Raw genomic sequence first — 288,358 nt, 5'->3', positions numbered from 1 at the left:
GCCAATAAAGATACGAAAAAGTGCTCACCTAATTAGCAAAAACACAAATTCAAAATGAAACACCACATAACCACTGAATTCACTAAAATGGAAAAGCCAACATTGCTAAAATACTGGCAAGGATATGGTACAATGAATTTTGTTAGCTTATTGGTAAGCACAAAAATTGGAAAAGCTTTGGAAAATGTTTGGTAGCTACCAAGGCTTTGGTAGCTAAACATATATACTCTATGACCCTGCAGTGTCACTCCCAGATGGGCACTCAACAGAAATGAGTGCTGTAGCCAAACACTGGGATAAGAATGTTGATAGAATGACCCACAATGTCCATCCACAGTACAATGAGTAGATAAACTGAGGTATGGTCATACAATGAAATACTATACAGCAAAGAAAAAGAACAAGCTGATACATATAACCATATGAATTAATCTCACAGATAAGATGGTAAATGGAACAAGTCAGATACTAAAGATTAAGGTTTTATAGTTCTATTTGACATTTTAAAAAAGGCATAAACCTATCATAAACCTTTCCTATAATAGGAAGCCAGAATAGTGGTTGGCCTTAGTGGAAGGAAAACCACCCATAAAGAGGCAAAATTGATCCTTCAAGCACCCTTCACATGCTCTGTGCCTTGATCTGGATGGTAATTACAGGGGTTTATGCACATGAAAAAGCTGTACAGTTCATTTTTATATATATACCTCAGTTATAGCTCAAGAAAAAATAAAAATATAAAGACCAAAAATTAAAATATCAAAGTAATTAAAGAAGTGTAGGTCTGGCAAAAATAGGGTAAATTAATTTCTCACGAATTTCCCCAAAATTTTATGGTCATAAGATTAAGAGATTTTTTAAAAGAAATATCACATTCTTCTCTACTTATAACCCAACCCTAAAACACGAGCTATTTTCATGTATCCATATTCAGTTATATATTCTTTTTCATAGCTTTGTATACACTGTTACCCAGAGAGTCATTCTGGACACAAATCCCATATAGAGAAAAGTCAGAATTCAGAATCAGAGAACTTAATCAGTGATGGGCTATTTATTAACGGTGTGACTTTCACCAAATTAATCTAAATCTTTGGTCACTTAAAAAAGGGAACAAAAATGTTATCTACCTCATAGAGCTGAGAATGAATTAGGTAATGTGCATGTACAAGCACTACTCAAAAGTTTGGTAGTTTACATTAACATAGGTGACCATAGTGTGGCTATAATTCTTCTTTCTGCTATTCTCATTTCCTCTATAATTAGCATTTCTACAATGACAAGCAATCTTCATAGTGATCTGCCTAATTTCCACTCCCCCTTCATTTCACGAACACAAACTCAATTTTATTTGAGGTTGGCAATATGCCCAGCCCAGTGATCAATCAGGATTGATCTAAACCAGTCAAAACAAAGCTGTTCCCAACTTCCCAGCCTTCCAACAAACCAGGGTGATGGGTTTCTGTGACAAAGTTCTGGCAATGAAACCAAAGGAGAAAAATCCAGTGGGGAACTAAGGAGTGCTACTGGGAAGGCATTCACTTAACTGGAAAAAAAAAAAAATAGACTCTTCTGGCCCTTCTCCTTCCTGCCTTGACCTAGACATACTACTTAGAGCTTTAAAAGCCTTTCTGTGTAAATGAGAGAAAGGATTAAGAATTTTTCAGAGACCTCAGCCATGGAAACACCAATGCCCTGCAACAGCCCATGCAATCACCTACCTCTGGGCTTCTTGCCTTATGAGAAAAATAAGTTCAAGTTTCTAGAAACCAGTTAAAGTTTCTGTTATTGCATTTGAGACCATTCCAAACTAATATAGTTTTAATGCCTTTGGAAAAGTTCATCAAATTGATATCATCAAATTAGTTATTTTCCTTTTGCCAGAAATTTAGAATTAGATCAACAAACATTTACAGATGGTCTCCTATGCATTAGTTCTGTGTTATTGAATAAACTACATTCCTTCCCATGAAGGAACTGACAGTGTTTCCAATACTGCACTATTGAAAAAAAATCCAAGCTGAAAACCACTGTGCATGTATTTTTCTTTGGAGTTCTTGCCAAAAGAAATAACTCTCTCTTGTTTATTGTGCTCTCACTGACCTTTGGTTCCAGGAACATCCCAAGCTCATTCCAAATTAGTAAATCTTCACAAGTAGTTTTTTTTTTTCCCCAGAATGTTCTTCCCTCACACATCAGTGTCTAGCTAAGTCTTTGTCAATGAGACCTCAACTTAAGTGCCACTTCCTCAGAATGGTCTTTCACCCCAATCACACTAAAGCAGTCACCCATCACAGCATCCTGTTTTAATTATCTGTAGAATACTTGACCCAATGTCCTATTTTTCTTGCCTATTGATTTATCTTTATTGTCTGCTCCCCTACCTATCAGAAGTAAATTCCATATAAAAATCTCATTTGTTTGGATCACCTCTATAACTCCACTATATAGAACAGGGTTTGGCCAGCTACAGCCTGCAGCCAAATCCTGCCAGCTTCCTGTCTTACAAAGTTATTAGAACACAACCACTCACATTTGTTTTTATATTATCTATGGCTGCTTTTGTGCTACAAGGACAGAGTAGAATAGTTGCCACAGAGACCAGATGGCCCACAAAACTGAAAATATTTGCTATGTGCACTTCATAGAAAAAAGTTTGCCAATTCCCTATCTGGAAGAAGTATGCTTAGCACAAATTAGGCACTTCATAAATCCAAAAAATGTTAAATTTTATATTAAAGACTACTGAGAAACTTTATTGGTTTTTTTTTTTTCAGTCTATAGATACATTTGTTCTTAATGAATTATCAGTCCTGTTTTGGCAGAGTTGGTCTTTCCTGGAAACACTTCCTAGAGGGTAATTCCACACCAAACTTCCAAAAGAACAACTCATCACATTGAAACAGATTATTAAAGTTTAGCTCAGCATACTTCAAAATCATGGGGACATCTCAAAGGCGGAATCTAACTTTTTTTTTCCCCAAGTTAACAAGTTAAATCAGGTTCCACCCGCACTTCTTCATAGAGGCAGTCTAGATCTGCTTTTGCCAACCCAAATTACACTGCCTTTTCAATCTTAGCCAATTAAAGTTATGTTTTATATGTTATGCTAACATCAAGGTTCTCCAAAAATTAGAGCACTTTTTAATTCAAACCTTTTTACTGTTTTTAATTACCAAAATAAAACAAAACTGCTTTGAGCCAAAGCTAGGGTATCATGTCCATTAAGAGTCACTCGTTTTTGTTTCTTAGGAATAGAACGTTCAACAAGATCTGACATAAACAATGGAAGTTTAACACCCAGACGATTTTAGGAATCTACCTACCATGTTTTTACTTGCTGAGACCTTAGGGTCTTCTACTAGGTATATCCAGGGCAGCTCCAGCCAAGTTTTGTCTTCATCAGGACATAGGGGTAAGACAGGAGTCAAAATGCAAAGAAGTTGTAGAGGTCTCTAATTGCACCTATTCGACCACCACAAGACCTCTAAAAAGAATCCTTATATCTCAGGGTCCCCTCCCTTTGAGATCTAGCAGTTCTATCATAAGCTCTGCATATCTTTTTTAGAATCTGCCTGGTTGACATCCACCTGATTTATGCCTCCATGGAGTCCTTCCAGGTTGAGGTTCTATTTGGTCTTTGTTTGGTCTAGCCCTCAAGCTAGACTCACTCCATCCCTATATTCAAGAGGTCCTCAGGTTCCCAGTATGTGGGATTTGCTAAGGGAATTATAATAGGCAAATAAATGTAAATATGTGGAAGGCTGATCTACACTCAATTACTTCAGTTCCCATTTTGTATACAGAGAGCCAGAGAAACTGCAAATCACCAGTGGGGGGGAGGGGGGGCGGGGGGGGGGGCAGAATGGCAGATCTACCTTTGACTAAGAAAAAGTTACTCAATTCCTGTGGACTTCAGACATGTCATGTGTAATAATTTTCCTTCTGAATCTAATGTAAAGTTCCTCTAGCATTTAGCCACCATTTTACTTTCTTTGGCCTCTATTTTCAAGGCTCCCATAGAAATACTTGAATTGTTACCAACTGAGACATTGTAGGAATAAACTTTTAAAATTCTCTAACTGATACACAAGATAACTTGGATGAATCTCAGGGACATTATGCTGAGTGGAGGGGGAAAAGGCCAAATTCAAAAGGTTACATAATGCATGTTTCAATGTCTATAACACTCTCAAAATTGCAAAATTATAGAAATGGAAACTAGATTAGAGTTTTCCAGGGAGAGGGGTGAGAAGTGGTGAGAAGACAGGGTAGCAATGGATGGGATTTTAAAGGGGTAGCATGAGGATAAGTGAAACAAGTCAGAGAAAAATACCATAGGATTTCACTCATATGTGGGATTTAAGAAGCAAAACAAACCAAAAAATAGACTCTTAAATATAGAGAACTAGTGGTTGCCAGTACGCTTATTGTGAAGAACACAGAGTACTGTATAGAATTGTTGAAGCATTATGCTATATACTCAAAATTAAAACAACACTGTTAATTATACTTGAATTAAAATAAATTTTTAAGGGGGGATAGAAGGAATTTTTCAGGTGATAAAGGAGTTTTCTATCTTGGTTGTGGTAATGGTAACAGAGTCTACATGTCATAAAACTACACCAAACTAGACACAAAAAGGAGTGCATGTGACTGGCCAACTCTGAATAATCTTTGGATTGTGACCAATGCCAGTTTCCTGGGTTTGATATTATACTACATAGTTTGTAAAGTGTTACTATCACAGGAAATTGGGTTAAGGGTACAGAGAGCCTCTTTATATTTTTAGTTTCCTATGAATCTATGATTTTAAAATTTAAAAACTATTTTAAATCTCCTAATCTTAGTAAAGGACATTGTTGGGTTACCAGTGAGTGTGGCTCTCCCCAGCCACACCTTGGGCAAATCCACCCCACCAGCCCCAAAAGTCTCCTATCCCCAGGAAAAGTGTCAAGGGTTATCAGGGCTGCTGTCAAACATATCCCAAATCTAACCAGGTTGCTTCTCTTTTTAAAACACATCTATACAATTAAATTCAAACTCTGTAGTACGACATGCAGGCTCATTGTAAACTGTATCTGGCTTACTTTTCCAACCTCGTTATATGCCCTGCGCCTCTCCTGCCAAAAAAAATATTTTCATGCTTGTGGTTCTGATTATACTCTTCTTTCTGGAATGCCTTTCTTCATGGTTGTTCCAGAAGGACTCAGCTGTCAGTCCTCTGCAGCCTTGCAGTATTCCCAGCAGCCAGAGATAGGAGTATCTCAGGAGATATCTGGCCCCCCTCTACAAATTCAGTGTTTTTGAGGCAGCCCAGCTCTGCTCTTAACAGACCTTGCAACTAAACAGCAGCATAGGACAAGTTAAAAGCTCAATTCACCAAACAACCCATCGGAGATTGCTCACATCCTCTCACCCCAGCCAGGATTCCTAAGAGTTTGTCTTGGCCAAGTCCTAAATCCACTCACCAATGTTTTAGTTATCCCTCTAGGAGTCCTGAAGCAAAGCCTAACCTAAATTATCCCCAGAAGGGAAGCATGCTGGTTTTTCTCTCCAATTTCAGGTGTTTACTACACACGAAGATTTCAGAATCACCACAAGAGTAGTGATGACAAAGGTAGCACAAAGACATGGACATTGAAATAATAAATCAGCTAGACTTTCCCCACACAGGTTACCCCCAAGAGGTTGAGAACAGATTAATTTGCATCACACAACCCCAAGGTTTCACTGGCATACATTTGAGTGGAGAAAATACAGTTCAGCTGCAACTTAACTCAACTGGGGAGAAGAGGGGAAGATAAGCCAAGAAAACCAAGTGGCATTATCAGAGCCCAGAACTACAAAGCTGGTCCAGTCCTGGTTTGTTTATCCTGAGGATTTCTGACCTTTCTTGGTTCTTCTTTCCATTCCGATCTTATCACTCTGATGACTAATGCCACTGACAAGTAATAGCACTCCTGAAGGAGGTGCAGTCAAAACAAAATCATTTTTAAAGATTAGGGAACAGATGCATCTGCATAAAGAGATGGAAATATATTTGTGAGATCGATTCTTGACCAACGGAGTACACATTTTTATCTAGCCCTGAGCGGATTTTTACCTAAGAGGGACAGTCTGATTAACCCTATCTCCAAAATCTCATCATAACTGCACCATTTAGTTCAGTCACCAAGCAAAGCATATGGAAAAAAATAAAGAACTGCTGATCCTTTTAAATAACTCGGCAGCATATTATCCTTGGTGAACTCCTGGGGGCTGTGTTAAGGTCAGCTTCGTGTTGGTTCTCTGGGACCATGGGCGTGTTCTGGACACATTTCTCACCTTGGGCACAGAACTACAGAGGTTCCAGTTCACAGTGACGATGTAGCAAAATCCTGAACATACCTCCTCCCTCAGACATGTGGAATCTACAGCTACATATGGAACAACTTTCTTGGGGGGGTAGGGAGGAGAACTAGCTGAGGGACTCCTACACATGCAGGAAAGGAGAAGGGATCCCACAACCAAGAGGGTAGGAGTGGCTCCACCTGGGCAAGGTCACTTGCAAGCAGGAGGGAACTCAGAACTGGGAGCTTTTCCCCAGATCAAAGGGTTTGAACCCAATGGGGGCTCACATTTTAAGACCCATCCCTCAGGGATAAACCCCCACACATCTTTAACAGGAAGACAGTGGTGCTGGCATCCAGGAGACCTACCAGACCACAGCGCAGAGTGAGAAAGGGCTCCGCCCTTAGGCCACCGGCCCCATGGCCCTGCACAGAGGGAGGCAGTCCCCTGGACTTTCCTGTTCTTGTCTTGAAGTGGTGGTGGCCTGCGGGGCAGTCACCTGAACCTAACACCCACCTAGAGGCCCGCTGAAGTAGCCAGGACAGCCCGGACCATCTGCCTGCGCTCCCTCTGCCTCACACCAGCCTCAAGCAAGCTGGTAAAGAGCTTATATATAGGCTTGTGGCTCCCAGGCTTCTGCAGCTGCGCCCAGGGGCACTTCTAGCTCATCCTGCACAGGTGACCAGCAGGGCTTCCACCTGTGGGCTTTGCACAATTGGAACCAATGGAGAAAGATTTCTTAACCAGGGCACAGCAGGAGGAGCCCAGTCTTTCTATGAAAGAACTACAGCTGTGCACACTCCGAAACGTTTAAGTCTGGAAATTAAGATGGAACACAAAGAACCTGAAGCCTTTGGAACTGGCCACACATGAGCGTTCTTAGGAAAAAGGCCCTGTTCTGAAGAACAGGATTCTGATTCTTCATTTCTTCTTAACCACTTCTCCCACCAGGTAAGTAATAACCCCAGAACTTTGTCGATCATACTCAAAAGAAGCTATGGTTGTTGAAGCAGAGGGTTCAACCCAAGAGATTGAATGGTTCCTTCCTTCCAGCTACCCAGAGCTAATTCAGCCAGTGTCAGAAAGTGAAAGATACCCAAAGAGCAATCAAATCGACGTAGATGCCAAGAAGTTAACTGGCCAATTTGAGGACATAAGAAATGTGCATTAATATAGTCTATCTACACATATCTAAATACCAGTCACTGCAAAATCTGTTTAGAAACATAAAAGCATATGGGTGCCTGAGTGATTCAGTCAGTTAAGCCCTGGACTACTTGGTTTCAGCTCAAGTCATGATCTCATGAGTGGTGAGATTGAGCCCCACATCAGACTCTGCACTCAGCAAGGAGTTGGCTTGAACAGTGTTTGCTTTCTCCTCCCACTTGCACTGTGTTTGCTTTCTCTCTCTCAGATAAATAAACAAATCTTTAAAAATAAAACACAAAAGCATAGAACTCTTAGTTATTTTTTTTAATTCAGTGAAGATATACTTTGAGTTCTAAATGCTTTAATTTTATCATCCATTGACCTTTACCACATGTACATAGAATTCGGCCTCCACCTAATTGTGAAATATTAAATCCACCTGTCACTGTGTATCTGCTTAACCACTTTGAAGAATATTCCTAAAGAAAGTATTTTCAAATCTTTCCAAAACAATTTCATCTAATTAATGGCTTAGGCATATGTCCTTGGGAATGGGTTCAACATACAAGGAACGATGCTTTTACAAAAGCAGCCCTCTACTCACTGTCTTCACAAAGAATTGGCAGGTTATATAAGTACAGCTGGCACACCATTGGAGATTTGTGCCCTCAAACTTACCTGATGGAAAGCATTAATAAGAATTAAAGTCTTTTTAAAAATAATTTAATCTATCTTCAGCTCTGTTTAAACACCTTCCTTAAAGAGGTAGGGCTGAAAAAAAAAAAAAAAAAACAGGTAGGGCTGGTCCAGTTGATAAGCAAAGACTCAGTGCTAGAGGTTTCCAAAAACTTTAAACTAGAGGGTGGCAACCTATCTAAGGCAGTGTGAAAAGAAGCAGAAACATGTACATAAGCCAAAATCTATTGCAATAGCTGAAAAGCGAGATGCCAAAAAGCAATTTAAAAAGAAAAGAAAAATCTACAGTGCCAGAAATGAGAGATCTGACAGAAAGAGTCAAAAGTTTGAGGTTACAAGGGGCCTACATCAGACAAAAATTACGTCAAAAACAAGCAAGGAAGATCCAAAGTGCTAACTGAAAACACCATTCAAACGCCTGTGGTGTGCTTTCACAGTTGGACAGATAGGAAGGACATAACCAGCTGGCTTAACATATCAGAAGTAGGCTGCAGAAGCCTTTGATCACACCAATGGAAGCAGTGTATGGGTCAATCATCCCAAAATAGGTCATGGATGCTAAATGATTCCTCAAAGCCCTTGTCAAATCACCTCTGTGAAAAACAGATCACACAAGAATGGGCTCTCTTGGCACTCTCAGTTCAGAACGTAATCAATGATTTAAAATTTTTTAAAGGTAGTGTTCTAAACTTTCTACTTAAAATTTGTACTTAGGGTAAAAATGCAAGTCAGATTCCTTAATTTTCCTATAAAAATGTTAATAAGTCTTCCACTTTTGCATCTCTATCTAAAGTACATGGAGCTCCTTCAATGAACAGCACAGAATATTGGTACTTAAGAGACACTGATCTTCAACTTCATATTATATTCTATCCATCTAATGTCCAAACTCTGAGACTACTGATATTCCAGAAATATAGGCTAAGAAACTTGCTAAATATTCATTCCCCTCAATTCTCTAAGCTCTATCCCTGAATCAAATCAAATAGCCAGAAAAGCTATGTGTAAGGATTAGTTCCTTGTAGAAATGCCTTTAGAAACCAGTTTAACATTATGTCTTCCTCTTATTGAGAGGACCAAAAAATTTTTCATCTCTTGCAAAATTACTTTTGGAAAAAAAAATACACAAGTCTAGTATACTGTGTAATGCTTACTATATAAAACATAGCAAAAACAAAATCAGTGTAATTACATCCTTTGATAAACAGAACTTGCCTATTATACTTTATTAGAAAATGACAGCATTGAGATTTTCCACCATGACATCCAGCAAGCTCAAAACTAACATTTTTGCACCTTCTTTTTATTTTGTATTTTTTTACTCTTGTTTTATTTGAGGCCCTCTCAAGTCATTTTTGGAAAGAAGAAATATATAGATTAATCAATATTATAATTAAACACCAGAGTGATAAAAATGGAATGATAATTATAGCTTCATTGTTGATTAAATTTTTTATTAGTGTTCAACTCATGGTTAGATCCATCTATTAATTTCTGATATTTAGAAAAATTCTATGGTATGTATCTACCATTTCATTTTCATCTTCCTGGACATCCAGGAAGAAGACACTTCTTGCCCAAACTGCTAAATTTGCACTGTATCCATGGATTCTGGCCTGTGAAATTTAGGTGGAATGGTGGATGTCACTTTAGGCATGGCACTTAGAACATTCTATATGCACTCTCTTCCCTTGCTTCTAGAAGCCACAATGAGAAAGCAACATTATAAAAAGGTGTAGCCTTCATCTGCCTGGGTCTCCAAGTGACTATGTAGAGTAGAGGGATTATTATTAAATTCACTGGTAAATTCATTAATTGGTACCTATTGATGATTAATGGGTACAAATTGGTAACTGTTAATTGGTAAATTCATTAGTAAATTAATGAATTAAATACATTAATTCATAATTTTTTTCTTGGAATAAGCCATTGAGAGTACAGCATTAACTCTGTTATCACATAGCCTCTTCTCTCCTAACTAGTCACTGTGAAAAATATCATTCATAGAACCCTTCATAAAAATCCCCACCTTTTACTCTTGACTTGGATTACAGACTCAAATACCTTTCTGCTCTATTATCCCAACAAGCTAGACTAGAAAATATACAAAATTATATGGCTTCCTCTTTACATGGTTTGTTTTTTAATTGTGGTAAGATACACATAACATAAAATTTATCATCTTCACCATTTTGAAGTATACAGTTCATTAGTGTTAAGTATATTCACATTGCTGTGTAACCATCACCACCATCCATCTCTAGAGCTATTTTCCCCTTGCCTCTGTGCTTACTAAATAATGATTCTCCAATCCCCCCTACCTCTAGCCCCTGACAACCACCATTCTGCATTCTTCATCTATGAATCTGACTACTCTGGGTATTTCATATAAGTGGAGTCATTAGTGTTTGTCCTTTTGTGATTGACTTATTTCACTTAGCATAATGTCTGTCCTCAAAGATTGTGTTGTACCATGTGTGAGAATTTCCTTCCCATTAAGAGTGAATAATATTCATTGTATGTATATACTATATCTTATTTGTCCATTCATTCATCAATGGACACTTGGGTTTCTTCTACCTTTGGTTATTATGGACAAAATGCTGCTATGAATATAAGTGTACAAATATCTCTTTAAGATTCTACTTCCATTTCTCTTGGGTAAACACCCAGAAGTAGAGTTGCTATACCATATAATAATTCCATAGGTTTTTGAGGAACTGCCATACTGTTTTTCACAGTGGCCACACCACTTTACATATGTACCAATTGTATACAAAGATTCCAATTTCTTCACATCTTCACCAACATTTGTTCTTTTCTTTTGATAGTAGCTATCCTAATGGGTTTGAAATGGGATGTCATTGCATCCCATTTTATTTATATTTCCCCAGTGATAAGAGGTGTTGAACATCTTTCATCTGCTTATTAACCACTCATATATTTTCTTTGGAGAAATGTCTATGCAAGTCCTTTGCTCATTTTTTAATTAAGTTCTTGGTGGGTTTCTTTTTTTATTTTGTTGTTGTTGTTGAGTTACCTAGATGGTCTTTTAAAGCCCGAACCTAAGCGACTAGCACTTTCTTCATCTTTTTCTTTTGGATCCCATTCAGAACTTCTCCCCAGAAATGAATGCTTATTTTTTTCTTCTTAAAATAAGCTTTCTACTCATATGCAGCAAAACTGGGGTATTTTAATCAAATGTAGAGACTAAAGTAAATTTTATCTGAGAAAAAGAGGTGAAACTTTTGAAAAGTTAGAGCTTGGTGTGTGTATATATATATATATATATACATATATATATATATATATATATATATATATATATATATATCATAATATATTAATTCACACAAAAAAGCCAGCAAAGATTAGGTCAACAGTGAAGGACAAGCGAGGCAAAATCAACCAAAGACCTGATATTTATGGCCCTAAGGAAAGAAGCTTAGTTCAGACAAAAATAGCTGAAGGGTCCACAGCATGTTTTCCACAGGTTGGAGTTATCTGAGGTACATTTACAGCAAGGAATTGAATCCTTATTTGTCCAACTCAGAGAATTAAACCTGTCAATCTGGGTCAGGGTGGGTATTGCTAGTTTACCACTGTCCTGCTCCAAAGAGAATTTCTATCTGTTTCCACTGTACTCCATGCAAGTACAGGTATGGAAGCATACCTTTACTTACCATTACTATCATGACAGGTACCAGGGCTCCACCCTTTTCCTCTGAGACCCCACCCTGCCTTTCTCTATGGCTTCCAATTGTCTTGGAATCTTACAAGGTGGGAGAAAGTGATAGATTGTTCACATAGGATAAGTTGGCCAGGGACAGAGCAGCTTCCAAGCACAAAAGTGTCTTCCTGCTGGGTCAGTAAGCCATGTTCCAATGACTAGTGAAGAGAAGTCCTCCCTAGGCAAGAAGGAAATCTAGCATAGCCTTGGGCATATGTGATGCAGCATAGTCAATAGCAGGGATGTTGGATGATCACCCACACCTCTGATGGAATCTGGTCACCGCGGGTAAACACTCATTGCTTGGGTGGAATCTGTGAAGTATGAGGAACTGACTCACTAGCATAGCATCCCTTTATGTAGGCTCCCCTGACTTCAACCCCACAAACTTTCTCTGTCATCATTTACTGTCTCCTTTTGTCCCTTCCCCCAGACCTGGAGAATCCTTTCCATACCAGTGAAGAGGAGAAGCCTTGATACTCATCACACCTTCTTCCTAATAGTCTGAATATGAAAACCACCCTTTCCATGATTCTTAGAACCTAAATATAAGAAACTCAAAAACCATGAAGAGGCACATTTTTTCTATGCTTTGCTAGTATATCCTTGCCCTGATAAAAAAAAAAAAAATTTGTAAAAGCAAGTAAACACCTGTGTATCTGAATGAGGGTGGTCAGTTGGTATTATATCAGAAAAGCCACAGTCCCCAGGCAATTACCTCAAGCAGTTCTTTTTTTTTTTTTAAGATTTATTTATTCAGAGAGAGAGAGAGAGGCAGAGACACAGGCAGAGGGAGAAGCAGGCTCCATGCAGGAAGCCTGACGTGGGACTCGATCCCGGGACTCCAGGATCACACCCCGGGCTTCAGGCGGTGCTAAACCGCTGCGCCACCGGGGCTGCCCAAGCAGTTCTATTTATATCTCAACACTTGAAGTTTGGCTAATCAGCACAGGAAGTAGCAGAAATAGGTTTTTATTGCTTAAATGTGTAGCATATAAAATAGCATGATGAATGGTAGATATGGAACTCTTTGGGAAAATCAAAAACATTTAAGATGTGCATTGGCTAAACATTTTAGAGATATACTCCACTCTTACAAGAACAGGGTATAAGAATCTGGAACAGACTTCTGGCTTTTTCCCTGAGGGATGTCCTCTATGGCTTGATCCCTATCACCTGATCTTCTATGAAGCCTCATTACAGAGACTTCTAGTTAACTGATAATGACTATGAGATGAACTGAATTCTGCCTCTGAGAAAATGTCATGCCTGGATCCTACAAGTGATGGACAGAACACCCAAAAAGACAGTGAGTAGAGATTTTTGGCACTTGCTAACAGAGTAGATTGTAAAACTGTTTTGTGCCTCCTCCATAAATCGATTTTCCAATAAAGGTCTGTGTGCATAGTAGGATTTGATGTAAGATGTGAGATTGTAGGAAGTAACTGATCCTCACTTATTTTAAATTCCTTTGGAGGCTACCTTCAGGATTTAAGTGTTGACCATGACTACATCAGCTAAGAGGGATAACAAAATAACAGAAAAAAATTTAATATTATAAATGTATTTTTTCCACTATAGGAAGTTTCCAGATTGTAGGGTAAGCATCAAGGCTGTAACATACTTCTATAGTCAACTGTGATGGGGAGTGGAGGGTGTGTAACTAGGAAGGAAAATTTCTAGAAAGTATATAGAGCAATTCAAAGGCTGTATAGACATAAAAGTATTCTATATGTGGTTAACCATTTCAGGTATGGAGATGACTGAGCATCCTAATTAATTTCAGGATTGGCTCTGATAAGGTTTACAGGAACTGTGGAAGGCCTGAATCTTCAGGGAAATTTCAGTATATGTATTCATCGGAAACCCAAGGAGACAAAGGCAGAGAATAAAGCAGAAGCTGAGAGTATGGCAGTCTCCTTTTCTGAATAGACAGATAAATTTTGCAAACAAATCAATCTACAAATGAATATGTAGAAATCTCTGGCCAAAACTTAAGTGTGCAGAAGTATATCACCTTTCTTATCTTTCTGTAACTGAAATAAAATTATATTTTTGCTAATCATTCAGCCAGGTGATGAAAACTTAATCTCAGTTAGAGTTGCTGCTTCTTTAGTCAAGTTGTGCCAAATGCCAGGGAAATTATATGGTGTCAGTGCTTGGTTGGGTGGGGGTGTGGTGGGGTATACACATGTTGAATCTATTTGCCTATTTTGTACTCCTCTGGAAACAGATCCTGAGACAAAGATTCACGTGAACAAAATTTGTTCAGAGCTGATCCCAGGAAACAATGGTAGGGGAGTGAGAAGTGAGCTGGGATAAGGAAGCCATGACAGTCTGTAAGATCGAGCTGCTTTTTGCTGGGAAATTCTGAGACTCAGTGTAGAACATATTCCTTTTGACCATCTAAGCTCAAGAGACCTTGGGTATTTTTATACCAGATCCCGTTAATCTACTGGTTGAGGTGAGGTGTAGTTGCTGGAGGTGGAGGTGACACTGATTCTCCAGCACTGCTGGGCTGCCTGGCAGAGAAGCAGAACAGGCTCGAGAATCAGGAAAAGTCCTGTAGCAGTTGAAAGTCAGGCTGTTGTCATGGCCTGCACCACAGTGGTAGGTAGAGCCAGAGGTGACATATTATAAGGAACCAACATCCTCTGCTACATTGAGTCCCAGTGTCATTATCTGTTCCTCTAAGAGTGCCTCACTCCCTTCTGGGTTTGTTTGTTTTAAGAATTTATTTTTTATTTATTTATTTATTTATTTATTTATTTATTTATTTATTTATTATTTTTTATTTTTTATTTTTATTTGAGACACAGAGAGAGAGGCAGAGACATAGGCGGAGGGAGAAGCAGTCTCCCTGTAGGGAGCCTGATGCAGGACTCCATCCCAGGAACCCAGGATCACGACCTGAGCCAAAGGCAGACACTCCACCACTGAGCAACCCAGGTGCCCCTCCTTTCTGGTTTTGATCATTAATCCACTGGGTAACCGAGTGGCTTCTCATTCTTGATAAGCCTCCTGAAGTTTAATTTTCTTTCTCCTACTTCAATATTTTTCTCTATGCAAGGGAGTAATTCAACGAACCCCAACCCATGCAGAGTTGCAAGAGATTCATAAGACTATCTGATCCTCAACTACCTCCGTGCTCACAGACACATGACATAACTTTGCTGCTCCAGTGACAAGTTAGGTAATAAAAACTCTGAGCTTTCTAAGGTCCCATCTTCCCAGCTCATAACCATTTCCTCTCTAGGGTCTTGCAACCTCCCTGAGATTCTATTCTGGAAGCAGCATACAGAGTCTTCAGAAATACCTGTCATTTTTTTATTGCCTTTCTCCCTCCCAGTTAGCCCAAGGAGGTAGGTCAAGATGGGGATACCCCTACTTTTTCAGGGACCTGCAGCATCTAAGCTTATACTACATTGCTTCTCTTCAGTCTGTTTCTACCTTCCAACCTGTGGAATCCCTGTCTGGTCTCCTGGCCTGATTCCTGGCTCTGACTGACATCTTGTATTCTTCCAATTCTATTGTTCTTTTGCAAAAAGCCACATTTTTCTTGGCTTCTTTTTTTATGGAAATGGGTTTTTATTGCTTACATGTGTAGCATATGCATGAATGCCTCAGAGCTAGCAGTCCAAATGAGGAACAGAAAATACAAAAAACAAAAGTACAACAAAAAATTTTTGGTAACTATTTCAAAAATATCATGAAGACATGACTGTCAACCATGCTGATTGCTCTTTTGCTTGATAAGAATTGTATTCATTCATTAAGGAGTGGTTTTCTGCAGACACCCTCAATTTGGAAACAGTCCATTTCTTTATCTGACTGTGTTATTTCAGGGGGTGTAGCAGTGTTTACTGGAGCAGATATCCCTATAATTTCACAGCTCCTTCTTTTCTATCCAGGAGGTGACCAGCACATCATTTCTGTCTCTAAATGAGAAGAGTTAACCTTGCTGCACTTTCTGGATTTACTGTTGGAGGCTTCAGTGTCTGTCCCTTATGTTTCCAGATTTGCAAATGAGACAGAGCCTAGTGTTATCTCACAACTCATGCAAATTAGATGCCAGGAAGGCTATTGAAAAGGGAAGATGGTATCATCTGTCTTGCAAGGGCATTGCTCAGATTGACAGCCCTACAGTTAACCTCCTCTTTTCCTTCCCATGAATTAATAGCCCAGTTCACCCTCCCCAAGAAGTCATCTGCTTTATTGAAATTAAATTCCAGCTACCCTGGGGAGAGCCGCTAGACAGAATCTGTCACTTGTTGCCTTTGTTCTCTCGGACTAGAAAAGTCCGTATACTGAAAGATAGATGGTGCTGAAGAATTTTTAAGGAAGATTTTTGATGTGGCTGATGAAAGGGGGAGCGGGAGGAAGTAAGGACATGGCCCTCATTTTCAGATGCCTACATATATATTGGCTTTAGTCAGTAGCATCTATGCTGGGTCCTACCATAATTCTGGCATTTCCCATGATGTCCAAGAGATGATACTGCCAGACTTATTCACTAATATACAGCCTGACACATGATAGCAGCCCAGGCTTAAGATTAACTCAAGCCACCCCATGAAAATATGAGCTGCTGAGGAATAGCAGGCAACATTTTTTTCAATATGTTCAGATGAACCTATAATTAGGGTGCAACTCTCCAGTCAAGAGTTTCACAAGAGACACACAAGTGTTTATGACAGGACTATAATTAGAAACATCCCTAGGTAACTAATTATTCATTCAACAATTATTTATTGAACAACTACTATGTTCCAGGGACTATTCTATGCTCAGGATACAGTGGCAAGCCAGGCAAACATGATCACTGCCCTCAAAAATTATAGTCTTTCTGGGAAACCCGAAAGAATAAACCATAAAATGAAATAAATAAACTAGCTGATTTCAGACTGAGATAAATGTCATGGTGGACACAAAACAAGGTAAGTGATAGCAGTTAGCACTAGGATGGACACACTTTGGGTAGATAGTTGGGGAAGGCCCCTCTGAAGAGGCCACGTATAAAATAAGACATGAATGGTAAGACATGAATAGAAAAACAGACTAGGTTTCAAAATCCTAAGGTACAAATGAGTTTGGGATAGTCCAAGAAGCAGGAGGCCAGTGTGGCTGAAATCTAGTGACTCAGGGGAATGGAAGTGGCCAAAACCCATTGGAATTGGTGGGAAGACTTTGGAGAATTTTCAGCAGGAGATGGCATCATGTATGTCTTTAAAATATCACTTGGACATTTATATATCAAAGTGGGTGAAAATTGGGTAATTAATCAAGAGGGAGGCAGAAACACTGGTTGGGTGGCAATAGTGTAATCCAGATGAGGAATGGAGGACATATAGATTCAGGGGTTTGGGAAAAATAAAGCACGTTGGTTTTAAATCAGAAATATCATAATCAGGGATGCCTAGGTGGCTCAGCGATTGAGTATCTATCTGCCTTTGGCTCAGGGCATGATCCCAGACTCCCGGGATCCAGTCTCATATCGGGCTTCCTGCATGAACCCTGTTTCTCCCTTTGCCTATGTCTCTACCTCTGTGTGTGTGTGTCTCTCATGAATAAATAAATAAAATCTTTTTTAAAAAAAAGATTAAAAAGAGAGATCAAGGGGGATCCCTGGGTGGCGCAGCGGTTTAGCGCCTGCCTTTGGCCCAGGGCGCGATCCTGGAGACCCGGGATCGAATCCCACATCGGGCTCCCGGTGCATGGAGCCTGCTTCTCCCTCTGCCTGTGTCTCTGCCTCTCTCTCTCTCTCTCTCTCTCTCTCTCTCTGTGACTATCATAAATAAATAAAAATTAAAAAAAAATTAAAAAAAAAAAAAGAGAGATCAAGATTGATAGTGCAAGTGTTTAAAGGTAAACTCAGATAAAAAGAATTTGACAATAAAACATGTCTTTTTAGGAGATGAAAGGACATCTCAAAACAGGAAGTCTACCACTTGAGACAGGAAGAAAAACAAAGTTAAATTTTGTTTTCTTGGAATTCACCTTCAGCTTGATTAATTGGAGAATCAAAGCTTTTGTTTAATTTGAGTTTATCAAACACAAAAGCTTTTTATGAATAGCACCTCATTTATATAAACAAAATTTCCACAGCATCTTCTCTCAATCTAGGATTCTTTGTTTCAGGTGTTCCCTTTTCAATCAAGCTGGGCAGAAGGAAGCATATAATTTTTAATTGAGGCCTGAATTCTACAGGTGTTAGTGGTGGTGGTGATTCAAAGAAGGAGAAAAGTTCAGAATATATATACAAGAGAAGAGATTAATGATATTTTGCTAGTGGATATGAGATAGGGTAAAGAAAAGTGAGGAACTAAGGTAAATTCCTCAACTTTGGGCTTGAGCAATAATGTAGTTTTTTTCTTGAGGATGAACAGTTTTTCAATTTTTTATTTTTAACTTTTTTTCATCATAAGCGTACTCTTTAATCACCATTTCCCCAGCCACCTCACCTCTGGTAACCTTCAGTTTGTTCTCTAGAGTTAAGAACCTATTTTACGGTTCATCTCTCTCTTTTCTATTTTTCCTTTGCTCATTATTTTGTTTCTTAAATTTCACATATGAGTGAAATCACATGGCATTTCTCTTTCTCTAACTGACTTAGTTCACTTTAGCAATATATTCTCTAGCTCTATCCATGTCATTGCAAATGGCAAAATTTCATTCTTTATCATGGCTGAATGATATTGCTATATATAGCTATATATAACTATATAACTATATATATAGTTATATATATATATATTTATATATAACTTCTTTATCCATTCATCTGTTGATGGACACTTGGGCTATTTCCATAGTTTGGCTATTGTTAATAATGCTACAATAAACGTAAGAGGACAGGTATCCTTTTGAATTCATGATTTTATATTTTTTAGGTAAATACCCAGTAGTGTGATTCCTGGATCATAGGTAGTTCTATTTTAAATTTTTTTGAGGAAACTTCATAATGTTTTCCAGAGTGGCTGCACCAGTTTTTGTATTCCCACCAGTAATGCACAAGAGTTCTTTTTTCTCCACATCCTCACCAGCACTTATTGTTTCTTGTGTTTTTGACTTTAGCCATTCTGACAGGTGTCAAGTGACATCTCATTGTGGTTTTGATGGTGATAATGAGCATCTCTTCTTGAGTCTTTTGGCTATATGTAAGTCTTCGGAGAAGTGTCTGTTCATATCTTCTCACTATTTCTTAAAAGGATTATTTGGTTTTGGGTGTTGAGTTATTTAAGTTCTTTATATATTTTGGATACTAACCCTTTATTGGACATGTCATTTGCAAATGACTTCTCCCCTTTAATAGGTTGCCTTTTAGTTTTGATTCTTTCCTTCACCATACAGAAGACTCTTAATGGAGGCATAATAGTTTATTTTTGCTTTTATTTCCCTCACCTAAGCAGACATAGCTAGAAAAACATTGCTATTACTGATGTCAGAGACATTACTACTTGTGCTCTCTTCCAGGATTTCTCTTGCATGTTGCTGTCCAGTTTTGCCAACACCATTTGTTGAAGAGACTTTTTCCCCACTGTGGAATCTTTCCTGTATTGTCAAAAATTAATTGACCATATAATTTTGGGTTTCTTTTTGGGTTTTCTGTTCTGTTCCATTGATCTCTGTGCTTGTTTTTATGCCAATACCATGCTCTTTTAATTATTATCACTTTGTAGTATATAACTTGAAGTCTGGAATAGTCATGCCTCTAGTTTTGTTTCTATTTTTTCAAGATTGCTTTAACTATTTGAGGTGTTTGGTGGTTCCATACAAATTATAGGGTTGTTCTAGTTCTGTGAAAAACACTAGTGGTATTTTTATAAGGATTGCATTAAATTTGTAGATTGTTTTGGGTAATATAGACATTTTAATAATATTTCTTCTTCTAGTTCATAAGCATGGAATATCTTTCCATTTCTTTGCCTTGACTTGAATTTCTTTCATCAATGTTTTATACTTCTCACAGAACAGGGCTTCTACCTACTTGGTTAAGTTTATTCTTAGGTATTTTATTGTTTTGGTGCAATTGCAAATGGGATTGTTTTCATAATTTCACTTTCTGTTGCTTCATTATTAGTGTATAGAAATGCAACAGATTTCTGTACATTGATTTTGTATCTTACAACCTTACTAGATTTATTTATCAGTTTTACTAGCTTTTTGGTGAAGTCTTTCAGGCTTCTATATTGAATATCATGTCATCTACAAATAGAGTTTTACTTCCTCCTTACCAATTTGGATGCCTTTTATTTCTTTATGTTGTCTGATTGCTGTGGCTGGGACTTCCAGCACTATATTGAATAAAAGTGGTGAGAGTGGGCATCCTTGTCTTGTTGCTGATCTTAGGAGGAAAGCTCTCAGTTTTTCTCCACTGAGTATGATGTTGACTGTGGGTTTTTCATCTATGGCCTTTATTATGTTGAGGTATATTCCCTCTACACTTACTTTGCAGAGGATTTTTATCATGAATGATGTTGTTCTTTGTCAAATGCTTTTTCTGCATCTATTGAAATGATCATATGGTTTTTATGCTTTCTCTCATTTTTTTTATTTATTCACTTGAGAGAGACAGAGACAGAGACAGAGAGACAGAGAGAGCACAAGCAGAGGGAGAGGCAATGGGAGCTGGGAGCTCCACTGAGCTGGGAGCCTGATGTGGGGCTCAAACCTAGAACCTGGAGATCATGACCTGAGCTGAAGGCAGATGCTTAACCGCCGGAGCCAACCTGGCACCCCTATGCTTTCTCTTATTGATGTGATGTATCACTTTGATTGTTTTGCAAATATTAAACTACCCTTGCAACCCAGGAAAAGCATTCTACTTGATCATGGTATGTAATTTTTTAAAATATATTGTTGGATTCAGTTTGCTAATATTTTGTTGTGGATTTTTGCATCTATATTCATGAGAGATATTGGCCTATAGTTCTCTCTTTTAGTAATGTCTTTTTCTCGGTTTGATATCAGGGTAATGCTGGCTTCAACAAACAAATTTGGAAGCTTTCATTCTTCTTCTATTTTTTGGAATAGTTTGAGAATAATAGGTATTAATTATTCTTTAAATGTTTGGTAGAAGGGCACCATGGTTCAGGTCATGATCTCCAGGTCCTGGGATCAAGCCTCATGTCAGGCTTCCTGCTCAGCAGGGAGTCTGTCTCTCTCTCTCTCTTTCTCTCTCTCTCATCTTTCTCTCTGAAATAAATAAATAAAATCTTTTTAAAAATTTTTTAAAAATTAAAAAAAATAAATTTTTGGTAGAATTCACCTGTGAAGCTATCTAATCCTGGACTTTAATTTGTTGGGAGTTTTTTGATTAGTGATTCAATTTCATTGCTGGCAACAGTCTGTTCAAATTTTCTATTTCTTCCTGTTTCAGTGTTGGTAGGTTATATATTTCTAGGAATTTATCCATTTCTTTTAAGTTATCCAATTTGTTGGCATATAGATTTTCATAATATTCTGTTACAATTGTTTGTATTTCTATGGTATGGTTTCTATTTCTTCTCTTTCATTTGTGATTTTGTTTATTTGAGTTCCTTTGTGTGTGTTTGTATATGTGTGTGTGTGTGTGTGTGTGTATGCTTTGATGAGTATGGCTAGAGATTTATTAATTTTGTTGACCTTCTCAAAGAACCAGCTCCTGATGTCATTGATCTTTCTATTGGGTTTTTTATAGTTTCTATATCATTTATTTCTGCTCTAATCCTTATTATTTCCTTCCTTCTGCTGGTTTGGGGTTTTATTTGTTCTTTTTCTAGCTCCTTTAGGTGTAAAGTTAAGTTGTTTATTTGAGATTTTCCTTGCCTCTTGAGGTAGGCCTTGTAATTTTTTATTTCTTTGATTTTGTGCTTGACCCATTCATTGTTTAGTAATCTGCTATTTAACCTCCATGTATTTGTCCTCTTTCCAGATTTTTTCTTGTGGTTGACTTCTAGTTTTATAGTCTTGCGGTTGGAAAAGATGTATAGCATAACCAGTTTTTTGAATTTGTTGAGACTTATTTTATGGCCTAATATGTGATCTATCCTGGAGAATGTTCCATGTGCACTTGAAAAGAATGTGTATTCTGCTGTTTGAGGATAGAATGTTCTGAATATATCTGTTAACTCCATCTAGTCCAGTGTGTCATTCAAAGTCACTATGTCCTTGTCAATTTTCTGTTTTCATGATCTGTCCATTGATGTAAGTAGGTTATTAAAGGTCTCTACTATTATTGTATTACTATTGATTAACTCCTTTATGTTTATTATTAAATGTCTTATGTATTTGGATGCTCCCATGGTGGGTGCATAAATATTATAATTGTTATAACCTCTTGATGGGTTGTCCCTTTATTATTACATAGTATCCTTTTTGTCTCTTGAATAACATAGATCTTTTTGAAAGTAGGAAGCCTTGAGAGCTTCTGAAACTAAGAATTAAACTTTTTAGAAACTAAGGAGTCTGAGGAGTTTTTCTTACCATATGAATAGATTCAAGCCTCTTGAGGGTAGGGATCATATTATCTATCCATTTATCCAGCAACTAAAATACTGAATGTAGTTAAAGATGTGTAGATTGCTGTAGAGTCAACTCCAAATAGAAAATTGTGTTAATGCGGGTATAGGGTCAGTAAATCTAAGAGCTTTAAACAGGCTGCCTAGCATAGCTAGAAAACCAATTGTGGATAAGATATAATTATCATTACAATCACCAGCATTTGAGAGAGTAGCTTGTGTCATTTTGTGTCATGTATGTTTATGTCAAACATACATATATTGTTTCAGTTAATCTTCACAGAACCCTATGGGATAGATCTTTTTATTATCTTCACTTTACAGATGAGGAAACTAAGACAATTGGTGACCAAACTTGCCAGAGTCACATTGGTAGAATTGGCAGAACCAAAATTAGAACCCACACTGACCATGAAACCTTGGCTCAGGACCACTAGTTTACTATGTATAAATGGTGAATATATTCCTGACATTTTTGACATTCACCAAAAGTGAATCAAGAAATTATATGGAAATACCTCTTTCATAAAAGAAACTGGAATATCAAGGAAGGTAGATGAGTCCATCTGAAGTTGAAGAGAGAGAGCTACTTTCTGACTGCTGTGGTCACCGAATGGCCCAATGCATAGGATGGTAAACCATGACCTCTGGAGCTACATTTGCTGCAGACCTATCCACTTAAAGAAACAGCGCCTACTCTCTCCTTTAGGCTAGCTTCTCCAAGTCTGGGACCTGTAACCCTAGAAGGTATTTATATGGTTTTCCTTTCCTCAATATATTAGTGTTCTCCAAAGAAACAGACCCAATAGGCAATTACGGAAGTGGGAAAATCCAAAATCTGCAGGGTGGACAAGCTGGACACCCAGGAAAAGCCAATATTGCAGTTCAAGTCCATCTGCTGGCAGAATTTCTCATTGCTCGTGGGAGGTCAGCCTTTTGTTCTGCTGTGGACTTCAACTAACTGAGTGAGACCCAACCATTTTATAGAGGGTAATCTAGTTTCCTCAAAGTTCACCAACTTAAATGTAAATCTCATCTAAAAAAAAACATCACAGGAGCACCTGTGTGGCTTAATGGTTAAGAGTCTGCCTTTGGCTCAGGTCATGGTCTCAAGGTCCTGGGATGGAGCCCCACATCAGGCTTCCTGGTCAGCAGGGAGTCTGCTTCTTGTTCTCTTTCTGCCTCCTCCTCCCTACTCATTTCTCTCTCTCTCTCTCTCTCAGGTAAATAAATAAAATATTAAAAAAATAAAAAGAACATCACAGAAACATGACCAAATATCTAGGCACCATGGCCCAGCCAAGTTGGCACATAAAATTAACCATCAAACTCAATTAGGTAAAACGAGAAAACACCAGTGGGCTCTAGACTTTTTCATGGGAATATGAATATTCTTCTTCCCTGGGAATATCCCAATCTTCTGGAGAATGCAGCATAATACATAGACTAATGGTTAAATGCCCAAGTGTTGGTATCAGGTCTGATCTTGAGTCCTGGTTCTGACGCAAACTTTGTAATTACGGGAAAGTCACATTTACCTTCTACCCAAAGGTTTCTTATCTGTGAAAAAGAATTCATAGTGTCTCCATCTCCTAGAGTTACAATGAAATAATGGAAATAGAGCACATGGCATGCCTGTTTGGTACCTAATGGGTCTCCACTGCTGCCAGCAGAAGTCATCTAACCTTGTCCAGGAAACGGTGAGGACAACTATTTTCATTATTTGGAATAGAAAAATAAAAGCAACATGAAGAATCCAGATCAAAAAATATTCCTAATTCCCCAAAGCTAGACTCATACTATTTTCCTACCTACTCAAAAGCACAATGAGGTCTCTTTCTTTGCACTATTTGGCACATAATTGTATTTATGAGGTTTAGCACTTATTTCTATTCTCTAAGTCTATGTGTTTCTCAGATCCACAAGATGTTAATAGGTGCTACACACACACACACACACACACACACACACACACACACACAAGTTCCTGGCCATCTGAGATTTGGAATCTATACAGGCTTCTTCATCACAAGCTTTCTTGGAGCTGTTGGTATGTATAAGGACACTGAAATCTCTGAAGGAGGATATAATATGCAACATTTCAAATTTAATTGACCACAGAATCCTTTCTGAGGGCTGCTCTCCCACAATTAGTGTGCTGCAGCACACTCTTTGGGAAACAATGCCTAATTGTTTCAAGGGTGTCAGCCTTGTCTTTCAAGTTAAACCATAAAGTCCCCAAGAGGAGAGAAATAATTGCTTCTTTTGTATTCCCCATAGCACCAGCACAGAGCAGGAAATAGAGCATTTCAGTAAATATATGTCATTTGATAAAATTATTTTAATTGCTCAATCAGCATATATTCTCCATTTTCAGAGTGCCTCCTCTATGCTGGATATTATCCTAGGCACTAAGAAAATTAAATACAGCCCCTACCCTCAAGAAACACACAGTGCAGTAATAAAGAAAGGCAAATATATAAATACATTACTGCTCATTCACTACTATAATGTCGTGTTTACACGATTGTGTAGTGACACAAACAAGGCAACAATAGTTTCATGGCAGGAGGCAGAGAATGGGAAGGTAGGACAGGGGTGAGCAAAGGCTTTCACTGCAAAGTTGACCACTGAATGAACTAAAGCTTGAGCATGGGGAAGGAATTCTCCAGACAAGCAAGGAGTTAAAGGGAATTCCAGGAAAAAGCATAATGCTTGTCCAAAATCACAGATGTAAAAATAGCACAGCTTGTTTACTGCATCATGAGAGTTCTCTATAGCTTCTGAATAAAACACAAGTGAAGCTGCAGTGGGGGCTGGAGTAGGGGACATGGAGGAGACAGATCATAGAATACCTGGTATCTTGCATGCCATGTTAGAAAGTTTTCATCGTTCTTGAGGTAATGGGTAGCCAGTGACAGATTGGGAGTCCTTGAAAATGTCACGGAAGTTTTTGACAGGAAGGGAAAAATAGGACCTAGGAACCACATCCTCCCTGCAGAACTCTCAACTTGAGAACACTGTTGACAATGACAGGGCATGATATCTGTGTTTCTTCCTAATTGAAACAAATCCCTATCATTTTCATTTAATGATACCATAATATCATTGTCACTTCCCCATCCCCTATTCATAGCCCTTTTAGGAATAATACTGTCCCTCCAGTATAATGAATTACTAATTAATATTTGACTATTTTTAAAAAGATGAAAGCTTTTGGAAACTGTAAATGATAATATTATCATAAACTGATCTCGTTTAGAAACCCCATGATATCTGAAGAAGAGAATTATGTCAACAGCATCCTTGGAGATATTTAAGTTTAATGTTTTAAAAAATTACTCCTAGGGATCCCTGGGTGGCGCAGCGGTTTGGCGCCTGCCTTTGGCCCAGGGCACGATCCTGGAGACCCAGGATCGAATCCCACGTTGGGCTCCGGGTGCATGGAGCCTGCTTCTCCCTCTGCCTATGTCTCTGCCTCTCTCTCTCTGTGTGTGTGACTATCATAAATAATAAATAAAAGAAAAAAATTTTTAAAAAAAAATAAAAAATAAAAAATTACTCCTTAATATGAGGGTATATAAAGAAGATACTTTGGTTGAAGCATGCCATGTAATATCAGAGAATGATTAGGATTCTAGTTTGTAGGACACCAGCAATTAATGGAATTGTTCTTGGGGGAGAACTCAACATATACTTTTAAATGTGTTAAAAATTTTACATGATCTACTGTATAATGTAATATACATTAGAGCATTTGGAGTTTCTGGGATTACAAGTCATGAATGGTATTTTTTTCTGCATTTTCAAACATTTCAAAGACCATATATTTATCACATTTCTTATTATTGAGATATTACTGTGGACTCAACACTTTACAAGGTTTTTTTTCTTTTTTTTAAGATTTTATTTATTTATTCATGAGAGACAGAGGCAGAGAGAGAGAGACAGAGACACAGGCAGAGGGAGAAGCAGGCTCCACATAGGAAGCCTGACACGGGACTCGATCCTGGGTCTCCAAGATCACACCCTGGGCTGAAGGTGGTGCTAAACCACTGAGCCACCCGGGCTGCCTAGGTTTTTTTTTTTCTTAAGGAAAAAAAAATTTTTTTTACAGGATTCTTTAAAGATTCTTCTAGAATAAATCTCCAAGTGAAGCCACTCACTTGATCATAACTTGAGATACGACCCTGGGCCTTGAGATAATGGCATTATCCTCTTCCCTTTCTCCCTCAAACCCCACTGATGATTAGTCCTTCCTGCTTTGCACAACTTCATTACCACATGCGCCGTGAGTGACTGAAATCCACTGAATGTGTTTTCAGAGTAACATGATTTCACAGAGAATCTTCAATTCCCTGCATGATGGACTAAAATTCCCTGGAAATAAAGAAAGTCATCGTCTGCCAGATTCAAAGAGGCTATAAACTATTCACCGTATTTGGTGATGCTGTGACAGCAGCAGTCTTCCATGGGTGTAGTGCAGGGAGAAGGGGCACTTGCTCCCAAGAATGACAGGAGATTAGAGATGTATTAACTGCAGGAAATCCCCCTAAATTAAATAAGCAAGCCAAACCAGAAAATAGAAAAGCTCAAAATGACCTGGTAGTCCCCAGAGAAGGCAACCAAATAAAGGACAAATTCCCCAGCTAATCCTGAGGGCTCTGGCTTGAGAACATAATCAGGGACAATCTCACAGGCAAGTAGAGGAGGCTGCTTCTCGCCTGGAAGAATCCAAGGGGGTGCTGGTGTTCAAAGTGAGCTCTTCACTCTGATCCTCAGGGGCAGGGAGTGGGCCACAGGGATCTAGAGTCCCCCTCTCAGCTCTGCCAGTGAAAGCACTCATATTTATCAACCCAAAGTAATCAGATTCAGAGGTTCTAGCACTCTCTAACCATTTTAAGGGGTAGATTAATAAATCAATATGTCATTTAATTAATACACCAGCTGCTGCTGGCAGGGGGTGGGGGTGTCTCATAGGGGTGCCCAAGCAGCTTCACTCATACCCCAAGGCCCAAAACTCTAGTTTTATAACACCAGCAAAACCTGCCCTATGCACAGTACAGGCATTACTGTAATACAACATATACATTCCTGAACAACATTAAGTTTTACAAAATTAGGTTTAAAAATCACAAGGTTTATGCAGAATATGGGGTTAGGGCAAACCACTCAAGACATATGTAACTGTACCCTGAGCACTTTTGGTCTCAATGATTGGAAACTCAAGAGATAAGTTAGAGAACCCAAATAGACCACTCAGCAGGTCTAAGAAAATGCACATCGAAGAGTAGATTACAGATGTGCACACAGAAGGAAGTGCAATCTGCCCAAGGCTGGAAGAGCCCCACTCTGGAGAGGGACATCTCAGTAGAGATGCTGTTGTTTCATTTGTTTCATAGAGAACTAAAAAGGCTTCTGTGCCTCAAACAACAGATGTCTTTTTCTTTCCTACTGAAGATTATATATAACTCCACTCTTCGGCTCACTTTGCTAAGGAAAAGTCACATGTGAATCAACACCACATCCACATTATGTGAGGTCATACCTTCACTTACCAATCACATGTTGGCTAATTCAACACCATAGAGAATTGTGTTGTAGTAGGACAACTTAACTGACTTTCTGTTCTGTATCTCTCCTTCAGACCAGGTAGCCCAGAGTGGAACAGGGAACAGAGATCTGGGTGTCATCATCAAATCACAGGCTACAATGATCCTAAAATGTGCCACAATTTTCTTTTTTTGAATAGCTAATAGTGAGAGGTTGCCAGAGCTTGTGGGAAACAAGCCTGAGGTGCACATGGGCAGATGTAGACATAGCTCCCTAAGAGGATTTATAACATTAGAATGTCTCACAGGAGACAAGTACAGGCTATATTAGTACGGCAGACTTTTCTAGACCTTCAGCTGCACTGAGAATAGGGTAGGGGGACAGAAGGCGGGAGTGGCACTGTGTGCAGTAAAATAAGAAGAAATGAGAATGTGGGGACGCCTGGGTGGCTCAGTGGTTGAGCGTCTACCTTCGGCTCAGGGCGTGATCCCAGGGTCCTGGGATTGAGTCACACATCGGGCTCCCTGAGGGGAGCCTGCTTCTCCCTCTGCCTATATCTCTGCCTCTCTCTCTGTATCTCTCATGAATAAATAAATAAAATCTTAAAAAAAAAAAAAAAAAGAAATGAGAATGTGACATCGTGTAAACCAGAAGGAGAAAGTGTTCTAAGAAGAGAGTTGCCAACTGTGTGTAGGGCTGTTGAAAGATCAAGTAACAGGAAATCCTTGGATCTGGCAACATGAAGATTATTGTTTTGCTTGACAAGAGCAGTCACAGAAGAATGATGGAAACAAAGCCTGCTGAGAGTGAACAAGGAGAATGTGTTACAAAGAAGTAAAGAGACTTTAGACTAGGGGCTTGTAAAGGCCAAATAGTAAATATTTTAGACTTGCAGACCTTATAGTCTGTCACAACTACTTAATTTTGCCATTATAGGTTGAAAGCAGCCACAGATAATATATAAGGAGATGGGCAAGGCTGTGTTCCAGTAAAACTTTATGGGGTGAAATTTGTATTTCATATAATTTCCCATGTCACAAAACATATTCTTTTGATTCTTTCCCATTTATAATTGCAAAATCCACTCTTCATTCTTAAACTGCACAAAAATGATTGTCAGGCCAGATTTGGACTGCAGGCCATGGTGTCCCAACTCCTGTGACAAACCTCTCTTAGGTTTTCTGTGAATGGAGTTAAGATGATGCAATCTGTAGATCAAAAGGGAATGCAAATTCCATGCAGAAGAGACATTTCCTCTACTGTTGTCTAGTCTGCCCTCAACTTCTAACCCAGGGCTTAGCACATAATAAATGCTTAATAAATATGTGCTAGACAAATGAATTAATTTAACCTAGATCTATTAAATTTGTTTACTTTCTTCTCTAGCCCACTGCCACACAGGCACATAGCTTAAATTAGAGCCTACAGTAGTTCTCACCAGATAACATAATAATAACCTGTGTGTTGTATGCTGTGATTTCTTCATTCCTTCTGGGACAGGAGTCATACCTGTCCACCAAACTGACTGCCTGATTACTTAGCCTTGCTTGGAAACTCTTGATGTAGACATCTGTCTGTCTGTTCAAACTTTCACCCTGCAAATACATTTGAGACTGCTATCCTATCCTCTGAAAACATCCTGGTTGAGTGAGGAAATTTCCCACCTGAATCTTGATGTCAATTTCATTAGACTCCCTTTCCTTAATAGAGATACCAAACTAAATGATAAGGCTCAGCCAAGAGGAGTATGAATATGTATCTATCTACATATACATATGCATACATACTATAAACGCATGACATATATGTACATGTACACAAATATATACATATAGACACTTATGTACATATACTCTGCCTTTCCTAATTTCCCTCTTTGTCTTTAGAGAGGCCTACTCTCTTGTCTTTTTCATAGCCTCTGAGCTACTTTGCCTTATAAGCGCATAAACAGGTAAGCCCTTTCAGACCCCTCCAGACCCTCTGGTAGCTATGCTGGCTGGAGAAACAGGTAACCCTGGGTTTGAAGAATGACAAAATTTTTCTTGATCTACTAGCTACTTGCTAAGAACTCTGCTGCACACAGATCCAGGATCTGTGTTTGCAAAGATCACTTGAGAAGACAGAACCAGAGAGAGGTGCTGTCAGCATAGAATTTCCACTATAAAATGACTCAAGGAGCAAATGCTCACATTGCTTTTTCCCTCCTCTGAACTCACATCACTTAGAGTGTAAGCCACTTGGAATTTAATCACACACTGCACTGGCATATTAAAGCCCTCCACCCACCTTTTTAGCCTTATCATTCATTGCATACTCTTTTTGATCCCCCACAGGCTATATTTGAGTCACACTAAATTTTCTGCCATTTCCGAACAACCCATTTATCTCTACCTCATTTATTCGCTCATTTTGCAGCCTGCAACCTACCCCTCTCTCACTTCTCTCCAGCCCTCATCTCATTCTCTCAAAGTCCTACCCATCTTTCAAGGCTTCACTATAATTCTCTTTCTCCCAGGAAATTTTCCCAGATGCCTACATTGACATTCACATCTCCAGGCCCTGCCTTCCACTTCATTTTGTTTCTTCCTCTGTTGCTACGTCTGCCACCTTTAATGTGTTTGCATAAATAAAGCTTTGCTCTAGAGTTGTACTAGTGGTTCAAGTCTTACCTCTATCAATTACTCACAAAGGGATCTTAATGAAGTGAGTTGACTTCTCTGAGCTGTTTCTCATTGATAAAATGCCTAAATGTTTTCAAGTGTACTTGAGCACCAAATGAGATAATAAATGGAAATCACCTGACATAGGTGATCAACAAAAGACCAGTTTGCTCCTTCATGTACCCCAATCTGTAAAGAATGACTTTATCTATACAACTTCCATATTTGCTCCTACCCAAGTATTTTCCATTGGGATCTGGCCTATTTTCTCAAGAGGAAAGTAATTAAACCCAAACACCTATACCCAACCTCTCAAGTTAAACAAAAGTAGAATCAAGGAGTTATAAAGTAGAAGAAAAAAATTTTTTAAAGATGTATTTATTCATGAGAGACACACAGAGAGAGGCAAAGATATAGAGGGAGAAACAGGCTTCTCACAGGGAGCCCAATGTGAGACTCCATCTCTGGACCCAGGATCATGCCCTGAGCCAAAAGGCAGACGTTCAACCGCTGAGCCACCCAGACATCCCTAGAGTTGAAGAAATTCTAAGAAAGCGTCTGGTACCATTACCTATCTTCAAACCAGTCTGTCACCTGATAGCCACAAGGTCTGCACATGGACCCAACCTAATGGAATCACTGGCCATTATCTAGTGCCAAAAATCCAAGCCTACAAAACTGCTTGAGCAAAAGATTTTCCTCTCTACTTTATATCCTTCCAAATGTGCTAACCGTGCACTATGCCCATGGCAATACTGCCTTAGTTTATAAATAAGAAATTCTTGAGAGAAACTACTAAGAAAGCATTCACCTTCTATGACTGTAATTACATGTTTACATTACCAAATCTTTTATATTTCTGAATGTTAATTCTTTCTCCCTTTACACATTTCATTTCAAAGTAATGATGGCATTAGAACAAATCCAGCTTATCCCATTCTACAAAATGAAAAATTTGGAATTGTAATGGTAAGGACAATATGGTGATGTTGTCATTGATCTCTCTACCATGACCAATAAAATCTAGAAGCCTGTTCCATGATATCCCTAGACAAAGTGTGGGCTCAAACTCAGTGGATGGACATCATCCTTCTAGGGGCAAGTCTGGCCTCTACCAGATTGAGCAGGAATGACCCTATATGTGAAATGCTTAGAGTAGGATATTTTCAATTTGCAATGAAAGAAAAACAAGGGCAAGAAAAACAAGGCAGGAGTTGACAGCCCCACAAGTAAAAAAGTGTTTTTGAAAAGGAAATTTACCCAAGAAGATGATCACATTGAAAAATCAAATCTCCTCAGGCAAAGCAGACCGTATGCTAGTAAAGGTCAGTTATTTCTTCTAAATCAGAGTTGTAGCAACCAGCTATTTATTTTAAAGTGAGTCCCTTGGTGTTTGTTCTACAGATCCTGGTCTCTTATATAGTGACTACTATATAAGAGGGGGGGGAAGGCAGAAATATTATTTCCTATGATACACACCTGGGAATATTAAACAGTGCTTGTTTATTTAAACATGTTGTTTATACTAAATTCAAAGTGCATTATCCTACATCTCAGTTGATATTGAGATACTTAGCCAAATGCTTAATGCCCAGAACAATTATTTTAGACTTACCAGGTATGGTTTAAAAATAAGTAATGTCAGAATTTTTGCAGTAGCTCTTGAGTTAACTCTTAGTCATCCAGCATGATGTGAATAATGCCTAAAATAATCCCTGAATTGTAAAGAAATGATTGAATAGTGCAGAAGAAATACTAGGAATTTGTTTAGGTGGTTCTGAAGAGAGCTGAGAACTTTTAATCAGATTAACAAAAAAACTAAGGTATTAAGAGTTCTGCAACAAGTTCCACTGTGGAAACAGAAGGGTTGCCCACATTGACAAGCAGTGCTCTAACACCAACTGGGTATTCTGCAATTCAACTCAATTCTAATACTCTAAGTGGAGACAATATCAGCTCCCACAGGTTAAAGGCTCAGTCCCACAAGGCTACCCACCATCCCCTCCACTTCAGGTGCCAAATTACAAGTCTAGGTTGTCACCTGTGCTTCTGACCTACTGGCTATGAATCAGTTGTTCCCAAAGACCCCCTCCTTGGGTTCAATCATTTTGCGAGAACAGCTCACAAAACTCAGGGAATTCTAGTGATTTTATTAGATCACTGGTTAACTATAAAAGGATATAACGCAGCAACAGCCAGCTGAAAGGGATGCATAGGACAAAATATGGGGTAAGGCACAAAGCTTCCATGCTCTCTCCAAGCACACTACTCTCTCCAAATCTACACATGTTCACCAGCCCAAAATCTTTCTAAACCCAGTCCTTTGGAGTTTTTATGGAGGCTTCATCACAAGGTCTGATTGATTAAATTATTGGCCATTGGTGATTGATTCAACCTTCCACCCCTCTCCAGTGGTGGAGGGAACTGAAAATCCAACACCAAACGGATCTTTGGCTGTCCTGGCAACAAGTCACATTCTTAAGTGGGGTCTAAAATCACCTTATTCACATAACAAAAGACACCTTTATGGCTCTCAGCACTTAGGAAATTTCAAGGATTTTTGAGGATCTGTGCCAGAAACAGGGTGAAGACCAAATATATATTTCTTATTATAAATCACAATATCACAGGAACAAACCAAAAGTTGGGGTGACTAAGATAACTAAAGGCGCTCCATGCTGGAACTCCTGACAGGGCCAATAACTCTCAGATTGGAGAGGGCCAAAATGCTGGTATAGGAACATCCAGGGAACTGGTACCTACCAGGGATGACTCTTCCTAAGGAGCAGTCAACAATTTAATAGGCTTCCACAGGAACACAGACCTAGGGTTGTCTGACTCTCAGTAAGAAACCAGGTGAATAGCATCATATATTCACCAAGTCAGATCCTATAATAGGGGCTTTACCTACCTCATACCAGTTCATCCTCATAATACTTCTGCAAAGTAGGACTTATTTTTTCCACTTTACAGAGAAAGGAGTTGAGGTCCCAAAGGGTGAATGAATTTGTCTGAGGTGACACAGCTTGAGTAGCAGAGGTAGGGCTCGAACTTCATTTGTATAGTATATAAGTCTGAATACTTAACCACCATACATCCCAGACCCCCAGGAGGTGAGAGAGAAGGGAACCAAAGACTCAAGAGGGGTCATAGGCCAAAGCCAAAAGTAGAAGGAATGTACCTGCTAGGTGACCTTTAAATATTTCAAGTTAAGGGTCAGGCTCAAATGATTTCTTCTGGATGGCCAATGCATTTGTTTTTTCATGCTTCTTAAGGATCCTTTTAGCTAGATTCACATTCCCTGGTTTTCAGTATATGGTTCTGTCTCCCTTAGTGGGTCCAGGGATGGGACCTTTCTAAATTTCCTTGTTAATTCCTTAATGTCTCCATCCTGTAAGGTCTCTTGATAACTGGCAGTTACTTTAAGATATACCCACTCCACCAACCCCAGTTGGAAAGTTTAGCACATAGATGGGCCCCTGACTTCTCTGACTTCCTTTTCCCAGAGGCCCCTTAACTCCATCCCTCCCACCCCACCTCTGGGGAGGGCTTAAGACCCAAACAGGAGGCTACGATATCCTGTAACAGCAGTAATGCTGTGGCTGAGCAAAAACTCCAATTCTAAGGAGACATTCTAATGATGGTAAATTCAAAACCCTCATCCCTCATTCCAAAAGAGGCCACAAATCAACCTCGTCAAACGCCCATATAGATTCTATCTGTTAAGTGGCAGATAAAAGAGCAAAGATGCTTTTCAGATATTCAGACTTCAGTGGAAATTTACACTGCCAACCTCCAGGCCATTACTGAGAAAACATTTTTCTCTACCAGAAAATTCTAGCAGCCTCTCCTCAGGTTTGGTTCATTGATTCAATGGGTGCGCCATACCTTTCTTCTCAGGTGCAACCTGTCAGCTACCTAGCTCCTTCTGGTTTCCAAAAATGCCATATTTTGCTCAGTGAGTGCTTAATTGGTGCTTTAATACCAGCTTAGTTCTCCCTCCATTATTCCTGAACCCTGACAGCCCCATCACTTTTCTCCCCTTTAATGTTTAATGCAAGATGACTGTTGCTGATTAGGACTAAATTTTACCCCAGGATGTCCAGAGAATAAATGTTTTTATTAAGAGTACAAGAGAAGGAGAGCCATTCTGAAAAATAGAAAAGATTCCTGTGATTTCCCTCTTGAGACTCATTGAGCAGAGAGCAGAGCTAGCTTGTGGTTATTATTTGATCAGCTAGAGCTAATCTGTGTTGATGCCTCCTGCCAAGTCCTGCCATTTGTGTGTGAATTTTCATCTACTAATACATAATATATAGATCTGGATATAGGCAAATCAATTATCCTGCTTCAAGGAAGCAAAGCCAAACTAATGGAAACATTAGCCTAAGACTTCAGGAACATTGGAGAATTGAAGACCCAGGTATGGGTGTTTTATAAGTATGTGTGAGAACTTTCAAAGAAGAGTGAGGCAGAGAAAGGGTCCAGAGAGCAGAGGGGCAAATTTTCATTGCTTGAGTCCAAAATTACCTGACTGTTTTGTGTAGAGGACATCTAACTATAAAAACAAAGATTCATGTGAAACAACACCCAGATGATTCCCAGAACCTTGGCTTCCCTGTGTTAAATTATCAGATGCAACAAGATATGTATTTAGCTCTATTGAGGCAAACTAAGGATTGGCATGAACATACACTGGAGAAATTATAAGTAACAGGCTGTTCTAGGGAAGATTGTCTGTGCCATGCTTGAATTCTTCAGTTCACAAGAAATCTGAAAATTGATGGCACAGACACAATGTCTTAATGTCTGTGGGGGGTTAGAAGATGTGAAATTGGATGGGGTTGGGGGTACTTTGAAGGCTGGCTTCTACTGCATGCTTGTGAAACTAGTTTAAATCCATCTCTCTCCAGAGACTGATTTTTAAAACTTTTAAAACATACACTATTCCATTTTAGTTATTTACATGTAAAAATGTTACTGGATCTGTTGTTATTTTTCAGAAAACACAGATTTTTTTTCTGGTGAATTCAATCTAGAATTTTATGATTTAAGACACTTGTAAAAAGCTATTTTTTATACCACTAAGAATTCCTAGGACGGAGCTCAGTGTCTAGCATAAAGTAAGTTCTTAATAAATGTCTAAATGGAAAGGTAGATGGGTAAGTGAATGAATGAAGAGTCTTATATGCATTCAGCTAAAGCATCCTATATGCATATGGCTGTAGGTAGATAATAACTAGATATTTTTAAGAAGAGTAGAAGGACCCTAGGCTCATCTCATCTGAAGGATACAAGTAGATAACACTCACATCAATGTAAATAACTCAGAAAACAGCCTGAAGACTAGCAGAATAAAATCCCAACTAAATGTAGAGAAGACGACACATGGAATAGGATAGGAAGGGCAGAGATCTGGTGGGGAACTAAACAGGCTCCTGGGACTGTCTGTTGGAGGGAGGGACACTGTAGACACAGAAAGGGAAGAGAAACAGACCCCTACAGCAAGGAGCTTGCACAGGGAAGATGAATCCCCACAACTTTTGGCTTCAAGAGCAAGAAAGGCCAAATTTTGTGAGTTCTTACAACCAGTAGCACTTAAAACCTGGAATCTAAAAAAAAATCAGCAGGTGTGGCTTTGGGAGAGCTGGAAGAGTGAGAGGAAACCAAGTTCTTGCCCTTAAAGAGATAGCACAACCAAGACCCCATGGAGATACAGCATAGAAGCAGCAATTTTAAAGGTGCCAAGGCATAAAAGAGGGATTATTATTTACTCATCTCAGAGCCTACCACAGGGGCAGAATCATTGGGGAACTCCTCCAGGAACAAAGGAATTGGCAGGTGCCATTTTCCTTCCCCCACCCCAGTATAAAGAGAGGGATACCTGCAGGACTCCCTACCTAACTTATAGCACTGCTGTCCTGACCCCATCCCCATGCTGTACAAGACCCATCTCTATGTTGCCTACAAGAGACTCATTTCAGGCTAAAAGACATGTGCTGATTGAAAGTGAAGGTCTAGAAAAGCATTTATCATGCAAATGGATGTGAAAAGAAGGCCAAGGTAACAATACTTATATTGGACAAAATAAACTTTAAACAAAGTTTAGACTACAAGCAGAGACAAAGAAGGACACTAAATAATCATTCGGGACAATCCAACAAGAATACATAACGATTGTCACTATTTATGCCCCCAACATATTTAAAGCAGTTAATAACAAACATAAAGAAAATAGTCAATCACGATACAATAATAGCAGGGGACTTTAACACCCCACTTACATCAATGGACAGATAATCCAATCAGAAAATCAGCAAGGAAACAGTAGCTTTGAATGACACATTGGACCAGATAGGTTTAACAGATATATTCAGAATATTCCATCCTCAAACAGCAGAATACATATTCTTTTCAAGTGCACGTGGAACATTCTCCAGAATAGATCACATATTAGGCCACAAAACAAGTCTCAACAATTCAAAAAGATCAAAGTCATTTTATGCATCTTTTTCAATCACAACACTGTGAAACAACAAATCAACCACAAGAAAAAAATCTGGAAAGAGCACAAATACATGAAGGTTAAATAATATGCTACTAAGCAAAGAATGGATCAACCAAGAAATCAGAGAAGAAATTTTTTTAATAAATTAATTTTTATTGGTGTTCAATTTACCAACATAAGGAATAACACCCAGTGCTCATCCCGTCAAGTGTCCCCCTCAGTGCCCGTCACCCATTCCCCCCCCATCCCCCGCCCTCCTCCCCTTCCACCACCCCTAGTTCGTTTCCCAGAGTTAGGAGTCTTTATGTTCTGTCTCTCTTCCTGATATTTCCCACACATTTCTTCTCCCTTCCTTTATATTCCCTTTCACTATTATTTATATTCCCCAAATGAATGAGAACATACACTGTTTGTCCTTCTCTGACTGACTTCACTCAGCATAATACCCTCCAGTTCCATCCACGTTGAAGCAAATGGTGGGTATTCGTCGTTTCTAATGGCTGAGTAATATTCCATTGTATACATAAACCACATCTTCTTTATCTATTCATCTTTCTTTTTTTTAAAATTTTTTTTTATTATTTATTTATGATAGTCACAGAGAGAGAGAGAGAGAGAGAGAGGCAGAGACACAGGCAGAGGGAGAAGCAGGCTCCATGCACCGGGAGCCCGATGTGGGATTCGATCCCGGGTCTCCAGGATCGCGCCCTGGGCCAAAGGCACGCGCCAAACCGCTGTGCCACCCAGGGATCCCTCTATTCATCTTTCGATGGACACCGAGGCTCCTTCCACAGTTTGGCTATTGTGGACATTGATGCTAGAAACATCGGGGTGCAGGTGTCCCAGCGTTTCATTGCATCTGAATCATTGGGGTAAATCCCCAACAGTGCAATTGCTGGGTCGTAGGGCAGGTCTATTTTTAACTCTTTGAGGAACCTCCACACAGTTTTCCAGAGTGGCTGCACCAGTTCACATTCCCACCAACAGTGTAAGAGGTTTCCCTTTCCTCCGCATCCTCTCCAACATTTGTTGTTTCCTGCCTTGTTAATTTTCCCCATTCTCACTGGTATGAGGTGGTATCTTATTGTGGTTTTGATTTGTATTTCCCTGATGGCAAGTGATGCAGAGCATTTTAGAGAAGAAATTTAAAAAAAAAAATACATGGAGACAGGTGAAAATGAAAACATAAGGGTTCAAAATCTTTGGGATGTAGCAAAAGTGGTTCTAAGAGAGATGTTGGTAGCAATACAGGCCTACCTCAAGAAGCAAGAAAAATCTCAAATAAACTATCTAAACCTATACCTAAAAGAGCTAGAAAAGGAAGAACAAACAAACCCAAAACCATTAAAAGGAAAGAAATAATAAAAAAGAGAAGAAATAAATGATATTTTTAAAAAATGAAATCTTGGCATTTGCAATGATGTGGATGGAACTAAAGAGTATTATTCTAAGCAAAATAAGTCAGATAGAGAGAAATACCATGTGATTTCACTCATATGTGAAAATCAAGAAACAAAACAAATGAGCAAAGGAAAAAAACAGAGGAGCAAATCAAGAAACATACTCTCAACTATAGAGAACAAACTGATGGTTACCAGAGGGGAAGGGGTGGGTTGTTTAAATAGGTGATAGGAATTGGGAGTATACTTATGATGAGTATTTGGTATTGTACGGAGTGCTGAATCACTAAATATCACAATTTAGTGATATTTAGTGATTAATATTAAACTATATGTTAACTAGAATTTAAATAAGACTTATTTAAATTTTAAAATAAAAAAAAACAGGATGGATCAATGAAACCAGAAACTTCTTTCAAAAGATCAACAAAACTGATAAACCTTTAGCCAGACCCAACAAAAAGGGAGAGAATTTAAATAAGCAAAATCAGAAATGAAAGAGGAGAAATAACAACAGACACCACAGAAATACAATTATAACAGAATATTATGAAAAATTATATACCAACAAATTGTATAACCCAGAAGACATGAATGAATTCTGAGAAACACATAACCTCCCAAAATTGAATCAGGAAGAAATAGAAAATTTGAACAGACAAATTACCAGCAATGAAATTGAATCAGTAATCAACAAACTCCCAATAAACAAAAGTCTAGGACCAGAGAGCTTCACAAGCAAACTCTACCAAACATTTAAAGAAGAGTTAATACCTATTCTCAAACTATTCCAAAAAATAGAAGAGGAAGGAAGACTTCCAAATTCATTCTATGAGGCCAGCATTAACCTGATATGAAAACCAGATAAAGATACCACTAAAAAAGAGAACTACAGGCCAATATCTCTTATGAATATAGATGCAAAAATATTTAAGAAAATATTAGCAAACAGAATCTAGCTATACATTAAAAAAAAAAATTACTCACCATAATCAACTAGGATTTATTCCCAGGATGCAAGGGTTCAATATTTGTAAAACAATTGAAGTGATTCATCACATCAATAAGAGAAGGCATTAAAGCCATATGATCATTTCAATAGATGCAGAAAAAGCATTTGACAAAGAACAACATCCATTTATGATAAAAATCCTCTGTAAAGTAGGTGTAGAGGGAACATACCTCAATATAATAAAAGGCCATAGATGAAAAACCCAGAGCCAACATCATACTCAGTGGTGAAAAACTAAGAGCTTGCCTCCTAAGATCAGGAGCAAGACAAAGATGTCCACTCTCACTACTTTTTTTTTTTTTTTTGATAGTCACAGAGAGAGAGAGAGAGAGGCAGAGACACAGGCAGAGGGAGAAGCAGGCTCCATGCACCAGGAGCCCTATGTGGGATTCGATCCCCGGTCTCCAGGATCGTGCCCTGGGCCAAAGGCAGGCGCCAAACCGCTGCGCCACCCAGGGATCCCTACTCTCACTACTTTTATTCAGTGTAGTACTAGAAGTCCTAGCCACAGCAATCAAACAAGAAAAAGGCATAAGAACCATCCAAATTGGTAAGGAAGAAGTAAAACTTTCATTATTTGCTTATGACATAATACTACATATAGAAACCTGAAAGACCCCACCAAAAAGCTACTAGAACTGATAAATGAATTCAGTAAGGTTGCAGGATACAAAATCAATATATAGAAATTCTTTTGTTGTTGTTGTTAATGTATAGGAATTCATTACATTTTTATGCACTAATAATGAAGCAACAGGAAGAGAAATTAAGAATGTAATCCCATTTACAACTACACCAAAAATAATAAAATACCTAGGAATAAACTTGAGGTGAAAGACCTGTATTCTGAAAATCATAAAACATTTATGAACGAATCCAAAAAAATCCAAAAAAGAACACAGGCAGTAATGTCTTTGACATAAACCATAGTAACATTTTTACAGATATATCTTCTGAAGCAAGGGAAATACAAGCAAAAAAATAAAGTATTGGGATTACATCAGAATAAAAAGCTTCTGCACGATGAAGGAAACAATTACCAATACTAAAAGGCAACCTACTAAAGAGGAAAAAATATTTGCAAATGACCTATCTGATAAAGGGTTAGTATTCAAAAATATGTAAAGAACTTATATAACTCAATACCTAAAAAGCAAATAATCCTATTTTTAAATGGACAGAAGACATGAACAGACATTTCTCCAAAGAAGACATACAGATGGCCAACAAACACATGGAAAGATGCTCAACGTTATTAATCATCAGGGAAGTGCAAATCAAAACCTCAATGAGATATCACCTCACGCCTATTAGAATGGCTAAAATCAACAACAAAAGAAACAATAAGTATTTCAAGAATGTGGAAAAAAAGGAACCCTCATGCACAGTTGGTGGGGATGCAAACTGATGCAGCCACTGTGTAAAACCGTGGAGTTTCCTCAAGAAATTTAAAATAGAACTACCCTATGATCCAGGAAACACACTACTGGGTATTTACCCAAAGAATACAAAAAACACTATTGCAAAAGGATATATGTGCCCCTATGTTTATTGAAGCATTATTTACAATAGCCAAATTATGAAAGCAGCCCAAATACCCATCAGTAGATGAATGGATAGAGAATATAGGGGGCGTGTGTGTGTGCGTGTGTGCGTGCGTGTGTGTGATGGAATATTATTTAGCCATTAAAAAGACTGAAATCTTGGCATTTGGCACAACATGGATGGAGCTAGAGAGTATAATGCTAAGCAAAGAAATTCAGTGAAGGAAAGGAAAATACCATGTGATTTCACTGATATGTGAAAGTCAAGAAACAAAACAAATGAGCAAAGGATAAAAAAGAGAGACAAAACAAGAAACAGACTCAACTATAGAGAACAAACAGATGGTTATTAGAGGGGTGATGGGGTGGGATGGGTAAAATAGGTGATAGAGATTAAGAGTACACCTTGTCTTGATGAGTACTGAGTAATGTATAGAATTATTGAATCACTATATTGTAACCCTGAAATCAATAGAACACAGTATGCTAACTATACTGGAATTAAAGTTAAAAACTTAAAAATATTTTTAAATTATAATAATACTTTTATGAACATTTTAAATGACTACGATCACATTCCAGGATTTTGTAGTGAATCCATCCCTCTATGAATAAAGCAGAAACCAGGTAGCAGTCATATATTTGTGAGTAGAATACAGAAAAGATAGGTAACCACTGTATAATCTGTTCACTTGAGAAGTCATCATCCTTCGAAATGACAGGAGACCTACCTGTAACATGCCATTAAGAAAAGCCAAGCTAAGCAAATATCAAGAGATGCCATAAAGTCCGAGATACTGAGTGGAATTCTAAATAGGTGGGCAAAATTCTGGATGGTTCAGAGAACACAAAAAGCCAGATTTATCTAAAACAAATAATGCAATTTGATGGTGGCCTATAAAATTCAATATCTTAAATTTGTGTCAGATAGGATGCTGTGATGATGTAAACACAGAAATAATTTTGATGCTAGCACTATTAGCAACTGTCATGTGTTGAACACCCTGTGCTCTATACTTTGACTCATTTCACACTCAAAACAGCATGAAGCTGAGTGTCATTATCTCCATTTTATAAATGAGGAAAAAATCGTGGACAAAAGATAAAGTAGCTTTATATACTTTAAAAGATGGAATAGCCAGGATATGACAGAGTTAGCATTTAAACCCAAGTCCATCTGATTCCAAAATTCAGCTTTTGATCCCCAAGAACTCCTACCTTCTGCTTCTAAAAGAACAAATGAATACAGGAAATTAATATTTTGTTAGTTTGCACTAATCCAAACATCAGTTTAATACATATCTTCACATCCTCAGTCCCTATGTGAAGATTCTATATTGGCTACTGAAGACATGAAAGTGAATAAAGCACAGTCCTTAGTCTCAAGAAACTTACAGTCTAACATAAGAAATAGACACAAGCACAATGAAATGTAACATAGGAGCCCAAGAGATGTACAGGTAATACAAGTGAGGGATTAATTGTCTGTGTAGTGAAGAAATAAAAATGAATATTTTTTGTCAAAGAATTATGGGTACTTTTAACTGGTATACTCAATAATGAGATTAAGAACTGAGATGAGAACAAAGTGTTATGCCCAATAAGGTAGGTTTCTAATTCTGTTGTCATTTGTTTCTGTGCAGAGCTCTATATGATTATGAAATATTTTATGAAATGTACCATATCAAAAATGAAGCTAGAGGGTCAGGCTCCTTGCAAAACTGAAGCATAAAAGCAAGAATGTATTCAAGAGTGCAGTGATAATTATTACTAACAGTGAAATTTTCACCATTTTAATTAAATCAATACTTTGGGAAATACAGCATCCTCTGTTGTAGAGCTGACTTTGTTAAAAATTTTTTTTAAGTGGCTGTGATTTTCAACATGTCATTAAACTATAGGCTAAGGTAGTTATAGATAAGTAGTAAAGAAAAGCAATAGAACATCAAATAACTTACTACAAAAGAAATATGCTCATGGATTGACCAGACAAAAGAACTCTATGAATACCTTAGTACCTAATTATGAATCACATACATAATAATAAAAATATCTAAAGATAATCCTATGAACATAAAGAAATTCTCATTATGGAAGGAACACTGTGAAGTAAAATAATTCAGTTAGATTTATTTTATGTATAAGAGGGACTTATCTTGAAAACATTTGCACAGAGATAAACTTCAGGAAAGTTTTAAAGCCATGAAGAAATTTTCCGTAGGTTTTGTAAAGAACTATTGTCCTTATCAAAGAAGGCTAGGCAGAGATTTCTTCACTAGGCACAAAAAGCATAAACTATCAAAGATAAAATTGATAAAAGAAAAAGTTAATTTCATTATAATTAAACACTTCTCTTTGAAGAACACTGCTAAGAAAAATGAAAAGCCACAAACTGAGAACAAATATTTGTAAAACACATGTCAGATAATAGACAGATATATAAAGAGCACTTACAACTCAATAATAAAAAGCAAACAACCCAATTCATAGTGGAAAAAGATCTGAATAGACATTTTATCACAGAAGATACTGTAGTCCGCTTATCCATGGGGACTACATTCCAAGACCCCCAGTGGATGCCTGAAACAGCAAATAGTACCAAATCCTATGTTTGCTGTTTTTTCTTGTGCATGCATACCTATGATAAAGTTTAATTTATAAGTTAGGCACAGTAAAATATTAATAACAATAACTGATAATAAAATGGAACAATTATAAGGACACTCTAATAAGTTATGTGAATGTGGTCTCTCTCAAAATGTCTTATTGTACTGTACTCTTCTTGTGAGGATGTGACATGATAAAATACCCACATAATGAGATGAAGTGAGGTGAATAACATAAATATAGTGATATAGCATTAGGCTACTATTGACCTTCTGACCATTTGTCGGAAGGAAGATCTGGGACCACAGTTGGTTTGTCACAGGTAACTGGAACCATGAGAAGTGAAACTGTGGATTAGGCAGGACCACTGTATACAGATGGCAAATAAGAACATGGAATGATGCTCAAATCTTATAATTTATTGGGTACCTACATTTACAAATTATATCCTTGTTAAGGAAATGCAAATTAAAACCACAATGAGATATTACTGCACACCTGTTAGAATGGCTAAACTATAAAGACAGCCTACTACAGTAGGTGAAAATATAAAATAACTGGAAATCTCACACACTGCTAATGACAATGTAAAATTTCCTACCACTTTGGAAAACATTCTGGCAATTTCTTAAAAAGCTAAATATATACTTAACCACATGACCCAACCATTTTACTTCTAGGTAATCACCTGAGAGAAATAAAAACATATGCCCAGGGGTGTCTAGTTGGCTCAGTTGGATAAGTGGTTGACTCTTGATTTCGTCTCAAGCCATGATCTTAGGGTCCTGGGATCGAGCCCTGCATTGGGCTCCATTCTCAGTGGGTAGTCTGTTTCTCCCTCTCCTTCTTCTCCTCCCCCTGCTCATGCTCTCTCTCACTCTCAAATAAATAAATAAACCTTTAAAAACAAAACAAAATAAAACAAAACATACATCCACACAGGGACTTCTTTATGAATGTCCATAGCAGCTTTATTTGTAATAGCCACAAACTAAGGGGGAAACATTCATTACCTTGTGAATGATAAACAATGTGTGGTACATCCATATAATGGAATATTACTTAATAATAAAAAGGAACCAACGATTGATACATACAACAAGGAGGAAGCTCAAAGTTTTATGCTAAGTGAAGGAGACCAGATTTAAAAGGCACATACTATAGACACCATTTATATGACATACTGAAAAGGCACAACTAATGTGAAAGATACATGTCAGTAGTTTCCAAGTCTGATGAGGGTGGAAAGGAGAGGGAACACTGACTACAAGGAAGGAAGTTTCCTAAGTGATGGAAACACTGTATACTTTGAATGTGGTGATAGTTACACAACTGTGTATATCTGTCAAAATTCATAGAACTGTGCATCAAAAAAGTATAAATTTTGCTGTATGTAAATTATACTTCAATCAGCCTGACTTTAGGGGTGCCTGGGTGGCTCAGTTGGTTAAGTGTCTACCTTCGGCTCAAGTCATGATCTCAGGGTCCTGGGATCAGCCCAGGTTAGGCTCCCTGCTCAGTGGAGAGCCTCCTTTTCCCTTTCCCTCTGCCACTCCCCTTGCATGTTCTCTTGCTCTTTCTCTCAAATAAATAAATACTTTTTAAAAATCATTCAATCAACCTGACTTTAATATAATATATATGAAATACTTATTTTATTTACCTTTAACGTTTAGTAATAGAAAAATTGTCACGTGTAGGAAATCATAAACTATCATTTATTCAATGGTAAAAGCAAAATTGCTACCTGAATTTACTAATAATTTTTTTAAAGATTTTATTTATTTATTTGAGAGAGAGGGAGTATGGGGAGGGACAGAGAGGAAGGGTGAAAGAATCTGAGGCAGACTCTGCACTGAGCACAGAGCTTCCCACGGGGCTTGATTCCATGACCAGGAGATCATGACCTGAGCCAAAACCAAGAGTTGGACACTTGACCAACTGAGCCACCCAGGCACCTCAATATTTTTGTATTTTTAAAAATAGTCAACCATGAGCTACTGATCCTCAAAGATTCCCCACCTATAAAAGAATGTGTATTAAACTGAATGGAGATTTTTCCATTCCACACTTTATTTTATTTTTATTTATTTATTTATTTATTTTAAATTTTTATTTATTTATGATAGTCACAGAGAGAGAGAGAGAGGCAGAGACATAGGCAGAGGGAGAAGCAGGCTTCATGCACCGGGAGCCCGACATGGGATTCGATCCCGGGTCTCCAGGATCGCGCCCTGGGTCAAAGGCAGGCGCCAAACCGCTGCGCCACCCAGGGATCCCCATTCCACACTTTAAAGTTAATAATTTTTGGCTAACCTTTTGTCATCTCCAAAAAGTCCCACGTTATATACTTACTTTTAGGATTATAAAATAACAGATATCTGAACCAAATGGACTTCACTGGTTACATTTCTGCTTTCTCAGTATGAACAAAATATACCAATTAGTAGGAGGCCCTTTATGTCATTTTAATTTTAAGGATTATTTCAACCTGTGTGTATGACATGTGACCTGTGGTCTGTAGCACACTATCTAATAAGCAATAGTGAAAGGAGAATCACACTTTCATAGGTGAAGCTACTGACTGGCTGCTGTGATTGCAATGCTCATGGAGGCTGACATCCATAAGATGATTCCAGCTCACCCTGTGCAGTATGAAGCTCAGCAATTGCCTCTGACTGAGAAAGAGTATGACTTCACATTATTGTTTCTGAGATTTCTAAAGCAGGGTCTCTGCCTTGGCACGTGATAAATATACTTCTCTCTCAGTTTATTTCCATCTATTTATATGGAATATTTCCCATAAAGGACTCATGAAGCAGTAGACAGGAAGCTGCTTCAGGCACTGGTGGAATGGCCTAATCATTTAATCTTTTGCAGAGAGCTCAAGGAGGGACTCATATCCAGGAAAGAGCTGCAGCTGCCCTCCAGAACAGTTGATGCTTAGCATGGTACTAGGGTGACACATCCATACATCTTAATAAAGCACTGTGCATTAATCCATTAGTAGCAACTCAGGGAAATACTCCAGTGGCCAAAGCAGAGTGGGTATGTGGTTAAGACTAACAAGATAGACAGAAGAAAAATATTACAAAGAAACTTAACAGTGTTTTCTCTAATTCTGTATTTTCAAAATTGAAAAGAATGCTTCACAGTAAAGGAATTGCCATTGGAAGAATCAGCTGGGTATGATGGGGATTGAAGGATAGGGAGCTATTCAAGCAATCCAGATGTGTATTGAGGGTATTTGTTCCCATTGATATAGAGGAAATCAGGAGAAACAACAACTGCCAATTTCTGGAATGTCAGCAACAGAAAAAACAAGGAGATGCAGTTACAAGAAATGTTACTTAATTTTTAAAAATGTAAAAGAATCATACAAGCCAAAGTGAGGTTGGGGATTAGGTAACAGCCAGTTGACCAGTTTCTTGGGGTCTAGAGTCAAAGCTGTTTGCATACAATAGATGAGGTCAAGTGAAGGTAGGCACTACTGCTATACAAGCAGGAGCACTGAACTTAGATTCAAAGGATTTGTGTTTGAATCTCCATTTCTGCTACTTGCTAGCAGAATGTGACCTTTGGTAAGTTATTAAACTTTTCTAGAATTAAGTGAAATAATGAATATGAAAGTATATGGCACTACTAGTAGAAGACACCAAGTAGAATTTTGCTTGATCTGTTCACCTATTCCAGAGACCTTAATGCATGCAGTTAAGTTTTGCATAATGAACATTTATTTTTAAATGTTTTATGGTACACAGTTCATTGGTATAGAACTCATCAATCAAGATGTCAATATCTTTCTTGGGTTGGCCCACACAAATGGAGTCCTTCTTTCAGTTGACCCACCTAAATATCTAATATATATTGCCTTAGCTTGTGTGTACTTGCTGGTAAATTACTTTGTAAACATTCTTATGTCTGTCCACGTGTACAAGTCCTGTCTACTCAATTAGGATTATCGATGTATTGAGCCATAAGGCATTTTAAAGAAGAGTTTAGGCCAAACTCTTCATTGTACAGGTGGGAGTATCAAGGTTCAGGGAAGTCCACTAACTTGTCTCAAGTCATATATTGATTGGTAAACAAGTTCTCTTCATCCCCTGGCCAATGCTTCTTTCTCCCTAACTCTCATCACAAACTATTCTAAAAATAAGTATCTAAGGAAAAGAACCAGTTTTCCTGTGATTATTGCTCATTCCTAAAATTTAGTATACATTTCACACAACCTAAATGACCAGAGACATTTGAAACTTTCAATGTCGGGGATCCCTGGGTGGCTCAGTGGTTTCGCGTCTTCCTTTGGTCCAGGGCGCGATCCTGGAGTCCCGGGATCGAGTCCCATGTCGGGCTCCTGGCATGGGCCTGCTTATCCCTCCTCCTGTGTCTCTGCCTCTCTCTCTCTCTATGTCTATCATAAATAAATAAATAAATAAATAAATAAATAAATAAATAAAACTTTCAATGTTTATAATTGCATGCAGAAATACCAGAAGTAAAAAAAAAAGAAAAAGAAAAAAAGAAATACCAGGAAATACCAGAAGTATGCTTCCAATGGTCAACTCATTCTACAAACCCCATCCTTTTTTCATCAGGTTAATAATACTATTATAGAGATCTTTATGCTCTATAAAACATTTTTGTATCTATTGTCAAATTTGATCAGTTTGGAAAACCTGTGGAGGTGTCAGAGTAGGTAGTATTACCCCCATTTTAAAGTTGAAGAAACAGAGGCTCAGAGAGGTTAGATAATTTACTTAGCGGCTCATGGGTGGAGCTGGCACTCTAACCAACTCAGGTTTTCTGGTTTAATAATCTAATATACTCCAACTGCACTATGCTACATCATATCAATAGGTATATTCTCAACAAAATGTTAATTTTAAGAACTGTACTGGTTTGTTCAGAATTCTTTACCATCTAAGTGACCAAAACCCATTCAAAAAAGCTTGAGTTTTGTTTAAAAAAAAAAAAAAGGCAGGGGAGTGGGAGGCTGGTGGGGAATGTGAAATCCATTGGCTTGATATAACCAAACTATGCAAGGCAAAGGTAGAGCAGCCTTAATGAACACCAAACTTCACAGCTTTATCAGCAAGTGAATGGGTACTTTCTCTCCCAGTCCCCTTTGGAAATCCTAAGGAACAACTCTGTTGGAGATCAGGAGTCAATTTGTATTTTATGTTTATTTCTTAAAGTCTTAGACCAATCCAGAAGCTATTAGAACATGGGGGGGGGGGGGGATGTGCAGGGGGGATGAAAACTAAGGAGAAAAATACCAGTACTAAAATACTTGATTTGTAGCATTTGCTTATCTCTGTGGTATAAATACTCCCACTGTGGCTGATTTTGAGCTACCGATATGATGTCAACCAGACCCAAAATTCCTGAAAATTTAACAGTTGGCTCTTGTGAACCAGTATAAACTAGCCTCAACAATATCAAAGCCATGTAGCACTGGTTAACCATACTTAGACCTAAAGAGGTCAGGAAATTCACAGAAGCCGTGAGTTCATGGCAAATGTTCCTTCCTAACACTGGAAAGAAGAAACAACTAAAATCGGCAAATATTAATATTGAATGCCTACTAAATGGCAGACATTCGGCTTGTCAATATGAAGATAAAAGTTACATTCCCACCCTCAAGAATTTCATCCTCAGAAGGATGATGGACCAGCTAAAGAGTGAGAGATAATGTGTGATATACTATAATAAGACTTTAATTCATTCCTTCATAGATATTTATGGTTCATTCATTATATACTGAGCATTATGCTTACATTTAGATGAGAAAACCAGACAGTTCATACAAAAGTTTTAATGGAGGGAAGTAGCTCCAGGGTAGAAGGAGCATAGAAGGAGACAAGAAAGTAAGAGTTGGGGTCAGAGAGGTAAGCAGGAACCATCATGTATGGAACAGTGGTTTTCAAAGTGTGGTCCCCAAACCAGCAGCATCAACATCATGTTAGAACTTAGAGACGCGAATTCTCCACCTGTATTCCAGGCCTGCTGAATCAGAACCTCTGGGGTGAGGCCCAACATTCTGGGGTTTAATAGATCCTCCAGGTGGTTGTGATACATCCATGTAATACATGCATAGAATTGTATAGATCAGGATAAGTCTTTTAGATTTAGTCTAAAGTATAGGGTAAAGATCATTGATGATTTTAAGATGTGGGGAGAAGTGTGTGGTATCATCAGATTTGTGTCTTTAAAAAATCACTCTCTTTGGCTTTGCAGAGAGTATAATGTAGAGATGTAAGAGTACAAGCAGGGCAATGAATCAGGAGACTTTTTAAGACTATGAATTAGGGTAATCTTAGATTATGACTCTAAGGATGGACATGGAGAAAAGTTGATAGATTAGGGTGTTTTGGATATCCACAGAACTTATTGATATGGTGGATGAAAGAAAGTAAGAAGTCAAGGATAATACCCACATTTGGTTCCCAAACAATGGAGTAGATTGTGATGCCATTAGCTGAGGCAAAGAAGAGTGGAGGAGGAGTATATTTGGAGGTGAAAATCTAGAGTCCCCTTATGATGGTGTTATTTTTGAAATGGCTATTAAACATCTGTGTTTATGGCTGTGTCAATTAAGCAGTTTGATATCAGGGTCTGAAGTTTCAAGAAAAAATGCCAAAGATACACACTTAGAGTCATCAGTACATTAATTGTATGTAAAACCATGGGATTGGATGACATCACCTGGAGAGAGTCCATAGATAGATTAGAAAGGAAGGTTCAGCCCCCAGGCATCTGACATTTACAGATCTAAGAGAGAAGCATGGTCATAAAAAAAGTATCATCTTGAAATAGGAAGAGGCTAAGAAACTATACTTATGGTGTCATGGAATAATCAAGTAAAAAGAATGTTTAAAAACAAAAGGCAAGAGAGCATCAGTTGTTTGAATGCTGCCAAGAGCTCAATAAAATTAGACAAAGAAATTATCAATGGATCATCCTCGATCATTGGTAACCGTGATGAAAGAAGTTTCCCTGAAGTGATAGGAAAAAAAAAAACACTTAAAATGAGTTGAGGAGAGAATGTGAGGTAAGGAAATGGAGAAAAGGAATATAATTGCTCTATGTGAAGAGGGATAGAGAAATGGGGAAGAACTTTTAAGGAGGTCATTTGGGATTGAGGCAGGTTTGCACCCCCTGTCCCTGTGTCAGACAGACTGTGTTTGCCTCTGACAGCTTTACCATACAGCAGGCAGGTCAGGAAGAAGAAAATAATACCCCCAAATCTAACCAATTACAATTATAATAAATGCACAAAACAGAATGACATTTACTGAACACCTATGATAGGTAGGGTACTGTGAGGATATACAGAGAGAAATCAACATGGAAAGATGAAGGCAGTTAGATAATTAAAGGAAAAGCCAGAGTGTGACAACTCTACAGCAGAGGTACAAAGTGTTTTGGGATCAAAGAGAAAAAAGGGATTGATTTTTGCTGAACTGTTGCTAATCTTCAAGAAAAACAGAGGATTGGGACTGTTTTCATGAAGGATAGAGAATTAACTTATAGAGGGGCTAGTTTGCTAGGCACTAATTAAGAGAATAGTCGGTGGAGCAGTAAAAGTGGAAATATATCCACTCCAATTACATTCTAGAGAATAATAACTAATATTATGTAATGTCTGACCTGTAAAATATCTTTGTATTTTTGTTTTCTGTATTTATGGGAAATAGAAGGGTTGGATACCTGCAAAGTGAGAGAGGAAGAGAAAGGAGAACAGGGAAGAAATGGAAATCTAAAAGGAAAGAAATAGATTTATTGAGCATCTATTAACCTATTCTACGCCAAACTTTGTTGTGGTGCTTTCACATCTATCCATCAACTCCTCAAATCTTTGGCCAACCTTGCTTGGCCCCCTTTATTTCAGTACTAATCCTTATATGATCATTTTAGAGAAAACTACATACAGTTTTTTCTGAAGATGTCTCCCAATGAGTGTATGTCCTCCCCCCAATATAAATGAATAATAGATTATGATTCTTCTGTAGTTATTAACTGGGCAACTATTAGTTGCAAGAATCTCACCTGGGGTGGGTTGGGGAAGGGCAGGGAGTGGAGGAATATTTTTTTCATTATGAAGAATTTCTAAACACTGAGAGACTGCAAAAGGTAATCTTGTATGGTGGTCTCCAAATCCATTGTACAGCTGGATCCTGGGAAATGCTTTTTGAAAATGTAGATGACCAGACCTCCCTCCACCACCAGCACTGAGCCCCTGATTCTCTTGATCTGATGTGCAGGTAAGAGGCTGCAAGGTGTAAAAGATCTTTCGGTAATTTTGATGTGCAGCCAGTTATGGAAAGCACAACTCTACTACAGGCAGTTCTCTCACAATTTATGTTTTCATGACATGATTTGACTATAATAGGACTGAAAAATCAGGGCATATTGTTTGCATTGCAAGGACAAGTCTTGGTATAAAGGGGTGGCCAGGAACTCACAATGCCAAAAGGGAGCAAGAAAATCTGTCACCCACGTGGTATGGCAAAAATGCTTTTGCTGACCTATTGCAGCTACTATATTTGAAAGATCCAGAGCTTTGTTTTGCAATAACATTGAATATAACAAGTCATGAAGAAAAGAGTATGAGATGTTCTGCTAATGAGGATGCTGGTGGTTAAAGGGAAAGAAGCCATTTCATTTGAGAAAATTAAACACTGGATCTGCTCAGTGATATTTGAGGTTTATAATTACATACTTTGCCTATAGAAACACCCTCATTATTGGAAATTTTCAGGAAAAATAATCCATTTTATTCCATTTGAACGGTTGTTTTGATAACACTTTTAAAATGTCACCATGTTTCTTTAAATAATGCAACTAATATTTAATAGCAAAATAGATGACAGTCTCTGCCTGTGAACAGATATTATAATAAATATGCAAATATGCATGTGTGGCTAGAAGCAAGCATAAGGGGCATCTAATTCTGCTCAGGGGGGTCTTAAAAGATTGGTAAGAATTATGTTGAAAAGGTAGGGGGGATATTAAGAAACTACTTATTGCATTTGTTTATCTTTACCTTTTAGGTGTTCAAAGAAATTTTCCAGTATCTTTGTTTATTCTACAATCTCACCACTCTACTAATTAGAAAGCTCTTCTTGAATGCTCTAAATCCCTTTCTATGTAATTCCAATTCACTCCCAAGAGGATGCTTTTGTTGACAGAAATCCTGCTTATAGACATAGCACTTGGATGGTTTGATTTCCCTATAGAGGCAGGTATTGACAGCCAACTCAAGGCTCTTTCTTCTCCCTCATCCTCATCTGACTCCTTCCCAAGGATGAGGCAGGCTTGGGGGAAGACAGGGCTGCCTTTAAGGAGCCAGAGCGCTGACATACTTAGACTGCAAGCTATGCTTTTAGGGGTGGAATTTTTACAGGTGCTAAAATGTCTTTGTATCAGCAGAGTCTTTCTCCCCTTTCTGTAGAATTCCCTCAGATACTAGGCATGGCCAGGACTGCTTCAAATGGGAAGAGACCCACCAGCTCTGTCACTTCTCATGCCCCCCTTTCCTAGGGCTGGGCAAGGACAGTGCCAGGACAGGGACATCTTTACACTGGGGCACAGGGCTTTTTTACATTCTAGCTCCCTTGGCATGGCTTCTTCTCCCAGCAATGGGACAAAGTTCCAGAATTGGAAGTGGACTTTGGAGGGAAAAAAGTAAATTTGGCCATTTCCCCACCTTTGGTTCTAAGTTCTTAACTAAGCCAAAAAGGGAACTCTCTATAGTTTAGCTCCCTCTAGAGTTTTGTACTGAGGTTTGAAGACAAATCTTGCTAAAAACAAAGTGTTTACTCTCCTTTGCCTCCATTGTGTTTATATAATTCAAACTGATTTTGTTCAAGTCTTTTCAAGTGACCCAACCCAATTTCATCCCCATTCCCTCTTTATAATGCCCTCAACTCACCTTCCCCACCCTGTGGAAAACACAAATCAATACTGGGATCTGTGTTTTCAGCCTCAGTTTCTAAAACTGCTACTCCAGGTAACTAAATGTATTCAGATTGTGCTTCCTACTTCCAAGTAGTAATTTTTCTGTGAAGTCAATTACGAAGAGTCTAGGTCTTTCTACCCAGCACCTGCCTATTAATTTGCTATGACCAACCTACAACATCTGTCAACTCTTCTCATGAATTAATAGGTCTGTAATTAAAATCCAACAGAGAGCTCAAAAATTAATTAGGACAGGAAACAGCCATGTGAGCAGCATGGAACATAGCTTTCAATAAAGAAAAGACAAGCTTCATGTAAAACAAGGGTATGCCACAGGCCTCTATCTCTGCATCAGCTGGTGCCTACACTGCCTTTTCTGATCAGTTACCTCATTGTGAAGGTGACTCACCGAGGCTGCCATGTAGTGAGCATCAATCCATCGCATTGACTGTCTGACTTGTTACTCAAAATATAATCCAGGGGTGTGTATTTCTCCTGCTTACAGAAAAAAAAAATGAAAATTCGGAAGGATCCAATATCTCATTGTTCACACTTGGGTTTTCTTCTTCAGATCTCCATGCTCTGTGCATGGAGAATTCTCTTCCATTTTCTGAAGCTTGTGCTCCAGGGCATACTCTGTGGAAGCAGGATGTGCAGTGGTTACATACACTGGAAGCAAATGCATCTGCTTGCTTACTACAGGACCTAGAAGTTATCAATACACTGTGCCTTGGTGCCTAGTACATGGCAATTTTGCAAATCTTAGGTGTGCTATTAATGCAGTTTGGTCCCTAACAGGAAAACAGTAATGATGTCTATTTTCACCTGCTCTCAAGAGAGGATGGCTAAGGGATTCATATTAATAATTCCAATGTACTCTCAGATCTGTAAGAAATAATTTCCAAAAGCAGAGTGCCATGTTTTATGCAATGTTTGAAAACTGGCTAAACTTTTTTTCTTAATAATAAGAATAAATCAGAGAAATAAAATATCTTTCAGCATAGCTTTTGGAAAAAAAAGATAGGTTAACAAATCCAAGTCCCCTTCAAAAATAAAGTACCTTTCTACCCTGAGTGGCTGCAAAAATTGTACATTCTTTCCCATTTTGTGGAAGAAAAGGACAAAAATTTCTTCCCAAATCTGTTATTTTAAGATTGGCAGCCAGAGAAGGGCACCATAAAACACTGTCAGAGATGACAAGGGTTGAATTAAATTCCAGGGACTATTAAGAGTGATGTGAAGGACTCATCTCTGGCCAGGGATAACTGGACATAAAAGAGTATTGATTAATAATGTAACCTTCCTTTAAACTTGTTCCCAGGCAGCCCAAAATCCTTCACTACATTCAGGTGAGAAATATGAAAGGTTTCACCAAGATCTTCAAAAGAAGCAACAACTGGAATAAACTAGACTTGTCATGGAAGAATTTCTACCATATGGAGCCCTAATGCCTCACTGAGCAGCACAGAACGGCCTGAAGGGGATACACATTCATGCTTGTTCCTCGTCAAATGCCCCCAGAGAAAATGTCTGTGCTTTTTCAAGGAAGTTTTACTTAGTGTTACTCTATTCAAAGACCAGAGAAAATGTATAAAACTAACAGTTAACAGAGAAATCTCCTAACATAGCCAGCCATATCGGGTGATGCATATTTGATGTACGACTCTGGTTCCCAATGTACAGGCAGAGGACAGTGTTAGCTAGGCTCTTTGGAGTTCTCAGAAACAGAGATTCACTGAGGTTACCTCTAGCAACAAGAAATCAGCTATGAAAAAAAAAAAAAAAACAGAAATCAGCTATGAGGTTTCATGTGGAACTAAGAATAATAGAAGTCCCCCAGGAACTCAAGAACGGCCAGACTGAAGCTGGAATATGGATTAAAAGCTGTAGGATTTTTTTCAGGACACACAATTCTCAAGACCCATTGTCTTGACAGGAAATGAGCATCAAAATTTTGACAGCCACTCTCCCCCGCCCCCCACCACCAAGTGGTAATCTTCTCAGATTCTCTACTATTGGTATCATTAACCAGCTACTCCACCCTCTACTTGGATATTATTTTTTTTTAATCTTTTGGCTTTAGTTTACTGATACTCTCTGACTACTCTTGGCTCCTGGTGTGGCTGATCCTAGTAATAATTTTTGTATCCATCTGTCTATCCATCCATCCATTTATCAAGAAATACTGATTTCTTCAAAAATCTCATGCCAGCTTCCTTCCAAGGCTGCTCATTACCTTGAGACTGGCTAATAGATTTGCTACCCATACTTCAGGTGCCCTTTCCTAGTCTAATTAGTGAAAATGGTAGCATCAGATGATTTGGAACAGAGACCTGCAAAGTATGGCCCACAGGCCAAATCTGGCCTGCCATCTGTTTTTTTTTGTACTCTGATTCATTGATGTATTGTCTATGGCTGCCCTCACACTCCAGGGGCAGACAGAATTAAGGAGTTCCCACAAAGTCTAGAATATATACTGTCTGGCTTTTTACAAAAAGTGTCTCCTCAAATACCCACCATTTGCTTCAACGTGGATGGAACTGGAGGGTATTATGCTTAGTGAAGTAAGTCCATCAGAGAGGAACAAACATTATATGTTCTCATTCATTTGGGGAATATAAATAATAGTGAAAGGGAATATAGGGGAAGGGAGAAAAATGTGTGGGAAATATCAGAAAGGGAGACAGAACATAAAGACTCCTAACTCTGGGAAACGAACTAGGGGTGATGGAAGGGGAGGAGGGCAGGAGGTGGGGGTGAATGGGTGACGGGCACTGAGGGGGGCACTTGACGGGATGAGCACTGGGTGTTATTCTGTATGTTGGCAAATTGAACACCAATAAAAAATAAATTTATTATTAAAAAAAAAGTGTCTCCTGATCTCTCAATTAGAACATGGTCAAGTGGGGATCCCTGGGTGGCGCAGCGGTTTGGCGCCTGCCTTTGGCCCAGGGCGCCATCCTGGAGACCCGGGATCGAATCCCACATCGGGCTCCCGGTGCATGGAGCCTGCTTCTCCCTCTGCCTGTGTCTCTGCCTCTCTCTCTCTCTCTCTGTGACTATCATAAATAAATAAAAAAAAAATTAAAAAAAAATAAAAAAAATAATAAAAAAAAAAAGAACATGGTCAAATGTTCGAAGCAAGGAAAGGGTTTGTATATCGGTTTCCTCAGGAAGAGCTCAGGAATATAGCAGGTATTCTGAAACTAAAGGCCATAAGGAAGCTCAGAATTAAGTCCTTAAGGACAGATGCACACTATAGACTGAATAGATGTACATTTAAATGCATATAGATGACTTTTTTGTGAATAATATATAAATTAATTCACTTAAAAGTGATATTTATACTATATTATCTCTTTAGTAACTTTTCCCCCCTTTATGAATTGGAATGTATCTCCAAGTATGCTGGGGAGCCCTGATACAGAAATATCAAAACAGGACATGATCTGAAAAGCATTTCTATCTCGCCCTGGGATAAAATTAATGTTGTTGTATTTGAGCATTCAACTTATAACCTGGGCCTGAGATTAAAATGAAATACTATGATTTCTACCACTTCCATTCCAGGCATCCCAAAACTCATCCTTTTTTGAAAAGAAGCCAATGAGGGAAAACCATAATCACTAGATTCCAGGACTTGACGAAAAGTGAATTTTCCTTCCATCTGCACAAAGAAATTAATTGTGCCCACTAAGTTATGAGTTCTTGGGATGCCTGGGTGGCTCAGTGGTTGAGCATCTGCCTTTTAGCTCAGGGCATGATCCTGAATTCCGGGATCGAGTCCCACATCAGGCTCCCTCGAGAAGCAGGGAGCCTGCTTCTCCCTCTGTCCATGTCTGTCTCTCTGTATCATAAATAAATAAATAAATAAATAAATAAATAAATAAATAAAATCTTAAAAAAGAAAGTTATGAGTTTCTTCCTTTCTTGATTGTGAGCACTTGGAGCACAAAGATTGGATTTTACCTCCTTCATATACCACTGATTCCTTATGTGTTTGTAGAGTGAAGAAGTGAATGTTGTCATATGTTCTCATAGCTCAGTTAGCAAAGCTGACATAGAAGGACCTTTAACTGTAAAGGACATTGGACACACCATTGTAACTGCTCTCACCCCTATAGAGATGGAAAAGCTCTAAAAGCAAAAGTTCTGCCTCTAAGGGAGTCAGGGGCAGAGTTTTTGAGATCCAGACTTGCTAGAGCTCCCTTCCCTTCCTGGGCATTGCATTATTTGTTCTCAGGCCTACACTAACAGATCTGGCTCTAACCCTATGCTTCACAGACCCTTAATCCATGTGGGTATCTAATCCTCCATGCAAAGTTACTTCCCAGTCTGTGCTTCCATGGTACTACTGTGTCCACACATTTAGACACCACTTAGACTAAATAGCAATTATCATTTACTAGACATTTCTCTCACTCGCTGAGGAGCTTATGCTATGCCTCTGTGTGATAAAATTTAATCATGTGTGCTAAGTGAAGGAATGAATGAATAAATGATCTAATAAGGATGTAAGATATAAAGCTTGATTCTCTCGTGTCTTCCTAACCATCTATGCTAATTGATTGTGACCCACTTCCATTACTACACCCATCTCCAACTTCACACCTTTATATATTTTTTAAGATTTTATTGTATTATTTATTTGAGAGAGAAAGAGAGAGAGAGAGAGGGAAAAAAAGCACAAGCAAAGGGAGGGGGTCAAGGGAGACAGAATCTCAAGCAGACTCCTCACTGAGTGGTGAGCCTAATGCACAGCTCCATCCCATGACCCTGAGATCATGACCTGAGCTGAAATCAAGAGTCAGATACCATTTAACCAGCTGAGCCAGCCAGGTGCCCCAACTTCACACCTTTCTAATGGTGTAGCCTCCCCAGGCAGGCTTTACTGATATTTCAAAGTTTGCACAACTGTAGATTGTATTTGTCATCCAGAACTTCAAATCCTAGACATGGCTTTTGTTAATCCATTCCCTCCTGCAGCAACCTGATCCTTGATACATGTCAATTCTCCCAAATAACCAACTCCCCTAGACCCCTATCTGCCTGCTAAATAAAGAATACCAGGTTTTACTCTAGTGCCAGGTTTTAGTGCCAACATAAGACCCCAGGAAAATAAAATGAGCAGAATCATTGTGTTTCCCCTCAGAACAGCTAGCCTTTAGCAGTCAAACCCCTGAAAAACACAGCTGATTGAGGTTCCTGGAGCCCTCCCTCCCCATTCCGTGAAGCATTCTGCCAGAAAGTGGCTGCCCCGCTAGGCCTTCGGGAGAATTTGATAAGTTAAACAAGGCTGCCCTCTCGTGGTTAAAAAAAATTATCTGTATAAAATAAAACGCATTCTATCCTCCATGTATAGGAAATTCGGGCACTCTATTGAAAATATGAATATTCATATCTTTTAAAAAGCGGATAATTTAAAGTACACTGCGGTAAACTTCTAAAATAAAATTTTAAGTGAGGGGATCCCTGGGTGGCTCAGCAGTTTAGCACCTGCTTTTGGCTCGGGTTGTGATCCTGGAGACATGGGATCGAGGTCCACATCGGGCTCCCTGCATAGAGCCCACTTCTCTCTCTGCCTGTGTCTCTGTGCCCCCCTCCCCCTGTCTCTCATGAATGAATAGATAAGGTCTTTTTAAAAAAATTGTATAATTTTTTACAATTATACAATTGTATTTTTTACAATTATAAAATTGTATAATTTTTTACAATTATACAATTGTATCACAATTTTTGTAAAATTGTGAAAAGGTATATTCACAGTTTAAAACCTGCTCTAGATTAAATTATAATCATCATCAAGTATTCACGACTGGTTCCAGAATTTAAAGGCAGTTGGAATAATTCCTTGATATATGGGATTTCTTTCTTTCTTAGATGATTTATTTTAGACTTTGGTTGCCTTACACAACAGTAACACAAGTTCCCTTCATTCACGAGCAATTATCTAGGAAGTAAGTACGAGGGAATTTCAATAATTCTAAGACATTCTTTGTTTCCTCTCATATTTTAACATTTCTGATGCATTTTTACAATTGTAGTCTGTCATAATTTATCACCACGCAGCAGCAGAGATGTTGTCATTGCCTGGGCACTTGCAATCTATTTGTTATTGCTGGTAACTCACAAAACAACTGCAACACCTTGATGTTTTGGTCCCAAATCTATTTAAGGATCATTGGGGCGGAGAAGAGAGAGTCCTGCTCCTTGTCTGAAAAACCTTTCATGGACACTCTTTGGTAAGATTAAGAAAGCACCACCATTGAAACTTGCAAAAAGGGTGTCAACAGCTTAAGAGAAAATACTAAGAGAGAAAAGGGGGCACTCTTAAGAAACTCTGAAGAAACTTCTCAGCGCTCTTGATGACACAAAGGATAACATGGTGCTGGAAAACGCATTGACACACTGACATTTCTAAGTCAAAGAGTGAGTCAAGAGATTTTGACTTTGTGAAGAAAAAAAAATCTTTGTTAAATGTATTTTGCTTACATTTTCCTTTTCATTCATGAACAGAAGTCCTATGTACCAAAAAAAATGTTTTTGTCTAGTTCTAATAAGTCTCAAGGAGTTATTTAAATAAACATAAACTTTCTAAGTGATAAGGAAGCAGGAAGTCATCATTTAATTGGGAACTTGTTTTTCTCTTTTAGTAGTCCCTAAAACAACAGTGCATCTTGCAACAGAAGGCGTTTCAGCTTCAGTGAACTATGGAAAGTACTAGCAGCACTGCCATCACTGAGTGACACAGTGATGAACAAAACAGACCTTTCTCTGCCTCACAGAGCCAGCCAGTAAGGGACAGACAACTATAACATGCAAATAAAGAAAAGAGACCATTTCAAATACTAGTAAGTGCTGTGAAGACAGTGACACAGAGGAATAGGATAAAGAGGGGCTAGCATGGAGAGGGAGGCTTTAGATCAGCACTACTATAGGGAGAAGTCCAAGAGAGTGCACCATCCCATTACAAGAGCTAAGAGAGGAACTGTGTTCAAGAAGCAGGCAGAGTCAACTGTGACAAATGATATTAGGAGGGAAAGCAAATGAACTGAGCAGTCTGTCCTTAGTATTCACATTTGAAAGGTATCTTAAAGCTAGCCTAAAGTGGGTTGAGGATGAATGGGAGGTGTGGATATAGGAGCAAATATTCATCTTTATGAGTAGGTCTGCTTTCAGGGGAAGGTCTTACCCGTAGGCAATACAGGGTAGCTAGAGGGTATGTTTCGCAGTGTAAGTGAGAGCAATAATAAGTCTTGCTAACAGGCAACAAGTAAACAAATAATTGTACAAGACCATTTCAGATTATAATCAGTGTCATAAAGGGCATAACCATGATGGTATGGTAGAAAGTAGGGAATAGGAGCCTACTTTATTTAGGCTTTGGACTTTAGCAATTAGTGAGCACTAGTGAGATGCCAAGGCATTTGCTCAAAGTGTTCAAATGTTTTGTCATTTAGTCTTGAGACTCACTTTCTGAGAAACATGGAATTAGCTCCATGTTCTAGATAAGGAAACAGGTTCTGAAGGAATGATTTGCCGGTCAAAGCCAACAGAGGTACTGGGATCTGAACCAATCTGGCATCTAAATGAAATGCCTCTGTTCACCTTGCAATCTACCTCCTCCTCCAAGGCTCTCCTATAGAACAAACTTCCCAATAGCTGCCCACTGCTTGGCTCCAGCCTTAGATTCCATTTCTGAGTCTCTGGGGTAGTTCAGAGCCCCATTCCCACAAGACCTTTCTTCAAGTAAATTATTCAACAAATCACACATTATTCATACTGTACTAATAAAAATTAAATGCATGACTGGCATAATGCTTTTGGGTGCTAATAGGATCCTCTCTTCCCAAACAGGTAACACCTACATATTTAAACATGACATTTAGGGAGATATTGCCAAGCCTAACTATTTCAGGCCACCTGGTAGACTGGGTGAAAAAAAAGATAACTAGTTAATATTTACTGAGCTTTGTTACATGCCAAGCACCATTTTAAGTGCCTACATTCATCATCTCATTATTTTTCAAAACAACACTATGGATTTGCAATTATTTTTATCATCTGGGAGCTGTTATTTGAACCCAGGTGAGCTGACTTGCAAATCTGAGCTAGATTTTCAAAAGAACACACAGGAATTAAATTACAAACCCCAAATGAGTTAAGTGTAACTGATGAGATCATGAAATCAACAGAAAGGCAGTTGGCTTGGGTTATGAAAATACTAGTTCCCTTAATTTATTTTCCAAATTGTTTTTAAGCTTCACAGGAGGGACACCTGGGTGGCTCAGTTGGTTAAATGTCTGCCTTTGGCTCAGGTCGTGATCCTGGGGTCCTGGGATAGAGCTCCACATCAGGTTCCCTACTCAGCGGAGAGCCTGCTTTTCCCTCTCCCTCTGCCCCACCCGCTGCTTGTGTGCGCTCTCTCGCTCTCTCTCTGTATGTGTGTGTGTGTCAAATAAATAAATAAAATCTTAAAAAAAAAAAAAGAAGCTTCACAGGAATTCAGCCAACAGATGTCCCTTTGTCCCAGAACTCAACGGAGATCCTTAATTGTAAGGATAATGAGGGAAGCTAATGGAAAGCACTTGTTTGGTTTAAAGTTCAATATTGGAGGAAAGGTAACTGTTTAAAGTCAATCAACATACTCCTACTTGGCACTGCTGGATGAGGAACAGTGAGCTAGATGTTACAGGTCCTCCTTGAGATTCATGAATGATCCTTCCTCTGGGGGCAGTGATAAAAAAAATTGGAAAAGAGTCTAAGCTTTGGAAGCAAACCCAAATTCATCCCCTGATAATGAGTAACTTTAGCTGAGTGAGTAGAACAGGAATGATTCTTAATTTATAAGATTATTATGAGACTTATTGGAGATACCAAAGCACTTTATACAGTGGCTAACCCAATAAAAAGTAACAAGTGTTAGCTTCCACCCCTCTTATGTGCCTTGTCCTCTCTCATCTTGGGTCTCTGAGTTTGGCTGAAAGCCCACAGACATGGAATAAATAAGTGCTTGGCATGGGGTTTGGGGAGAGAAGCCCTCTCATGGGAAGCTGATACAGGTGATCCCAAGAGCTGGAAGAGAGGGAAGGTGGGGCTTTGAAGTTAATTTCCAGAATTAGAAATGGCTAAGATTTAGTATTTTAAACATAACTGTGGAAATAAAATCAACATATATGTTTGTACATCCAGTTTACAAGAATAACAGGTAAATTATTATGTGAAAGACAGTAAATTTTAAAGCTAAGTAATATATTTGTTGATGCACATAATCTTGGCTGTGTTTGGGAGAACGTAGGCTTCAATCCAATTTCCTCCCTAAACAGTATTAAGGTTTATGATATTTAAGAACTGCCAGATTGAGCAGTGTCCATAAAGGGAAAAAAGCGAGGGGACAGAGAGAGACAGAGAACACAGAGTAGGGAATCTATTTCCCTTTCTATGGAAAGGGAAAAGTTGGAGACAACTTCAAGATATTTGTTGAATAACAGTACCATTAGCCCATCCAGGAACATTTAAAAGTCTTGATGCCCTTGATGCATCTCAGGCTTGCAGAATCAGTCTTTGAGGCTGAGACAGGCATCAGTACTCATTACAGCAATCCATGTGATTCCAATACATCAGTAACTGTCTTCTTCAAAAATGTCAGGTAGGATATGGAGATGATAGGGAAAGCAGGTGAGTATAATTCTAGATGTATTAAGGTTAGGGTTCTGACGAGACATCCAGGAGGGAATTAAGGACTGGATCTCAGAAAGAATAGAGGAGCTCAAGATTTTGGAGAGCCATTTATGTATTCAGTAAACCTTCCTTACAGCCTGCTAAGTGCCGGGATAGCAAGTCCAGTAAATAGAAGTCCCTCAAGGGAACGGGACCCTATCTGAGAGGCAGGAAACAGATTTCTAAACAACGAAGTCATATAAAGTGTTATGGGCTCTAAGAAGTGTATGTGTAGGACTTGGCTTTGAAAAGCTCAAAGAAAAGCTTGGCAGTGGTCAGAAAAGACTTCACAGAAAAGGGACCAGGAGAAGGGACCTTGAGGAAAACAGAGAAGGAGGAAAAGGCTGACTATGGAACTGTGGCAAGCTAGAGAGGAAAATGAAGCCCAGTGAAGATCTTGAGAAAGAGCAGTCAGAAAAAAGGAGTGTAGGATAGAGAAGGGCTCTGAGGTGAGGGGTGGGGAGAAGGGTGGCTAATGGGAAGGCCATCAGAGGGCACTTCACTAGCAAAGTGTGTGAAAATGTGTTTACTTTGGTGTTTCTAATCTGTAAAACGGTTATAAAGTTACTGGTTTCATAGAGCTATTATAGGATTAAGTGCTTGCAATGTATTTAGAGAGTAGCTACCATATAGTTCTAGTACAGAAAATAGAACATTCTTGAACAAGTGCAGAAAGAACAGGACTCTGTACCAACAAAGTATATGACTGCCCCTATACTACCTTCTTCCAGAGGTTTCCCTTAGAATCAAACAGATTCTCTTTAAAAGAGTGGGGAGGAAGGACTGTCGTGCTCAATGAGCAGATTCACCTAGTGGCAATATGAGCTTTGGAATCAGGCAGCCATTATTCTAACTCTAGCCAATCTATGTATTAGCTTTATTTTTCTTAAATGCAGAAATTTCTTAATTCACATCTTTGTAAAAATAAGGTGAATTCTACTTGCTTCCAGGATCATGGAGACTACATTCAGATAGATTTCTAGTTCCAGCTTACTTCGTGTATTTTAAATCAAGGTTATTTACTTTGCTTCCACTTAGCATTATGACTTACATATAAATGTTTAGAAATTGCTCTTTGGAGGGGCCCTTGAGTGGCTCAGATGGTTAAGTGCCAACTCCTCGTTTTCAGCTCAGGTCATGACCTCATGGGTCTGGAGAACAAACTCCAGATCTATAGGGCTCTGCACTCAGGGAGTTTGATTCTATCCCTCTGCTCCTCTTCCCATTCTATCTCTTCCTCAAATAAATAAATATATATATATTTTTAATTTAAAAGTCTTTTAAAATAAATCTGTTCTTTAGAATTGAAATTTTGGTGAGAGTTTTGCTCCTGGTGTACAGAAATTTTACCATTGTTTGTTTCTAGGATTCCGTCCCCTTCTGTGACCTTAACTTGGTTGTGAATTCTACTACCCTGCTTCCAGACCATAATGACACTGACTGAGTGGCACTTTTTTTTTCATGGATAAATTCTTTATTTAGACCAAGAGACAGAGCATAAACACACGTGCGTGCGCGTATACACACACACACACACACACACACAATATGTAAAGGCATTTCACAGAAATGTGAAATGTGAAATATGTAAAGGCATTTCAAAAAAATGCCTTTTTTTTTTTTCACAGGCAAAGGGATAGGCAATGGGGGGAAGAAGCCACGAGAGCAGCTAGGGACCTACGATGGTTATCATTTCTTGGAATTGCTGCTTAAAAGCTACAAGGAAAAACCCACTCCCAGTGAAGTCCCAGTCCATAAAAACACAGCAGAGTTGGAAGCAGAGGGGTCGTGAAGAAAGTGGCAGAGCACAGAAAAGAGAAAGCTGCAACCACCATCACACCCTTCTGTGCATTGGGGAGTGAAAACCTTCTCCCAAGGCAGAGCTGCAATCCTGGTTCTGTTCACCCAGCCATAACATCCTGAACACACTTTTTGCTGCTGTTCCTCCTGTTCTCTCAAGTGCCTCAATTCGGTAAACACAAGAAAATAAAAACAAACAAACAAACAACAACAACAACAACAAAAAAAAAACAGAGGCACCTGGGGGCCTCAGTGGTTCAGCGTATCTGCCTTCGGCTCAAGGTGTGATCCCAGGATCCTGGGATCAAGTCCCACATCAGGCTTTCCGGCGGGAAGCCTGTTCTCCCTCTGCCTATGTCTCTGCATCTCCCTCTGTGTCTCTCATGAGTGAATAAATAAAATCTTTAAAGAAAAAGAAAAGGAAAAAAAAAAAACTTCTCACATAAGAAGTTGCAGAGTTATGTTAAAAATCTGTCTAGATGTTTGGTTCTTTCCTAGTTCTCAATCCCTGTTGGAAGGCCACTGACACCACTAGCAGCCTAAGCTAAAGGTGACTTTCTCTTTAAGATTGTTTGATTGCAGGGTTCAGAGAAAGTGAAATACCTAGAATCTATAACATGGAATGGAGATTGGGTGGGTGATGTCACAAAAGAGATTTTCAACAGTGTCAACAGGCTGTAGTTACGCCTAAGAGAGTGGATAAATGGCACCATCTAGAAGAGCCACTCACCCTGGATAAACACGTGGAGACCAATTACAGGTAGGACCAAACCCATTATAAGGAACACCACCACAGTAAAGATGTTTCATTCTAGACGTTAGAATCCCAGGTATTAGCTCACTTAGGTCAAGAAAAATTAGAACAGAAATAGGAAAAAAAAAAAAAAAGTTAACTCCTTGGCACCACGGAAATTAGTTTTGACTTTTATTTTAAAATGTAAGACTAAGGACGTAGGTCAGAACAAGCCCTCTTTGATCTCTCTAGTCACCAGTTCCAGGGCCAAAGAAGGGGTTTGTGGAACTGGCCCAAGTTGACAGCAAAAAAGCAAAGTCTGGTGGGACAGGGAGCCCATCGGATGGCTAACTGCCCTCAGCTGGAGACACCCCACTCTTGGGGTGAGAGGCTGTCAACATGGTTAATCAGATGTTAATTGAATGCACAGGAAAAGGAAATAAATTCTGCTTCTGAAAGGCAGCTGGGAAGGGCTTGGACTGCTGAGGCTCAGATTTACATTCCAGAGCCGTCCAGAAGCCGGACACTGTGCTCGAGCTGGAGGAAAGCCCCTCTGCTCTCCGCAGCTTTCCTGGAAAACAGCTCCCGGGAGGGAGTGGGGGGAGGGCTAGGAACCCACAGCGTCCTCGGCGGCGCCCCGGGTCCCTCAGGAGACGCAGGCGAGACAAAGGAGGCCGCCCCCGGGCGTCCCTACATCCGGAGCCTTTGGATCGCGCCACCTTTAGAGGGCTGGGACCACGCCTCCCGAGGATCGCTAGGGTGCGAGCGGGGGTGGGAAGCATCTCTATTACTCAATGTATTTAATGGTTAAATATTTATTCGGTGGGTGCCAGACACTGACCTAAGCGGTTTGCCTCCTTAATTCTCCCAATAATCCTGAGATCTGTGTGATTAACCCCACATTTCCCTCTCTACTGAAGGGGAGCAGGAGGCGCGCACCAGAGCGGCAACCTGCGGAGCGAGCGGCGGCGGCGGAGCGCGGGTCTCTAACCGCCCCCCCCGACTGCGGCCTCCCAGGGCTGCGGCCCGCGGCTCCGCGGGGCACGTGGCAGGTGCGCGGGCGCCCGGTGTCCCCGCCCCCGCCCCCGCCCCCGCGCCGGGCGCCCCGCAGCGGCCGGGCAGGTCGCGCAGCCTCTGCCGAGCCGGGGAAGCGCTCGGGCGGAGAGGAGGAGCCAGGGGCACCGAGCGGGTGGAGTCGGGAGCCCGAGAGCGGTGGAGGCGGATTTCCTGGGCCCGGCTCGGAGGGGCTGCTATGGCGTTTGGCAGGAGTCACCGGGATCCCTATGCGACCTCCGTGGGCCACCTCATAGGTAAAAAGCGGGGGGAAGGAGACGGCCAGGGGAGGCCTTGGGGACCCGGGGCCCCTTCTCGCTTGACTCCGTGCTCAGCCTCGTCCAAGTTGGAGGAAATGCTTCCCCTCCCCCTGCAGCTTCCCCAGGGCACCCGCACCCCACCCGGCCCCTTCGCGGCATCTCCTCTGGGCTGACTTCCCAGCCCCCCTCCTCCCCGGAAGCCCTCCTGAAAACCTGCCTCCCTTCTGGCGCTTCCTGGGGCGTGGAGCCGGACAGGTGAGCCACGCACGGGCCCCAGGTGTGAACGTTTGGGCCTGCGCGAGGAGAGGGCGAGCTCCTGAGCCAGGGGAGACTTGCTCCTCCAGCGCGCTGCGCGCTCCAGGGCACCCTGCGGCGCTCTCCTGTTTTCGCCGAGGAGGCAAGGAAGGTTCAAAGGGGCTGAGTGATGTGACCTCGCTGTCAGAGGCACGTCCCTTTAAACCGGTTCTCTCTGGCGCCAAGCCCATAACAACCTGAGTTACTTCTTCTGGGTAAACAAAGAGCATGGAGATGCCCAACCCTGGAGTGAAGGAAGCGAAGCGGGGAGCCAAGGAGCAGTCCGGGGTCACAGGAGGCCCGGGGAGGAACCCGGCACGTTACTTGCCCAAGTCCTGTCTTCTGAGGCTGCGCTCTGAATAACGTACTGGGAAGCAGAAGCCAGGGACTGGACTGTTCTGACCAGCACCAGCCGCCTTCCCCTTCGCTTCCAGTCCTCCCTTGGGGACCAGGTGTGGCACGGTGCCTGTGGATGCCAAGCAAAGCGTGATAATGTCAGGAACCTAGTGGGCTGATGAAATCCTGAGAACCTGGCGGTTGCAGGAAGGAGGCTCAATTAACAAGGACCCCTCCACTCAACCTGAACCTTAGTTCCCACATCTTTGGAAAATAAGAGTAACAATCACAGAGGGGGAGAGGCTTTCTAAACCGGTCCCGGCTATATGTCCCTTTTGGATATTAAAATGAACTTTGAGCAGAAAGATTCAGACTGTATCTTCATAAGCTGACGAATTATTTAATGCTTTAAATATTTACTGATTGTCAGCTATATGCCTAGACCTGAAGAAAGATGAGACACGGTCTCAACCCTCTAGGAACGTGCAATCTTGTAGGGGAAAAACACACAATTAAGTAGTAACTACAATACATACCTTTGTATGTAACTACAATACAGTACCTTTGCGATACAAGAAAACTGCAAAAACACTCCAAACTTATGTAAAGGGAGAAAGTTTGTCATGGCTTCTGAAGGGTGAATAGGAGTTTTCTAGGAAGATAGGAAGGTAGGAGGAAGCACATGGAGTGGAGAGCAAGGAGTCTGGCAGAAGGAATGACAGTATGTGTCTAAACAACACAAAGTTGGTCAGCTGTGTCCGTGGAGTGCCAAATTCAAATAGCTCTTTTCCTAGATTGGAAACAGGCTAAACTTGAGGGTTCTCTCAACCAAACCCTATTCTTTCTTCCTCTTCATTTTTTTATGAGAGGAAATTTTCTTTCCATTCCCCCTCTACCTTGTGTTTTCATGCTGAGGATCTTCTCTTTTCATGAAGGAAATATGTTAAGCTCATTTAGGTTCTCAGATGGCATTTTGTATTCTTTAGGAGAATGGCTAGAGAGGGAAAAATATCTGCTTGTTTGAGTATTCAAGTCAGCCTGGTACACCTTTGGTTAGTACAAGTGCTAGGAGTGACCTTGCTTTAATGTTCAAAGGCATAGACAATTTCAGTAGTTCTGGTCTCTTAGCATGGCCCCCTCTCCCCCGAGAATAAATGACTTTAAACAAAAAGTAGACATCAAATAACTTAAATTTGAATGCTAGTTCTACCTTGTACTGGCTGTATAGCCTTGGGTAATTTCCTTCACTTCTCTCAACTTCTGTTTCATCTATAATAGTGGGTTAAATGAAGTTGCATAAGATGAAATACTTTGCACTATGTACTGCACTTTGTAGGTGGCTGCTCAGTAGGTGCTTGTCCTCAGAAAGACGGGCAAGCAAGCAGATAGAGATTTAGCCAGCCTATCCTGGCCCTACAGCCTGGTGCTGTGCCTACAGCTTTTATTAATAGATCATTCATTACTGCTGTAATGGCAGCACTCTGAACTTGAGTTCCAATTGATTCCAAAATTACTGGGAATTGCTCAGGGAAAAAAAAAAAAAACCTTCTTTGCCTTTTGGTAATATAAACTTAATTGTACTTGCTAGCGAACCCCAGGCAGATTATTTCAGCAAGACGAGAGATTTTTTTTATTCTGTTGTAGCTCAGACTCAACAGCTTTTTCATTGCAGAAAAGGCTACATTTGCTGGAGTCCAAACTGAAGATTGGGGCCAGTTTATGCACATCTGTGACATAATTAACACTGCCCACGATGGGTGAGTACAGTGTGTGGTGCACACATTTGCCTCTGATAAGAAGCATCAGAACTGCAGCACATTTTCTCTTAAACTCTTTGTTTTCTTATTGTTTTAATCACCCCCTGGGCACCAGTATCTTTTGAAGACCTATCTAGTTGAAACAGAAAGATACCTACTTATTTCAGCATGTGGAATATCTGAGAATCCATTATAAAATTTTTCTCTTTGCCTTCTCTTTAATAGTTTAAAATTTTGTCCTTGTGAAGCTCAAATTCCTTTTTCTTTAAAGAAAGCAGAATTATTTCCTTCTTTAGAAATTCCCCTGCTCTGATACCACTATTGTATGCTACTGTAACAGAAAAATATTATCCTGAAGCTAGTGAACTCCTGCTGGTGACCTGTCCACCAGGTTGTCCTGGGCAACTATCATTATTAACCAGGAAATCATCTAGCAGTTTGGTTTTTTTCCCCTCATTATAAGACTTTTTTTTTCTAAAAGTCAACTCGCTCATGTTCATGCTGTGTTCTTAAATGATGTGCTATCCTTTGTTGTACTTTTTAAACTTTAGCAGATTGAAGATTTCAAAAAATCATTAAGGCCAACTATTTTGTGAATTTAGTCTGAATTACAAGTTGCTGTAAGGGATATAATTCTGTTAATTTTCCCGTGCTTGTTCAAGATTTAGTCTAGTTTGTTGGTGGTAGAAAAAAAAAAAAACATTACACTTATTAACTATATTAATTGATTGTATTAAAGTAAGTACTTAGGGTGTTTATGGTATTTTCCCTATAATCTTATTTACCATACTTGGTTCCTCTGAAACTTTTCTTCATGGATAATATTAATTTTTTCATTGAGAATATCAAAAGGGAATATCAAAGAAAAATTTTTCCTCTCAAAAAAGTATCTTTATTCTTAAACTTTGCTGAGAGTTTAATCCTAAATTCTATATACAATGTTTTAGAAGTATAGATATCTATATACTTATAGTAGTTACAATTCTATATAAGCATTTATATAATTGGGGGCAGCCCAGTTGGCTCAGCAGTTTAGCACCACCTTCAGCCCAGGGCATGATCCTGGGGTCCCGGGATCAAGTCCCATGTCAGGCTCCCTGCATGGAGCCTGCCTCTCCCTCTGCCTGTGTCTCTGCCTCTCTCTTTCTCTCTCTCTCTCTGTCTCTCATGAATAAATAAATAAATCTTAAAAAAGGCATGTATAATTGTCACGTAATAGAAATTCTACCTGTGTAAACACAGACAAAACTTTAAGGAAATATGTAAAAAGGGTTTGTTTACTTTTTTCAGTATTTTGAGATATAATTAGCATATATAGCACTTTGTAAGTTTAAAGTGTATAGCATAATATGACCTACATGTATTATTAAATGATTACCACAATAAGTTAACATTTGTCACTCTATATAGTTACAAAATTTTTTTTCTTGTGATGAGAACGTTTTAGTGTCTACTCTTAGCAACCTTCAAATATCCTGTACAACACTGTTAATTATAGTCATCCTATTATACCTTACATCCCCAGGAGTTATTGATCTTATAACTGGAAGTTTGCACCTTTCGACTACCTCAAAGTAAATATTGATCCTCTACTTTTACATAATTCTTTCTTTTATAATGTAAAATCGTAGTCTATCAGAAGCTGACCTACATGGTCATAATTCTTCCTACATCTACCCTGGAAGGTGCTCTGGAAATAGTCTTAATCAAAAATGGTAACCTTCATTGTTTTGGGAATTACATTTCCTGTAAACCAGTTTTGTGCATTGATAGAGGGATAGGGATATGACTGCATTTCACATGTAGTTCTTTCTAGGCAATACTATTACGTCAGCATTCTATTTGATTCTCTCAAGGGGATAGATAGTATTGTCTGCTTAGATGAATGAGGAAACAGATGAATGAGATGTTAGGTAACCTGCTCAAGCAGAATCAGGGCCTTGGTCTTCTCCTTAGCCACTCCTCTTTCCACAAGACACATTGCTTTTCAGAGACTGCTTATTTTCAGCAATGCCTACATTGATGATGTCACTGTATCTATTGCTATAGGCCAAAAGATGCAGTAAAAGCTTTGAAGAAAAGGATTTCCAAAAACTACAATCATAAAGAAATCCAACTCACTTTGTCAGTAAGTACTTTTAACGTTATACTCAAGACTAGGATTTCCTAAGCCATAGACACATTCTGTTTGGGGAGGGGAAAAAATATGTATATATGTGTATACACAAACACGCGCACACACACAATCTGAGATAATTAGCAAGAAGTTATTTAGAATATGAATTAAAACTGAGACTTACAGAATTGAGAGAGCTTTGCTGATTGTCATATCATTTAATTTCATGGAAAGAGTGTGTTCCTGGAAAATCAGCTTTTCCAGGTCGGGAGATCAGAACTGGTAATTCCAAACTTGTAGATACTGAGCCAATCAAGAAGTCTGTATGTGTGCTAACCATGAGGAGAATTGAAGTCTTGAAAAATGCTTCCCTGTTAGCTTTTTACCTCACTTGAGCAGCTCTGTGGAATCCTGAGGTGCTGGCAGCTCATTAAGTTTCAACCAAGCTCTCCTGCGTCATAGGATTCGGAGACTATTCTTTGTTGATTTAAACAGTGCTGTGCACCTTATTGTGTGTGACTTGGGTATGGGCACTTATTGGATGTGTTCCCATTTTTCTTCTCATCCTTGGCCATAGGACCTCTTCAGTCTCTTTGGTGAGTTGCCATCTTTACTATGGTATGTTTTGCAAGCCCTGCCTGCTGCCTGAGTGAGTGAGCTCTACAGCTTTCTCATTTCTCCCGCATGCTTTTGTTTCCCTCAGCCAGGCACTGGGCCACAGGGTTAGGGCCCTAACCAGCCAGCATCACCGTCCCCTTGGGGGCTCTCGGAGTATATATCAAGAGGATGATGGGGCTGAGGTGCACACAGGCCCAGTGTTTGAGTTTCATGGGGAAGAAGACTCCTATCTTGCTTGGAGAGTAAGAGAATGAAAAGAAATGAAATGAGTGGTCTTGACACTATCTCTGAAGAAATCCTTCAAGTTAAGATGTGAACATGGTTTTAGAGATCTTTTCCTCCTTTACCTCTTTTTTTTTTTTCCTTTTCCTTCTGTCTTGTCCTTTACTCATAGCAGCCACCTCAGGGAGGTCCCAGAATGGAACTCTGGAGAGATGAGTAAGCGCCGAAGTAGAACTATCGGAACAGTGGGTCGATGATGGAGGAAAACTTTGGGTACCTGATTTGGTGCTCTTGACAACTCTATGGAATAGTTGTATTCTTCACTCTTATTTCACAGATGAAGAAACTGAGACTCAGTGAAGTAGTGAGGTTTTCTTTTTCTCCATTATTTAAGGGCAGAGGCAAGGTTTCAACCTGTCCTCAGATTTTAAATCCCAGGGCCTTAACATCATACCACTTTGCTCCTCAGAATGGATCAGTCTCCTTTGAAGAAAAACTGTGTTTCATTGGTGTCCTCAACTCCTTAGTACCTGTTGCAAGACCCAGTACGTCAGTGTATCAGGGACAGAGCCCCCATCCCACTCTCCTTGTATCCAGGAAGACTCCAGGGCTCATAGGATGTACTATAGGATTGGAGTAGAAAGAGATGTAGCTGTGCCCTAATATGGAGGGGATCTAGGCTATCTCAGGGCCACTAAAGATTGGAGAATTGACTGAAAAAGGTAAGGGAAGAAGATGAATTTATGACACTGATGTTTTAGCATTTGGTATTATTTCACCTTTTTACGGTTTATTCTGTGTATTGAATGTGTCTTTTTCTTGCAGTACCCAGCCTTCTTAGTAATTCTGTGGTTGCTTATCCCTATCTCCTTGTCTTTCTCCATCCTGGTTCCTTCTTTGCATATTGAGCTAGGGCCTTTCTTGAGGAAGCGGGGTTATTCTAGAGGGCTGTCTCTTCTCGCCCTCTGTTTCTCTTTGGGTTCCCATTCTTTGTCCCCTTTAGGTAGTCTGATCTCTCAAGCTGTACTACCAGCTAGCTGCCTGTTCCCATTACCTGTTCCACCTCAGATAGCTGTACATCTTTTATCTTGTGTTTTCCACACCAGAACATGAGAATGAGAAAATCTAAAACTTATGCCAAATAAGAGGGAGATTATGGGTTGAGGATCAAAATAGCTTCTCATAGGACACCTGGGTGGCTCAGTGGTTGAGCATCTGCCTTAGGCTCAGGTCGTGATCCTGGGAGCCTGGGATCAAGTTCCATATCAGGCTCCCCAGAGGGAGTCTGCTTCTCCCTCTGCCTATGTCTCTACTTCTCCCTCTGTGTCTCTTATGAATTTAAAAAAAACAAAACCTCCTTGTTGTTAGGGTCAGAGTTCATTAAAGTACCTACTTCTTGGGTTTTCTTAAAAAAGGTGTTTGACTCATGATAGCCTCCTACATATTTGCCCAATAACCTCACCTCTGACTTGTCACTGCATTGCAGAGGTGTTTATGACTTCAGAATGGACTTTAATATTAACTTAAGCCAGGCCTAATTATGAGGGAAATTAGTCACAGAATCATCCAATGTCTGTCAAAGAAATTAAATGTTTACCAATCAACTCTTTAAAAATTAATCCCCATATGTGATGCTTCCATTTTATTATTCTGAAGTGATGAGAGCCTGTCAAAGTCAATTATAAGTGTTCTTTGAAGTATGTGTCATTTGGATTCTCCATGGACTTGTTAGCTTTGATTAGGTCTGATGGGATTGGACTACACTGTGATTTCCTACTGTCAGTTGGTGAAATTTTGTCAAGAAGCCAGTAGTTTTGTTTTTTAAAAAGCATTTTGTTACCAAGCTTCATAACTCTTAGCCAGAGGCTAGCCCTTTGAATGAGTCAATTGTGATAAGTCTCAGCAAGATACTATTATTAAGTGGAAAGCAGTTGAACAGGTTCCTGGAAATCAACTAATAGGCTTTCGTGGAACACCAGATAAGTGGTGAGCTATAGGGGCTACAGAACTTCTATAAAATGTGTCCATTCCTCCAGGACCCCATTGTAGAGTGAGTTCATCTCCTAGTGTGGCCATACCTTGGTGGGGTCTTCAGCTTTGAATGGCCCATAGCCTGGTTTACTATGCTTGGTTCAGAAATTTTTTTTGCAAGAACTAAAACTACCAAGTAGCTCTTTTTCTTCTAGTCTTTGTAAGAAGAATACTTATATCAGCTAATCAACATATTCTTTCCCAATAGAAAATTATCCATGGTGGGACGCCTGGGTGGCTCAGTGGTTGAGCATCTGCCTTCAGCTCAGGTCGTGATCCTGGGGTCTGGGGATCGAGTTCCTGTGAGGAGCCTGCTTCCCCCTCTGCCCATATCTCTGCTTCTCTGTCTCATGAATAAATAAATAAAATCTTTAAAAAAAATTATCCATGGAAACACATCAAAATAGTTACCATATATTAAGATCCTGTTATGTGTCTGGCTCTTCGTATACATTAGATTTCATTTAGGCCTTACAAGAAGTCTCTAGAGGGAGATATTATTGGTTATTTTACAGATGAGAGGACTGAGGCTTAGAACGATAAACAGCTTCGAAGTCCAGCACAAAAGGAGATTAGTGAGGCTTGAAGTCCTACTCTAAACTCTCTTGGTCCCTTGGCTTCTAGGTTGCCTATCCCGCCTGAGATTATGGTGTCTTGGTTGTCCTATTTCAAAGATAGGTTATCTGAACACAATCTGAACATCAAAATTGTACCAAAGCCCAATTTTAAAATGGAGAAAAACAACACATAAATTTTTCTAATTTGCCACAATAGGTTCTAGTACTTGGTGGACTCTAGGGTGAAAGAGGTACCAGTGACATAATGGAAGAGGTGAGCTAGAAATAATTAGTCCCGAAATTCTAGATTCCATGGGGAAAACACAAAGGGCCGTGATTTGTGATCTCCAGATGTTAACTTTCTCAGCATTTTATGTTGACTCTCTGATTTTATCCATGTAACCTCCTGGGAATGTTACCCATTACCATAAAATATCCAAAGATAAAAATTGGTTTGTGAAATATTTAGCAAGAAATTCCCCATTCATTTTACCATTATGGAAAGTGAGACTTAGAGGCTATCTTGCCTAATAAGACTGCCTTATGGGTTTGGTGAAGTATTTCTATAAATTCCCATTGAACTAGTTCTTTTTCTCTCTGTATGTCACCTAGTAACTCATCATAATGCTTCCAGCAAAAAGTCATTCATTATTCAGCTTTTCAACTTAACTTTCTCTAAACAACTTGCTTTAAAATGTTCCTCTGAATAGATTTTGGGTTTTGTTTTTATTTTCTTTTGCTTTATAATTTTTCTGTGTTTCAGGGGCACCTGAGTGACACAGTCAGTTGAGTGTCCTACTCTTGGTTTCAGCTCATGATCTCAGGATCTTAACACCGAGTCCTGCATTGGGCTCTGCACTTAGCAAGGAGTCTGCTTGAGATTCACTCTCCTTCTTCCCATCCCCGCCTCTGCTCATGCACACGTGTGCTTGCTCTCGCTCTCTTTCTCTCTCTGAAATCTTTAAAAATCAATATTTTCTGTGTTTCACATAACCACATGTGTTCAGTTTCTATATTTCTGATGGCCTTCTTAGCCATATTGCTCTTAAAACTTTCATACCTCTTCTCTTTGTATTGCTGTTATAGTGACACAGCACAGAACGGGCAGCGAGGGGCGGGGGGTGTCAGTTTTCAGGGCTGCTTTTCTGCAGAGGTGATCATGCCTGTCCTCACATTATGGTTTCTGTGACTTCTCTAACTTGAGAGGTGGCAGCATGGAAAATAGAGATTTGTTTTTAGATTACTTCTATAAATCTCCTTTCTGCATGGAGTTTTTCAGTGCCAGCTCCTTTTTACTCAGCCTGACTTCTGCTCATGTTGCTTGATTGAAAATGCTCCCCGCCCAAACCCTGCTAGTAGAAGTAATGACCCCACTGATCAACAACCCAGGCAGAGTTTTTCTCCATTCACATCCTTAGCTGTTTTGACACAAGACCCTTGTAGAAACTGCCCTCTTTTGACTTTGCCAGTGTTATGTTCTCTATATGCTTCAGTTTCTGTTGGTTGCTCCGATTGCCTTCATTGAGTTTTCTTCTGGCCTGCATAGTGGTGAAATCCATTGTTCCAGCTATTATTCCCTGCTCCTCAAATGCAGCCTTGGTTTCTCATGTTAGGGTCCCTCTCTCCTGAACTGCAGCCACTGCATGGATAGCTGAGTTAAACGTCTCTCCCTGAATGTCCCACCATCTGTTTTGCCTTCATCAACTTGGGCTCCTGTAACAAAAATGTCACCTACTGACTGACTGGCATAAACAGATATTGACTTCTCACAGTTCTGGGTGCTATGAAGTCTAAGGTCAAGGTGCCAGCAGATCCAGAGACTGGGGAGAGCCCACTTTCTGGCCATCTTGTCATTGCATCCTCACACAACTAGGAGAGATCATCTCTTGTCCTTTTTTATAAGGGCACTAATCTCATTCATCAGAACTACATGCTCTCATGACTTAATTACTTCCCAAAAGACCTGTTTCCAAATACTCTCACATTAGGGATTAGGAATGTCAACATATGATTTTGGAAGGGACACAGACATTTAGTCCACAGTACTGTTAAAATATCTGAAATTCAGTTCTAATTTAAGGGGGTACTGGGTGGCTCAGTTGGTTAAGTGTCAGAATCTTGATTTTTGGCTTGGGTCTTGATCTCCAGGTTGTGAGATCAAGCCCTGTGCTGAGCATGGAGCCTGCTTAAGATCCTTTCTCTCCCTCTCTCCCTACCCTGCCTACTTATGTGCTCGTGCTCTCTCTCAAATAAATAAAAATAAATCCATCTCCTCATTTTTACCCTAGACCAAGCCTGCAACCCTATCCACTTCCAAATTTCCATCCAAGATGCCATCAGTCTTCTACAGAATAACAGCAGCTTAACATTCAGCCATCATTTACCAACATACATCGATTGTACAGTTCTGCCTTCATGATTCTCTTGTCTTTCCTCACACCTGTATCATACTGGTTTAGGCTTTCTGCATCAGTTCTGTGATAGTGGGTGCCTACTAGATTCTCTATCCTTCCAGGTTCCGTTTGTGGAGTGCTGCTTGAAAACCTTCCCAGAGTATCACTTTGCACCTTTTTCTGAAGTAGAGGCATGGTGATAAAGTAACAACCCTCCACTGACTTAATGCAATGGCCAAACTCTTACATTCACTGCCTATGTGTTTCTCTACAGTTTGCATGATGCCACTTTATCCACACCATCTTCCCAGTGTCTCCCATCTGCCTACATGAAGAAGCCCCTATCAACCAGAGTATTCCTATTCCTCCTGATAATTTATGTACTTTGTCATTCATCCATTTATTTAAATATCACTTAACCTGCCTAGAATATAGCTCTATGCTCATTTGTACTTAAATATTTTTCAAGGCCCAGCTTAGGACCAGCTTTTTCCAAAAGTCTTAAGACCACTTGGCCCTAAGTTATCACTTGACCCTAAATTATTTATCCATAAAGGTCTGTCACTAGGGTGATTATGTAATTTATCATTCAGGCCAAGACATTTTAGAGAGTGAAGGGTATTATCGTTAATAAAGCCAGCACAACAGGAATGTACCAGAACTTCCTGGAAAAAAACTAGGACAGATGTCACCCAGTCTGTAGCCCATGTGTCTATCGCACTTCCCATTTGGCCCTTGGCATTTACTACCTTGTATTGTTAATGCTCTGATGATGGTGTCCTGACTCCCCAAGAAGTTGGTCCTCTAAACACCTACTTCATGCCCTATAGACTTCCTCACATTCCCAGAACCTAATGCTTTGCCATCGATTTTAGTAGACCATAAACCCTGTTTAGTTGGAATGCTGATAGAAATCATTACTTAGTAATTTTTTCCTTATATTTAGGAGGTCGTTTTTCCAGAGATATAATTAAATTTTAATTTTTCTGTCTAATGTAGCTTATTGACATGTGCATGCAGAACTGTGGTCCAAGTTTCCAATCTCTGATTGTGAAGAAGGAGTTCATTAAAGATAGTCTGGTTAAGCTGCTGAACCCCAGATACACCTTGCCATTAGACATTCAGAATAGAATCTTGAATTTCATTAAGGTAAGTCTATTGTATGCCTTATGGGATGGTAGACCTCTAAAATTAGGGCTCTAATTATGTACCTCCTGATCAGTTTAGTGATCCTTTACAACCTCAGATTGAGCCAGAGAGTATTTTAGGCTTTCACTTTCCAAGTCCTAATTTCTTGGCATTGGATGGTGCCCTTTTTCTGAATAATTTAGTTATCTCAGTTTTTATCTTATTCATGTCAGATCAGAAAAAATAATGTGTACATTTATTTGGCAGATATGGAAACTGTTCTAGGTTAGACAACAGACTACTTTCAAAGTTATTTGATAGAGGAACTACTATGCTATTTCAGAAATCTATTAATTCTGGATTCATTACAGCAAAAGAACAATAAGTACCTATGCCAGGCTTTCTTTAAAATGCCAGGATGGGAATTTGATGATTAAAAATATATTATTGTTCTAGTCTCTGAAGAACATATGTTTTTATTCATGGCATTCACAACCAGCTTTCTCTTTCGGAGTAAGATATGTAATTGTCAGTCTCTCATGTTTTGTTATCAGCTTCAAAATTGTGTTTTGATTTTGCTGCTGCTTTAACTCTGGAACCATCTCTTGAATTCAGACTTGGTCACAAGGTTTCCCAGGAGGTGTGGATGTAAGCGAAGTGAAGGAAGTGTACCTTGACCTCCTTAAGAAAGGTGTTCAGTTTCCTACCTCAGAGGCAGAGGCTGAAACAGCAAGACAAGAGGTAGGATGCCTTCCTTGAGCTAATAGAGAATTAGTATGTTATGAGATTCTTCTCTCCTTGAAAAGAGCAACCCTGCCTCCATCCACACTCCATCCAAAAAGTTGAATTTATGAGAAGAACGTTGCAATATCTCCTAGAATAATCAAGAAGGTTGGTGTTAGCTGGATCTTTGGAACAACAGAGAGCCAACCACTCAAATGTCCTATGACTTATCTCTCATTGCAGGCTATCTTTTCCCACAGATAACATTCCTAGTAGATAACATTTCTCTTAAATTTTCATGTTAGAGCTTTAACTTTTTCAGATCCCAAGCTCAAAAACCTTTGAAAAGGGACCAACGTGGGTCAGTTTTCTATTTCTGAACAAATTAACTGAGGTCCTATAAAAACATGGTGGCTCCAGATGGAAATCATTTAGACAGAGGAGGGGACAATTCTCGAAAGAACTCGTGCTAGACAGGCAAGAGTCTCTACCATGGGGAGTCTTGTATTAAACAATAATGATTTTTGTATATAAGGTTTTGAACTTGTAATGCTTTGAGTACTGATTATAATTCAGCTCTTAACTTTCAGTAATTTCTGTAATGTGAAAGCAGTCATTCTTCCCTTCTGTAGATTGGTGAGTCCTGCCTTGATGGAAAAGCAGTTCAGGTGTATACCAGAAGTCTGACCTTTGATGAGGCTTTGTCCAGAGGCTAACGCTTCTATCTGTGCAGTCTGTTCCCTGAACACTAGCTACCTGCCCCAACCTTTACCTGCTAGGAGTCTGCTCACCATGCCCCTTTTATTCTTTCTTTCAAGGCATAATATAGTAGTGGTGTAGGACCTTATAACTCAATATGTGATTTGGGGAATATATAATATGGGAGCTTGTTAGACATATTCCTCTGTTGAGTAAATTAAACTCCTCATTTTTACAAGGTTTCTAGGTGACTTCTCTGGACCTAATGTCAAAACACTGGCCTGAGCCCTGTGCTTCAGGTTCTCTACTCAGGGTTGGAAATGAGGGATTGACTTTGGGAAGCACTCATTAGCGGAGAAGAAGGCGTTTTGCCAGTTGTGGCTTAAAAAGACTTGACATGAATTGACTTAGTATTTCTTTTTAAAAACTCAAAGAGAGGGCAGCAATAATCTCACATGGCAGTTTATCTTGTAGATCCTTGGTGTAAACTAAAAGCATTTTATTAAATTGTAATTTAGTTAATAACTATACTAGCCACCTTTTATTGAATACCTACTCTATTATGGGCACACTATTAGCACTCTTCTCAAAATGCTGGGCAGGTTGTATCCTTGACAGTTGACTCTGGGCTAACACCCTCTACCCAGGACTTTTGGTTGAGAAGCGATTAAGCCATTTGAATGGACAAACTGGGCTTGGGGTGGCTGTGTTAATTCCAGTAGTAATACTTCCATGTTTCACATTGATAGACCACTGAGATCTCCTCGAGCCCATCAACGTCTGTTCCTACCGCACCAGCTCTTTCTTCTGTAATTGTTCCCAAGAGCTCTACTCTTACATTGGTTCCAGAACAGGTAACAACAATGACAACTCTGTTTATTGGTGACTCTAAGTTATCAGCACTTTACATACAGTTTATTTTTATTTATTTCAGAGAGAGTGAGCACAAGTGAGCATGCATGCAGGGGGAGGGGCAGAGGGAGAGGGAGCATCCCAATCAGACTTGGTGCTGAGCTCCAAGCCCAAAGTGGGACTCGATCTCACAATCCTGCGATCACAACCTGAGCCGAAACCAAGAATCAGATGCTTAACCCACTGAGCCATCCAGGTGTCCCTGCAGTTTGCTGCTGCTGCTTAACATTAGGAGGTGGAGGCACCTTATTACCATCACTTTACAGAGGAGAGAACTGAAGCTTAGTGATAATATGTGACGTATCATGGTCACGTTTAAGTAGAAGGAATTCTCTGGACTCTGTCTGATTCTAAAGCCCAAACTCTCAACCATTGTGCTTGGTTAGTGGCTTTGTCTTTGTGGAGGCTGAGCTGTGGAATGGATCTTGTGTCAACCAGCTGATTCCTGTTGTTCCTGATAAGACCGTCCATATCTCTTTCAGAGAGTTCAGTAAGTGGAAGCCTGTTACTTAGCATTAATTGTGCCAACTGAATTACTTTTTTTTTTTTTTTTGTCTATATGTGTATCAGAGATCCAGATAATCGGTTATTATTGACGCTTATTTATGTTCTGCTATGAGGGAACTGTCATTTAAGACTGGATTGTTATATTCAGTATTCTATAAAATACTATAAAATTTTATGAAAATCCATGTGATCGATTCCTCTTAATATTGAATGCAGTTGGGGATCCATGGGTAGCTCAGCGGTTTAGCGCCTGCCTTTGGCTCAGGGCATGATCCTGGAGTCCTGGGATCGAGTCCTACATCGGGCTCCCTGCATGGAGCCTGCTTCTCCCTCTGCCTGTGTCTCTGCCCCTCTATCTCTCTGTCTCTCATGAATAAATAAATAAAATCTTTAAAAAAAACCTAAAAATTGAATGCAAGAAGAAAAGTGTTTTTCTCTTGATTTTTTTTTTTTTTCCTTTTCTAACTCCATGGGAACTAGAAAATGCTCATTTTTTTTCCTCATTGATTTTGCCACTAACATTTGCCATTTTGTCCAGATGCCATTATAGTCACCTTCCCCCTTTCCCATATTGGTTCTAATATTTTTTCCCCTTCACTTTTTCTTAGAGCACATTTCTAGATTTACATGAGATCTCAAGTCCTTTTAGAAGGGTAACAGATTTTACATTTATTAAAAAATTAGATATTTATATAAATTTGAAAACATTAAATTTCATAAAAGCCTTTTCTCTACTAGCAAATGTCCCCTTGGTAGCAGAAAACAAGGTAACCATTCTTCATTACATACTTTTGATTGTGTTGCTCTCCACAGATTGGAAAGTTGCACAGTGAATTGGATATGGTGAAAATGAATGTGAGAGTGATGTCTGCAATATTGATGGAGAATATTCCTGGGTCTGAAAACCGCGAAGACATAGAGCTTCTGCAGGTATAGTATGATTTCATGGACAGTCAGCCACACAGTCTAAGGTGTCTTCTATCTCAAGACTCTAAGAATAATATCATCTAGTTCATCTTCAGTGATTTCTAAACTTAACAAGGAGATGCAAGGATGACTTTATCATGAATGTAATAGTTACTTAAGCATGGTTCTTACTCTCTCACAATGAATAATTTAACAACATTAAATCATTTATAGCCTTAGTCGTATACAATCTGTTAGTTACTGTTTTAAATATGTACAGGTTGCTTCTATATCCATTTGCTCAATAAATGGACTGAGTAACAACAGTGGTGGTAAAGGATATAGAACTGAGGAGGCCATTCTAGTCCCCAAGGAACTTCTGTCTAGTGAGCAAGATTGTTTTGTCAACAACCAGTTTAAATAAAGTATTGTAGGTGCTGCAATAGAAATTTATCATACATTTGGGATCAGGGGTGAGGGCAGGGAGAATGGTGAGGGTTTTGGAGAGATTTAGATGAAGGCAGTGCTCCTGCTGTTGGAGGAAGACATGAATGGTGCATTTGGACTTGTATGAGCATGTGAGGAAAACCACAAATGGTTTGTTATTACTGAAACCATGGCCTTCCCAGACGTTTCCCTGTGTCTGTGCATCCATATACTCTTCCCTCTAATAGTTCTCAATTTTAAATTTTAACACAAATTTTAACACATTAACTTTAGAAAGCGGTGGGGAGGGGAGGAATCAGTTTCTAAGTCTTTTTCTTCCAACAAGTTATAGAATCTTACCCTATTTTTACTTTTCTCTGCCTCCCACTCCCGGCTGCTCACGTTGCTGTTATCTTTCCTTTAACTTCGTAGACTGTTACTAGATAATGTTTTTCTTGATCATTGCTTATTTGAGAAATAGTAAAAATTTCTCTTTCAGCATTACTCCTTGAATATCTTGCTGTGTCATTAAATTATCACTAGTGGTAAACTTTGGGTGTTTTCATGTCCAAAAATGTCTTTTTTTGCTGCTGCTATTAAGTTTGATTAGACACAGAATTCTCACTGCAAAATTCTTAAGTCCATCCAAGATACTGCTCCATTGTTCTTTTGTACCCAGTGGGGGTGATGAGAAGTATGAGTTCATTCTGATTCTTGAGTCTTTTATAGCGTTTTTTTTCTTTTTGTATGTATGAGGTCTGTTTACCTTAGTATTTCTGAAATTCCGCTATACTGTGTGTAGGGGGATGTATGTAAATATGTTTTTCCTTTATCCTGTGTAGTATTTGATAAGCCTTTTTGCCCTATCAATATCTGTGTATCTTAATTCTGGGAAATTCTCAGCTCTTTAGGTATTTCTTTTCTACCATGTGATCTCTTCATATGCAACTTCTCTTAGATGATGAAACTTCCAGTTGTATTTTTCTAATCTCTCAACATTTTTTCTTGTACTTTTCATCTCTTCATTCTTTCATGTTGTAATTCTAGGCAAGTTTCTCCATTCTGTGTACTTCTCTGAAACTTGCACATCAGTTTGTCTCTTCAGCCCTTCTAATGAACATTTTATTTCAAAAATTATGTTTTCTTGGGATGTCTGGGTGTCACAAGTCTGTTAAGCATCCGACTCTTGATTTCGGTTCAGGTCATGATCTTGGGGTCATGAGATCCAGCCCTGCATGGGGCTCTGCATTCAGCAGACGTTCTGCTTGAGATTCTCTCCCTCTATCGCTCCTCTCCTTCTTTTTTTTTTCCTTCTTTCTATCTCAAATAAATCTTTAAAAACTTGTTTTCTTAATCAGTTTGGATTTTTGTAACTTTTTCTTCATAGATATGCTTTTCTCTTCTATTTTTCTAAGGATAGTAATTATTTTTTGGTTGCTTTTTCCCTTTGCTCTTTGGATTCTTGTTCCTTGAATGCACATTCTTCATCATTTCTTTCAGTCATATTCCTCAGGTATCTGCTAGATTGGTGATTGTGAGCTCGTTTTTGTGTGAGGTTCCCTGGCAGTAGTCAGCATTCCCTGTGACCCAGCTCACCTGGGTACTGAGGATAAGACACAATCGCAGCAGCATATGCTTGGTACCATTTTTAGAGTGTGCAAGATTGGTAGGGGATGATGCTGGATGGGATATATGGGTAGGTGATCTTCTGAGTTATATGCTTCCTACTTTTCCTGCATGCTAATTCCTGTGGCCATGTCTGAAAAATACTATCTGTCCCATATTCTTGCTTTGATATTTAATTTTTAAATTTTAGCTAACATTCTTGTTACACATCGTGAGTCACAAAATTTATTATCTGTAAAAGCCTTTAATTGTGGATTTTTTTAAAAAGGATTACTACATAGGAACTACATTTAATGATTAATTTTCCTTTTAACCTCCTAATAGAATATATTAATATTACCTTTGCTGGTTAAGTATCCCCTTAGCTCTTCATATTCCAGTAACTGAAATAATACCTTGTCTCTGCCCCAAGCATTGCTCCCACCTGGTAAGAGATACTCCCATCTCAGTTCTCTGGTCTCAAATGGAGAGGTGTGGGCCTGCTTGTCCTGCTTGGTTGTTTCACTGCTGTACCTCTTAGGTGTCTGTTGGCTGCCCCTTGTGCCATCTTGTTCTAGCCTCTGTAGTCTCTAGGCATGGAGCATCCTTCATTTTCTGTCCATGTTCTGCAGCATTACTGCTTATGGGCAGCCTTGGATGTCCTGCATTATGCTTTCCCCTAACCCAGAAGTTGGCAAACTGTGGCCAGTGGGCCACATGTAGGCTTTGGTTTATTTTTGTGCCACCCATGAACTCAATGTTTTTAAAATTTTAAAAACGTTGTTAAAAAAGTTTCTAAAGCTATATCTGTGCAAGCCTACTTCCAGAGATCACTAAGGAATCAGATATACCTCTTAAGGAACTCTGTACCACTCCCCACCCACTATTACTGGATTTGAGTCTGTGATACCTCTCAGGGACACAGGGATAAAAAGAGCATTTAAAACCACAGCTTGAGAACATAAAGCTCCAGGTGAGGAGTGGTAAGATCTGGTCTATTAGGGTTATTGAGGACCTTATATACCATGCTAGAGTGGGCTTTCACTCTGATGGCAGAAGGGAACCATAAAAGGATAGAAGATGAAGGGCAATATAACCAGATACAATTTTAGAAAGATGCATCTGGTGACATTGAGATAAGTGCTAAAGAAGTGATTCTAAGAAATGGTTGAAGACAACCTTTACCACTTACACTACATTCTAAGAGAGAAATGATCTCTGTGATCAAATAAGTTTGCAAATCTGCCTACTACATTTCTCCTCTCAGAGATTCATAAAGCTTAATGTACTAAAGATGCCTAAGACTTTTTGTTTAACCCAACATTTACAAATGTATTTGACCAAAGATCCCCATTTGCTGAACATGTTAACATCTTATGGAACATGTTAACATCTGACAGATTGGGCTGATGAGCCTAATATGCTTTGAGAAACAAATCAATATTTTGGATCAGTGGCTGTAAGTACATTATTTTTAGAATATCTTACATAGGAAAATTACATGATTTTGCTAAGGGTTCTTGGCCTTGGACAAATCACTTACTATCATTGGACTTCATTTCTATACATATAACTTAAAGAGCCAAGAGGATACTTAACCAACAAAGATAATACATCCTATTAGGTTAAAAGAAAAATTAATCATTAAATGTAGTTCCTATGTAGTTAGTAATCCTTTTTTAAAAATCCACAATTGAAGGCTTTTACAGAAAATAAATTTTGTGACTCAGGATGTGTAACAAGCATGTTAACTAAATTTAAAAATTAAATACCAAAGCAAGGATATGGGACAGATAGTATTTTTCAGACATGGCCACAGCAGTATTTCTAATGCCACATGGTCTTCCCAGGCCTTTCAGAGCTTCTAAAGCAACATGATTTATGATTTTTCTCCCCTCTTCATCCATTTGTGGCAAGCAGTCCCTCATTAAAAACATACACTGAAACATCCCATTCGAATATGTGAATCCAGCTTTGTGTGTGCTGTCCTGGAGTACACTGAAATGCCTTTTTGTGTCAGTCTTTGGGTGCAGATGTTTGGTTGCATTTTGCAAGGATAATGCTAATACTCTGTTTCGATGCCAGAGTTTAGGGCTGTGTGTTGCCTTGAATAATAAGGAGACTTGGGGTATAAATCAACATTAGAATACCACTCATGGCCCATTGGAGTTGAATGGGTTCTGGCACCTGATCAGCTTGTTTTACGGAGCCCTTTGAATGTGTAACTTTATTTTTCTTTTTGTTTTTCATTAGTAACACATAGGGATCTCATGAGGAGTGCTATTCTTATATGCTTTTGATAAGAATTGGAATTTTTTCGTGTACTCTCAATTACTCATAAAAGAAAACTATTTCTCTTCTCATAACACTTCTGACACCAAGTGGGTGAGGTTCCCCCACGCACACACATTAAACAGTTCTAACACTAACTACCCAGAGTTAGCACAGACCCCACAGGGTCAGGGCTCAGTCCCACAAGACCATCCCCACTTCATTCAGATGCTTGTTGCAGATCTGGGTATTCTATACTTTGGACCAATAAGCTGTAAACTTGGGATTCTTACAACCCCCTCCTTGGGTTGGACTGTTTGCTAGAATGCCTCACAGAACTCAGGGAAACATTTATATGTGCTGTTTTATTATAGAGGCTGTTACAAAGGATACAGATAAACAGTCAGGGAAGAGATACATAGGATGAGGTCCAAAAGGGTTCCAAAGTGCTTGCTACAGGAGCTCTTGTACCCATGGACTTGGAATGTGATTGAGCCACCCAGTCGCCCCCTCATTCTTTCTTAAAAGCTGAGGCATATATGTTAAAATAGTATTATATTGTGTCCAGCATTTTTTTTTTTTAGGTATTTTGTCTTCAGGGAAGTTTTTAGGATCTTGAGCTGGAAACTGCTGGAAACCAAAAACTGTACAGCATGCTTTTTCTAAAAATTGAGATAAAATTTACATGGTAAAGAATTAACCGGTGTTCCTGGGTGGCTCAGTTGGTTAAGTGTCTACCTTTGGCTCAGGTCACGTCTCACATCTATATATAGCTTTTTAAAAGGTAAACTACCTCATGTCATCCTTCCTTGGAACCCTCCAGTGGCTTCCCATCACACTTGGGGGAAAAAAAAAAAAACAACCTCCTTATTCTGGCTACAAAGCCCTCCCTGATCAGCTCCTGCTCCTTTCTACAATACATGCTTTTTATTGGTCCATGTCCACTGGCCACCCTCCTGGTCCTTGGACACACCAGGTTTGTTCTTGCTGGGGAGTATTTCATGCTTGACCATCATGTTTCCCTAACGGCCAACTTTTTTTCCTCACTCTCAACTTAGTCTTACCTCCTCTGAGAAGCCTTTCCTGACTTTCCAGGCTTTAGACTCTGGACTTTGGTCTCCTGCCCCTTCACCATTTCATCTTCCACCTAGGCTTCAAAGCTTGTCTTGAATATTTATTCAGCTGCCTTTGCCTAATAGAATGGAAACTCCACAAAGATTATCTCACCTATTGCTCAGGTTCTGGCTTCTAGAGCAATGCCTGCCATAATGGACTTACTCAGTAAAAATATCTTTGATAAATTAATGTTTTTTCCCCTAAGTTTTGTGTGGTTTAAAATAAAAAACTTTGGGGCACCTGGGTGTCTCATTTGGTTAAGCATCTGCCTTTGGCTCAGGTCACAATCCCAGAGTCCTGGGATTGAGCCCCCCACGTTGGGGATCCCTGCTTAGCAAGGAGTCTGCTTCCCCTCTGCCCCTATCCCCACCCACCTCCACTCATGCTTACTCTCTCATACTCAAACAAAATGTTAAAAAAAATAAAATACTTAGCCTTGCTGTGAGAGACAGTGTCTTCATTTCTTTTTTCTCAATTAGATAGCATGTTGTCCAAATAGCATTTACTAACAATTCATACTACCTCCATTACTTTTAAACACTCCTTCATTGTATTTTATATTCTAATACAAGGACATCTTTCTGGAGGCTGTTCTGTTTGATCTGTTTATTCAGCCCTCTGTTGGTATCATGCTATTTTAATGATCCTAAGTATGTAATTTCATGCCTTTGTATGCTATGTTAGTGAAACATGTGGCATACTCAGTTTGGATAAGAGGAGAGTTTAATCAAGGTACTATTTATTCAAGATATTGCAGGATTTAGGGAGACCACAGGTGCTAGCTCACTATCCTGTGCTATTAACTTATATCCATAGGCATAAATAGGCAAGAGGGAAGTTTTGCCAGAACCCAAAAGAGAGAATGATAGAGAAAAGCAGCCTTGAGAGTAGAGGTGCTTTTGGTGGAAGGATTAGAGGGGGAAAAATATAGCCAGATCTCCCTCTCTTTCCTTCCTTCCATTTCCTGCCAGTGCATGCTGCTTGTGAACTCAATCACAAGTGAGAGGGCAAGGGACCTGGCGATATGTTCCTTACAGGCCATGCCCCAGAGCAGAGAGTGTGGATGGTGAATTTGGAGGGTAAAAGGCATTCAACACATAAGAAAACTCCTAAAAAAAAAAAAAAAAAAAAAAAAAAATTCATTGGCTTTTCTTACACAGCTTACCAGTGGTCACAGTCTTATGCAATTTGTTAATGTTAAAACAGGCCTCTGTATTTGGAATCTCTTCCTGTTTTGTCTGTGGGTATTTACCTGCTACCAACTGTTCTGTTTTGGGGGAGTTGTTTTTTGTTTTGTTTTTTTTGAGCCTGTTTCCTGTCTGTGTTCTTCCATCTGAAATCTGGTATATTTGAATTCCCTTTTCTCCTCTTCCAGGCCAGTCTACGCAGTTATATCCTGAAGCTCCTGCTCTTTGTTAGACTTCCAGGCAGTAAAACTATTGTTATAGTGGGCTCCTTTCCCTGCTGCCATATTCTCATGGCCTTTGACCTTCATTGGGGTGGAAACTGGATTTCATTTAGTTTCCCAGAGTGGGGTACAAGGATCCTGAGCTGCATCTAATCTCAATGTTGTGATGAATCAAAAGTGTCTGCTCCAGTCACAGAGATGAAATAGCATAGCATGAGTCTTGCCTTTGCTTTCTTAGCATTTTACACTTGGCTTAGAGCTACTTTACTCTTAACCTTGAATATCTGACTTCCCTGTACCTCTCATTTCAGTCTCCTCTTGTTTTTGCCTAGCCCTAGTAGGGCAATGAAAAAAAGAGAATGTTTTAGTCTTCTGTAGAAGAAAACAAGTTCTGATTTAAGAGTACAACTGGAGAAAGCCTTAGTCTTGATTAGTAGATAAGTTTATAATTAGGTGAATTTAAAATTTCATCTCATAAGGATAATTTGTTACCAATTGGGAGGAAAAAAAAACAGTAAAATGTCTTTCAGTGGGGATGCCTGGGTGGCTTAGTGGTTGAGCATCTGCTTTTGGCTCACGTCATGATCCTGCGGTCCTGGGATCAAGTTTTGCATCAGGCTCCCTGCAGGGAGCCTGCTTCTGTCTCTGCCTGTGTCTCTGCCTGTGTTTCTCATGAATAGATAAACAAAATCATAAAAAAAAAATTCTTCAGTGGACACTCTTACTGTCTTTACCATTTAGAAACTTGTAGAAGGAACTTTGAGTGTCTCTGAGATCATCTCCCTTCCTTTACAGAAAGGGGATGATCTGCCCACACAGTGACAAGTCATGGAGCTGGGGGGAGAGCCTTGTTCTCCTGAACCTATGTTCTATCTATTTACCAACTTCTCATTTTGAGCCCAGAATCAACTTTCTAGTATAGGTGGCTAACCTATAGCCACCTATACTATTCTAGTCAGGTTGGAAGCAACCTGAAGGCAGTAACCAAGTCATATGCTTCTAAACCCATACGATTTATGCATGTTTATGATACATGCTTTGACACTGAATGAGTTCACTAAGTACCTGCTGAATTGAATAGATCGATGCTCTTTGTTGAGGAATTAATGATTTAAGGTAAAAGAGCTAAGGAGTTACTGAAGACAAAGACTTTGGGGGAAATCTTGAAAATATTTGGTTAGGAAAAAGGATTCTAAATTTGCTATTCACTCAGCTGACCTCTTGTGTAAGGAAAAGGACTACAAGCAGGTGACACTGAGAACTGTTTGGTTTTAGGGTGAGGGGTAGTTTTTTATTTTATTTTATTTTTTTTGCAGATAGAGACATTTTCTAAGGGCTCCTGTAGTCTGGGTGAGGAGGATTGAGAGGGAGGAAATATGTTATGGGCTGATAATAGGAGTATCACCCTACAGATATTATTTCCAAAGAAGGCTTGCAAGAAACACATTTTTTTCCCCGTTTTCACTTTTTCAGAGGAGATGTTCAGGCACTCCTATTTTTATTTTTATTGAGTTGCACTATGTTGCTGAATGTGGGTTGATATGGTTGGAGTTGAAAGTGCAAAAGGATCTCCTTCCTTAATTCCCGAGTCCTCTGTGGGGGACTAGGAGCCATCTGGATGTCAGAAAAGACTCTTAATGAGCTCTTTTTGTTTTGCTCCAAAGACTTTTGAATTGATTGTTAAATTCCCTTGAACTGAGAAGTCTACCTTTGCTTTGATATGATATTTAAGGGGGCAGTTCCAGGGCCTCTGTGATGGACATATGCAGCAGCAGCTGTTACTCTGTGTTTTGACTGTCTCCTCCTGGCTCCCCGCATCCACAGCCCTGCAGGTGCCTGCCGTGGGGAACTTCTGACCCATCCTCTTGGTTCATGGTGCTGATATAGGCTCTTTCCAGGTGGCGTGGCCCTCCTCTGAGACGAACATCAATTGCAAAGATCAGAGTGGGCTGGCTTTTGAAGAGGTTTTACAGATTCTGCTCTGCAAACCTGCTGAGAAATATGGTGTTCCTTTCATGTTTCCATTCCATCTGTCTTTTGAGAGGGCAAAGGGAGGGTCTTCTTGTGACCGAGGGCTATTGATGTTGGCTGCAAATTTCATTTCAAATTAATTTCTACATTTTTGTCATGGGCATCTAACAGCCATTGTATTTCCTTGATCTTGACATTGCTCTAGCAAGGCTGCTAATGAATAAGAAGGAGAATAATTTCATTACATTCACTAATGGAAAAGTTCTCATTCATCATGGGGATTATATTAAACATGTTCTTTGTTCTTTCCTCAGTATAATATTGGGTCCTGAGTAAAGGTGTATTACAGGATTATATTAGCTGTTAAATTTCCAGGGATACTTCCTTATGCCATTGTTAATACATTTATTGACTACCTGCTGTATGCCAGACACTATGGGGTTTCAGCTTTACCATTTCCTATTTTTACAACAACCTGCAAGATAGTCATTATCCTTGTTTTTTAGATATGTAAAAAACAAAACTGAATCTAAAATTTAACTAAATCTCATATCAGGAATGCATATGGGAGAGGCCTACTTTGTTCTACTGAGTCTAAAATCTGTTCTCTTGGGTTGCCTGGGTGGCTCAGTGGTTAAGCGTTTGCCTTAGGCTCAGGGCATTATCCCAGGTTTTTGGGATTGAGTTCTGCATCGGGCTTCCCACAGGGAGCCTGCTACTCCCTCTGCCTATGTCTCTGCCTTTCTCTCTGTATCTCTCATGAATAAATAAATAAAATCATTTAAAAAAATAAAGTCTGTTCTCTTTGTACTCCAGGAGGCCATATGTAAGCCAAATTCAGCTTACCACCTGTCTTTGTTTTATTAGGATATGGCCGCACCTACTTGTTTGCATGTTACCCATGGTTGCTCTCATGTTATAATGGCAGAGTTGGGTAGTTCTTTTTCTCTGACAGAGAACATATGGTCCAAGAGTATATTTAATACTCTCTGAGCTTTTAAGAAAAAGTTTACCAACCCCTGCTGATAGTGGCCACATCATTAGCAAATAGGACAGTTTTTCTGGCTGAAGATTGTGGTTACAAAATCCAGAATCTATCCTTTATCTGTCCATATGGCTTTTTTCCTTTTTATTTTCTTTTATCTCCTAAATATTTTTGTTAGAATTCTATAGAGGGTAGTGGCTTTTACCTCTGAGCCCAAATGCCAGTTATTAATGGTTTGATTAATTTATTTGGAGATTTCCTGTCAGGGCTCTTGTAATAGATGGTTTGAGATTCTAAATGGTTTAGCCAGCTCTAAGTTTTTCAGTGGGTCTGTCTTTCTTGAGGAGAAACAAGTCAGATAATGGAATAGTATGATGATATAGCAAGTTCTGTCACTCTCGTTTTGAGAGTGTACTTAATGTACTATTACATTTACAAATTCTAGCTGAGGTGAATTTGAAGAAACATGAATATTAATTTTATGCTCCTCAGGCTTGCCTATAAGGATATAAGTGTAAGGCAGCAGTTTTCAAATTGCCCGTGTACATAAGAAACACCTCAGATGCTTACTTGAAAAAAAAAAATGTAGATTCCCAGATCCTCAGCCCTGGAGATTCTGAATGAGTGGATCGGCTGTAGGTACTCCTGATGCTCATGAGGAAAAGTTAGTTTGAGGAGTACAGTCCGGGCTTACTGCAGTGACTCTAGGTAGTCCAAACAAGGATAGCATCCCTGACTTTTTTTTTTTTTTTTTTAAGTTTGTTTCCGTTTACCTTGGAATGTGATGTTGTAATTGTAAACTTTAATTAAGTAAAATGTAATAGGAAAATTATGCCACTATAAATGTATTTTAACTACTACTTTCTTCTACTACCACTAATAGTGACAGTGAGCATTTTGTGTTTTATGTGGCGCTTTATAGTCAGAGTTCCTCATTATACATATCTCATTTGCTTTTTATGTCACCCCTTGAGGTAGATGTGGCAACTAGTATAACTTCCATTTATCAAATGAGGAACCCGAGATTTAGAAAACAAGTGATTTCTATATTCTGCAACTTGTGAGCAGTACCTCATATACCAGTTATAATTTCTAGTCATTTGTTCTGTGCAGTGTACCATAGTATCCTTATGATACCTGTTTTGGTTTTTTAGAGGAAAATATAATCATGTGTAACTCATTACCTTCTGATAAGAAGGATAAGCTGTACATAAATACTTTGGTAATCTCCCATAAGTAACTCATGATGGAAGTGATAAACCAGCATTTACAGATTGGCCAGTTTCTTTATAGAACTTCTGTAGCATGGAAAAAGAAATTTTTCTCCTTTCTTTGACAGAAACTTTATAAGACAAGTCGAGAGATGCAGGAGAGGATCATGGACCTGCTCATAGTGGTGGAGAATGAAGACGTAACCATGGAGCTGATTCAAGTGAATGAGGATTTGAATAATGCCCTCCTTGGATGTGAGAGGTGAGCTGATGTGTACCCTCCTCAACCTCCTCCAAGTCTGGTCCCCCCACCCCCAGTGGCTTGGCATTCTTATGAGAGTGCCTACTGGGTAAACATTCAGTTAGGATAAGGAACAGCTTGAAGACAAGCCTGCCTTCCTTCCAAGATCGGGAATGTGGTCCTGGCCTTCTGGGAGCTTGTGATATGGCTTGCACAAATGAGAGCACATCTGAGCAGTGCCAGTAGCATTCTTGGGCATTCTCAGGCAGTGTAAACATCTGACCATAGCAGGGCCTGGATCTTACTCACTTGATCACGTCTGCACAACTCAGTGGAGACTCAAATAGATGAACAGTATAAACAAAGCATCTTAGTAAAAGTGAGGTTTGTCCTAAGTTTGAGATGGACAAGGACATAAAACAGTACAGAGGGGAAAGGAGGATATTTTATATGAAGAAAGTAGTCTATACAAAACGAGAGCAGTAGTGAGGACATTTTGTATATGAATATTTCTTTTTAAATTTCTATTCAGAAAAGTATGAAGGCAAGATTTTAAATATTTATCATTTGTCACTAACATTTTAGTGTTTTTCCAACATTTTTTGTAGCTATGATCACGTAAAGGACATACACTTTTGTTTCTCTCAATTTTATTCACAAGTATTTACGTAACCTATGTTTTAAGTCCTTTTGATATGTTATTGTTTTTTAAGATTCTACTGATTCATTTGAGAGAGTGAGTGAGTGCACAAGCCAGGGAAGAGGGAGAGGGAGAAGCAGACTCCTCACTGATTAGGGAGCCCAATGTGGGGTTCAATCCTAGGACCCCAGAATCATGACCTGAGCCAAAGGCAGACACTTAACTGACTGAGCCACACAGGTGCCCAAAATGTCTTTATTTTTGGAGAATCCCTTCTAAAATATCTAAGGGTGAAATATCATAAAGTCTATAATTTTAAATATTTTAGCAAAAAATATATAAATATGGCCAAAAAATGGACCGTTACTAAATTTAGCTGATGAATGGGATGTTCATTATGCTGTTCTCTTTACTTTCCTGTAAGTTTGAACTTTTCCTAATAAGTTAAAGCAAATGAATCTGAGTTAACAGTTAATGTCACCTATCTAAAACAACTTATTTCAGTGCTTTTAAAATATTGTATAAAAAAGTTGTACATAAATGCACCCAGAGATCTATTATTAGGAACCTGAAAAAAGAAAAACCCATAGCTCCAGGCAAATCTCATGGTCTCTTTCAAAACTATCCTGGGACTTCCTGTTATGGTAATTCTAGAGTATCTGAGCTCCCCATACTTTTTCTTCAGTAGAAAGAAAAAGTCCTCATTTCTCAGTAGGAGTGGTGTTGACAATTTAGGTGAGGCAGTTTTCCCATGTGTGGACCCTGCTTAGTGGTTCCTATGGGAAATAGAATAGGGCTGGACTTAAAAAAAAAAAAAAAAAAATCGAATCTTGATGATTTCCAAGAAAATTGCTAAAGTAAGCAATTGTAAGACTTAGGTTTGTTCCTGTCTCTTAATTTCTCCCTCCTCCTCATTAACATCACACTGAGCCTTTTAACTTATTGACTAGAGTTTTTCTGTTCATCATGAGTGAACCAAGAGAATCAGTGAAATAAAACCTCCATCTTTTACATACTGCCTATCAGAGACTGCAGCTATTCATATGAAGAGATGACCGTGTGTTGACTGAGCAAGTGAGCCCAGCAACTGGTATTGTCTGAGCACTGAACAAACTCAAATTCTTGCCTCTTATTTTCTGTGGCATAAATCTTAGTAAGTGGAAAAATAGCTCAGAAAAACTACATGGCTGTCAGCAGAGTGCTGCCTTCTGGTTTTCATCTTGGGAAATTCTATTACAAACCATTAAGACCACGGACTGAAAGCTTTTTTTTTTTTTTTTTTTAAGATTTTATTTACTTATTCATGAGAGACAGAGAGAGAGAGAGAGAGAGAGAGAGAGAGAGAGAGAGGCAGAGACACAGGCAGAGGGAGAAGCAGGCTCCCTGTAGGGAGCCTGACGTGGGACTCGATCCTGGGTCTCCAGGATCACGTCCCAGGCCGGAGGCGGCGCTAAACTGCTGAGCCACCTGGGCTGCCCTAAAAGCTTCTTCTGAAGGGGGATGTGTGTTTTTTGGATCTAGATATCAGGAGATTGGGTTACTTCTGTGAATGGCTCATTCTGATTCTGCTTTGAACCATGTGTGCCAGAAACAACTGCAGTCATTTGTGGGACAGAAACACTTAAGATTCAGACAAATGTTTTGTATCTAGAAAATTTGGTAGTCTTGGTGTATTAGTTTCCTATAGCTGCTGTAACAAATTATCACAAATTTAGTGGTTTAAAACAGCATAAACTTACTATCCTACTAGACCTGTAAGATTCCAAAATGGCTCTCACTGGGCTAACATCAAGGTGTCAATAGGGGTATGTCCCCCCCTTTTTTTTTTTTTAAAGATTTTATTTATTCATGAGAGAAAGAGAGGCAGAGACATAGGCAGAGAGAGAAGCAGGCTCCATGCAGGGAGTGTGATGTGGGACTGGATTCCGGACTCCAGGATCATATCCTGAGGCAAAGGCAGGCACTAAACTGCTGAGCCACCCAGGGTCCTGGGTATGTTCCTTTTTAAAGGCTCTAGAGGAAAATCCATTTGCTTAACTTTTGCAGCTTCTAGAGGCTGCCCACTGTCCTTGGCTTATGATCCCTTTCTACCATCTTCAAAGCCAACATCATCCAGTTTAGTTTTTCTTATATTAGATCATTCTTGCTGCTGCTTCTGTCTCCCTCTTCACATTTAAGGGCCTTTATGGTTATATTGCTGGGCTGTATACTCCAGGCTAATCTTCCTATTAAAGTCTCTCTATTAAGGCAACCTTCCATTTGCCATCCAATTGTACAATTGTATAAAACAGTTGTACATAAATGCACCCAAAGATCTATAATTAGGAACCTGAAAAAAGAAAATAAAAAAACATAGCTCATAACTTATTCACTGATCTAATGACTAGGATATAGATATCTTGGAAGGGAAGGAGCTTCATTCTGTTCATCCCAGTCTGTTCCCCAAAAATTCACACCCATCCACATAGAAAATGCATTTACCCTATGCCAACATCCCCCAGAGTTTCTGCTCATTACATCTAGGGAAGAGTTGTGCAAATAAGGAAACAGAAGTTTGTTACTCAAGGCTTGATCTGTGAGGGTTGTCCATACTTAGCACATAACTAATGTACAAAAAGCCAATGCCATAAGGAGGTAGAAGAAAGCATGTGTTTGGAAAGGGAAAAATCCTTAAACCTAAGTGCATGTTCTAATTTAGTCTAAGCTTTTTTAAATGTTGAGGTTCATGGAGCCGATGTGTCAAAATACTGTATGTTTCTAAAGCAACTCCTAGTTTGCAAAGCATTTCCACATTCATCCACCTGTATTATCTTTCTAGGGGTCGCCTCTGAGAATAACTTTCTGAGGAAATGCTTCAAATGCTGCTATTCTCTTTTAGCAGATATAGAACTGAGGATCATAAATTATATCCATGATCCTATAGTTATGTGATAATAAAGCTGACACTCTATCCTTGGACTACTGCCTTCAACTTCATTATTCTCTCAGACCTATTGTTTGTTTATCTGCTCCTCTTTTATTCCCAGTGTATAAGCAATGCAAAACTTAAATTGTAAAAGGTCAGTATTTTTAGTAGATATCAGCTATCTTATAAAAATGAAGATAAAGAGTGAAAATATGTTAAATGTATTTGAATTTTTATGGTACATTACTTATAACGGCAAGGTTGGAAACAATTTAAATATTTGAGATTAAGAGTAGTTAAATGTGGGGGCTCCTGGGTGGTTCAGTTGGTTAAGAGTCTACCTTTGGCTCAGGTCATGATCTCAGGGTCTTTGGATCGAGTCACACATTGGGCTCGGCAGGGAGTCTGTTCTTCTTTCTTTGTCTCTCCCCTTCCTCATGCTTGCTAGCTCGCTACCCTCACACTTGCTTGCTCTCTCAAATGGATATGTAAAATCTGGAAAAAAAAAAAAAAAAGTTGTTAAATGTGTGCTACGTTTATAAGGTAAAATAGGCACCCACTAAAAATTGCATTTCTGAGTAACTGGAAAAATGCTCACAACATACTTGAATTAGGATACAGAACTGTGTGAAGTATAATTGCAACAATTTTAAAAATAGATTAATTTACAGAAAAAGATACCAAAAGGAAATACATCATGATGTTAACAGGGACCATTTCTAGATGATGGAACTGCTACTAGTTTGTGGGGTTTTTTTTAATTTTTTTTAAGATTTCATTTATTTGAGAGAGAGAGCAAGTGCATGAGTGGGAGGAAGGGTGGAGGAGAGAGAGAGAGAACCTCAAGCAGACTCTGCATCCAACTTGGAGCCTGATGTGGGGCTTGATCTCATGACCCTGAAATCATGACCCAAGCTGAAATCAAGAGTCAGACGCTCAACCAACTGAGTCACCCAGGCACCCCATTACTAGTTTTATTATGTATTCCTTTTTTAAAAAATATTTTATTTATTCATGAGAGACACAGAGAGAGGCAGAGACACAGGCAGAGGGGGAAGCAGGCTCCATGCAGGGAGCCCAACATGGGACTCGATCCTGGGTCTCCAGGATCATGCCCTGGGCTAAAGCTGGCTCTAAACCACTAAGCCACCAGGGCTGCCCTTATTATGTATTCCTTTTCTCAGTTTCCTCTAAAGACATTACTACCCCTATAAACTGGAAAAAAATTTTTTTTGAAAAAAGTAATTAAAGTACTTTATTGGGAGTTGATGGGGACAAGGCTCATTGTCTTTGTTCCTGGATATTAGAATGTAAATAATTTATTAAGGATTGTGGCATTTTCATATCTGTTTTCTTATTTTCTAATATTTATTTATTTGAGAGAGAGCATGAGCAGAGAGGGAGGGGCAGAGGAAGAGAGAGAAGCAAACTCCCCACTGAGCAGGAGGCCAATGTGGAACTCAATCCCAGGACCCTGGGATCATGACCTGAGCCAAAAGCAGATACTTAACCAACTGAGCCACCCATATGCCCCTCATATCTGTTTTCTTTTAAATACTTATATTTTGCTAACTCTCAAAACAGATTCACTCGGAACCAACAAAGAATTTTGGAGCAAAACAGGAACCAGAGGGAAGATGCCAATGTAAGTGAAGAGAAATGCTTTAAAAAAAAAAAAAAAAAAAAACAGTTGAACATTTTACAAATTGTACAGTAGGGAATAATGCTTACCCTAAAGTCTTAAAACAGAAGATTTCATTAATAATTTGGGGTGGTTTTGGTGGTTAGAGTATTTGCCGTAACCTTGATGTTATTAAATTACTAATAAGAGGTCATAAGAAGATTGTCTAATCAGCAACTCGTGTAGATGGTGAGATGGGATTAGTATGAGTATTGCCTATTGAATAAAGCATTCTCCTTTGAGATACATCCAAATAGGATTTTCCTTTAAAAAAAAGTCTCTAGGGAGAAAGCGATGATAAATTACCTAACACATTTTTTCTGAATTGTGTTTTTGTTTGCTTTGTTTTCAGACTTCCAGTGAACCTTCTGCCCCATCCTGTGATCTTTTAGACCTAAGGCCCAGTCCACCAATGCCCAGGGCCAGTCTGGGAGAACTCACCACCATGAATGCTCAGCTTTCAGACTTAAGTAAATAAGCACATGAGCCTTTTCAGACCAGCAGAAGAGCTTGATGTGGAACAGTTCTGCTTGGTTTCATGATTAAATGCAACCTGAGAAGGATTGAAATCAGTTTAAATATCAGAGAACTGTATTAAGAGATATAGTTATTTCTTGGCAAATGGTTGGGTCACACTCAGCAACGGGATGTATTGGCAGGGGTGGGGAGGATTAAGTCCCTGGAATTCGTCGAATTCACCTGGCCTGCTTTTATAGAGATAGTTCAACTTCATGACCAAACTTAAAACTACTCTGAGTCACACACTGTATGACCTTTGGATTTCTCTGCTATGCTACAGCATTAAGTAAGGGAATATTTGATGCAATAGAGAAAGTCAGGAATTAGGAGGACTGAACTATATGGTGGTGAAATGTGCAGAGGAAAAAAACACAGGCTTTTGAGGTAGAAGTCTTCAAAATCCCCTTTTCAACCTTTTAGCCACCCAAACTTTGAGACTTTCCTACTTTGGGGTGTCTCACGTAGGATTATAGGAGGTTGAGATCTTGGGGAGGAGAGGGTAGAGCTCCATTTATGCCCTAGTTTTTTACTTTTGTACTCAACAGAACAAGACACAAAATCCCTTCCATTCTAGCTCAGTTTGGGATTTTAGAAAACCCAATATAATAACATTTGTTAACTTCACAGTATCCTCTCTTTGTGGCAGCATTTCTCTTTCCAGTTACCATTAACTGTCCTTTAATTTCTGTTAGAGTGAATGATTTTATGGTGGCAGAAATATATGTTTTGTTTTTGTTTTTGTTGTGGAAAATCGAACAGAACAACTGAATGACAATGTTTTAAAGCCAAATAAGTCCGTTTTGTGTTCTAGATTTCAGCTCTCCAAGTCCTGTTAGAACAAACAACTTGAAACCTAGTCTGCATCCACAGGTGGATTTGCTAGCCTTGGAAAATACAGAAACACCCCTGTAAGTATGTCCAGTAATACTCCAAAGATAATACCATCTCATTCTGATTCCTCATATATAAGAAAGCATAACAGAAGAGGAAAAGTAGAGACTTAAGAGTCGGGCAGTCCCAAGTTAGAATCTCAGCTCTGCGTTCAACCAGCTGCATGACCTTGGATGAGAAACTTCACGAATGTGAGCCTTCATTTTTCTTCTGAGAATACTTTCTAGGATTCTTGCAAAGATGCTGTGAGGTGCTGTATGTACCTCTTAATACAGTACTCAGTAGGTGATAAGCCTTCCATAAACTGTTTCTGTTATTTTTCAGTGGTAACAGGAGATGGGGGAAGAATAAGGGAAATTTAAATGACAAGGGAGTTAAAACAAATAATGGCCACACCAGTTATGGGACACTTGCCATGTACCAGCCACTTTGCTAAGCTCTGTTTGTTTATCATTTAATCTTGCAGAAACTCTTGGACCTATGCTGCCATCATTATTCCCATTTTACAGGAGAAAAAGCTAAGATTAGTTTATACAGCTATGAAGTTACCAGGTCAAATGAACTGATAGTTCACTAAAAAGAGATTTACAAATGGCCCACAAACAGATGCAATGATGCTCAACCTTATTAATACTTACAGTAATATAAATTAAACTACAAAGACTTTCTGTTTTTAACCTTGCAGATTGGTAAGAGTCTATATCTTTGTTAACATGCTTTATTGGCTATGGAAAGACAGATCCTATCACAAAATTATGCAGTTCTTATGAGGGGCAAGTGGTAATATCAATCACAATTATAAATGCATTTACTTTTGAACTCACCATCTCATTTCTAGGAATTCATACTCGTTTCTGCAAGATGAGATGTTTACAAGATTATTCTTGACAACATTTGGGCGCAGCTAGTAGCTGGAAATGACTCAAATATGCATCAGTTGTGGCCTAAATATCTCCCAATGTATTACCATACAGCTAGGGCACAAAAGTAGACTCTCTTTGAGGGACAGTCACCAGGATATTATGAAGTGAAAATATGTGCAAAGTCATGTGTGGATACTATCTGACATTTGCACGAGGAGGTAGGAAATAATATAAACATTTGCCTCTTTGTGTAAAGAAACAAAAGTTTGCAGAGGAAACTAAAAAAGGCACGATTCCCTTAAGGTCAAGAAGAAGCAGGATAGAGTAGATACAGAAGAAAAAAAAAAAAAAACAGAAGTTGGATTTTCTGTACATAAGAGGCTGTTTTTTTTCCCCTTTTTAAATGTATATATTTTATTTTATTTTTTTTTAATGTATATATTTTAGGTAATAGATGATGCATTTCCTTGATTCAGGTATCAAAAGGATATAAAAAGATATACAAGGATAGGACTTGATCTAACCCTACTCCATGCTTCCTGTTCCCTCTCCCCTGATGTCATATCCTGCTCCTATCCTGGTAGTCATTTTCTTATTTGACCTTCCAAAGTGTCTTTAGGTAAATAATGAATATGTTTTTTTCTCCTTTATTAAATGCAGCATACTGTACATACTCTTCTGAACTTTGCTTTATTTTTTCACTGGACTATCTTGCATATCTTGATAAAAATACATATGTTTTACATCAGTGGATTTAGATTTATCTTTAGAGTTGCCAGTGTTTTTCCCAGTGTACCCAATCACTATACTACTTTTCTACTTTTGGTGTTTAGGGGGTGGTAGGGGGCAGAGGGAGGGAAATGAGAAAGGAAAATCAAACTGGGAAGAAATAGAAACGAAAGAAGATGACGAGGAAAGCATCATGTGTTGGGAAAGAATAGTGTCAGTGGCTGTGTCACGAATGACTAGTTGGGTCGGTACCTCTGGCCTTGACTGTGATGCAAGTAATGTACAGTGCTGTGGGCAAATTTCCAGAAAGTTGCTTAGGTAAATACTGTGATCTAAAATAACTGATTCTGTTTCCTTTATGCTGCAAACTGTATTGGGTAGTGAGAAAGGGGTGACTAGGTGAAACCCCATTACAAAAATGTCTCTAGAAAGCTTATAAAAAGATCAAATCCTAGCTAAGAGCTGCTTATTTTAATCTGTAACATCAAGAATCTCATACTTGAGTGTGCATAAAAATCACTTGGGGGATCATTAAAAAGTAAAATTGCTGGCCCTCAGAAATTCTGACTCAGTAGTAGGACTCTTTAGTTTTAAAAAGCATCCCAGGAGAATCATAAAGCAGTACTTTGCTGATCATACATTAGAAACCCTATAATGGTTGTCCACTCAACATCCAGATATCAAAAGTAACTACAACTCTTGGAACTCGCTGGAATAAAAGATAACATGTAATATCAGTATTTTGTTTTCTAGACTGAGACTTTTGTATCTGTTTTCTAATTTTCAAAAGAGTTTATTTATATCTGAGTGAAACTATAGTTAGACCAGTCTTTTACAGTGTCAGGAACTGAAGCACTCAAGTTGCCTTAGCATGTATTCTGGGTTAAATCCTATGCCAGAGATTACATAGGAAAGGTAAAATCAGCCATCAAAAATGTCTTAGAATCTTGAGAATTTTCCACTCCTCTGTGTTTATTCACCATCACAGAACAAATGAGTGATAGAATTATTCATAATAGAAAGGAATCTTTAAAAACAATGATTATGGGATGAAGAGTAATAAGTCATATTTATAGTCCACTTACTATCAGGCAACAGGCCAAAAAGAATAAGACATATTTACTAATTCCTTACTAGTGCTCCCAGTAGGCTTGGGAGGTAGATATGTCATCATTCTCACTTCTTCACAAGTGAAGAAACCAAGGTAGAGGAAGATTAACCTGCCCAAAGGTGTTGCCCAACTAGTAGAATTCAAATGAAGTGTGTCTGATTTCAGTGCCTTTTTTCCCCCTGTGTTTTATTTTATTTAAAAAATTTCTGTAAAGTAAAATTCAGTCTACTTAAAATTGTTTTTATTTGGTGTGCAGTCCTATGAATTTTAACATATGTATAGATTCATGTAACCACCACCACAGGGTACAGGATAGTTCATCACCCCCAAAACTCCTTTGTAGTATTCCTTTATAGTCATACCCTCTCACACTTACCCCCCCAAACACACACACCCAGCAACCGCTAATCCATTCTCTGGTACTGCAGTTTGTCTTTTCAAGAATGGCATCTAAATAGAATTATACAGCGTGTCCTATTTCTAGAAAAAGTTATATAAAATTTAAGCGCATGTGCATTCAGTATTATTTTGTCTTGGTGAATTGACCCTTAAAAGCATTAGGTATAGTTTCCTCTTCATCCCCTGCGATTTTCTTTGCCCTGAGATCTACTTTGATATGAATATAGCTGTTCTAGCTTTCTTTTGATTAGTGTTTACATGGTATATTGTTTTCCATCTTTTTATTTTTAACTATATAAAAATATTCAAAGTGTCTTTTTTTATAGATAGCATATAGTTGGGTCATGCATTTTTATGTATCCTCATAATTTCTGCCTTTAATTGGTATATTTAGACCATTTAATGTCATCATGTTTGGATTTAGGTTATCATTTATATAATTTATTTGTTTTCTTTGTTGGTTTTCTTTTTTTTTCAGTTTCCCCCTTACTTCAGTCTTGGATTGTTTGAATGTTTTCAGTGGTCCATCTTATCTACCGCAAGGTTGACTGTAACCACGTAGTTTATATTATGAGGAGGGAGAGGACTGGTTGCTCTAAGGATTGCAATGTACATAATTCAGTCTACTTACAAACCACTATTGTACCATTTAAAGTAAAATGTAGAAAATTTAGAGATCCTCCCTTTATATTGTAGTTATTTATATGTGTCTACATTAGGGAAAAAAAAACGATATTATAATCTCTGTGTGCAACCCTCAAATGTACTTTAAAGAACTCAAGAGGATTTACTCAGTATTTGCGATTTCTGTTGATCTTCTTTTGCTTTTCTGTAGGATTTCCCTTCTCTCTGAAGAATTTCCTTAGGAATTCTTTTAGATCAGGTCTATTGGCACTGAAAAATCTCCTTTTACTTCATGTGAGAATGTCTTTATTTCATCTTTGTTCCTGAGGGATGTTTGCAATGGCTGTAGAATTTTGGGTTGATGATTTTTTTTCTTTTAGTTTTTAAACGTTGCTTCCCCCCCCCCGCCCCCCCGCCCCCGCATTCTGGCCTAAATGGTGTCTAATGAGAAGTCTATATCCGTTTGCGCCACTCTTCTCCTATAGATAACATGTTGTTTTCTCTATGCTATGCTTTCATGAATTTATTTTTTCCTGATTTTGAACAGTTTGATTATGACATGTCTGGGCGTGGATTTCTTTTGGTTTATTCTGTTTGGGATTTGCTGAATTCGTTTCCTGTGGTTGCCATCAAAAAACGCACCATAAACTGAGTGGTTTAAAACCACAGGAATTGATTTTCTCATAGTCCTGGAGGCTAGAAATCTGAACTTCAGCAGAGCCACACTCCCTGCAGGGCTCTTACAGGAGAAGCCATTCTTTGTCTCTTCCAGATTCCGATGACTAGGCATTTTTTGGCTTCCTTGGTTTGGCCCACATCACCTGACTTTCTGCCTCTACTTCATGTTGTCTCTCCTCTGTGTGTTTCAAATCTCCCTCTGGTTTTCTCTTTAAGATCACTTGTGATTGGATTTAAAGCCCATTCAAGTAAAATAGGATGATATCATCATCTTAGGATCCTTAACTTAATTACATCTGAAAAGACACTTTTTCCAAATAAAGTCACATGCACATGTTCCAGGAATTAGGACAAGGACTACTTTTTGTGGGTGAGGGCACCATTCAACCCACTGCACTGCATTTCCTGAATCTGTGGGTTTATGTCTTTCACCAAATTTGTGGTTTTCAGCCTTATAGTTTTTCAAATATTTCTTAAAAACTACATGTTATACTGTCCCTCTGAGACTTTTGATGACACAGATGTTAGACCTGGTATCATTGTCTTGTAAATCCCTAGAGTTCCTTTCATTACTTTAGCACTCTTTTTCTTTTTAGATGGGATCATTTCTATTGACTTAAAATTCAAGTTTGCTGCCTATTTCCTCTTTCATCCCCATTTTGCTATGGAGCTCATTCTGTAAATTTTTTAAAATTTCAGTTATTGTATTTTTGTATTCTAAAATTACTGTTCTTTGTATCTTATTTTTCTTTGAAGCAACTATTTTTCCATTTTTTCATGAGTGTTCACAGTTGTTTGTTGAAGCACTCGTGTAATAGCTGCTTTAAAATCTGAGATAATTTTAACATCTGCATCTTCTTGATTGCCTTTTCTTTTTTGCCTGTTGAAATTTTCCCAGTTCTTCACCTGCCTCATAATTTTGGATTATATCTTGAGCGTTTTTAATGTCATGGTACACTTGCTTTTATTCAAATCCTGTTGAGGATGGTACCATTTTGACTTTGGAAGGCAAACAGCCTCCTTATGTTCATGCAACATCTTCAACCTGCCGCCTCTGTGCTAGATTTGGTAATATAGAGGTCACTGGTTCCAGCATAGTTATATTTTCAAAGCCTCTGTAGTGCTATTCAGATCTGTCTTGTGTATGCCACCCTGAGATCTGGATGACTATGTGTTCAGTTTTCAACATCTTTTGCATCCCCACTAGGATCAAATCCATAGAGGCACAGGTCAAGTAAGCCCAGTATTTTATAAACAATTTTATGATTTTTTCCAAATTTCTCCTGCTTTGTGACTACTCTGGTGCTCTCTTTTTCTAGGATTTACCTTTTTGAGTCAGACAGCTAGAGATTCAGTTACCCTACTATACGCCATGCATTTCCTTGACTGTGCTTGTGTCTGGGACCAAATGGCAGGACAGAAAGGACAAAACAAAAACAATAAGAGTTTGCCCTGTCTTTGGGAATCACAGTTACCTTGTTGGAGAGGAAGGGTCCCCTCAGATGAACAAACCTCTACAGGTTCCTGTTGCTTCTACTCTCATTGCAGCCACTTTGGGATTGCCTCAGGTTTAGAGGTTGAGAGAAGAGAAACTAAAAAAAAGGGGGGGGGGGAGGTATTTCCACTCTACCTCTGAGCATTAGGACTTCTCTTTCCTGCTTCTTGAGTGAGGAGAACAAAAGGGCTTCTCCTGGAATTGTCCTCACTGCCTACTCTTGGGTTTTAGGCTGCATTGCATTCAGGTTTGGGAATACAAGAGGGAGGGGGGAGAAAGGTAAGTTCACCAATGATTTGGTGATACTCACATTGCAGTCTTATTTCCCAGTCATCCAGTAACTATTCATTCTTTAGCCCTCAAATATTTGCCTCATGCATCCTATCCAGGTTTTAGAATTGCCTTCAGTGGGAGAGATAGGGCAAAGGGTGTGTGTTCTATCTCCTGAAGAACCAGGACCCTTCCTAAACCTCTATTCTGGATTGCTTCTCCTCCTTCAGGATATGATGGTGTGGTAGCCACTCTGATGGAAGAACCGAAGGCTTGTTCTCACTGGTTTATTATGTATACTTCAGGATCTCAGGGCTACCAGTGCCGGGGATAGTGCTTGGTCTTTATTCTCTTTGGTATTTGGGCACCAAAAGCTGGTGGGCATGGACACCAGAAGGCTATTGTTATATAAAATTAATATATCATTGCAGCCGGAAGGTAGGTTTTAAGTTTTGTGTGTAGGAAGTCATCTTTTTGCATTTGTATTCTCACTGTAGGGTAATCTTGCTGTCTTATCCTACTTTCCTAGGTTTGCCCAAAGGACCAGCCAAAACGTCACAAGTCCTCCACATGAAAATGTAAGTAGAGCAGCCCTTCCTGGGCAGCACACCTAGTCAGTGGATTATCATGGCTGAGAGGGAATTCCTGGTTGTTAAATCTCCTGTTCATTGTTTTGTTATATGTTCTGTAACGTGTGATTTAGTCCTTGTTAGGATCTCTCTTTATCTTCCTTTTAGTCTTTCAAAATAGACAAATTGAATCTTAACTTTTGTTAAAGGATCAAAATTCCTTTAGTGGACTTCAGGAGGCTCTCATTCCCACCCCTCTGAGGTCTCCAGTGACTTCATTATTACCAGATCTAGTTCTGCAGTTTTCAGTCCTCATCTTACCTATCAGCAGCAGGTGACAGTCACTCACTTCCTCCTTTTGCGTACATGTGGCTTTCAGACACCACTCACTTTTCTTCTCTTGTCTGATTTCCACTTCTCTATCTCCTTTGGTGGGCTCCACTCCTCTGCTTGCCTTTTACTATTGCAGACCCCACAGTTAAGCTTCCAACTTTTTTTTTTTTAAGATTGTATTTATTTATTCATGAGAGACACAGAGACGCAGAGACATAGGCAGAGGCAGAAGCAGGCTACTCGCATGGAGCCTGACTCGAAACCCAGAACCTGGGATCACGCCCTGAGCCAAAGGCAGACACTCAACCACTGAGCCACCCAGGTGTCCCAAGGCTTCCAACTTCTCTTTCTGCATTCATTCTTCCAGTTTTTTGGTCTCATATCTTAAAATGCTATTCAGATTCTGACAATTTAAAATTGGCATCTCCAGCCCATACCCCTCCCCTAAACTCAGAACTCACAAATCCACTCTCAGAGTAATCTCTTTCTGCTTTCTTCCCAGTCCTGGCTCTCTACTTGCTCTTCCTGCAGTCTTCCCCACTTCAGTAAAGGATCCCTCTATTATTTCAGTTAAGTCAAAACCTTGCAAAACAGTGCTTGACCTCTACCTTTTCACCTTTGCCCTTCACAGTATACCTATCATCTAGCCACTTCTCACTGCCTCCACTTCTGCATGCCAGTCCAAGCCATCAGATGGATATTGCAGTGGCCTCCTAAGGGTTACCCTGCTTCCGCCTTCACCTCCATTTCCACCCTCATCCCCATCATATAATCTATTCCCAAACCACAGCAATCTTGGGGAGGAAAAAAAGTAAAGTCCTACATTACTTAACTGTTCAAATCCACCTGATTTTCTTCTTATGTTTTACTCTGTAAAAACCTAAAATGCTGATCTCACCGCTGCCATTATCTCTCCAACCTTAACCTCTCTTCCTTGACTCACTCTGCTCCAACCACACACTGGTCGCCTTTGCTTCAGTGATGACCTTGTGTCCCTCAGATACTCATAGCCCCACTTTGGCCAGGGCTCTGCTCAAATGTTCCCAACAGTCAGGCATTCCCTGACCACTATTATCAGAGCAGTAGCCCACCCCATCTACCTGGCCTTTCTTCTCTTACCCTGTTGCTTTATTTTGTTTCATTTTGAGTACTTGTTATCTGACATCTATTTACATTTGTTCATTGCTCCAAGGGAACAAGGATTCAGCCTGTTTTGTTTACTGTGCCTGGCATCTAGTAGGTCCCCAAACATATTTGTGAAATGAATGAGGAAGTTTACAAGAAGAGAGAGAGATTTCTGATTTTAATCTTTATCAGTCCTGATTTGATACTGTCATCTTATGCCTTTCTGTAGGGTTAAGATTTTCCTGTTTGAGGCTGAGATTTTTTAGTCCATGTGAAACAACAGAATCTAGACTGAGCCATACATGTCTGCTTTTTTTCTTTTCTAAAGCAACATGTTAATTTTACACCTTATATGGGAAATGAAGTGCAGTGGGCATGGAACCAGAGAGAAAATGGTTATTACCTAAAAAAGTAATAGTTCATAATTTCTAATTCTTGTCCAATTGGGAGTATATGGTTCTTGAATAGTGTTCAAGAAGCCTGGGAATCTTGGGATCCCTGGGTGGTGCAGCGGTTTGGCGCCTGCCTTTGGCCCAGGGCGCGATCCTGGAGACCCGGGATCGAATCCCACGTCGGGCTCCCGGTGCATGGAGCCTGCTTCTCCCTCTGCCTGTGTCTCTGCCTCTCTCTCTCTCTGTGACTATCATAAATAAATAAAAAATTAAAAAAAAAAAAAAAAAAAAAAAAAGAAGCCTGGGAATCTAAATATTAACAAAAGAAAAGCTTAATGTAGAATTTTTATTTGAACATTATGCTATGCTTTCTTCAGCTTTCAGAATATTCAAATTCAGTATTGCTACAACCAGTTAGTCTGCAGAACATTTCAGCAACACCATCAAGCCAGAGACTGCCTCCCTTACCCAGCAATCATCCAGGTACTTGAGATCTGTTATTTGCATTGAGTAAGAAAACTTGTGGGAATATAGGAGTCTGACAGAGATTTACTGCTGATTGAAAATAGGTATACAGAAAGGAAAAATGAGGACTTAATGTGCCGTTTTAAGCTCTGTAAATTCATGGCAGATACCATTATGACCAACATTGGATAATAAAAATGCTTGTGTTGTGCTGAATGTTGTATTTGGAATGCTGAGGTAAATGAACCTTTAGCTGAAGTTTGGAAGTCCTTTTGTTCTATATAGATTTGTTGCATGTGGGAGTAGTATTAGAATATCCATTGTAAAAAAAAAAAAAAAAAAAAAGTTTATCCATTGTATTTATTTCTGGTTGTCAAAGTTTCTTAGCATCTTATGTTTGAAGTCTAAATCATAAAGAGAATATTAATTGTGCATGTGTTCTTGAAAAGCACAATGTGTATTCACTGGTTGGTGTGGTATGTTGTTTTTTGTTTTTTGTTTTTTTTTTTGGCCTAAAGCAATGACAAAGAATGATCTCCAGCCACCCAATTACTACGAGGTAATGGAGTTTGATCCCTTAGCTCCTGCTGTCACTACAGAGTAAGTCATTTACAAAATGATTAATTTATTTTTCGTCTTGGTTCCCTTTGGTACCAGAGCTAACAGGGCTTGGTTATGCATTTCATTTTGTTTAGGTCTAGGCAGAAATTGATGACCTTATTAAAAATGACTTATGAGGCTTTATGGAGGCCGTTGCTCTTAATGGTCTTATCGTGCTCAGCCTTATGACTAAAAAATAAAAATGCTGGGGCTGCACGTTAAGAAATAACCGGAACCATCATGTACATTAACGGGTTCCTTGTAGATGCCTTGGGAGAAGAAAGTCAGGTTCTCTCCAGCTTGAGAAGGACACTCTATTCAGACTGCTGATAAAAGTAATACCACATTGAGGAATTATTCTGTTCTTGAACTACTAATCACAAAAAAAAATTAGTCGTCACAACATATGTTGACAACATGCTTAAAAAAGAGTAATAAAGCATTAGTGTAAACATGTCTTTTTTAACTTGAAATCTTTAGAGCACTATTTTATGATTTCATATTGGTCAAGTGTATATAAATATTTATGCAACAATAGGCTCATTAGCTTTAATATAGTTTGACGATTACCCTCAAAATTGTTAAAAAGGATTAAAACAAGTTTATAAAAACCATTGTTTAGAAACTGGCAGCCTTTAGGCAGTCTCTTGCTTACAGCTGTGTTTTGTTTGACCTATGTGGGGTTTAAACTGTGCATTTAAAAATTAATTGCCAAAAATTAAAAACTGGGTTATTATTTAAAAAAAATTATAAACTTCTGGATTCTCTTGATACTGTGGCAATGCCAGGCCTGCATTTTTATATGCTAGCAATTGGTTAGGACTGAGTAGTGGCTGCCTCATTAAGACAAGGTATGCTCTGCAGCTCACCAAGCCCCAACTGGCCCTCTAGCTCCATTTATTTGATCTGCCTGGCATGTGTTAAGCATTTGAGGTTTTAACCCCTAGTTTTAAATATAGTGACCCATTTTGGAATAATTTATAAATTTTAACAGACTTAGGAGTTCATTAAATTTTTTCTAATGTAAGATTGCAGAATTTCTGTAGGTCATCCTGCTTGATAAAGAATCACTGAATGTATTGGTGGGCTAAGGAATTAGAAATCAAATAACATCCAAAGAGGCAGATTTTGTTATATTCCAGTTAAATAGAAAATTGTTGTAAGTAGATACGACAGTGCAACGGATACTAAATGTGAGAGAGATAGTAGAGAAGCTAGAGGTAGATCTTTGGAATTCTCTACCATTGTGGTTCTTACTTTTCTCACATTGTTTTCCTTCTCTGAAAGTCATCTGAAATACGGGGAACTTCTCCCTAAGGAAAACCACATCTTATAGAAAAAGCTCTGGAATTTTCACATCACTAGTTGTCCATGAACCCTAGGTTAAGAATTTCTGTTCTAGCAGGACAAGTACGGTATTTATGAAGTTGTATACATCTATGTACATGATTCATTTGGCAAATACTTGAAAACTGTGTGCCAGGGACAGTGACTGGTGCCTAATTTATAATGTTGAGCAAGAGACATTCTCCTCATCCTCATGGAGGTTAAATCTAGTGTGGAAAAGAAATCGTGGGGCACCTGGGTGGCTCAGTCAGTTAAGTGTCTGACTCTTGATCTCCATTCAGGTCTTGATGACAGGGTCATTAGTTCAAGCCCCATGTTGAGCTCCAAGCCTATTTTTTTAAAAAGGAAATCAGGCAAATATGTATTTTTTGTTTTTTTAGGCAAATATGTATTTACAGTTTGTTAATGGTATGAAAGAACATGGTGCCATGAAGCTAATTTAAATGAGGGCTAGAGAAAGCTTGAGGAAGTGACATTAAGGCTGAGACGTGCAATTATTACTGAGGTGACAAGTCGGAATCCATGCTATAGATAACAATAGGTACAAAGATGCTAAGTAGAGAGAGTTTGGGCACATTCAAGGAAATGGAGAAGTCAAAGCCAAGAGCAAATAGAACAGGAAACCCTTTTAGATGTGAAATTGCAGTTTGGAAACTAGAGGGAAGTGCACAACTATGAAGAACCATGGCTGAGAAGACAGGACGACTGACTGCAATCTAGTTAATGAATTAAGAAACAGGAAATCCTTGGTGTAAAAGCTGTTTTGCTAGATTGATGGAGACAGAAGCCAGATTTTAGTGTGTTAAAGGGGAGAGGAAGTAGGGATGATGATTGTAGAAACTTCCACATGAAGGGATGGTGCGAGGTAGCTTGCTTGGTAGCTAGAGGTTACTGAGTTTCACTCCAAATAGACAGGGGATTAAGGACTGCCTTGTTTTAGAAAAGAAAAGATGCCGTGGAGCATTTGTGAATGCTGATGGGTAGGATCTAATAGACAGGGAGGCCAGAGGTTCAAAAAGGAAGAGGACTAAGTGGGTAACATCTGTGAAAAGCCAGGGATAGATAGGATCACAGAAGCAGATGGTGGTACAGATGAAGGCAGATTTGAAGATTTCGTGATAGGGAGATGAAGTTTCCATTTAATAAATTAAAGCATTTAATTTATTTAGAAGTGAGGTTTCTGACCAAGAGTGGTGAGAGGAGGACGACCAGAGATTTGAGAAGTGAAGGAAGTTGAAATAGCTTTGTGGAAACACATTAAAATTTCTGGACCATCGTGGGGCCTCATTACATTGGGGACCATGGCTTCATAGCGCTATGATTTTCTTCTAGATTTTTTTTTCCTCTAGCCATGTTTTTGCTATACTGTATGAATGATGCATTTGTACATATAGAAGTTTTCTTAGCTACAAGCCTATGTAAAACATATATGAAGACCTGAATGATGCCATAAAAAAATTACTATAAATGAGGTACAGAGATGACAGTTATTAGCCAAAGGAGGCTCAGAAGTTTAGACTGTAATAACCTAGGTCAAATAAGGTACAGTGTTAATATTTTTAAATGTTTTGAAACCTAGAAAAACTGAACAATTTGTTTTTTGTAAAGTAGAAAGCAAACTATCCAAATTTGAGCCACATTTTTCATGAAGTCACAGTAGAATGAATTGGTTCTACGAGACACATATTTATAAGATAGATGCATGGGAATTACAACATTAGGCTCTAAGAAAACTATACTGTAAGCTTCAAGGACAGAGATCTGTTTTTATTCACTGATATGGCCTGAATACCCAAAATGGCACCAGATTCTTTGTTAAGGTATTAGCAGTTAAAAGCTAAATAGTATACTTTAAAACTGATATATATATATATATTGCCATGATTTGTTTCAGAGCGGTTTATGAAGAAATTGATGTTCAACACCAGAAAGGAGCTCAAAATCATAGTGACTGTTGAGGTAGACTTCAACTTCTATAACTTACATTTCCCATCCTATAGAATTTCAGTGTAATTGTCACTTTCTGTACTTAGGATTTACATTTTATAAAGGCCATTTGAGTCTGAGCCTTTGGGAGAAACTTGTGTACTAAGATTTTACTCAAACTGTAGTGAAATGTAATCTCTGTGAGCTTATTAGCTAAAAATAATCTTTGGAATGTGTAAGTTGGTTTATAGTACAGAAATATTAATATGAACAAAAATAATGATCATTAGAAATGTCTTAGCACTGAAATAGACATTTATCTTTTATGTAAAGTTAATACCTCGTAACTGGTAGAACCCACTTATTGCTCATCCAGATGCACCTGGATTCTTCCTATTTGCTGAATTAGTCATCCCATTTTATTTACTTTTTTTTTTTTTTAAGATTTTATTTATTTATTCAAGAGAAAGATGCAGAGGTAGAGGGAGAAGCAGGCTTCTTGAGGGGAGCCTGATGTGGAAGTCGATCCCATTTTATTTACTAATAAATGCATGGCCAGAGTAATCCATTAATCTTATTTATTCTCCTCACCCCCACCCATGGAAGTAGTACATTCCCACCTTTATGCATTAGATTGTGACTCTATTGTTGTTATCCATGAATGGGGGGGAAAAAAAGGAAAGGATACAGGTTGTCTATATTTTTATTTTAGGTGAAAGTGGATGACCAGCTCACTAACTACAAGTGCCAACTTTCTAAAGGTAGACCCTGTGCAGCTTTCAGACCCAGAAGACAAGACCTACCAACACATCAGAACCTTGGTGGAACATTTCTCCTCCGCAGTAATGAAGTTTCACAGAAGAGTACCTGTTCCAGAGGAACATTTTATGCTTCCAGACCACAGCTTAAACTTTATCTCAAAAGAACTTAGTTGTCTCATATTCACTTAAAACTTAAGAAGAAAAATTCATTTACTGAGGCCAACTAGTTTAATGACAGCATCTTATGTTTCACAGGGCTTCCTACCTTTAGAAAAGAAATCCTCACACAGCTGTGATAAGAGTAGATGAAGATTATTTTATTACAAAATAATTACGAAGACTGAGTGCCTTCATTTAACTAAGTTGAATGTAAAAGTCAATTTGTACTTTTTTATAAATATTACTCATTTAGAATTTGCCTTCATGATTGTAGTTTATATTTCAGGTACCTTAAAGAGGTCACTGGACTCTATAAAGTTGCCTTTAAACATGAATCTTTATAATACTAAATGATCTTTTTTTCTTCCCCCTTTACTGTAATATTCCTATTTGGAACAAACACTACTGGAAAACATTCAGAATAAATTGTGCATTCATTTATGTCAAAAATTACAATGACAAATTACTATTAAAACAGTTTAATACCCTTTCTTTTTTTTTTTTTTTTTTTAACAGAGTTTGTTCATAGAACTTCTGATGTCAGTGAATCTTCACAATCCCACGCTTACATTTTAACATTCAGGGACTTGAACTCTCATAGGAAATGCCAGAATCCTAGTAAACATATTTCTCCATTTTATTTCATTTTCATGATGCCAAATTTTCAGGATATAAAGTAGCCCTAGTTACTAAAGGAAAAATAGTCAAATCTGCAATCAGAATGTAATCTCTGGGCAAGCTGTTAGGGCTCAGCAATTCCTCTTCTGAGTTTTTAAAGTAGGGACTACTCACAATAAAAGAAAATAGTAACTTTTAAAAATAATAAAAGTAGTCAAAACAGATAACCATGGGAATAATCAAAATATTCACTGCTACAAGTATGAAGGGCTAATAATCTGTAAGAGGAGCAAGTAGAATTAAACTGAACCATCAAGTCCATGCCTACAGATTAAAGAAACAGAGCAGTTTCCTTTAATATTATCTAAAATTTATTATCAATATTACTTTTATTATATTCTATGGTTTTGAACAGTCATATATTCTAAATAGGCATGTGGATTCCTTATGATAGAAACCGTTCAATTTTATGTAGGGTAAATTAGCTGATAAAACAGCATTATATAATATTTAAAATAGCTTCACATTACTGTAGAGTATTTCTCCCCTGAGAAGACATCTATAGATTCATGATTTTTCAAAAATCACAAATCTGAATCAGGACTTAGGTGCAGACTTCAATGATAGCCTGGAACTGGCAACTGCTGCCCCTCCTTTGCTTCAAAAAACGTATAAGAAAGAGTGATGAGATCAACATTCACCATTCTTGGATCTTCAGCAAATTCAGGATCAATGTAGAAAAACACTGGCATATCTACTTCCTCTTGTGGATTAAGCCTTTGTTCCTCAAAACAGAAGCACTAGAAGTTATAGAAAAGTATTTTAGTTTCTATAAGAATAGGTGTTAACAATGGTTCATTTCTTGGCTCTAGTAAGCACACAATACTATAAAAAAATATAACTAAATATAATCTAAGTTCTGTGACAGAACGACAGTAGCTTTGATTTTTGCTTTAAAACAGACTCAAGGAGTGCCTGAGTGGCTCAGTTGGTTAAGCACCTGCTTTTGGCTTAGGTCATGATTCCAGAGCCCCAAGTGAAACTCGCTGCTTAGTGGGAAGTCTGCTTCTCCCCCTCCTTTTGCCCCTCTCCTTCCCACTCGTGCTTGCTCACTCATAAATAAAATCTTTAAAAATTTTTTTAAAAACCAGAGACTCAACAAATTTGGTGGGGGGGGAGGTGCAGAGGGAGTGGGAGAGAAAATCTCAAGTGGACTCTGAGCACAGAGCCAGCTGCCAGGCTGGATCCCATGATCCTGAGCCAAAATCAAGAGTCCAGTGCTTAACTGATTGAGCCACCTTGGTGTCCTGCTCTTCTTCTGATCTTAAGAGCAGACACCCTCATCTCAACTTCTGCATAGCTGTTACAAACAATGGAAAAAAGTTTGATGTTTAGGAGAAATGAATTTTCAGAAACTAGTTTCTACTAAACACTGTAGTAAGTTTAGTACTAAAGTTTGCATATAGAGCTGTACCTGTATTTTATTGAAATACTGTCCAGCTTCAAATGGTACAACATTGTATGTAGAAATTCCAATTACTGGTTTGTCTGTAGGATTCTTAGCTTTATAAAACGCCAGTGCAGTCTCTCCTGGTACTACCTGTTTTAAGGAAATATACATTATCAATACTTTAAATCTCACAGCTCCTAAATTAGTCATATTATTTTCCCTACTAAATAAGTCATTTTTCCTATTACACCACAATACTTTACCTAAACTAATGTTGAGGGTCAGCAAAATAAATTGTGAATATTACCCATGAATATCTGCAGACATTTCCATCTGCAATTTTACTTGCAAATGTCACTGGAACCAATGCTCTATTCATAATTGTGGATTGTCCTCTTGTATATCTGAAGTATTCAAGCAATAATATGCATTAAATTATTTAAAATGTCCAAGGACAGCCAAGCCTATCATAGCCCAAGCCTCACTTAACACTTATACTTCAATATCATATGACTGACATAAAGATTCTAAGAGGTTACCAACTATAGTAAACAGAATAAAACTGAATAGAACTTTTGAAAGAACAGATTTTTAAAACTTGCAAGGCTTTAAAAATATAGATTTCCAAAGGATCCAGTCATTTGTACCAATTTAGTCACTTATATCTTGTATACTACTATGTGATTAGAATATTCAAAATTATTAACCTATAAATCCCTCAATCATTGAAGAGATTCACTTATGTTTACTAACCTGGGTGGACACCAATATTTATAAGGGCGTTCCAACAAGGGTCACAATGAAGCTTTTCTGGCTATTCCCCAGCTCATAATTTCAATTAAATCCTCTAAAATTCCAGTTAAGATTTTAGGAAATTTTTAAGGTATACCTTTTCTGAAGTAGAACATGACTATTTAATACGATTATTTCAAAGCTTTTTTTTTTTTTAAGATTTTATTTATTCATGAGAGAGAGGCAGAAACACAGGCAGAGGGAGAAGTAGGCTCCATGCAGGGAGCCCTACATGGGACTCGATCCCAGGTCTCCAAGATCAGGCCCTGGGCTGAAGGTGGCGCTAAATTGCTGAGCCATGCGGGCTGCCCACTTCAAAGCTTCTCAATTATTTTTTTTTTCTTTGAGAAAGGGATACTTGTGATATAAATCAGTAAACAACTACTCATTATAACCAATGATTTTCAACTTTTCCCCCTTATCTATACCTGAGAGAAAGTCAACTACATACCATCAGAGAGTGAACTCTTAAAATGACTCTAATAAGAACAGATGACATTTTCCATTGTTTTAAACTGACTTTTACTACAATATCATATAACTTAAAGTATATTGCTACATTAGGTATCACTGTCAAAAATAGTCTGTAATAAAAGACATAGCAATAGAGTCTAAGTATTTTGACAGTAAGTTTACATGAGTATTTCCTAAATTATGAAACAGTTTAAGTGACGAAATATTTAAAATGCAAAAAATAATCTTTTAATAACTACTTTATCACTTACATATATTTCTGTTTGCTGAGGTCTAAAATTCCACTGGAGACTTGCATGCACATCTGCATTAAAGGTGACTTTAATAATTCGATCCTTAACAGGCACCATGTTTTCAATCTGGTCTGATGCATGACCTGCTACTGCTGACCCTCCAAGACCAGTAGTCTAGGTATTAAAGATATTAAGAATATTACAGGATAATATGTCAGTACTTTCAGGTGATGATTTAGTCGATAAAAACAAATCTTAAAAACAGTAATCTAGTAGAAATCAAGTTTTTATACTGTCAATGACCATCTCCTATGAATGTGTCAATGGTTTGACCACCTTTATAGTGTCAAGGGCCTATGTCTGTTAGAATGACTTCTATTTCTTCAGTAATCACTTGGATTACCAAATGAGTCATTTGGGAGAAAGAGATTCCCCATTGATAATATATAGCTCAGAACTTTAGCTTAACTTTCCATTAAACATATTTCTACTTACTGTGTTTCATATAAATTATTAGTCATTAATAGAGGTAAACATTACAACTCTATCATTTCAATGAAACTAATTAATTCCATTATCTACAGTCCTGTCTGACCCTTTTCCACATCATAACTTTTATAACATACATTAGTTTGTAGTTTCACTTCTGTATTCTGCTTTTCTCAAGCATCATTAAGTGTTTTTCCACGTTGGTAAATGATTTTGTAATTTTTTTTCTGTTCTTTAGTTCAGCTTTTATACATTATCAGTTAATGAGAAAAACTGATCCCTTTGGCAACTGAATCAACTAATCACAAGACATCAGGGTAATCTGTATCTGATATTTCTTGCCTATCTTCACTGGCATTAATTATCTCATTATCAGAGATGTTTAAAAAAAAATCCTTACTTCCAGGGTCATCATTCTTCTGATGCTTGAGGTTGCCAGAACTCTGGTCTCCGGATAATTAATCTGTTACTATACTAGGAGAAAAATACCAAATTTGAGGCTAGGGGAAGACTCCCAGCAATATGTAGTATCACTATCTTCTATTTATTACGCAAGTCAATTAACTGCACTCAACTGCCATGCAACATTACTGAATTACTTCATAAACCTACAAGCTGCATTAGATGGCAAGCCTTTACTTATCCTTGTTTAGTAAATAAATTCTTCTGCCCGAGAGAGCTATAATGCTTAAGTTTTAAGATGTAACTCCTGAAGAATGTGAGTCACTTGATTAAAGATTCCTGAATGTATTCTGACAGTCTTTGAATTTGCAAATTTGATAGAGAAATTAACAGAAAAGGGCAATGAAAATATGTCCTGGGCTCTAGTCTAGTTCTGCTACTAAGTAGTTCCAAGAACTGAATAAATCTTCCTCTGGGGCAGGGGGCTACATTTTCCCATACTCATGTGAGGTCACTGTATTAAATCATTTATGTATAATTCCTTATTTTTGGCTCTGAAGTTCTGTGATTCTAAAAGTGAAAGGGATGCTCTTTTGGAAATGTCCCTATGTAATATCCAACTTGATTTAAGATTACAAATTATAATTTTTTTTTTATCCTGCCCCGTATTTGCACACACATGCACAAAATATTGTCATTCACTTCAGTGTGAAGCAGAGTTTCTCTGGCACTACGGGCATTTTGGATTGAATAATTCTTTAGGTTTTTCTGGGGGGTCTTTGGTGGAGAGAGGGGGGAGTGTCTGTCCTGTGCAGTGCTGTATGTTTAGCAGCGTCCCTAGTCTGCCCACTAGGGTATCAGTAGCATCCTCCCTGCTCACTTCCCAGGTTGTGACAACCAAAAATGTCTTCAGACTTTGAATTCTCCCTGAAGAATAAAAGTGAGCCCCTCTTCCTATGGTTTGCAGAGATTTATATTTGATATTCTGGATTCAGTTTGGTTTATTGATTTAACCAACTGCTAGTTTGGGGATTCATGCTAGGTCCAGGCTGCCCTCTGATGAAAACTAATTCACATTCTGCACTCATTCTCCGGAATCAAGCTGCTGCATGCCTCATAAATGCTAATATTAAAAGACTGAAAAAAGTCTTTTTGACTTCTGTTTTGGTTATTACGGAAAACAATGGCAAGTTAATCACCAAAAGGAGAGAAGCCAGCCAGTAAGCCAGGCATTAACAATACCGGCAGGAAAAAAGCAGTTAACCAGTGATTGCCAGCTTCACTACACATTGGGATCACCTGAGTAATCTTTAAAAAATTACTAATGCCTGGCTCCCACTCCCAAGACATTCTGATTTAACTGCTTAGGGATGTGACCTGGATGTCAGGATTTTTAAAAGTTCTCCAGATGAGTTCCTCTCATCAAAACGAAGAGTTGGGAGAACCACTTACGAAATACTTAGTGAATGAAATGAATGTAGCTCTCATCTATGTTTTTTTTTTTTTTTTTTTAAAACTTTTTTTAATTTTTATTTATTTATGATAGTCACAGAGAGAGAGAGAGGCAGAGACACAGGCAGAGGGAGAAGCGGGCTCCACGCACCGGGAGCCCGATGTGGGATTCGATCCTGGGTCTCCAGGATCGCGCCCTGGGCCAAAGGCAGGCGCCAAACCGCTGCGCCACCCAGGGATCCCTCATCTATGTTTTTTGAACAAACTCCTGGCCCCTCCTCAGAACTCCTAATCAGAATCTCCGGTGTTAAGGGAGCCCTAACAGGTTTATTAAAGAAGCTCCACTAGTGAACGGTAGCGCCTAGGGAAAGCAGCAAAACCTCCACTTTAAGAATGAAGGAGAACCAATGTGACATAATGTCTGCCTTTGTTTATGGTTCTCAAATATTATGCTGCACCGAAATCCCCTCAGGGGCTCATTAAGTCACAGAACGCTGGGCCCCTCCCCCAGAGTTTCTGATTCAGCGGCTCCGTGGAGTTTTTAACCCAGCCCTGTGCACTCAAGTTCCCAGGTGACGGGACGCTGGTCCTCCGCAGGAACCACACCTGGGGAACGAACGCATTAGGGTTTCTGCTCGAAAGGGGAGCCGTGGGTAGTAAGCACGTTGCGGTCCGGGATTACCAGTGGAGGGAAGCCCCAAACGCCTGACTCGTGCTTCTGCGTGGGGATTAAACCGATTTACAAGCATAGTCCCCGCGTTTCCAGGGTTACCCTTCGCACCTAAACCGCACACGCTTCACAGAACGAAGGTACCGATGCAGTGTACGTGCCAGGAGCAAACACGTGTGTGAAGGGGCACAGGCCAAGGCGCACGGCTGGAGGGTCTCACCCCGCAGCGAGGTCGGTGGAAGCACGCCCGCCGCAGGGCCTTAGCTTCTACTTGGAGCGTTACCACTAACTTCCGGTAAGCGCCGGCAAGTGCTTTTTACAGCCCGTTTCCTCTCAGGTAGCGGCTAACGCCAGGCGTCCCCTCCAACAGGACGCGGAGGAGCGACCGCCGTCCCTCCGGGAGGCAGCGCCGGCCCCTACCTGGCAATACAGCCGATAGAGGGGCACAGCGGCGTAGGACGCTCCCAGCATGCCCACGGCGGCCGCGGCCACGTACGTGAGCACCGTCTTGTTCCGACGCCGCCAGTCCTCCTCCTGCGCGCGAGTGAAAGGGTTCGTGCTCTTCGGACGCCGCGGCGGCGGCGGCGGCGGCTGCAGCGCCAGCTCCGAGGCCGGGCTCGGGCGCCTCCAGGTCCCGAGGCGCCTCAGCGCCCTCTCAGCACCTCCCGTCCCACTCCTTCCCGGCCTGAGACAGGGCACTACCCTCTCCGCAGCCCTGGCCGCGGAGCCACGGTGGCTCCAGCGCCAGCCACAGAAGGCAACGGGTCTCCACGGGGGACGCCAGAGCCCTCCCATAGCGCCCGGGGGAGAGAGCTCCCGGAGTCGGGGACGAGACGGCAGATCTCGCGAGGCCTGCGCAGTCTCGCGACAGCTGGGGTGAGCTTGCCGCTGCCGTGGCTACAGGGCTCCTCAGGTGGCGGCGCCTGCGGTCGCGCTACGGAGGCCCGGTTGCCGGATTACGGGTAAGTTCGCGTTTTGCTTCATGACTTTCCTCCCACTTTGCTTCCCTCCGGCGCCTTATACTAGCTTACTTTGAGGGAAACGCCATGCGCTCCGCGGGGGTGCAAACGCCTCATCGTTTGGGCTCGTGTCTGATCTTCCTAAACTCCACCATCCTTTGTTTCGACCTAGCGGCCCTCAGCCGCCGGCCCGCTGCTTACTGCCCTGGACTTGAGCTCAGGGACCACCTCTTCCAGGAAGCCTGCCTGGTGTTCACCACAGCGCACAACAACACTCACACACGTGTGCGTTTCCTCAGCCCCTGGGAATCGGCTTCCACTTCTCTTCGGATGCCCTCTAACCACTTGTCCAGTGAAAATGACCAGTTCTGGAGCAGAGAGACGTTGTCAAACGAGTTTGTCCAGAGGAGAGTGACCAAGACAGGAACATACTTTAAGGCAGGATTGAAAGAAATGGGGGATGTTCATCTTGGAAAAGAACCCTGTCGGGGATGTACTACCTCTTCTTCGCTTGACCCAGAGGACACGCTAGGACCTGAGGGGAGAGGCAGCACAGCCTCTTTTGCTGTAATGGAAGGAAAAAGCTTTCTAGGAACTATAAAGGAGCTGATGAAAGCCCCCATTCTGAGGTTTGGCAGCTCGGGGATGATGCCTGCATCCCTCTATGGTCTTCTGTCCTTAGGCCAGTTATTCCATCTCAAGGTCCTGGTGGCCTTGTTAATAAAACGGAAATCATAAGAGTAAACGAGAATATGCATATCAAGTGATTTTCACTGTGCCCGAGACATAGGAAAGCTAGTAAGCGTGAGGCTGCCTTTCTTGTGTGTGGGTGTTTTGGTTTGTTTTTAGGGTTATTTTATTCATGAGAGACACAGAGAGAAAGAGCAGCAGAGACACAAGCAGGCTCCCTGTGGGGAGCCCGAGTCAGGACTGGATCCCAGGACTCTGCGGTGACCACCTGAGCCAAAGGCAGACGCTCAACCACTGAGCCACCCAGGCGTCCCATCCCACTCTCTTTCTAATGACTCTTTTTCTAAAATTCTCTTTTTCTAAAATTATTCCCACTTCATGGATGACACATATAAAAGACATTTAATCTAAAAAAAATTTTATTTATTGCACTTTTCCTCAAGCCAGACCTTGTTCAAACTTACTGAGGCTACCGCACAGAGAAAAGCAAACACAATCCCTTCTCTTAGGAAGTGTACTTTTTACTGAGGGATTCTGGAGATAATCAAGTAACAGATATATAAATGAGGGAATTTCAGATAACAGTGCAGTGAGACAATAGGATAGAAGAGTGTGATTGGGAATAATGAGAAGGGTTAGTGAGGTCTTTCTCAAGGTGTGACATTTGAGCCTAGTCCTGAATGATGATAAGGAACCTACCTATACGGTGACAATTCCAAACCATGCAGAGTCCCAGAGGCAAGTAAGATCTAGATAGCATTGAAGAATAAAAACAAGGCCACTGTGTTCCTGGCATAGAGAATAGGGAGGAAAGTAGTAGGAAATAAGGTCAAAACAGGTAGGTTAGGGGCCAGATAATACAGACCATTTTAAGCCATATCTAAAGGTTTGGATTTTATTCTGAAAGTAATAGGAAGCTACTACAGAGTTTAGGTTGAAGTATACAAGTGATATGATCTGATCCCACATTTTTTTTTAGGATTTTACTCATTTATTCATGAGAGACACAGAAAGAGAAGCAGAGGGAGAATCAGGCTCCCTGCAGGAAGCCCGATGCAGGACTCGATCCCAGGACCCTGGGATCACACCCTGAGCTAAAGGTAGACGCTCATCCGCTGAGCCACCCAGGCATCCCTGATTCACTTTTTGTTTTAAAGGGTTTTGTTTATTTATTTGACAGAGAGCCAGAGAATACAAGCAGGTAGAGGAAGAAGCAGGCTTCCTGCTAAGCAGGGAGCCCAACGTGGGTCTCTGTCCCAGGACCCTGGGATCATGACCTAAGCCAAAGGCAGACACTCAACCACTAAGCCACCCAGGCCCTAATTCACATTTTTTAAAAAGCTTTTATTTATTCATTAGAGACACAGAGAGAAGCAGAAATACAGGCAGAGGGAGAAGCAGGCTCCCTTGAATGAAGCCCAGCATGGATCTCTGTCCCAAGACCCAGGGATCACGACCTGAGCCAAAGGCAGATGGTCAACAACTGAGCCACCCAGGTGCCTCCTGATTCACATTTTTTAAAAGATCTTGGTTGTGTTGTGTAGAATACATTAAAGGGAGGGGGGCAAAAACGGAAGTAGAGCAGTTAGGAGGCAATTGAGGTGAGTAGATGGTCACCTTGAGTGAATATGATTAATTATTAACTTGTCACAGGGCCAGAAAATTGCAAAGCCAAAAATATCTTCTGAATCTTTCCTACTTTGACACAAAAACTTGAAAATGCTATGATTCTACGAATTTATTCGTATTGTTTTGTGTTTGAAAATCTTTTTCATCTACCTTAGTTCTTGTACCAGATTATCAGCTTTTTCTGGATAAGACCTGTCATATATTAAGTTTCTTACAGCATAGACTCAAACCTCATGCAAACGTTAATGTCACTGAAACCAACAATACATTCCGTTAGCCATTTTTTTCCTCCAGGCCCCCAATACGTAGCAACAGATAGCCATATACATATATCAGTAATAGTGTCTTTGTCTTGGGATCTGTTACTTTGGGGTTTTTTTTTTCGTTTTTTTTTTTTTTTTAATTTTTATTTATTTATGATAGTCACACAGAGAGAGAGAGAGAGAGAGAGAGGCAGAGACATAGGCAGATGGAGAAGCAGGCTCCATGTACCCGGAGCCCGACATGGAATTCGATCCCTGGTCTCCAGGATCCTGCCCTGGGCCAAAGGCAGGCGCTAAACCGCTGTGCCACCCAGGGATCCCGTGTAATTTTGTTTTGTAATTTCAAATGAAACTATTCCTTTCCAAGGTGCAATAATCTTTTTTATTTATTTATTCATGATAGACATAGAGAAAGGCAGAGAGAGAAGCAGGCTCCATACCCGGAGCCCGACGTGGGACTCGATCCCGGGACTCCAGGATCGCGCCCTAGGCCAAAGGCAGGCGCTAAACCGCTGAGCCACCCAGGGATTCCCCCCAAGGTGCAATAGTCTTGATAGCGGTAAAATGGTGTTAGCTGTAGTTCTCATGAGTCTGGGTGTGCTTGTAATATTGCATACATCATTATGATAACTAATGCTAACCCATGAGTTCGACCATGAATGGAGGAGCACCTCAGGGCAAGGTTATTACCTGTTCTTCAGATAGAGGTATTGCTTACAAACTTAAAATATTAAGGACTGGACTGACATTTCAGACTTAGCACCTTTAATCTGTAATATCATTTTTTAGAAGTAAACCTTGTGAACCCTTTCTAGTTTGATCATGTCCAATTTTATATAATAGGTAAAATTTGTTGTTATACAAGCCGTTTGGGGAGATGGGGGTGAACAAAATGGGTGAAGATGGGAAAAATGGGGGAAAACAGAGAAACCATTGATAGTCACACATTTTCTTATCTGATTATTGGTTTTCAAGCTTTATGAAGACTTAAAGATTATAAAGAATCGTTTTAAAAATTTGGTTTGTAATTCCATTTTTGAGTGTTTTTAATGCATAATATAACTTGAGGAAACTGCTACTTAAATCTTATCATGTTAGTCCCTGAGCTGCATTTCTCAGCTATTTGCCTAATAAAACTACTAGATCCATTTGGCAGTGAAACATCTAGCAATTATTCCAACAGTACTAAAACTGTTTATTTAGCTGCTATTTATTATAATAATCTCCTCATCCCTAAACAAGAAAGAGTAATGCATCTCAATAAATATTAAGAACAAGTGAATTGTAGTTCATTTGAGAATAAGCTGGGCAATCACAGTTTTCAGTGATTGCAGTGATGGCATGAAGTTGTCTCATGCCATCAAGAGTAAGTCTTGATCTCCTAGTTTCTTATTTCCTGGCAACTTCCTTTAAGTCACATATTTGAGGAGCTACTCCATTTAAAAGATCTTCAATAAGTTTATATATTTGACAGACCAGGTGAAATGAAAACAAGTCATTCATCCGTAGAGGGCATTTTTAAAAAATGTTTATCAGGGTCAGGGCCAGCTTCGTGGATAGATGACCCATGCAGTCAATAAGAGCCTGCTTTTTAAAGGGCCTTTTCAGCCCTGGTGGCTCAGCAGTTTAGCCCAGGGCGTGATCCTGGAGACCTGGGATCCAGTCCCACATCCGGTTCCCTGCATGGAGCCCTCCCTCTGCCTGTGTCCCTCTCTGTGTGTGTGTGTGTGTGTTTCTCATGAATAAATAAGTAAAATTTTAAAAAAATAAATAAAAATAAAGGGCCTTTTGCCCCAAATAGACAGAATGACATTTCAGCATAATTCGGCCTAAAGCCATGTCAGCCTTCCTGGGATAAGCAGAGTTAAAAGCAGAGGCAGAAAACGGAAAAATGCAAAAGCAGAGAACCCAATCTCAGGAAGTAAAAGCAAAGAGATGAGGCAAAAGGCAAATTCAGGTCTCCTGAGAGTAGTCAGGATCTATAAAATAACATCAAGCAAAATTCCAAGCTCCTTACCGTGCCCCATAAGACCCTAGGTCATCTAGACTCTTTGCTTTTTGAACTTCATCTGCTGTTTCTCTCTCTCCCCACATTCACCATGTTCTAGCCGTACTTCTTTGTGTCTGTAAATACCCCAAATTTATTTTGCTGCCTCAACACCTTTTCTCTGCCTGGAATACTGTCTCCCAGTTTTTTTCCTGGCTGACCTATTGTTTGGAGCTTAGCTGGAACACCACTACCCAATCTAAATCAGCCCGCGTCTGTCCAAGTTACATTGGTGTATATGAAATCCAGTTTGTTTCCTTTTTTATTATTATTTTTTCTCTCAACACTAGAATGTAAATGCCATAAGAGCAGGGACCTTGGCTTGTTCCCCACATCATCACAAGCACATAGCTTAGTGCACATGGTTGTACTGAGTAAATGTTTGGGGGATGAGTGCAGGAATGAAAGCAAACAGAAGGCAGTCGGTAGTGTAAGGAAACTTTTGAGAGCAGTGAGCTGTTGCTCTGATGAAGATCTCCTGTTTGAGAAGATTAGAACTCCTCCTTTCAAGCACTTTTCCAGTGTTTCCCACAGGGTTGGTCTGTGTGTTCCAGGCAGTTGCTATGTGTCCACCCCCACCCAAGGCAAGTGAGCAGCATTCCTGAACTGCTTAGATTCTTTTTTTTTTTTTTTTTGCTTAGATTCTTAAGAAAAAATTCATTAGCAGTAGGAATATTGCCTTTCGGTACAAAATAAAGAAGATAGATTGCCTTTGACTGATACTTTATATCTTAATCTCTTAAAACTTTCATGTTATTTCTTAAAAGATCAGTTAAGTAGAAAGGTCAAGCCCAGGGAAGGAAGCCATTCCTGATTATATGACCCTAGGATTATTTAAATACTAATACTGTCTCAAAGAATCTGTGCTGTGATAAGGTATAAGACGTGTTGCCACAGTTTCTAAACACTTTGTTTTGTGTCTTCAAGTATAATGCTGAATCTATAGGTCTAACTTTACAACAAGAAATATTTAACTGTTTTCATATTTTAATATAGCAGTTCTAGTTGATCTATAAATAGTAAGCATTTCCAACTTGTCTGTCACAGAATCCAAACAGATTATTTATTAGGTAACCAGCACTGTCATTCCCACCTTAATGTAAAATTTGTCCTATCCAAGTCCTTTTTTTCCTCCCTTCCAGTTCCTTCCAAATGACCTGACTACTGGCTACCCTATACCACTCACGCACCAGACTGTGTCTTTGAGGTGTATGCACATTTTATAAGGAAAGTCCTCCCCTCAAAAAACTCTGAGGAGCTTGTAGTTCTGTAAGCCAGGAACAGAATTTTTTATTGATAGAACCAAAGAACCTTTAAAAATCACCTGATGAATGATCTTGTCATTCTACATATGGAGAAACTGGGGAGCAGAATCGTTCAGTGACCACTCCAAGTCCTTTGGCTAGTGGACAGCACACATGGAGCTCAAACCCAGGTATCTTAACTTCTAGACAAGTGCTCATCCCAGTGCAATGCCCTTGTAAAAATAAAACGTGTGGCAAAGAGAATTCCAAAGTGTTTCTTTTTAAATAGGCTAGAGATGATTAATATGAGAGGAAGTTTACATTAAGTACTATTTGTACTGTGAGTTTCTTAGCTATAAGTCTTCTTTTTAAACTCTAGGAGGGAAAAAGTGTCTTTATTTTTACTACTTGCCAATTTGCTTACAAAGGATTAGTTATAAGAAATTATTATTTTTTAAAGATTTTATTTTTTCATGAGAGACACAGAACGAGAGAGGCAGAGACATAGGCAGAGGGAGAAGCCCTGATCCGAAGGCAGATGCTGAACTGCTGAGCTACCCAGGCATCCCTATAAGAAATATTTAAAGGGTATAGCCAGTTTTCTCTGGGAAATACCAGGTCTATGTTATTTTTATTTTCTCTTTCGCTTTGCAACATTTGCTGATACTTTAGCAAATGGAGATAAAAAAAGAGAATGACATAAAGGAAAATGACATCAAAGGAGACATAACCAGAAGGGGCTAATCTATCTTCTTTCTTCTTTTCGTTTTTTTTCTTTTCTTTTCTTTTCTTTTCTTTTCTTTTCTTTTCTTCTCTTTTCTTCTCTTTTCTTTTTTCTTTTCTAGAGAGGGGAAGACAGGAAATGGGTATGGGGGGTGGGCAGAAGGAGAGGGAGAAAGAGAATCTTAAGCAGGCTGCATGCCTAGTGTGGTGATGGTGGTGGTGATGATGATGATGATGATGATGATAAGAAAGGAAGAAGAAGATGATGATGATGATGAAGGTGAAGGTGAAGGGACCATTTCAGTGTAAAGTAGTAAGCCCATACATCTCTCCTTTATTGCCACACCTTGTCCTTCCCTTTACTTCTAGTTTCTTTTCACTTTAGAAAAACAACTAAATGGCATAGAGTTCCTGGACTACACAACTTGTTAAATACTTTGAAGTAAATAATAGATATTTTAAAGACATTAAATAAACAACAAAGAGATTAAATTACCTAGGTATTAAATAAGCAAAGTGTGAGACCCATATGAGACACCTTGGAAACACTACAGAAGGCCACAAAAGAAGATTTGAAGAAATGGAAAGACATACCAGTTCTTGGGTAGCAGGACTCAACCGTATAGATACTTCCTCAATTATATAGTACTTCCTCAATTATAAATTTAACATGATTCCACAAAAGTTGGCATTATTTTGTTTTGTTTTGTAAACAGAATGAGATTTTGAAGTTAATATGTAAAAATAACCAAAAATAGCCAGGAAAACTTGATTAACAAAAGAAGTAATGAGGGAGTGTTGGATTTACTATGTACAAAACATAAAGCCTCATCACTAAGATAGACTAACCAGTGGGCCAGAATAAAAAGCACAGAAGTAGGCTCAAATATTTATGAGATGGATTATTTATAGTAATGTTGTTGAGGCAACTGAGTGATATTCTTGGGAGAAAATAAGAGTTGGATCTATACCTTATACTGTACAATAGGTGGATTCCAAATGGATCAAAGATTTTTAAATAAGACTATAAAAATACTGGAAGAAAATACAAGAGAGTTCTTGATAACTTTGGAGTGTATAAGGACTTACATTTGACTTAAAACCCACAAATCACGGAAGATTGATAAATTCCACAGGCCTTTGTATAATGACAATAACAACAAAATCCATAACTAAGAATAAAGGAGGAAAAATATATTTACATTTCTTAATGCAGACAGAGGAGATAGTCTCCCTGGGAAAAAAGAACTCCTAAAACCTAGATGGAAAAAAGTTAACCACAAAAAAAAAATTGGCAAAAGATATAAAAATAAAGTTCACATTAAAGGAGACACTAAATGGTTCTTAAAACATAAAAACAAATGTTCATCCTCATCAATCTTAAGATCTTAAGATACTGGGCAGCCCAGGTGGCTCAGCGGTTTAGCGCCAGCTTCAGCCCAGGGTGTGATCCTGGAGACCTGGGGTCGAGTCCCACGTCGGGCTCCCTGCATGGAACCTGCTTCTCCCTCTGCCTGTGTCTCTGCCTCTCTCTGCGTCTCTCATGAATAAATAAATAAAATCTTAAAAAAAAAAAATCTTAAGATACTATTTTCATCAACAAGATTGTCAAAAATCCAGAAGTTATGTAATACACCGTGTTAATGAGAACGTGGAGTATCAGGCACTATTATTGGATAGGTGGTAAATTAGGGCAATTGATGATTGAGGGCAGTTTGGCAATTTCTATCAAATTATCAAGTGAAAAAAATCAAGTGTATATAAATGCTGATCTATTTTTGAGAATTTGTCATACAGATAAATTTGCACACATGTGATGTGACCCATATGTATGTAGGGTTTTCATTGCAGCATGTTTATAATAGCAAAATATGTGAAACAATTTAAGTATCTATCAATAAGGGAATAAATAAATATGAGAATAAATTCCATAAAATGGAATGCCATGCAGCTATGAAAAATTTTAAAAAATTAGGGAGGACCCTGGATGGCTCCATCAATTAAGTATCCAACTCTTGATTTCAGCTTAGGTTGTGATCTCAGGGTTGTGAACTTGAGCCCTACATCAGGCTCCACACTGGGCATGGAGCCTGCTTAAGATTCTTCCTCTCCCTCTCTTAAAAAAAAAAAAAAAAAAGGATGCTATGTAAAAATGGAAATAATTCCAGGTTCTACATTAATTTATAAAAACGAGATTGCACAGCTGTGCTTACAGTTTACAGGACTACTGCATACACCAGAGGACCTGTTTACATCATGTATATGACCCATACCCTCAGGGATTATACAGTGCACAATATGAACAGCTGGATGCTTTCTGTGCATTGTACCTCCTTTCTTAGTCGAAACAAAAGCAAAGGAAACAATATTCATATTTGTCTATGCATAAAGGAACTAAAAATATTCACAAGAAACAAAAACAGGGGTACTTAAGTATGTGGAAATAAGTGTGAAGATAGGATAGATATATACATCCATTGCATAGACCTCATTGTAATGTATTAGCAATTTTTAAAAACTGAAAAACATACTATTATCAATAGTATGAACATTCATTCAATATTATAATTTCATCAAGTTAATATTTACCATCTTTTCTGTCATATGTTTTTATCCCTTTTTCTCCAGTTTTGATCTAGTAAAAAGAACTAGTTGTAGAAAGTATTGAATGTAATCTCTTTGGGAATATAAATTAAGTCTATTATTCAAACTTATGCATCGTAGGCAGATTTTTTTTTATCTAATGAAATTTCTATATATAATTTAAACTGTTTTCATCAAAGTAAAGCTCTCATTTGTTTTCTGAAATAGACTTATTTTATAAAGCAAGATTTTTTTCCCCTAGGGTTCCACTTTCTCTGTTGTTGCTGACCTCACATTTTTCCCTTATGAGTCACTAAACTAGAAAAACAATATCTTTTTCTTGAATTGGCATATGTGTGTGTGTGTGTGTGTGTGTGTGTGTGTGTGTGTGTGTGAGAAACTTCTGTGTCATTCATTAATGTGAAGTTGTGGGTGTGTGTGTTTGTAACATTACAGAACTTGGTTGGGCGGCTTGCTAGCTTCTGTAAAGGAAGGAGTAGAGAATAAAAAGAAAGGGAAGGAAAAGGCATTTTATGAAATTTAAGGCTTAAGGATATGATAATGGATACCTTGTTCATTAAAAAAAAAAAAAGAAAGCCTGCTATTTGGTGGATAAAACTAAACCCATTTCTGTTAGTTTAATCAACAGTATCATCTCATATAGACAACATATTAGTACTTCTAAGACTCTCACCCTATATTTTCAGAAAATGAAGTTTTTCTACATAAATCAGCTTCCCAGCATGCTGTAGTGGAAAAAGGTTGGGTTTGGAGCTAGAGAGAATTAGGTTCACATTCTACTTTAACACTGTGTAGCCTTGTGGTCACAGTTTCTCCGTGACAAGGTTTTCATTTATGTAAATATAAATATGTAATTATACCTGCCTTGTGGGGCTCCTTTGAGGGAAGTTAAAATCCTCATTTGGCCACATTGGTGCTTATAATGATTCTGTTCTGGGTGGGGTGGCCTTCCTCCATGCTCCCCCAGCCCCCTGTGCACACACTGTCAGAGCACTTAGCACCCTCCTGATGTCTGTTACTTCTTTTTTTACTGTCTCCAGGGACAGACTCAGCTCCAGCACTTAGGATACTGTCAGGTGTGTTAAGTGAATGAAATAATTTAAACACTTAAATTTCATTTCAATACTTTAAAATAGAAATATTTTTAAATGCCTTGTTAAGTTTGACATTATATGAAATCTGTTTTTGCATTTTAGCCACAATATATCCATTAGACAAGGGTATGCTTCATCACTTGAGGAACTCTGTGTCCCTTTAGGACAAATCACCACTAGATGGTGATCACCACTAGGCTGGGATCTTATTCGCTTTGGTGTCATTTCTCTGCTGGTTTTAATCTGCATGCTTCCCTTGTTGCTTGCTGCCACAGGGACTGAAAGTTGAAGCAGGATTTTAACATTCAGGCCAGTGGAACAACACTATGTTAGGTTCCCAGAAGGTGGTTGGCTCTTTCTTTAAGGCCTATTCAAGTTATTTACAGCAGAATGTGTGGTTTCTCCCTCATTCAATGGTTAGAGAAAAGCTGACATAATCGCCTTGATTTTAGTTCTCTGCCTCAGTTTTGCTCTCCCTGGAATTTTGGTTTTCTGAGTCCTTAGCCTCTCTGGAATTCTGCAAGAAGAGTTCCTCCTGAATCTCCCTCCAGCTGTTTCTGAGGCCAGAATTTTGCTTTGAATCAGTTACTAGTATGCAGAAATTTCCCCTCAGCAACTCAGAGATATGCCATCCCTGTTCACCCCAGTACACAATACACATATTCCCAAGTTCTCTGTGTGGGCTCAAACTCACAAATGTTTAAGAAGTCAGGGTACCTGGGTGGCTCTGTCAGTTAAGCATCTGACTCCTGATTTTGGTTCAGGTCATGATCTCAGTATTGTGAGATAGAGCTCCCCGACAGTCTCTGCAAGGCATGGAGCCTGCATAAGATTATCTCCCTCCCTCCCACTCCCCCTCACCCAGTTTGCATGTGCATTCTCTTTCTCAAAAAAAAAAAAAAAAAAAAAAAAAAAGGAAACAAAAAGAAAAAAAAAATGGAAGCCTTGCCCTAGTTTCAGCTTCTTAGGTCCTTTATCAGTTATCATCTCACCGTCTATTTTTTGTCCTCTAGCAATTTGTCAAAACATTTTATCTGATGGCTCTTCTCCCATTTATTCCTGAACATTATGAGTTTATACTCTTATAAAGTGGCCTCTTTGAAGGGAAGATACATGCCAAGGTGAAGCTTCTACATTTTCTACATTATTTTTCTTTAGAGAATTTTTTTTTTTAAGATTTTATTTATTTATTCATGAGAGACACAGAGAGAGAGAGAGGCAGAGACACAGGCAGAGGGAGAAGCAGGCTCCGTGCAGGGAGCCTGATGCGGGACTTGATCCCAGGACCCTGGAATCATGCCCTGAGCCAAAGGCAGATAGATGCTCAACTACTGAGCCACCAGGTGCCCCTCTTTAGAGAATTTTAGTTTTAAAAATGTATCAAAGTATACTTGACACACAGTGTTACCTTAGTTTCATGTGTACAACATAGAGATTCAACAACTGTACATGATGCTGTGCTCATCACAAGTGTAGCCACCACCTGTCACCACACAACACTATTATGATATCATTGACTATATTCCCTATGCTGTACTTTTCATCCCTGTGACTTATTCTGTAACTGGAAGCCTGTACCTCCAACTCCCCTTCACCTGTTTCTTCCATCCTCCCAGCTCCTTTCCATTCTGACAACTTTAAATGAAAATCAGATTTTTAAAAATTTAGCTTAAGAGATGATATTGTTTTAGAGAGAAAGCATACATATGTGCAAGTTAGGGGAGGGGCAGAAAGGGAAAGAATCTTAAGCAAATTCCTTGCCCAGCAAGGAGCCCCACGTGGGGCTCCATCTCACGCCCCTGAGATCATGACCTGAGGTGAAATCAAGACAACGGAGTCACCCAGGTGCCCTTAGATATAGTTAATTTATAACAAACAGTACATATTTATAGTGAGAGAATTTGGTAAATTTTGATATGTGTATGTATTTGTAAAACCATCACTACAGTCAAGGTAGTGATTGTACTATGAAGAAACTAAGGCTTGGAGAAGCCTACAAACTCAAATTGGCACCCAGGTGTCTGTGATGCCAAGATCCATGCTCAAGGCTCCGAAGTCTGAGTGCTAGTTAGAAAAACAACCACTGACTGTTTCTCATTTGTGTGAGGAAAGCACACAGTTTCTGAATCTAGCTATTCATTTCCTTAATAAGAAGGTTGTGCTAAATATTCTTAGTGTCTTTTAAGTTTCTGTACTTTATCCACATTTCTTCTGAAGAGATGACAAAGCTCTATTCAAATACAACTTTAATTAAATGAAACTGCACCTTTCTCTTTAATTTTCACAGAAGAGCTATATGAGACATTAAAATCATATGTATTTTTTTTTCATAGGAAAGTATTTAAGAAGCTCGTGGATTAATATGAATCAAAGTAATATAAGATCTGCAGGAAGCCCCTCAAAATAGCTGGTAAGACGATAGGAATTTGTTTTTTTCAACAGTCTATTGTATAATTATTTTATAGACATTCTGCCTATAAACTTTCTAGCCTTGTGATTACAAAAGATATTTGTCACACTTTCATTAGTATGTGATTTTTATTTTTATTATTATTTTTTTAAGATTTCATTTATTTATTTGACAGAAAGAGAGAGGGGGACAAGCTGGGGAGCAGTGGAGGAAGAGGGAGAAGCAGGCGCCTGCTCTGAGAGCAGGGAGCCTGATGAGGGGCTCAATTCCAGAACCCTGGGATCATGACCTGAGCTGAAGGCAGATGCTTAACTGACTGAGGCACCTGGGTGCTCCTGTTATGTGATATTTTAAGTGTATTAATGGTGGAAACTATATTAGTTACCTGAAGTTCAGCTGTATTCTTCACCTCTGCCAGAAAATGCAGTTGTTGTTTTTTTTTTTTTTAAAGGTTTTATTTTATTCATGAAAGCCACAGAAAGGCAGAGACACAGGCAGAGGGAGAAGCAGGCTCCCTGAGGGGAACCTGATATGGACTCAATCCCAGGACAGAATCATGACCTAGCCAAAGGCAGACACTCAACCATTGAGCCACCAGGTGCCCCAGAAAATGCAGATTTTACATAGATACAGATAATGACGTGGATGTAGTCCTATAGCCATGTCTATATGCAGAACTGTTTTCATATTTCTCAGATATTATCAGCAATGACTAAAGTGCCATAGTTCAAAATATATAAAATACATCTAACATGTATATATAGATACATATTGTTTACATGTATATAATTTTTTTAAGCAAAGTTGAAGTTGAATTTGACAACTTTTAAGACAAAGTTTATTTTCTATTTCTGCATTCTTAGGAAAGGAAGAATTTCTAGACTCTTCATCAGGATCTTCAATTACACGGTTAAATCTAAGGCTCCTGTGGTAAAATCATGAATAAAAATACATCTGCTGTGGTATCATCCAGTCTACTTGAAAAGTAATTTTTATGTAAATTTTTAAAAAGTAATTTTTAAATCTAATATGTTTTGAGCTATCATAGTTTGAAATATGTAGAATGGTAATGAACTTTTTTGATTGAAAATTTTATATAGTTAACTGAGGTTTAAGGTAGAGTAAAAAGTTGATCAATAATTACCTTCCAACATAAATCAATGTATGGGATAAATTCTGCATTCTTTTTTATAATTTTTTATAAAAATTGTTTTTTTTAAAATTTGATCTGATTTTTTCGAATATCTAAAATATTTTATGATTCCAAGTTAAAAATAACATAAAGTAACAGTGGTTTTGCGGGGTAAAAAACCACCCAAAATACCTTGAAACAACAAGCATTTATTCTTTCTCATGATTTGGTAGGTTGGCTGAACAGTTTTTCTGTTATATACCAAAAGTGCAGGATGGCCTCATATGTTCTGGCACCTCATCTGGAAAGGTTGGATGGCGCCTCTTTGAACCTGATTTCATTCTCCAGGACGGTAGCTCAGGCTCTTTCCCATGATGGCAGAATGTTTTCCAGCAACACACCCACGTGTTTTTCAGATGTCTTATTTCCCTCACATTCCCTCACATGTACCATTGGCTGAATCAGTTCGGATAGCCAAGTCCAAATTCAAAGGGTAGAGATACAGACTTTACTTTTTATTTTTAATTTAAAAAATTTTTTTTTAAGATTTTATTTATTTATTCATGAGAGACAGAGAGAGAGACAGATGGGACTCCTGAGTGGCTCAGCAGTTGAGCATCTGCCTTCAGCTCAGGGTGTGATCCTGGTCCCAGGATTGAATCCCTCATTGGGCTCCCTGCAGGGAGCCCACTTCTCCTTCTGCCTGTGTCTCTGTCTCTCTCTGTGTGTCTCTCATGAATAAATAAATAAAATAAAATCCTTAAAAAAAAAAGAGAGACAGAGAGAAAGAGGCAGAGACCTAGGCAGAGGGAGAAGCGGGCTCCCCACAGGAGCCCAGTGCAGGACTCTGTCAATGAGCCGAAGGCAGACACTCAACCACTGAGCCACCAGGTGTCCCCAGACTTTACTTTTTAATGGAACAACAGTAAAGGCACATTCCAAAGGGCACACAGACAGGGATGGGAAGAATTGGTGGCTGTTTTGCAAACCGGTAACATACATATATAACAGGATATATTCAGAGAAGTCATTCTTGCCTTTCATTCACTCCGTGACCTCATTCTTCCTATAGATAACCATCTTTATTCTTAGTTCTTTTTCAGTGCTTCTTTTTGCATAACCAAATACATATAAATATATACACATTATATAACAGTATGTGTATATATATGAGATATATATATATATATATATATATATATATATATATATATATATATGTATATAATAGTAAGCACATGCACACCAGCCCTCAGGTTCATAGGTCTTCCCTGGAGAAGAGTATCAGGCTAATTAAATTGAGGATGTCTTTCTCTGACACCTCCTGAGAGCACTGGAAAAATGTAGTCTCCATGGGGCACAAGCAAGGCCCATCTCTGTGGTATGGAAAGAGCTCCATGTACAGAGCTCTGTGCCCTTGTGCTGAGCAGTTTTACTTTCTAGTACAGCATAGAGTTTTGTCCAACTCTTAAGGGAAACTCAAGCCCATGGGAAAGAATCCTATAACTGAAGCAAGATGGCCGCAAATATCCAGGCTCTGCCTCTTAGGTTCTACTCATCAGCATGTTCTTAACAAAAAGGCAACATGTTATATATACTTTTTGATCTTGCCCTTTTTTTTTTTTAACTTCTATCCTAGTGATCGTATCAGTCTATAAATGTCTTCCTTGGACCTTGTTATAACTGTAGTATTTTATCCTGTGAATGTACTATAGTTTATTCAGCCAGTACCTTATTGACGGACAGCCATTGTTTGCAAGTTTTGGAGATTACCAATTATGCCAAAATGAATAACCTAGTATACAAATCATTTTGTATTTTTTGCCAGTGTATCTTTGAGATGGATTCCTAGAAATGGGATTTCTGGGTCAGAAGGTAAATTTAGAGATTACCAAATTCTCTCTTTAGGATCTATGCCATTTTACATCCTCGTCAACGGTATACAAAAATACCTCTTTTCCTGAAGCTTTGTCATCCCAGTATATTGTCAGTTTTAAATATATGTTGATCTGATAGGTGAATAGCAATATCTCTGCCTGGTTTTAATTTGCAATTCTCTGTGATTAAAGTTGAGCGGCAGAACTATTCTTAACAGCCAAAAAAAGTAAATAATATAAATTATTAGCATAAGGGGGTTTTAAAATAAGGTCCTAGCAAGTAAATGCTATATGGAAATATAGATATTCTATTGGATCAGAAAAGGAGGTCTCCATTACTGAAACAGTAACGTATGGTAGGGATGGTGTATTTTCACCATTGGAGGAACTTTGCATTTAGATGGTTTAAGAGGTTATGTGAGGTACTTAATGAAGTACTTTAATTCCCATTCCCCTTCCACTCTCATTTCTAGGCTTCAGTCTTATGCCCTTACAACTTAATATTCCACTAAGAGTGGGCTGAGCTTTTGAAATTTGTAATAGTGAAACATTATGGACCCAGTCCTGATGGCCTCTTTTCCTAGCTAATTGACCATTGCCCTAGAAACCAGACAAGCCATCCAACACTAGAGCCTTAATTCAGTATAATAAAAAGCAAAATATTTAAAAGCAGGGAGGTTTGTAAGATTTTTTTTATAGTTTAATTTCTTTCAATTTTTTTATGATTTAACTTTTGAATGCACTTGCTTAAAGATATCATTAGAATTTCTATGGCAAAAGCTAAGAAAGTTTTTTCTAAAAGCTATAATCATGTTTAAGATATAAGGCAACTCTTTTTTAATAGCAGTTTGAGTTTTTTGATATGTTTGAAAATAGCTGAAAGTCCTATATTCAACAATGGCTTTAATACGGCAACAAAGTAGATCTTATACCACAATTTACCTCTGGAGTTATACCACAATTTACCTCTGGAGTAAGACAAACTGGGTTTCCGTTGCTGTTTTCTGACTTCATAACCTTAGACCACCAAGTTAACCTTCCCAGATTTTGGTGCTTTTAGGAAAATAAGAGTAATAATCTTAAGAGTTGTAAAAATAATTAAATTGAATGGCATAACGTATATATATTGATGAACACAGTGCCCAGTACATCACTGGTAAGCGGGCAGCTCTAAGCCTTATTTCAAACTGTTCCAAGTTTCTGTTCTGATAGGAGTGTTCAGAAACACAAATAGGGGGGTATACCTTGCACAAAATTCTTTTGGCAGTAATGACATTGCTTTTAAGTTTGATGGAAATTATGGATGGAGCACATGCTTTCTATGAAAACATACTCTTCCTAAATTAAAAAGATAACTTTTCCTTTTGAGATTCAAATGGAGGTCATATTTATTTTGTTATAAATGGCCTTTTATTTATTTATTTTTTAAACTTTTATTTATTTATGATAGTCACAGAGAGAGAGAGAGGCAGAGACGCAGGCGGAGGAAGAAGCAGGCTCCATGCACCGGGAGCCTGATGTGGGATTCGATCCTGGGTCTCCAGGATCGCGCCCCGGGCCAAAGGCAGGCGCCAAACCGCTGCGCCACCCAGGGATCCCATAAATGGCCTTTTAAAAGACACTTTAAGTGTCTTTTACCAATAATGTCTTTTAAAAAGTCACTTACCTAACTCATTAAAATCTTTAATTTTGGAATCCTTCAGTGTAATCTAAAAGTCAACTAAAGGCACATCTCTTCAGATCCCTTTAATAAATATTTACATTTATTTAAATCCTATGTTGAAGGTATTTTTCTTTGTTCTGCTCTAAAGAAATAAGTATTATTGCTGTGATTTTGTCTATGGTTTAATTGTTTCATAGGAAAAAATAAATAACAGAGGTAATAGAATCCATTTGTTTGCTCTTCTGTCACCATACTTTTCTAAATGTCATTGCTAATATGTACTGAGTATTTGGGGTTATCTAGATCTAAGAATTTGGTTTAACAAGTAGTTTAAAGAGAAAGTAGGCAAAGATCTCTAGGCTAACCTGTGAGTGCTAATTTACTTTATCTTAGGGATCCTGCCTTTCAGATGATTACAATTACCAAGGAAACAGGCCTTGGTCTGAAGATCCTAGGAGGAATTAACCAAAATGAAGGTCCCTTGGTATATATTCAGGAAATCATTCCTGGAGGAGACTGTTACAAGGTAAAAATGAAAATAAAAAATAACACTTCACAAAAAAACCCAAATCACCAGTGATGAAGTTTGTTTACCTACTACATCAAGTAATTTTTTTTTTTTTAATTTTTAATACTAGCTGAATGTCCACTGTGACTTTCTCAGTGAAAGATCCTGCAAGCACTAGAAAGATAGGCCTTTCCTTCAAGGAGCTTTTTATCCCCATGAAAAATGTTTGTAATTAAAATAATTAATTGAGGGGCGCCTAGGTGGCTCAGTCAGTTAAGCATCTGCTTTCAGCTCAGGCCATGATCCTGGGGTCCTGGGATTGAGCCCTGGGTCCCTCATCGGGCTCCTGGTTCATTGGGTAGCCTCCTTCTCCCTCTCCCTCTCCCTGTTCCTGCTCTCTTTCTCATAAACAAATAAAATCTTACAATAATAAATTGATAGCAGTGATGCTAACTCTTCATCTGTTATCAGTGGTAGCAGACTGCAAATTTATACTTAAATACTTTCTCTTGGTGTTTCTTGGCATTTTATTGTTTGGAAAGGTTATCAAAAAGCATTTAATGAACTATATTCTATATTTACCACTAGAGAGCAGCACAGAGTTATTAATGTGCCTGGACAGTATCTGGTCAAATCCAACTGAAGAAAACAGCTAAAAGAGAGAAAGGTAGAGACAGAAGATTAACTAGGTTTATAATACTTACACTTATTTTTGTATGCTTCTTCAAGATGGAGAGTTATATGCACATACAAATCAATGCAAATACAAATCAATGCAATTTTATTTTTAAATGTTTTTATTAATAGCATTTACTGTGTTCTAAATATTGTTAGGTTATATTAATAAATTTCTAATCTGCACAAAATTTCTGCATAGTGGATATATTCATACAATAGGAGACACAGGCTCATAAGATTATCCTTACTAAGTTCCTAAGCTGAGCAACTTAATATTTTTTAAATGCATAGGAGTGCTTTCACTTGCTCTAATTTTATTTTAGTATATTGTTTCAGAGCTAACAATATAGGTAGTCCTCAAGTTTATAGATGGATTATATAACACTTATATTTCCAAACTTCATATGTTAAGGGGGCTCCTGGAACTCAGAAGGAATCTTTATTTAATCATGGTTAGCTGCCTGATTCCCCACCATCACCCCCTTACAAATGCGTGAGTGTTCTCTAAGGGCAAAAAAAAAAAAAAACCCAAAAAAACAAAACAGTACTGGGTCAGTGACCAAAACACCATGTTTCTTTGAAAAACACATTCAGGGGCACCTGAGTGGCTCAGTGGTTGAGTGTCTGCCTTCAGCTTAGGCTGTGATCCCAGGGTCCTGGGATCGAGTCCTGCATCAGACTCCCCCTTAGGATCCTGCTTCTCCCTCTGCTTATGTCTCTGCCTCTCTCTCTATGTCTCATGAATAAATAAATAAAATCTTAAAAAAAAAAAAAAACACACATTCAGAGTTCAAACTTGGAGCATCTTGACACGTTTTTTCCAATTGAAATAGAAGGAAAGATCCTCCCAGCTCTAAGTGTTAGAGGCAGCCTATTGCAGGAGAACAAATCCACTAGGTCCTGAGTTAAAGAAATATGAGAACTCCGAGGTCCTTTGTACCCCACCAGCCAGTACCGTATCAGTCTGGAGTCCTCAGTGTTCAATCTTAGACTTTTTTCTGGCTTAGACACTTCTTTGAGCTTTATGCCCACATACCCAATTGCTTAGTCAGCATTTCCATTTGGATCTCCTTAAGGCATCTCAAACTCACTAAATCTGAGGCAAGACTCATGATAGTCACACCACACCCTCATCTGCTCATCTCTTCCCAAACAGAGCTTCTTCCTCTGTTCTCAATCTTAAATGACATCTTCCACTTGCATAGTCAGAAAACCTGAAAGCATCCCAACTATTTGCTCTCCCTTAATACCCATACCCAATTTATTAACATGTGCTGTTGACTTTTTTTACTCTATAAATATCTCTTGAACCCATTAGTCTTCTTGACCTCTACCACCATCACGTAGCTTTTTTTTTTTTTTTTTTGAAATTTTATTTATTTATTTATGGCAGACACAGAGAAAGAGGCAGAGACATAGAGGGAGAAACAGGCTCACTGCGGGGAGTGAGATCCCAGGACCCTGTGATCACGACCTGAGCACAAGGCAGACTCTCAACCACTGAGCCACCCAAGTGCCCTCCCACCCCACCCCCGCCTTTTTTTTTTTTTAAGATTTTATTTATTTATTTATTTATTTATTTGAGAGAGAGAAAGCACAAGCAGGGGTAGAGTCAGAAGGAAAGAGAAAGAAGCAGAAGCAGACCCTTGCTGAGCAGAGAGCCTGACATGAGGCTCAATCCCAGGACCCTAAGATCATGACCTGAACCAAAATCACATGCTTAACCAAATGAGCCACCCAGGTGCCCGCATCACATAGCTTTTTAACTGACCTCACAATAGCTTTGTGTGCTCTTATGCACCATGTATATCCACCCAACCCCCACCGCAGCCTATCTTACTAATACTCAGTTGCCTGCAAGGCTCTGTATAACATGACCTCTGCCTTATACTTTTCTGACTCTCCACTCTTATGCTTCCAGAGTGATAGTCTTTCAGTTCCTGGAAACTCTTATTTGCTATTCCCTCTTGACTGGGAACACACCCATGCCCTTACCACCATTGCTTCCAAATATCTATTCAAAGACTGATTCCTAAACAATGTGTTTTGTGCCTCCAGTTTAGGTCAGATCTTTTTTCCTACATGTGCTCCTTTATATCACCTATCTCAGTTTGTAAACACACATCCGTATCTGTCATTGTTTTATCAACTCTAAAGCATAAGATAGTATGTTTTCTAAGTGCAAGGATTCTGATTTTATTCACAATGATATCTTTCATCCCCAGTGTGATGCCTTGCACATACTAATTGCTCAGTTAATATTTATGAATGAATAATCCCTTGGTCATTCTGTCATCTTTCTGAGAGTTGCTAATCTGCCTGTTTGGTATTCTACTGCCACCATCTGGCTCCACACCAAGTACTTCTCTTCACTGGCCCATTGTGTTAGATTCTGGACACGAAATTTCTTTGAAGTTTTCAAACGTTTTTGTTTGGTTTTTCTGCTCTTAGTATAAGGAAAGCAAGCAGTAATCAAAAGCTTTTCTTCAAACCTAATACTATATTTCATATTTAATTTAGCTGATTCTATGACATATATTAAAACACGTACATATAAGCTCTATCAGATGAGTCTTACAATCAATTTCATAGCGTAATTGTCAGCATTTTCTTCTTTTAGTGATACATAAAATAATAGTGTATCTTACAGTCAGTGTCATCTTAAATATGATAAATAATTCAGGACTTTTTTTTGGGGGGGGGTCAAACTCCATAGGTAAAGACAATGATCACACAGACATAGATACTAGTGGCTAGTCATTGTTCACAAAGGATTGCAGTAGGACATATTTATTTTTCAGAGGAAATGTATTTTCAGAATATGCTGAGCATATCCCTGGAACTGGGACCAAGGCCTCCGGTGTAAAGAAACCAGTCCCACTGATGAGAACTAACGAAGTAGTGGTCAAGAAGGTTTACTTTACAAGGCACTCTTTTTTCTCCTTTGCTATTAATTATTTCTGTCAGAGCCACTTTAATTTCCTCAGACGGTTTCCTGGCCCTGATTAATTTATTGTGCATTTATTATGTACCTGGCACTATGCCAAGGAGACAACCATGAAAAGACATGGTTCTGGCCAGCTGAAATAATCAGTGCTGTTAGTTTGGAAGTTGTTGAGTTAGTCTCTAATGGGAGAGAAAAAGATGTGTAAACAAAAGGGACAGTACAAAGTAAGTAATAACAGAGGTAAGTAAAAAGTGCTTTTGGAGCAGAGAGAGAGGAACAAGTAGTAATTCCAGGCAGTTGGGACAAACTTACCACTGAGAACTTGTTTGCACTTGACTGTGAAGTTTGAGTTTATCAGAGAAGTGGTGGGGTTGGTGGTGGCATTCTAGACAGGGATTAGGATGTGTAAAAGCATTAGGGTTCCGAAGACCAGAGCTGGTTTGAAGAACATTTTCTGAGAATAGAATGAAGAATTTATATGATGAGGAGAAAAGGTAGATGGTGAGGCCAGAAAAAACTGGTTGTGGCTAGTTTCTTGTGCTGGGTTTGGTAAGTTAAGGAGATACAGCTTTTCCTATGCATGGCCAGCCATTAGGGTTGGGGTTTTTTTTGTTTGTTTGTTTGTTTGTTTGTTTGTTTGTTTTAATTTTTCCAGAGACGGGGAATAGGGTAGAAGGAGAGACAGGTTCCTCACTGAGCAGAGAGCTCGATGTGGGACTTGATCCCAGGACCCCAGCATCATGACCTGAGCCAAAGGCAGTCACTTGACTGACTGAGCCACCCAAGCGCCCCTACAGGTGAAGCAAAAGGGCTTGGTTCTTGTCTCATGGAGTCCAAGAATGAATCTTGTGGACAAAGGAGAGCAAGTAAAGCGATAGAAGTTTATTAAGCAGATACAGAGAAAGCTCTCAGAACTGAGAAGGGTCCCAGCAAGGTTGCCACTGAGGGCTTTTTGTCTGGCCTTTTATGAAAAACCTGAGTAGGGAGTGGATGGCCTTGAGATTTCTTTTGCCATCTTGAGTGAATGACATGACTGTTTTGAGTCTCAGTGATTACAGGATAGATGTCAAAGGAAGATACTTCCTCATATTTTGGAGCTAGAGGGCCACATTTATGTCCTTACCTCATTTCTGTTGCCTTATCTCTATTGCATCTCAGTGTCCTTGGAATTTGTGGGAGCCTGACTCTGGGCCTTTCGCTTATCTTTCCCTGCCTAACCCCATATGTCCCTAACTCAAAATTTTTTTTTTTATTTTTTTTTTCCTAACTCAAAAAAATTTTAATTTGAGAAGTAACAAGATTAAATTTGCCATCAGTGTGAAAATTACAACAGGCATGAAATTTTGATTCAACTCTCCTTTATTTAACACCCACAGTGTGCTAGGATTTTATGTATTTTATTTAATTACTAATAGCAAGTTTGTATGACAGGTATTTTATCTCCACTTTACAGCTAAGAAAATGGAGTCTCTGGGGCTCCCTTGCTCAATGGGGAACATGCTTCTCCCTTTATCTGCCACTCCCCCTGCTTGTACTCTGTCTCTCTCTCTGTGTCAAATGGATGAACAAAATCTTAAAAAAAGAAAAGAAAAAGAAAATGAAGTTTCATACAGATTGCGCAACTTGTCTAAATTCACATTAATAACTGGCAGTAGAAGAAGTTGACAGTTCCTGAATGTACGGAAAAGGAACCAGAAGTCTTGCAGGAGAATTCCTTAGTATTTAGGAAAAAGAGTTCATTAAATCAGAGTCAGGCTGTATAGATGGTATGGTAGTAAGCTAACATGTTACTTAGAAAACTATATAATGGTCATTATAAATGAACAGCACTGGTTGTTTTTAACAACTGTTTAAATGGTCAGGAGTACTTTCAACATTTTTGTAAATGTCGATATGAAAGAACACAGACTATGAAAGTGCTTGACATCTTGCCTGTCGTGTTGTACATTCACTCAGTAACTGCTGAATCAGAACCCAGACAGTGTGGAAGAGGCTTCAGCATGTCCCCGAAGTTAGTATCTTCACATATGCATTTATCCAACTAGGGCAGGATTCACTGGTTTGAATGCCAGACTCTTACAGAAATAGCTTTGTTTGAGTTTGCAGGTTCTGACTTTTAAACAGGTTCAGAAATTCACATGATCAGCTAAGATCTTGTTCTAGGAGGCAAAGGAAAAAAACCTACGATGTTAAATACTTTTTAGAAAGAAAAAAATACATATAAATACCAGAAGCCTTATTCTTCCTCTCTTCTCTGACTTGTCCTGCTGGAAAATGCCACTTCAGTACACTGGTGTACTTTAATATTAGATACATTATATTGCGTTCATGAGAACTTTTTCTGCTGTGCCGCTAATACCGTACAGTCTCAGAGGAGAATGTGGGAGATGGTAGATCAGCTGAAACCCTACTGCCTACCTCTGTTTTCTGCAGCCTTTTTTTCTGGAACCCTGACAGCTGGCTGTGGTCTGTATAAGATATATGGACACAGGAGCTGAGCTACCTCAAATAATTTTAAATTTAGTTCTGTATTTCTTGTGGATGAGATTGTGTGCCTCCCCCCAGCCCCTTTCTCTCTAATTGTTTATGAACACCTGGCTAGCAAGTGTAGAGCTCAAATTTGTATTCAGGTCTGTCTAGCTGCCAAACCTCATGATCTTTCTACTTCTGTCCACTGCCTCAGAAGACTCCTGCCCAAATGAAAAAAAATTGACAATATTTACTATTATTTACTATCCGACACTCGATTCTAAAAAATCCTTTCTTTCCTTGTCAGTGTCCTTTATATGCTTTGCTCTAGTGAAACGGTGCTTTCTTCATTTTCTCCATTTTTTTTCCCCCTAAATTGTTGCTAGGCTTTGTGATAGAAGTGAATAATAGTATAGCCATTAAATTTCAGCTTTACTTTAGTAAAGGTGATTCTAATAAGGAATTATTTATTAGGTTCCAAATGGTCAGAGCTAGATTTAATAATGATATTTAATTTTATTTCTTTCTTTTAAAATTAGATTAAACATTTCTCTATTTGACACTTATTTCCAATACAGTTTTGGAATATGGAACCAAAATATAATTCAGCTAGTTAGACACATTGTTGGGCCAGATGTTATAAGCTCTGTTTATTTTGGGAAATGGAAAATTTCTTTTCTATTTTATCTTTTAAATTTTTTTAAGTAGGCTCCATGCCCAGTGTGGGGCTTGAACTCATGACCATAAGATCAAGAGTTGTATGCTCTACTGAACTGAGCCAGTTTAGCACCCCTCGTTTCTTTTCTATGTGATATTTGACACATGTAAATGAAGCATAATAATAGAATGAATACCTATGAATCTGCTTAGAGTTCACCACTTAAGAAGTAGAAAATTTTACAAGCTACAGAGGCATTCCTTATCACATTCCCCACACTCCCCACCCTTCCTCTTAGAAATAAGCACTCTAGGATTTTGTTCATTCTTCTCCATTATTAGCCTTATCTTATTGCCTGTGGCAAAAAGGTTGTTTCTCTTGTTTGTTGCCATATCATCTTAACCTTGAATAAATAACTGCTGAAACTAAAATTTTGTGTATCAAATCACAAGCCAATGTACGTGAGTGACTAAGTATGTCTGGGTAGAGTTGATTTAAATGCATATGTAACCAAACTCTAATAAAGTTTGGGCCCAGGCAATATAGAACTGTGTTTGTAAAATCTTAACAAAATCAGCATTTTCATTTTACTGAATATGTAGGATCCATATGATGGATACTCCCTCCATACTGCCAAGTTTTTTCCAGAATTACTATTGTGTTTTACTCCTTATACGTTTATCAGTGGAAGGGGGGGAGAAATCATTTGTGAATATAGCAATCGGGTTGTGTTCTCTGACTTTGCTAGTTATATTTATAAAATATAAATTTCCAAATATCTTAAAATCAAATTCCCTTTTTCAGTTTAATTTTTTAAATGTTTTTAATATAGAAGGGTCATAAAGTCATGATGCATTTAGATGATATATCTTTTATATACTATTTGAAATAACATGTTTCTATAAAATTTTTTGATAAATATTTTATATTTATTTATCTTCCTATATTCAGTGTTAGAGATAGTGTGGAGGCCGAGAAAAATTAAGGCCATCCCACCTAAAGTTTAGCATTAGCACAAGTTTAGGCCCCTGTGAATAAGAGCTGAACTTTTTTTTTTTTTTAAAGATTTATTTATTTGTTCATGGGAGACACACACAGAGAGAGAGAGAGAGAGAGAGAGAGAGAGAGAGGCAGAGACACAGAGGGAGAAGCAGGCTCCATGCAGGGAGCCTGATGTGGGACTTGATCCCAGGACTCCAGGATCACACCCTGGGCCAAGGGCAGGCACTAAACCACCGAGCCACCCAGGGATTCCCCAAGAGCTGAACTTTGCGGGGGGGGGGGGGGGGGGGGGGGGGGGGGGGGGGACTGCAGAATTCCTCAATGTCCTCTGCAGGGAATCCCATATCAGAAAGACAACAGAGCTCAGAATTGCCCTCAGCAGAGAATCCCATATCAGAAAGACAACAGAGCCTATTCCCATGGTAGAAAGTCCCATATTAGAATGAGAACAGAGCTCAATGCCCTTGAAAGCCCCATATCAGAATGTAAACAGAACTGAGAAATTCCTCCACCCCTTTTGAAAATCCCCTAGACCAGCCTATAAAAAACCCAGCTGTAACCCACTTTGGGGTCCAAGTCCCTGCTCCACTGTGTCAGGTATACTTGGACCCAAGCTCGAGCTTGCTAATAAACCCTTGTGTGCTTGCATTGGTGTCGGCTCCTTGGTGGTTTCTCGATTCACAATCTTAGGCACAACAATAGCACTGAATGTCTTTATTTATTTAAGGTTTATTTATTTGTTTGAGAGAAAGAGAATGAACAGGGAGAGGAGCAAAGGGAGAGGGAGTCGTAAGCAGATTCCACATTGAGTGTGGACCCAAACACAGGGCTCAATCTGATGGCTTGAGATCACAACCTGAGCCAAAACCAGAGTGGGACACTTAACTGACTGTGCCACCCAAGCATCTCTCAAAATTATTTTTTGTTTTTTAAAAAAGACATTTAGGGGGTACCTGGGTGGTATAATCAGTTAAGCTTCTGACTCTTGGTTTCCATGTAAGTCATGATCTCAAGTTCATGGGATCCAGCCCTTTAGGCTCCTGTTCAGTGGGGAGGCGGCTTGAGATTCTTTCCCTCTCCCTCCTCCTCCCTTCCCATCTGCTCTCCTCACCATGCTCACTCTCTAATAAGTAATCTTTAAAAGCTACTATTGTTATTTAGCAGCAAAGTAATGAAATCACCATTATTATGTATATGGATATACAGATCAAAAATCAATTATCCAAGGGATATATCTTAAATATGGCTTTGAAGAAAGATACTTCCTTGAATTTGTGGAACTTCCTTAAATGCCAGTAGGGTGAAAATCTAGCTTTTTAACCATATACGCTTTTTCCCTAGTTATAGAAATAGTGCTTTCTGTCTTTGTGTATATAAATGATAATTGAGACATTGTCTTAGGAACTGAAAATGAAGAGAGCTCATTCTTTTTCCACTTTGAATTAAGAAAAAAAAAAGGTGAAGACTGAGAAACCTATCAAACAAATCCATTAAATATTTTTTTTAAGATTTATTTATTTAAAAAAAAAAAGATTTATTTATTTATTCATGATAGAGAGAGAGGGGCAGAGACACAGAAGGAGGGAGAAGCAGGCTCCATGCCAGGAGCCCCACGTGGGACTCCGTCCTGGGACTCCAGGATCACACTCTGGGCCAAAGGCAGGCGCTAAACCCCTAAGCCACCCAGGGATCCCCCAAATCCATTAAATCTTGTAATCAATAGACTGTCTTACCCAGTTAGGCTAGTTACAGCCAGAGCTGGATCTTAGCAGACAATGTAAGGCAACTGGTTATAAGTGGTCATCATTAATAGGAGATGACTAAAGCTGTATGTATAACCAGCTAGGCCTGAGTCACTGGAGGTACAGCAGATCCAGTAAACAGCTGAAATATGGGTAGGATCAATCTAATTAGGATCCTTGACTAATTTTAAGTCTTACAGTGGAGTTAACCTTACCAATTTGGTGGGATGAGAGATTCAGGAATGCTCAGAAACTAAAGTGAGTAAGTGAGTAAGTCTTGTATTCTGAAATAGGCTAGTATTATTTGACTGACTTTATCACAGAGTCAGAGCTATATCTATCTCATAGTACCAAGCTTTAATTTTTTTTTTCTTTTTAAGATTTTATTTATTTTTTCATGGGGGGAGGGTGGCGGCGGCAAAGACACAGGCAGAGGGAGAAGCAGGCTCCATGAAGGAAACCCGATGTGGGACTGGATCCCAGGTCTCCAGAATCAGGCCATGGGCTGAAGGCAGCACTAAACCGCTGAGCCACCTGGGCTGCCCAGTACCAAGCTTTTAAAACAAGTCTTTTCCTGGTGTACCAGGCTATGTCTTCAAGTATGTTTTCAGGATTTTTCGTGTGCAAATTTAGCTCACATGTACATGAGACTGTCCCATTCCATTCATGTATATAAGCAAACCAGGCCTTAGTTAAAATTAAAACTTTTTGCTATCGAAGTTCTTTGTCCAAGGTTTTCTTCTTACTCTTTTTTTTAAAATATTTATTTATTCATGAGAGATATATAGAGGGAGGCAGAGACACAGGCAGAGGGAGAAGCAGGCTCCCCACAGGAGCCCGATGTGGGACTCAATCCTGGAACTCCGGGATCACACCCTGAACTGAAAACAGACGCTCAACCGCTGAGCCACCCAGGCGTCCCCTTCTTACTCATTCTTTAAGAGACTGTTCACTAATTTTTTTCTTTGGTTTAGATGCATCAATTAGTTTCTTTTAAAACAGTTTCTTTATATGTATTACTACTTTTGTTAGGATGGACGTTTGAAGCCAGGAGATCAACTTGTCTCAATAAACAAGGAATCTATGATTGGTGTATCTTTTGAAGAAGCAAAAAGCATAATTACAAGAGCCAAGTTGAGGTAACTATCCTATCCATAAGATAGATTGAGTTAGCATGTTTCCTCAAAAATAGTGATTTAAGAGATTTAAATACTTTAGACCCTAAAATAAGTATGTATTTTTAAAATTTACTTATTCATTTATTATTTTTAGAGAGCATATGCATGAGTTGGGGTAGGGGGAGGCAGAGGGAGAGAGAGAGTTCCAAGCAGACTCCCCATTGAGTGGTAGAGCACAATGTGGGGCTCGATCTTACAACCCTGAGATCATGACCTGAGCTGAAATCAAGAGTCAGATACTTAACTAGCTGAGCTACTCAGGTACCTCCTAAAATAAATACATTTTAATAATACTTGAACATTATCTTAAAACTCAGTTGTATTGTATCTATACTATATCCATAAAATTATTTCTTTTTAATGCTAGGTCAGAATCTGCTTGGGAGATAGCATTCATAAGACAAAAATCTGATGGCAGTCATCTAGAAAATCCATCTTGTACATCCCTTTTACAAGCTTCCGGAGAATATGGACCTCAAGCCTCGACATTTAGCCTTCTTCCTTCTCCCCCTGAAATACTAATTCCAAAGACCTCATCCACTCCCCAAACTACAGATACCACTTTATCTTCTTTTAACATTAGTCAGGTAATCTTAACATTTCTCTGTATATTTTTGCAGTCCAGAAATCCCCCATATGTTTTTATGTTTGTAATATACATGTGGAATTATAGTTTTGATAATGTATTTAAAAAACAATTGGTATTTTCTTGAAAGTTCTTTTTTTTCTGTTTAAGACTTTTCTATTGTGCTGTCAGTAGTATAATTTTTCAAGTCGTGTGTCTTTTGTTCAGAAAGACAGGATCAGGAATGGCCTCACAAAGATATGTCGAGGTGTCACTCAAAACTGTTAGGAATGTCATATTTATTTTCAGAAAGTCTCTAATATGGTTTAATTTATTACTATTTCTGTTTTCTGCTTGACTGAAGACAGGCAGTCTTCCTTTTGTTTCTTACCTCTTTTCCTGTACAGTGAAGCTAATCCTAATTACCCAGTGTAGGTGGATATGGTTCCCTTATGTGTGCATGCTAATACCTAGTTCACCCCAGTACAATCACACAGAAGGGGGAGTTTCTACATCGAAATTGACAGTTGATTACTAATTGCTACAATGCCTTAACAAATCAAAGATAAAATAGAGCATATACTCTTAAAATATTATGTTAGCACTAAAGCAAAGTAGGAAACTCAGGTTGGCTTTTCGTTAATGGAATAAAATTTATCAATGGTAATTTCAGTTTCAGGTATCTGCTAATAAGATACAGAGTGTAAGATTTTGTCAGCCCCTTATACTTTTTTATTTGGGGTTATAATACCTTTTCAAAGATAAGATGCATGGTCTTATATTTTGCTTTTCTTGGACATGGTAGAGCTGAAAGCAGTTGTTACCTTTATTTCTGAAATGCTTTGTTGGGAGATAAATATACCAAAATTTTAGAGATCTCGTATTTTTTGGACCGCTGCTTTAATCTCTTAAACCATTCTTTTTATGTTAACGTGAGCTTCTAGTCTGGTCTTTGACCTACTTTGGAAAATGACATTTCATGTTCTTCCTTTTCTTTCATAGATAAAAACTGGATACAAGAAAACAGAACAGACTCCAATTACTTCTTCAGAAAACAGCCCTGCGGATATGTCTAATACAGGTAAATGCACATTTAATTCCTCTTTTACTGTTATTTCTTTCAATTACCCTTTCTCAATGAGGAGTACATAATGTGACTTAATAGACTTTAAAGAAGGGTGCATTATGCCTTTTTTCCTTCAATGAATAAAAGAGCAAAATGAATGTATTGTTCAATGGTCCCTATTAGATTATGTCTTTTATTAGAAATTTTTCTGAACAAAGAGTTTAAATTTTAAGATACATTATCATAATGGTGTCTATGAAGCTGTAATAATCAATGAAGTGTGGATATCAAATCATGTAAACTCTTCTTAAAATCAAGATTAGGTTGCCTTGTCCTTTTAGTGAAATACTGGTGAGGTTTATTAAATGCACCTTACAGAGAAATTATAGATGGGAGCATAGCTTAAGAAAAGATATATTTGGGTTTTTTTTAAGAGATTGTATAGATATAAATTAAAAAAGAACATCAGTATTATGAATTGAATATTCTTATCATCACCATGAAATGATTTACTGACTTTTTAAAACAATAAAGTATTAATTAAGCCACCCATAAAAAAATAATTTTTATCAAACAGCAAAATATCTATTAGTGGCTCAAACATCAAGAAAAAAGCCTTCCCTTTAAATCATGTCCAGAAATTAAATACAACAATAATAAAAAAAAAATCAGTGCATATAGAAAGAAAAAGTTAATTACATGTCTAAAAATTATAATGCAAGGTGTTACCTGTATATTTTAATTTTTAATAGCATTAATCTCTATCAGAATTGCAAAATAAAGACAAATTAGCCTGAGTTACATAGTATCTTAGTCCATTTGGGCTGCTGTAACAAAATATCACAGACTAGCTTATAAACAACAGACATGTATTTCTCACAGTTCTGGAGGCCGGAAATCCAGGATCATGCTGCTGGCATGGTCCCAGTGAGAGCCTTCTTCAGGTTGCAGACTTCCCATCATGTCCTGACATAGGGACCTGTAGGGTCTGTTTTATCAGAACATTACTGAGAGCTCCACCCTCATGACCTAAGCCTCTTGCAGAGGCCCCATCTCCTAATACCATCACCATTAGGGGTTAGGATTTTGACATATGCATTTGAGGAGGATACAAACATTCAGGACACACCACATAGGCAGTACACTTAACAGGAATTTATAGTGGATTCCAGAGTAGTTTCCTCTGATTTGGAGCAGTATTTACCAGAGGGTTGTTAGCAAGCTCTAGCACAAATTACATGGCCTTTTACTTAGTGGGATTCTTTGACTCTTAGAAACTTTATTAGTATATCTCCTTTACGTAATTTCCATTCTCTTGATGTATTGTTTTTATTTTAAACTTATGAACACATGTGAGAAAAAAAGATAAATGAAAGATGCAAACAATGGTGAGGATACATTTATGTAACATATTTTTAATTTTGAAAGTAATTTAACTGCTCATTGCTTCTCTTAGTCTTTTATTAATTTAGTAAGCTTTTACTGAGTCTTGTCATGGACAAAGAAAACATAGTTCAATGGGAATTATGAAGGAATTAGGATATTTTCCATGAGATACTTAATAGTCTATGGTGAAATGAAGCATGGGGTTAAAAAAAACTTCATTATTCAGATTAGAAAGCATATATGTATGTGTTTATTTTATTGAATAACTACCATTTGCAGTGTTCTCTGTTAACTAGAGCAGGGTGTGGGTGGTTTCTGTACTCGAAGGAATATACTATCTTGTCACAGTGTGAAGATGTGAACAAAGTGTGTAAGGAAAGAAGTGGCCCATGTGTGGTGTAGGGAAGACACAGGCTCTGAATGCAAATGTAGAAAGTTCATTTCTTTGCTCCTAGCTTATTAGCTGTGTAACCTTGAAATAGTTGCCTCATGGATCTTTATGAGTATTAAGTGAGATCATGCATATGAAGCACTTAGCATCGTAATGGGTACATAGCATATGCTCAGTAAATTTTGCTGTTATTATTGTTAATATCACAGAACCCACTGACTAGAGTGTAGCACAGGTGATATTCCAGAGGTTGTTTGTTTTTGTTTTTGTTTTTTTAAAGATTTTATTTATTTGTTCATGAGAGATACAGAGAAAGAGAGAGAAAGAGGGAGAGAGAGAGAGAGGCAGAGACACAGACAGAGGGAGAAGCAGGCTTCCATGCAGGGAGCCTGACGTGGGACTCAATCCCGGGTCTCCAGGATCAGGCCCTGGGCTGAAGGCAGCACTAAACCGCTGAGCCAACAGGGCAGCCCTAGAGGCTGTTTTTAGAGCAGAAACCAAAGCTCCCATCTTTTAATTCAATTTTTCATCCTCCCCTCGTCCTCCAAACTAATACATAGGAAAGAATTTGTCACAACATGCAGAAATTTCTTAGCAAAAATCAAACATCAGATCTTGAAAGAAGTGGTAAACGTCAATGGTTGGATGAAAGAGATCTTCCTAAGTGAAGGAAGCACCATGAGCTAAAGTATAGAACAAAGGATGAGCTAGATGTCAGGTGACTGTAGGAGGCAGATCTGATTAGAGCAGAGAGATCCCAGAGTAATGAATAAAATGTAAATTCTACATCAGTGACTAAAAGAAACAGTGCTATACTTTGTAATAGGAAAATAATTTACTGAAAAATATATTTGAGTGAGCTGTGTGAAAAGTAAATATTAAAATGCAATTAAAACAACATTTTTCTAGGGTAAAATTAGCATTGAGTTAGTCCTATTTTTTTTAATTTTCACATAAATGTGGTAGGCCAGATGTTTCTGAGGGAAAAAAAAAATCAACTCTAAATTATCTCTAGGTAACTTATATACATTGTGATAAGCACTTAATTATAGATTGTTCCCAGATTAGACCCCTAACTGTCACATCTAAACCCCCTTAGCCAGTTGGTATTTATTCAAAAAATGTAAACAAGTTTTAATGTTAACCTCAACAGAAATAAGCTGAATTAAGGGAAATCTTACCCCTGTTCCCATCTCAGAATTATTCCAAAGTATAAAACTGGTTAGAATTTTGAAATCTACATAATACTTGAATATGTTTTTAATCTATTCTATTATATAAATTTCTGATTCAGAACTCGGAGTTGTTTACTATTGCTATAAGCTGACTAATGCATGAGTTTATAAGTGAGCTAAAAGCATACTAAAGACATTCCTAAAAAAATTGGTAAAGAATTATTGCATGAAGAAATATTATCATTACTTTAACTTTACCAGAACGTGAACTGTAATCCTCCCACACTAAGGTTTTATAACTGAAACAAAATAGTGATGGGGGGAAAATATCCATGAAGGGTTCACCGTATAAACCAAATGGTTTTGATCCTGTCCTCTTAAAACATTCCCTTTCTTCTCCTAAAAAGAAGACTAGAAGAGAAGATCCAAGAGAATAATAAGCTATCTTTTGAAAATCCTCACTCCCCCAGAGAGGAACAAATCAAGAGCTTGAGGCCAGTGTTGAGAGGTGTCACTGGCAAATGGGGAAAGCTGTCTGTCTATGAGCAGCTTTTCAGGTCAAGCTACTCTGAATCATCAAAGCATGCCAGATTTATGCACAAATCCTCCTAAGGTTTGGCTAAAAGGTATAGGTTTAGGGGAGGGTTGACTGAAAGAAAGTGAGATTTTGTTAAGCCATGATTGCATGTTGTTAAATCGGAGGTTAGTGTAATTTTACATGAAATCCCCTGTCTAAATATCTCTCTTTGTTAATATTAACAATATTCAAGGGGTCCCTGGGTGGCTCAGTCAGTTAATCATGTGGCTCATCATCTCAGCTCAAGTCTCCATCTCAGGGCCGTGTGTTCAAGCCCCATGTTGGTCTCCACACTGGGCATGGAGCCTACTTAAAAACAAACAATATTCTATAGTGTTTATAGTAGTTTTCTGTGATTCCTTATTTTACCTTTACAGTACCTGTAAGGTGCACTATTTTATTCTACAGATGAGAAAACATGGTGAAAGATACGGACAACATTTAAAAAATAATGGCTTTGGGAATCACAAGAGACTAGGACCCTGACATGGTCACCTACTAGCTGTGTGATCATAGACCAGTTTCTTTACCTTCTGGAGCCTTGATCTCTTCATCTTTGGGATGGGAATAATAACACTTATGTTATTATGGCTATAGTAAAGCTTAATGAGTTTATCTATATGAAGTACTTAGTGCCCTGCCTGGCTAAAAGTAAGCATAGCTAAGAGCTGATCTGCTGTTATTTCCACTGCTACCATAGCAAATTTTTATGCTTAGGTGTAAGAATATATATAAGTGAGAATGCATGCCTCAGTATGAGTGGATGCCGTGTGTTTCCCCCTTTCCCTCCCACCCCCCAGTCCTTCCACATACTTAAAATTGAATTGAGTAATTCACTCCCAGGTTAGGATTATTGGTCTGAAATCATAATTAGGCTAGCTTGGGTCCACCTAGTATGTGTTCCTTAATTGCAGGTCAGGCACCAAGCTGAAGGTCATGGTCAGCCCTCACAGATCCAAACATTAAAGATGAAAAATAAAGTTTGACTTCTCTGTTCTTTGGTCTTCTGTACCACTCTACTCCATGCTGATCTTTTGTGTCACACTGTAGGTTTGGCACAGAATTTTTCTTAAGAGGAAAAAAAATTTATTTATATATATATATATATATATATATATATATATACATACACACACTATTTTTTGCCTCATGGCTAACAATTAGGTATCATGATGACAAAAGAGACTTTGCTGCTTTTATCAGAACTGTAAAAATTCAAAAAAAAAAAAAAGAACTGTAAAATTCTATTATACTAAAATCACTCTTTCTCAAGGTTTGACTCCATTTGAAGCTAAAAGTCAGTAACCATTTTTTTTTTATGATCTTGACACCTATAAGCTATATTCAAGATTTTACATAGAATGTTAAGGATGTGTTAAAGGTTTAGAGGAAGACTATTTATTTTCATATGCGCTTCTTATGTTCTTAAGAAAGAGAATGCAAATCATTTTGTACTTAGAGACAGATGCTCTGAGAAATTAAAAAAAAAATTAAAACACTGCATAAAGATGTGACATTTCAAAAAGTTTTTTCTCTTCCTCTTGTTTCTATGTAGAACTAGTAAAATATCATTTAGAAGTGTATTTAGAATAGTGACAATTTAGATACAAGGATTGACATGAATTACAGGAATTTGTTTTACAAACTGCAGCATATTAAAGCAAATAATTCTTCAAGGTCTAATCCCTTGTTGGCATCTGTTCTCTTATTCATGTAACAAGGACAAAGGCTCATCTAACTAATCAGTATAGGTTGAGAAGGTGTTAGGATTAAGTGAGAGGTATAGGAAACTCAACTCTTGGAAGTCCATCTATGCTCCTTGAAACATAACCTTAATGTAAAGTAAGAAATAGGATTTTGGATTCCAGAAGTTCCTAGTGTGTATCATACTTTATGCACAAACTTGAAACAGTTTGCAGTTATGAGTTTTTCCATTGTACCTTTAGAACTCATGTAACAAAACCACTTTTGCCAGTGAAAGACATATCTTTTTGAATTCCTAATATGATTTTACTTATTTCAGAAGAAAAAAGACTTCACTTTACAATTAGTAAGGCATTGTAATGATGGGGTAGTGGTGAGATGTATGTTTGTCTTTTTAAATTAATATTTCCGTGGGATTTAATGTGTAATTGGACATTCTTTTTATATTTTATATCTTTTAGTGCTCAAGTGAAGCTAATTTATATGATACATTTTAGATTTAAAGAAAAAAAAAATCATGAAAACAAAAGTGAAATCTGCCAACTGATTAGCCAGAATTATTTTTAAACAGCAGGAGCCCAGAACACATCCTGTCAAATGAAAAGTTCTGTTCCAATTAAATTTCCAATTAACATGCACCCTGTTGTCTCTTAGATATTGCCCCTGCATGGACTGATAATTATGGACCACAAGGAAAGAAGATTTCCCTAAATCCCTCTGTTCGCCTTAAGGCAGAGAAACTGGAAATGGTAAATACTTTAAGTTTCCATTTTTCTTCCATCAAACAACAGTAAGGAAGTGTTCTCATTCTTTGAGAGGATAAAGGAAAGACTGAAGCCATTACTTATTTGCAATTAAATGAATGGCAGTTTGGGTTTTAGTTATTTATGTTTGAGTTGAGCAGCCAACTCATTCGTACAAAATAGAAATAAAACTTTTTGTAGCCTAAATTGACACCAAATTAATCAGTTTCCTCCTATGTAGGAATAAGACAAATGTGATGTAAAAAAAAAAAAAAAAAAGACAAATGTGATGTTATACAATGTAAAATTAAAGGAAACGGAATGAATTATGACCAAGTAGAAAAATGTTTTAGAGCTTTTCCTATCAGGTGACCTGGGAGCTCACCACAGAAGTATGCAGGTCCATAGTTTCTACTTTCCTGTCAGTTTTCATGGATAATCTCTTTTACATTTTAGAGAGAGTTGAAAATGCACACTACAATAAATAACACATTGCATTTATTCCCATATTCGTACCTTTGCAATCCTACAAAATATACTCTTTCCAGAGTCAACCTGAATCTTACCCAGTATTCATATCCTAATTCAGTTGCAATTCCTGTGTCCAGATTTTGCTAACTATTATCATTTGGGCCGATACTGCCTTATTTTGCACATCTGTAGCACTTAACATCACTTTGTGGTACTATACTATCGTTTTTATATTTTGTTTTGACAACAAGATAAAGTTTCTTCACAACAATATCCAGTATACCTACCACTGTTTAAACACTTGACTTGAGCTCATTAAACTTTCCAGTTAATTAGATACTTAAGATATCTCCTTTTAGGTTTTCAAAATCCTGAATGTCTTTTGCTAACTTGTACTCTCTTTTTATTGGTGGCTAAAATGTAAGTTCAGGATGGTGCCAAGGTTTAGAATTAGTTAATATTAACATTTTAAAAAAAAGGGTATTTGAGGTTTAAAAATGTCTATAAATTCCTACAAAATAAGTTATTGTTTTTTAATGGTGTTGCTTTAATATGCATTTCTAAACATCCAAGATGTAATACTATTTCTCCAGGTAAGAAGAAAGTTATCCAGCTAATGACTTCACTTTGCAGCCTTTGTTCCTTTATTTGGTTTAAATTTTCCTAGCATGTGATTTTTTTTTAAATCTAATTAATTGTCTTATAGATATGAAAATCATCTACATTTGTATTGATTCTGAGAAATTTGAATTGTTGACTCAGAATTTCCGGGTTTTGGTCCTCCTTTTAGCCTAAATAAATTATTTTTCTGGAAAAATAAAATGGTAGTTTTACAACAAAGGCAACCTACATTCTGTGTTAATTCAATTCATCTTCTTGCTTTTAGTCAGAGTATATTTAGGGACTTTATTTAGTAGAGCATTCTTTTGTTTTCAGAGCTTGAAATGGTATCTTAATAAGAATTTTTTTCCAAAATCCAAATTAGCTCCTCTCTACCCAGATACTTGTTAAGCTACTCTTCCTTTTTTGTTTGGTTACATAATAATGTAGTAATATTTGTATCATTCCATTTGAAATATTTCTATTTCAGTTGCTACTTTGTAAACAGATTCAATTTTCTTATCTATTATATTTTTAACATACTTTACTATTCAGTAACAGAAGGCCAATGTGATCAAATATTTGGAATGAAATAAAATTTGCTTTTTCTTTTATCTTCTATAAATATATTACATGTAGCATCTAGGAAATTTGTGTTATAATAAGATTTCACAAGGTAAAGGTGTTGACTGATCATGTGGTTATTAAATAATTAGCCTACTTGGTACCAATTTTTAAGAAACACAGAGAAGTTAAAATTTACTGAAGGAAATTACCTGTCAATATATATGTATATATGGCATTGTCTTCAGGAAATCCCGTTTTACTAGCCTAAGTAGACAATTTTGTATCAGGATATACTGAAAAGTTATTTCTAACACTGAACTACTTAATTCCTTGTCTGAAAAATGGATTGCCTCTTTCTACAAATACTCTGAGGATGATTTAATATACAGATATTTAAAAATAATTTCACCATAGTTATTTTCAGTGCTATATTTTTTAAAGCATTTTTATGAGTACTATGGGTCTCATTAATCCTAATGTTAAACTTATAAGTAGGCATGGTAAATACAGCAAATAGGTATAAGTTTATTAGCTGGCTTAAAAACCAAGAATTATTGTGCTTCTATGCTATCCGTATTTTTGTACCTGAGAAGGATGCTTTGGAATACAGATGCCATTTCGCTGATATTTACTTTACCTCTTGCCATTTCTGTAACATTTGAAGAAAGCTGTAGTGAGCGATGGCATACCCAGTGTCTGATTACAGTTAATGAGATGTTCTTTGTATTAGATTGGGCAGTATGTGACGAATATTGTAAAGAAGTGACATTTTAAAAATTCATCATTCAGACATTAGAAAGAGCTAAGGCATTTATTTGTCCAATTAAAAAATTTGCATTTTGTTTAAGGTTAAAAGATGACATTATTTATTCAAGAAATTTTTGGAACCTGTTTTTTGACAAAAATAAATTGTTTCCCATTTAAATTTATGAGCTTACCTCACTGACATGCTGTATTCATCCAGAATAAATCTCTAAGTTTGGCTATAGATCCATTTCCATTGTAGCTGATTGCATTTTGTAATTTTATTATTACTTAGTATGATAATAATGACATCTTGTACCTTCTGTGATAGATGTTTTGTTTGCATTGCTTTTGTAAAATTGTTTTTATTTCTTTGTATGAAAATATCAGTCAAACACAGAATGGTTATATTGTACATATACAGTTTAAAGAACAATAAACACACCTGTACCCAACACCCAGCTAAGAATCAGAATTTGTGATATTGCCTGTTTGTTTCTTCTTGATCATATACTCCTCTCCTCTAAATTTCAAGTTTATCATTTATATGCTTTTGTTTTTTTGAGAAAGAGAAAAGAAGAAAGAGAGGCAGAAGAGAGGGAGAGAGAATCTTAAGCAGGCTCCATGCCCAGCACAGAGCCCAACGCAGGGCTCGATCTCCCGACCCAGAGATTACGACCTGAGCCAAAATCAAGAGTCGGATGCTTAACTGACTGAGCTACCAGGCACCCCTCATTATATGGTGTTTTAGGAATTGATTTACTAAAACATTATGAAGTCAGTGTTTGTTTACCTTCAGTGGTACTTGAGGTATTGCCAAAATTTTCATTTCTTTTTCTCCAGTTCCTAAAAAAACGCATGGCTCATTAGTATCTGCTCAGAAAATAATTGTTGGATTGGTGAATTGTTTTCTAAAGTAGTTTTACACGTTTTCATTCCCACTAGTCTTAAGTAAGAGTTCCCATTGTTCCATATACTTTATAATTAATTTTAATTATAATGCATTTTGATTTATTTCTGCCATTTTATTAAAATAATTTTTTTGTGCTTCTTACAGCCACTTCTTTCTGCCTCCCTCTTTGTTGTATTCTTTGGTTTGATTATGTTTGACTATCTGGTTGGTGGGTTTGAATTTTACTTCTTTTCCCCTAACTTACTTAGAAATTATGCTTTCTTTTGTTATTTTTTTTTTAGTGATTACCTTAAAATTTTAACATGCATATTTAACCCAGTGGCAAGTTAATCAAAATCTTCACGGTTCTTTTTAACATACAATGCTTTTATGATACTTTAAGTCTAATAAGCCTCTTCCAAACTTAAATGCTTGTTATTGCCTAGTGTTTTAACTTGAGTTGAGACATTATTTCTTTGTTAACTGTGTCTTTGCAGCCATCTGCTACTTCACCACTGAGCTTCTAATTTGTTATGATCTACCTAGTATTTTTATAATAATATCTGGTTTCTCACTTTTATTCTTGATTCACTTTTTTCTTTCTTTTTTTTTTTTTTTTTACTTAAAAAGGATAAACAAAATGTATATACATATAATAGGTTAGTATTGGGCTATAAAAGGGATAAAGTTCTAATACTTGTTGGAACATAGATAAAATTTGAAACATTAAGTGAAAGACGCCAGACACAAAAAGCCGCAAATATGAGTCTATTAATATGATATGCCCAGAATAGGCATATCCATAGAGATAGAACACAGATTAGTGGTTGCCTGTAGCTAGGGGCAAGTGACTGCTAGTGAGTATAAGGTTTCCTTTTAGGGTGATGGAAATTTTCTAGAGTTTGTGGTGATGATGCCCAACTGGTCAGTATAGTGAAAGCTTCAAAACTATGCACTAAAATGATGAGCCTTGTGGTATGTGAATTATATCTCAAGAAATCTTGTTATTAAAACAAAAAGTCACATATTGATATATACAGTATGGTACCATTTATACAAAACTCAAACTATTTTTAAAATATTCATCATATATTTTTTAATATTAATTAGTTTGTTTGTTTATTTAAAGTAGGCTCCATGCTGGGCGTGGAGCCCAACAAGGGGCTTGAATTTGTTCTTGAGATCAAGACCTAAGCTGAGATCAAGAGTGGGATGTTTAACCAACTGAGCCACCCACGCACCTCATCATATATATTTATAAAACCGTGAAATAATGGTATGCACACATGCCTGGGAACTGTCCATAAAGAACTCCGTAAAGAGAATATAAAAAAGTAAAAATGCTAAATATGCTAAAACAGTGAGAAAATATTTATAACACACATAACATAAAATATTGCTATCCAAAATATTTTTAAAAGTCCTACAATCAATCAAAAAAAGACTTACCAATACTTTTCCTGAATATACACCCTAAAGAAAGTTGTATGCATGTGCTAGAGTAGATATGTATAAGAATGTTCATTGTTGCATTGCCAGTAAGCAGAAAACCCCAATGTACTGGAGGATGGATGAATAAATTGTGACATATTCATCTAATCAGATATTTATCATTGAAAGTAATGTGCTGATGTTACAATAGCATATAATAGCATGGATGAGTGATGAAACCACACTGTAGGGTGAAGAAAGCAAGTTTCAGAATTCTATATGCAGCATTTTTAAGCTGAAACATAGCAAAACAAAATAACGTTAGAGGTACCTATGTATGTGACCAACTTTAAAATAAATCACGTGGGAATGATAATCCCACAGTTCAGTAGTAGTTACCTCTTGTAGAGTAAGACAGAAGTATGTAGTGACATGAATTCAGCACTCTTGGCAGTTTTATAATTCTTTTTTGTTGTTGTTGTTGTTGTTTTTAGTTTTTTTTAGTTTTATAATTCTTAAATGGATTCATGGAATTTTTATTTTATTGCCCTCCTTTACATATTAGTTTTTAGTTTATATCAAATATTATAAAATACTTAGGAATATTAACCAAATATATGACAGGTATTACCTCTTGGGAGTTCAAAAGGGACTTACTTATACAATGTTTGGTTACATTCAAAATTTGAAGTATATATACTTGAATGCTAATGCACTATTACAGCAGTTTTAAAAAGCATACAAAAGATGTTAAAATGTACAAAATAGAAAGCTATAATATATTGATAATTTTAAAAGGCATTACAAGCTTTGTGCAGTGGCAGTATCATAGCCAATGAGGTTTATCCAAGGTGCGATTATTGCTAATTAAAAGGCATACAATGCTGTATATAGTATAATTATTTAATTATTGTAATAAATACATAATTTATGTATATTTAATATATAGGTGCTATAATCATAGAAAAAATGTAGAAAATTATACACCAAACTGCTAAATAGTGTTTGTTTTTGGAGCGGTAGTTCTCAAGGTTGGGGGTGCTTTGTTTTTTGGGTTTTTTGTGGGGTTTTGTCTTTTTTTTTTTTTTTTTTTTTTGCCTTAGATGACATTTGGCAATGTCTAGAGACATTTTTTGTTTTCGTATTTGGGAGAATGCCACCAAATTAGGAATCACTAGCAAAAAATACTTCAAAAATATGTATGAGAATTTAAAACATATTGCTAAGAGATTTATGAGTCAAAAACATCACTAATAAACATATAAAAGAAGTTTAATCTCACTTGTAACTAGGGGAATTTAACAATGTACTGTTTCATATTCAACATATTGACAAAATTTAAAGTGTGAAAACAGCAAATGCTCTTAATATAGAAAACTAAGAGATCTTATACTAGTGGTGTGTGTAAATTGCTACAACTAGTTAGGAGAGCAATTTTTCAATATCTAAAGTTGACTATATATATATGTATATATATATATATATATATACACAATGCATGTGACTCAGCATTTTCTCTTCTGGGCATATACTGTAGAGAAAATTTCACACATCCATACAAGGAGATATGTGTGATGTTTTGTAATAAAATAAATTGGAGCAATTATAAAAGCTCATCAATCAGAGAATGTTTAATTTGTATTCATACAATGGGATACCATTTAAACTAGTTTCACAGATAAGAATATTAACCAATAATCTTGAGGTAAAAATAAAAATATAAATATGTTTATAGTATACTATTGACGTAAAATTTTAAGTGCACAAAAGTTCATAACATTAGGGAATATATGTGGTAATGGTATCAAATCATGGACAAGAAGGATACAGCAACCTTAGGATAGTGGTTTCTGCTGAGGAACAATAGAGAGCTTTCAACCAAGTCTATGTTTGTTTCTTAAAAATACATATGATTTCAAGCAAATACTAGTGAGTAGTTGAATACATGGATGTTCTCTTTCTGTGTGTGTTTGGAACATTTTTAGGGAAAGAACACCAAAAGTCAAGAACCATATTGCCACGTTATACAAGGCAAATACTTATGACTCTGTAGACAGGCAAGCAGATGATGCTTAGCTGTGCTCTACAATCACTTTTTTTTTAATATTTTTTTTTTAATTTTTTATTTATTTATGATAGTCACAGAGAGAGAGAGAGAGGCAGAGACACAGGCGGAGGGAGAAGCAGGCTCCATGCACCGGGAGCCCGATGTGGGACTCGATCCCGGGTCTCCAGGATCGCGCCCTGGGCCAAAGGCAGGCGCCAAACCGCTGCGCCACCCAGGGATCCCCACTTTTTTTTTAATATTATTTTTATTTAAGAGAGAGAGAGGGCGTGAGTGCACAAGTAGGTGGAGGGGCAGGCAGAGGAAGAGGGAGAAGCAGATTCCTCGCTAAGCCGAGAGCCATATGTGGGTCCTAGGGTCATGACCTGAGCAAAGGCAGATGTTCAACAGATTTAACCACCCACAGACCCCTAGAATCACTTTTGACTGAATCTTTCCTAGTATCCATCTCACCTGTCTCCTTCTCTCACTGTGCCCAGCCACCTTTATACATTAACCAGTATGTATTTCCTGTACACCCTTCTATTAAATTACATATTGCACTAGTTACATTTATTTACATGTTATCTCACCCTAGAGACTATAGCTCTTTATGGGTAGCTGTATCTTCTTGTTCCTTTTGCATACTGTAGTACCTGACCTAGCACTTTGTAAATATTTGGTCAACAAAATGATGAATGAGCAGATTCCAAAGGAGGGAGGAATTTATAAGGAACAATTAACCAATATTCAACTCTACCTACTTTATAGGTTTAATATGATTGACATTGAAATATATTCTTGCCAGAATCCAGTAATAAGGCATCTAGTCAGGCTCTATGTATTAGTTAAGATTAGGTTTTGCTTATATATATATAACTGGAGAACCTAAAATAAAAGTGGTTTCCATTACAAATTTATTTCTTTCACACCAGGAAGCCTTAAAGTGTGTAATCCAGGGCTGGTAAAGTTCTACAGTGTCAGGGACACATGCTCTATCCTTCTGCTCCATTATCTTTTTTTTTTTTATTTTTTATTTTTTTATTTTTTTTTTATTTTTTTTTTTGCTCCATTATCTTTATTGAAGTAGCTCATGAACCGAAATGACTGCTGGAATAGATCCTTTCTTCCATCTTTCTTTCCTTCTATCTTTCTTTCCTTTTTAAATTAAGCCCAGAGAGCGAAAGAGAAGGGACATGAATACTTTACATATACTTTTGAAAGCCCCAGAAGAACCCCACAATACTTCACCTTTCATTTCCTTGACCAGTACATACTCTCATGTTTCAAGCCTCAAAGTGGACTGAGAAACATCTTTTAGCCAGATGGCAGGATTTCTAACTAAAACTGTGGTTCTGTTACTAAAGAACAAAAAGAGAATGAACACTGGAATACAACAGTCTTTGAATTTTTAATCTGCTATGGGTACTAAAAGAAGGTAAAGAAAAGAAAAACAAGGGAAGATAGAGGTGGATTCCAGAGAAAGCTTTCTATTTTACTGTCTGTAAGCTTGCCTCTAAATAAGCGAAAATTAGAATATTTTGTATTTAACCCAATTCCTATCAACTTTAGTTATGATCTCGTTTATTAACAAAATATCCAAGTTTTGTAGTGCTACTTTTAGAAATTAATGCTTAATCTGATTTAATAGAATTTCCTTGATAATTTTTTCTTCTCCCATATCACATATTTGCAACTAAGAAATTGAGTTTTGGTTCTAGGGCTATGCTTGTTAATTTGGCATTAGCCAAAGTGCTAGTCTTGCAAAACAAAACAAAAACAAAAAAAACACACCAAAATACTGAAGTGGTGGTGAAATCAGGAAACTGTATTTCATAGAAAATTAATCCATAAATAGTCAACAGACTTTCTCTGGGCATGTTATTCTGGTTCCTGTTCCCAATACTGATTCTTTTCACTGCGTTGTAAAATAAAGCTGTAATGAAGTTTTATTCTTTGGAGATTTGAAAAATTACTTCACCTGAGTCCTTTTCCTTCCAGGCTCTAGATTATCTTGGAATTCAGCCTACAAAGGAACAACAGCAAGCCCTGAGACAGCAAGTGCAAATAGACCCAAAGGGGACAGTGTCTTTTGGAGGTAATATTAGGTTTATCGTGTTATGTCATCACAGAAACTTGGTAGGAGAGTTATGGTGACCTATTTTCATTAGGAATGCATCTTCTTTAGAAGGAGAGAGAAAAATAAGACCACATCTATTTCAAGTTCCTTAGTCAGTACCTAAAAATGTTGTCTAGAATTACTGGCCTGGCTGGGTCAGCAGAAAGGAGACCCTAGAATCTTCCAGCTCTAAAATATCATCATTCTATCCTCCTTTTTTGTTTGTTATTTATCGCATGAACATTTCTTTGGTAATAATAAAAACAATACAAAGTATAGAAGTTCTAATTCCACTGCTGTGGAATTTCATACTTTTTTTCAGCTAATATAACAGAATAAGTATTTTTATGATGCTGTATAATTTTTCTTATTAAAATTAGCATAATATTGACATACTTAGTTGATGTACTATAATATTAAGCCTTTCTACTTGTGGGGAATTTTGGTGGTTTCTCAATAGCTGATATTATAAATGCTTATATTTAATATCATAGGGTTTTTTTTTCCCCTTCTCTTTCTTAGGATAAACTTCTAAACTTTCTTTAGGATAAAGTGGTTTAAACTTTTGATAGATATTAATAAGTTCTTTTCAAGAGACATTTCACACATGTATTTGTTCTACCACTAGTAATGTTTGAATGTAACAGTATTTTATATCTTTGACAGCATTCAGTATTTAATTTTTTTTGTTATTCAATAGATGCAACATTGTATCATTGTGAAGTATCTGTATTGCTAAAAAAGAATTCACTTTTTGGTTTCAAGGTAATGGAAAAAATATACATTTGCTTTCCTCTCCTTTTGAAAATCACCCCCAAATAGGGAGGGGAACAGAAAACAGAATTGCATGTATTAACCAAAACTATGATATGTAAGGACAGTATGTGGATGAGGAAAGTAAGTGAATTAGTGAGTAGAAGCAATAAAGCCCAAATGTCTAAAGCAATAGAAGAACAACAACAAGCTGAAACAAGCTGATCTGTCCCTGAAATGGCTTAGGAATTAAAAATATCACGTACTTCTGAAGGCTAGGTGTAGGCAGGGCATTTCAAATAGGGTTGTTAGAAATCTGTATAGAAGCTTTTATGTATGCTATTACCTGCCCCCTCTCAGGCAGCCCAGGATCAAACAGTCCCTTATACCTGCAAAGGAAAAGAAGTATATTCTCTTGAGGAATTAAACCAGAGAGATCCTGAACCTGTAGTTGCCAGCAGTCAGGGAATTTAGAGGAGTGTGTGATGAGTTATCACTCACAACCACACCCAGATTACTTGGTGAACTTTGCAGTCATGTTTATACTCTACAGGCAAGAGATTGTAAGATTCTCTACTAAAGAAGCTGCCCCAAAATGTCATTTGGCCACCTGGTTGCTCTGTAGTGAAATTGCCAGATGACAAGTCAAGCTTTGTACACAAAATTTCCAATCAGAGTTATTGTGATGATTCTTCTTAAACATGAACTCGTAGCCAAGGGTCGTTGGACATTTGGAGAAATTCTCCAACGTAAAATATAAGAGCCCAAAACTATGTGACAAAGAGAAAAACAAGAACCCTGAAAAAAGGAGGAATAATGCAAGAGCAGGAGAGAGCTTCAGACACAATGAACATCTTTGAAAAGGTAAACAAAGAGAAAGCATCCAGGAAATAAAGTGTAGTATATTGTAGAATAGAAACCATCAGAGAGTACAAACAGGATATTTGGAAGTTAAAAATAGAATAGCTAAAATTAAAACATTTGAAGATACATAGATGAATGGGTCCCCCACATGTCTGAAGAAGCTTACAGTTTGCTAGCCAGCATGGGGCAATCTTAACTGTTGTTAAGAGTATATTCCTTGGAGTCAGATCTTAATTTGGAATTCTGTTCTGCTACTTACTTGCCATGTGGCCAAGGGAAGTTTGGCAGTTAACTTCTTAGCTGCAATGTAGAAGGGAGAGGATAGGAGTACCTACCTCAGAAAATTGTTTAGAGAATGAAATTGCAAAGTACTGTGCCTAGCACACAGGCTGTTATATAAAATATTAGCTGCTACTATTGTTATTATTAAACCTCCAGCTCTAACTAGAAAAGCTGTAAGTCACAATATTGTCCTATGTTTCAGAGAAAGTTCTTGCTCACAGTAAAAGAGTTGCAGAAATAGATATGCCTGTGATAGGTATATGCTTTCTTGTTGTCTTAACTGATCTATAACTTCAGCACAGTTAACAAAGGTAAGTTAAAACCAGTTTATCTGTCACTTTTTGAGTTTGTAAATTAATTTGTCACTTGAGCTAATACTACTTTAAGGTAATCCACTGAAAAGTAAGTTAAGTTTGAAGCCTTAGTTATAATGCATAACTTCAACTTCATTTAGAAAAGGGTAAGATGTATTTAGATGAGGTTAAATGCTATGTTCCTACTAAAGTGTATTCCATTTCAGATTTTGTCCAGGTTGCCAGAAACTTGTTTTGCTTGCAGTTGGACGAAGTAAATGTCAGTGCACGTGAAATTTCCAGCATGTTAGATTCACAGGTAGAGTGTGCCCTATAGAATTGTCTTGATTGTTCTTGGATCATAAGTCTTGACTGCTGTATGTCACATATGTGGCCTTTTTCTTTTTCATTTTTCACTTTTAAAAAATATGTAAATAATGTATGCTTCTTAGTAAATATATAAAACACAGATTTATTTAAAATCAAAAGTAAAACTTTATCTTGATTTCTCCTGTCCCTCCTCTCTATTTCTTTATGCTACTCCTCCCTAAATTTATCACAGAAAAGTACTCATATCATAAGTGTATACCCTCTGAAATTTTGCAATCTAAGCCATCCTCATGTGTCAGCATCTAGATTAAGAAACACAATATGAAGGATGGGGCACCTGGGTGGCTCAGTCAGTTCAGCATCCAACTGTTGGTTTTGGCTCAGGCCATGATCTTAAGGTTGTGAAATTGAGTCCTGCATCAGATTCTGCACTCAGTGAGGAGTCTGCTTGAGATCCTTTCCCCCTGGTGCCCTCTCCTTCCCACTCTGCTCCTCCCCCTGCTCACTTGCTCTCTCACTCTCAAAAATAAATAAATAAAATCTTAAAAAGAAAAAAAAAAAAAGAAAGAAACAGAACAGGAAGGAAATATTTTATGAGGACCCAGATGCTCTCCCACCCCCCATGTTCCTTTTCTATTACTCCCGTTTTTCCCCCTGCATCCTTAATCAAGTAACTAGTCTTTTGCTTTTTTTGTGCTTTATGTAAAATACAATTATGAAGCCCATTAACTTCATAAGTCATTTGCTCTAGAGAACTTTGACATTTGGGGGTGCCTGGGTGGCTTCATCTGTTAAGCCGCCAACTCTTGATTTTGGCTCAGGTCATGACCTCGGGGTCCTGTGGTTGAGCTCCATGTTGGGCTCCACGCTTAGTGGGGAGTCAGATTGAGGATTCTCTCTCCCCCCACCCCTCCTTCTGTCTTCTCTCCCTCTCAAATAAATAAATAAACCTTAAAAAAAAAGAACTTTGACATTTGTGGCATTTACATTGTCAAATTTTTCAGTCCTTTTCATTGCAGAATGTGTTACTGTATCCTTCAAGAAGGTCTTCCCAATTTATCAATTTAACTCACTCAAAATCTATTCTTTTTTTTTTTCTTTTTTTTTTTTCAAAATCTATTCTTGTCTATGCTTAAGTTAGGGCCCCAAATGGGTAGGTAACCCCTTGCCCTTGTTCCACCATAATTTCCTTAATAACTGTCCTTCTCCACTTTTGCTGCTAACTTGAAATACAAACTTTATGCTAAATTTCTGTCTAGATACATATATCTGTTTCTGGACCCACCACACTGTTGCATTGATTGATTTCTCTATGCCAGTACATTACTATTTTAATTATTCCAACAGTGTATTTCTAGGTTCATTATTATGTGGTAAGCTAAGGCCTTCATTTTTTTCTTTTTAACTTACTGATTTTTGATCTTCTAGATGATCTTTAGAATCATTTTTGCTGTGGTAATAAAAATTCAGTTGGAACTTTTAAAAATTGGAATTGCATTGAATTTAGAGAGTGGTTTGAGAGAGATGAACATGGTTTATTTCTCCATTCATTTTGGTGTTTGTTGATATTTTAGAAAGAGGAAATTATATCTTGCTTCGTATATGTCTTGAATATTTCTTGTTATGTCTGAATAGGCATACTGCAGTTTTTGTTGCTGTTGGAAATGGGATTTTTTTAACCATTGTATTTTCTAATTGATGACTAGTAAAGATATTAATTTTTTTTTTAGATTTTATTTTCAAGTAATCTCTATACTTACCTGGAATGGGGCTGGAATTTAGAACTCTGAGATCAAGAGTTGCATGCTCCACCAACTGAGCCAGCCAGGCACCTGAAGATATTAATTTTTGAATGGTTATTTTGTGTGATGCCAGTTCATTGAACTCCCTTATTCTAGCTGCTTTTCAGTTGTCTTGGGTTTTCTGTTTTCTAGGTAGGCATTTTAAATTAATTATATTTTTGTCTCTTCCAAAAAATTTTAATTTTTTCTGAATTACCATTGGAACAGAAGCTGCAAAAGTGAACAAAAAATGTTTTCATGATATTGGAGCCATTTTACATTTTTAATTTTTAAAAGAAGCTAGCATTATCTTATTTAATAAATATGATTTATAATCTTTTTATACTTACTTATTTACAAATTATTTTAAAATTTTTTAATTTAAAATAAAACTTATGCCATTTATATTTTTCTTCAATAGCTTATATAGTAGAAGCTGTATAGGTTCCTTTAAGGTTTGAAAATGTTTCATATCAGATGGTCTGGGCCTAGGTCTTTTTGGAAGAGGAGATATTTTCTATTTTTTCTATTTTTTTAATGTCTTCTAAGGTTAATTTATTCAAGTTTTAGTCTTTTTCTTGAATAATTCTGTTAATGGACATCTTCCTAGAAAATTTTCCCTTTTATCGATATACTAAAATTTATTTTTTTAAAAAAAACAATTTTTTTAGGTTTTTAATACATTTTAACAATACTACTTTTTATCTCATAAATGGTACTACACAATTTTTACAAAATCACATCCACAAGTTTCTATATTTTAATTATCATTCAGTATGTAACATTTCCATTGTCATTGCTTCTTTGACCCTTATTTTGCACAGTTTCTAGTTATATAGCTCCTTTCTGGTTGCTGATTTCTAGTGTTCTTCACTCATAATACAGCCTTTGATATCATAAGCTGTATCAGACATATGTAATTTTAGAATTGTTATATCCTCTTTTTAAAAGATTTTTATTTATTTATTCATGAGAGCTATATAGAGAGAGGCAGAGAGACATAGGAAGAGGGAGAAGCAGGCTCCCCACAGGGAGCCTGATGTGGTACTTGATCCCAGAACTCTGGGATCATGACCTGAGCTAAAGGCAGATACTCAACCACTGAACCACCCAGCTGCCCCTAGAATTGTTATATCCTGACAGGATATTGAATCTCTTTATCTCTAGAATGCTTCCTGTCTTAAAGTCAACTCAATCTAATGATGAAGTGATACCACTTTTCTTTTGGTTAGTGTTTTGATTAGGTTTCCAATGACTACATGTATTTCTCTCTTGTAAAGAAAACTGCTATATAACCCTTTAAATGTATCTAATAGAATCTAAATACCATAGTTTTTGATACTCATAATCATTTTATGTTAAAGAAAATTCATTCATGAATTCTTATTCTCAGAAAGTTACCATCTTTCCTTTTTTTCTGCTTTTATTTGTATCCCATATTACCCTAGAATGTTACCTTGATAAATTATAATTTCAAGAATAGATATACTTAAAATTAGTCATTGGAAAAAGAAATCAGTCATTGAGCACCCTATCATTCTGTTACAAAATACATAGATAATTAAAATGTATTTGTTTTAATTCACTGTATTCATAAGATCTGACATTAAAATTTTCTTTTGAATTGAGTATTAATTCTACGTATTGGTACACAAGTCTACTTATTGGCATACAAAAATATAAATACATAAATTTTGATCAGTTATTTTTATAAAGGTAATTTTTAAAATATAAATTCATTATTTCAGTGGATGGATTATTTACAATCCAGCTGTGTCATTTATAAGATTTCCATATTTGCATGGGCATTTTTGGACTCTTCGTTACTGGTTTACTTTGCTTCATAAGTATTGGTATCTGATAACACATTCTTCCACTTTGTTGTTTTTTTTAAATGTTGCTTTGGCTAATCCCTTTTCTCGTCCAAATAAGTTCTAGCAAAAATCTTACTGTACTGAATTTCTAGATTATTTTGGGAACAATCCGGATCTTTATAAATTTCAGTCTTCTCTGTGAACATGTTTTGACTTCTTATTTTATCTTCTTGAATAGCAAATAATACACTTGATATATTTTTCCCAGTATAAGCTTTATTAGTCTATTGTTAGATTTATTCCTAGTTACCTTTCACTTTTTTGCCCTTATAATAAATGGTGTATTTTTTGTTTTGTTTTGTTTTTAAGACTTCATTTTTTAGAGTAGTTTTAGGTTCACAGTAAAATTGAGGGGAAGGTACAGAGATTTCCCACATGCTCCCTGCCCCAGCACATGCATGACCTCCCTCATTATCAGCATCCGGCACCAGAGTGTGGTACACTCATTAAAACTGATGAACCTACACTGACACATCATTGTCACCTGTCGTTCATAGTTTCCATTACATTTACATTGCACTCTGGGTGCTGTACATTCTGTGTGAGTTTGGACAAATGTATCACGACATGTATCTGTCATTGTTGTATCATACATAGTATTTTTACTGTTCTGATCTTTACCTGTGTGCTTTGCCTGTTCATCTTCCCACATCTGCACCCCTCACCCCTGGCATTCACTGATCCTCTTACTGTATTCATAGTTTTTTTGCTCTTTCTATAATGTCATATAGTTGGAAGTCATACAATATGTAGTCTTTTTTTTTTTTTTTTTTAATATGTAGTCTTTTCAGATTGGCTTCTTTCACTTAGTAATATGTTTAAGGTTCCTCCATATCTTTCCATGTTTTTTCAGTGCTGATTAAAATTCCATTATCTGAATATACCACAGTTTATCCACTTATCTATTGAAGGACTTCTTGGCTGCTTCCAAGTTTTGGCAATTGTGAATAAAGCTACTGTAAACATCCATTTGCAGGTTTTTGTGTGAACATAAGTTTTTGACTCCTTTGGGTAAATACCAAGGAGCACAATTGCTGGATCATATGGTAAGAAGGTATTTAGTTTTATAAGAAACCATCAAACTGTCTTTCGAAGTGGCTATGCCATTTTGTAGTCACAATAGCAATAAATCAGTTTCTATTATTGAGAATGAGAGTTCCTATGATCTAGTTGTTTGGAAACTTTCAAGAGATCACCCAGTCTCCTAGAATTGAGGTACTGATTTATCAGAACCAATTCAGTAACATTTAAGGTAGGAAAACTGAAGCTGTAAGAGCACTGTTTTTTTTCCATTGTTTCGGGTGGAAACAATGTTGACAACAGAGCATTGTTATTGCCAAACAGTTCTCAAAGCTACTATCCTCACTTTTGATGAGGAAAGGCAACAGTGGTTGAGTGGCATACAACTTAAGAGAAATGGGGAATTCAGAGTACTTTGGGTGAGCATGCAAAGCTTGCTTAACAGCTGCAAAAAATACGGGTGCTCCAAATTAGTAATTTACTTCCTTTCTAGCCAATATGATTTTAGGGCAGATAAAAGTGTGTTCAGTCTTAATACTTTGATGACAAACGCAAAGTGCCACTGGTAATTGTGCAAGGTCTTCTGCATGCCAATAATTTCCTGTCCATGGCTTCAGATCAAAATGTTGTGCAGTTGTCATTATATCAGTTTATAAGGCTTCCTTTGTTGTGTTCTGCTTGTCAGCATGTAGAAGATATCCCCATAACATCCTGACTTTTTTTTCACTTGAATCCATAATAATACCTTTTACTTCACCACACTCACATATATAACTGAAACAAAAATCTCAAAATAGTACTTACATTTTCTATAGTATTTAATTCTTATTTAATATTCAATTCTATTTCTTTATTTGGGCTTAAAATACACTAAGGGGTCATATACCACAGTTTGAAAAATACTATAAAAATCACTGCATGTCAAGTTCATCAGAAACAAATGAAAAATATTTTATTATTTTGTAGTAGTATTCCTAAGTTTTTTGTTGTCACTGTGGTGCTTCATCTGAAGTATCAATTGATCTGTGGTTGAGGATGCTGACAGTCTGTGAAAGTGGGGAAATTCCACTGTGGTTATCCCCTCAACCATCTCGTCACAAACAACAGTCAGATTTTATAATCCATCTGTTAGGGATGGTTGTTTTTTTACTTGTGTTTCCTTCTTCTGGCTTGTCTTCTTCTCCTTAATTTATTTTTTAAGAATATTTTTGCTGAAGCATAATGGATACCCTGTAAAGTATAAAAATCTCAAATGTGCAACTTGATGAATTTCTATTAGTATCTCATGTGTAATCACCACTCAAAGGCTCCATTGTACCAACTTTGACCCAGTTAGCCGCCATTCCCATCTTTACAATGGAACCACTATTTTGACTTATATTAGCATAGATAACTTTTGCCTGTTCTTGAACATCAAATTCAATAGAATCACACAATATATACTCTATTATAATGAGCTTCTTTTGCTCATCTTTTCATCTGACTCATAAGATTTATTGAGATGCCATATTTCAAGAAGAATTGCTGAGTCAGTCTAAGTCAATTTTTTGTTTAGTTGACAAAAAAACCTTATTATTTTGGAATAATATGGCATTTAGAACTAAAAATATAATTATCTTACTGTGATTAGAATCATCATTGCTATATTTAAAAATTCTGTACTGAACTGAACTGTACACCTGCGGCTGGTGCAAGGTTACACACAAAAGTAAGGTTGGAGCCTAGTTTTAGCAGAATTCTGAACTTAGCAACAGCAGACTACAGTCTATTATAACATTATGAGTTTACCATACTAATTAAATATCATACAGGGATTATCTTAAAATCACAGAGAGAACAGTGTAAATTCCCTAAAGTAGACTTTTCACAACTTAGTTTCTTTCTTTTTTTCTTTTTCTTTTTTTTTTTTTTTTTTTTTTTTACTTAGTTTCTTTCTAAATCAATTTAGTGGATCGCAACGCCTATTTTAGAAGAGAGGAGAATAGAATGGAAAATACTAGTGAATTGTATATGAATGAGTAATGTTTCATTTATACTGGAGTCATTATATAAAAGGTATTTCTCATGTGTAGCATTATGTACTCATCTATAAAACATTAAATATATACATTTAACAACTACAGTGTGCATAGCATTGGGTAGCTGCTCTAGCACATTATTAAAATAAATAAAACTCAAGCCTGAGTTTAATTTCTCGGAATTTAAGATATAGTGTAAGGAAAGTCATGTGCACAAATAATTATAGTTTAAAAAGCTGTAGCATTGTGTGATAAAGCTATAGTACTGATAGAGCTCAGAACATTTAGAGAAGATTCATAACAGAGTTAGCATTTGAGTGAGTTTAAATTATATATAGGATTTTATCTGCCTAAAAGGTAAGCAGAAAGTAATGAGAATTAGCATGAATAAAAATATGTAATTTGGTTGAAAGCAGAGTAATCTAGTTTTTTAAAAAGGTAAGTTGGGCAATACCTGGGTGGCTCAGCGGTTGAGCGTCTGCCTTTGGCTCAGGACGGGATCCCAGAGTCCTGGGATCGAGTTCTGCATCAGGCTCCCTGCATGAAGCCTTCTTCTTCCTCTGCCTATGTCTCTGCCTCTCTCTCTCTCTGTCTCTCATGAATAAATAAATAAATCTTTGAAGAAAAAAAAGATAAGTCGGTACATGCAGATGATTGAAGGAAGTTAGGGCTAAAGAGTAATATTACACTTAGAAGTTTGTACTTTACAAGTAGTTAGTGAGGAGCCATTAGGGAGAATAGTGTTGACATGATCAAAATAATAGTTTAGAAATAGTAATCTTATAATAGTCTTGGTTATCTTATAAGGTAATGAAACTGATCGTAAGTAGCTTAGATGGTGGACAAAGGAAAGAGTCTGAATATAGAATATTAAAAACTAAACTATGGTGAAGGTGAGGATAACGGGAAGGAATGGGGAGACAGATATATAATATTTACCAACAGCCACAAGTATATCACCATTAAGAATTGCATTTGGGTGTAAGAATCAAGGGAGAATAAATTAAAGATAACTGCAGAGTTTTGATCAGGATACGATTAATAATAGGGTGGTGCTATTAATAGAACTAGAGAAATAAGAAACGTGGGGAAGAGGATAGGTTGGATTTTAGAGAGTAAGTTCAATATGCTTAGAGGTTTAAATAACCAAGAGTCCATTGGAAATAAGTAACTGGACGCAAAGGGAGATCTGGGAATGATTTGGAGGGTGATATATAGTAAGAGCGTGGCAGCGAACATGATCACTCAGGGAGAGTTTATAAAGGGAGAACGGGGCAAACTTGGGGATGGTTTGCCCCATTTAAGGATATCAGGATTACGCCCTGAGCCAAAAACAGATGTTTAACCGCTGAGCCACCCAAGCATTCCTCTCTTCTCCTATCTGAAAGACTGCTTTAAGCCCATACTTACAAAGCAATCGTTTTCTCCATATAGTCCTTTAAATTATATTTTCTATACTCTTTTTTTTTTTTTAGTTTTGTTACAACTGATACATGCAAGATGGCTGTAATTAGACTTGGATTTTTATCTCTGATTAGATTGTGATTGTTTTCTACCTTGTCATTAACTGTCAAAGAGATCGTGGTAGCAGTAAAAGAGGAATTGCCATCTCTGCTCTTTTGTGGTGGTGGTTATTCACTTGTACATGAATTATTAATATTACCTTCAGTCCATAGTTCCTATGCAGGAATCTTTTTAAGCTGGCTGGCTGTTAACATTGCATTTCATTTCATTAAAACAAGGTATATAATTGAGTAATGAACTTTACTGGGTTCACTGGGTATACTGGGTTCATAAACTTTCTTGGTTGATAATGTCCAGCATTTTGTTAGCCTCAGATACCATGTACTTGGGGTGGATCTTTAGGGAATAGTTTATATTGATGACTCAAAGTCTTTTTGACATTATAAATACAATTTTAGAATTTGTGGACTTTTAAGGGAAATTATATTATTAAAGTAATCATAAAGATGATAACAGGTATGTATACTTTATAATCACCTAGATTCTATTATAAATAACAATGCAAAGTTAAGCTCAAATCAAGTTACGCCAGAATCTTTAACATTCTCTTTCATCTAATCAGATGACTCCAAAGTAAGAAACTAAATTTTGTTATTAAAATGCAAAAACTTAACACTCGTCAAAAAGGATTTCTGTGCTAGTTGTCAACATTAGCATCTAATTCATAACATTTTTCTTATATTTTAATGTTGATAGCTTCTTCCCTGTGATTCCTCAGAGACAGATGAAATAGAAAGGCTTAAGCGTGAAAGAAATGACGCCTTGGAGGAAGTGAATGCACTCAAGGTAATCTCCAGTTTTGCCTCCTTTACATTTTGTTGAGAAAAAAGCAGAAGAATATTATTATATTTATTATAAGTTATCAAATATTTGATATTGTGTTCATATTAATGTCAAATATTTGATAATTCATTTATTTAATAGGCCTATAAAGAGGTAATTTTTTTATTTTACAAACTTATTATTTATATTTCTTAATACCCATGTAAGATTCAGTGTAGACAGCGGGTTTTCTTCATACCTGCCAATCTGACTATTTCTCACCTCCTCTGTTCTCATATTGGTGGCAAGGATGAGAAACCTTGATTAGATGAGTCAACAAAGCAAGCCATGACAATTTTGGATTCTTAAATGTTCACTGGGAAATACATTTTCTCCCATGTTCATGAACATGCTTCAGAGACCTCTCATTTTGGTAACATAATTTAGAATTATGGTAATATGATTAAGAGAAAAAAGACACACAGCGTCCCCAAATATACTTTAAGATTTTAATTCTTGGGCAGCCTGTGTGGCTCAGCGGTTTAGTGCCGCCTTCATCCCAGGGCGTGATCCTGGAGACCCGGGATTGAGTCCCACGTCTGGCTCCTTGCATGGAGCCTGCTTCTCCCTCTGCCTGTGTTTCTGCCCCCTGCCTCATAAATAAATAAATAAAATCTTAAAAGATTTTGATTCTTTTTATATATTTCCATTCTATATTTAATACAATATTAAATTCAAATTATACCCTAATTTTCGCAGAAACCCATTATATTTTCCAGATCTTCAAGAAGAGCAGATAACTACTTGATATACTCTTAATTCACTATAGGAATATATTTTTTCAATTATTTTAAGTTATTTTCTGAAATAAGTAAAATTCTGTTTATTTACTTAATGTTCATTTTATTTTTTTTTTAGATTTTATTTATTTATATGAGAGAGAGAACATGAGCGGATGGGAGGGACAGAGGCAGAGGTAGGGCTCAATTCCATAACCCTGGGATCATGACCTGAGCCAAAGGCAGATGTTTACCTGACTGAGCCACCTGGGTACCCTTTAATGCAAAATCTTTGCAACTCCCTAAAAAAGGAAGAAATTTCCTTTCTGCCTTTTTTAAATTCCAACTTCAAGAGGAAGCCGTTGTTAAACACACTTTATCCTTTGAGACACTTGTTCTCTATTATTTTTCTCAATTAAATTTCTAAAAATAAATGTATGTGTGTATTTTAACTTTTATGTAAATCTCTTCATACTGCACACTTTTTTACAACTTCTTTTTCTTTTTTATCTTTGCTAGCTTTATATCTTGGGCTGCTTTTCAAGTTAATATGTACAGATCTGCCAAATTCTTCTTAATGGTTCTGCTATCATCCAGTGGTTCTGTCCTAGGTTATTTAGACAGCTCCTTGTTTTTTCTTTTTTATAAGATTTTATTTATTTATTTGAGAGAGAGAGAAAGAGAGCACACAAGCAGTGGGGAGAGGCAGAAGGAGAAGGACAAGCGGACTCCTCGCTGAACAGGAAGCCAGAAGTAGAGCTCAATCCCAGGACCCTGGGATTATGACCTGATCCAAAGGCAAACACTTAACTGATTGAGCCACCCAGGCACCCCTAGCCTATTCCTTACTGGTGAATATTTAGGCTACTTCCAGTTTTCCACTACTAAAAATAAGTCCATCATAAATAGCTTTGTAGATGTGTCTTGGGCAATTTCTACAATTGGAAAAATACAAACTGAATACATTTCTGAAAGTGGAATTGTTTTATGGAAGGATATGGACATATTAAATTTTATATATTATGAAAAAGACTTTACCAATTTATGGTCCTTCCAAATGTGTACAAGCATTCCATTATTAGAGGAATATTTTACAGACTTTTTTACAATTTGAAACCACTTCTATATTTTTTGGTATAATAGTTAAGAGTAAAGATGGAAAAATATAAATTTAGTTTTAAGAATAAATGGACAGTAATTTCCTCATATTCTCTTTGAAAACATCTCTTTGATGGCTGTCTTAATAAGATGGCATTATGTATAATTCATCTCTGCATAAGCCATTAAATTTTATGGTTCATCAGAACTTTCAAAGGTGCCTGGGTGGCTCAGTCATTTAAACATTGGACTCTTGATTTTGGCTCAGGTCATGATCTCAGAGTTGTAATATTAAATCTGTGTTGGAGTATGTGCTAGGTGTAAAGCCTGCTTAAGATTCTCTCTCTCTCAAAAACAAAACCTTTCAGAGGCTCTCAGATCTTTTCATTTCCTTAATGTTTATCATTGTTAAGTTTACTGATATATTTCAGTTTTTATTTAAATGCCAGTATGAATTATTAGAATTTTAACTTAAAATTGCATTTATGTAGCATTTAAACAGGACTTCCCGTAGGAGCTCTTCAAAAAATCAGGGTTCACATTTAAAGTCTATAACCTGTAACTAAACATATCCTAATCTGACAGCACCTGAAATCCCAGATATAGCATATTCTGTATTTTATAATTTCCTTTACCCAAAAACCTATCTGTTGACTGAGAACCACTTGCTTTGCCATGTAAAAGAGTATATACAGCTATAAATACTTCTTCAAGGTAACATGTGTACCTTCAGTTTTTTTTACCTGCCTTGTACACACACAGATAATAGAGGTTGTTAAATGAAGTTCATAGAGTGTGTAGGTGTTCTCTCATCACTTGCGACAACTCTATTCTTCATGTATAATTTGAGGCACAAATAAAAATGAAACCAAGATCATGATGCCAGTGGCTAATTTTTATTTGACAAGAGTGATTTTTTAAAAGTACTGTGGGCTTTATTTAACTTAAAGCCTTTCTGCAAAGTTCAGATTGCTACTGCTTTGCAAAGCTGAATGAAAATAGATGTATTTTCCATTTACAGATGCAAAAAACTAGGACACAGAGTGAAGGTGACTTGCTATAGAACATAAAAGCATGAGACCCAGCAGTTTCTTGGCTCCTAGTCTGTGGCAGATTCATTAGATTGCTGTATTATATTCGTCTTCATATACCTTCATTTCATATCTTAGATAAGAATGAGCTGAAATATACCAGGAAACAGAATGCTTCTTATAAACATTGTGGTATTGCCATGAATATTTACCACTCAGTTTAATCTTCAAGCAGTTCCTCTGTTCAAGTTGATAGTAAAATGGTCCTTAAATTTCTTTTAGTATTTCTGATTTGATCAATAAAATATGGATTTATTTATGTTATGTTTTCAAAAAGTTGAATGTTTTAGGGTATATGCTTAAGTTAATTTTAAGTGTGAAGGTAATATTTAATTTGCATGCATATTGCCACTTATTCTATCTTTGTAACTATTATTTTACATTTTGGTTACACTAGTCCTATCTTCATTTGTATGGATAATCTTCCAAGCACAAAGTAAATTAGAAAAACGATAGTCTATCTAGTTTCATATGTCCTTTTTAGTGTGGCAATAGACCTTTACTTCTAAACTGTAATAAAAATGCTTTTCAAATTGAAAGCTTTTTGGTAATAATTGCTATTGCCCAAAATGTATTATTTACACATTTTCATCCTGATTAAATTATTTTGGAGCTCAAATTTTGAGATTGTACAAAATGGCTAATTAAAGTAACAGAAAATGCATTTATATCACAATTGTGCTGTAAATGACTAATTACTTTTAAATGGCATGTGTAAAGCCAGAAAAGTGACTGAGAGCTACATTTTCAGATTGTCGCAATTGGATGTTTGGAGAATTTATAAATATTTAAATAAAGCCCTAAAAATGATACTCATTGGTACTTCGTAATTTGTTTTTAACTCTTTGGTTTTTAAATATAGGAAAAGTTATTTGAATCAGAAAGGCAAAAGAAACAATTGACAGAAGAACTCCAGAATGTGAAACAAGTAAGTGCATGTATTGTATATATGTGCTTTCTGTTAATGTGGGTAAACATATGAGGTATGCAGCAGTGATGTTGTATAATATCCTGGACCTTACAGATGTGAATAATATTGTATAAAGTAGCATAAGTCTTAAAAGCACTTTCAGAGGCTGTATCTGCACTGAAGTCTTGCTACTATTGCTCAAAGAAATTGCCTCCAAAACCAGATAACCATGGTTATCTGAAGTAAATAATCAGTCACATTGCTTTTCTATTTTTTCTTTTATTTTTCCTTTTTCTTTTCTTCTGTTTCACGTACCTCATTTTATTAAAATACAAAACAAGAGAAGCCCTCCAAGGCAAAGCATTTTTTACTTTTATTTTTTAATACTAAAAAAGTAAACATTTATTTTTACTCTGCATCATTCTTTACAGAATTTTAGGTAGCTTGCAATAAAACAAATGCAATGGTACTATCATAAGATAGATATACAAATAAACAAAATATTGATAAGCATAGAAAGATTAAAGAACATAGGTAGAGATCAGTGGTAATCACCTGATTTTGAATTTCCCGAACATTATCTCCACAAAAAACATAAAGTCAACAAAGAAAGCAAATAAAATCATAAAGGATTCATACCTTCAATATGACTGTGACGTAAAATACCACATCCTTTAAAGTACATATAAATAGAGTAAAAAATTTTCCAACAAAGTCCTGCAGCCTTCCTGCCACTGAAACTTTGGGATACAAAGAACAGAGCCTTCAATGACTCTGTAAAAGAACAAGAAAAAACAAAGCAATTAGATGAAGTACAAACACAATCCCCTCTAGAAAGAAAATCCAACAGTGAGTGCCATAATCTAAACACAGATCAGTATTGGGTGGTTCTCAGGACTTAAGAAAGTATGCAACCAGAAGTGGCAGCCTTGGAAAAGTATTGTTTCTGGAGAATAACCAAATGAACAGAAACAGAGTGGTATCCCTTGGAGATGAGGCAATAAGGAAATAAGAGGGGAAAATTAAAGATCTTGCAGGAATGAAAGAGAAACAACACATACCCATCCTTGCCGTCTACCCCCACCATGACCACCACCAACATGATCCAGAAAGAAACTGCACAGAAGAGGGTGCTGTTGAACTAAGAACGCTTTCTATGGGGGAAAAAAAGGAATAGCAAAAAAAAAAATAAAACTGTCCCCTTTATTAGAAAAAAAACTGTGAAAAATTAGAAAATATAAATTAAAGCTTTCCTTCTGATGAAAACTCTCCAAAACAATTCAGCCACAAAGCTGAAGAAAACTAACACTCCAAATTCTATTAGATATCCCCAAAGCATTTTGCACTAAGAAAAAAACACCTTAAATCAGACGTTTTTATAAACTAAGAATAGAAATGATATTTTTAAAAAGCAAAAAGAAATAAAATGCGAGTTGGTAAAACTTAGGAAAGAAATAGAAGAAAAAGACAAAAGCATATCAGAAATGAAAACTAAGTTTATAAGTTATCCAAGAAAATATACAGAAAAACTAAAAGGCATTTGGGAAAAAAATCATAGCCAAGAAAATGATAATGAAATAAGTAAAAGAATTTCTTGAAGTAAAACAATTGAATAACACTAATATTTAGAACTATAATCTATAAAAACTTTCCAGAAATAAGACCTGAATCTATTATTGAATGCTAGAGAAATCTGACCATAGAAAGATCAACTCTAGGACATATCCAGTAAACTTACTAGATTTTAGAGATATATAGAGGAAAATGCACAGTGCCTCCAAGCGAAAAGATCAGACAACTTACAAAGGCAGTAGAATTTGACCAGCATCAGCCCTCTCAAAACAACAAAATAAGACCATAGTAGAGTAACATTTTCAAGAAACTAAAGGAAAGAAAGTGTAAACCAAATTGTATACAGCCAAGCTGACTTTCAGGTAATCAAGGTCCTGGAAAAACCATTTGGAATGTGCCAATAGGAATACTGCACACATGTAGTATTCCTGAGGAATCTAGGAAAGGTTGAGTTTCATCTAGCCAAAATAATTACTGGAATAACTTTGCCCAGAGTTTCCCAGAGAGTGAGCATTTCACAGATGTTATTTTATAGTTGAGACTAAAATGAGAATGAGTTTGCAGGTAAAAGAACAACACGTTAACTGTACATGTCTGACAAAAAAAAAAAAAATTAAATTTCTTTTTAAAAAATGAGAGGATAAAGGAGGGGGAAAAAAGAGGAAAATAGAATATAACAGCTTCATTGTTTACGTAAAGGTATCATTTGAACTCAAATAGTAAAAGATTTCAAATAGTAAAAGATGTCAAATAGTAAAAGATTGGGTTAAAATTAAAAAAAAGATTGGGTTAAAATAGAGGAGATTTTAGGCACTATAAAAAATAATAATACAAAGGTAACCTATAGAATGAAAATACAAATCCTCCTAAATACAAAAAGGAAAAAAAAGCAAAAGGAACACACAAAATAAACACATATAATATATGTATACGATAATTTCAACAAAATATGAAATTGAGACCAAACATAATAGTTACTTCAATTAACATGAATGGGATTAACTCATCTATTAAAAACTTGTCCTAGGAAAATATAGTTTGCCAAAACTGACCTCAATAGAGATAGAAAGCTTAACAGACCAATTTCCATTAAAAAATAAAGTTCTCAAGAAACTAGATAAGCTATCTAGAAAAGGACCAGGCCAGATGTTTCACAGAGAAATTTAAACAAACCTTTGGCAATCCCAAAACTACATAAGTGTCCTAAAGAATAAAAAATTGAAAGAAAATTTCCAAATTCTTTTTTTTTGAAGCTAGTGTAACATTGATGCCTAAACCTGATAAAAACACACAAAAAAAGAAAATGCAATTAGACTAGAATAACAACTAGGGGCATATGAATTAGGAAACAAAAAGCCATCTGCTTGCAAGATGACATAATAGTAATCCAGAAAACTGTAGACAGTCAATGATAAAACTAACTCAATGAAAAATTCACAAGCTAACAAGATATAAATATTCAAAACTCAATTTCATCCATAGACACAAATAATAACCAGCTAGAAGTTTTAACAGTTGAGAAGCCAAAAATGATGTAGAAAAATTGGCAAAAGACATGGACACCCCAAAAATGTTATTAAAATGCCCCTTAATTATATGAAAATATAATTTTTCTCATAATAAGAGAAATACCAATTAAATCTACACTGAGATAAGACTTCCATTTTTTAGTAATCATAGAGGAAACACTGGAGGAAGACATCTTCCAACAGAAAACAACTTTAAAACCTGGATGTTATACAATAAGCAATTACCAAAGAAATTAGAGAGTGAATATAATCAGACAAACTGCTCTACCTGGCTTTAAGCCTGGAGCTAACATAATCTGACACTGTTGGAAATGGACCTACACTTAGAGTCATTTGATATTCCAAAAGGTTCACAGATGATTCACTGGGGAAAAGATGCTCGTTATAATACATGAGAGTAGAATAAGGGAATATTTGAGAAAAAGAAATGAATCTCAGCCCCTACCTCATGTCATAGTCAAAAACTGTGAATGGATTAGAGATCTAAACATAAAAACATTAAAATAATTAAATTCTAGAAAAAAAACTTTTGTGATCCTGAGTTAAATAATGTTATTAAATTGTAACCTGAAATCAGTAAATTTTGCTATATTGAAATCTACTATAGATAAATTCTGCCTCAACAAAGGTTTGTCTGTTTGGTGGTTTTTGGTTTTTTGTTGTTGTTGTTTTTTCTTTTGGTCTTTTTATGAAAAACCATACCAATACCATTTCTCACCCATCACATTAGCAAAAATTCAAAACTTGACAGAGGGTAGCCCTGGTGGCTCAGCGGGTTTAGCGCCACCTCCAGCCCAGGGTGTGATCCCGGAGACCCGGGATCAAGTCCCACATCAGGCTCCCTACATGGAGCCTGCTTCTCCCTCTGCCTGTGACTCTCTCTGTGTGTCTCTATAAATAAATAAAATGTTTAAAAAAAAAAAAACTTGACAGAACTCTGTTGGTGAGGGTGTTTCAAAACAGGCATTTTCATTGGGAATGCAAAATGGTACTCCTGTGAAGAACTGGTAGTTCTAACAAATCTACATATCACTTGCCCTTTTACCTGACAATCTCATGTATAGGAAGTTACCCTGAAAATACACCTTTAATAGAATTAAAATATATGTACACAGTATTGCAATATTATTTGTAATTAGAAAATATTGGAAACTGCCTTAATCTCTCTCGAGTAATGTGATTTCCAGAAAATACTACCAAGTAAAAAAAGCAAAATTCAAAAGTATATATAGTATGCAGTATTTAATAAACAAGAGCAGTTATATATCTATTTATCTTTTACAAAAGACAGCAAAGGAAGAATAAACTACACAGTGATGAAACTGGTTATCTACGATGTTGGTGGACACACAGTGGATAAGATATAGGAGGGACTGACACCTATCTGAGAATAACTTTATATAATTTTTACTTAGGGGTGCATGTTAATGTATACATTCAAAAATAAAACAAGCAATAAAAATAAGAGAAAATGAAGTTAAAGCTGCAAACAAATGAATCCATTCATATTTCAAATGAATACCATATGCATACTAAAGGAAAACAAAAGAAAACCAATTCAAGTAACTTATGAACACAGTATTTGTGTTCAGACTTTGACAGGTTGGGGTTGAATTGGAAGAGAATTGCAAACAAATCCTGAACTTCTTTTAGTATTTTGTTGTTTTAATGGTACAGGCAAAGCAATTCTGAGACCATTTTACATGTGGCATATAGGTTTTAGCAAATGTGTTGTCGTTGAGACCCAGAATCTCAATGAAAAAGTATAACCATATAAAACAGAAGGAAGGAAGTCAAAAAACAATCCTGTGGTTCGGATTCCAATTTGGAGATATTGTGAGCATGTCATTTCACGCTAAAATATATATGTGTATGTGCATATGACTATATATGTGCGTGTACCTATATGTATGTGTATGCATATACAAATTGTATATCTGCGTATATATGAATGAGTAATCTATATATATTCATTCCCTGGCTCTGTCATCTATAAGAGCCAAGGAGCAGACACCCTAATAGCAATGAGCACATAGCATATCTAAGTGCCCAGATATCATTCACTACTAAAGGAACCCAGTTTCCGTGAAGAAATGACTAATTTAAGTATTAGGGGAGGGTAAGTACAAGATGAACTTGGAATATCTCATCTAGCCAGAAAATAAGTGCTCAAAATGATAGGTTCATGTCACAAGGAACAAGCTTGAAAAGGGCTCCCGCTGGCCAAATCTGGAAGAACTTGATTACCAAAATAATTAAATACAGTATGAATTGCAGACCATTGAAAAACTTATAGTAATTCCTAAGTCCATACCATTAGTGAATAGATTAATTAGTTAATTAATGGGAAGAAAGGAGAGCTCTTGTTTATTATAGACTACTGTTAAGTGCTGATGTAACTACAGAGAGGCCACCAGATCTGGGAAATCAGCATTTTGCATCTGTGTTAGTATAGACTGAATCAGGCTGGAGTCATCAGATGCTAAATCTAGGGGGGAATTTTGATGAAGAGCAGAGTATTTACATATTTACATGATTTTAAAGTAGCTCTCTATAAACTGCTTATTAATTGCTAGGGGGAAATAATAATTATAGAGTAGTGAAATAAAACAACACCTTGACTGGTGCTAAAAATTGATAACACCAATGAAGAACAGATGGAGAATGTGACTCCAAATGTGAAACCTTGAAAAGGACACATCACCTGTGTAGTATTCTGGCTGAGAATGTGTAACCTGAATCTAGCCATGAGGAAGCATTAAACAAACCCAAGATCAGAGATAGTTTTTGTTTTTTTTTTTTTTAAAAGAGTGTGTGTTTGAGAGAGAGAGAGACAGAGAGACAGGGAAAAGGAGCACAGAGAAAGGCAAAAGGGTTGTATTCAAAAAATATCAGTGTCATTAAAAAAAGAAAAAAGAAAGGCAATAAAAAGCCCCAAATGAAAAGAGTCTAAGCAGGGCAGCCCGGGTGGTTCAGCAGTTTAGCACCACCTTCGGCCCAGGGCGTGATCCCAGAGATCAGGGATGGAGTCCCACATCAGGCTCCCTGCATGGAGCCTGCTTCTCCCTCTGCCTGTGTCTCTGCCTCTCTCTCTCTCTCTCTCTCTCTCTCCCTCTGTCTGTCCCCTGAATAAATAAATAAAGTCTTAAAAAAAAAAAAAAAAGAGTCTAAACATAGGGAAATATAAGACCTGGCCATAGTAGATTGGATCCTGCACTGAGATGGGAAAAATGTTCTAAAGGATATTATTGAGTCAATTGACAAAATTGGAATACAGATGGTAGATTGAGTAAAAGTATTGAATCAGTGTTAAATTTCCTAAATTTGACAACTATACTGTGATTATGTGAGAATATACTTAAGAAATACTGAATTTTTTAAGGGTGAAGAGCCATGATATGTGTAACCCTCAAAAAAGGTTAAAAAATCGCACGTGTGTATATATATATGTATGTATTTTGTGTATATACATCTGTATTCATGTGTGTGCATGTATATATGTGTGTACTTATATATGAAAGAAATTGAAAATATACAGAATCTCAGCAACAGCAACCTTGAAATAGCAGCAGCTTACAAGATTACTTTATTTCTCACTCATGAACATGCTAGCAAAAGGATGAATCTGATAAATTAGGTATATCTGAAGAGTATGAGAATGTTCTTCATATTATACCTAATTCTTGCAACCCTTGGGTACATTTGAAATTATTTCCAAGGCAGCCCAGGTGACTCAGCGGTTTAGTGCCACCTTCAGCCCAGGGCCTGATCCTGGAGATCTGGGATCAAGTCCCACGTCAGGCTCCCTGCATGGTGCCTGTTTCTCCTCTGCCTGTGTCTCTGCCTCTCTCTGTGTCTCTCATGAATAAATAAATAAAATCTTTAAAAAAAAAAAAATTTTTTTTCAAATAAAAAGTTTTTGAAAGTCCCCTATTTTTTGGCCACTTTTCAACTCCTATTAAGTATTTTTGTACTTTGGTATGCCTTTTTTGTTATTTTATTTTTAAAGATTTTATTTATTTATTTATTATTTATTTATTTATTTATTTATTTGAGAGAGAAAGAACATGACCAGGGGAAGAGGGAGAGGGAGAAGCAGATGTCCCCAAACAGGGGCCTAATGTGGGGCTTGATCCCAGGACTCTGGGATCATGACTGGAGCCGAAGGCAGGCACTTAATCAACTGAGCCACCCAGGCTCCCCTTTTTTGGTTATTTTAATTCTGTGTCTTCAATATTTGCATCAGTTTATATGGCCAGGCTTTTTTACATTTTAGTGTTTGCATCTTGAAAGTAGACATTTATACATCTTCTTTGTTATTTTTTACATTTAGAACAAATTATAGAGGGTGGGGTGTTTTTCTATGTTTAATTTAAATTTTCTTTTCTCCTAAATGTTTAGAGCTTAAAAGCTTTAGGATATCAAGCATGCTTGACAAAATAATTACATTAAGGGCTAATTAAGAAATGAATGTAAAGAAATATTAAATTTTTGGGGTTTTTTTTCCCTCGCAATACCTACTTCTTCCACTTGAGGCCCTCCTGTATTTATTTCTCTGAATTGGATTAGTTTCTGTTTTTAGGGAAGGACAGGTCTTCATGAATAAATTATCTACGACAAATCTGTATCAGAACTTTACAAGATTCAATAGGAAAAAATGGGACATAAATGAAAAAATAAACAGGAAAAGGAATCTTATATGAAAAATGGTGAATTAGCGTGAGGAATAATGTGGGAGATAATGGACTTTGGAGATAGACCACACAGGTTTATCTGGATCCTACCTCTTTCTTTGCTTTTGACCTTGGGCAAACTACTTCATCTTGCCAAGCCTCAGTTTTATCATTTCTAAAAGGAGTTTGGTAATAGAATCCCTCAAAAAACTATCAGAAGTATTAAGATAAATAATACAAATGTGAACAGCTCATAGTAAGCACTCAACAAATATAAACTCTCATCGTTATTATTATAAATAATAGAAAAAGAAATACTAGGTGCTGAAAAAAGATGTGGGAATGATTTGTTTTAACCATTTAATTTAGAAGAGGAAAATCTAATCTGGGTGTGAGAATAATGGTACTTTTTATAGAAAGGGTGACACATACTTGAACTGGGCCAGACATAGAAAGGAAAGAGCATTCCAGACAGACGGCACCGCATGCAAATCATGCTACAAAAGAAAAAGTCTTGTTTTGGGATGCCTGGATGACTCAGTTAAGTGTTCAACTCTTGATTTCAGCTCAGGTCATGACCTTAGGGTCATGAGATTGAGTCCCACATCAGGCTCTGTACAGGTGTGGAGCCTGCCTGAGATTCTCTCCCTCTCCCTCTCCCCATACCCTGTCTCTAAAAAAAAAAAAGTCTTGAGAGTCAGAATAGGCCTTTTGCACACTAACTGTACTGCTATTTGTTAGTATGTTTGTGTCTAAAAATATAATGATATCTGTCTTATAACTTGTTCACAGGAATTTAGAGTTTCAGAGCTTAAAACTGTCAGGAATATAGTAGGTTCCTCAAAAATAATAGCTTTGATGTATATTCTTTTATCATCATCATCATCATCATCATCATCATCATTAAAGGCCCAGGAATATAAGGGAGCTATGGACAGAAGAAAAGTGTTAAAAAGTGAAATTTGAGTTGGGTGTGTTGGGACCAAAGCACATAGACATTTGGATACCAACCTAAGATTTTAGACCACAGACTGCCTCTGAAGATATTTGACAAGGGAAAAAATGATCAACTTGCTTTACCTATAATCTGACCCCTTTCCTACACATTCTGTATCTAACCTGTTAGCCCTAATTTTTAAAAATTGCAGAATTTTACCACTTTTCACCATGTCCATCACCAATCTAAGACACCATCATCTGCTGCCTGTGTTGTGATGACGGCTTCCTACCCAAACACCCTGCTCTTACTCTTGCCTCACCACCATACAGTCTAATCTGAACAGAGCACCCAGAAGTATCCTTTTAAAACTTAAAGTGAGGGGGCACCTGGGGGGGCTCTGTTGGTTGACCACCTGCCTCTTGATTTCAGCTCAGGTCATGATTTCAGGGTCCTGGGATTGAGCCCTGCATCAGGTTCTGTGCTCAGTGCAATCCGCTTGAGATTCTTTTTCCCTTTCCTTCTGCCGCTTCCACTTATGTTTCTCTCTCTCTCTCTCAAATAAATAAATCTTAAAATGCCTTTAAAAAATATTTTTTGAAAACTTAAGTTAGGACTCTCTAGGGGTTTCCATCTCAGAGTAAAAGCCAAAATCCTACAAGTAGTAGCCTACAAGTAAATGTGAGAGCCTACCTGATCTGCCTTCTCCATGTTTCTCTTACCTCAGTGACCTCCTATCTTATCACTCTAGCCCCTCCCCTCCCTACACCATCTACTCCACTGACCTCCAGCCCTTACTATGCGTGGAGTTGTTTTGTGGTATTATTAATTGCTTTCTTACATGTTATATGCTTGTCATATTTTTGTCCTTTATATCTCTCAACTGGAGGGTAAGTTTCAGAGGGCAGCTATCTTTGATGTGTTCTCTGATTTATATTAAAATAATATCTGACATTGATTAGATACCCAGTAAATATTTGATGAATAGTTAAAGGATGAATGAAGACTGTCAATACTTAAAAATATTAACAGTAAGTTGGGAAGTAACTGAAGATCAGAGAAGAGACTTGTGATAGTGTAGACCAGCACTGTCCAGGAGAGATATAAAGAAAGCCATACTGTTAATTTTCTGGTAGCCACCTTTTTAAAACAGTAATAAAAATAGGAGAATATTTTTTAAGATTTTATTTTATTTTTTATTTATTCATGAGAGAGAGAGAGAGAGGCAGAGACAGGCAGAGGAAGAAGCAGGCTCCATGCAGGGAGCTGGATGCAGGACTCGATCCCGGGTCCCTAGGATCAGGCCCTGGGCTGAAGGCAGTGCTAAGCCGCTGAGCCACCTGGGCTGCCCAGGAGAAATTATTTTAAATATATTTTATTTAGTATAATATATGTAAAATATCATTGTGCAATGTTAAAAATTCATTGATGAGAGGTTTTTTTTTTTTTTTAAGATTTTATTTATTTATTCATGAGAGAGGCAGAGACACAGGCAGAGGGAGAAGCAGGCTCCATGCAGAGAGCCCTACGTGGGACTCGATCCCAGGTCTCCAGGATCAGGCCCTGGGCTGAAGGCAGCACTAAACTGCTGAGCCACCCGGGCTGCCCTGATGAGAGATTTTTACATTCTTTTTCCGTACTGTATCTTTGACGTCCAGTGTTACATTGAGAATATATCTTATTTTGTACACTAAATTTTCAGTGGAAATACTGGATCTGGGTTTCGATTTAATAAGATTTATTATTGAAAAAAATATTCATATACCCAAATGTTCCAAACACACTTAAAAATTTTCTACTAACTGAATGCCAAAATCTTTTTCTTTTAATATTTGCATCCATATGGATAAAACTATTTCATGTTTTTCTAGAAGACTTCATCTTTCAAGCAAACGTATCTTTTCAAATTAAGTATATCACTAATTCTTATTACTATTAATGTCAAATTCGAAGGAGTATTGTACATATTGAAAGCAACTCTAAACTTAGTATCACCATAGCATACCTCAAATTTTTCTTAGTTTTTATAACTAATTTACCTACCACTATTAATAATTAAAATCTGCATATTGATTTATGGTAGAAAAATACGTAAAATCATTGTTGATGTGTAGTATTAAAAGTTTTAATGTCAGTATGAATTTTTATACCTGTTCAGCTTCACAAATAAGGTTTTCCTTTTCTTGGATCTTTAAGTTTAGCTCATTTATGTGCAGTGTGATGTTTCTTTTTGTCTTTGTTGATTGAATATTAGGCAAGCTTTCCTTTTGTTTTAAGAAAATTTTGAATTGATGTTAAAAATATGGTAAATCTGGGGATGCCTGGGTGGCTTAGGGCTTGAGTGTCTCCCTTTGGCTCAGGGTGTGATCCCGGGGTCCTGGGATTGAGTCCCACATCGGGCTTCCTGCATGCAGCCTGCTTTTCCCTCTGCCTATGTGTCTTGCCTCTCTCTCTGTGTCTCTCATGAATAAATAAATAAAATCTTAAAAAAATATATGGTAAATCTTTGTAAAACTCTTCCACAACTCAGCCAAGGAGCATTAGCAAAGAACATAGGATCATTAAATTCATTGTCATCTAAACTTAATGAAAAGTTACAGAATTTGCACATATATACCAAATAATGTTAACTGTCTGATATATGACATTTTTCACACATTCAGCTGCAAAGAACTTTGCACATATACATTACGCATGTATTGTACAGTGGAATGCAGCAATAAAGAAAATCTCTTGTTTGAAAATGTCAATAAATTTGAATTTTTTTTAAAGAGTTTATTTGAGAGAGATAAAGAGAGTGCATGCAGGAGTAGGGGGAGCATAGGGAGAGGGAGAAGCAGACTCCCTACTATGCAGGACTCCAAGGACATCCTGGGACTCCAGGATCATGACTTGAGCGGAAGGCAGATGCTTAACCAACTGAGCCACCCAGGTGCGCCAATAAATTTGAATTTTTGATCCAACATAGCTGGAGCACCATCCATTATGATAATCAGTTTTATTCATTGTGCAACTTAAACTCTTCTTTGAAAGGTATAAAAGTTAAAAATAGATCATAAGTTTGATGTTTATGCTGCAAATTGACAGCTTTTTGTCATAAATTTGGAAGTCCTTTAAGATAATATCTGTGTGAAGCTTGAATTAGTGTCTCCTACATCACATGGCTCACCTAAAGCTGAAGACAGGTACTTGTAGTTTTTCAAATTTTGAATCAATGGATCACTGATATTGTTAGAAAGTTCTTATGTTGTAGAGACATTTGTTTTATAACTTAATTGAAGCTTTCATTTTGGTAAAATATCTCTTCTAGCCTTTTATTATAAGTGAAATTACCATCTTGACCTAAAAATAATATACTTTTTTTTTTTTATGATAGTCACACAGAGAGAGAGAGAGAGAGAGGCAGAGACATAGGCAGAGAGAGAAGCAGGCTCCATGCACCAGGAGCCCGACGTGGGATTCGATCCCAGGTCTCCAGGATCACGCCCTGGGCCAAAGGCAGGCGCCAAACCGCTGCACCACCCAGGGATCCCAAAATAATATACTCTTTTTGTGCAACAATCCAAGCCATCTTATAGCTGGCCAAAGGTGGTCCAGGACCACTAGTGTCAATAACAGCTGGAACTTAGAAATGCAGAGTCTCACATGCCACCCCAGACCTACTGAATCAGTATCCATATATAACAAGTCCTGAGGTGATTTGTAGACACCTGAATATTTGAGAAGCACTTGTCCAGATAATAAGCAGTAGAAGGTTTAACCCGTTAGTAGCAATAGAAGTACACCAATAAGGTCTGTGTGAAAGATGCCATGAGAATAGAGTCAACCAGACTTAGCAGTGCTAGAATGTACATTAATAGAGCAGTCAAGGCTCTGTAACTTAGTGATTGAGAGACTGTAATGATTCATAGTATTCATAGTATTATTTAATGTATATTTTCTAGTTTTAATACAAATAATTTAAAATATGCGTGTGTATATACAAACGCATACATACTGGCACAAATATTCATTTCAGAAATACACACAATAAAAAAATATACTACCCAAAATCAACCATAAAACTTCATTTTTTAAATATATTGACTATGCATACCATTCAGCTTCTTTAATGTATATAGAATGATATTATTCTGTTTGGGTTTTTTTTAAGATTTTATTTATTTATTCATGAGAGACACAGCAAGAGAAAGAGGCAGAGACTCAGGCAGAGGGAGAAGCAGGCTCCATGCAGGGAGCCTGATGTGGGACTTGATCCCGGGTCTCCAAGATCACACCCTGGGCTGAACCACTGAACCACTGGGTCACCAGGGCTGCCCTATTATTCTGTTTAAGAAGATTGCAGTGATACAAATGAATTGTTAATGAAAGAGTTCCTGTGCTTTGTTGAAAATGTTAAAATTCTAACTTCTCAAGAATTTCTTTTTTCACAATTAACAAAACAGTCTTTAAAAATGACAAATAGAGAATGTCTGTAACTCTCTTAAAAATATTTAAAACCCAGAAACTTGAGTTGTATGAAATTTGGCAATGTCCTTTTCCCTTTGTTTGGTACCCTTTTGTAAGTCTTGACATGAAGTTAGCTCAGTACTAATAACCACACTGTGTAAATCCTTTAAATACATGGGTAACCTGATTATTAAAATACGACTCAATTGATTTTCAATTTTTTTTTTTTACAATGATGGTTACCAGTTGCTTAAAAAAGGGAGAAGACAATTGAATATCCTTTGTTCACTCACTTATAAACTTTTAATTGCATTATTTTGAGACAGTTGCCTGATCCTAAAAACAGAATAGTCTCTCCATTTGAAGGTCAATTAGTTATTTTAAATTATGGAAATTTGTTTACCTTTACTTAGTGTAGTGGCCCAAAAAGAAAGCAATGAAGAACTGAAAGGGGAAAAGGAAGGGAGGAGGAGGAAAGAAATCAGTAAAAAGGAAAGGACGCACTATGAAGAGACCCTTTCTCATCGGAAGGATCAGGTGCATTGCTTTTTTCAACCAGGGCTGGTGTACTCACCGTTTTATATGGAATTGGCTGCACTGTTCTCTAAAATCTCAGTATTTTTTATGAGTTTTTATGCCTTACAGAATAGCCTCACCTTACTGTTTAAAATCATGAGCCACAATTTCCCATGAAATTAGACTTCTCGTTATTTTTTTTTTTCAAGTCCTAACAACTTTTAACAGGCATGGGCCGTTCTTCTAACAACTTCCTTTGATCAACAGCTTTCTAAAACGTACTCTCATGCTTAAGTTGTTTCAAGTTCCTTTCAGCAGTGTGTTATGACCTAAGGCAGCAGTGAAGTGGTGAACAGTCCAAAGACAAAGTATTCGGCTTGTCTGAACCAGCCTTTGCCTTAAAGAAACCATGGGAAATTGCGTTTGGCAACTTCTTTAGGTTTCAGATAAGCCCAGTTGCAGTCAGCCTCACCTGTGGAAAGATTGGTTTGAATGCTTGACAGGAGCATGAAGCCCTGAGGCAGAAACGTAAGGTCAGATCAACACAGGAGTCTCTATGGACAGTCGAGGTATCTTGTGAGCTGTTTTGGTTGATGGATGAACAACAGAGGAACCTAACAACAGATTAAATATATCTCTAAAAGTAACAACACTACAATGTGATTACTAAAGAAATATTCGTGTTTTCATACTTTTGAAGATTGTGTTCTTAGTGCATTTATTAAAGAAATAGTAAAGACTTTAATTTTTAGAAACGATATCAGTTCACACACCCTTTTTATTTATTTATTTATTTATTTATTTATTTATTTATTTATTTTTTAGTGATCTGAACTTTTTATAGTATTTTAGTATAGCGCTAGTAGATATTCTAAGATGCTGTCTCATCTTTAGAAAGGAAAAGAAGAAAAATACATTTATATGATGTGTCAGTCTTTTCTGTTCTAAAAGGGTACTATAGTAAAATATTCCTATGTTTCCATTTCAGATGGTCACTTGTGACCTCAAAATGTCAACTTTTGTTTTCTGTTAAAAACCCTCTTTACAAGCATCCCTCATGCTACTCTTTTATAGCAACAGCCACCTCCTTCCGTCCTTCCTCCACTAACGCCTTGCAACCAGTAATCTGTTCTCTATCTCTATAATTTTGTCATTTCAAGAATGTTATGTAAATGTGATCATACAGTATGTCACTTTTGAGCATTGGCTTTTTTCACTCAGCAAAATTCCCTTGGGACACATCCAGGTTGTTGCATGTATCCATCGGTTTTTCTTTTTTATTGCCAAGTGCTTATAAAACTGGTGAAATCTGATTATGTTTGATGGATTGTATCAATGAAGTTTTCTGATTGTGATATTCTATTACAGTCATGCAAATTATAACCACTGGAGGAGGCTTATTGAAGAATATGGGGAACCTCTGTATTATTTCTTACAGCTGTGTATAATCTACAGTTATCTTTTTTTTTTATGATTTTATTTATTCATGAGAGACACAGAGGGAGAGAGAGAGAGAGAGAGAGAGAGAGAGGAGCAGAGACACAGGCAGAGGGAGAAGCAGACTCCATGCAGGGAGCCCGACGTGGGACTCAATCCCGGGTCTCCAGGATCACACCCCGGGCCGAAGGTGGCACTAAACCGCTGAGCCACCCAGGCTGCCCCTACAGTTATCTTTAAATAATTTCTTATAAGCCAAAACCTAAGCCTTTTTAAGAAAAGGAATTATAAAGCTCTTAAAATGATAGCAATCTGAGTAGAGAAACTTACTTAAAGAAAACTTGGTCAGATTTATTTTCCAACATTAATTCCCTTTTTGTGAATCAAAATATGACCCATGTACTTTCCAATATTAGACTTTGCCCAAGAAACTGCCTAAGTTTAAGACAGCTTGCTTGGAAAAGGAACACAAGAACAGCCCGGTTGGCATCCCTGTTTGCCCAGATACCAGCCGTATCCAGTGATTCACTGGACGTGAATGTGGCATTTTGATCAAGCATTGGCAAACAAAGATGTCTGTTTCAGAATCCCCATTCCCAAATAGTTTTCTTTTTATGTAGGAAAGGTCTTACCATTTTAAGAAAATCTGAGAGAAATTTTATCCTGTTGATAGTACAGAACCTATTTGAATGCAGATCAATTAGAATCACAGAATTTTCAAAGTTAGAGGAATTTGGAAGGGAAGTGATCTTAATCTTCATAGAAACCTTCCAGTTCATTTGATGACAGTATTTTCTGTAGTTGTTTGGCTTAGATAGAACTGATGTTGGGGTTCTGGGTTCCCGGCTGTGAGCCACTTATTTTCTGGCTGTTCAGGGACCAGTTCAGCACTCTGTCATCAATTGTTTCACACGTGCCTTGTAAGCCTTACAAAGGAGCCTTGGCAAAAGAATTTAAGAAACATTTATTAAATGTTCTTTTCTATGGATGCACTGGGAAAGTTAAATGTACTCTTTATGAGGAACTCTTAATCCAGTGAGAAGACAGTAAAATAGAGCAAAACCATTACTTCCTAGAAAGCATTGCAGAATAGGTGCCTTCTAGCTGGTAAGTTGTCAGAGGCATGTTTGTCTACCAAAATAGGCATTACTCCCTTTAATTTTTCTTATTTAACTTTAAAAAGTACAACTTTCTAATATTTCAGTAGTTGCTAAGAGAGCACCTTTCAGGGTGTGTTTTAAACATCTATGTAAATGGCAAACATTTTATGTTTCTTGATGTGGGAGCAATATATATTAATTTGCTGACAAACTAGTAAATTTTACCCATGGAGGAAGTAGTGATAAGGCGGTTGACACTATAAAAGTCTTATCTTGGCAGTTTATTTTACTATGTGAGAAACACTTTCAGTACTCTTACTTCAGTGTGGGACTCCTGACATTGTGTTAAGTGATTTATTCACAATTATTTCAGAATTAAAACCAAGACTTCTCTAGTCATACCTTAACCCTACATAAATAAATCACCCTTTTTGAAAATACTGTACTTTGATTTATTGATATCCATGTTAGATACCAAGGATTGTCTGTGACCGGGAGTTTCAAATCAAATTGTGAATTCCATCACAATTCTTTAATATTGAAGGTAGCTGATTCCTTGATCTGATTGCTGGTGACATTCTGCTACTCCTGACCATATGCCCTTCATGTTATCTGTATCCCCTCCCATTCTTTTTGCTACTTGGCTTCTCATATTCATAAAAACTGTTTTCCCTCTTTCCTACATCATTTTATAAGATCTCCTGACATTGTAGTTATTAACCCTCTTTCTACCAAATATTTTGTAAATATGTTCCCCTATATACAAATTGCCTTTCTAATTTTCTCAAAGACTTTTTAATACAGGTGTTTTTGTGTTGTCAAATCTTTTTCTTTGTGCTTTCTCCTTTTAATAATTTTTAAAAGTGCATTCCTTGCCAGATTTCAGGTACATATAACCTAATTTTCCACTCCCCTGCCCCCATTCTGTCTTTATTTAACCCATCTTTGAAATCATTTTGTTTGGTATATGGAATGAGATGAGGGACTACACTTTCTACTTTTGTTTTCCCAAATAATTTGTTGTGGCAACTACTCAATGTGTTGTGGTATCTTTATTCCATAGATTAAACTATTATATAATCTAGGGTCTGTTTGGGGCTTTCTGATCTTTCAATTGCTTTGTCAATAAATATTTATTGGGTGAATGAGAGTTTTATATAACTCTTCTTTGGCCAATACCAACTATTGTGTAGCTTTATGTATGCCTTAAATCTTTGAGCCATATCTCACCCTGTTTTTTTCTTTCTTGTTACTGTTTTTCAAAATTTGCATACCAGTTCTGATTTCTTTTTCTTCCAAATGAATCTAAGAATATTATTATCTTACTATCTAGCTTACAACTTAGAACTCTTGGTCAAGTTCCTACAAAACAAAACACAATTTAGTAAAATTGTGATTCCAATTGAATTAAAACTCTAAAAAATAAATTGGAAGGAATATATTTGTTTTGAAGCCATCTCTCTTAAACCCCAAACTTCAGATAAATTCTAAATGTTTAATAGCTACTAAAAAGTAGCCTTTGAGTTGTAGCAAGTTTCAGTGAGCAGAGTTTACATTCTGTTCAGGAAAGGAAATTTCTGATACTATAAATGTTTCCTTCAGTACATTTGTAATCAGAATTGAAGAAGTAAGAAAATAGTTTTTCTTTTATGTCAACCTCTACTACACCAGTAAAATGCAAGTTTAGGGTTAAATACATTTAACTGGATTTTTTTTCCTAAGATTTTATTTATTCATTTATGAGAGACCCAGAGAGAGAGAGAGAGAGAGAGAGAGGCAGAGACACAGGCAGAGGGAGAAGCAGGCTCCATGCAGGGAGCCTGACGTGGAACTCGATCCCGGGTCTCCAGGATCACGGCCTGAGCCAAAGGCAGACACTTAACAGCTCAGCCACCCAGGCGTCCCATTTAACTGGATTTTAATTTATTAATATTTATATTGTGAACAAGTTACATGGTAAAATTTATCAGATAGCTGTACCAGTGTGTCTGTCTTTGATTAGAGACTTCTGTTTATAGACAGAGATTGAAGATTGTTTCTTTTCTTTGATGTTCAGAGTCAGAGCTCAATTTTGCACCTTTTGGAGAATGAGGCAGGTGCAGGTAGAAAAGCTGACAGCTCTTGGGAGGGTTAATTAGAGCTAATTATAATTTGATTGACCTGCTTTTCTTCCAGAAAGCTTAACCAAATCTTCCTTTGCAAAATGAGGATTTTGCTTTTTCAGACAAACTAAAGAAAATACTTGTTTCTTGGATTTACAAATGTCTATCATTTTACACACTTTACAAAGAAGTATCACCACATAATTTGTGGAAGAAGGGATATGGGTGGGGTGGGACAGAACCATCACGATTATATAGTCCTTGAGAGCATATGTTATATTAGCTCATGTTGAAAAATGTACTTTTTAGGGAAATATAAACTAGTGTGCATAACTTTTAAATCTATGTAATGAAAAATCAAGAAATACAATTGTCAAACACAATGAAGTATAACTGTCCTCCATCCCACGCAGTTTTGATATAACCTCATTTGCTTTATAAAAATTTATATATAAAGAGAATATAATGAAATGATTTGCTTTTCATTAAATCATTTTCATAGCATGGTTTATGGTTATTGTAATTATTTAAATGAACTATGGTTCTACTAATAGTCCCATAAAATTGAAACGTCTTATGAAGAACTTTTCTAAGAAAGCTTCTTACCTGATGAAATTCTCTAAGGCAGTTACTATATATGCAAAACAAAGTTGTCATTTTTACAGTCAACTCAGCTATATCTCATTTATGGTAAGTGGAGCACTTGTTCATATTAGAGTTTTACTCTCAGTCAAGACTCTTTGGCTTTGGAAAGTTAGGCAGTGAAATACTTAATATTTTAATGACAGTTCGAGATAGCAGTAGGAGATACTAAGTAGCATATGATTAATTACAAATAACAAATATTATAAAAGATAAAAGGAAGGAAAAATCAAATGAATGTAAACTGAAATAGTCTGACTTCCCAGAGAAGGTAAAAATCTAAAGTAGATTTTGAATGATAGCCAAGAACTGAATGATGGAAAAAGAGGGAAAATGTATACATAGTGGAAGGAACAATCATCTTGGAGTCAGGAGAGTTCAGTGTAGGGAAATTTGGTAAGTAATATACTTGGATATAGTAATCATGTAAGAGTGCTAAAGCTGGAAAGATAGATTTGGAACAAGTAGTAGAGCGCCTTGAAGTATGAAGATTGAGAATGTGTTTTATCATACTACCTAAGGTTATCTTAGATTTGTTACCTGAGCAGTATTTTAGGAAAATTGATCCTTCAGAAGTATGCAGAATACATGAGAGTGAAGAACACAGTAGGCAAGGTGATCATTTATGTGATTCTCATAGTACCTAACGAGGTGATGAAAACATTAATCAGTAATATAGTGGCAAGAATTCAGATTAAGGAATGGCTGTAAATGCATCATGAATGAAGATTTCACAGTGCTTAATAACTGGTTAGGTATGAAGGTGGGGTGGTGGGCTGGACATATGCATGGAGGAGGAGTACGGAAAGAGAAAGGAGAAAGCACATATCAGAGGCACGTAGAAAGTTGTGTGAATTCATTCTCTCCCCTAAGTGTGCATCCATGCTTACAGAACAAGTTGTAGATTCATTTGTAAATACCTGCAAATTACTTTGAGATCCCGCTTTGAGAGAAATAGTTTACATGTTTTAATAAATCTGATATACAAGTTAAGGAACCTATATATAACTTTTTTAAACACTTTTCCTTCAACAGCCTTCTTCCTGCAATAACCCTTAATCTTTCTCACAAGCTGTAGTGGGACTGAGACCAACAAGCATTCTCCAATGAGTGAATGTTGGAAGCTGATAAGAGAAGTATTCTTTCGGGTTTGGTAGCAAAAGTTATATTACACCACGACATATATCTCTTTGCAGTCTCTTTTTTTCTCCTGTCGGCCATTGACATTTTGGAAGATTTACTGATTAGCTTAAAAATTACAGAATTTCAAAGTTTACTGATATGAATGTGCTAGCCTAATTAAAATGTGCAACTGCTGTTAATGTTTTTTCCTTCTACTTTAGGGAGCCCTTACAACTTGTAACTAGTGAAGGAAAGGTTTTACATAATTGTCACTAACATTAAAAAGACCTGTGCACATTATATTATTATGTTCCCAAACAACTTCTCTAAAGTTCAGTAACTGATATTACTAATTGATTGCCTCAGGAAAGCCCTTAATAAATTGTCTAGTCTAGCTCTCTAATTGCATGGGTGATTATGTATATCTTTCAGAAGCAATAAAGAGGGAACTGTTCCAAGAACTGTAATTATTTCTTTAACCTTCCTGTGAGAGTTGTTTTGATGTTATAAAGTAGGCATTGTTTTTTCCCATTATACAACTGAACACACTGAGTTTGGTAGAGAATTAGAGAATTACACAGCCAGGAAAAAAAAGTCACATATTAAAGAATCTGACCTAGCTGTAGCTCATTCTAACATTCATGTCTTTTCTTCTATATCATGTTCCTTGTGGGAAAGAAGTGCTGGGTGGGGAAAAACACATAGCACATTGTCTTTTGTCTGAGCTTGTACTGCCCTTTGTATGAGTTTATGACACCCTCTGTCTCCTTTGTCAAAGGAGAATTTGGTCTCATCTTTCCCAAAATTCATTGTGAAATTGTAAGGTGAAAAAAAATCCTCATTTTACAATGGGGCAGTACAAGTCACAGGTATTTCCTCAGTGTCATCAAAAAAAAAAAAAAAAGGCCAATTCAGAGATTTCAAGATTCCTTTCCAGGCTCTGTGCTCATACTGCTCGGTATTAAAAAGCAGAATTCTTCTGTTGATTTTTTTCTGATTGCTATTACATCTTGGTTTCTCTTTTCTAACTTTCTAAACTGAATTCATCTCTACTGAATACAAAGTAATTCAGTGAACTGGCTGCAGCATTTACCCCCAACGGGATTTCGGGCTCATGGTGAGGTACTCAGAAAATTCTGGCTCAATTGTTACTGACATGGGAGGCTTTACAGTTATTTATCAGAAGACAACCCGGGAGGAAAAGGAAAAAAAATGGATTTATGTGATCCTGCATTGCTAAATACAGCACACTGCTGCTGTCTCTTTTTTTACTGCTTCCTCTAAAAGTCATCATTTCAATGCACTAATCTTTTAAACAGCCATTCAGTGGGAATTGGGCTAGAACTTTGCTAAGGGGTCACATTTACCAACCTGACAGCTATATATTGACAAAAGAAATAGCTTGAATTTATTCAGCATCAAAACCTCAGCATCTTTTACCACCCAGCCGCATTTCACACCGTATTACCGTCAGTGAACTATCATAGCTATATAAATTCCATCCAGATTCTTCATTTAATTAACCAGCATTCTTTGAACAAAAATAAAAGTGCTGTTTTTATAGAGGAATAAAAGCTGCATGAAGTGAGAGTGAAGGAGACAAATCATCAAATTAGTTATTATTCATTGCAGCTATCGTGAATTCTCTGCCCTCCTCTTTCTCTTCAGCAGCAATGTATTTTTCTTCTAGCTTGAGTGAATGGAAAATGAGGAACGGTGTATCAGCCTTCTGACCACTAGTTTTAAAAATAAGGAAATCAAGTTCTTTGGGTTTCTTGTTGTTTTTATTTGTGTATAAAAAGATATTTTAGTATATTATAATGGCCACATCCTAAGCTCATGGGGGTTTGGACACTGATGATATTACCATCCATGAGTGATTTTTTTTTTTAATCATTTTATGTAGTTGGAGAGACAGTATGGTGTTGTAGCTAAGAGCATGGACTTTGTGACTATACTGCCTGGGTTCAAATCCTAGCCCAGCCACTTTTTGGGTCTGTGATTCTGAGCAAGTTACTTGACCTTTCTTTGCTTCAGTTTTCTACCTATTAACTGAGTATAATAGACCTCACAGAGTGTGAAGTAACTGAGCTGGTCCGTGTTAAACATTTAAAGTAGTGCCAGCATTTACATCCTGTATGCACAGTAGCAGTCTGAGGTGAAGTTGATCAAGCAGTGACACTGATGACATGGTCACCTGGCCTGAACCAATCAATGTGGCTTAATAAATATTCTTTTATTTCCCCAGACCTTTCTTTCTCACAGTACCCTTTAATGATAAGACCACTAGTTTTAAAAATAAGGAAATCAAGTTCTTTGGGTTTCTTGTTGTTTTTATTTGTGTATAGTTGATGTGCAATGTTACCTTAGTTTCAGGTGTGCAACATACTGATTCAACAACTGTTGTGTCATTCCCGTCTGTCACACGCAACACTGTTGTGATACCATTGACTCTATTCCCCATGCTATACCTTTTGTTCCTGTGACTGAAATCAAGTTCTTTGAACCAGAGGTATATTAGGCAGCTGATTGGCCACATCTCCATCCTGAACCCTGCTGCCAGATTTAGCTTTCTAAAGCACTCTGTTCTCAAATCAATTTCTGCTCAAAAGGCCTGATGATTTACCTGCTATAAGCCCTTTTGCCTGTCATGCCATTTCTGCCAATCCCTGGCTCTTTTCCTGTCTCTCTTCAACCTTTTTTTATCCATTGTTCTCCCAGGAAGCATCTACTCCAGTCAAAAATTGATCTAGTGCCATTTCTCAAACGTACCACATTCCTTGTCTCTCTTCCTTTGTTCACATTGTCCTTTTTGTCTATCATGCCCTACTCTGTTCTTCCACTTATCTAAGACATACTTCATGCCCTGAACTGAGCCAGGAAAGGAAAGGCATCTTTTATCCCCTTTGTATTTTTTAGCGAATAATATGATGATCTAGATGCACTAGCTGCTAAGTAAATGTTGTTAACAATAATGAAGTCTTCCATTAGCTGTCCTTTCAAACTACATTTAGAATCTAAATTTTACAGTTTTACACTTTATACCATCTCCAACACTGTCAGTCTTGTTCATGCTACAGTTACTTTATGCCTGTCCTCCCTGCTCCACCCTTGCCCACCCCCTGCAGTTTACTCTCAACCCAAGAGCAAAAATAATCCACTTATAATTTAAGTCAGATCACAATCATTTCTCTTCTCCAGACCTTCCAATAACTTCCCATCTCACCCTGAGTAAAACCAAAGTTTTATGATGGCCTACAAAGCCTTTTAAGATCTGCCACTCCACTCCAGCCCCATCCCTGCCCTCACTCCTTGTGTCTTTCTACTCCCTTTTCCTGTCCCTTACCACTCTCCATTTAGGCCACACTGGCTTCCTTGCTGTTCTCTAAAGATGCAAGGAACAATTCCATCTCCGGACCTTTGCATAAACTATTCCCTTTGCCCCAAAAACTCCTTGGGAAATCTTTATGGCTCCATGCTTCCTGCAGTTCTCTGATTAAATGTCTTCTCAGTGAGATCTTCACGGATAATCCCTTATTTACTGTCTATCTCCCCCAGCTATTGTGTAAATTTGGGATGGGGAAGGGTTTGAGGGAGGACTTTTTGTCTGTTTTGTTAGGCGCTCTGTCCTCAGTACCTGAAACAGAATCTGACATAAACATTTATTGAATGTATGAATGAAAAGTTGATCTTTAATAATATGTCCATATTCCTAACTCTCCCTTCATTTCAAATGCATTTAGACTCAAACAAAAGCAAGCATCCTATAATAGCTCTGAGAAAATTAAAATAGCCGTAGTTGAATATTAGCCATGGCAATTGGAGCAGAAAGTTCCATTGCAGAGAAAAGAGATTTCTGTATCAAGTAAAGAAAAAAAATTGTTTACAGTATAATAACTGCCATATTAAATTATATTGGTGTCCTTAGAAGACTGTCGTTGACCTAGCACCAAAGCACATTTTGAAAGAGCAAATGGTTTTGGTTACCCTATCCTCCTCCTAAAGTGGAGAGTGTAGCTAGTACATAGTTTTGTTTTGTTGGGTTTGTTTTGTCATTTAGTAGCAGAGTAAAATGGTGAAAAGAGCATTAATGTTGGAGTTTGGCAGACCTGGATTTAAACTCTGGCACTACTATGTGTCCTTGGACAGGATATGGAAATTTCTGAGCCTCTGTTTAATCATTTATAAAATGGTTTTTAATAATACCTTTCTCTTGATGTTGTTCTGGAGGTTAAGTGAGAGGAGGCATGTGAATCGTCTAAGACATAGCATGTTTAATAAATACATGTTATGTATTTGTGAACATTGCACCCTAGAGAAATAGCTATATGTTTTGCTACTGAACTTCACCTTTGACTTAAATCAGCAGTTAGAATGATGTCTAAAAATAAGCTTTGGATCCTGGGCTTGGACCACAGGGAAATCCACAACCCTGCAAATCTCTCATCCTAGAACATGAGTCCTACCACCTACCTGAGTTCTGCAGAAGCCTACTCTTTCTATCTTTTGAACCAGTTCTTTAATTCTATTCTTCAATTTTCAACCCCCTTCTACTTCCCTTATTTCCAAAATGTTATGCGAGATGTGTGAAGTTGGGGATTCCATACTGAAAATTATCCAAGAAATCAACAGAGGAAAAGTAAGATCAAGCATTTGTTCTACATAATAAAATAACATGAATCATAAGTTTTAAATTGACATGTGAGGAGCACATGTCTTCTATTCAGTTTGGGAATTATAACTTCCAGAGGAAGGAAAATGTTTTGTTTCAACCACCAAACTGTTTTTTAACATAGCTTTTTTTTCCAACGGCATGAATTTTGAAATCCTCAGGAAGCCAAAGCCGTGGTGGAAGAAACCAGAGCCCTGCGAAGTCGAATCCACCTTGCTGAAGCCGCACAGCGCCAGGCACATGGGATGGAAATGGACTACGAAGAGGTGATCCATCTGTTAGAGACCGAGATCACAGATCTAAAGGCTCAGCTTGCTGATTGTTCAGACCAAAATAAAGTAAGCAAAACCATCCTCTCTTTTAGTTACCATGGTTTCCTTGCTGTTGTCATGTATCCTGTTTTCATTTCCTTTTCATCTGTACTTCTAAACTAGGTCAGTGTTTGTCTTCTGTTATTCAATGATAGGATGATGTGTCACAATGGGATGGGGGGGGGGTCATGTGAAGGTTGTGCCTCCCTTTATCCACATAGCTTTGGGGTGGAAAAGCATGTGCCCCAGATTTATTTGGGTCATTGGTCAGCATTGTACAGCTCAGGCATTAAGACCTGGAACTATTCAGCATATAATTGATTACATTGGTTTTCTCCTTTTGTTCCTAAACTTGCGAATTTGCCTGGTGGGGATGAAAGGAGGAGAGTCTAGGGATGGGTTTTGCTCTTTGATTAGAGCACTCAAGGAAGTATGAATGTTAAATAATTTTTGCCCAGGGCCTAAGGTAATTAATAAAAAGAAACTGAGTTTGAATTTAATAGGCTTTAATTTCAATAGCAAAATACCAAATACTACTCAGAAATCAATGTGGCTTTTTCCTGTGTGTTTTTTTTTTTCACTTTGTGATTGTTTTTAACATACTACATACTATATTCATTGAAAGGCCTTCAAAAGCTATAATAGACATACACATTTTTATTTCACCAAGGTAGAAAATTAAGTAAATTGAAATACATATAACTTTTAATGAGTTCACTTAGAATAGGTACTTATATCTCTAATGCACTCAACTTTTTAAGAAAACATAAGACAAATTTGAATAGTTTGTTTCTTTATATATATATAAAATAGTTAAATTCCTTAATTATACCAAGTGGAAATGAAACCAGTTTTAGAAAAGCAAAATACATAAGAAAATCTGAAATTTTCTTTGGTCAGCTCTTTTACTTTTCTCACATCTGCCCATTTAAACCAATTCTAAAAGAAAGCTGATATTCTTGTCACCCCTTGATAATATACAAGGCCAAGGGAAAATCATATTACTTGAAAAGGCAGCAAGACTTAGAAATATTACATACATTTATTATTTTTGGCCCGGTCTTTATATTCTGAAATACATGCTTAATGTCATGTAAGTGTAGTATGATTATGAAAATATTGGGAATTATCAAAATATCAAAAGTACTGTTTTATAAAACTGGGTACTTTTAGAGGGATAATCAACAGTCTTTAAAAATACTTTCTCAGTAATATTCAGAGTTCTTATGGAATTATTCTTTTTTTTTAAGCATAAGTTATTTGTAATTCTCTGTCCTAGCTCCTAGCTGATACACATTTTTGTCCTAAGTCGTCTAGCAATAAAATTATTCAGTTTTTCTCTTTTTTAGCATAATGGGGTCTCATGCCATTCCTCATAACAAGGTTCTAAGCTTAGCCCTTAACCTGTCTCTGAAAAAATGATCTTTTGTTTCCTTTTCAAAGAAAGAATACTAGACACAAGCATCTCAACATTTCCCAAACTCAATGCCAGTGGAGAAAGAGAAGGAAACTTCTTTTTAATTATTTGAGATTGCTTCAAGAGACATTGACCAAGATATTAACAGGACTCAGATTCAAACATTCATTTTTAAGACACAGATTCTTTTTGTAACAGTGTTTTTATTTTTCACTGTAAGCTTTCCCTTATGTTATCTCTATACTCACCTTTTTTATTTTTGTTTCTTTTGTTTACCCCAGCTTAGGAAAAAAACATTGCCAGCACCTTTGAAGATCCAGTGTCTGTCCCTAGTTGCATTTCCCTCCCCTGCCCTCAGAAGTAACCACTCTCTTAGATTTAGTATTAACCATTTTCTTGATAATTTTACCACATATGTTTATATACCTCTTAACAATAAATGTTGTTGAGTCTTGCCTGTTTATCAACTTTACATTAATAGAAATATCCTACATGTATTATTCTTACTTGCTTTTTTCACTCAACCTTTTATTTTTGCAATTCATCTATTTGAAATTTATAGCCAGTTCATGTATTGTCATGGCTTTTCTGTATTCCTTTAAATGGATATACTACAGTATATTTGTCCATTCTGTATTTGATGAACAAATTGTCTTTATTATGAACAACGTTGCTAAAAAAAAAAATTTTGTGCATATATCCTGCTCCACATACATAACAGTTTTTCTTGAGTTCATATCTTGGAGTGGAACTGCTAGGTTGAATGATGATCCATCAACTTTACTAGGAAATGCCTAATTGCATTTAAAAACTCTTGAACCAATTTTTACTCCCATCAGTAGTGAATGAGAGATATTGTTTACCCCACACCTTTGCTGACACTTTGTTTTCACTTACTTTTAATTTATATCAATCTGGTAGGTGTGATAAGTAAATCTCATTGTGGTTTAATTTGGATTTCCCTGGTTACTAACGACTTTGAGCCACTGGTATGCTGGGACCAGCTGGCACTGGCTCACAATAGATGATTGTGTGCATCTCTTCTTAACTGCATATTCAGTGACATCAGGTTGGTAGCTTAAAATCAGCCATAGTAAAGTTATTTATACTCCCCTATGCTATAAACCAGGGCTTTAACCCCTGGCCCAGATATCCAGTTGAGTATATATTTATGTACTTGTTAGGCATTTGTGTTTCTCTGTGAAATGCCTCTTCATTACATTTTCCATTGGGTTCTTCTTTTCATATTGATATGTAGTGATTGTTCATATGTTCAGTTGCTATTCCTGTATTAAGTTATATGTTATTAAAGTCTTCAATTTATGGTTCGCCTTTCACCCAATGGTAAAATAAACATTGATTTTCATGTAGTCAAACTTATCAGTCCTTTCCCTCATGTCTTTTTAGAATTTATTCCATTCCCAAAAGTATTCTTTGATATTTGCCTCTAAAAATTTTAAAGTTTTGGGGGCACCTGGGTGGCTCAGTCAGTTAAGTGCCTGCCTTGGGCTCAGATCATGATCTCAGGGTCCTGGGATTGAGTCCCACACCTGGCTTCCTGCTCAGCATGGAATCTGCTTCTCTCACTCCTTCTCCCTCTGCTCTTCCCCCTGCTTGTGTGCACTCTCTTTCTCTCAAATAAATAAAATATTTTTTTAAATTTTCAAGATTTAAAATTTTGATCCTCTATAATTGGTTTTGTGGCATTATATGGAGGTGAGGATCCATTTTATTCTTTCTTTATTCTGAATGAATGACCAACTATCCCAGCACCATTTATTCAAAAGTCTCTTCTTTCCTAATTGATCTATACAGTTCTGTCATATATCAAGATTTCATGTGTGCCTATCTTCCTGAAGCCTCTCTATTCTCTTTCACTGGTCTATTTGTATATTCTTATGCCAATTACACACTGTTTGTTACTGTATCTTTTACAGTAAGTCTTGATATCTGATCACCCTGCCTAGTACTTTTTCTTTAAAAGTAGATTAACTACATATTTTAAAAAAGTATATAACTACATATTAACTACATGACCCTTTGTTCTTTTATATGAATTTTAGACTTGGCTTATAAATTCAAGCAAAAGGGGAAAAAAAAAGCTGTTGGAACTTTTACTGGAAATGTATTAAATATATAGATTACTTAGGGAAGAATTTACATATTTATGATTGAATCTTTATTAATAAACTTACCAGTGAGGCACAAAAAGTTTAACTGCATTGTGTCCAGAGAATCTAGTCTATAGCATAACAACTCCAAAATTTTTGGTGGTTGCTTTGTGGCTTATTATATGGCCAGTGTTCACACATGTGCAGAGTGAGCTTGAAAAGAATTCTGCAGTTTTTTGATGGATTGTTTTATATGCAGTGTCCTTAGTTTATATGCAGTGTTTTAATTGTATATGTGGTAAATAACATATAACTGAATTTTTTCTTCATCTTACTGATTTTTGACCTTTAATTAGAAAGATCTTTCCATTTACTCTTATTTGCTAATGTACTTGGCTTCGTTTTCACCCTCTTTTAATTTATGCATTTTATGTGTACTGTGTTTTTTGGCTGTTTTTTTAGTTGTTATTTCTTGCCTGTTTTTTTTTTTTAATTGGTTTAGATTTTTCCTGTGTTCCCCAGCTCTCATTCCATTTATTTCCTTCTGCTAGTTTAGAAAGTATGTACTCCATTTCTATTTTTTAATGATTATCTTAGAAATTTTAACATTTTATTTTAACTTAAATTATAACGCAAATCACTAGCTTTCCCCTTCTTCTAAATATTATAAGCACTTTAGAATATAAAAGGATTTAGAACATAAATCCTATCCTCCCTTCCTACTCAATTTCTATTTTTGTCAGTATTTTAGTTCCTTCTTGACTTTTAACACCATAAATTAGACACTATACAGTTCATTTTGTGCTGTCAACCTTTGTTTAAATAGATCCTCATGTTTACCATTTTCTGTGTTCAGCATTCTTTTTGCATCTCAGACCTTGCTAAAATTATTTCCCTCATGAAGTACATGTTTTAAAAATGTATTTAATGAGGATATGTTGGTAACAAATTCTCTTCAGTTGTGTTTGTCTGAAAACATCTTTATTGAACTTTTGCTCTTGAAATACATTTTTGCTATATTTAAAGTAAGTTGGCATTCAATTTCTTTCAGTGTTTTTATTCCATGGTTGTGATATCAGTACTCAATCTGGTATTTGTTTGCAATCTGTTGTTTTTTTCTAGATGATTTCAAGATCTTTTTATCTTCAGTGTTCAGCAGTTTGACTGTGATGAGTCATGTGTTGACTTATTTTTATTTACATTGCTTGAGATTCACTGAGCTTCCTGATCTAAGGAATAATGTCTGTTGTTATTTCTGAAAAACCCCAAATTGTTATCCTGAGCAATTTCTCTTCCATTCTTTCTGAACCCTCATGTGTAATTCAGATTGGGTGTATGCTAGATCTTCATCTAGTTATATTCTCCTTACCTTTTCTCCTTCTGTTATATTTTCCATTTTTATTTTTCTGCTGCATTATGAAAGCCTTCTTTACCTCTGCCTTCCAGTTTATCCATTCTCTTTTCAACTGTATCTAATGGATATTAAACCCATAAATGAGCTTCTAATTTAATTTTTATTATATTTTTATTTTTAAGATTTATTATTTTATGTTATATGGATCTATTTTTATAGTTTATTTTCCCTTTGTTATGCTTTAAATTCCTAATTTTGGAAACCTATTAAACATTACTTTATAGTTTGTATCTGATCACTCCAATATCTGCTGTCTTTATAGGTCTGATCCTATAATTTGTTTCCTTCAGCTGATTTTATTCATGGTAGCTTATTTCCTGAGGTCATGTTCTTTTGGCACATAATATGTAGGAATTCTTTGAGATCTGGATTTAGAAAATATCCCTCCACAGAAGTTTTGTGTTTGCGTCTACCAGTTTGGGACGGTTTTAAACTAAAATTTCAGCTTATAAATTTATAGGACACATGGGTAATACAAATTATGACCTCCAACTTTCATGAGTAGGGGTTTGTGATTAGAAACTATAGACTTTTTTTAACCCACTTGCCAGAACCAAAATCAGAATCATGTATTTATTTCTATAAGGTTTTTTTCTTTCTAATTCACCTATTAAAGTTCTCTCATTTGCCAACTATGCCCAAAAATGTACTATCAGAGCAAATTATGCTGCAGTGCATGCATATTCTTATGAAAGGGTTTACCCAGCATTATTGTTGCTTGTCTTCATGGAATTCCTTTACTGTCCATGAGATTCCTTTACTTCCCTGCCAGCTGAGCTGTACATTGGATCAGATTACATTAAATATATATGCATATCTTCAGCAATTTTTGTTGTGCCACATTGGCAACAGTTTATGCCAACAGCTGGCAAGCTGTATTGTCCAAAAAAAAAAAAAAAGAGAGAGAGAGAGAGAGAAAAGCCATGATAAACTGGATTTAAATGTATATTTAAATGTATTTTACTATAAGAATCAACAAACTCATATATAGTTTATCTCAAAATCTGCAGCATCCCTGTGTAGTTTAACCTTTAAATATGCAATTAGTAAAATGCCTTCTCCAAGCCAGAAGATATGTACAGTAAGAGAAAATAAATAATATGATAATGTTGGATATTGGTTAATATAAACTGAAAATAGGAGCCACTGATATAAAAATCAAAGAAATGTGTAAGACCTTCCTTTTGATACTTCTGTCCAGGAAAGTGTTCAGGAGTTAAGAAAGAGAATCACAGTGCTCGATTGCCAATTGCGAAAATCAGAAATGGCTCGAAAAACTTTTGAGGCATCCACTGAAAAGCTTCTTCATTTTGTAGAGGTAAATTTTCCCATTATATTACTTTATGTCCATTTTTAAAAATCTGTAAATGACTGACATATATTTAAATGTTCTGGTGTTTGGTGACTAGTGAAACATTCTCTGGCTCAAAACAGCAATGCTAACCTATAATCAGGTTTAAAATGGCGTAGATAATGGAAAGACTAGCACCAATAAATTGTTAAGAGAAATAATTGAGATAGGGTTAAATGATCCTAAATATATGCTATGTTTTAATGAACACTTTCTCAAAACTCTTAATACTATTGTTTAAACATTATTTGATAAATATTTGTTCTATAAAGAAATATTTTCATAACTGTTACATGTCTGAGTAGAGTTCCATGTCAGTGTAATTGATTTTTCCCTCCATGTAACAGAAGTACCTTTTAATCAACTGGGAGTGGGAGATGGGGGGAGGTTATAAATTTTAGTTAAGACATCTTACAGATATCAAACTTACATATCTCCTTTACTGTCATGTTTTCTCTAGACTATTCAAGAATTATTTTCTGATAATTCTTCTCCTTTATCAAGTTTAAGGTAAGAATATTTCATTGTTTCCTGTAGAGTATGATTACATTTTTCATTTTGTAATTGTGACTAAAATACTAAAATCTTTTAAATAGTCTTAAGATGCTACATAACTCCTATTGGCTGCTGTTTTTTAATGTCTTGTGGAAATAGATACAAGGATATGTTGTTTTTGACTCCATCTCTGTAAGAGAAATTCCTGGAGGTATTTAGCCAGTCACTGTAACCAAGTACTCTAAAATTGAGGTAGGAATCACCTATCTTGTTTTTGTTAGGAATTCTATAAAGATGGGATTACCCTAAACAGGTTCATGCAATCAGTTCTTTCATTTTCAACATTTAGTAGACACAAATAAAAGAAATATATTTGGAGAATACACCTTGATTTTGTTACTCACAGTTTGTTTCTAATTTAAAGTTTCCTACTAAGAGCTACAAACATACTAATAAGATTCATGTATTTCAAACTGCAAGTTTATGGTCATTTTGATACATAATGAAAGATAAACAAAAGGAAGTTTCCTGTTTATATATATTTTCAAAGCAGTTTTTTTCTCCTCATCTTATAATAGCTGCCACCAGCAATGTACTTCTACTTCTAGCAATGCATGCTTGAAGAAACAGGAAAACTATGCCCTTTACTATGAAAACAACAGTTTAATAAATAAAGATGATTCATCATATTCTTATTATATTTTAACGTTCCACATAGCATTTTTTTTTTACTTTAGAAAAATGTCTACAGTAGTATGCTCTAAAAAAATTTTTATTATTGAAATGTAGTTGACACACAATGTTATGTTAGTTTCAGGTGTACAACATTGTAATTGGATTATTCTAAATGTTATGTGCTATCAGTACACTTTTAAGCTCATTTTATTGTAATGCTTTATTCTAATGAAAGATCTGACATTTTATTGCTATCTGTGCTGCTTATAATGTAAGATAATTATGTGAATTTCATGTTAATTATTTTCAATAAGAATGTTAAAATACTCAATCAGATTCCCCTGTGTGGATAGATGTGTCCCCCATCACCACCCTCAGAATCTCCTTGTGAGATTCTTGAATAATAATTCAAAAGTTTTGGTGTTAAGAATGATCATTTAAAAGCCAGAGCCTGCCCTTGCCTTAAACTGGTTCATGGTAACCTTAAAAAATATTAAGCAACTTTTCACCACATCTTGGAAATTTAAACGCTACGAAAATATGATTCAAGCTTTTTAATATACTATAACTTCTGTAATAAATTTTGGCCTTTGTCTTTCAACACAGAATAAAGGCTATGTATTTGAATTTGAGAATTGATGCTTTAATTGCTTCTTGTGAATTAATCCATCATGCTTATTGAAGATGGATCATAAATAGTAATAATGAATAAATAATAATGGTTTCATTACCAGTTTAAAATGATCTCTTTTCAAGTAAAAGTTTCAACATAATGGTTTTTTGCAGTAAAACCTTGCATTTTAAATTACACCAGAGCATATTCATTTCAGGTGACATTTACATCTTCAAAAAGTGATATAAATGCTCTGTGATGTTTTAGATTTTATATAATTTCAGTTCAAAAAATTTCAAAAAAAAAGATACGTTCAGGAGCAAATAAACATAGAATTTATATTTAATATTATAGGAAGTGATAGTAAATGTCCATTTAATAAATTTATGTTTAAGTGCTTCATTTGAATTTTTACAAACTAAAGGGCTACATTGTGTTAGCATGACATAAGCACAAGATAAGTCCAACAAATGATTTATTCCTCCTATTATGAGGTCAACCTAGTTCTTATACATGTCTTTGTTACATAATAAAGAACTGAAAACAAACGTTTTGTGATTATTTCATTTTATGGTTATAAGAATACAATATTCCCAGAAATACAAATATTTTTGTACATAAGAATTCAGATTATTTAACCAAGAAGATTTTATTATTTGTACAATAAGTTCAACTTTATATTGTTGCCCTTCACAGTGAAAGAAGACCTATGCTAGCTTCTCAGACTTCCCTCACACCACTAAGAAGGAATGGACGTAATATCCCAGCAACACTGGCACTTGAATCCAAGGAACTTGTTAAATCTGTTCGGGCCATACTTGATATGGATTGTAAGTTTTCTGCACTTTTTTCACTTTTGTATTTTTTTTAGTGATTCATTTAACAAAACCAAAAGGAAATTTCAAGCTTGACAGTTTAATTTTGTTAAATGTGTTGGCTTGCCTACAGTAAAATTAATAGCTAATCGTTAAAATCTTAAAACACCTATTGTAGGAGGGGAATATTTACTTTATTTAAAGTGCCTGAAATGGCTTCCAAGAGAAGATAGCTGATTAAGACATGTTTTTACCTCTACTTCCATCCAAAGTCTCTTTGAAATGGAAGAATAAATACAAAAATAAATCCACAGCGGTGCTGGAAACCTGAAAGATTAGAACCAACATTGAGGAATTTTTGAATAATATACAACAGATGGAATAAAACTGAAGGTACAGCCCAGCTGAGCAAAAGACCCCCAAATACAATAAAGATGAAAGACAAAACTGCTGAAACAGTGAGTTAAGTAGAACCATGAGAAAACTTCCAGGATCGCAGGCAGGGAAAACTAGGAACAGACCCTTGGGCATCCGGCAGGATAATTAATTAAAGAGCTATGGAATAGCTGAACCAGTTCCCTGCTCATCAGAGCTGCTAGCTCAAGCATTTACTCCTAAGCCAGGGCCAACAGAATACCTCTCTTAAAAGAACTGCATGATCTGTCAATGGATGCCCCCAGAGTCAGCACTGAGCAAGAAAGAGAAGCAAGGCAACTGGCTGAGTAACTTGCAATGTCCCAGCAGACGGGCAGTCCTTGGGGAGAGCTTAAACCATTGGACATTTCCATCCTCCCCTCCTGTCTCCCAGCACTTGTGCATCTTCACAGATTTGGACTCCCTTTTTACCTGTTTGTTCTTTTGTCTCTTCCCTTGATGTCAGTCTGTCTGTGGGTTGTCTTGGTGCTGACCTCTACCATTCTACTATCCCTGTTTGCCATTCTCAATCTCCCCTCTGCTGAGGACCAGATATCAAATATGTATAACTAGAAATGTAGGAATACGATACAATTCTTGTTAAAAAAGTATCCAAGTAAGTTTTGAGTAAAGTCCTGGGTAGTAAATGGTTTGGCTTTGTAGAGGATAATATTCAAAGACTCTTTGGGGTAACTTTTAACTTCCAAACTATATTATAGAAAGAAGATTGGAAACCATGCCTCTAACAGTATATGCTCAATTTCTGCAGTGAGGTTTTCTTTTTTCTTAATTTTGTATAACCTATTACATAAAAAAAAAATCAAATTATATTTCAAAAACACTATAAGAGCTCTTTATGTAAAGAAATTATATAGATTTCAGGGTAGATGAAAATAATCACTCCTAATGTATTATGTGTATACTCAGAATTTTCTATATTAGACATTTTTAAGTTAGGGTGGGAACAGTAGAGGGAAACACCTGCAACACACATGCATAACCCAGCGGACATTGCCATCATTAATTTTAATTACCTTGCTAACATTAACCTTTACATTTGTCAAACATGATTATTCAAAGAAAATATTTGAAATTCAGCAGAACTTCTTTGGAAGAAAAGTGAAAAATTCCATCTGCACTTTTTATCTGTCATAAGATTGTACCTAGCCTGGTATTTAAACTAGCAAATAGTTTCTATGTTGTCTTTTTACTTAGAAATATAATTGCTAATATTGGCTATATTCCCAATAATTTTATAATTTTTCTGACTTGTCTTTTTATGTTTGATAATTCAGATGAACTCAGCTCATTTTTTTTCTCTTTATGCAGTAGCTTTTTTCTATATGTAATGAAACACAGAAAATCACAACCATGAGGTAGATAATTCAGCTGCAGTCTCTAACCTCATTTCCTTTGGTGTGACTCTGCATATTTCAAGTAACAATTTTGAATTGTCTCTTGGGTAATTGCTTCAACTTTCTTCTTAACAAAAGTACACTCTGGGATGTTATACTAGGGGATTTCCTCAGAAATGAGAATCAGATTTCTTGGATGTTATCACTTAAAATCAGTCTCTGGGGAATATCTAGAAGATAATTCTGAACCTTTTTTGGATGGTGGCCTCCACTGAAGTCTGATAAAAGCCCTATACCAGATATGTGCAGTTATACACATTTGCATCCATCTTCAGTGTGTTCATAAACCCCAACTTAAGAACCTAGACATAGGATCACAGAGAACATGAATGCTTTCTACCTGGCCAGCCAGCTCTCATCAGGATGCCTCTAGCAATGGAGAAGTACATGAATCTTAGAGGCAGCCTGGAGGAGTAGTTTGAACCCTTGTAAACAGTGCTCTGCAGAACCTCTGATGATCCCTAGAGGTGCCCCAGGGAGCACCCCAATTAGCCATCCAACTTCACTGGGCATGATACTTAATCTCTGGTTTTCTTTTGCCATATAAAAGGTGGAGTTCTTAATATCTGAAGTAGCAGGATTGGAGGATCAAGTGAAATACATGGAGAGTAGCTAACCAAGCACCTGGTAGTATAAGATGTTCCATAAATGGATTACTACTGCTTGTGCTAGTAATGCTGGTACTACATTATTACTATTTTAAAGCAGCTAATTTAAATATACGTTTTCTCTGTACTAAGTATTAAGTAATTATTGTCTAAATCTTCTTTGAATTTAGATCCATTTGAAAATATGGTAGATGAGAGCTTTTCTTAGTATATAATAATGTTATTTTCGATTTTGAGTTAGAGTGTAACCATCACAGGAAACTGTGGTTAAATGTCTGAATCAGCATCTTATCTTTCAGTTGTTTATTGCTAACTATAACAAAACTTTGGTATGTTCCATTATACTGCCTCCACTGAAATGTTACATAGACAAATAGGCATTTTCGATTAGTTTTGGAACCCTTAAAGGTGCTTGTATCAATCTCCATCAATATTTACATGGTCAATACCATAATGTTTTAGTATGCTCTTTATTTGAAATAACTACTTAGTTTGAACTGCAGTCTTGATTGACACCTAGATTGACGAAAAAAAATAGTTCTGTAACAAAAGCAGTAAGAAGCAATTTGTTAAATGCATAATAAAATAATATCTGGGCAGATATTCCATAGGAGGTCTTTAGTAAGAACTTACTGATTTCCTGATTTCCTGGTAGATTGGCAGCACAAACACAGGCATCTACCCTCCTTCAAAATTCCCATGAAAATGATAAATGGAATATAAAAATGGAGTAAAAATCTTCAGGAGCACTGGCAGTTACAGGCAAATCCCAAAAAGTTTTCAATAGGGAAGGTAGGATCCAAATACAGTGAGAGCAAGAACAGCCAACCTGTTACTCCTGCTGAACAATAGTGGAGATTATGGGAATAATTGGAAGTCACTATGGCAGGACAGTAGCTCTTAATGCATTCTAATTTGAAGGGGCAATGAATTAAGCCAATGAATTAGGAGGTAAATGGACTTTTTTTCTTCTTTTATCTTGGTGAGTCAATGGCATTTTTGAAATCCTCAGGATTCACAGATTCTGTGTCAAGCAGAAAGCCAACTAGGGCTTGGTCCTTTAGACAGCATAGAAATACTTTACATCTGACATGGACTGGAGCACTTCACCCAGGTTAGTGGCTTCTGCCCCAAATGCCATGTGCTATTTACAGCCACCTCTGGTCCTGGCTCCTTTCTTACTCCCCTCAGACTGTTACATCAACCTTATAACACAAGTCCACACTGGCCAGCTTGCAGCCAGAGCTTTGAGAGGGTAATACTAACAACAACTTAGTTGAATATCAGTGCAACCGGGGGATTTACACATCTTTCAAAGGTCAAAAGCCAATTCAGAGGAATTCTTGGGTGGCTCAGTGGTTGAGCATCTGCCTTTGGCTCAGGTCATGATCCCAGGGTCCTGGGATCAAGTCCTGAATCGGGCTCCCCGTGGGGAGCCTGCTTCTCCCTCTGCCTGTGTCTCTGCCTCTCTCTCTCTCTCTCTCTGTCTTTCTCTGTGTCTTTCATGAATAAATAAATCAAATCTTGGGCAGCCCAGGGGGCTCAGCAGTTTAGGGCCACCTTCAGCCCAGGGCATGATCCTGGAGACCCAGGATCGCATCCCATGTCAGTCTCCCTGCATGGAGCCTGCTTCTCCCTCTGCCTGTGTCTCTGCCTCTGTGTGTGTGTGTGTGTGTGTGTGTGTGTGTGTGTGTGTGTCTCATTAATAAGTAAATAAAATCTTTAAAAAAAAAGTTTAATAAAATCTTTTAAAAATTCGGAAAGTTCTCTTTTTTATAAAGAGAAATACATAACACATGTATATATTATATATATGTATGTGTATATATATTTACCCAAACACATATTTCATTCAACGTCTTTTAAACAAATATATATATATTATTTCATTCAACGTCTTTTAAATAAATATATATATATATAAGCATACCAGTATATGATCATGAAAACGTCTACAGTACTAAAGCAAGAAAATAGAGCTGTCAAGATTCAGAATAAACTACCATCTACCAAGATGGCAGAGTGATCTCATGCCAAACCCTCCCCATTCTGCTCCTACACTTAGAAATGACATTTAAAATTATGTTTGTGTATTTAAAAAATGAAAACCAAGGAATGCATGTCTCTCTGCACCAAGAAGAACAGAGGGTAAAATTGTAATGATAAGTGAGCTCTTAAGCTTCAGAGATTCACGGGATTGAGATGAGCAGCTGGAGCCAAGGTTTCTACACCCACGAGGACCCAAATGATGCCTGAGCAAAGGAAGCAGGGAGCAGGAATCTTCCTGTGGAGAATATACTTTCTTTTCTTAAGTTATATATTAGACATTAAAAAAAAAAATCCATCGAATTTAGGAGCCATCTGGGCCTGCCACTAATTAAAGTTGAAAGTAAATATTCTCATCCACTACAGGTGGGAATATAATTTGGCACAACATTCCTGGGAATCAATTTTGCTACATATATCAAGAGCTTTTAAAATATCTATTTGAAAAATGTTTTTGAAAGTTAAAATAATATTTTAGTGATCATATATTTTAACCTAGTAATACACCTGTTGGTATTTTGCAAAGAAAATAATGAGCAGTGTGCATAGATATGCATATGTAATTATCTGCATCACAGCATGTCTTATAACAGCAGAAATATGGATGTTCAACTGTTACAAATTGTCAAATAAACATGTAATTTTCACTCTACTAGTTGAAAACAAAGGTGATGGGATCCCTGGGTGGCGCAGCGGTTTGGCGCCTGCCTTTGGCCCAGGGCGCGATCCCGGAGACCCGGGATCGAATCCCACATCGGGCTCCCGGTGCATGGAGCCTGCTTCTCCCTCTGCCTGTGTCTCTGCCTCTCTCTCTCTCTCTCTCTCTGTATGACTATCATAAATAAATAATAATAAAAAAAAATTTAAAAAAAAAAAAAAGAAAAAAGAAAACAAAGGTGAACTTTACCCCCACTACAACCATGTGATTACATATATTTGTCTATGTGAGCTTCCTGCATCAATTCAGGTGTCCCTGTCTGAAACTAGCAATATTTTAACTTTTAAAGTTAGAATGTCAGTAATAGCTGCTTTTTTTTGTCTTTATATTCGGAAGCTACTTAGAAGTTATTTAGGCAGATGGCAAAAGGTTTTTATGAGAAAAAGGGGAAATGCTGTACTGCAACATTTGAAGGACTTTATAATATTTTTTTTTAGATCCAGAAGTCATATTCAATACAGCATCTTCTCATTGTACTTATTCTAGGTCTCAAACTATCATTACTGCTTTTCTAATTACCTCCCGCACATATTTTTATTAGTTGACATGAGTTTATCAAAGGAAAAGCTTTATATTTTGGTCAGCTATCCTGTTTAGAATGGGCACTATAGTATTCACTTCTTCATAAAGTTATCATTGCTATTTATATTTTTTTTTCTCTCCTAGAATTGGGGCAAATTGTTCCAAGCATAAGGGGATAGTTTAGTGACTCTGTTGTTATTTCACCTGTTTTTATTGTAGGGTAGATCTGTTCTCTAGTGGCTTGATCATTCAGAGCTAGATAATACCCATTGTAAATACTGGTGTTGTCACACCATTCAGGGAAAACCATTAACTCACATATTCTCTCGTATTGTTGCAATTTGAAAGTAGGTCACTGCTGTGATGTTCCATTAAGAAAATATATCAAATGTAATCTCGGGTGATCTCTGGAAAGGAAACTGTGCTTGGGTTATTTAATTTTGCTTTACATGAGCAAATTATTGTTAGCTTCAAGAACAATAAGTAATTTCTTTCCTGGTACAATCTTTTTCCAGGAAAAAAAAAAGTGAGAGAAAAATATGTCACAAGAAAAGGTAACCATTTAGGTTTATTACTTCATTCCTTCATGAACTATTTATTGAGTATCTGCAATCAACCAGACCCTGACCTAGGCAGTGGGGTACTAGCTTACAAAGCCCTTGCTGTCAAGCTGCTTAGGTAGAAATGGACAAGCAAATTAGCAATTCCAGGCAGCAATGACTGTTATGCATACAATAAAACCACCTGATATTATAAGTGGAAATGTTAAGCCTCTTTGAAGAGGTGCATTTGAGTCAAGATCCATCTAGAAGAAAATCTATGGGAGGAGTTTTTCTGGCCAAGTACAAAAGCCTTGAAGTAGGAACAATCTGACAAATTGGAGGGACAGAAGAAAGCCTGGGTTTCTGATACATAGGAACGAACAGATGAATAAGCATGCGATAAGGGTGGAGATGTAGAGAAGAGAAAGACCATACAGGGCTTTGAACACCATTCTAAGGAGTATGGATTTTATTTTGAGTGTCATAGGAGCCATCCATGGTTTTAAGCAGGAGAAAACTCTGATCCATATTTTAAAAGATCATCCAGGCGTTTGTTTGAAACTGGGCTATAGGTGTGGCAAGAGTGAAGAAAGCAGGAAGACGTGATTGACATGAAACAGGATAGTAGCTTGGACTAGGTTTGAGTAGCAAGAAACAAATATTCATTTTTAAAAAGAGACTAGTATTTCATGGGGCCCCTGGGTGGCTCAGTCGGTTAAGCATTTGCTTTCCTCTCAGGTCATGATCTCAAAGTCCTGGGATTGAGCCCTACCTCCTCCAGCTCCCTGCTCAGCGGGGAGTCCACTTCTCCCTCTGCCCCTACCCCCTGCTTGTGCATGCACACTCTATCTCTCTCTCAAGTAAAATCTTAAAAAAAATAAAATAAAAAGAGATTAGTAGTACATCAGTGTATGTCACAGTTTGGAACACCTGAAACTCAGTATTAATGTTTAAACTTGATATTCATGTGCATTCTGGGTCAGTGAGTACCCAGAAGTCCAGATGCACAAAGCAATGATCTGTTGTCCTCTTCGACTATCTCATGTTTTCCTGTTGCTTCTTCTGCACTTTAATTAACTCTTAGGTATTTGCCTTTTTCATTAAATAAATCCCTGAGAATTGAAGTGCTAAAGTTACTTAGTAATGCCAAATCTATAGAAATTATTATTTTCTGTTGGTACATAGGAAGAAAGCAAAATACAGTTTGTCAGTCATAAAAATCAGAAAGCCACCATATTTCCAGTATTTAGCATACACAAAAAATATCTAGTGTGAATCAGTCTCAGAACTACCACATGGTAAGTGTCCTCATAGAAGACCATTTCCAGGGAAATATTTCAGATACATACTTTAATCACATATACTACCATTAGCTAGAAACTATGAAGGCATGTCCAGACAAATAGACTTAATTCCTCCCACCAGACAAGAATATAGTTGTCAAGGGGATTACAGGATATACAGAAGTCTATATACCTTAGTACTAAAATGGGAATATAGAATGATTTCCAACACAGAAGCAGGGGGAAAAAAAAATACAAGGACTGCCTCAAACTTCCAGAAGGCATTAATGTATAAGTATAGTGTATTTTCTCGCTTCCAAAAAATGGAACTCCCAATTCCTTCACCATTAGAACTGACTGCAGTAATAGAGTGTCTACCATGGGACTCATGTTTCAACCTGTAACCTGACAAGCAAAATATGAATGATGCCAGAAAGAAGTATTTTCCCTCAAGACCTGAAAATGTCCTTATCCAAGTGGAATACATTCTTTCAGGTTAATGAAATAGGTGTTCTCCAGGTTCATATGAGGACAGAGTATTAACAGCTCATCTCAGAGGAGACAGTGGCAGTAGCCGTCATGTGTTGTAACAGCTTTACTAATTATTTAATATGATATACCAGTTCAGAATAGATCTAGAAGTTCCTGCCTTTAACAGTAGAGTAGTAGTATTACTACTACAGATAAACATATTTAAAGATAATAATGCCATAGATAGTTTGAAAGTACTATTTTTCATCTATATGTTTTCACAGCAACCCTATGAGACAGGCATTATTGTTTCTAATTTGAAAGATACGAAAAAATCAAGGCTCAGAGAACTTAAATGATTTACCTCAGTCACACGCTTGGAAAGGGCAACCCCAGACCCCTGACTCAGGTCTTTATTATAAAGTCTTTTTTTTTTTTTTTCAATAGATTGCTCTTTCAGCCATTTCTTTTTATTTACAGTTTGTGTTCAATGCAAATCAATTCCATAACATGAGAAGTTACTATGAATCAAAGCATAAATACACAAACACAATATACAATCCAAAACTGATGTACAGCATTCAGGGATGAAACAAAACGTAATGTTCATTCACACACACAGTAGCTTGAGATCTGTTGGATATTGTTGTTCTGGTGTAGGTTCCTAAAGATGGGAAAAATGACTTTGGTTATCAAGACTACTGTGGCCATATTAGATACTGGAACATCTAAGTATCAGTGTGTGACCATGCGAACAAAAGACCTTAGAGTGTCTATTTTTAAAAAGCTTTCTGTGCATCGAGGCAGTTGTGAAAAGATTTACTTTCCAGAATCGAGCCCACTTTAGGCTTAGGACCAGGTTCTAACTATCTAAAAATATTGACTAACAGAAAGTGTTCCAAATGTGGCTATTCTGATTCAGAGTTTTTTTTTTTTTTTTTTTAAAGTATTTACAGAAAAAGTATAAAAGTTTTTCCGAATTTAATGTAAGCAAACTTCTAGTCTTCACTTCCCAAATACTTGATTTATGATTTTTGGCTCCCGCACATATTTTGCGTTTTTCAATTTCAAGATTTGTCGATTTTACCTTCAAAACAGATCATTTTTTAAATTGTAAGAAGTACTCCACCTATGCAGAAATAAGCATTTTGAAATTAGTTGAAGTCAACGTACTTCTACTCTTTGGAATCAGTTTAGCTAAATGAATCTGGCACCCTTGTTCAATAGGAATAAGTGATAAGTATTTAAGCAAAATTTATTCGTTATGCTTCACAATCGGGGGTAGATTCCAATCCATCATTGCCCTGGCACATATCAATTACTATATAAAAAAATCAAATGCAATGTCAAACCCAAAGCCTCAGAGGAAAGAGTTCAGTTCCCAAGAAACAGTGATAGCTTAACAATGTAAAACTTTTATCTAGAGTACATAGGCATTAAATTAGTACTGCTGAAACAATGCATTGAGGATTTACAGTAACACATGGAAGTTCCTTCTAATGTACATATAAATAGAATCATGGAAGCTTTTTGTTTTAACCGTTTTATGGCCTTAAAGATTTAATGAACCGAATGAAAACTGAATCTGTTCACATCCCATCTTTTACATCTCGGTAAGAGAAAATCCATTCTCATTTTCAAGGTAGAATTTTACATGTCCATACTTCTTAAGCCACATTTAAAGAAATTATCTCTTATCTAATCTTGGATGTTGTCTCTTCATCTTGTACATGAAACTCCAGTAGATTTAAGAGACATTCATCATCTAGTCACCCCTTCACATGTTCTTCAAACCAATCAAATTTGGGATCCTCAACATTTTGTGTCAATAAAATAAGGTGTGGAATTAGCAGATTCAATGAAGACCTGTTTTTTTTTTCCTTGTCACACTGGATGTCTAGACGCCATTTGGATTGGGCTTAGAAGATGGGGAAGTATAGACGTTTCTTGGCCTGAGTCTTTTAACAGTAGAGATGTAGAAGGGAGAACGAGATCACCAAGAGACTGGCTGTTGACAGCAGAGCACCCCCAGTTGGTGTGGTGGTGGTATTTGCTGGATTTGGGGCAGTCGAGGCACTCTGGGAGGAGTTACTTGAAAGTGTTACAACAGTTGTTTGATTTGAATAAATCTGCGTGGGTAGGAGCAGCGCCAGGAGCAGCAGCCCCAGTCCGAGCCTGGCCACCATCGCTCTGCCCATGTCCGCTCCGTCGGCGTCGGTGCACGTGCGTGTCCCTGGCTGCGGGGCGAGTGGAGGATGCGGGCTCGGGGCGGGCAGGCGAGGTCCTTTATTATAAAGTCTTGTGAGTCTCACAGGGTCTAGTTAAGTCATCATATCACAATTGACTTGGGTTTTTTTTTTTTGTTTTTTTTTTTTGGTGTTTTTTTTTGGTTTTTTTGAGCATAGAAAATGGAGAGGTATTCTCAGTGGTAGCTTAGATTTGATAAGCTATGATGACCTCTTGGAGTCTTGGTTTCCTGTCTGGAAAGTAGGGATACGATCTTCCCAAGATTGTTTCAAGGATTGAGTGAACTAGTGCAAAAGTGCTTTGTAAATATAAAGCACTGTATAAATAAAGGTTGTTTTAGAGTTTTTTATTTTAGTTAGAATCATTGACCAAAATTTACCTCAGCTTAAATAATTTTTATGATTTACAGATATTCAGCATAAAACAAGGCTTAAGGAACTTGAATAACTTCCAATCACGTCTAGATTCCAACCTAACTCATTGACAGCAGTGTTTTTCTAAGGAGGTCGTATTGGGAAAATACCTGTATTTTCTTTTTTATTAGAAACCTTTATATTGTTTGATTTTTTCTTTTTTTAGAGTGAACATTCAATTCTGAAATTTAAAGCATGCTTTTTTTTTTTTAATTTTTATTTATGATAGTCACAGAGAGAGAGAGAGAGGCAGAGACACAGGCAGAGGGAGAAGCAGGCTCCATGCACCGGGAGCCCGATGTGGGATTCGATCCCGGGTCTCCAGGATCGCGCTCTGGGCCAAAGGCAGGCGCCAAACCGCTGCGCCACCCAGGGATCCCTAAAGCATGCTTTTTAAAAGTAAAAATTTTTAAGCATCATCGAAAACTTAATTTTTTACTTAAAGTAAAAAATAAAAGCTGTCTTTGAAACTATTTACAAAATGATGCATATAGAAGGAATAATAACTGTGCCTTGATAAAGATCTTGAACCTGAAGATACAGAGTTAAGAACTGAATCTTTAATAGTATTTTTTGAAAACATCTGACTTTATGAACTTATTCAGCCAACATTACCAATTAGACTAAAAAATGATTAGGTCTTGGGACTCTACAGTGCTGTTTGTGTTTCTCATTTCTTTTATAATAACTACAAAATGCTAATGAAAGTTAAAGTTCAAGTAGAATAGAGAGAATTGAGACTGTGAAAATCTGCTTCTAGGGCAAGATTTTTTAGACCTTAGGTAAATTCCTCATTTTTCCTCACTTTTGCTCCATTTATGAAATGGAAAGAAGGAGCATTACAGCTCATTATATCACAGGATAAAATGAAGTATCATTTGTGAAATTGTCTTTGGTTTTTACATTAAAAAACAGTTGTTTGCACCCTAAATGATATCTTTATCAAAAAGATAGATTCATTTTTACTTGTAGAGAAGCAGAATAGTATTTAAAAAGACTGTATCCTACAGGGTTCAAATTTCAGCCCTACCACCTAATAGATTTATGCCTTTGGGGTTCTGTAATCTCCCTGAGTCTCATTTTCTTCATCTCTGAAATTGGAGATATCACCAACTCAAAGGGTTGTTTAGAGGATTAAAAGTAATATATCTGAAGAGGCTAGCTGATTAAAGATAATATTTATAAAGTGGCTCCCATCTGGTAGGTGCTCAATATATATCATCATTATCACCTTCATCATTCATTGTCAGTGTATAAGAAGAGAATTTTGTCCTGGCAACCTAGTCCAATATAAACTATTCTCTCCCCAGCCCACCTTTTTCTTTTCTTTTATCCTTTCCTTTTTTTTTCTTTTCTTTTCTTTTCTTTCTTTTTCTTTTCTTTTTTTTTTTTTTTTAGAGCTGGAAACCTTAGAAGGTGGCAAAAGATTTCTACTCATGTCAATTTATGTAATCTATCATTATTAAATTACTCCAACGGTTGTAAGAAACCAACTGCTAAAAACAATTTCCAAGTAACATTTCATTCTTTAAATGAGCAAAAAAGAAGCCCAGCTTTAGCTCACATTTATTTAATGCCTGTGAAGTTTGAAACAATAAAGTTTATGTCTAACCGGAAACCTCAAGGGTTCTCCAAATGTCAGTCTTTTTATGGAGAGGGAAGCCTTGCTGAACTTGTCTAGAAGATAGCAGTACTGAAACTGCCTAGGAATGGGTACAGCTAGCCACCAATTCACTGCAAACCCTCAAACTACACTTATACAGGCATTTCACCCATCCAAGGAAGGAGTAAGCCTTATAGATACCTGACAGAAGAATGCTCCAGAGAGTAAGTACAAAAACCCTGAGGCAGAACAGTGCCTGCTATGCTTGAGAAAATAGGACATTATGGATGAAGAGGTCTAGTTCATGGTATTATTTAATTCTCAGCCTGTTTGCTTTCATAATGATCTATTTCTTTTTCAGAGTTTTATTTATTTAAGTAAATCTCTACATCCAACGTGGGCCTAGAGCTCACAGCCCTGAGATCAAGAGTCACATGCTCTTCCTACTCAGCCAGCCAGGCACCTCAACAGTCCATTTAATGTTGGCCTCCTCTTTACCTCCAGATCTCTATTTCATTCCCATATTTTATTCTCTTCATAGGACTTCACACTATTTTTTGTTTGTTTAGTTGCTTACTATCTGTCTCCTCCTCCTATCTGAGGTCCTCTATGAGCTCCTTGAGAACAGGGATCTTGAATATATCGTTCATTATAATTTAGAATAGTACCTGGCACATAGTAGGTGTTCATGAGATAGTTCTATTTTAAAATTGTAATCACTATTTGTTTAATAAGATATTTAATATATATGAACGTTTAATATATATGTCTTGATATCATTTACTAAGGAGTGAGTTTAAAATAATGAAGCATCGTTTTTATTCACCAGAGGGCCACATATTAACAATGATTGTTAGCAAATACATAAGGAAACCAACACACTCACACACTGTCGACAGATATTACTCAACTCCGTTCTCGTAGACAGCAGTCTGTGTCTCTGAGAGTCTAAAACATACATTTTTGACCCTTCAATTTCATTTCTAGGAATTTATTAAATAGAAATAAATACCCATCCACATGAATGAATCTAATATATAGCAATATCCACTTATATATACAAATAGACATCAGCCAATTCTCTCCACAAATATTTATGAGTACCTATATATGAGACACTGAGATCAGACTCTGCAAATGTTGAGGATGCCCCTGTAGTAGAAAGTAAGCAGCTAAAGCTCAGTCATGAGGTAGGAGAGACTTGTAAAAGAACAGAATTAACTCTTTTCTCTTGTACGTATGGACCCTAGGTGGGTGCCACACACCATCAGCTGGAGCTTTATGACCAAAATATTTCCATGAATGACCTGATCTGGAAGAAGGGGAGTAAGACTACAGGCATTTTCCTGTCAGAAATCCATGAATGTGAATGAGGGTGATGCTCCAGAAAGAGCATTAGAGCTGAAAAAAAAAAGAAAGAAACCAAAGTAAATCTGTAAAAGTGGACTTTGAACAGCCCAGGCAGAAAAAGGATATGAATGATCCTTTCATTAAGGTGGATCATTAACTGGTGTGTGCCAAACTGTTGTAATAGAGAAGCACTTCAACTACCAAAACACCTGCTGGAATTGTAGTTCTACCAAAAGAATCTAACAAGGATGCAATTGTTTAATTATGTACATATAGCACAGATTCCAGGTTTTGTTGTTTGTGGGGGTTTTTTGTTTGTTTGGTTGGTTGTTTTTTTTTTTTCTTTTTTTTTCATTTTAAACTTGGGTTGGACAGCCCGGGTGGCTTAGTGGTTTAGCACCGCCTTCGGTCCAGGGCCTGACCCTGGGGTCCCAGGATCGAGTCCCACGTCGGGCTCCCTGCATGGAGCCTGCTTCTCCCTCTGCCTGTGTCTCTGCCTCTCTCTCTCTCTCTCTCATTCTGTGTCTCTCATGAATAAATAAATAAAATCTTTAAAAATAAATAAATAAACTTGGGTTAAATGGGTTTGTTCTCACATTTAGAGACCATGGATGGGAATGTGGCTTGTGGCGTAATAAATCCTAGAAGATGAACTCCACTCAGAACTTCACTTACAGTCTCAGCAAATGGAAAGGACAGAGATGTACATATAAATTGAGGGAGAGTCCCAGAGTTCTGTGATGAGCTTAAATGTTCAAACAAATGTACAAAAGCTAAACAAAGAACCTAGAACTAGCAAGAGGAACTTTCTTAAGAATAGTGGCAGGAACATTAAAGCCAGGATTAACTTCAGCTTTAAAAAATTTTAAAGGTGAAAAGAGTTATATTTGAAGCAATAATAAAGAGAAAGAAGATTTGGTATATTAAGTTAACATAGAGGGGGAAAGTCTAAGTAATGTGGTAGATCCTCTTTGAGTGAGGGTCCTTACGATCCCTCCTTCCCAGTGTTCATACCTTTGTGTGATCCTGTCCCCTGGAGGATGTACAGGACCTGTAATTTACTTCTAACCAATAGAGCACAGCAAAGATTGGATGTATATGATAATATTGCACAAGATTTTAGTGCCCATCTTGTTGGGGTCACCCACTCCTTCCTGGCTTCAAAGAAGTGAGCTACTATGTTGGGAGACCCAGTTGGCAAGAAGCTGAAAGCAGCTTCAGGCAGATAGCCAGGGAAACAGAGGCCTTTAGTTCTATAGCCACAAGGAATTGAATTCTGTTGACAATAGCAAAACCTTCCCCAGTCAAGTCTCAGATGAGACTGCAGCCTTGTGAGACCCTAAGCAGAGGCCTTGGCTATGCCATGCCCAGACTCCTGACCTACAGAAACTATGAGGTAATAAAATATAAGTGTGTTATGCTAAGCTGCCAAATGTGTGGTCATTTGTTACACAGCAGTAGAAAAATTATATCATAAACTACTGCCATCTGCATCTATCTTCCCAGTTGTGAATATAACCTTTTAGAGTGCCATGGCTAGAATTTTCCTTGGAAATAAAACATTCTGTCCTATTAGAATGAGAGATACAAATTACATTTAGAAATTTGAGTCAACCTTCACACTCTCCATGAAATGACTCCTCTATCCCCTTCAACTCTTTGACTCTTCTATCCAATCAAAGGAAATTTGGAGGAATAATAGAAGGTATACTTTTTTTACAATCTCAATTAAGACACCAACCTCTAGAAACAGGTGCTATTGTATTAGAAATGCTGTCATGAGTCTTCCTCAGAGAAGCAGCTCTCCCTCCTCATCATGTGATACAATCTCTTTCACCTTAGCACTCCCACTACCTATTACAATGCCTGACACATGGTTGATTCTCCATGCCTGTTTGGTGAATGAATTCCTTAAGTTATACCTCATCCATAAACACAATAAGAAAGAAAGTCATCATTCCCTACTGTGGTGCACTTCTCAGACCTTTGGGCAGGAAAAGGCAAGCATGACATTCTTTTATGTGCAAGGAAGCAAATGAATAAACTCAGAGAATACGGAGATGAGTGAATTGCTTTTTGTAAATAAAAGGAACCTTAAAAACCTAATATGAATACTGATTATTTCATAATTGTCTTTTTTTCTTTTCAATCTACCAAGTTGTATTCAGTTTTATAGAAGAGACATAGTCAGTGTTGGTAGATGCCAAAAGCTTAATTGTCTGACTCCAAATGATACTGACATAATAGACTCATTTGCTATGCTTCCATTCTCTTATCTTCACATCACATAAAAGTACAAACCTTTTATAACCTGACAATAATTGAAATGCCTTTATCTTTTATTGATTTTATTTTCAGCTTCCTTCTTTGTAGACCTCTAGTGGAAACATAATTTTAGCATCATTCATTCCTGTTTAATACACTGAATGCCTTGTCCATTGTACCTCATTACAAGCAATCTGTGAATTTTTTATAAATACTTTTGTTAATTCATTCCTAATTGTGCTGTTGGACATTACTGATGACAAAATGCCCAAAAGATTTGGTTTCATTTACATAATATATAAGTGGAAAATGAGCAAAACTATATGCTTCATTGCTTGCTGTCCATTTCAGAAACATGATATTGTTTTAATTTAAAGGAAATGAAAGTATTTCAACTCATAACATTGTTATTTATGAGTGAAGAAGTTACATATCTGTTGAATTGGAACTTTCATTTATAAAAAGTGGCTCAAGGTACCCAGCTGGCTCAGTCAGTGAGCATGTGCCTCTTGATATTGGGGTTGTAAGTTCAAATCCCATGTTAGGTGTAGAGATTACTTTTAAAAAATTCAAGAAGTAGCTCAATGGCCATGTATATTGCCTACGAATGTGGTTTGTTTTTGTTTTTTATTTATCTAACAAGTGCTATATTCTCCTTATAGTCTATTCTCTAGTGTCTTTAATGCATAAATCAGACCCCATCACTCCCCAAGTCAAAACTCCCCAAACATTTCACATTACACTTAGAATAAGATCCACACTCCTTACCATGGCTTACAAGGTCCTTCTTTTTTGCCCTAGCTGTCTGATCTCATTGTTTACCACCCTTCCCCTGCTCACACTCTACCAGCCATACTGGTCTATAGTTCTTCAGCCAAACTCATTTTCACCCCAGTGCCTTTGTACTCGCTGTTCCACTTCCCTGGAATGGTCTTCCTTCAGATCTTCACAAGGTTCACTTTCATGTTCTGGGTGCTCTAATGTCATTTTTTGAAGAGGTTTTTCCTAGCCAATCTATCTAAAATAGTAGCCCCTGTTACCACTATCAATCATTCATGATCCCTCTACATTATTTGTTTTTCTCATAGCACTAATTGCCGCCTGAAATTGTGTCTGCCCTATGAGAATGTAAACTTCAGAAAGGCAGGGTCCTCACTTGTGGTGTTCACCGCAGCCCCAGTATCCATCATTACAGCAGTTACTCAGTAGGTGTGAGTCAACTAATTAAGTAAATAAGATCATGGAGGTAGGTTGTATAGGACTACTGTACAACAACTGAAGAGAGAAACAAGAGAAGTCAAAATGGCACTGAATTTTTAAGTCCAGATTATTGAAGGGTGGTAGAAGCATTAAAAGTTGCAAGCAACCCAGAGGGGAAAACAGTTTTGGGAGAGAAGAAAGACGAGTTCAGTATTAGATAATAGAAATGCTGGTAGACATCTAGAGGGAGATTGGAAGAGACCACAGGACTAGAGATGTTGCTCCAGGGATTATTCTTGTAGTTCTGATGGTTGAAGTCCTAATAGTAGAGAGAAAGATTGTAACACAGGAAGAAGGAAAAGTCTTTTAGGGACAGCTCAGAGGAGGAAGAGGGGCCAGATGGGGAACAGTCAGGATGATAGAAGTAGAATATTGAGAGGTTAAAAAAAAAAAAAAAAAGCCTAGGAAAAGAGGATTTCAAGGAGGAGTGGTAAGCAACGCTCAATGCTGATAACAAGAGGACAATATGTGGGAAATGGACTGGTGGTGATTGTAAGCATTTGTGACCCACAGCGGGAAGCTCCAGTAGATTCGTGAGGGCAGAAATACATTTTACACCAACACTGTCTTGAATGTCAGTTTAATCTTTCTTCTATGATTCATGAGGCATTTCAATATCTCTTAGGACCTCCTGGTCATATTATAAATGTCAGTTATGTAACTGGTTTAAAAGGTGTAGGGTTAAGGGAAAAAAAGGTACGGGGAATTGAACTGAACCTATGCTGATCCTACAACATGTGTTGGAAGTTATAGTCTGAACGTGTCCCTGCCTGGGCCCAGGTTTCTGTGATTTTTCTAGGGAGGGATGCCATGTGCTCTGATAGCTGTCAGCAACGTGTCATTTCAGCGTGTGCCTCGTTTTTCTAAATTGAGAAGTGCTAAGATAAGAGGGAGAATGTTAGTTAGGCCAGCAATATTTTTATTTTATTGTCTACTGACATAAAAAAAAGTGTTAAGCTTTATTTTTGTTATTTTGCAAAGATCTGAAAAAGAATGAATAAGCAGGAAAAATTGCCCATAATCCACTACCAGGCGGTGATCATTATTTACATTTAGCCTTCTTACGTTTGGTGTTTCCCACCCCGCCCCTCGCCTTTTTAAAACTTCTAACACTATTATGTTATTTTTATATAATAGCAGAAGGAGTACAGTGGCTAACAGCATGGACTCGAGAACCAGGTCTCCTGGGTTCAAATCCCACATCAGCCTCTTATGAGCAGTATAACCTTGATGAATCTCATAACCTCCCTGTGCCTCAGTCTCCTCACCTGTAAAATGTAGGAACCATTTATTCTCTTATAAGCTCATTTGTTCTGATATCTGGGGTACAAAACAGAGTGGATCCCATATCCTTCCCACCTTTCCAGTCTTATTTGTTCCATTTTCCCCTCTGCTGACAGCCATTTAGAAAAACTTCTCATCCTTTTTGTCATTTGCCTCTCTCTTTCCCCTCATGTTCTGTACTTTTGTCATATTGCCTTGAAAGGCAAATGTTGTTTACAAATAAAATATGGGTTAGGAGCCCCCTCTACTCCTGGAGACCGAGCTAAACTGAGAAACTGAGGAACCCAGTTGAGGATTATACTTGTCTATCATAGCCATAAAGTTGTATCGCCCTGTACCCTCACATTCAAGTCAAATATGGCCTGGGTCTGTTCTGAAATAAAAAACAAAAGGGTAATAAACTAATTAAAGCATTTGATTGTCTGTATCACAGTTATTATCCTAAAAAGCCATTAACCATACAATGATAATCAAATGACTGGATGGGCCGTTAACAGTAATATGTCCCTTAAGGCAGCACATCACTACTGTGTGTGCTGTGTGCAGACTTTGTGACAGAAATGTCTGTAAGACTAGGCTAACTGTGAACTATTTAAGTAATAGAGAACTCAAGGGAAATTTTCTTTTTTTTTTTTATTTTTTTTTTTACTTCAAGAAGGGTAATTGATCAAATTACCCTTTATCCTGTTTACTTCAGGAAAATAATTGGTCAAATACCATCAAGGCAGAACACCTCTCTAATGGCTTCATGATTGAAAACAAAACTAAGCCCTGAGTTCTCCCCCATCAGACTGGACAGGTCCCCCTGGGTATGGCAATCATGGATCCATTTTCCAGAGCCAACTTTGAGTATTTTGGCACCCTTTTAATTACTGTTCTGATTTGGGGCTATGAAAAAAGAAGAGTTGAAGTATCTATAATATCCTTTCTTTGTGAGCAAAGCTTTTGTCAATTTGAGCCTTTCCTAAAAGCATCCTGGTGCTGTCCTAGTCTTATGATGTAGGTTGTAACCCAGAGGCGTGTCTGTCTTTATTAGTAAGATACTGACAAAGTTCTGTCAGGTGCATGGCTATGCTTCAGGTTGGAGAGTTTTTGTGAGCAGAAAAAATGCTTTTATTGCTGGAGAAGATGGTGAATTGACATTAACTTAAGGAAACAGACAGCGGCAGGTTTTTCTAAGTATCTCGCAGTAAATCAACCTTCAAAGACTTCCTTCGGAAACACATTGGCTCTTTTTAAAAATATAAATACGTTAAACAAAGTTCTTAAATCATGGAGCTCTTTTTTCTAATCTGAAGGCAAGAAAAATATACCAGTACATAATATGACTTCCTAGAGAGTTGAACAATAGAAAGCACGGGTGTGCTGGCTGCATCCCACTGAGCTGTGGGCTTCATAGTTCTTTGTGTGTCTTCATTCGTTAGGGGTTGGGAAGGAGGAAGGTCACGTTCACGTGGCCGCTTGTGTCCTCTCAGACCTTGAAGTTTTCTTCTAAAGAATGGTGAATTATATACATCTTCCCAAAGAGAAGAGCAAATTTGGTTCATTTTCTGAATTTTTTTTAGCTGCATTCTCTTTGTTGTTGTTGTTGCCCTTTGAAGTAGAAACCGTCATTTGTTTTCTCTTTAATGAAATGCAATGACATAATTATTTTTAAATAAGCTGTTTACCAGAGTATTTGAGGCTCTGGCCCAGTCATAGTTTATAATAGTAATTCCTCAGCAGGGTTCTGCCAGTAACGAACCTGAAGTTCAGAGTTATAAAGCAATTGCAGAGTAAAGCCAATCTAAACAGTGTTAGGAGACTGAGACATCATCTCCCAGCACCTAGCATTATTCTTTAAATTAACAAGTTCAGGAGTCAAATCTGAACTAAAATTGACTAATCAGAAATGATCCATGTACTAGGTTTAACCATCGTGGGAAATAATAGAGGAAGATTTCAGTTCTTTTTCTGAATTGTTAGTGATGATATAGCTCAGGTCTCCTACCTTAGTATTAATAGTCCAATAGAGGAGTATAGACAAATTCCAGGAAATAATGTCCTTGTTTGATAGTTTATATGTAGACTAAAACATCTGAGCTGTGTTCTCAATGTCTCAAGGACTAAAAAGTTTCATGAGAAACGCACATTTGTAAACATTTTTTTTAAATGCTCAAAGGCGATAGTACCATTTCCCAAAGACCTCATCAATGCATTCAAAACATTGCTGTGGAGTGTATTTGCATTCAAGAATATAGTTTAGATATTTTACTGTCAAAATATTTTGTGGTGCTTGTGTTATTTCCAGACACCTTTAGCCCCTAAATTACATCATGCAGATATGTGTTTACTGTGACATCACATTCAGAAAGCCATGGAAGCAAGCAAATCTGTTGGAATGTACAGAGCAGTGAGCATGCTCTCTTTCCTGTTTAGTTGTTGGCTTGCCCTGTGACATGCCTAGTTTCCCTTAACTTGGGGAACTTCTCTTAACTTCTCTTGATTCTAGTGCCTAATGATGCTACAGAAACTTAATTGGTATTTAAAACAGTTTTTGAGATTTCCAGATAAAGATTTCACAGAAGCACAAATTTTATTATCTGGCTTTCTGTCTAGTGGTTGCTCTTAGTACACATTGAATATAACCTCCACGAATATGAAGGTAACATGTTAATAAGACTTTGTGGGAAAAAAAAAAAGACTGTGTGGAGGTCAAAAAGGATAATTATGGCTATAACTAATTATCATGTAACTTAACCAAATGTAATTACAAAGCATTTAATTGTTAACTTTTCTTTAAACATGATTTTCTTATTTGAGCAGAAGGCAAAAAAACAAAAACAAAAAAGCATTGAGCCTTTGTGTTCTTCTTTTATAGCAGTGCTCAGTTATGTGACCTAGATTTCCAAATCTCTGTAGTATTTCCTGTACAAAACCAGTGTATTCCCTTTCTGCACACCTACCACTACTAATAAAATGTGAGTCAGCTACATAGAAGCACTACCTATGTAAAGTTTTTAATCAAAATCTTTTGTTAATGAAAAACAAGTACATAGTGCTATTATAATGCAGATGAGCTCATGAAGTATAATTAAGAATCTTTCTAGAGGGAAATTTCTCAGGAGGTAAATATTTAAAGATTCACTTTTAAATTTTTTTTTAAATGTGCTTTTTCTGTCTACTTAAACATATTTTTTATTTTTATATCTGATGTCACCTTAGAATTCTTGGTAAACTGAAACTTGGACTCTTTAATTTGATACTGTAGTAAACAAATATTTTTTGTGCTATTCTCTTCAAAGAATCTTTCTTGTTATTATAATCTTCTGTTATAATCTCATGGTTTTGTTTTTTTTTTTTTTTTTAATGAGTATGTATACTCTGGAAAGCAAAGCACCCTCCAGCTCTGTCCTGTCAAGTGATATAGCAGATTTCAGCCATACTATGACCTTTCCTCTTGTTGCCACCCTTTATGTAAAAAAGACTGGGTTGCGAAATTTTCCCTTTGTGATCCATTCAGATGTTGACGATAACCAAAGTTCTTAGGCAACCATTATGCTATAACATTACTGTCAGGAAACTGGACAGATTCCAGGTTACTTCAATGAACATGCAGCTCATGGTCAGAGCTTCCCAACACTCTGGCCTTGACTAAATAGCACAGCACTCATTCAAGAAGTATATCTCTTAAAGAAATGCAGACCTATTCAAATTGGCTATAGTCAGAAAATAAAAAAAAAAATAGTTTCAGCTATATAGATATAAGATCAAACATCTGTGTTGAGTGAAATGCTGACTCTAGCTGTTTCCAAAGGTACAGATATTTACATTATATGAGCAGAACAACTGAATGATGGATTGAATGATTTAGCTTGTATTTCAATTATTACCATAGTCTTCAAGAACTTCTATAAAAGGATTTGTTCCCTCCTGCAGTCATCTCACTGCTTCTCTTTCTTCCTTCCCTCTCTTCCTTTCTTCAACAAATACTGATTGAGTACCTACTATGTGTCAGACACTGTATGTTGAGTAAGGGAATAAAACAGACATGGCCTCCCCAGAGCATACATTATTGCACATCTTGTAAAACTTTTATTATATACTTACAAATTGTGTTAAGTGTTCTAAAGAAAAAAGTAAGGTGCTATTTATTTTCCAGCAAATATTTTTGAGGGCCTACTGTATGTCAGGCATTTTGTTAGGTTCATGGTAAACCAGGATGAATGAAACAACATCATCCCTAGCCTTGTTGAGCTTATGTAGGGTTGAGGAAAACGAATAATAAACAGGAAGACCAATAAATGTCATTCAGACTGAGAAAGTGCAGTGGCTGTAGTGTACATGTTGCCCTAATAGAAATGAGAGGAGGACAGGGATGATTGGTCTGCATGATAAGCTTTCAAGTGGTGACTTGCAAGATGACTAGGAGTCAACCATCTAATGAGCTAAGTAGAGAGCATCCCAGAAGATGCTCATCCCAAGGGAAGGAGCTAGCTACCCACTTCAAGCGATGAATGGAGGCTAGAATAGATTCACTTAGTGAGATGGGGAAGATTTCAGGGAGGATCTGCTTTTGAGAAACAAATTAATTTTGGAAAAATTATGTCTAATTTTCCTATGAGACATCTAGGTGGAGACTTTATTGGGGTATTGCTTATATTAGTCTGGAATCAGAAGAAAGGGCTGTGCTGGCCAAATTTGAGAGTCTTCAGCACATGTAGGGTTTTTAAAGTTACAGAAGTTATGAGATCACCGAAGATTAGGAATTTAAGTTGAGAAAAGAAGGGGATCCAAGACTGAATACTAAGAACAAAATTTAGAGGTCTATAGAGAAAGAATAAGGTAGACAAAAAAAAGTAGTGGTCAGAAAGATAGATGGAAAATAAGGCAAGTATAGTATTGTGGAAACCAAGAAAAAATGAGTGGTTTAAAAACTTTTTTTAATGTATTTATTCATTCATTCATTCATTTATTTTAGAGAGAGAGTGCATGGGGAGGGGGGAGTGGCAGAGGAAGAAGAGAGTGAGAATCCTCAAGCATACTCCCTGCTGAACATGGAGCCCAACATAGGGCTGAGTCCCAGGACCCTGAGATCATCACCTGAGCCAAAATCAAGAGTTGGCCATGTAAGTGACTGAGCAAGGCACCCCAAGAAAAGCTGAGTGATTTTAAAGTATATACTTTTGAATAGTTAAGTAATTATCCTGGTAAATAGTAAAATTTTAAAATATTACTCTCAGTAAATTATAAAATACCCCACAGTCATTAATAGTGTGTATGTGTTTTTAGAACCACTTTCTCCAAAAAGTTAGAAAATATTTTAATCAGGTTAACCAGCCTATTCCTTCTCTCCATAAAGCATACTGATTGATCCCCATGGGTGATATCTGCTCCTATCTGATAGGCTTCTTTCCAGTACTACCCTGAACTTAAACTGGTGCCAGTTAAAATGTATATCAGAGTTGGTTGTGTTTGTTTCCTAAAGGATTAATGCCAGGTATACTTGCTACTATAAATTAATTGTATAATTTGTAATTTAATGAAATATGAATATGGAAATAGTTATTTTTAAAAAATTAAGTTAAATGCTTTAGAGAGATTTGATAAAGGTGAGCTTATAATGCTATTGATTAGATGTGAAGGCGTCATCTATAAAAGATTGGGGGGAAATTATAAAAGTTAGATGAGTTCTGCTCTTGGATTGTTTCATAACTGTTTTTCGTTCTCAATCAACTTTAAAGAAACTGAAACTGGAAATGATAGCTGATACATTTTGAGTGTGGTTTCTGAAAAAAAAAAATAACAATACAGAACCCTAATCAGAGGACTAATAAACATAGAAAAAACTTTGACCTACAAAGATTGACAAATGAATGTATACTTATATGTTTTGATTCAAAATAAAATATCTAAGTATATAAAATAAAAATATCTCTTCATATATGTGATTCTTTAACTGATGGTTAATCTTCTACTGTAGCCAAAATCTTGTATCCAGTTCTTTTTTTTTTATTTTTTTTAAGATTTTATTTATTTATGAGAGACACAGAGAGAGAGAGGGAGACAGAGACACAGGCAGAGGGAGAAGCAGGCTCCATGCAGGGAGCCCGATGTGGGACTCGATCCCGGGTCTCCAGGATCACGCCCTGGGCTGAAGGGGAGCTAAACTGCTGAGCTACCCGGGCTGCCCTTTGTATCCAGTTCTATCATATGTCAAATGATACAAAGATAAACTTTAACTCAGCCTATGAAATTACCAAAATATATTAATAAATTATTGAATAAATGGAACCTTGCAATATAAATTCATTCCTTTTCTTTCCTGGTTAAGTACCTCAAACAAAGAAAATTAATCTTTAGATATTTTGAATTTCCTAAGCATATGCATATTGTGTTTCTGCCCTCAGCCTTTGTATTTGTTATACTGATAATTTTTAAGAATGTATATCAGACCAACATTTTATAATCTAATTTTTGTTCTTAACACATAACCACAATTAAGGTTACCCAACCACACCTCTCAAGTAGAAAATATTATACATTAAAGGATTCTACCTCCCACCCCCTTATTTTCTGGAATTCTCTTTTAATAATTTCAGACCTTTCCCAAGCTATTTAGAGGACATGAGAAAGAATAATTTTTAATACTGCTACATCTTAAATATTTCTACAGATTTAACTGTAAGCATTTAACTTTTTATCAGTAATAATATTTTCAAATTAAAACTCCATACTTTTTAAAATATTTATTCATGAGAGACAGAGAAAGAGAGAGAGAGGCAGAGGGAGAAGCAGGATCCATGCAGGGAACCCAATGTGGGACATGATCCCGGGACTCCAGGATCACGTCCTGAGCCAAAGGCAGATACTCAACCGCTGAGCCACGCAGCGTCCCTTAAAACTCCATACTTAATTGTTAGATTGTCAGTGATCAATGTGGGATGGCAAGTGATTGTGATTAGGTAGGTCGTGAAATAGAAGACAGTGATCCAGTGGGGAAAAAATAAAGTTTAAGATTCCCAGGGTTTATAAATTAGATTCCTAAAGTAGACTTGACTTACTGGATTTTAAATAGAAGTGTTTACAGGTACACACACATGTCTGATAATCAAATACAATGTTCATGGTTTCTGCCGATAAAGAGTAGCATGCTAGTGCTTGTGTGTTGTCGGGAGGCAGCTTCAATGCCAATGTAATGCTTTGAGACATTATTATATATAGCATCAGAAGTTAAGTCTTTGGGCCATCAGATAGAAAAAACAGAAAGACAAATTTTGGTTTAATTCTGAGCAGGAAACTTGGACAATTAGACCTATCCAAAAATGTGAAGTTCTGTGTTTTCCCCATCACTACAAAGCCTGGAGAAGTCCCAAAAGACTTGTAGATATATTGGATGAAAATGAATCTTTTCTTTTTTTTTTTTTTTTAAAGGGAATGTTTTTTTTTGTTTTTGTGTTTTTTTGTTTTTTTTTTTATGATAGTCACAGAGAGAGAGAGAGAGAGAGGCAGAGACACAGGCTGAGGAAGAAGCCGGCTCCATGCACCAGGAGCCTGATGTGGGATTCGATCCCGGGTCTCCAGGATCGCGCCCTGGGCCAAAGGCAGGCGCCAAACCGTTGCGCCACCCAGGGATCCCGAAAATGAATCTTTTCTTCTGAAACCCCTTCTGTATAGCTGCTATAGGGCATTGAGCATTTTGTGCCTTAAGCAAAGGGCAGGTGAGTTCATGGGGGATGAAGTACAACCAACTGGATGCTCTGGTACAGGACTTCATCTCCTAGAGGAAGGACCACCTTTTTATAATTCTCACAGGAAGTTCAGTACCATTGCAGGCTCCATGCCCTCAGAGTTGCATTGGCTCAGAGGAGGTGCTATATTCTAGCCGTTGCACAAGGAGAGAGTACCATTTTCAACACAGAATAGAAATGTTTTATCCATGTCACAGGTTAGCTATGGCTATTTTCATACATGTGGGTCTTGCCTCCCATTTTTTTCATTCCAACACTAAGAGTCTCTGTAAGCAAATGAGAGGAGATGGATTAAATATTCAATTCACAAGATAATACATTTGGAACCAAGTATGTCTGAGGCAGAAGACTCAGTACCCTCCAGGAGTTAGCAGTCTATGGAAGGAGGGAAATAAAATATTTGTGCAAATTATCATAATGCAAAGTTGAAGACACTAAGTATTTTATGAATGATACAAAGTGCTAATAGCTCAGAAGAATAAGGAGGGAAATTGTTTTAAAATCAGTAAAACATTTATAGAGAATGAAACATTTAAGATTTGGCTCAGAGAAATTTTGAATGGCAGTGATGGAACCAAAAGGAAGTTGAGGTGAATGGGAGACAAAGGAAACACGTCGTAATTTAAAAGCACTGGAAGAATTATAAGATGCAAGATTGAAATGGATATCTCATTATTTATGCCATTAGAAGCAACCACAGTTGAGAAAATATCTCAACATGAATAATTAACTATATGCCCATTTGCACTGATACCTGAGGGTCCCCCAAAGTCTCAGGCCTACTTATTCTGACAAACCTGGTACCTTAATATCTTAACCTTAAACCACTCTCCTGTTGTTTTGTTTTGTTTTGTTTTGTTTTGTTTTATTATTACCTATGGCTAGTTCAATGTTTGCCTGACTCTGTCAATAATATTTGAAACTATAAAATCAGATACTTGCTTTCTCAGCCTCCTACATCTGGGGTAGCACCACAACTCAATTCTGGCCAATGAGATACCGACAAGAGTCTGCTTAGAAATTTCTGGAGAGGCATTCGATTAACAGACAAGGACAGCCAGAGCTGGACCACCTCTTTTTCCTTTCTGCCTTCAATGTGGATATAATGCCTGTAGTTTTGGAGACCCTCTTCAACCACAAGGTGAAAGGAGTGAGGATGAACTGCCTATACACTAAGGATGCTACAGTAGAAAGAGCCTGGGACCTTGGTGTTATTGTTGAGAAACCTCCCCGGCTCCTAAAAAGTAAACCCCTATATGTCCATCTAATTGGGTAGTTTGTCACTTTCACCTGAAAGCATTCCTTGTGAAAATGCCAAATTTTTCTAAATCTCTCCAGGCAGTGTTGCTTTTTTTTTTTTTTTTTTAAAGATCTGAGGATAAGTCTTAGTTCTTGAGGTGTGAGAACTCATCAAGCCATTGTTAGCACTTATTGTGCACCAAATACTATATATCACATACCAGAAAGTGATACAAATATAGATAAACATGGTCCTTGCCCTCAAGGAACTCATTTTTTACATGAAAGAGTAGTAAGTGCTGTGATAGAAACTGGTACAAACCATGGAAGTACCATAAAGGAGGGAGATTGGACTCTGCCAAGGAAACTGGGTGAGGATGCACACAGAAAGTACCATCTAAGCTGGTTCCGGATTGATGAGCAGAAGCTTACAAAGCAGAGAAGAAAAGGAGTCAGTGACTGTAGGCAGAGTTAATAGCCTGTACAAATGCAGAGATGAGTGAAGGAGCATGACCTCCGTTGGGAAAAGCAAAAGTTCAGAGTAGTTGGAGCATTTTTACTTTTTTTTCAGGTATGACTATATTTAAGAATGAAAAAAAAAGAAGAATGAAGATCGATTTTATTCCATGCAGTGATTGATATCATTCATAGAAGGCAGTTAATTTAAACTCCATCTAAATGAGTTTAAGAAGTCAATACAAGAACCAATCAGAAGTTTCTCTCTAGATTGTAATCTTTCATATTTAGATATGTGTATTTATGTTTGATTTCTTAAGCAAATGAAAATATTAAAATTAAAAGAGAATTGCTTTAAAACAAGAAACTTTTAAGAACTTTTGAAGCATTTCTTTAACAATAAGTACTTAAAGTCCTTAGTTATAAGTATTTATCCAATCAATAAAATACATCCTTAAATAGGTGGCTCAGTGGGTTAAGTGTCCAATTCTTGATTTCGGCTCAAGTCAATCTCAGGATTGTGGGATTAAGCCCTGCATTGGGCAGCATGCTCAGCGGAAAGTCTGTTTGGGATTCTCTTTCTCCCTTTGCTTCTGCCTCTCCCCCTGCATATGTGTTTTTTCTCTCTCTCCCTCTCTCTCTCTGTCTCTCATGCACACACGCATACACACACAAATGAATAAAATCTTTATATATTATCATATATATAACATATATGTATTACCATATATATGGTGTGTATGTGTGTGTGTGTATATATGTGTGTGTGTGTGTGTGTGTGTATATATATATATATATATATATATATATATATATATATACTTAAATAAAGATCATTATCTCAAATCAAGGTGCACTTGAAAGTAGGAAACTACATTTTTAAATTAGTGAACCAGCAAAGTAGTTGGATAACCTTCTGCCACAGTACTTTTGTTATCAGGATCCCCAAATATAACAAGTTTTCTTTTTGTTAGTAATTTATTAAGCTAATTCAATGAAGGGGAAAAGAAATGCATTGGGGTCTTACTATAGCTGAGTAGAACAGTATAAAGTTAAGGGGAGAGTTGGCCAAATTGGCTCCTAACTTACTTGGAATGCTTGTTTATATCCATCAAACCATGTCAATATATAGAAATAAAAATTGGCTAAAATTGTGTTTTCATCCTGAATTGTCAGAAATTATAATCATCACTGATCAAATGAGAGATAACTCTCATATTTCTTAGCTTCTTATGATATGGATGATCTTACTAAGTACTGCCAGACAGAGAGGTAGGATGAAAGAGAATTGGAGTAAGAAATGATATAGTGTGACCTAATGTTACCATAACAGACCACCTGATTACAACAGCAAGTAGCAATGAACAAAAAAAAAGAGAAGGGGAAGAAATAAAAGAATATTGTATAAAGAAAATATGATTTGAAATCCTAGGAGATAATGCACTCCTAATTATACTCAGTACTTAATAATTTGTATTCACTAAAATACCTTCTATTTGATGATTGGTTACTGCTGCATGTCTAGGCTGTGCTGGGTTGGGTTAACCTAAAGATGTGACAAGATGACAGGCTAGGTCACCACGGACACATTATCAAAAATATCTGGGTAAAAAGAGAAGTGTGGCCCCCATGATACCATGAGAAGAGATGGTAGTAACAGCTTTCTTTGGAGAATCTGAGGAGTAAGATGGAAGTCCAAATGACAGAATAGGCCATGAGGCCAGAAGGTATGGAAAGCAAGGCAGCAGGAGCAGAGGTCCATCATGCATCAGGGAGCTGAGTTTCTGAGTCTGCAAATAAGATGTATGTGTTTGGGCCTGACCTTCACTTACATGGCGCCTGTTTACATGCTGTTTGGGAAGATATGATTTAAGGGATTTATAGAATTTTTTTAAATTTATTCATGAGAGACACACAGAGAGAAATAGAGACATGGGCAGAGAAAGAAGCAGGCTCCCTGTGGGGAGCCCGATGCAGGACTCAGTCCCAGGACCCCAGGATCACAAAGCCACCCACGTGCCCCCAACTCTGATTTCTATTAATATTTTTATATGTAAGCATTTAAAAAATAAGTAGGAAAAATAATAGGATGAAATTGGTTTAGAAACGTCATTTGTCTCCAGCCTCACAACAGATTTACTCAAAGTACTGGATTTAAGCCCTTAAGACAACTTTATTTTTATTGTACCGATTGGCAGATTTTATATTTCTGAGTTCAAGTGCTTTAAAGAGTACGAATTTACCTTTATGTAGTCAAGCTGAAGTAATTCTGTCAAGTTAGCTGATTTACCAGTGTGCAAATTTGGATCCATTTTATATAGCTGTGTTAGTTAGCTCAAGCTTCCATAACAAAATACTGGAGATGGGTGAATTAAATAACAGAAATTTATTTCTCACAGTTCTGGAGGTAGGGAAGTCCAGAAACAAAGGCATTTACAGAATAGACTGTGGGTTTCATTCTGAGACCTCTTCTCTTGGCATATGAGCAGCCACCACCTCTCTGTGTCCCCACATGACCTCTCCTTTGTGCATACATGGGGAAGGTGTCTCTTATGAGGACAGTAATCCTGTTGGATCAGAGCCCTCACCCTTAAGATCTCATTTAACTTCTTTTTTAAAGATTTTATTTATTTGAGAGAGAACACGAGCAGGGGCAGGGGTTAGGGGGAGAGGGAGAAGGAGAAGCAGACTCCCACTGAGCAGGAAGCCCAGAGATGAGGGACAGATCCCAGGGCCCTGAGATCATGACCTGAGCAGAAGGCAGAGGCTTAACTGACTGAGCCACCCAGACACCCCTGACCTCATTCAATGTTAATTATTTCCTTAAGTGCCCCTGACTGCTAGTACAAGGACACTGGGGGTTCAGGCTTCAACATACAAATTTTATGGGGATTCTTTTAGTTCATAACAATAGCAAACTGTTAAGCAGCAGTAATGAATAATTGAGAGCTAATACACTATTTACATTTGAAAAAGAGGTCTGAGTACATTTTTACATTCAGCATAGAAATTGTTCAAAAAGCGTTGTTACAGAATGTCATAGTGGATGATCACTAGATTAGAAGTTACATTACTGTCTTTCTCTATAATTGACTCCATGACAAAGCTCTTCAACCTATTTTGGTGTCAGTTTCCCATTTGTAACATCAGACAATTGAATAGAGGATTCCTGAGATCTCTTTCTATTCAAAAATTCTGTTAGTTTTGCTTCCACTATGGCCAAGTAGGCTCCTAGGTGACTAACCATCCTGCCCAACCCAAATTATAAACCCTGGGCAAAAACAAAAACCAACCACCTAAAGTCTCTGGAGAGTAAATAAAATCAGGCAGATTCCAGGGATTAGTCAAAACTTGGAAGAAGAAACCAACATGGGGTAAGTTTTTCATTTGTTCCACTTTCAGGGTGAGGATATAGGACCCAGGGCTGGGACTAGGGTAAGGCAAGCAAGGCACCCTAGGTGCATCACTGTTGCATGCTGACACAGCACTTTGCAAGCCAGAGAGTTAAATTTTGCACCCTGGACACCTCGCTTGCCTCATCTTACTACAAGCCTTATTAGCAGGGCCCATACGGCAGAAAAAGTCTGATAACCTATAGTCTTTATAGACTATGGAACTAGAATATGAAGTTTGGGGCAACTGTTACTACTAGAAAGTGAAGGGGAAAGCCCAGAGAGTAGACAGCCAGGTGTAAGGAACTTCAAATTCCATGAATAACCTTGGCCCAAGTCTCTGGCTGAACCTACGCTATATAAGTTCAGGGACCATTGCAATAGCCCAGCTAAGCAAGGAAAAATTGAACTGAGATTTGAGCCATTGCCCGAGAGATAGATCTTATAGCTTGGGTCCAACCAACACTCTTCAGAGTAATATAGGAGAATTTATAGTTTCCACAATATAACTTTCATAATTTATTAAACATAAATCAAAGTTACCCAATGTAAAAACAAACAGGAAAAAGTCTTTTTTTCAAGAGAAAAGACAAAGAACAGAGGTCAAGTCCCCAAGGATCTAGATGCTGGTACAAGGACTTTAAGAGTATCTGTTATAACTGTGTACAAGAAAATATACTCAACAATCAATGCAAAAATTGGCTGTCTAAGCAGAGAAATGTAAATCATTCTTAAAAACTAACTGGAAATTCAAAAAGTAAAAGTTATAATATTTTTAAAAATTGGAACAGTGTTAGCCTCTGGGGGGATGATAGTTAAGAATCCACTGGAAAAGGATCTTTCTGAGATGATGGTAATATTCTATATCTTGAAAAGGTTTGGGGTTACATAGCTCTAGGCATTTGTCAAAATTCAGTAAATGTGCACTTAAGATTTGTACATTCCACTATATGTAAATTTTCCACCAAAGGAAAAAATTCTGGATAGATTTCCTAACTGAAAGGTCCCTATGTCAGAGATCTGCCTACAAGCTGACAAAGAAACTCTAGTACATGACGATGGTCTTTGAAATTCATTCAAAAGTGATTATTGAGTGACTGTATTCCATAGTGATGAGCATTTCAGGTAGAAAGAACAGTATCTGGAAAAGCATAGAGGAAAGACAGACATAGTATATTCTAAGAAATAGCTCAGTGGCTAGACAAGTGGGATTAATAGGACATGAAGATGAAAACAGACTGAAGCCATATTTTAAAGTGTCTTTTAAAAATATTTTTTAGGGATCCCTGGGTGGCGCAGCGGTTTGGCGCCTGCCTTTGGCCCAGGGCGCAATCCTGGAGACCCAGGATCGAATCCCACGTCGGGCTCCCGGTGCATGGAGCCTGCTTCTCCCTCTGCCTATGTCTCTGCCTCTCTCTCTCTCTCTGTCTCTGCCTCTCTCTCTCTCTCTGTATGACTATCATAAATAAATAATAAAAAAAATATATATATTTTTTATTTTTTAAGATTTATTTATTTATTTGAGGGAGGGGCAGAGGAAGAGGGAGAGAGAAAGAATCTGAAGCAGACTCCCTGCTGAGCGTGGAGTCTGATGTGGGGCTCGATGTCATGACCCTGAAATTACGACCTGAGCCAAGATCAAGAGTCAGACATTTAACTGACTAAGCCACCCAAGAACCCCAACATTTTTAATGGGGTTGTTCATACCACTGCTTTGAAAGATTTCCCTCTGCTCTTATAAATTAAGAGGTGTAATTTATATACAATAAAATGTAAGTATATAAGTCACTGAGTTTTGACAATGTTTGCGGTTACATAGCACCACTATGATTCCAGGACTTTGCCATGTGCCCCTGTATAATCAGTCTCCTCCATTATTCCTGGTCTCAGGCAGCCCCTGATCTACTTTCTGTCACTATAGTTTTACTTTTCCTAAAATTTCATATTATACTAAAAGTATGTAACATCTTCTACTGATAATATAGAGCTTTTAGGATTTGTCCATGGTGTTGTATATTAATTATCAGTATTGCTGAGTGATGTTCCACTGGATTGATATTCAACTTATTTATCTAGTCACTAATTGATGGACATCTGAACTGGGACTATTACAAAAGCTCATATGAACATTCAAGTATGTGTCCTTTTATAGATACGTGCTTTTAAAGGGGTTCTGAATTCTATACTATGGATTGTTAAAAAAAATAATTTTAAGTGGTCATTATATTGTGAGTGCTAATATTCTTTGTAGAGGAGGAAAGACAAAGGTCAAATACTTTTATTTGAATTTGTAACTCATTCATATTGAGTTTATCTGACTGCATGCAAGTTATTATTTTAAAAATTCCCTTGTTCTAAAAAGGGGTTTTTATTGCTTTTCTTTAAATCTTTTTAAAACATACACTTCATAAAAAGTTAAATCTTAAAGACAAATACCCAAAACATTTGATTTTATGATTTGTTCTATTTTGCCTGAGATCCTTAGCAGGCTTCCAGATAAACAGACTTCTTTTTTTTTTTTTCATGCAAAGACAATGTCAACAGCAAAATGCTACATGGTTGGGAATTAGCGATACTTAGAGTTATCACTATCCTCAGTATGGGAAACATTGATGATCTTGATTTTTGTTGTTGTTTTTAATGATCTTGATTTCATTTCATCTGGTCTATGTCAGTGTTTGTAAAATTGCCTATCTGATGGTCCTCCACTACCCTGTTGTCAAAATCTACAAATAACAGTTGTGCAAATATTTGTGAGAAAGTTCGCCTGGTGAGTACAAAGAACTTAGAACAACAGTAGAATTTCAAATATGTGCAGGATTCGCTGAACCGTCAGCCATCATGGGAGGCAGATTTCTCTAGTCAGTCAACAAAAAGTTTCTTGAGTAACCAGTGTATATGTGTGTAAGGCACTGTTCTGAACCTGGTCACCATGCTACCAGGCCTGGGATAGTAAGCATTCAACAAATGTGAGTAGAAAAGGTGTTGAGCAAAGTTTCTGGCAGATCCAGGGTCTGGGGATTTAAGGAGCCAACAGCACTGTGAAGAATATTCAGCAGAGGTTACCATACTGGACAGGTTCTAAAGGAGATTTTGACTGGCTCTACCAGCTTGGATAAGATTCTAAATCAGATCAAGCGATGGGACCTGAAGATTTGAGGCCACCATAGCCAAACTCACTTTACCTGCGAAATTTAAACTGTGCTTAAATTTAACCTGCCCTAGTCCCTTTTATATATTCTCTCTCCTGCTTTTTTTTTCTCTTCTCCTATTGAAGAATGAATGGAAAACAAAACATTTTTAGTTTTCTGGACTTAGTTGGGAAGAAAAGTTTATAATCCCATGTCTAATTTAAATTGTCGATTACTTTGATAGCTTACACATCTCCTTTAAAAATAAAACTGAAATTTAAAAAAAATAAAAATAAAACAAATTAGTTACAAAGTTCTTTTAATTTGTATGTGGTTTTTGATATATTTTTGTCAGTGACATTTCCTGGGAACAAAAAAAGTCTCACCCTTCTGATTTAGACACTATATGAAATAAATAATATGATCATTGTGGTAGATGGAATTTTAAGGTGCCTTCCCCCAAACTCCTGGCCACTGGTATATATACATAATTTCTACTAGCTATTCAACCAAATACTAATCTAGGTGCTGCTGTGAAGAGATTTTGCATATATAATTAGTTGACCTTAAAATGGGGAGATTATCCACACAAGCCCTTTAAATCTGAGTCTAGAAATCAAAGACAGAGAAGTTAAATTGAAAGCTTGAAAAAGATGCTACATGCTATTGCAACTTGAAGATGGAGGGGTCTCGTGGCAAAGAATGCCAGCTATGTTTAAGCTGAGAGTAGCCCTTTAAGTCCTACAGCTGCAAGGAACTGAATTCTGCCAACAAAAAAATGAATTTGGAAGCAAATTTCCCTCCAGAACCTGGGGATGAAAACATATCTCAGCTGACGCCTTGATTTCAGTTTTAATACCCTGAGCAAAGAACCTAGTCATGCTATGCCAGACTTCCATCCTTCAGGACTGTGAGCTGAGAAGTGGGTATTGTCTTAGGCTGCTAAGTTTACAAGAAAACATATACAGCCATAACATATGTTTTCTTGAAAGCTCACTTCCAAGATATATAATTTCTAGAATTCTGGTATTCTGGTATGGGATACTTTTATAAATATGTTATGGTAGTAGAACGCTAATGACATTCCATTGATGTACTCCTGAAATCACCTTAAGAGTTACACTAATTCCTCTTGTCAGTTGAATCAAGCATTTTGACCAACTTAACAAACTGCTCTTCCTGTTTCTTAGATCAAGTCTGTCTGTCAGGCAACCTGCTAGTTGCAGGCAAATAGTGGTCTCTATTTTGGGCTACCCAACATACTGCTGTTAGATTTAACCAGTGAATATCAAGCTTCCTTGATATTGAACTTGAACTCTACACCTCTAGTCACTAAATCAGTTTTCCTGAATGGTGTATAAAAAATAAGTGGAGGACGCCTGGGTGGCTCGGTGGCTTAGCGCCTGCCTTGGACCCAGGGAGTGAACCTGGAGTCCCGGGATCAAGTCCTGCATCGGGCTCCCTGCATGGGGCCTGTTTGTCCTTCTGCCTGTGTCTCTGCCTCTCTCTCTCTCTGTATGTGTGTCTCTCATGAATAAATAAATAAAATCTCTTTAAAAAAAGGAAAAAGTAAATGGAATTCATTTTTCCCCCTTCTAGTAGGTCTATTAATTCATGTTCAGTAGCCACTAACCTCTTAATATGTTTATCACTCTGATAATAGCAGTGCTTTAAGGAAATCCTGTTTATCTTCATACACTAAAAGGAATTAGGAACCCCACCCACTTCCCTTACACACACATACATCATCTCTTTAGACTAATTATACAGAGAAAGATCTCACACTCTAGTGAGGATAGCTTCAGCAAGTTTTATGCTGAGTTATATTAGTGCATGGAATGAAGTCCATTTTATGTCCTTGATTTTGAGCAAAACAAGCCTACAAACAGATCATTCCCCTAGCGTATAAATGCCCTAAGATAATTGCTAATAGAATCCTGCATTCTCACCTTCAGTCTGAGTCATGAGATGAGAGTTAACGGTATAAGAAAGAATGCTTAAACTGGCTTCTCAGGTATCTGGACCCCATGATCTTAACTGGAAATAAAAGACTTTCAACTGTAAAAACACTGAGTTTTGCATCTGTTGGAAAGAGAACCATAGAAAACGAATAAGCTTCTTCCATCCTATTAAGTGGACACTAGTAATATTTGACCAGAATGGTGACAACAAGATAAAGAGGACTATGAACCACCAAATAACCTCTACAAATATTTTTACCTGTTGTTCATTTAATATGTTACAGCTTTTTAACTTGCTCAATGAGTGACTTCTAACTAGAAATAAATTATATCTAATTATGTTACCATTTAAACTTCTGAATTTGAGACATACAAATATAGAAACATAAAATCTTTCTACATTATATATGTCATTTGCTTTTTTTTTTTTTCTCTGCTTGTTTAAATGGTGTATGTAACCATGTGGTAAAAACTCAGGCCAGGAATCTAAAATTATATCTGTTTACAGTTTATGCAAGTCTAATTTCAAGGAGTGTTTAAAGCACAATTCAGGAAATCTATATAGTTTTTTAAGAGATTATTTCCTTAGAAATTATTTTTATATTTAAAATACTGCATTATTTGGTTATTTTTAGGTTACAATCATCTCTCCGTATAATAGATTCCTTTTTCATAGTAAAATTAGCTAGTAGTTCTTTTAAAATTGGTACTGCGATTCAGACCTACGAATTAACTTGTACAATTGTAAATCTAACATAAAATGTCTCTAAAATAGACTGCTTTGTGTTCAAGCCTAAAAATTATTTCGGTTCTTTTCAAAAGAGCATTTCTCTGGGTAGTAATGCAGAGATTGAGATAGGGAAGTTTTGTTTTCTTTGTTGTTGTTGTTGTTATTATTATGGTTGTTCAAAAAGCTAGGCACAAAGGTATTTTTTACCATTTTGAAGTTTGGTGGTTGACCATGCACCCAGAAGTTAGGGAAGTGGAAGCAGCACAGCACTGGTTAAAAGCATAGGCTGTAGGGATGCCTGAAGGTTCAGTGGTTGAGCGTCTGCCTTGGCTCAGGGTCTGATCCTGGGGTCCTGGCATTGAGTCCCGCATCGGGCTCCCCACAGGGAGCCTGCTTCTCCCTCTGCTTGTGTCTCTGCCTCTCTCTGTGTGTGTCTCTCATGAATGAATAAATAAAATCTTTAAACAACAGCAAAAAAGTATAGGCTGTAGCACCAAAGTGCTTGAGTTCAAACTGTGACTGTACCATTTATTAGCAGTGTGACAATGGGCAAGCTACTTAAACGTCTGGGCCCCTGGGTTTCCTCTTATCAGATAAGGTCAATAATAGCATTGATGGCAAAGGATTGTTAGGAGGATACAGTGAGTTAATGTTTATGAAACAGCTGAAAGAATGTCAGGCACAAAGAAAGCTCTGTGTGAACATTTGGTAAATATACAGCTGACTGTTAGGGCACTGTTTCTCCACCTCTCAGACTAGGCTGATACAGTGTCATGTAATCACTTAATGGACAAAATGGTATTTCTCTCCTTTGATTTTTTTGGAACTTTATGTCTGTTAGGACTAAGGTATGGGCTCCACACTGGTTATATTGGAGCTGGTTAGTACTGGCTTGCAAGAATTTTGTGTGCTGTCAAACATGGCCATTATTAAAAATCAAAATTTTAAACTGTAAATTAAATTACTTTTTTAAAAAAGTAATAAAAATACTCAAAACTCACCACTTCCTAATCATTTTCCTACTATCATTTCCCTATACTATCATCTTTGTTCTTATGTATGTCTGTTACATCTGGGAACACTGCACATTGGTGTACCACTTGGCATTGCTCCCCAACACTGTAGTTAGTGACATTGCATTAGTAGCCTGAAATCAGTTATAGTAGGAGTAATCACACTACAGAAATAAGCAAATGCTATAAACAAGGGCTCCTCACTGCACTAAGAGCTGGTTGCCAAATATTTACCATCACCCATTCAATGAATGGGTGAAAGAGACTCTATCATTTCCTGTATTAAGCAGATTGTAAAAAATGTACTATGCCTTAATAGAGATAACCCCTGTGGATAATTTAATATTTATTTTTTATATTACATATCCCTTACTGTATATATCTCTAGAACCATAAGCTCTGAAGAATGAGCTGTTTTCCTTCATGACTATGACTAATAATGCTCTCCTTTTGTGTATCCTTGTATAGTTTACATTATCTTATAACAATCTCATGATAATCCTTAGGCAAAACAATGGCTATTGATCACTGTTGTATACTGTAGATGAGAAAGTTGAAACTCCACAAGATTATTACTTTTCCATGGTTATTCAACTTTGTAATCGAAGAACATGACATATAGATTTGGATTTTCTGACTGCAAATCAAGTGAAAATTCTATTATGATTGTGATATTCTCTAGGGAAACCTTACTGTGAGTTAGATCTTTCTCTATCTCTCTCTCTCTCATCCTTTCCCGACCCCCACTGCTCCCTCCCTCACCCTTTCCTTCTCTCCCTCTCTTCCTCTCAAGATAACAGATCCTAAAAGTAAGATGTATTTGAGCTTTTATAGCAATTACAATTGCTTTTTATAGCAAGTGTTTTTCAAGTAAATTTGGCTGTTTGAGTTCTGAGATCGGTGGTATTGTCTTTATTTTGTTCTCAGAATTCTCATTCTCCACTCTTCTAAGCCCTGCTCCTGCCATCCTGTCATCCATGTGAACCCACCACCTTTACTCTTCCTTTTTTTTGCCCCCCACCCCTGCCTGTTTTTCCCACCTTATTGTGGTCCCCCACTTTCACCAAGAGCCTTGGCATCCACAGATAGTGGTTCAAACTCCCACTCAAACCTCCCACTTTTCTAGCTCATTGCATGCTCTATTGTCCTCAGACTACCCACCTATTTTTCTCTATCCTTCAGCCTCCACTGTAATTTTTAGTTGTCTTCTCATTCAGTATATAACCCTGTAGGTCTGGGGCTCATTATTCCAATCATTCTCACAAATCCCTTCAATTCACGTGGCCCTCTATCTTCCTGTCACACCATTTCACAAGACTCCAGGCCTCCACGAACACAATCATCCACCTTCTGCACAATATACCTTAGTAATGAACATTGCTACAAGGTTATGCAACCATAACTCACCAGACTCCACTAGATCTTTTACTGTTTAGTTATCTTAAAGTCCGATATTTTGTCTATCCTTGGATCTGGTTCTGTTGATAGCTTTATCTTTTGACAATGATCTCTGTTTTTTCTCTTATTTTTTCCCTTCTGACACAGGCAGAGGGAGAAGCAAGCTCCATGCAGGGAGCCCAACGTGGGACTCAATCCCAGGACTCCAGGATCATGCCCTGGGCCGAAGGCAGGTGCTAAACCGTTGAGCCACCCAGAGATCCCCTGTATTCCATAATTTTGATTCAGTGTCAGATATTGAATGTATAAAACCACAGACACTGGGATAACTATTATTTAACCCCAAAAGTGAGCCTGTCTCATCCCTGTTAGGCAATTAGCGTGGCAGGTGGTAGAGGCAGGCATGGAGAATTCAGTCTCCTTTGTAGGCAAACTGGGTTTACATTTCATTTCTAGGGTTACAATGAATTTAGCATTCTCCAGTGGTTGTCTGCCATTCTCTTATGCTTATGTAAGGTCAGGATGCTGGAGGGTTTTTTTCAGTGTTTCTGCTCCATCCTCAGCTGGCAGGCAGCAGGCTCTATACACATCACAGTGGATGTGGATATTGAATGTTGCTCCTTTGCCCTCCCCCACAAGTAGAGGGCTCTTGCTTTTTGCCTAGTGCAAGGTTAGAGGTGTATGTGGAGAGTAAGGGTTGGGGAGAGGCTCTTGGTTTTCCCTCCCCAGTCTCTGGTTTAGCAGGCCCTGTGCCCAATTCACAGGGGAAGGACCTTCTCAGCCTTCTTGTCCCTCCCCAGTGGCAGATAACCTACCTCCTATTCAGTACTCAAGTGGGTTTCCTGCCCCTCTCCCTGTGGAAGTCAGACTCTGCTCTATATAGGTGTAGGATTATGGATTTGAAATGTTCCCTGCCCTTGCCGCTCCAGTGACCTAAGTGTTGATGCAGGATGAAGACATCAGGTTTTCTACAGCTCCTTGCCCCCAACCAGGACAAAAAGTTTTTTCTTGGACTCTAGACAGGCATTGGGGGTGTGACAATTTCTGTCCCCCAGGAACCAATGTCTTTTGCTTCATGTCACTCGGTGTCCTGTCCAGGGTGAGGAGTATCAGGGAGTATTTCTTGCTTTTTCTCCAGCCACAGCCAGCTATTCCTTCATATCAGGGAGGGTTGAGGGCTGTGCATGTTTTATACCTGTCCCCTATAGCAATTGGCCATCATCTTGTACTCATGCAGGGCCCAGAACATTGATAGTATACCTGTTCCCCTCCTCGAAACTTTGCAGGTATTGCATGAACTTGCACCACCCAATGGGAGGGGGGCTCTCTCAGGTCTCCTGCTGACCCCCAATCTTTCTTGTAAGAAAGGAGCTGTTAAGAGATCCCTGGGTGGCTCAGTGGTTTAGCGCCTGCCTTCAGCCCAGATTGTGATCCTATGGTCCTGGGATCGAGTCCCACGTCAGGCTCCCTGCGTGGAGCCTGCTTCTCCTTCTGCCTGTGTCTCTCTCTCTCTCTCTCTCTCTCTCTCTCTGTCTCTCATTAATAAATAAATAAATAAAATCTTTAAAGAAAAGAAAGGAGCTGTTTATAGAGAACAGATTCTCCTTGGGGAGGGCGGGGAGCTCCCAGGAATACTAAAAACTATCATGCTAGCCCATAATCAGCCCTTGTTATGATTTTAGATGTTTTTTTCTTACCCATTTTTATGGCAACATTTCTTACTGTGCTCTGCCAAGAGAAAAGAGTTCATGTGCCCCATCTTTTCTTGGAGGGGCTCTTCACCCTTTGGAATTCAGTTCACCTCAGGGTCAACTCAGGTAAGGAACTCAGTCTCTGAGGGACTCAAAAAAATCATTATATTTTTCAGGTTGTACAGCTTTCCCCACATACGGTGGGAGCAAAATTCTTTGCAGTTTTCCTCATCTTAATGAGAAGCAGATCTCCTGCTTCTTTTTTAAGAAACTCTCAAACAATTTTAACATGCCCTGCAAAACCCCATATAGTCATATTTGCTTATCTGTCCAGCCAAATCTTTTATCATTCTCTCCCCTCCTTCATTCACTATGCTCCAGCAACAATGATCTGTCAGTTCCTCAAATGTGCCAAGCTTTTCCCATCCCTGGAGCCTTTGCACATGCTGTTTGCTTAGCCTAGAGTGTTCTTCCCCATGTCCATACCTTCTTAACTCCAGTTCCTCCAGAGATCCTTTATCCCACACTCCCATTCAAACTAGTACATATATTACTTCATCGTTCTTTTTCACAGCTGGACAATATCCCTTTATCGGGATATGCTGTCTTCATTCAGTTCCCATTGGTGGTTATTTAGATTATTGCCAATCCTTTAAAAAAAAAAAAAACAATAATCTGGTACAGAAAGCATATCTGTGGGCTAAATTCCTAGAAGAATTGCTGGATTAAATGGTTCAGGGAGACAGAGAGGGTAGTGCCTAAGAGTCTGGACTCTGCCACTGGCTAGCTATGTAACTTGAGCCAATGATTTCACCTTTCTGTGCCTCAGTTCCCTTGTTTATAAAATGGAGATGATAGCAGTATGTCTTAGAATTGCCATGAGGCCTGACAGTGTTGGTACATGTGTAGTACTTGGAACAGTGTCCAGCATATAGCCATTCAATAAATGTCAGAAATGTCAGTGGTTATTATTAGCATTTAGGATTTTAGATAGATATGTAACTTTCCATAAATATGTCATCAATTTATACTCCCATCAGTATGGGAATGACTGCCTCTTCACACTCTCAACACAGTGTCTTATTCAACAACTTTTTAATCTTTGCTAACATATACATAGCATCTCATAATAGTTTGATTTGTATTTGTCTCATTAAGAGTGAAATTAAGCATATTTTTATGTGTCTAAGTGCACTTGTCTTTCCAATGTCCTGAATGTTCAACATGTTCCATAGACTCCTATTTGTCATTGGCCTTTTCTTACTGATTTGTAGCTCTGTGTGTTTGGGGATTTAGGCTTTGTCTCTGTTGTTACTCTTTCACAGTATTCAACACTCTTCTATCATTGTAGTTATTTATATTTTTAATTATGTCTTTATTTATGATTATGTTTTAAGGCTCCATAAGACCAAGGTCATGATTATTTGTTCATCATTGCATGTTGAACACAAAGTAAAATACTGAACACATAGTAAATGATCAATACAAATTTGATGAATGGGCCAAATATGACAAAGAGAATCTCATTACCTAAATAGACTGGAAAATTGGAAGGGAAGCTGGTTTGTATGAAAACATGATGAGTTTAGTTTGGGATATGTTGAGTTTTAGGTGACAGCTAAATATGTATAATACTCTTACTTTGGCAAGATATTCATGAAGATTTTGGAGTCATCCCCATGAAGTGGTTGATTGGAAACAGATGATCTCTGATGGAAAGAATGTTATGTGAGAGTCTATAGACAAACACTTCCAATCAGAAACAATTTCAAGTGATTATGGTTGTTATAATAGTTTTAAGATAGAGGAATGGAGAAAAAACTTAATGCCTTGGAATAATAATGATTATTGAAAAGTATTTAGGTCATGTTACAATTTTGCTGAAATCACTTATTTTATTTCTATAAAATCGTTTACTAATGGAAAACTGAGTGTTTTGTAAGCATACAAGCTTGTGGAAATCAAACGTTCTCTTTTTTGTATAAAGTAAACTACTTGGTTTATCAGTGTTGTGTTTCTCAGTTTATAATTGGACAGTGATTATGTTTTCTAGTACTGAACTATCACGGATAGATTATTAATATCAATTTAGTCTCCAGTTCTGTTTTTCAGATTATAATAGCTGCACAAAAAAGAAGAAACCATTCAGTCTTCTAAAAAGAAATGCTTATTTTTTTTCAGAACAGAGGGTTTATCCTAACATAAGCTGTGCATATTATTTAACACAAAAGAATCATCTTTATGGCTACTGTCATTCAGTAACCATATTAACTAAGATGGATATGGATTAGTACCTTTAATAAGTCTGTTTTGAAGTTATAGTCCTTGTTTAATAATTGTAAGAAAATAATCAGGGCAGGAATTCTATTCTGATGGCACAGAGAATGTGCAGTAATCCAATGTCAGTCTCAATTTTTAAATCATGTTGTAAATTAAAAGAAACTAAAGTGTACATTTTTTCTCCTTTTCATGAAAAAAAGCACGTCACTTAAAATCTGGAAGTATATGCATAATGGTTGGACAAACAAATCATTTGGACAGAAACCTTAGTCACATTAGAATGACTTCCTACATAATTTTTAGCTGTCTTTGCCTTATTGACCAGATACTCTGGTATTTCTGAGCATTTTTATCATGAAAGCAAGATTCTTCTGTATAGTCATGACACTCTTCCCTGCAGGCAAGGTGGTTGTCAGTGATCAATAAGATGATCTGTTAATTAAAAAAAAAAAAAAAACACAGTGTGAAAAAAGGAAATAAATCTACTTGAACCATTGTAGCAGCAGTTTATCATGGCCCATCTAGCTGGGCATGTACTACTAGAAGATATGGATACAGTGTCACCTCAGGGGCTTGAAAGAAGCCAATCATTTGCTTATGCTGACTTCCCAGAAATGCTCATTTTCTACTTTCTTTTTTTTTTTTTTTAAGATTTGTTTTATTTATGAGAGAGAGAGAACAAGCAATGGGGAGGGGCAGAAGGAGAGAGAGGGAAACAGACTCTCTGCTAGGCAGGAAGCCTGATGTTGAGCTCTATCCCAGGACCCAGAGATAATGACTTGAGCCAAAGGCAGATGCTGAACTGACTGAACCACCCAGACGCTCCTCATTTCCTACTTAAAATAGGAACATTTATTCATTAAGAGAGCAAAGAAATTGCTAGGTGGCCTGTGTTAATCTATAAAGGAAATGGTTACAGAATTTTTAGACAAGGTCCTCTTTTATACAACTTGTGGTAATGGATTGGAAATAGATATAAAATAAAACTTTTCTTAATTATGAAAACAACATATTCAAAACTGTTCTCAAAGAATAATCTTGAAGAAGTGAATGATGATGGAGTAAGGTTTTATTTCATTCAAATAGTTACGGATTTGTGCATTTTTGCTCTGCCTCATGCTGAGACTTAGGGGAATGGAAATCAGTGGTCTATTGTGGTAGCTCAGTTACTTTTCAAAGTAGACTACCTGAGCCATGGAGTCTGTTCTTTAGTGCATTAATGTATATTATACCATCAATGGAGCCATGACTATCCAAGATTAAAGGACTGATCCAAAAGGTCAATTAAAATCCTTCGCAGCATGCCAGGATATAGCAGAGAGATAGAAACCATTGTACTCTAGAAGAGTATCATCCATAGCTGGAATATAAGAGAATGTGGCTACCTCAACATGGGCCTATATTCTCTTGATATGATGAGGACACAAATGTACTCATTTACAGAAATATGGCCAAATAATTTCTTGCTTACTTCAATCTGCATTTCTTTATAGCTCACTAACTACTCTCAATCCCATTACAGAAATGAAAGCTAAGTTAAGCAAATTGTTTGGCCGTTTCTGTTTAGTACACAAAATTTTTAATTAACAAAATAAAATACCACCATCCATTGTAAATCACTTTGCTAAACTTTCAGACTTCACAAGGAATTTGGTCTTGTCCAGAAGCTACTTTCAAACCCCTGCTGAACTGGCACTCGTGCACCAATTCCCTGTAGAGCTGAACGGAAGAATGTAAAAGGAGCCAATTAAGGAAACTTTGAGCCAGAATAGACAAGCAGGGGCCATCTTGTCCATCCTCTGCCTTCAGGCAAAAACCATCCCCTGCACCAAAAATTTTTGCTTGAATCCTGCTGACAAAAATGCTCACACCATGTAAATGACAAGTCATAATCCAGTTAATGCAACTAAAGCAGATTGTTAACTGTTTGAGACTTATTTATTGTGTTCTAAAGATGCTGAGTCTGAAAGCTCATCTGAATTGTTTTAATTCCTCCTCTCGAGAAAATTATTTTGTACAAGAAATGTACTCAAATAATTGTAAAGATGGGGGAAGTTTGCATCCAGGAAATAAAGTTATCTTTATCATCTTATTAAATGTATTTTTGGTTTCCCTTCACTCTAGACCTACCTTACGGGTGGGAGGAAGCTTACACAGCAGATGGAATCAAGTACTTCATCAAGTAAGTACAAGCATCTCAACCAAGTAAGCAATTTCCTTCACATCTGGAGGGAACCTGGAAGTTGCAGAATAATCAGCAAAACCAAGAAACCCTCTTGGAGGTTACAAAAATTAGTAACAAGAAATGAAGCCTCACCATTTTCATTTCATGTGATTTAAATGCTAATATCAGATATTGTGGGGGGGGGGGCTAGTAATTATTTCAAGGGAAACAGCAAAAAGTTGGAACAAGATCATACTTTGAACTTCAATGTTGGCTGCCTGAATTCACTTCTGGCTAAATACATTAACACTTATGAAAAGTTAACATCTAATGAAAAAACCGACTTTGTATGTCTTAACACTTCTTAACAATAATACTAATAGTAATCAGCATTTTTAATTTTTAACAGTGTACATGCTTTGTTCATTCTGCAAATATATTTGCTGTGTGTGTTAGGCAATGTTCCATGCTTTGGAGATGCAATAGTAGAATATATAGGCTAGTTCTCTGATGTCATGAAATTTATCTAATAGTGAGGAAGGACAGACAGTAAGTAACTAAACAAAATAAACAAGGCATAGTATGAACAAATGCTATCTCACTGGATTCTCAGAACACCTTTTGAAGTATTTGTGCCTTATTTTCCCTGTTTTAGGGATGAAGAACGTAAGAGCATACAACAGTTGCCCCAAAATCCACAGCTACTAAATTGCCAAACTAGTATAGAATCAAAGTCTTTTGACTCCAGGATTTTACTGTACTAGACTGTCAGTGATAGAGAACTGTCTTTGAAGTCCTCAGCAGTACTACATATTCTAGCCACTGAACTGATTAGTTTTACCATGGACAAAGCAGATTGATCTACCTCCCCTCTGTTATGGGTAGCTCCTTTCATGTCAGATTTGGCATTGTTGAGTACTGGGTGTTGGCAAATTGAAGTTAAATTAAAAAAAAAAAAGAATTGGCATTATGAGAACACAAAGGAGAATCCCAAAGACTCTTGAGACCTAAAAGACTCCCTTTATTGCCCTTTCTAGCAATTTGTTCTTGTTATGCATTTGGAGAGGAAAGGTGAGGTATTGTCTCGATATCCTTTCAGATGTGCAAGTATTTTCCAAAGCAGTATCCAGATTTTGGGTTCCTAAGCTCTGTCACTTTATACAGGCTCCTATATCCCTCCTCACCTCAGTTTTCTTATCATAAATTAAGGGAAGTGTTGCCTACTTCATAGAGTTGTTAAATGTTAAGCTCCTAGCATATAACTTTGAACATAGTAGATGTCCAGTAGTCATCACTAATTTACAACCTGTAATGGTGGAGGGAAAAACATGAAAAATCATATGACCATTGAAAACATTGAGAATTCAAAAGCTTCATACTTAAAAAGATTTGAGAAAAAAAATGAGGGGTAAACCTGATAAAGTGTTTTTGTGATGTATTTTATTCTTATGGTCTCTAGCAAAGAGTAATAAAGCAAAGGTGTTTATAGTGAATAGAGAAAGGGACTTTTGGAATAGAGGACCCAGGCATCCCATGCACGGAATACATTTAGCACCACACTGTTCACTTCCAGAATCATCTCTTTTCTGAAAGGAAAGTTGTGCCCTGATATGCGGGGTTAACTATGCTTGGTTCTTGGAAGATTTGAATCAGGGTACTATAGAGGTGACTGGAAAATGAAAAGCCACATTCACCTTTGCATTGTTGTTGTTTTTTTTAACTTTGTAATAATTAAGGAAAAAGATGTAGGGGAGAGGAAGATGAGCATTTTTTTTTTTTTTTAGTTGGGGGGAAGCAGGAAGGGACAGAGGGAAAGAATCTCAAGCAGACTCCCTGCTGAACATGGAGCCTAACACAGGGCTTGATCTCACAACCCTGAGATCATGACCTGAGCTGAAATCAAGAGTCAGACACTTAACCAACTGAGCCACCCAGGCACCCTGAAAGTGAGCATTTATTGAGCACATCGGAGACTCACTCAGTAACCAGGCATTTGTTAGGTATATTCTTTTATGCATTGTATCATTTAATTCTCCCAACAGTGTGGAATGTGGACACTGCCTGGCTCTTCTTAGGATGGTATTATGATGGTGGTGAGTTGTATTCTGCCCTCAGCCATGCCTGTCTCCTAGAAAGTCCCCAAAAGAAGTTTCTGATCAAAGGAAGGCAAACTAGCATTCAATTGTTAACTGGTATTCTGGTTCAGAGGCCTTTGAAAAATGTCAATAAATGAGTCTGAACCCTGTGGGAACTCCTTAGCCTCAGCTGGCTGCCGGTATATCCTAACCCAAAGCTGAGTGTCATCGCCTCACTAGGGCCATGTGAGGAAATGATACTAAGGACACTGTCACTGGCCACCAAAGATGAGGAAAGGAGCCAGAGATGGCCAGCCAAAGGCTGTTTCCCATTGCCTGGTACCCAGTTGGCTGAAGCCACTGTGCCTTGTAGACCAGAACAATCGTCTGCGGCTGGGCTCCTACTACAAGGAAGAAGAGCATCCAAGGAGAGGAGAGGAGAGAAAGAATAAATAATCCATTTGCCCTGAGGTCTAACTCACGGTCCTGTGGAAGGAACAGAAAAAGATGCTACGTTTATGTAGTCTACTCCAGCATAGAAAATATATCCCTTAAACCTTAACCTAAATATATTCCTTAAACCTGTCTTTTGGAAGCCCATCAGTTCTCTTCCTTGACCTTAATCTTGACTTATAAAGAAAGCAGAAAAGAGGTGATAAAATAGATTTGTTCCCTAAAGGACAATTGTGTCACCATTACAGTTGGAGAAACTATGTGGAAAAGAGGCTAATTTGATCAAGGCCATACAATAGTAAAATTTGCAGAGGTAAGGTATGTAAAGCCACCCCCCAGCGCGCGCACACACACACACACACACACACACACATACACACACATACCCATCCATGTTTTACCACCTCCACCTCCTCATTTTAATGTAGTGTGTTTCCATGTGACAAAAAAGATATTTTAAACAAATCTTGACTTAGGGAGAGCTCTATATTTTATCCATTTTAAAAAATTGTATTTATTCATGAGAGACACAGAGAGAGAGAGAGACAGAGACATAGGCAGAGAGTGAAGCAGACTCCATGCAGGGAGCCCGATGGGGGACTCAATCCTGGGACTCCAGGAACACGCCCTGGGCTGAAGGCAGACGCTCAACCACTGAGCCACCCAGGCATCCCTATACTTTATCCATTTTTAAATAGCAGAATAGAAATTTAGTTCTAAAAATAATCAGCTTTCTCCTAGTGATTAGAAAGGCCAACTAGTAAAGATAAGAAAACCTAATGCGATACCAGTGTTTCCTTTACTCAGCCTCATGGAGGAATGGGCTGCTTGCCTGAGTTGGGTTTTTCTGCTAGAAGTTAACCCCATTCAAGTACCAATATTTATTTTAACTTAACTATTCTTAATCAAACTTTTACTACTTCCCTGCCTTCTTATAATGAGTCCACTGAATAAAATCTTTATGAATGTCAATCTTATGCATAATATAGTGAGTTCTGCAGGGGGATGTTAAGCTATATAAACTAGAGTGGGACCCAGCTGTCATCTCTTGCTGGTCTCAGTGTGCCTGGCCATACTCTTATCCCCTATTCTCCTTTTTTATCTTTTACACGTTTCTCATCTGAGGAAGACAGAATGCCAGATAATCAAACTAATTTGAATTGCTTGTTGTTAGGTGTGGGCCTACAGGGGTTTGTATGAGGCAAGTACAGGAGTTCTGGTGCAGGTGGAACTGATTATAGGAAAGCCATCTGATGGAGGGGAGAGAAGAGCTTGAGCTTTGGGTTTGGAGAAACTTGGGTCCAAATGCTGGTGTCTCCACAGAATAGCTGAATGACCTTATGTATCTTTACTTAAGCTCTCTGAATGTTAATTCACCATATTTATAGAATGTAAAGAATATTAGCCTTTCGTAGGGTTCTTGTCCAGAATGAATGAGCTTATGTATGTGAAAAGGCTATCATAGCACCTAACCCAAAATATACACTTCTAGCCAAGTTTAGCTCTTCTTACTCTCTCCCCTCACTCTTAACATTCTGAGGGTTACTTCCTGGCTCTTAGCTACTGTGTTCAGTTCAGACAAGTGATGTTGCCACATCCAAAATGGCTGCATGAGCAAGCATCCATTGTATGTCCTTCTTAGAATTATGTAGCTTTTTTTGTCTTATTTTTTCATCTTCATCCTCCCACTTACCCCAGCTGAAATTTTGAGCCTGGATAGCCTTTGTTTTTGAAGTAGAGATGTTCATTTACCAGGTACACGTACTTTGGAGGCAGGAAATAGCAAGTAATGAACTCAGGTCATTGCCTCTCTCATCTTTAGTTAAACAGAACAGTTTGAAATTGCCCTTCCAGAATACTGGAGGTGATGATGGTCTGTATACATATAATCTCTTCCCTGAAATTGACACCTGTCACTGTCTTCCTGGAAATTGAATTGTTCCATCTGTTGGAAGCCAAGCCTCAGGCAAAGGAACAACTGTCAGTGCTGTCCCAAGAATGCCCAGACGAATATAGTCCCCATTGAATATTCCTGCACATGTCCATTGCACAGCTATTAATACTTTGTAGTCACCTACTTAAGTTCTGATGCAAGAGAAGAAAGCATTTTACCTGGTATAAATAAATTTAATCAAAATGTTGGCATTGCTAGAGCCAGCGTTTCATGAAAAGAACTAACAAACATTTATCTGTGTGTGTGTGTGTGTGTGTGTGTGTGTGTCACAATATGTGTGTGTAATATGCATATAGCAGGGCTTGCTTCACTTGTATGTGTATGCATATGTGTGTGTGTATATATATACACATAAACATACACGCATACACATACAGTTTTCAAGGGAAAACTTCCCTATTTTCTCCTTAGAGAGTTGCAGCATTCTTAAATTTAACGACAAAATGTCAGTTATCTTGATGGTGCTATGATGAAATTATCTGGTTAACTTAACCATTTTCCCACCCAATGTCTTCCCTTTGAAAGTTGTATACTATGATAGATTGTAGTAATCCTTTGATATGATTCCACTTTAAAACATGTTATAAAATTTAAACAAAATTATTAATGAGAATTATGTGTGATAATAAAACTGAATTTATTACAAATAGACAATACTGCTATGTTGCTTTCATTGTGTTCTTTTTCTGTTGAAAAATTCAGATTCACTGTGATTGTTGATCATAATCATATTAATTCTATTGCCACATGATAAATTTCTCCCAAAATTTGCAGCTTAAAACAGTAAACATTTTCTCACCCAGTTTCAGAGAGTCAAGAATCCAGATGTGGTTTTACTGGATCATTCTGGATCTTTCTCTCTGGCTTTCTCATGAAGTTATGATCGAGCTATTAGCCAAGGCTAGGGATTGAAGAGTGCCTTAGTGGGGCTGGTATATTTGTTCCAAGCTCACACATATGGCTGTTGGCAGGAGGCTTCAGTTCCTTACCAAAACATAGACCTTTCTCCGTAGGGCTGCACACAACAAGACAACTGACCTCTCCCAAAACAAGAGACAACAGAAAGAAAGCAAGAAAATGCGAAGACAAAAGCTACAATGTCTTTATAACCAATCTCAAAAGTGAGTGATACACCATCACTCCTGCCATATGTCACACAGACCAACCCTGGAACAGTGTAGAAGAGTGTGAATGTCAGAAGGTGAGGATCATTAGGACCTCTCTTAGAGAATGCCTACCACAATGCTATTTCACAATATATGTAAAACATGCATTTTATATATATACATATATATGTGTGTGTGTGTGTGTGTGTGTTTGTATGTGTATGTTAAATGTATATGTGTGTATATAACCTATACATCTGGATAAGTAATACAGATATATCAGTATTAGATACTTGCTGAAATTATACTATGTATAGTAGTGATTTTTCCAGTAGTTGTAATCATTTGTTTTTAAAAGTTAAACTTAACAATTCTCCATGTGTTCATTTGTGTTAATACACCTTTTTTTTTGATACATCTTTAATGTGAGATCTCTCCTTATGTTATAAAATCTTTGTCCATAACATAGGAATAAGTACACTTACAACATGATAAATGCCTATAAGTGGAACCTAGGAAGTCTGTAATTTCTGAATAAAACAAAAGTTTTAGTTTAGAGCAGGGAAGGCAAATAGATTTCAACTCACTGTCTCAAGCATTGTTTTATGAAGTATTCTGAGGCCATGTTCAACTTCAATGATGTCTGATCAATTAGATGTCTGCTGTGGGTGCAGAGTGGAAGAAATATGGGGGACACGTGCCACATCTTTCCAATCTTTAGTCTTCTAGAGCATTTTGCTAATGCAGAAACTCTGCCAGGATGAGCAGTGATAAGACAAAGAGTAGGTTGAAATAATGAAATAAACAATGACAAGCCACCCAAAAAAGTTCGTATAAGATAGTATTCAAAAGCTTTTCCTTAATGACTCTAAAAGATAACTGATTTCTGGTAGACACGGCTTTATTCATTTGTCTCCAGTCAGAGAAATTAATGACCTTAAATGATTGTCTTGATTAACTTGAGGTAGGATATCCTATTAGGTTTAGGATAGGAAAGAATGTGGATCGTGATCTATATATGAATAAGACTTTGCCATTCTCGGCGTACTATATTAAAGGCTTAAGTTACCTTGTGTCCTCTCATTTATAAAATAAGTAGAAAACACAAAAAAGAAAAATTGGGGGTTAAGCTTTCTTACCCTCTAACTTTATAAGTAGATCCTATGCTGGGTAATTCTAATATAATTGGAAATCAGGGAGATTGGAGGGGAGGATGGAGAGGAACAGATGGTTTCTGGATTGGAAATAATAAGCTACTACTTTTGACTTTTCCTAAATCCTTGGCAGACTAGGTTAGCTCCTTTTTAGTGGACACCGTCAGGATCCCTCCTTCTGAAGACCTCATTAATTTGGCTACTTTGATTCATTTTGGGTGAGTTGAGAAATACCCATTCATAGACTACTATAAGTCTAAGGCTTACTCAATGAGGTATCAGGGCAATTTCTATGCACCTAACTTATGCATAGATAAGGAGAGTGCATATAAGCTCCTCACTATCTTCTCCACTCATGAGAATCCTGAGCATTTCATTCTTAATGAGACCATAATGAAGAAATCAAAAGATGACTTGAAATATTTTGTCCCCAAATATTTCTTAGCTGTGAATAAAATGTATTGAAGCCACTAGTTTGGAAGTAACCATCTATGTGACAGCTGGTTTAGAATATCCAGTAACTAGTACAGTGCCTGGTGTATGTAGGAACTAAATAAATATTTATCAAATGCATGAATACTGTCATTGCCAATTTGGGGAAGCAAAATTAATAAGAAAAAAAAAGTTTGGACTGTAATGCCCTGGATTCTAGTGTTTATGCACCACTTGTGATTGTGACCTTGGTATAATTCATATTGTTTTCCATTGTCTGTACCTCCTTTTCTCATTCAAGAAATAGTAGATTCAAGATTCAAGAGATCCAAAGATAGTAGTTTATATCTCCTAGGCTTGTTTTGAGAATTGAATAAATTAAGGCAGGGGAGGCGGGTAAAACCCCTGGCAAAAAGCTGGCACATGGTGAGCATTGAACAGATATTAGTTCTCCTTCCCTTCCTTTATTTTCTAGTACTGCTATTGGACAGTGAAGGGGCTTTAAATGACAGCTGCAAACAGAAACCACTGGTCAAAATCTGCACTTTATGCCACTCTCTGGCCAGTAAGAAGCCCTGTGACAGGAGCTGAGAGGTTGCATTGCTCAGGAGCCTGAGACAGCTAGCTCTGGATTTTCTATAAATATCTATGAAAGGGTGTAGCAATACGAAGTGCTGTATGAGCAACTGTCATTTAAACGAAAGGCCAGCCAGCTGGCTTAGGTTATTCAGAATGGCAAAGCCCACTGAAATGAATAAAACATCCAGATCTAGACAGCCAGCATCAAACTCTTTTTTCCCCCATTTAACCAATGACAGGTATGGCTGAGGCATAAAGTATGTTTTTTTTTAGCATTTTATTGGGATACTATAAGTAAATCCTCTGGGATTGCAAGAAGTACTTTGGATATTCATCACCTTTCTGGAGTTATACTTTTATTTAGCCAGATGTGGAATTCTCTCTTCCTCCATGACCCTTTATTTAAATTAATTAACAAATACCAACTTTTTTGTCAAACACATTCCCTTCCTAATGTGGTTGCTATATTAGTCTGCTAGGGCTGCCAAGACTGAGTAGCTTAAACAGCAGAAATTTATTTTTTCACAGTTCCAGAGGCCAGAAGTCCAAGGTCAGGATGCCATCGGGATTGGTTTCTGGTGAGGCCTTTCTTCCTGGGATATAGACTGCTACTTCTCACTGTATCCTCACATGGCATCTTGTCCATATGTGCACAGAGAGATTGAATTCTGGTGTCTCTTCCTCTTCTTATGAGGACACCAGTCCCATTGGACCCAGGGCCTCCATGACCTCATTTAACTTTACCTCCCTAAAGTCCCTATCTCCCAATATAGCCCGTATTATGTGTTAGGGCTTCAATATATGAATTGGAGGACGTAGAGACACAATTTAGTTCACAACAATTGCTTCTTAAATTACTTCCTATAATTCTCCAGCGCCTTTTTCTTTATCCAGTAATCTCCATTACAGTGCAATATATTATTTTCCTATACATTTCGTATACATTTACCAAGTTTTAGGCACATTTGCAAGAATTAATCCAAAGCAGTGCCTTTTCTCTTGTGCCCTAATCTTTAGTGGATGAAGCAGCTAAGGGGAATGGGAGTATGGCAAGGAGAATAATGAGCCCCTCCCACCCAAAGATATCCTCATGATAATCTCCACAGCCTTTGAATTCATTAGGTTACATGGTAAAGGGTCATAAAGGTTGCAAGTGGAATTAAGGCTACTAATCAGCTGGTCTTAAAATAGGGAGATTATCCTGGATTATCCAGGTGGGTCCAGTCTAATCACATGAGTCCTTAACAGTGGAAGAGGGTCAGAGAAAGAGATGTGATCGTGGAAGCAGGGACAAGGAGGCTATGTTGCTGGCTTTGAAGATGGGGGCCACAAACCACAGAATGTGGGTGGCCTTTGAGCTGGAAAAGCAAAGAAATGGAATCTCCCCTAGAGCCTCCAGAAAGGAATGTAGCCTTGCCAACACCTTGATTTTTAGCCCAGCAAGAGCCATGTCGGACATCTGAGCTACAGAACTGTAAGCCAGTAAATTTGTGTTGTTTAAAGCCACTAAGTTTTATGTGGCAACTTGTTACCGCACCAACAGAAAGCTAATACAGGAAGTCAGAGGTGGATGAGAGAGGGTAACAGTTATGACTTGGACCTACAATGTGTCAGGCGTGGAACTAGAGCATTTATACATGTTATCATCTCTTGACACCCTTGAGGCAAGTGGTATGTGTTTTCTAGATTAGGCCCTGAGACTGGGAGGTTAAGTAACTTTCCCAGAAATGCACAGTAACCCAGTTAGTACATGATCAATCTGGGATTTCCAACCAGATCTGCATAGTCTGTGTGAAAGAATAGTGAAGTAAGGGGACTTGAACACTCTTAGCTACAGTTTCTTCAATTGTAAAACTTGTAGAGACAAGTCAGGCTTATGAGCTTGTATGAAAAGCAAGTTGGGAAATCAGTGTCAAAAAACATTGTAAAATACAAAATGCTTATCTGATGTAAAGTCTTCTCCAGCTGCCACATTCCTAAACATCCATATCAAACGAATGATCTAGGACATTGAGGGAGCTGGAGGAGTCTTCTTAGTTCTTAGCTGAACTTTGTTACTTAGCATCAGCATTAACCAGGCCCCTTTATGAAAAATCTCCATCCTTTTGTTGGGTGTTAGATGGCTTTGGCTACATCCTGAGTTATTTCAGAGGCTGAAAATTCCGTGTAATAGAGCACTCCATTAATGGTTAGAGAATTGAGGGGATAGGGTGAGCTCTTAGCCACCACTTAACTATCATATTTCTTTTTCTTTGGTAGCATTGTATACTACCAGTTAACACAAAATTGTTTAGCTAACAATAGTATTTGTTCGATGTAAACAATTATAACTTAAATCCTGGGATTTGAGTAAGTTTACATATAACTGGCTACTTAGCAAATAACTCTAGTCAGAATTGTTTGAATTATCATAGTGGTTCAGTTATTGCCAAATATATGAATAGACCTTTTCAAGTTACTTGGATGTTAGAATACTGGGGAGGAGAGTTAGTAGTCCCCGTTATTTAGCAATTTTTATGCTATTTAAATCAATTGAACTTTTTCCTGATAAAGTTGAGTTTTTATATGTGTATTTCTGAATCAAGTGAGGCTACTGTATTATCACATCTCAGGATTGTTTTATCTGATCCTCAATTATAAATAAGCTAGCCTATCACTTTTGAGCATTTTTACTCATGATATAATAAAAATATCATTGAAAAGTCTGATGGATCTATGCATCATATATATATTGACCTTCATTTTCTGTGAGCCTCACACTGAGATTGTAAAGATACATAGAATGCTTCTCTGCCCTCTGGAAGTTAACAACCTGGTGGGCAAAAAGACAGACATATTAAGAATTAATTTTCACAATGTGAAAGTATAAGACCTCTGGGAAAGCAGGCTTATGCTAGTACTTTTTATTTGTACATAATAAAAATATGAGTTTTGTGGCAAGTGCTTTAAAAAATGCCTTAGACTGTGTAACCTGTGATCAGTCAACACATCTTTAATTATCTCATCTTATAAAACTGAAGGGCCCTTTTAGGGTGATCATTTAACCCATCCCAGAACTGCCATATATATTGTTGTTGAAACCCACCCAGAAAACAGAGCCTCAGAGAGGAGTTTAACAGAATGGCTAAATTCCCAAAAGTCAGATTTGGGTCCAGATCCTGACTCTAACACAGTTTTATGACCTGACGTAAGTTATTTTACTTCTTTTAGTATTAGTTTCCCCATATATAAGATGAGGATGATAAGTATAATTTTTTCTCTTCTTCAAGATAAACTAAGGTTCTAAAAGACAGTTAAGTCCATTGATTCACAAGTCCAATATGGTACTATTAGAAATAGTATTGTAGTTGATGAGAGAACTATAAAGGTTGATGGCATGTTTGATGTTTATCCCATAATGTTTTACCATAATTGAAAGTTTCTGCTTTATAGTACTCATTCTCCAGTGGCTTTTGCACTTATGTATTACAGAGTCAATAATACTTTGCTAGAACACATTAAGGCTATAGAGATGGTGGCAGAGGGACTCTTTCGATATCCCATCCAGTTTTGTGATTTTAGAATGTTCAATTATTTTATGATAAAATATGTACACTCATATTTTTATATTTTTAGTGTAGTTAGAAAAATAATATTAGGGGGAGCCTGGGTGGCTCAGCGGTTGAGCGTCTGCCTTTAACTCAAGGCATGACCCCGGGGTCCTTGGATCCAATGCTGCATCGAGCTCCCTGCAAGGAGCCTGCTTCTCCTTCTGCCTATCTCTCTGCCTCTCTCATTCTGTGTCTCTCATGAATAAATAAATAAAATCTTTTTTTAATATATTAATATTTGAATAAGTAAAATTAGTTGTAATTTTGTTTCAAATAATTTTAAGTTTTTTAAGACTTCAAATGTGGTAATTAAGAAAAATATACTTAATCAGATGTTTATTAAACTTATTAGATAAATAAAGTGAAACATCTGAACATTACAAATTAAAGTAGCTTCTATATTTCATGCACTTGTATTCGTAAGTGAGACTTTAAGGTGGAAACTGGCCATGGTCTTGTAAAGTGGTTTCCAATTAAATTTAGTTTTCATTAATCTATATTCTGATAGTCTTTTGATTATTGACCTATTTAAATAGCATAAAAATATATATTTATTGCCTGTCTTCTATATTTTAGAAAGCCAGCCTCTTTAGTTTGGAGAAGTTGTACATGTATTTACTGGGGAAGTAATAGTCATGGCTTCATTTTTAAATACTCTCTTCTTGCTTGACGAATTAGAATGATACTAACTTCTATAGTAAAATGCCACCTTTCAGTGGCTTAATACTCATATACTAGTCAATGCAGAGTTTCCTGGCTGATGAGTGGCTTTTCTTTTCTTTAGCTGGTGACTTTGGTACCAGCTCCTCCTAGCTCATGGCTCTGCAATCCCCTAGGTCCTCAGAATCCTCTGCCTTCAGTTAGTGGATGAAGAGTTAAGAGTTAAGAATAGATAAGGTACTCCAGTTTCCTAAAAACCACTGGCCCACAAGAGATAAGCATCAGTTCTCTAAGTGGCAGGAACTAGTCACATGCTCAAATAAGGATAGCCTGGACAGGTAGTTTCTGCTTGAGCAGCTACTTCCTGGTAACAATCATGTGATATGGAAGGGAGAACATAAAGTTTGGTGGGCACTGCCAGAGGGTACATGAGAATGTACAAATAAACAAACTTGAAAATTCTGTGTTTATTAGTATTTAATAGTTTAGTGTATAAGTAACAGTAGGACATGTTCTTTGAGGCCTTCTATATTCTTTAATCCTATCACAATGAAAAAAATTATCAATTTTTAAGAGTTGCCCAAAACTGTAATCTGTGACTATAGGACAGTTTCTTTGTATCAGCTTTGGACCTGGGATGTTTTGGCTCTGTACAGTAATTGACAGCAATATAAACCTGTGTATATGATTTAAAGACTGTAATTTATATTTTTCATATTCTTCTCAGGAATTTTCAGTGTTCATCTTTTATAAGTCTAGTGACAGCAATTTTTCCAATATTTTGCATAATTTATGTATTATTATAGCTTTAGATTCTTAAAATAATAATGATAATGTGATACCTGAGATGTGAAGCTTTTTTAGTTAGATTTTTTAAATTTTCAAAAGATAAGTATTTTTTATATAAATTGCCATAAATATGTAGCAAAAAGAAATTTGTCTTGAAGACCATAAAGATTTGGGTGGGATCCTGCTAATATTGGTCAGAGTCCCACTGTATTTCCAAATGTTTAATTACAAAATACTGGAAATGTTTTGTGATATTTACAAAATTAATTACTGAGAAGTACCCATTTTGAGTTTAGGGGTGTATTTACAAAATTATGTAAGAGGGAATTCTTTATATCTCAGTGGGACAGTTTGCAATTTTCTCTTAAACAGTCCATTCCAACTCTTCATATTACTATCCTAGTCATTCTCATAACCAGCGTCTAGCAAGATTACATACTGCCTCACCAAGATTTGGTGACTTTTTAATAACTTTATTAACATGGTTCACTTTCTGTTCTTACCTTCTAATTTGTTTTTAATTGGGACTACTTTTTAAGTATAAATCTTTTATTGTTATTTCTATGTGCAGTTTATGGCCAGTTGTAAAATTTTCCAGTAATTCCAAGATACTGATGCCAGAAACAGATTGAAGTAACATATATTACTTATCTTTATTTTCTTGTTCATAGGAACATTATATGCATAGGATTATCCCCCACCCTCCAAAAAAAACAAAAAAAAAGGACATTGCAAGTTAATTACTTAGGTTCATTATCTTGCAACCTTATCTTAAAGATGACCTAATTATATATGCAATCTTGCTAAATTCACAATGATATATAAATAGTGCCATTTACAATGAAGTTTAACAAAAGAACCTCTTTCATCATCACAGATGGTTATTAAGAATGAATTTCTTCAAAGCTAGTATACTTTTTGTCTTTAAGCCACTTTTCTCTTAAAGGCTGTCCTAAATTTTTTATTTTGAAAGAAAGCATTTTGCATGCTAGGAGGTAAGAAACATAAGGAGGGTAATTATAATGGGATTTAAATAATTCACTTACATTTCTTTGCCAATAAAATAAAGCATGTTCTCTTAGGGCTTTTTTTTTATAAGCCCTAAAATATGTCTTTCAATTTACTAATATTATAAAAGAAAAAAAACACAACACTATCATCTTCCTAGATCAACTATTACTGTTTTCCAACAACAGATCTGGCAATCACTCAGAGGCAAGTAGTAGGATGCTTTTTATATTTTCAAATATATCTGAACTGCTGTTGATTGCTCCCCAAATCAGGTCAGATGCACACTCTGCCGGAACATTTGCCAGAGGTAGTGTATGTTCAAATGGAACGTTTTTACATTCCATAGTCAGCTTCATTTATTCTCCAGACCTCTAAATTTTTCATACTAAGTAGGAGCATCTCACTTTATGAACCATGGGGTTTTTATTAATTAAACAGAGTCAACAGGGCTGATTTATTCTCTCTCTTCTCAGTTGCTACCAAGCACACAAATCAAAGAGGAAATATCTCTAATGCTAGAATGTTCTCCAAGCCAGTAAATCTGGGATTATCTCATCATACCGATTATGTCAAAGCTCTTTAGGCACAATGGTCACCAGGACATAAAATGGAATGCTATACACACAACTGGCCCTGCTCCAGCATCATAGGAAGAATTCCAAGTTTTTCTTGCAATAATCACAAAGTTCTAATTATCAGAACAAAAACAAACAAACAAAAACAAAAACTAGCCATGATCATTTATTGAATATCTACCCTTGCCAGGCACTTCACATGCATTACCTGAGTTTTAAAAGCTTTGGTTTTTGTTTTTACAAAAGACCGGGGTGTAAAATATGTACATAAAGCACAGAAACCTTAACCTTTTGTTGGTTGTTTTATTTTTTCTAGGAAGTAGCTGTTGTAAGTGCATGTTTGATGTTCGGGTATGTGTTTTTTAAACATATACCAAGAAGTATGCTGTGAACATAGTTTAATCAATATTTTGTGGTGTTACTTTTATATTTGGAAGAAGATCAGATGTAGATTTTATGATAAGAAAGCGCTTAGTGAAGTTTCCTGGCAAGGATGACTTTCTAGTGGAACTTCCTATTAGTCATTGTTCAGAGTCAATAACTACATTTTTTCCTAGAGATTTTGCTTTTGTTTCATTTACATTACAGATTTAATGGAATGTCCATATATAGGCAGTAATAATGGCTTTAGCATAAGAATATCATTTTTCAAAAAGTCTAATAGGAAAGCAGGCACCTGAATTTGTCCCTGAGGTGGTTGTTCCTATTTGCCTTCCTTCCTACACTCCCTAATTAGAGGACATTGTTGGGGAGGGAAGATTTATAATAATTTAAAGTCTCTTCTTTGGACTAAAATATTACAAATGTGCTGGTAAACATCAAAGTAAATACACCAAGATTTTAAAATTAGCAAAACTGTCTCATCAAGTTTTTCCTTTTAGTTTTAAACAGGTGCTTTATACAGAATGATGTGTCCTCATTTCACCTTGCAGCGGCATCCTGGCCCTCTTATGTTACACTCATTAGTATTTCTTTAAAACCACTTTCAATTTAGGCAGACTTCCAGCTTTCCATACCTCCCACCCGACCCCACCCCAAGACCTTGAAATGAAGTTAACCTGTGCAGAATCCAAAGCTTTAGTAAGTTTAGCCTCCGTAATAAGAAATCCAGTTAAACCATAAACCATTTTAAAGAGATAATAGTAATGTGGATTACCATCAAGAGAATAATGATTTTTTGTACCACTTAACCACACTCTGAGCTTTTGAAATTACAAAAATGTTTGGGCCTTGCCACCTCCACTTTGATTCTTATAAAACAACTTATATTCATTTACACCATCATGAAACTATCAGTGATCTTCCAAGGAAAGATGAATTTTAGTATTTAAACTGAGGAGTTGAACAATTTGTATTGGGGGATATGCATGGAATTGGGGATATAGGGTCAGAAACAAATCAAACTACCACTGACACTGAAACTGCCCATTTGTACTAAGTCCAACATTTTCCAGTTATTGTCATCAACAGCCAATAAAGTAAGTGCATTTTTGTGATCATTCCCAGATCGTGCTCTGTGGGATACTAGTCCCATGGGTGCTAGCAGGGACATGTTAGTTTGAATAATACTGCATACTGCTGGAGAGTCCTAAACATGTTCATATAGTTAAGGTTTCAGGAAATCCTGCAGTAAAGAAACCCATTTAGCTCTGTTTAACCTAATGTTGTATCTCAAACCTATTTGACCATAGAATTATCTTCTTTACCTAAATGTTACTAAAAGCACATTAAATACACACTTTAGAAATGTTATTCTGTAATGTAGGAGAAACTTTTAGGTACCCCTCCCCCCATTTTATCTGATCCTCGTAAGTGCCAGCCCTCGATCTAAGACATGATACTACTTCCAAGGTTGAGTTTGAATAGGAGGGGGGTGGGGTAGATGGATCTAGATGGATGAGGGCAGTGAAGTAAGCCAGTGGAAGAAAGGATATTGAGGAAGAAGAAATAAAGCATCCTAATTCTGGGAGCTGCCTGTCCAACAGTCAGTAGCTGGGCAGATAGTGGTGGATTTAGGAGATTCATTAGGCAAACGCTGAGCGTTGGACACTAGGTCTGAGAAACACCATCTACCAGGTACAGGCACACTTTGTGATGTTTCACCACTTCTTGAACATGTCCTGGACCTGTTGGACATCCTTCCTTACCTTTGCTTTTGTTCTTCCCTGAAATGCCTAGTCATTCATTCTGAGCACATCTGTTAGGCACCATAAATTCAGACACACAGTTCCTGCCCTTAAGGAGCTTCTTACTCAAAAGTCCTGAAAATAAACAGGCACATATATAGACTATCATAAGACATAAGATCAGGAGCACAGATTGGAAGAATTTTGAGGGAGATTTGGTTCTTTAGAATTAGTATGAGTTAAGTAGATAAGCAAGATAGGAGGGAAGAAGACTATAGCAGAGAAGAAAGTATTGTTGAGGCAGGTTTTAAAAAAAAAAGGTATTTCATACTATGGAGTATGTGTTTGATCCAGAAGGCATGGGTTGACACTGAACTTTTAGCAGGTGAGCAACAGTGTATGATTTGCCATTTAGAAAGATCTCTTGGCTGGAACAGAGATTAAATTAGCAAAAAAACCAGAACAGGCAGAGAGACAAGCTATTTCAGTGGCCCAGGCTATAGTGCTGGAAGAGGAGACAAAGTAAAAAAACCCACAGATGTTTCAGCAGGATAGTCCCAGGACTTGAGAACTGAATGTCAGGTAAGGAAAATCAAGGAGTCAAAGATAATACATACTCTTACATTCCTTTTTATCAAAGAAAGAAAGAAATGGGCTTTGTTGGGCAGCCCCGGTGGCGCAGCGGTTTAGCGCCGCCTGCAGTCCAGGGTGTGATCCTGGAGACCCAGGATCTAGTCCCACGTCTGGCTCCCAGCATGGAGCTTCTCCATGCTTCTCCCTCTGCCTGTGTCTGTCTGTCTGTCTGTCTCTCTCTCTCTCTCTCTCTCTCTGTCGCTCATAAATAAATAAATAAAATCTTAAAAAAAAAAAAGTAAAAACTAATTTAAAAAAAAAAGAAATGGGCTTTGTTGAATCTTAAAACTTTCCAAGACTTTTTAAAACTGTTGGATCGAGTTCCAATTACTTCCTGTCACAAGGGGCTATAGTAGGGAGGAAGCAGTGTCCCCGGGATCAGGACTAGCATGGATGGGTAGAAGGACAGACAGTCTTTCAGATTATAATTGCATTCTTTGTTCTTCTCAAGTCACGTAACACAGACGACATCCTGGATCCATCCCGTGAGGAGTGCACTGAACCTGTCCTGCTCAGAGGAGAATGAAGAGGATTGTTCCAGAGAACTTACCGATCAGAAGAGTTGATGGTCTTCTGTAGGAAACTGAGCTCCATGGTCTTCTAATGTCTTATTCCACGTGGATGACTCCCAACAAATAGGAACAAAACACACTACTTATTGAGGTTCTGAAATAGAGACTCTGGATTTAGGCTATTTTTATAACACTTTTTTTTTTCTTGTGATGAGTATTTTTTACTTTTATTGAAGTATAATTGAAGTATAATGCGGTGTTACATTAGTTTCAGGCATGCAATATAGTGATTCAACAGTTCTATAACAATACTCAGTGTTCATCATGATGAAGGTACTCTTAATCCCCTTTATCTATTTTGTTCATCCCCCCCACCCACCTCCCCTCTGGCAACCACCATCTTGTTCTCTGTACTCAAGAGTCTGATTTTTTTGTCTCTTTTCCTCTTGCTTGTTTGGTTTGTTTCTTAAATTCCACATATGAGTGAGAACATACAGTACGGTAAAACTTTTTTTTTTTTCGGTAAAACTTTTTGATGTAAGTGTATACACTTATAAGATCAATTGCCACTATAGTAGTTGTTTAAGAATAATCTAGTTGTGTTTTTTGAATCATATATAATTAGATTTTATAATATGTATATTTTTTCATATATAATTAGATTTGTAATTTTATATATAGTTCTTTATAGAGTATCACATACAGTGGTTTTTATAATTAAGACTTACTGGAAAATTATGTGAACACAGTGAAGCACTTCATTTATTTGATAAGCCACTAACTTTTTATATTAGTATCTTAGGAAAGTGATTTGAGCAAGCCTTTCAGGGTTTCTTAAAGATCACATTTGGATAACTATCTCATAGGCTACAGAATATAGTTTATATGTTCATGGGGCTCTCTAATTTACAAAATGCTTTTCAGACCCTGTTTTATTTAAACCATGCAACATGCCTGTGAGGCAGAACCAGTGGGTATTTTTATTCTTGTTTTCAGTTAGGGAAATAGTGGTTCAAAGAAATGAAGCACCTTATTCTGAAGCTGAGATTCACACCTGTCTTCTGATTCCACATCCAGCCCCCTTTCCATTGCACCCCGCTGTCCCTACAGAGGGAGATCGCAGCCCAACATGAAGGCCACCGTGGCTTTGTTGATACAGCTGAGCTCCACAGCTGTGCACTCCAGTGGCCTTGGAGATTCAGGAGACACCTCTTCAGTCAGGGCCCCCACACACACACAACCCCACTATTCTCCTCTAATCCCTGTGCCCTCACCCCAAACATTCACCAAGTCACCAGGGCATGGTTCTATGATGCCTTTTCAACAGGCTTCTTTGAGCAGCTCATGTTTTTATAAAGTAAAGGGAGTGGCCCACAATAGGGGGCTGCCCTGCTTAGGCTGCCCTTGCCAGAGGGAACATTTATGGGGAGCTGATGAAAAGAGGAGCATCTGGAATCTCCTCTGCTATCAAGACATCCGTGAACTCTCCTGCTGTGAGTTCAAGACTGGTCTCATGATTGCTGATATCACCCTCTAAACTGCTTACACTTTTCATCTTCTGCTATTTTGCTGTAAGGATGCCACTAGACAGTTCCTGGAAGAAATGAGCTGTTGACTTAGAGGGCTAAAGATTTTCTCTCAGCTTAATGATTTAAACCTGGGGCTGGGGGTTGGGGTAGAATAAAGAAGTCATTTTAAAAGTCCTAGGCATTAGTTAGATACCAACTGAATGATAAAAAGGGATTTATTCATATTCAATATTATGATATAATTAGGTAATAGGCTTAGGAAGAAAGTAAGAATCATTAATTAATCAGAATACCCTGCTCCCCAACCATCTCTGATAGGACCGAGAAGTTACTGTTTGTCACTCCCTTCATCCTCCTCACTCCCTCTCCACCTCTGAAAAACAAGTAGGAGAAAGGAACCCCAATCTTCAGGATTACATGACTCAGTGATTTTCAAACATCTTTGGGGGGAAAAAAAGACTCATTTGTTAAATGAATTCTTAGAATCCCAATATATGGACTAGTTTTTGTTTTGTTTTGTTTTGTTTTACTATTGCTGCTCTGATTGAAACAAGAGAAGCCTGAAGCCCAATTAAAGCAGCGCCTTAAAAAAAAAAAAAAAAAAAAGCAGCACCTAGCCCAGCTGTGCAAACCTATAACCATCTTAATAGATGAGTAAACTGAGATCCTAAGAGGTCACAGAGTATGTTAGTTGCCAGGTCAAGATGGGACCTAGATCCTAAAGTCTCCTAGTCTACTAAGTTTCATATGGCACGTAATATAGATGTATATTGTAAATACAGGTCTGTGTTGTGCTCACCCATTCACTCCTGAATATATATAGGATTTATAATTTACATCTTGAATGATAACATAAAGTCAAATCCAGGCTGATAGGCAGTCATTAGCCCCAAGAAAAGTTTCAGAATGGCTGAAGAAGACTCAAGCTTCTCCTGACAGCTATGTGAATATTAGCAAGCTTCAGGGAGACAAGTATTGAGAGAAGTCCCTGAGGGAGCTCTTTCCTTGTGTCCCCCAGAGGTGAGTGAGATTCTCAAACACCTGAAGTTTACTTTTATAAGTTAGTGTCTGTAATTGTGGAAGTACATACTTTTTGTTGTTGCTAAATTGACAGTATGAAATTTCCCTCCCTCTACTGGGAGTGTTTTTCTAATTTGTTTCTAAGTGAAGAAAACACAGAGGAGATATTAGAATCACTTGAAATCAAGGTCCTCAGGCATGCATTTTACTGACACCTCATATGTTAACTTTGCTCTTTTGTGCTACTTTCTTCCTTGCTTCCTCATGGAATACATCGTGGAAAAAGCCGATGAAAATTATAATGATATTCTTTGTTGAGGATTTTGTGCCATACATTGTGATGGGCAGTTTGCAGAGATTACTTTATTATCTTCTTAAAACAATCCCATGAGGTAGAAACTATAATCATTCCCACTTTGTAAAGAAGAAATTTAGGATTAGAGAGAGTTGCTAATCTTTGCCTAAGGGTCACAGAACACCTACATGTGAAGGTAGGGTTCAAGGCAGGTCTGGCCATAGCCTGTTCTCTTAATCTACTCTGCAGAGCTGCTTAGATCCATTGTGTGTGATACTAGGGGCACAGCTAGGGTCTGTGGGTCAGGTTTTCAAAGGGGCAGATTCCAGCTCAGTGCAATAAGGAACTTTCTGGAATTTAGAGCTCATCAGGAAAGAACTCCCCTGGAGGAAGTGAAAGCACTGTCCTAGGAAGTGTTCAATCTGAACTCCTTATTATGAGACTGGTATTGAGGAGGTTCAGGGTCTGAATTGGCACTAAGATTTCTTCCTCTTTATGCTTCTATGACCTCTCAATGCCCCAAGAGACACTCAACGAAACATGGTGAGGACTCATTAAAAGTCCTTATCCAAAGCAAATAGAACCCCCAGATAATTTTTTTTTGGTGAGTTAACGTTTATATAGCCAGTCTTTCTTTAATATAAATCAACCCTATTGATGTGATAAACTTCTCTGTTGACCCACTGGCTCAGATTTTAGGATTAGAAAAATCTCAATGTCGTTATGTCCTTCCACCTCACTTCATGAAAGAGTGATTAGGGTTGGTCACCCTTACTCCTTTATTCTCAGGAGTACTTACTGAGTACCAACACTATGCCAAGCACTATGTGAGGTAATATAGCAAAGTAGGACAAAATAACCATTTCCTGGGTTTTCTTGTTCTTGGTTAAAAAGCGAAAAGTTTTTCAGGTGGACAGAGTTGGAGCAGCTTCCCTTTAACTTTTGGATTTTAAAAATAATCTATTTCCATTGAAAAATCAAGTAGTATGGATTGTATACAGTAAAAAAAAAAAGTTCATCTCACTTTTCAGACATAGTCCTCATAAATACCTTGATGAGTATGTTTACTCAAAGTTAATCGGTACTATTAAGCAGCTTGCTTTTGACATAATTTATTGTGGTCACTTTTTCATGTCAGTACATAGATGGTTGTATTTCAGATGTCTGAGTAAATATCACTACCCAGATAACTCATAGTTTCAGCAGCCATCAATCAGTCTGTTGATGAACAGTAAGTTGTCTTCTGTTAAAAACAATGTCACAGTGAATATTCTTACATTCATTAACTCCTCTTCATATATACGCGCACTCTTGTGCCGGTAGGTCTATATAATGAGAATACATTCATGAAAACTAATTACTCTATCAAAATTTTGTTCATTTTAATTCTGGTAGATATTCAGAAATTCTTCTCCATTAAAATAGGACCAATTTACATAGTGTGTGAGTTTGTGTTCTGTGTATTATAGGACTTTTTTTAGGGCAAAGACTGCCAATAAGTTTTCTGGTCATTTTTGCCCTTAGAAGAGTAATCCTCTTTTTATCACTAAAGACCTGAATTTGTTTTTCGTCATTAGGTTTTAGTTGTCCCTTAGCAACAGAGAATGTCTCACTATATAAAGGGGAGCCTGGCAGTGACTAATTCACTATCTGTGGAACACATCATTACTCTCCTCTTTTTTTTTTGACATTTCCTACTTTATATATAATGCTGGTGAGAACCCACTTTGTAAGTGAGCTAAGTTGGGTGAAAGCCCTTAGTAAAGTGCAAAACACAATGCAAACACATCTTTGAGCCTTGGTTTCCCCATCTGTATAAGGAGGAGGGCAATCCTCTGACTCTTCTCAAACCAGTTTAACTCAGCAACCATTTCCTGAGCACCTGCCAAATGCCAGACCAGATGCAGGGTCTTAAAGTTACCACACCAAATAGTTCTGATTCCCAAAACAAGAAACTCATAATCTAAAGCCTCTTTCTTTCTTTTTTCCTCAAAACTCCTTTATTTTTCCTTAAAGGAGTAAAAAGTCAGAGATTTGTTTAGTAAGAACCCCTGAAGAGACGCCCTTTATCACTTTCTCAAATTCAAATAATTCCAAAATAATATTAACACCCCTTGATTTGAAATGAAAGAGAAACATACTGTGAGAAGGGGCTCTCCAATAATAAATGCTAAGCAGCTGTAAAAATACAGAATCAAATGATACCTCCATAAAGTGTTTGCAAAATTAGAAAATATTATCCTTTTTCTGAGGAGGGAATGGACATTTTCATTTTCTCTGCTAAAGTGAAATGCACCTTTTTCAGGGGCCAAAAAACTTGAATCTTACCATCTACAGAACAGAAAGAACTGAACTACCATTAAAACAACTTACATACTCTATTGTACATAGCTTTTAAGGAGATGAACTTTAAACAGAATATGCCCATGGAAACTTAACTTGAGAAATAAAATACCCAAGATGTTTTAACCACAACTATCCACATGTGGTATTATTGTGCCTGCATGATGATTATGTAAATGTTACATGAAATACTGTGTGTGCTTTCTTCATATGACTTTATGTTTAACTAATACTACTTTCATTAATTTTTTTAAGTTTGAGTTTTACTTTCAGGGGTCGGGATAGTGTGAGTGAAAGTGCAATCAGATTAATAGCTCTCATTGCCCACTCCCCCCCAACCCCTACTCCCACATCACTAAATTATTCTCTGTTACTTCACTTTGTTTATTTCTTCTCCATTACTTATCAATTTTTAATGATCCGTTTGTTTATTGTCTTCCTTATTAACACTGAGAGGACGCTCCATGTAGGCAGGGATTTCTTTCCTTGTTCATACTATAGGAAGGATCTAGCACCATCAAGGAGGATTTCGCACAGTGGCTGTCGCATAGTAGGTGTACAATTCATATTTGCCAAATTGAATGTATAATGTACTCTCCATAACCAAGGCTTAGTCTCCAGTTTAACTCTTATGCATTTGTATTAATTTATATTCTTAAAAACTTAAGTGCTATTAGATGCCAGATACTTTGCTAACTACTAGAGATGCAGTGCAAAACAGACAGGATCCTAGCCCCCATGTGATTATATTTTCTACAAAGGAAGTTCAACTGAAATTAACCAAAGCTTTTCCCATTTATTTTCTTTCTCCCTCTTTTTTTATCACATATTTGAACTTTTAGGCCATTTAATGTTCTTGCCTCAAGAAAAGGGTGTGAGATTAGCACATGCTCTTTTGAGTTTCAAAAGTCTGGTTCCTTAGGGAACTGAAAGGAGTTGTGATTTAGATCAAAGTTTTGTGGGTGTACATGAGGAGGAAGAGTAAGGCTTTCCTACTCCTTTCTAGGAAATAATTCTCATGGGTGTGGGAGGGAAGAAAGATCACAAATTTTGGTGGAACTCAGAGAAAGGGCCTGGGCTCCACATCCTGGGCCACTTTCTGAGAGAAGCAAAACCCCAGTTATATTTGTTAGTTTTGAAAGCAGAGGAGAACCATTCCTAACTGTCCCTAGGATGGAAATGACTGCATTGTGTGTCTAGGCAGATGGAGCCTTGAACATCTTCACTGAGCTTCCTCTAGTCCAATGTAGTCCAGCATGGAAGATCAGATTGGTTTCTGTGAAACCAAAAGGTTCACAGGAGTAGCAGGAACCTGAGTGAGGATTTTTTCCATTCAATCCACATGGCCTCTCAGTGAAACCGAGTTCAGACAGTGCATCAAGCCATCCAGACTTAGAGTGCCTCGGCACTAGATAAACCTCCTGGAGTCTAGCAATGACCCCAAAGAACAGAGGGAACTGCAAGTTGGCTGACGTTAGTGTTGTTCAAAGTCATTAATTCTCTACTCCTGATGTTTCCTTCCTCATGGAGGAAACTCCTTTATAGTAAGAATCTTGGCCTTCCTCTGCCTCTGCCCTCTCAGGCAATGACTTCTACACTTGGAGAATCTGGAATAAAGAATAAGACAGGTACTACTTCTAGAACATTCTTAAATATATTCCCTTTCCTTTGTTCCATGCAAACACTGTCTATTTGGTTTTCAGCTCTTTGCCATTTACCTGGATAATAGCAATGTAGGCACTGTACCTTCTTGCTTCTCTAGCACACCTGTCCCCATCAACATGCCCACCCCATCACATTTCTGTCAAAATTATCTTTCTGAAGCACATATCCAATTCTTTTGGACCCTTGCTACAGTAGTTCCCTTAGCACCTGGCATTATCTGACCCTTTCCACCTTCTCTCCAGCCTCATTTCCTCATCAGATTCCTTACTATCTTTCAAGGTGCATTTTCTGTTCACCTCTTCCTTGAAAATCTTGGCACATGTTGCCTTCCCCATGCCCAGCACCAGTACTCTCTGGATGCTACCTCTACATTTTTTCATATGCCTCTGGCCCCTCTTCCCACTTGGGAATGGTACACCAATGACTTCCACACCAAGAGAAGTTGCTGACCTGTCTGTCCAGATGTGCACTGTGTTACTACATTTATTTACTAATTTATTTTTATACCATATACTGGGTTGCTCTAGTCTTAAAGGCTTGAAATCTGATCCTACCTACTCTCTTGTGCTTTCTTTCTCCATGTGGTAATTGAAATCAGAGCTCTGGTTAAAGCCAATGAGTCTCTCTCACTACAGCTGTCCTGCTTACCACCAACAGGTAGAGGAGGTCAATCAGATATGATTGGGAGGAAAATGGGAAGACAAAAGACTGGCTCAAACTCTTATTTGTCTATTTGGTGCACTGGGGTGTTTTTATCTAGAACCCTGGAGGGGGAAATGTTAGCTAGGAGGAGTCACTCTCTAAAATCCCACTCCATCCTCCCTCTAGCTGCAAACCTTTTAATAAAGCCTTCATTACACTATATTTGCAATTAATTTGGGCAGCAAAAGGAGGCATGTATCTCTCCTATTAGGCTTTGAGCCTCGTAAATCAAAGTCCATGTTATTTTTTTATCCCTCCCACAAGACATGGTACAGTAATCAATAAATGATTACAGAATACATTTTTAAAGTAATTTATCGTTTTCAAAAACTCGTTTAGCTGTTTCCTGCTTCTAGCAGAGAAAGACAAAGTGAATGAAAAAAGAAAATGAGGTAGGAGTTTAGGCCTGTCTACACTAGCTAGTTCTGCTAATGTTGGAACAATGTAATGGATTTGCTGAAGAAGAAAGTGTATGTTGCCTCAATTTGGCCATAAAACTCTCAGTATAAATGCAGTGGAAGGATTGTAAAGCACATACTCATTGTTGATTTGCCCAAAGTTTTGAAAAAATACAACAGAATGATTTTGGCATGGAGGGGTAGAAAAAAACCTAAAAGTAAAATACAAGGTTAGTGCATTTCAAGGCAATAGCATTCAAACTTTTGTTCTTATAGGTTAATTAATCATGTTGCTGAAGAATTGATTTGGCACAAGGGAGCTATGTGTTGCCACAGTACTCTGAAAGTGCAGAAATTATCCCATCTATAACTAAGTCCCTCTGGAATTGCTTGACTGTTGCTGTTTCACAATGGAGAAATCCATCTTTCATCAGCAAAATACAGGAAGGGAAAACAGGAAAACAAAACAAATGGGGTGGATAAAGGACTTACCTTGGCTTATAGACAGTCCAGGTCAAATATTTATTTGAATGGAATATGGAATGATGTTGGTAGGCAGATCCTATTTCTCTATACTGAGCAGTTTTACCATTCAGGGAAGTAATCAATACATTTAATCTAATGCCAGCTGTTTTATTTTTGTGTGGGGAATCACATGAGTTATATATAGTTTTGTGATCCCTACAAAAATAAATAAAATTAAAAACTGGCAGCAAACCAAATGCATGAATTACTTCTCTCAATGGTAAAAGTGTTGTGCTCCATTTAAGAAAAATCTGAAAGAAATGTGTGTGTATATAAGTGTGTGTGTACATACCTCATGTGCATATATGTACCACATGTATACATATACACACACTTTGGAAGAACATGAAATATTTAGTAGACTAAAGTTGCAAAACTTCAAGAATATGAACCAACTGGTGGTCCTCACTCACCAATGGATCTCCTACTGTGAATCAAAGAAGATGAGAAGTCTGTGAAATAATCTGTTTTCTCAAAATTGTCAAGATTGTTCATTGATTATATTCCTTCTGTTTCAAGTAGCATATTCTTGACTATTATTTCATCAAACTTAAGTCTCTATCCATCATA

The 288,358-nt window shown here is 37.4% G+C and overlaps 3 protein-coding genes and 1 pseudogene across 11 annotated transcripts; 3 read left to right on the top strand and 1 right to left on the bottom strand.

Moving 5' to 3' along the window:
- Window positions 1-66,921: 66,921 nt before the first annotated feature.
- On the top strand, window positions 66,922-114,620 carry TOM1L1 (target of myb1 like 1 membrane trafficking protein). 2 transcript variants are annotated; one of them, XM_041724133.1, is made up of 16 exons: window positions 66,925-67,214; window positions 69,520-69,604; window positions 71,654-71,732; window positions 78,541-78,690; window positions 79,285-79,410; window positions 80,841-80,945; window positions 82,324-82,440; window positions 93,538-93,671; window positions 98,780-98,840; window positions 99,229-99,346; window positions 100,207-100,303; window positions 106,985-107,033; window positions 109,252-109,357; window positions 109,858-109,939; window positions 113,181-113,245; window positions 113,925-114,620. In XM_041724133.1, the coding sequence occupies exons 1-15, from the start codon at window positions 67,157-67,159 to the stop codon at window positions 113,242-113,244; spliced, it is 1,431 nt and encodes a 476-aa protein (XP_041580067.1). In that variant the 5' UTR covers window positions 66,925-67,156; the 3' UTR covers window position 113,245; window positions 113,925-114,620. The 2 variants fall into 2 exon arrangements, with proteins under 2 accessions (XP_041580068.1, XP_041580067.1); XM_041724134.1 differs by lacking the exon at window positions 113,181-113,245 and having other exon boundaries at window positions 66,922-67,214.
- A 483-nt stretch (window positions 114,621-115,103) lies between these two features.
- Window positions 115,104-121,566, bottom strand: LOC121472763 (cytochrome c oxidase assembly protein COX11, mitochondrial). Its single transcript, XM_041724135.1, has 4 exons — window positions 121,133-121,566; window positions 117,718-117,873; window positions 116,225-116,350; window positions 115,104-115,550 (listed from the first exon to the last, which is right to left on the bottom strand). The coding sequence occupies exons 1-4, from the start codon at window positions 121,505-121,507 to the stop codon at window positions 115,368-115,370; spliced, it is 840 nt and encodes a 279-aa protein (XP_041580069.1). The 5' UTR covers window positions 121,508-121,566; the 3' UTR covers window positions 115,104-115,367.
- On the top strand, window positions 121,547-279,617 carry STXBP4 (syntaxin binding protein 4). 8 transcript variants are annotated; one of them, XM_041724125.1, is made up of 18 exons: window positions 121,547-121,674; window positions 134,299-134,375; window positions 135,239-135,360; window positions 139,457-139,573; window positions 150,084-150,190; window positions 150,597-150,816; window positions 151,797-151,875; window positions 157,748-157,842; window positions 166,587-166,683; window positions 169,124-169,215; window positions 178,140-178,229; window positions 182,036-182,101; window positions 206,996-207,172; window positions 213,289-213,405; window positions 213,899-213,948; window positions 215,918-216,051; window positions 261,623-261,680; window positions 279,251-279,617. In XM_041724125.1, the coding sequence occupies exons 4-18, from the start codon at window positions 139,457-139,459 to the stop codon at window positions 279,363-279,365; spliced, it is 1,614 nt and encodes a 537-aa protein (XP_041580059.1). In that variant the 5' UTR covers window positions 121,547-121,674; window positions 134,299-134,375; window positions 135,239-135,360; the 3' UTR covers window positions 279,366-279,617. The 8 variants fall into 8 exon arrangements, with proteins under 8 accessions (XP_041580059.1, XP_041580058.1, XP_041580060.1 ...); XM_041724124.1 differs by having other exon boundaries at window positions 139,441-139,573; XM_041724126.1 differs by lacking the exon at window positions 135,239-135,360 and having other exon boundaries at window positions 139,441-139,573.
- On the top strand, window positions 163,348-163,470 carry LOC121474393 (annotated as a pseudogene).
- Window positions 279,618-288,358: the final 8,741 nt, after the last annotated feature.

This window comes from Vulpes lagopus, chromosome 12 (genome assembly GCF_018345385.1).
Source record: "Vulpes lagopus strain Blue_001 chromosome 12, ASM1834538v1, whole genome shotgun sequence".
Lineage (NCBI taxonomy): Eukaryota > Metazoa > Chordata > Mammalia > Carnivora > Canidae > Vulpes > Vulpes lagopus.
The sequence above is the reverse complement of the archived record's forward strand: the minus strand, read 5'-3'. Positions and strand labels throughout refer to the sequence as shown.

What these genes read in the sequence shown, in the direction of transcription:
- TOM1L1 (XM_041724133.1), top strand. Translation starts at nt 67,157, where the DNA reads ATGGCGTTTGGCAGGAGTCACCGGGATCCCTATGCGACCTCCGTGGGC. An exon ending in ATTAACACTGCCCACGATGG is followed by an intron (nt 69,605 to 71,653) that starts GTGAGTACAGTG and finishes CTATTGCTATAG; the next exon opens with GCCAAAAGATGCAGTAAAAG. An exon ending in AAGACATAGAGCTTCTGCAG is followed by an intron (nt 82,441 to 93,537) that starts GTATAGTATGAT and finishes TTTCTTTGACAG; the next exon opens with AAACTTTATAAGACAAGTCG.
- LOC121472763 (XM_041724135.1), bottom strand. Translation starts at nt 121,507, where the DNA reads ATGGGAGGGCTCTGGCGTCCCCCGTGGAGACCCGTTGCCTTCTGTGGC. An exon ending in TCTATCGGCTGTATTGCCAG is followed by an intron (nt 117,874 to 121,132) that starts GTAGGGGCCGGC and finishes TTTAATACCTAG; the next exon opens with ACTACTGGTCTTGGAGGGTC. An exon ending in AGTATTTCAATAAAATACAG is followed by an intron (nt 115,551 to 116,224) that starts GTACAGCTCTAT and finishes TATAACTTCTAG; the next exon opens with TGCTTCTGTTTTGAGGAACA.
- STXBP4 (XM_041724124.1), top strand. Translation starts at nt 135,314, where the DNA reads ATGAATAAAAATACATCTGCTGTGGTATCATCCAGTCTACTTGAAAA. An exon ending in TCATCCAGTCTACTTGAAAA is followed by an intron (nt 135,361 to 139,440) that starts GTAATTTTTATG and finishes ACTTTATCTTAG; the next exon opens with GGATCCTGCCTTTCAGATGA. An exon ending in CTGGAGGAGACTGTTACAAG is followed by an intron (nt 139,574 to 150,083) that starts GTAAAAATGAAA and finishes TACTTTTGTTAG; the next exon opens with GATGGACGTTTGAAGCCAGG.